This window comes from Musa acuminata, chromosome BXJ1-2 (genome assembly GCF_036884655.1).
Source record: "Musa acuminata AAA Group cultivar baxijiao chromosome BXJ1-2, Cavendish_Baxijiao_AAA, whole genome shotgun sequence".
NCBI lineage: Eukaryota > Viridiplantae > Streptophyta > Magnoliopsida > Zingiberales > Musaceae > Musa > Musa acuminata.
The window spans coordinates 3,873,104-4,161,461 of record NC_088328.1 but is presented as its reverse complement, the minus strand read 5'-3'; positions in this window follow the sequence as shown (position 1 = coordinate 4,161,461).

Genomic DNA, 288,358 nt, shown 5'->3' with positions numbered 1-288,358 from the left:
TAACCCAAATTATATGCAAACTACGAAATTAAGACATAGCACTAAGCAAATTTTTAACCGGCAACGTCGAGTTTCATTCCGACGAGCTTTCCGACGAACTTTCGACGGACTTCCGATATACCCTCGGATTTCTTCCAGCAGACTCCCAACAGGCTCCTGGTCTTGTGGCGAGTTCAACGAGTCTTTGGCAAGTATCCGAACCTTCTCGGTGATCTCCGTGAACCTCCGACGATCTTTCTGGTGGACTTCCAAAAACTTTGGCAAGTCCATGATTCTTTCTCGTTTGGTTTCGGCAGCACTTCCGACGAAGGCATATTTGCTTCCTCCTAGACTCATTGTGTCAATTGGTCCAAATAAGTCCAAATGGATCAATTGTAATGTCTATTGGTGCTAATTTGATTTTTTGGCTTGAAACTAGTTTTTATTTGTTTTCCTAGTTTACATGCATCATATACTTTGTTTTTAACAAACTTCATATTGGGAATCCCTCGTACTAACTCTCTAGATGAGATCTTAGCTATTAGTTTCATACTTGCATTGCCTAATCTCCTATGCCAAAGCCAAGTATTAGTTTCATACTTGCACTGCCCGATCTTACGGGTCACTGGTTGGGCTCCTAATTTGGCCCAAAGTAGTCTATATTAGGGCCTAGTTGACCCCTTACAAGGTTATAGGATTAACCCTTATTCCTAACCTTAATTACATACAAACTATAAAATTAAGACATAGTCCAGTAACGTCGAGTTTCCTTCCGGTGAGCTTTTCGGTGAACTTCCGGCGGACTTCCGATACACCCTCGGATTTCTTTCTGTGGACTCCCAACAGGCTCCCGGTCTTGTGGCGAGTTTAGTGAGTCTTTGGCAAGTAGCCGAACCTTCTCGGTGACCTCCATGAACCTCCGACGATCTCTTCGGTGGACTTCCGAAAACTTCGACAAGTCCTCGATTTCTTCTCGGTTGGTTCTGGCAGCACTTTCGACGAATCTTCGGACTCTTGAACACCCATCGAATCTTAACTCCAGTAGACTTTGCTTTATGTCTTCAATCTATCATAGTTAATTCTACATACTTATCTCAAAAATATGGATTAGATTAATTAGCCCATCAATTGATTTCATTATCAAAATCCGAGATTCAACAGAAGGGAGATGGCTAAAAACTTAGCTTGCTTAGGTAGCCATGAGAGTGCATTTGCAACAACGTTTTCTTTCCCCTTTTTATAAATAATTTCATAGTCAAATCCAAGAAGTTTGGTTACCCATTTTTGCTACTCAAGGGATGATATCTTTTGCTCTAAAAAGTACTTGAGGCTTCTATGGTCGGTTTTAATTTGAAATCATCGGTCGATCAAGTAGGGTCTCCACCTTGTTACTGCGTGCACAATGGCGAGCATCTCCTTATCATATATTGATATATTTTGATGGGAGGGAGATAATGCCTTGCTAGTTTATGTGAGTGGTCGACCATCTTGTATGAGAACCACTCCAATTCTGACTCCAGATGCGTCGACCTCAATGATGAAGGGTCGACTAAAATCTGGTAGCGCTAGCACCGGCGTCGTTGTCATGGCTGCCTTAAGTTTGTCGAAGGCATCGGAGGCTTTGTCTGACCATTGGAAGGAATCTTCTTTTTTCAGTAGAGAAGTGAGGGGTGTGCTAATCTTCCCATAGTCCTTAATAAATTTTTGGTAGTAGCCTGTTAGTCCAAGGAACCCGCGTAGTAATTTCACGTTTGTAGGTTTCGGCTAGCCTTGCATTGCTTCAATTTTTGTTGGATCTACTGCCACTCCTTCTTTTGATATTATGTTCCTAAGGTACTCTACTTTTTGTTGGAGAAAGCTGCACTTTGACTGCTTAACAAAAAGAATATTCCCCCGAAGGATTGTTAAAACAACCCATAAATGCTGAAAGTGAGTCTCAACAGAAGGGATGTAAATGAGAATATCATCAAAAAATATCAGCACAAATTTACGAAGAAAACTCCAAAAAAATATCGTTCATGAGACTTTGAAAGGTTGAAGGAGCATTATTAAGTCCAAAAGGCATTACCAAGAATTCATAATGTTCGTTATGTGTGCGGAATGTAGTTTTTAGAATGTCATCTTCATATACCCGAATTTGGTGGTAACCGGATCGGAAGTCCAACTTCATGAAGACTCGAGCTCCTTTTAACTCATCAAGAAGTTCATCCACCATTGGTACTGGGTACTTGTCTTTGATGGTGATGCTATTTAAAGTTCGGTAGTCGATAAACATCTGCCAAGTTCCATCATTCTTGAGTACAAGTAGCACCGGTGAAGAATAGGGGCTGCAACTTGGCCGAATCACCCCTGTTTCAAGTATTTCTTTTACGATCTTTTTAATTTCATCCTTTTGGAGGTGAGGATATCAGTATGGCCAAGTGTTCGTTGGTGGCTTGCCTAGAAGGATTGGAATCCGATGGTCATGTTGTTGAGTAGGAGGAAGACTGTGTGACTCAGCAAAAATGTCGGTAAATTCAGTAAGCAATTGGGTGAGATTTTGATCTTCATTTTCTATTTTCTTCCCCTCTGGTTACTGCTAGAGATGCATCAAAAAGCCATCATTTACATTGTGTAAAACTTTCTCCATTTGTTGGGTCGAAATAGTGGTTACGTTGCTTCCGTGCTTCCCGTGCAGGAGGATCTGTTTGCCTTTACAGTAGAAAGTTTCGTTGGGTCGAAACTTTCTCCATTTCTATTTGCCTTTTTTGCATTGCTGGTCAGGGAGCAACTCTAGTCCTTTGGGCTTCATGGTTCAATCACTCCTCTTGAAGTTGTGTGAAAGAGATGGCTGCCATAAGCGTGTACGGTTGTCGCGCTTTAACTTCTCCTCGGATCTCTGGCTTCAATCCCTCAATGAAGGTCCATAATAGCTATTTTTTAGACCAATCATGAGTTTAATTAGATAACCTTTCAAACCTGATTTGGTACTCCTGAATGGTGGAGGTTCGTCAGATCTTTACTAGTCGTCCATCAATGTTCTCGTAATCGGTTGGTCCGAAGTGGATCAATAGTCCTTCTTTAAATTATCACCATGAGAGGACTCCATGAGTATGTTCAAAATAGTCTAACCACTGTATATCATCCCCTTTATATGTATAGCCATAATTTTCACCATAGATGCGTCCGCAATTTTGTGGTACTAAAAATATCGCTCCGCGTGCGAGATCCACCCAATCGGGTCTCCTTCTTCCCATCTAGGGAAGTCTACCAATAGTAGGGATCGGTCATCTCTTGGAAGTTATATCTTCGGGCTTGGTATGATTGGTCAAAGCTCTCTCTTTAATGTGATTTCTTTGGGCTTGGTGGTCGGCCCAAACTGAGTTTGCTAAAGAGAATCCAAATCTTATCCTCCATTCGCACCTCAAAGGCTTTGAATTTAGCATTGATTGTCTCCGCAGATGCCATAGTATATGCTTGTAATATTAAGATCTCTTTTTTGTTATCAGGTTAAAGATATGTATAGGTTGAGACAAGTGGTGGTCGAAAGGGTTAGTGGATTGGTGGATGTAGGCTGTGGTTTAGGCTTATTTTATGGCTGTTTTGGGTGTAGTTTGAGGGTGTGGTTTAGTGAAGTTTTAGAGCTGTGATGGTAGTGGATGAAGGTTAGGGAAAAATTTTTTAGATCTATGGTAGATGGCAGCAAAGGTTTGATAGAAATAAGTGGAAGTTGCTATAGATATTTGTTGTCTTGTAAGAGTAGAATTGTCGTCGAAGAAACACCGATTTCTTGATGAAATTTTCAGCAAAGACCAAGAGATTTGAGAAGAGAGTTTGATAGCAAAATCTTGATTTATATAACAGCAAAGATGACCAATTTAATCAAAAAAGTTTTGGCAGTATAATAGCAAGGAAATTGGTGCAAGTTGTGATAGCAGAAATCTCATCAAAAAATTTCAACGGTTTGCGATGAAAATTTGCAATAACACAAGAATTTTTTTAGAGATGAATTCTACAATAGATCAATTTTAGATGGAAGCCAAGATGATCTATGAAGTGTATAAGAAATTTTGTTCAAAACGGATTGCAAATAGATCGGTTAAGGCAATAATATGCGGCTGAAATTTTCTGCAGTAATCCTTCATTTGTAACGATGATAAGTTTTGCGATGAAAGGAATTCACAGCATGAGATAGATAAGAAGACTGCTTCTTGGCATTTTAAATGGAAAATTACAGTAGCAAAAGGTATTAGTGATAGGAGAATACTAGATCTCTAATGCAATAGGATTAAGAGGACTAAGAGGGGGGGGGGGGGGGGTTAATTAGTGCAGCGGAAAATTTTCGACGTTTTAAAACGACGTTTGTACGATAAAAACACTTTCGACGAAAAACCATTTCAGAAAGTTCTTCAACTTAAGATTAAGCAAAGTACAGTTGAAGAAAAGCAATGGAGGCAGTTTGCAGTTAAGGTAGAGGGCAGAATGTAAATGCAAACTAAAATTTAGAGTGGTTTGGTCAATCTTGACCTACATCCACTTTTGGCTTCCTCCTCCGATGAGGTCATTGACATCCACTAGAGGCTTTCTTTCAATAGGCGAAGGCCAACCCCCCTTTTACAACTTTACTCCTTTTGACGGGCTTAGGAGACAACCCTTACAAATTTTCACTCCTCTCTTGAACGATCAAAACATAGAAGGAAAGAGGGAGAAGAACTTTTGGCCTTTTACAATACTTTTGAGCTCTCAAATTCTCATAATAAGATCAAGATTTCGGTGTCATTTCATTAGGAAAGGGTGGGGTTTATATAGGCCCCAGCTGGTTTGAATTTGGAGCTTAAAAATGTCATCTCTTGGATTTTCGGGGTCCTGGTGGTACTATCACCTGGCATTGCTCAGAGACCGAGCTCAGGCGGTACCACCACCTGATAGGGATGGTACTACCGCTCAGCTTCGCTCGGAGAGCGAGCTCAGGCGGTACCACCGCCTGACAGGTGCGGTACCACCGCTTAGCATTCCTAGGAGACTGAACTCGTAGGCGGTGCCACCGCTGGCCAGGAATTCTGGGTCCGAATGAGCTGATCCATTCAGCCCAATTTAGGTCTGTCAAGGGCCCAATTGCCTCCAAAATAAGTTAATGGGATCACCTCCCATTCCTAACTTAATCTACATGCTAACTACGATATTTAAGACATTAATACTGCAACTTGCTCCGGTGCGTCAATCGCTTCTTCCAACGAGCTTCTAGCGAACTTCCGGCGAACATCCGATGAACCCCCGACGATGCTCCGGTGGACATCCGGCAAACTCCTGGACTTGCGACGATCTACTTGGCGAGTTCCGACGAGCTTCTTTGGCAAGCTCTTGGACTTCTCGGATTTGTTCCCGTAGAACCTCCGACGACCGTCCCGACTTCCGTCGAACTCTCGAACCCCCATTGTGATTATGGTCTTGACTCCGGCGGAACACCTGCTGCATGTCTTACTACCATCGTAGTTAATCCTGCACATATAAAACAAACTTTGATCTAGACAATTAATACTAAGCATTAATCAAGTTGTCCGGCATGTCATTGGTCCTTCGACGCTTCGTCTGATTCTTCGGCGCATCATCCTCTCCTACGGCCTATTGCCCAATCAGTTAGTTGACTCCACAACTCCGATATCCTTGGCATAATACTTGCTCTTCTTAGCTTGATGCCCGAATCCACGGCCCGAAGCCTTTTGTCGATACGTCGACCGATCCATTAGCCCGACGTCCAATCTTCTGACATTTTCCTTCGGCCCAACATGATTCTTCCTGCTTTAATTGTCTCATCCTGATCGAAGCATCCTATGTCACTCAAAATGCATATTAAAACATAAATACTTATCGATTGGTTTCATCATCAAAATACGAGATTCAACAGTCTCTCCTTTTTTGATGATGACAACCAACTAACGACGGAGTTAACCTTTAACTCCCGGAGTTTAACCAAACTCCCTATATCAATATGCCATATTGATAGAGACTCTTGGATTCAAAAATCAAATCAAATATGTTATGATTAAATCATTTATGACATCAACATACTTTTTCCCCTTTGTCATCAACAAAAAGGAGAAGTTCCAACTATTCATGTGTTTGGAATAAGTTCAATACATTGTATCATAAATCTCCGGTCATACAAGCTAGCAAGAATTTTGAGTTCTACAAGTTTGTAAATTTTGTTAGATATGCAAGTTCAGCATGTTTGTTTTGCAATGTTCAAGCTAGCAAGTGTTTGAAAAAGAAAGCAAGTTTTGCAACAGACAAGCTAGCAATAATTTAGAATTGTGTAAGTTTGCAAATTTGCTTTTCTTTGCAATGTGCAAGATAGTAATTTTGCTTCTTTTGAGATAGCAACTCTTTGCTTCTCAAGATAGGCGAGCTAGTGATGTTCAAGATAGCAAGCTCTTTCTTCTCTTTTGAGAAGTGCCATTATTTTTGCTTTCTTTCTAAAAACGCAAGCTAACAAAATGTTACATTGTTTTACAACATGGAAGCTAACAATTTGAGATGTTCAAGAAGCAAGTTCTTTCTTCTCTTTTGAGAAGTGCAATTTTCTGCTTTCATCTTGAATTGTGCAAGCTAACATCTTTTATCTCCCCCTTTGTCATTGTCAAAAAGAAGGGAAGACCCTTTATATCAATTTTCAGATTATTAGAAAGGTAAGTATCAATCTTATTTGTGCATCATTATATTTTCAAATTAAAACATGCATATTTTCAAAAACTTTACATATCATCCTTACTTCATGCATTATACAAATCAATCATCATCATGGGCATATCATACATGATATTAAAGCATCCATGATATATCATTTTGGCAACATGATCATAGCTTTTCAAATGATAGTATCTAAATGTCAAAATTCATTACATCCTATCATGCATGATCATTAACTTCTCATTTGTATTTCATGCATAATTTCATTTCATCACATTCAAAATATCAAGAGAATTTTGGTGATGAGATAGACATTTCATGAATACAAGGAATTTTACATAATAAAATTCAAGTCATAAATTATCAAGATGTCAAGTAGCATATATTGGTTAATTTGAATACATCAATTTTAGTGAATACCAAGAAGAATCATAGTATGAAAAATCTTGAATCATAGAAAAATCTCATGTATCAAATATCAAGAAATCAAAATGATGATTCATATAAAAAAAATATCATGATTTATATTCAAGAGAAAAATCATCATTCATTTTTAACTCTTTTAATTTGTCAAATCAATATTTTTTAGATATGCATGATACCAAAACATGGTTTCAAATATTTCACATATAACATGCATAATTTCAAACATTGATAGGAGAAATGAAGAATTCAAAGGTACAAAGATTTCAACTATTTCATAAACAAATGAAAGATCAAGTCATGAATCTAAAATTCCATAATCAAAATGATCATCAAAGGCAATCTCATGTTATTCCAAGAAATCAAGATCATGATTTTGATAAAACTTATTTCAAATTCAAATCATCAAAATCTCAACAATACTTTCAAGAGATTCAAAAAGACACAAACAATGTTATCAATCTCTTAGTGAAAAGTTGATAAGATAGAAATTTTTTTTTTTCAAGAACAATGCTTTTCTCTTTTTAATTGTTTCAATTCATGTGATTTATTTCATAGAAACATTCCTTTTTCATTTATGCCAAATATGCATCAACGTTTAAAAACTGAAAAAGCCACTTTTATTACCATAAAAATCGATAATCCATAAATCTTATAAATCATCATGCATAATTTCAAAAAATATGGTTTCAAAATATTTAATATTTTCATTACAACATCAAGCAAGGTTTCATTGAACATAATTTTGAATGATTCTTATAGATATCTAAAACTTCTTTAGTTTGACTTTATATTAGCATGCCGAGATTTTTGTTCTTATGTCAAAACCATACATGATGTTGAAAACCAAAAACAAGGTTCAGAAAAAAAAATCAACAAGCCTTCCATACAAAAGCCATGTATCGTCATTGAAAAGCAATATGGAAATCATCGAAATACACATTCTTGCTTCTCAAGCATATACATAAGATTAATCTTACTAGGTATACAATCATTAGATTTATATTTAATCTTTTATTACATCAAACATGTAATTTTTATGATTATTTTCAAAATTACTGGAATGATAAGAATGATCCTAATATTTGTTTTCATTATTAAACATGAACATTTCAAGAAAATTAATTCTAAAAAAAAATAACTCATAAAAAATGTCATGTAATTTCAAAATAAACTAAAGGCTTTTTTGATTACCTCAACGTTGAAGGCCGTTAAGGCGTAATTTGCCACCTCGCCTTTGTTGATTTTCTCCTCGTCTTCGAAGGAGCTCGATTCATCCCACTTTGTGTTCTTCTTGCATTCAAAGAAAGTAGGTTCGTTCTTTTTAAGTTTATTTTTGTTCTACAATTATTGTTTCATAAACTTTTTAAATTTTATAGTGAGTTCAAGTTTACCATCACTGGAACTTATGATCGAGTGGTCTTCAATTGTTCTATGTCCCAAATCCTTCCTGTTCTTTGGAAGGGGGTTTTGTTCATCATATTCATGATGTGTATTGTGCACCATTTCATATGTCATCAATGAACCGATTAGTTCTTCAAGTGAAAAAAAATTTAAATTTTTTATTTCTCGTATTGCTGTTACTTTCAATTCCCAAGCTTTAGAAAGTGATCATAAAACTTTACTCACAAGTTCAAAGTTCGAAAAATATTTACCAAGAGCTTTTAAACCATTGACGATATCCGTAAAATGGGTGTACATGTCAACAATGGTTTCGCTCGGCTTCATTCAAAAAAGCTCGAAATCGTGCATTAAAAGATTGACTTTAGAATCTTTTACACAACTCGTGCCTTCGTGTGTGATTTCAAGAGTGCGTCAAATATCGAAAGCCGTTTTGCACAAAGAAAATTGATTAAATTATATTTTATCTAAAGCGCAAAATAAGACATTCATAGTCATTGCATTTAGAGAAAACGTCTTCTTCTCCTAATCATTCCAGTGGTTCATTGGAAGAGAAGACATTTCAAATTCGTTTTCGACTATGTACCATAAATTTAAATCAATCGAAAGGAAGAAAACTCTCATTCGAGTTTTCCAATAAGTGTAGTCCGTCTCATTAAAAAAGAGAGGACGAATGAGAGATTGACCCTCTTAAAAGCCGATATAAGCCATTTCTATTCGAGTGTTGAACCAAATTAGAAAACTATGGCTTTGATACCAATTGTTAGGATTAATAGCACTAGGGGGGAGAGGTGAATTAGTGCAGCGGAAAACTTTCGATGATTTAAAATGACGTTCGTACGATAAAAACACTTTCGATGAAAAACCATTTTGGAAATTTCTTCAACATAAGATTAAAAGAAGTACAGTTGAAGAAAAGCAATGGAGGCAGTTTACAGTTAAGATAGAGAGCATAATGTAAATGCAAACCGAGATATAGAGTGTTTCGGTCAATCTTGACCTACATCCCCTTTTGGCTTCCTCCTCCGATGAGGTAACCGATGTCTACTAGAGGCCTTCCTTCAATAGGCAAAGGCCAACCACCCTTTTACAGCTTTACTCCTTTTGACCGGCTTAGGAGCAACCCTTATAGATTTTCACTCCTCTCTTGGTCTTTTATAACACTTTTATGCTCTTAAATTCTTAGAATAAGATCAAGATTTCGATACCCTTTCATGCAGAAAAGGGTGGGGTTTATATAGGTCCCAACTAGTTCGAATTTGGAGCTCAAAAAAGTTATCTCTCGGATTTCCGAGGTCCTAGCAATACTACCGCCATAACTGGGCAGTACTATCGCTTGGCATTGCTCGGAGACCGAGCTTAGGTGGTACCACTGCTCGGCTTCACTCAGAGATCGAGCTCAGGCAGTACCACCGCCTAGGATTCCTGGGAGACTGAGCTCCTAGGAGGTGCCACCATCGGATAGGAATTCTGGGTCAGAATGGGCTATTCCATTCAACCTAATTTGAGTTTGTCAATGGCCCAATTGCCCCCAGATTATGTTAATGGGATCACCTCCCATTCCTAACTTAATCTACATGCTAACTATGATATTTAAGATATTAATACTGCAACTTGCTCTAGTGTGTCAATCGCTTCTTCCGCCGAGCTTCCGACGAACTTTCGGCGAACATCCGATGAACCCACGGTGATGCTCCAACGGACTTCCGGCAAACTCCTGGACTTGCGATGATCCACTTGGCGAGTTTCGACGAGCTGCTTTGGCAAGCTCTTGGACTTTTCGGATTTGTTCCCGCAGAACCTCCGATGACCGTCCGGACTTTCGTCGAACCCTCGAACCCCCAATGTGATTATGGTCTTGATTTTAGCATAACACCTGTTGCATGTCTTACTGCTATCATATTAATCCTGCACATGTAAAATAAACTTCGATCTAGATAATTAACACTAAGCATGAATCAAGTTGTTCAGCATGTCATTGGTCCCACGATGCTTCATCTAATTCTTCGGTGCATCGTCCTCTCCTGCAGCCTATTGCCCAATCGGCTAGTTGACTCCGCAACTCTAATATCCTTGGTGAAATACCCGCTTTTTTTGGCTTGATGCATGAATCCATGGCCCGAAGCCTTCTGTCGATACGTCGACCGATCCATCGGACTGACGTCCAATCTTCTGACATGTTCCTCCAGCCCAACATGATTCTTCCTGCTTTAATTGTCTAATCCTGATCGAAGCATCCTGCGTCACTCAAAACGCAGATTAAAACATAAACACTTATCGATTGATTTCATCATCAAAATACGAGATTCAACAATCTCTCCCTTTTTGATAATGATAACCAATTGACGACGGAGTTAACCTTAACTCCCGGAGTTTAACCAAACTCCCCCTATCAATATGCCGTATTGATAGAGACTCTTGGATTCAAAAATCCAAGCAAACATGTCATTATTAAATCATTCATGACATCAACATACTTCTCCCCCTTTGTCATCAACAAAAAGGAGAAGTTCCAACTATTCATGTGTTTGGAATAAGTTCAATACATTGCATCATAAATCTCCAGTTTTATAATCATGCAAGCTAGCAAGAATTTTGTGTTTTACAAGTTTGTAAATTTTGCTAGATATGCAAGTTCAGCATGTTTGTTTTGCAATGTTCAAGCTAGCAAGTGTTTGAAAAAAAAAGCAAGTTTTGCAATATACAAGCTAGCAATAATTTAGAATTGTGTAAGTTTGCAAATTTGCTTTTGTTTGCAATGTGCAAGATAGCAATTTTGCTTCTTTTGAGATAGCAACTCTTTTCTTCTTAAGATTGGTAAGCTAGTGATGTTCAAGATAGCAAGCTCTTTCTTCTCTTTTGAGAAGTGCCATTATTTTTGCTTTCTTTGCAAAAACGTAAGCTAACAAAATGTTACATTATTTTACAACATGGAAGCTAACAATTTGAGATGATCAAGAAGAAAGTTCTTTCTTCTCTTTTGAGAAGTGCAATTTTTTGCTTTCTTCTTAAATTGTGCGAGCTAGTATCTTTTATATCCCCCTTTGTCATTGTCAAAAAGAAGGGAAGACCCTTTATATCAATTTTCAGATTATGACAAAGGTAAGTATCAATCTTATTTGTGCATTATTATATTTTCAAATTAAAACATTCACATTTTCAAAAACTTTACATATCATCCTTACATCATGCATTATACAAATCAATCATCATCATGAGCATATCATATATGATATTCAAGCATTCATGATACATCATTTTGACAACATGATCATAGCTTTTCAAATGATGGTATCTAAATGTCAAAATTCATTATGTCCTACCATGCATGATCATTAACTTCTCATTTGTATTTCATGCATAATTTCATTTCATCACATTCAAAATATCAAGTGAATTTTGGTGATGAGATAGACATTTCATGAATACAAGGAATTTTACGTAATAAAATTCAAGTCATAAATTATCAAGATGTCAAGTAGTATATCATTGTTAATTTGAATACATCATTTTTAGTGAATACCAAGAAGAATCATGGTATGAAAAATCTTGATTCATAGAAAAATCTCATGTATCAAATATTAAGAAATAAAAATGATGATTCATATAAAAAATATCATGATTTATATTCAAGAGAAAAATCATCATTCATTTTCAACTCTTTCGATTTGTCAAATCAACATTTTTTAGATATGCATGATACCAAAACATAGTTTCGAATGTTTAACATATAACATGCATAATTTCAAACATTGATAGGAGAAGGGAAGAATTCAAAGGTATACCATAAAAATCGATAATCCATAAATCTTAAGAATCATCATGCATAATTTCGAAAAACATGGTTTCAAAATATTTAATATTTTCATTACAACATCAAGCAAGGTTTCATTGAACATAATTTTGAATGATTCTTATGGATATCTAAAACTTCTTTAGTTTGACTTTATATTAGTATACCCAGATTTTTGTTTTTATGTCAAAACCATACATGATGTTGAAAAACAAAGACTAGGTTCATAAAAAAAATCATCAAGCCTTCCATACAAAAGCTATGCATCATCATTGAAAAGCAATATGGAATTCATCAAAATACACATTCTTGCTTCTCAAGCATATACATAAGATTAATCTTACTAGGTATACAATCATTAGATTTATATTTAATCTTTTATTACATTAAACATGTAATTTTAATGATCATTTTCAAAATTACTAGAATGATAAGAATGATCCTAAATTTTGTTTTCATTATTAAACATGCACTTTTCAAGAAAATTAATTCTAAAAAAAAAACAACTCATGAAAAATATCATGTAATTTCAATATAAACTAAAGTCTTCTTGATTACCTCAACGTCGAAGGCCGTTAAGGCATAGTTTGCCACCTCACTTTTGTTGATTTTCTCCTCGTCTTTAGAGGAGCTTGATTCATCTCACTTTGTGTTCTTCTTGTGTTCAAAGCAAATAGATTCATTCTTTTTAAATTTATTTTTGTTCTTCAATTCTTGTTTCATAAACTTTTTAAATTTTATAGTGAGTTCAAGTTCACCATCACTAGACCTTATGCTTGAGTAGTCTTCAATTGTTCTATGTCCAAAATCCTTCCTGTTCTTTGGAAGGTGATTTTGTTCATCATGTTCATCATGTGCATTGTGCACCATTTCATATGTTATCAATGAACCGATTAGTTTTTCAAGTGAAAAAATATTTAAATCTTTTGTTTCTTATATTGCTGTTACTTTCAATTCCAAAGCTTTAGAAAGTGATCGTAAAACTTTACTCACAAGTTCAAAGTTCGCAATACATTTGCCAAGAACTTTTAAACCATTGATGACATCTGTAAAATGAGTGTACATGTCAACAATGGTTTCGCTCGGCTTCATTTGAAAAAGCTCGAAATCGTGCATTAAAAGATTGACTTTAGAATCTTTTACACTTCTCGTGCCTTCGTGTGTGATTTCAAGAGTGTGCCAAATATCAAAAGCCGTTTCGCATAAAGAAACACGATTAAACTCCGTTTTATCTAAAGCGCAAAATAAGGCATTAATAGCCTTTGCATTTAGAGAAAACGTCTTCTTCAACAAATCATTCCAATGGTTCATTGGAAGAGAAGACATTTCAAATCTGTTTTCAACTGTGTGCTATAAATTTAAATCAATCGAAAGCAAGAAAACTCTCATTCGAGTTTTTCAATAAGTGTAGTCCGTCCCATTGAAAAAGGGAGGACGAATGAGAGATTGACCCTCTTGAAAGCTAATGTAAGCCATTTTTATTTGGGTATTAAACCAAATTAGAAAACCGTGGCTCTGATGCCAATTGTTAGGATCAATAGCACTAAGAGGGGGGGTGAATTAGTACAGTAGAAAACTTTCGACGATTTAAAACGACGTTCGTACGATAAAAAACACTTTCGATGAAAAACCATTTCGGAAAGTTCTTCAACTTAAGATTAAGCGAGGTATTGTTAAAGAAAATCAATGGAGGTAGTTTGCAGTTAAGATAGAGAGCAGAATGTAAATGCAAACTGAGATTTAGAGTGGTTTGGTCAATCTTGACCTACATCCACTTTTGGCTTCCTCCTCCGATGAGGTCATCGACATCCACTAGAGGCCTTCCTTCAATAGGCAAAGGCCAACCACCATTTTACAGCTTTACTGCTTTTGATGGGCTTAGGAGACAACCCTTACAGATTTTCACTCCTCTCTTGAATGATAAAAACTTAGAAGGAAAGAGGGAGAAGAACTTTTGGCCTTTTACAACACTTTTGAGCTCTGAAATTCTTAGAATAAGATCAAGATTTTGGTGCCTTTCATGTAGGAAAGCGTGGGGTTTATATAGGCCCCAATTGGTTCGAATTGGAGCTCAAAAATGTCATGTCCCGGATTTTCGGGTTCCTGGCAGTACTACTGTTGGGAAATCATGGAGGCGACATCACATGCGCAGCGGAAGAACAAGAAAACAAAATCCCCGATTCCCAAAAAGTTGTTCGTCGTCGTGCGAAGATTGGTGCGCAAAAATCCGCGAAACATGAAACTGTGTATAGAGTAGATTGTGTTACCTAGGGAGATCGTATATCCCTGTTTCCTTGCAGATTCTTAGGAGACGGTAAAGGAGGTCAAGCGTCCTCCTCTCTAGCGGTGATCCACACAGCAGGGTTACGATGACGCTCCTCAAAACTTCAAGCCTGATCTGAGGTGGAGAGGAAGAGGAGAATAGGAAAGGCAAGCAAAGACTCTAGCCTATGAGGCTTTGAATCCCTCCTATTTATAGAGATCCCCTATTAAACCCTAATGGGTCCTCCCCTAGTGGGCATTGGATCTGCATCCAATAAGACAAGGGCTCCGTCGGATATCTCATATCTGAACCTCTACTCATCGCAATGCCTACCATATGTGTGTGACCCTCTAGGCCCAATATCGAGCTAGCCGTGAGTCATACCTGTCAGAACTCCTTCTAACTCAGTGAATTATATCTCTGTAATAATTCACTCGACTCATCGATTACGGACGTACTAGGCCACTACGCCATAGTCCCCAGACGATACAGGGGAATCCAATCCATTGGACCTGTCTGTCCTTAGTTACCGTGTACCTATAGTCCCTCATCCATCTAATATCCCAGAGATCGTATATCGAGCATGGTGTTGTCAGACCCATACGGTTTCTACTCGAGTCTCGCTCTAATCGGATTCTCCCGGAGAACTCTTTCTCTCTCAACCCGAATGACCCTGGTCAGGGATTTGTCTGAGCAAGAACACATGGGATATTCCTCTCATGACGCCGAGAGTGGATGATCCTCTATCGACACTCAATAGCCCTCGTAAGGTCGACTACCACTCCCAATGACCAGCTGTACTAGATCTGGGACAGCCAAACCTATAAGTCTGGTATCAAAGAGTGGAGCACTCATACAAGACATCCTTGGTGTCTCAAGTCTAAGGACCAGATACACCACTAGGACAACGAAATCGTTGTCTGACAATAAGGCATCAACAACCATCCAGCATTCCGTAAGTGGATCAATCAGTGAACTCATTCTCCAATGAGCACCTGTACTGTATCCCTAGTGTCCCTACACGAGCAACTATGAGACCAACTGCATCCATCATATGGACGGGTATACAGCACACCAGTCTATCCGGTTATCACGATGTCCCTCTCGAGTAACCTATGACCAGGATTATTTAGGATATATGTTTAAAGGTGAATCGATCTCATTATCGTGATCTCATCACGATCCGATTCTCATTGCACAAATCCAATGACATCACAATATATATATATATATATATATATATGCATTTATGCAATAGTTATAAAGTGATATACGCCAAAATATAATAAGCAAAAAGATTCTGTATCAAGTCACACGTGCCATCACTCACGTGATTAGCTTGCTGGGCACCTATGTCTAGCAATCTCCCACTTGACCTAAAGCCAATCACCTATGTGTCTGATCCCTATCAGACCCCTGTGACGCTCAAAGATAATCTGAGACAACGGCTTTGTCAGTGGATCTACAATGTTATCTTTGGATGGAACTCTTTCCGTTGCTACATCTCCTCGGGTTACGATCGCTCTGATAAGCTGGAACCTCCTCAGAACACTTCTGATGAGACCCGGGTTCCCTTATTTGAGTAATCGCCCCATAGTTGTCGCAATATAAGGAAGTCGACTCCTCGCTACTCGGCACGACTCCCAAATCTGTGATGAACTTCTTCACCCAGACTCCCTCCTTTGCTGCATCTGATGCAGCAATGTACTCCGCCTCTGTGGTCGAGTCAGCAGTAGTATCTTGCTTGGAACTCTTCCAACACATTGCTCCTCCATTCAAGGTGTACACATACCCTAAATTCGACTTGCTATCATCGACATCAGACTGAAAACTTGAGTCTGTGTAGCCTTCAACCTTAAGGCTATTACCTCCATATACTAGTAAAAGATCTTTAGTCCTTCTCAAGTACTTAATGATACACTTTACTGCTTTCTAGTGCTCCAAGCCTGGATCCGCCTGATACCTGCTCGTGACACTCAGAGCATGCGCTATATCAAGCCTAGTACATAGCATGACATACATGATAGACCTTATTGCTGAGGCATAAGGTATCATATCCATGTTCGCCCTTTCTTTTTGAGTCTTTGGGGACATACTCGTAGAAAACGATATCCCATGTCTCATCGGTATGAGACCTCTCTTGGAATTTTCCATGCCAAACCATTTGACAATAGTTTCTATGTACTTGGACTGGGACAAGCCAAGCATCCTCTTGGATCTATCTCTATAGATTCTAATCCCCAAGATATAGGATGCTTCCCCTATGTCCTTTATGGAGAAGTGTCTAGATAACCAAGTCTTTCCTATGTCATTCCCAATGATGAGGATGTCATTCACATATAACACCAAAAAGGTGATAGCGCTCCCACTTACCTTCCTGTACACACAAGGCTCATCTTCGTTCTTAACGAAGTCATAAGATCTGATTGCCTCATCAAATCTTATGTTCCAACTTCGGAAAGCTTGCTTTAGTCCATAAATGGATCTAAGCAACCTACACACCATATCTGGGCAGTTCTTGGACACGAATCCCTCAGTTTGCATCATATACACCTCCTCCTCGAGGTTCCCATTGAGGAATGCGGTTTTCACATCCATCTGCCAAATCTCATAATCATAGTGTCCTGCAATAGCCAATAGAATTCTGATGGATTTTAGCATTGCTACGGGTGAGAAGGTTTCGTCGTAGTCAACACCTTGCCTTTGACGATACCCTTTAGCCACTAGCCTTGCTTTATAGGTCTCTACCTTTCCATCTACTCCAATCTTTTTCTTAAAGATCTACTTGCAACCGATGGGTACAATACCTTCGGGCGCATCAACTAGGTTCCAAACCTTATTGGAGTACATAGAATCCATCTCAGAATTCATGGCTTCTTGCCACTTCCCGGAGTTTATACTCATAATAGCCTCCTCGTAGGTCTGAGGATCAATATCCTCAACATCCTCTCCTCTAATATGTCCCACATATCTCTCAGGAGGATGGGATACTCTATCAGACCTGCGTAAAGTTGAAACTTGTGTATTAGATACCTGAACATACTCGGGCTGTAGAGTGGTGCTTGAGCTTGGTTCTCCAACCTCGCTCAACTCTATCATTCTCCCACTATCTCCGCCAAGAATATGTTCCTTCTCAAGGAACACTGTTCTCTTAGCTACAAAGATCTTTTGGTCCTCGAGATGATAGAAATAATACCCACAAGTTTCCTTGGGGTATCCCACAAATTTGCATCGCTTTGTCCTTGATTCTAACTTATCGGGGTTGTGTCTTTTAACGTGGGCAGGGCAGCCCTAAATCTTAACAACCTTAAGATCAGGCTTCTTCCCTTTCTATATCTCATATGGTGTAGACACTACCGACTTAGTTGGAACTCTGTTCAGAAGGTAAGCTGCGGTTTCTAGGACATATCCCCAGAATGAGATGGGTAGGTCAGCGAAACTCATCATGGACCGTACCATGTCTAATAACATACGATTTCTCCTTTCAGAGACACCATTGAGCTGAGGTGTATAAGGAGGTGTCCATTGGGATAATATCCCATAGTCCTTGAGGAACTGAGTAAACTTTGTACTTAAGTACTCACCTCCTCGATCTGATCGAAGAGTTTTGATACTCTTTCCAGTCTGGTTCTCCACCTCATTCTTATACTCTTTGAATTTCTCAAAGGCCTCGGACTTGTACTTCATTAAGTACACATATTCATACCTTGAGAAATCATCAGTAAATGTAATGAAGTAGGAGTAACCACCAATGACATGAGTTAACATGGGTCTACATACATCACTATGTATGAGTTCCAACAACTCAGTGGCTCTCTCCAGTTCCACTAAATGGAGAGTTGGTTAGTTTTCCACGAAGGCAAGACTCGCAAGTTGCATATGACACATAGTCTAGATATCCATCATTTAGCAACTTTTGAATCATTCCCTCATGGATATGACCTAGCCTACAATGCCATAGGTATGCACTGTTCACCTTATCTCGTTTCCTCTTAAACACTTACATTCATGATATGTGGAGTAGTGTCTTGCATAAACAAACCTTTATGCAATATTCCTCTTGTCAATCTCCCCTCGGCTTTGCTAGAATTTACAATAAATCATAGATTTGATAAGCAATATTGGTATCTAATACCAATGCACTATCACAAAAATATGACAATTGGAGATTGATCATGAATGTACCTGAAGCTTCTCCAAGCTTCTATTTCGCCCTTTCTGCAAGGTACTCTTTGCAGTTCCTCTTCCAGTGCCCATCTTTACCATAGTGGAAGTACTGGCCTTTGTCCTTTGTTGGGTCTTTCTTAGCAACCTTTGCTTTACCTGGTTTGCCCTTGCCCTTTCCCTTCTTAAGGGACCTTTTTGCTTTCCTTTTCTTTTTGGTCTCACTAGTGTAGAGAACTGGCTTCTCTTTCTTAATAGTACTCTCTGCCTCCCTCAATATATTGAGGAGCTTTGGGAGAGTCACCTCAAGCTTGTTCATATTAAAATTCATTATGAACTGTGAATAGGAATCTGGTAGGGACTGAAGCACAATGTCCACACACAAGTTATCCTCTAGGACCATTCATAGACTTGTGAGTTTCTCTATCCACTCAATCATCTTTAGGACATGGTTCTGAACCGGTGTCCCCTCAGTCATCCTAGCGCAGAAGAGGCTCTTGGATATCTCATATCGCTGAGTCATTCCTTGTTCCTCAAACAATTTGCGGACATGTAGGAGAATAGATCTAGCATCCATCTTTTCATGTAGTCTCTGTAACTCAGGAGTCATAGAGCCCAACATATAGCACTGAGCAAGAGTGGAGTCATTAATGTACTTCACGTAGCGAGCGATCTCATCCTCGTTTGCCCCTTCTTCGGGCGTAGACATCACTATATCAAGGACGTACACTATTTTCTCCGCTGTGAGAACAATTCTCAAGTTACGGAGCCAATTCGTATAATTTGGACCAGTGAGGCAGTTGACATCAAGTATGCCACGTAAGGGATTTGAAAGCGACATTTTCTGAAAATAAAGATGCAAATGAATAACATACAGATTTTGCTAGAAATAAACTATCAAGATATGGACTTCTATCTTAATATGCTCCCACTATTTTACTAACGAGTCACGCGACACCCTCAGCACGTGAAACGGAAGTCTCTGGCAGACTTCTAGTGGGGATCAGGATCCAATCAGCGTCTTAGTGTAATCTCGAGGGACTCGACCAATCACACTAAGCCTAAAAGGTAGGCAACTCTTGCCGATCACAACTCCTTGTGATTCCCGTCTTGTTCGGCCTCCGAATCACCATGGCCTCGAGGGACTCAACCAACCATGATGCTCGGTTAAGTCAACACCTTCGTTAAAAGATGAGTCTGATTTGATGATATACCCTCGAGGGACTCTACCAAGCATACCATGCCCTCAGGTCACCGGTGACATCTCTATGTCGTAAGCAAGATAGCGAATCGCGATATAGGTGAGTCTCGAGGTACTCGACCAACTCAACCTACACCGGGAATCGGTTCCTACTCATAACGATGGAAGGCCACATGGGTCAATCTAATTGCCTCACGTTTACCAACTTAATATTATCGAGAGATGTTTCTATGATTTGGTCTCCTAATATGACATGTCACACATATACATATTTAATATATATCTACATCGCATGCAAATATATATACATATCTAGTATGTGTATAAGCAATCACACCAGATGATCATGGACCACAACCTAATATGATTAGGCCTGAGCCAGTAGGTCTAATCACTTACATCAAGATCTATGTGTGCAACGGTGCATCTCCATGCCTTGTGATCGTCTATCTCGCCCTCGTCGGTTCCGTCGACATCTTGATGCATCTTCATGCATCACGATCGTCGGTCTCGTGGGTCCCGCTATCGCATCCACGCTTCCGCTGCACCTCCTCATGTGATTACAACTTAATCATAGGCACGCAGGCCTGACAATAAACGAGAAATATAATGGAGGCTCACAGACCTCAATAATAATAATCACAAGTACACACATCACACGGTCCATGATCATCCATCCACACATCATAATCACATGTATAAATAATCATCATCATGTAAGACTACTAGATAATAATAAAAATAATAATCAACTAAACCTTTTAATTAATTAATATTTTCTGAAATCAGGGACATGTAGGGAATTTCTGAATTTATAGGGGTATTTTCGTAATTTGGACAAAAGACAGAAACTTGAATTTCTCAAATTCCGAGGGGCAAAACTGTCTTTTTCTCAGAAAACCCTAATGCCCTACTACCCTTTGCTGCTGCCGCCGCCGCCGCCGCCACCCTGCTGGCGGCGGCCTGTGCGGCGAGGGGCGGGGCGCTGCCGCCTCCGCGGGCAGTTCTGCCGGCGGGGCAACGCCCGCAGGCGGTGCTGCCCCTGCAGGTTGGCGCCCCTGCGGGCGCCGCCGCCTCCGCGGGCGGTTCTGCCCGCGAGGCAGCGCCCGCAGGCGGTGCTGCCTCGCTGGCGGGCGCCCCTGCGGGGTTTTTGCCCGTGGGAGCAGCGGCCACAGGCGCCGCTGCCCTGCGGTGCCTCAGCCCGCGCTGCTGCCCCGCGGCGGCTCTGCCCGAGGGCTCAGCGGCCGCAGGCGCCTCTACCCGCGGGCTGCCAGCCCCGCCGGCCGCAAGCCTGCTGCAAGCAGACCGCCGGCCGGCTGCTGCAGGCACAGCGCTTGCGCATGCGCCGGCGCTGTGCTGCCTGGCTGCGGCTGCGGCTGCCGCTGCAGGCATGCAGATCGAGGGCAGCAACTGTTGTTGCCCTTCCTTGTTTTTGCGTCAACGATTTTGACGTCAACCTAAACACAACACACACAGTTCAAAATCAATCATTCGCACGAACAACCTGGCTCTGATACCACTGTTGGGAAATCATGGGGGCGACATCACATGCGCAGCGGAAGAACAAGAAAACAAAATCCCCGATTCCCAAAAAGTTGTTCGTCGTCGTGCGAAGATTGGTGCGCAAAAATCCGCGAAACATAAAACTGCGTATAGAGTAGATTGTGTTATCTAGGGAGATCGTATATCCCTGTTTCCTTGCAGATCCTTAGGAGAGGGTAAAGGAGGTCAAGCGTCCTCCTCTCTAGTGGTGATCCACACAGCAGGGTTGCGACGACGCTCCTCAAAACTTCAGGCCTGAACAGCAGGGTTGCGACGACGCTCCTCAAAACTCCAGGCCTGATCTGAGGTGGAGAGGAAGAGGAGAATAGGAAAGGCAAGCAAATACTCTAGCCTATGAGGCTCTGAATCCCTCATATTTATAGAGATCCCCTATCAAACCCTAAAGGGTCCTCCCCTAGTGGGTATTGGATTTCAATCCAATAAGACAAGGGCTACGTCGGATATCTCATATCTTAACCTCTACTCATCGCAATGCCTACCATATGTGTGTGACCCTCTAGGCCCAATATCGAGCTGGCCGTGAGTCATACCTGTCAGAACTCCTTCTAACTCAGTGAATTATTATCTATGTAATAATTCACTCAACTCATCGACTACGGACGTACTAGGCCACTACGCCATAGTCCCCAGACGATACAGGGGAATCCAATCCATTGGACCTGTCTGTCCTCAGTTACCGTGTACCTATAGTCTCTCATCCATCTAATATCTCAGAGACCGTATATCGAGCATGGTGTTGTCAGACCCATACGGTTTCTACTCGAGTCTCGCTCTAATCGGATTCTCCCGGATAACTCTTTCTCTCTCAACTCGAATGACCCTGGCCAGGGATTTGTCTGAGCAAGAACACATGAGATATTCCTCTCATGATGCCGAGAGTGGATGATCCTCTATCGACACTCAATAGCCCTCGTAAGGTTGACTACTACTCCCAATGACCAGCTGTACTAGATCTGGGACAGCCAAACCTATAAGTTTGGTATCAAAGAGTAGAGCACTCATACAAGACATCCTTGGTGTCTCAAGTCTAAGGACCAGATACACCACTAGGACAACGGAATCGCTGTCTGACAATAAGGCATCATCAACCATCCAGCATTCCGTAAGCGGATCAATCAGTGAACTCATTCTCCAATGAGCACCTGTACTGTATCCCTAGTGTCCCTACACGAGCAGCTATGAGACCAACTGCATCCATCATATGGATGGGTATACAGCACACTAGTCTATCCGGTTATCACGATATCCCTCTCGAGTAACCTATGACTAGGATTATTTAGGATATGTGTTTAAAGGTGATTCGATCTCATTATCGTGATCTCATCATGATCCGATTCCCATTGCACAAATCCAAGGACATCACAATATATAAATATATATATATATATGCATTTATGCAATAGTTATAAAGTGATATACGCCAAAATATAATAAGCAAAAAGATTCTGTATCAAGTCACACGTGCCATCACTCACGTGATTAGCTTGCTGGGCACCTATGTCTAGCAACTACCACCATAACTAGGCGGTACTACCGCCTAACATTGCTCGAAGACTAAGCTCAAGTGGTACCATCGCTTGACAGGAGTGGTACCACAGCTCAGCTTCACTCGGAGATCGAGCTCAGGCGGTACCACCGCCTGACAGGGGCGGTACCACCGCCTAGCATTCTTGGGAGACTGAGCTCCTAGGCGGTGCCACCGTCGGCCAAGAATTCTGGGTTTGAATGGGCTAATCCATTTGGCCAAATTTGGGTCTATTAAGGGCTCAATTGCCCCCATATTAAGTTAATGGGACCACCTCCCATTCCTAACTTAGTCTACATGCTAACTATGATGTTTAAGACATTAATACTACAACTTGCTCCGGTGCGTCAATCGCTTCTTCCGGCGAACATCCGACGAACCCTCGTCGATGCTCCAACGGGCTTCCAACAAACTCCTGGAGTTGTGATGATCCACTTGGCGAGTTCCGACAAGCTTCTTTGGCAAGCTCCTAGACTTCTCGAATTTGTTCCCGTAGAACCTCCGATGATTGTCCGGACTTCCGTTGAACTCTCGAACCCCTAATGTGATCATGGTCTTGACTCCGACGCAACACCTGCTGTATGTCTTACTGCCATCATAGTTAATTCTGCACATGTAAAACAAACTTCGATCTAGGCAATTAATACTAGCATTAATTAAGTTGTCTGACATGTCATTGGTCCCTCGACGCTTCGTCTGATTCTTCGACGCATCGTCCTCTCTTGTGGCCTATTGCCCAATCGGCTAGTTGACTTCATAACTCTAATATCATTGGCACAATACCCGTTCTTCTTGGCCCGATGCCCGAATCCATGGCCCGAAGCCTTCTGTCGATACGTCGACCAATCCACCGGCCCGACATCCAATCTTTTGGCATGTTCCTCCGGTCCAACATGATTCTTCCTACTTTAATTGTCTCATCCTGATCGAAGCATCCTACGTCACTCAAATGCAGATTAAAACATAAATACTTATCGATTGGTTTCATCATCAAAATACGAGATTCAACAACTTATTGGTTGAGTAGGAGCTAACCTTGCTAGAGTCCTATCAACTTGTCAGTAAAATAGGGGGGAGCATATTAAGATAAAAGTCAATATCTTGATTATTTATTTTTATAAAATCTGTATGTTATTTATTTCTACTGCATCTTTATTTTCAGAAATGTCGCTTTCAAATCCCTTACGTGGCATACTTGAAGTCAATTGCCTCATTGGTCCAAATTATATGGATTGGTTTCGCAACTTGAGAATTGTTCTCACAATGGAGAAAATCACGTACGTCCTTGATATAATGATGCCAATGCCCGAGGATGGGGCAAGCTAGGATGAGATCGCTCGCTACGTGAAGTACGTTGATGACTCAACTCTTGCTTAGTGTTACATGTTGGGCTCCATGACTCCTGAGTTACAGAGACAGCATGAAAAGATGGATGCCAAATCCATTCTCCTACATGTCCGTAAACTATTTGAGGAACATGGAAAGACTTAGCGATATGAGATATCCAAGAGTCTATTCCACACTAGGATGACTGAGGGGACACCAATTCAGAACTATTTCCTAAAGGTGATTGAGTGGATAGAGAAACTCACAGGTCTAGGAATGGTCATAGAGGATAACCTGTATGTGGAACTTGTGCTTCAGTCCCTACTAGATTCCTTTTCATAGTTCATAATAAATTTTAATATGAACAAGCTTGAGGTGACTCTTTCAGAGTTCCTCAATATGTTGAGGGTGACAGAGAGCACTATCAAGAAAGAGAAGCTAGTTCTCTATACTAGTGAGACCAAAAAGAAAAGGAAAGCAGAAAAGTCCCTTAAGAAGGGCAAGGGCAAGGGCAGACTAGGTAAAGCAAAGGTTGCTAAGAAAGATTCGGTAAAGGAAAAAGACCAGTGCTTTCACTACGACAAATATGGGCACTAGAAGAGGAACTGCAAAGAGTACCTTATAGAGAGGGCGAAACAGAAGCTTAGAGAAGCTTTAGGTACATTCATGATCAATCTCCAGCTGTCAGATTTTTGTGATAGTGCATTGGTATTGGATACTAGTATTGCTTATCATATCTACAATTTGTTGAAGATTCTAGTATAGCCAAGGAGATTGGCGAGAGGAATATTGCATAATAGTTTGTTTATGTTAGACACTACTCCACATATTTGTTGAATCTCGTATTTTGTTGATGAAACCAATTGATAAGTGTTTATGTTTTAATATATGTTTTTGAGTGACACAGGATGCTTTGATCAGGATAAGACAATTAAAGTAGAAAAAATTATGTTGTGCCGGGGGAAAACATGTCAGAAGATTGGAGTCGAGCCGGAGGAACGATCAACGTATCAACAGAAGGCTTCGGGCTGTGGATTCGGGCATCAGACCAAGAAGAGCAGATATTGTGCCAAAGATATCAAAGTTGCAGAGTCAACTGGCCGATTGGGCAATAGGCCGCAAGAGAGGACGATGCACTAAACAATCGGACGAAGCGTCGAGGAACCAATGACATGTCGAGCAACTTGATTAATGCTTAGTATTAATTGTCTAGATTGAAGTATGTTTTACATGTGCAAGATTAACTATGATAGTAAGGAATGAAGCAAAATGAAGTCCCAGAGTTAAGGACGTGACTTCGTTGGGAGTTCGAGAGTTCGTCGGAAGTCCGGACGTTCGTTGGAAGTTCTAGCGGAACCAATCGAGAAGTCTCAGAGCTTGCTAGAGAAGCTCATCGGAACTCACCAAGAAGATCGTCGTGAAGTCTAAGAGCTTACCGAGAGTCCGTCGGAACATTGCCGAGAAATCGTCGGAAGTTCATTGGAAGATCGTTGGAAGAATAGACATAGGGACTTGTTTAGCTTAGCAAATGTCTTAGGATTTCGTAGTTAGCACATAATTGGGCTTGGATTTGGGCCAACCTAATTAGGGGCCAGCTAGGCCCATGTAAGAACTGTGTTGGGCCTAATAAGAGGCCCAAATAGTGCCCCAAGAAGTTTTACCGTCATGGCACAATCTTCGAGACTATGTCAGGCGGTGGTACTGCTAGTCTGGGCGGTTGTTTTGCCCATGATAGGGTGCAAAGTGGTGGTACCGCCAGTTGGGCGGTGGTACCGCCTAGCATGGCCCCCCAGGTGGTGGTATCGCTAGACCTGGGCGGTGGTACCGCTCAGGACAATGTTAATGTCGACTGACATTGGGCGGTGGTACCGCCCGTGCCCGGGGAACCCGAGATGGGAAAGTTTTAGGCTCTAATTTTGAATTAACTTGAAGCCTATAAATACCCCTCGCATCCCTGGTTAAAGAACACAAGCACAGAGAGTTTAAAAGTAGAAAAACACTATAGAAATCTCTTGTGAGAATCCTCCTCTAGTCTGAGTGTTAGAATTCTATAAGAGAGGAGTGAGTGCTTGTAAGGGTTGTCTCCTAAACTCGATAAAAGGAGAAGAGAGGTGTAAGAAGGAGGTTGATCTTCGCCTATAAACGAAGATCGATAGTGGATGCCGGTGGTCTTGACGGAAGAGGAATCGGCGGAGTGGATGTAGGTCACAACAACCGAACCACTATAAATTGGCGTGTTCTCTAGTTTGCATTTCTGTTTAGCAATTTACCTTACTGCAAAACTCTTTAATTGCTTACTGCCTTCAATTCATTTATGAACATGTTTCAAGTTAAGTTTCTGAAATCGATTTTTCGTCGGAAACTGTTTTATCGCAATGAAGATTTTAAAGACGTGATTTTTACTACTGCACTACTTCACCCTCCCCTCTTAGTGCTGACCCCGATCCTAACAATTGGTATCAGAGCCTTGTGATTTCTAAGTTAGTTTAACACCCAAGAGAAATGGCTCTTTATGGTTTTCAAGAGGGTCACTCTCTCATTCGTCATCTCTTTTTCAATAGGATGGACTACATTTATTGAAAATCTCGAATGAGAGTTTTCTTGCTTTCTTTAGATTTGAACTTATGGAACATTGTCGAATCCGGTTTTAAAAGGTCTTTTCTTCTAATAAAAGATTGGAATGATTTGGAGAAGAAGACATTTTCTGTAAATGCTAGAACTATGAATGCTCTATTTTGTGCTTTAGATAAAACTGAGTTTAATTGAATTTCTATGTGCAAAATAGCTTTTGACATATAGCGCACTCTCAAAATCACACACGAAGGCACTAGCAAAGTTAAGGATTCTAAAGTTCATTTTTTAATGCATGATTTTGAACTTTTTTGAATGAAACCAAGTGAGACTATTGGAGACATGTACACCCATTTTATGGATGTCATCAATAGTCTAAAAGGACTTAGTAAAAGTTTCTCGGATTTTGAACTTGTTAATAAGATTTTAAGATCCCTTCCAAAGAGTTGGGATCCAAAAGTAACAACAATACAAGAGGCTAAAAACCTAAACAACCAACCACTTAAAGAACTAATTGGGTCTTTGATGATCTATGAAATGACTAATGTGGTACATGATGAACAAAACCACCTTCCAAAGAACAGGAAGGATTTGGTACTTAGAACATTTAAAGACTACTCGAGCATAAGCTCAAGTGATGGTGAACATGAACTTGAACTCACAAAGAAATTTAAAAAATTAATGAAACAAAAATTAAAGAATAAAAAGAATACAACTATTTGCTTTGAACGTAAGAAGAAGAACACAAATTGGGATGAATCGAGCTCCTTCGAAGATAAGGAGAAAATCAATAAAAGTGAGGTGGCAATCTTGATGGTTTTTATGACGAAATTCATTTTTCGATCCTAAAAGTTGATGCATATTTTTATTTGCAATAAAAAGATAAACACATACTTATAAGAAACTAATAACTTAAGATGAATCATCTCTATTTTATTGATTTTTTGATAAAAGATTAATGAATCCATGTATATTATCACTTTTGTGAATCTCTTGAAAATGATCTTGATTTGATGATTTAAATTTAAATGAGCTTTATCTTGATTTTTCGAAATTTATACTTTGAGATTTCTTATGCTCGAATCAAGATCTCCTATGTTTCTTTTATCCACTTATAAAAAGAGATTTATTAAAATAAATCATGTCTTATGATATTCATGAAAAATTGAGACATTATGCATGAATCGAGTTCTCATGAGAATCTATTTACGTTGTCTTCATTAAGTTTTCTTGAAAAGATATTAATGATTTTGATGATTTAAATTTGAATGAGTTTTATCAAAACCATGATATTGATTTCTTAGAATTACATGATTTTTTTTTTATCAAGATCTCTTCTTTGTACTCCTACAATTTTTTTGGGTATTTTATTTAAAGAAGAGATTTACTATATGAATCATGTCTTTTGATATTTAATTGGTCTTATCCTTCATGACATGATTTTTCTATATTTATGGCTTGTATGGCTTGAAATGTTTTGGAATGATACATGCAACACTATAATTTTTCCTTAGATAAAAATGCATGCAACACTATGATTTTTTTTGAAATTATGTGAAAATCAATAATTATCATTTTCTGAAATGATACTCTAGAATGATGATTTGGAATCATGCAAGTAATGATGAAGGTTTTGAATATAAATGTTTGTATCATGTTTGATGATTTTGCATTTTGAAATTATGCATGATGAGTTGAAGTGATGTTGGTTTAAATGTATGAATAAACAATCTTTTTATCAAATGAATTATAATTTTGTTGTGAATTCTTGAATTATAACTTGAGTCTTCTTTTTGAATCAAGATTGTTTCCTATCATGCATTCTATTTGCAAAAAGAAGAAACTTGTCAAAAATGATATATGATTTTTTGATATTCATTTTTGTTGTTTACCTTTGTCATGATTTGAAGATTATAGTAAAGGGATGTATTTGACAATGACATAGGGGGAGCAAATTTTGCTAGCTTCTAGCTAGCTTGCATACTTTAAGAAGGAGCAAAAGTGCTATCTTGCAAATCTGAAGAGAAGCAATGTGTGCTAAGTTACACATTTCAAGAAGAGGCAAAAATTGCTATCTTGAATATCACCAAAAATTACTATCTTATCTATCTCAAGAAGCAAAACATGCTAAACTTGCACATCTAACAAAATTTACAAACTTGCATATTTCAAGAAGCAAGAGTTGCTTTCTTGAACATCGTAAAAATTGCTATCTTGTATTCTAAAGAGAAGCAAAAAGTTGCTATCTCAAGAAAAGCAAACATGCTAAACTTACACATCATTAATTATTGCTATCTTGTATAATGATCAAATTGGAAATTATGTTTAATATGCAATGATTTGAACTCGTACTTCTAAACACATGTGAATTGCACTTCTCCTTTTTGTTGATGACAAAGGGGGAGAAGTATGATGTTCTGCATAAGTTTTATAATAACATGTTGCTTGGATTTTTGAATCTAAGCATTCTATCAATTATGTGTTTTTGAATGACGTAGGATGCTTCGATCAGGATGAGATAATTAAAGCAGTAAAAATCATGTTGTGTCGGGAGAAAACATGTCAGAAGATTGGAGTCGGGCCGGAGGAATGGTCAACATATCGACAGAAGGCTTCGAGCTGTAGATTCGGGCATTAGGCCAAGAAGAGCGGATATTGCGCCAAGGATATCAGAGTTGCAGAATCAATTGACCAATTAGGCAATAGGCTATAAGAGAGGATGATGCGCCAAAGAATCGGACGAAGCATCGAGGGACCAATGAGATGCTAGACAACTTGATTAATGCTTAGTATTAATTGTCTAGATCGAAGTATGTTTTACATATGCAGGATTAACTATGATAGCAAGGCATAAAGTAAAATAAAGTCTCGGAGTCAAGGATGCAACTTCGTTAGGAGTTCGAGAGTTTGTCATAAGTTCGGACGTTCATAGGAAGTTATGGTGGAACCAGCCAAGAAGTCTCGGAGCTTACCAGAGAAGCTCATCGGAACTCCCAAGAAGATTGTCATGAAGTCCAGGAGCTTGCCGGGAGTCCGCCGAAATATTATCGAGAGATCGTCGGATGTTCGCCAGAAGATCGCCGGAAGCTCGCTAGAAGATAGACATAGGGACTTGTTTAGCTTAGCAAATATCTTAGGATTTCATAATTAGCACGTAATTGGGCTCGGATTTGGGCCAACCCAATTAGGGGCCAGCTAGGCCCATGTACGAACTATGTTGGGCCCAATAAGAGGCCCAAACAGTGCCCCAAGAAGTCTCACTATCGTGGCACAATCTTCGATACTATGTCAAGCGGTGGTACCACTAGTCTGGGCAGTTGTACCGCCCATGGTAGGGTGCCAAGCGGTGGTACTGCTAGTCTGGGTGGTGGTATCGCCCAGCATTGCCCCCCAAGCAGTGCTACCACCAGACCTGGGCGGTGGTACTACCTAGGACAGTGTCAATGTTGACTGACACTAAGCGATGGTACTGCCCAATGCAGGCGGTAGTACTGCCCATGCCCGGGGACCCAGGATAGGAAAGTTTTAGGCTCCAAGTTTGAATCAACTTGAAGCCTATAAATACCCCTCTCATCCTTGGTTAAAGAACACAAGCACAGAGAGTTTAGAGGTAGAAAAATGCTATAGAAATCTCTTGTGAGAATCCTCCTCTAGTCTAAGTGTTAGAATTCTATAAGGGAGGAGTGAGTGTTTGGAAGGGTTGTCTCCTAAACCCGGTAAAAGGAGAAGAGGGGTGTAAGAAGGAGGTTGATCTTCGCCTATAAACGAAGATCGATAGTGGATGCTGGTGGCCTCGACGGAAGAGGAATCGGTAGAGTGGATGTAGGTCACGACGACTGAACCACTATAAATTGGCGTGTTCTCTGGTTTGCATTTCTGTTTAGCAATTTACCTTACTACAAACCTCTTTAATTGCTTACTGCCTTCAATTCATTTACAAAAGTGTTTCAAGTTAAGTTTCTGAAATTGATTTTTCGTCGGAAATAGTTTTATCGCAACGAAGTTTTTGAAGACGTGATTTTTACTGCTACACTAATTCACTCCCCCCCCCCTCTTAGTGCCAACCCCGATCCTAACAATATCATGAATGTAAGTGTGTATAAGAGGATTCGAAATGAGGTGAACAGTGCATACATGTGGCATTGTAGGCTAGGTCATATCTATGAGGGGAGGATTCAAAAGTTGCTAAAGGATGGATATCTAGATCTATTCGACTATGAGTCATATACAACTTGCGAGCCTTGTATTCATGGAAAACTGACCAACTTTCCATTTAGTGGAACTAGAGAGAGAGCTATTGAGTTGCTAGAACTCATACATAATGTGATGTATGTGGACCCATGTAGACTCAAGCCTTAGGTGGTTACTCCTACTTTATTACTTTTACTGATGATTTCTCAAGGTATGGACATGTGTACTTGATGAAGTACAAGTCTGAGGCCTTTGAGAAATTCTGTGAGTATAAGAATGAAGTGGAGAACCAGATTAGAAAGAGTATCAAGACTCTTTGATCAGATCGAGGAGGTGAGCACTTAAGTACAGAGTTTACCCAGTTCCTCAAGGATCATGAGATTCTATCCCAATGGACACCTCCTTATATACTTCAGCTCAATGGTGTATCTAAAAGGAGGAATCATATGCTGTTAGATATGGTAAAGTCCATGATGAGTTTCGCTGAACTACCGATCTCGTTCTAGGGATATACCCTAGAGACCACAGCTTACCTTCTGAATTGAGTTCCAACTAAGTCGGTAGTGTCTACACCATATGAGATATGGAAAGGGAAGAAGCCTGATCTTAAGGTTGTTAAGATTTGGGGCTGCCCTACCCACGTTAAAAGATATAACCCCGATAAGTTGGAATCAAGGACGAAGTGGTGTAAGTTCGTGAGATACCCTAAGGAAACATGTGGGTATTATTATTGAATCTCAGATTTGGATGATGAAACCAATTGATAGTGTTTATTTGATCTGCGTTTTGAGTGATGTAGGAAGCTTCGATCAGGGAGAGATAATTAAGGTAGGAAGAATCATGTTGGGCTGGAATAGAACATGCTAGAAGATTAGACATCGACCCGGAGGATAGGTCGACGTATCGGCAGAAGGCTTCGGGCCATGGGTTCAGACATCGGGCCAATAATAGCGAAAATTACTCCAAGAAAATTAGAGTTGTGGAGGCCAACTGGCCGATTAGGCAATAGGCTGCAAGAGAGGATGATGCATTGAAAGATCGGACGAAGCATCGATGAACCAATGACATGCCCGATAACATTTGATTTAAGCCTTATAATAATTGTCTAGATCATAGTAGGTTTTAAGTGTGCATGATTAACTATGAAAGCGATCAAGGTATAAAGCAAAATAAAGTCCCGGAGTCAAGAATGAGATTTTGTTGAGAGTTTGAGAGTTCGTTAGAAGTCCGGATGTTTGTCAGAAGTTCTATCGGAATTGACCGAGAAGTCCAGGAGCTTGCCAAAGAAGCTCATCGGAACTCGCCAAGAAGATCGTCGTGAAGTCCAGGAACTTATCGGGAGTCCGTTAGAACATTGCCAAGAGATCATCGGAAGTTCGTCGGAAGATCACCGGAAGAACAATTGATGTATCGGAACAAGAATGCTTTGTTAATTGTCTTAATTTTTATAGTTAGACCTTAAGTTGAGTTATGATTGGGAGGTAATCCCACTAACTCAGTTAGGGGCCAATTGGGCCCTTAACAGGATTGAATTGGGTTGGATTGAACAACCCATTTAGCACCTGAACTCAGGATCGACGGTGGCACCGCTTAGGACTCAGTCTCCTAGGTGTTCTGGGTGGTGGTACCGCCCAAACTAGGTGGTGGTACCATCGATAGTTATTACCTGCCAGCGATGGTACCGCTTGTCAAGAGATGGTACCACTAGAGCTCTGTCTTCGAGAGCTCTATCAAGCGGTGGTACCACTAGATTGGGCAGTGGTACCGCCCAGTGTTAGAGAGTCAGGCGGTGGTACTGCCCAATAATGGCGGTGGCATTGTCAGTACTCCAAAATCCGGAGATTTGATACTTTTTGGCTCTAATTCTAAAGCCATTGAGGCCTATAAATACCCCACCCTTTTCTGCATGAAATTGTAACAAAAGTGCAATCAAAAGTGTGAAAAATCTTAAGTGTTGGGGTATTAAAAGTGTTGTAAAGTGAGAAGATTCCTCCTCCTCCCTCTCTTAGCTTTGTAATCATCCAAGAAAGAGGAGCGACGCTTATAAGGGATACCTCTTAAACCCCTAAAAAGGAGAAAGCACTGTAAAGAGGTGGTTAGTCTTCACCTATTGAAGGAGGACCATTAGTGGACGCTAGTGACCTCGACGGAGGAGGAATCAGAAGTGGATGTAAGTCACAACGACTAAACCACTATAAATTTCGGTGTGTTCTTTCCTTACTGCAAATTCTCTTTACTGCATTCAACTTTACTATATTACAAACTGCCCAACCTTCTCTTCTCTACTTATTCAAAGTGAAACAAATGATTTGAGTCGAAATCAATTTTTTTCGTACGAAGGATTTCGAATCGACGTAATTTTTTTGCTGCACTAATTCACTCCCCCCCCCCCCCCCCCCCCCCTTGTGTCACTCTTGATCCTAACAGCCTCCTCCCATCATTAATGAAAGCCTCAGTTTTTTTTAACTTAAATTACATGTGTCATTATATTAATGCTTTATTATGAGTTAGTATGCCACGTAAGTAGACTCTAATATTTGTTAACTCAGACTTGATAAGAGAGGCCAATATGTTATGTTTTTGATATTGAATACCAGATTTTGATAATGAAACCAATTGATAGTATTTATCTAATGTGTGTTTAAGTGACGCAGGACTAGCTACGATTAGAAGAGGTAAATCGATTAAAGTAGGAGGAATCAGATGTTGAGCCAGAGCAAACATATTAGAAGATTGGACGTCGAGCTGGAGGATCGGTCGACGTGTCGGCAGAAGGCTTCGGTCCATTAATTCAGGCATCGGGCCAAGAAGATCGGACATTGCACCAAGGAGATTAGATGTTGCGAGAAGACAACATGCTAATTGGGCAATACGCCGAAGGAGAGGGCGATGCACCGAAGGATCAGACGAAGCGCTAGAAGAACTAATGATATGCCAGACAACATAGGATTCGCTTGTAATCGATTATGTCTAAACCAAGTTAGTTTAGAGTCTAATTGAGTTAGTTTCAAATATAATTAGACCAACTCAATTAGGGGCCAATTGGGCCTAAGTTTGTGCTATGTTGGGCTAAGTGAAAGGCCCAAATAGTGACCCAACAAGTGGAACCATCATAGCACAGTCTCCGAGACTGTGTCAAGCGATGGTACCACTAGTCTGGGAGGTGGTACTGCCCAGACACAGTCTCCGAGAGACTATCAGATGATGGTATCGCCCAATGGCAGGGTGTTAGGCGGTGGTACCGCTAGACTAGGCAGTGGTATCGCCCAGTATCAATGCTGCAGGTGGTGGTACCACCCAGCATAGGTTGTGGTACCGCTAGGACCCGGGAAACCCGAGATGAGATACTTTTAGGCTCTAAGTTTGAATCCACTTGAAGCCTATAAATACCTGTCTATCATAGGTTCGGGCATCGAGCCAAGAAGAGCAAAAATTACGCCAAAGAAATCGGAGTTACGGAGGTCAACTAGCCGATTCGACAATAGCCTGCAAGAGAGGACGATGCGCTGAAGAATCAGACGAAGCATTGATGAACCAATAACATGTCGGACAACATTTGATTTAAGCTTTGTAATAATTATCTAGATCGAAGTTGGTTTTAAGTGTGCAGGATTAATTACGATAGCAAAGCATAAAGCAAAATGAAGTCCCGTTGTCAAGAATGAGATTTTGTTGGGAGTTCGAGAGTTCATCGAAAGTCCGGACGTTCGTTGGACATCCAGACATTCGTTGGAAGTTCTGCCAGAATTACCGAGAAGTCCAGGAGCTTACTAGAGAAGCTCGTCGAAACTCTCTAAGAAGATCATCCTAAAGTCCAGGAGCTTATCGGGAGTCTGCTGGAACATTGCCGAGAGATCATCGGAAGTTCGTCGGAAGATCGCTGGAAGCTCGCTGGAAGAAACCTAGACTTACTAGACTTATTTAGCTTAGTGTATGCCTTAAATTTCGTAGTTAGCATATAATTGAGTTAGAATTGGGCCAACTCAATTAGGGGCCAATTGAGCCCAAGTTTGGGTTGTGTTGGGCTAAGTGAAAGGCCCAAATAGTGACCCAATAGGTGGTACCATCATGGCACAATCTCTGAGACTATGTCAAGTGGTGGTACCACCGGTCTGAGCGGTGGTACTACCCAGACTCAGTCTCCAAGACTATCAAGCGGTAATATCACCTAGACACAGTCTCCCAAGCAGTGGTACCGCTAGACTTGGCGGTGGCACCGCCCAGTGTCAATGCTGCAGGCGGTGATACCACCCAGCACAAGCGGTGGTATAGCTAGGACCCGAGAAACACAAGATGAGACCTTATTAGGCTCCAAGTTTGAATCAACTTGAGACCTATAAATATCCCTCTCATCCCTGGTTAACATACACAAGTACAAAGAATTTAAATGTGAGAAAACACTATTGTAATTACTTGAGAGATTCCATCCTCTAAATTTTTAAGTTTAGAATTATGTATAGGGAGGAATGAGTGCTTGTAAAATGTTGTCTCCTAAACCTATGAAAAGGAGAAGAAGTGTGTAAGAAGGTGGTTAGTCTTCGCCAATTGAAGAAAGATCGTTAGTGGATGTCGGTGGCCTCGATGGAAGACGAATCGGCGTAGTGGATGTAGGTCACGACGACCGAACCACTATAAAACTCGGTTTGCATTTCGTTTTGAGCAATTTATCTTTACTGCAAACTACTTTACCTTCTAACTGCTTTCACTATGCTCTCATACTCCTTCAAGTTAATATCTTTACAAAATAGTATTCATCGGAATTAGGTTTAATCAAAACGAAGATTTTTCAAACCGAAGTAATTTTTCTGCTACATAATTCACCCCCTCCTCTTAGTGTCGACTCATTCCTAACATGATGTACCTTTCAATGTTATGCACTTTTCAATGATACACTTCTTGATGATGGTATAATACTTGTAACACTCTAAGAATTAGGTATGATAAATCTTTTGAATGAATAAATTCCTTGATACATTCTTTGAATTTCTTGGTTTTCTTTTAAATCGAGAACATTTTTCTTTCTCATGATATTTACAAAAGAAAAGATTCAACTTTTGGTATTTACAACTTGATGTCTTCTTTCTCATGTGATGATTATTTGAAAAGTTAGGGATGTTAAATTATCTGAATGCATGAGTTTGTTGAATATCTTTTCTGGACTTTCTCGATGTTTTGTAAGTAAAGCTTTCATGAATATTATTTGGCTTTCATTAAAGCCGGAATATCAATCTACTTGGTATCAAATTTATTTGATACAAACTTAATGATGCTTGATACACTTAGTCCCTTCACTCATGGAACTCAATGATAAATGCATCTCTCATGGATTTCACTCTTGTGAATTTTTTAACGGATTTGATTTATAAAGTTTTATTCATGGATTTCTTTTTCATATGATGCTCCTTTCCCATGAATTCTTCCTTAATCTTCTCATGAAAGAAGAATTTTTATGAATTTTTGGTATTTGATGATCACTTGCAAGAATGAGGATTTGATTTTGTATGGATTTCTCGATCCTTTTCATGAATTCCTTCTCTTTGTCAAAATTGAAGTATAATTTAATGAAACTCATTTATTGTTTTAAATTTAATTTTTTTCAAATCCTTTCATGAATTTGGTTCTTGATGGATTCTTTCCTTACCCATCTAAAGATGAATTTGGTTCAAATCCTTTCTTATTTTTATGACAAAGGAAGAAAGAAACTTGCACATCTAAAGAAGAACCAAAAAGCCCTTGAGTAAAAATGTTAGCTTATCCAAAAGAAGTTATCATGCAAAGATTTTGCTTACCTTCCTTTTTGGCTTAGACAAATTGGTGTGGAATTTGCTTTAATTTTTTTTTACCACACTTACATTGTTGAATGGTTCTCCTTTTTGTTGATGACAAAAGGAGAAAAATGTAGCAAATTGATGACAAATTGACATTATGGATGTTTTAAATAAATGCATAAAATGTATCTTATCGTAAATGCTTGGATGTTTTGCGAATGCTAAATGCTTGAAGTTTTGCGAATGCTTAAAATATAATTGGAATCGTCAAATATATCGTAACACATCGCAAATGCTTAAAACATATCAAAATGTATTTCATATATATTGTAGATACTTGAAATGTTTCATGAATGCTTGATAATTGTCTATCATTATGATAAGCCATCATGAGCTTAACTTTCTATTTACAATTGATATCATGCCTCGGAATGATGAATTGTTATCTTCTTTCGAGAATTATCATCTTGCTAAATTTCATATTTGAAATTCGCATCATACTTGAAGATGATGATTGTCTATCATCTCTCTATTTTGGATTTAAAAATAGATGTCATGCCTTGACATCATTTTTATAAATATGTGGTATCGTATTTTGAATTGGTAAATCATGATAAGTATCATGATGTGCATGTTGATAAGTTTAAATGAATATAACTTGTCGGTTTGATGCTTGAATTCAAAGGCCTTGAATTCAAGAGTGTCATTTCTCAAGTATGGCATATAGATAGGGGGAGTTAAGGTTAACTCCATCATCAATTGATTGTCATCATCAGAAAGTGGGAGATTATTGAATCTCAAATTTTGATGATGAAATCAATTGATAAATTGTTTGATCTAATCTATATGTTGAGATAAGTGTGTAGGATTAACTATGATAGCGGTAAGGCATAAAGTAGATGTTGGGCCGGAGTCAAAGATCGGATGATACATCAAAGATTCGGACGATGTGTCGGAAGTTTGCTGGAAGCTCATTGAGAGTTTGTTGGGAGCTCACCAAGAGTTCGTCGGGAGTTCACAGAGATTTCATTGGGAGTTCGTCGGAAGTTTGCAAGGAAGTTTGCCAGAAGTTCGCCGAGAGAATAATTGACATACCTGATAGAGATTTCTTAGTTAAAAATCTTAATTATCGTAGTTAGACTATAAGTTGAGTTATAATTGCGAGGTAATTCCACTAACTCAGTCAGGGGCCAATTGGGCCCTTAACAGGGTTGAATTAGGCTGGTTGAATAGCCCACTCAGTACCTGAAGTCATGGCCGACGATGGCACCGCTTGGGACTTAGTCTCCCAAGTGGTTTGGGCGGTGGTATCACCAATAGTTAATGCTGCAAGGCGATGGTACCGTCAGAGCTCAATTTTCGAGCTCTGTCAAGTGATGGTATCGCTTGTACTCTAAAAATCTGGGATGAGATACTTTTTAGCTCCAATTTTGAAGCCATTGGGGCCTATAAATACCCCACCCTTTTCTACATGAAAATGTAAGAAAAGTACAATCAAAGTATGAAAAAATTCGAAGTGTTGGGTGTTAAAAGTATTGTAAAAGTGAGAAGAGTCCTCCTCCTCCCTCTGTTTAGCTTTATAATCATCCAAGAAGAGGTGTGAGGCTGTAAGGGTTATCTCCTAAACCCATGAAAAGGAGAAAGCGCTATAAAGAGGTGGTTGGTCTTCGCCTATTAAAGGAAGACCATTAGTGGATGCCGGTGACCTCGACGGAGGAGAAATCAAAAGTGAATATAGGTCAGAACGACCAAACCACTATAAATTCTGGTGTGCTCATTTCCATTCTACTTTTCATTATTGCCATTACTTTCTAAGTTAATTGCTAGTTCATTTACTCTAAAGTCAAGCACTTTCTAAGATTGGATTTGTTGAATCTCGGATTTTGATGATGAAACCAATCAATATATGTTTATGCTTTAATCTACGTTTTGAGTGATGTAGGATGCTTTGATTAGGATGAGATAATTAAAGCAGGAGAAATCATGTTGTGCCGAAGGAAAACATGTCAGAAGATTGGGCGTCGGGCCAGAGGAATGGTCGACGTATCGACAGAAGGCTTCGGGCCGTGGATTCGGGCATCAGGCCAAGAAGAGCGAATATTACGCCAAGGATATCAGAGTTGTAGAGTCAACTAGTCGATTGAGCAATAGGCCGCAAAAGAGGATGATGCACCGAAGAATCGGATGAAGCGTCGAGGGACCAATGACATGTCGAACAACTTGATTAATGCTTAGTATTAATTGTCTAGATCAAAGTGTGTTTTACATGTATAAGATTAATTACGATAGCAAGACATAAAGCAAAATGAAGTCCCAAAGTCAAGGACATGATTACGTTGGGAGTTCGAGAGTTCGTCGGAAGTTCTATAGGAACCAGCCTAGAAGTCTCGGAGCTTGCTAGAGAAACTCATCGGAACTCACCAAGAAGATCATCGTAAAGACCAGAGCTTGCCAGGAGTCCACTAGAACATTGCCGAGAGATCATTAGAAGTTCACCGAAAGATCGTCGAAAGCTCGCCGGAAGCTTGCCCGGAGAATAGACATAGGGACTTGTTTAGTTTAGTAAATGTCTTAGGATTTCATAGTTAGCACGTAATTGGACTTGGATTTGGGCTAACCCAATTAGGGGACAGCTAGGCCCATGTAAGAACTATGTTGGGCCAAATAAGAGTCCCAAATAATGCCCCAAGAAGTCTCACCGTCGTGGCACAGTCTTCAAGACTGTGTCAAGCGGTGGTACCGCTAGTTTGGGCAGTTGTACTGCCCTTGGTAGGGTGCTAGGCGGTGGTACCGCCAGTCTGGGCAGTGGTACCACCCAGCACTACCCCCCAGGTAGTGGTACCGTCAGACCTGGGTGGTGGTGCCGCCCAGGGCAGTGTTAGCCAGACTGACACTGAGCGGTGGTACCGCCCAATGCAGGCGGTGGTACCGCCCGTGCCCGAGGAACCCGAGATGGGAAAGTTTTAGGCTCCAAGTTTGAATCAACTTGAAGCCTATAAATACCCCTCTCATCCCTGGTTAAAGAACATAAGCACAAAATGTCTAAAAGTAAAGAAATGCTGTTGCAATCTCTTTAGAAATTCCCTCCTCCAAGTCTAAGTATTAGAATTCTGTTTAAGAGAGGAGAGTGAGTGCTTGTAAGGGTTATCTCCTAAACCCAGTAAAAGGAGAAGAGAGGTGTAAATGGTGGTTGGTCTTCGCCTATTGAAGGAAGACCATTAGTGGATGCCGGTGGCCTCGACGGAAGATGAATCAGAGGAGTGGATGTAGGTCAGGATGATCGAACCACTATAAACTGCCATGTTCTCTAGTTTGCATTTCATTCTTGCTATTACCTTACTACAAACTTCCTTAAGTGCTTACTACCTTCAATTCATTACGTATGCTTTCAAGTTAAGTTTCCGAAATTGATTTTTTGTCGGAAACGATTTGTATCGAACGAAGTTTTAATCGAGACGTAATCTTTCCGCTTCACTAATTCAACCCCCCCCCCCTCTTAGTGCTGACCCTGATCTCTTATCCTAACAATTGGTATTAGAGCCGGTTCACTCTCAGTTAGATTAAAACCCAAGAGAGATGGCATATGCCGGAAACCAAGAGGATCACTCTATTACACGTCCACCTATGTTCAATGGGACAGACTACACCTTTTGGAAGACCCAAATGAGGATCTTCCATTTTTCCATGGATTTTAAACTTTGGAATATTGTTGAAAATGGATTTTCAAAGTCTTCTCTTCCAATGAACCATTGGAATGATTTGGAGAAGCATATGTTTTCTCTAAATGTAAAGGCTATGAATGCCTTGTTTTACGCCCTAGATAGAATTGAGTTTAATCGTGTTTCTACTTATGAAATGGCTTTCGATATTTGGTGCACTCTTGAAATCACACATGAAGGAACTAGCAAAGTTAAAGATTTAAAAATTAATTTTTTAATGCATGATTTCGAGCTTAGATTTTGAACTTGTAAACAAGAATTTTCATTCTCTTAATAAAAGTTGGGATTCAAAAGTAACGACAATTCAAGAATAAAAAAATTTGAATACCTTTCTGATTGAAGAACTATTAGGGTCTTTAATGACCTATGAAATGACATGCAATGCACATAAAGAACTTGAGAACCACATTCCAAAGAACATGAAGGATTTCGAATTGAGAACATTTGAAGACCACTCGAGCATAAGCTCAAGTGATGGTGAACATGAACATGAACTCACTAAGAAATTTAAAAAATTAATGAAACAAAAATTAAAGAATAAAAAGAACGGAACTACTAGCTATGAATGCAAGAAGAAGTTGCCAAAAGATGAATCGAGCTCCTCTGAAGACAAGGAGAAAATCAACAAAGGCGAAGTGACAAACTACGCCTTAATGGCTTTCGACGTTGAGGTAATCAAAATGCCTTTAGTTTATTTTAAAATTACATAATGCTTCTCATGACTTATTTTTAATTTAGTTTTAATTTATTTTAAGAAAATTAAATATTTTTTTTTAATTTCATGATTAATGAAAATGTAAAAATAAAATTGGACCATGCTTACCTTTCCAATGATTTTAAAAATAATAATGAAAAATACATATTTTATGATAAACAAACAAAATGATTTTGATTGAAAACATGAAATCATGCTTGATAATTTAATGCATAATGATCTTGCTTAATAAGTTTATCTTTCAAAATGATAGATGATGATTTTTGTGATTTATTGGTCTTGATGGTTTTTATGACAAAATTCATTTTTCGATCCTAAACGTTAATGTACATTTTTATTTGGTATAAATGAAATAAATTACATGAATTGAAACAACTTAGAAAAAAGGTTTCTCCTAGAAAAAATTATTTTTCCTACTTTCTCGATTTTTTCGAAAAGGAGTTTGATGAATCCATTTGTATCATCTTTACGAATCTCTTAGACTTTAAAAATGATTTTGATGATTTAAATTTGAATATTTTTTTGTCCAAATCATGATCTTGATTCCTTGATATTTAAAATTAAGATTTATTATGAATCAAGATTTTTCATTAATCGTTCTCCTATGATTCTTCTTGGTATTTTATTTAAAGAGGAGATATGTCAAAATGAATCATGTTTTTTGGTATTCACATGATCTCATCTTTCATGACATAATTTTTTTGTCTATATATAACTCCTTGTATTCATCTCCCAATTAATTTTTTTCTTGATAATATTTTGAATGTGATGAAATGAAATTATGCATGAAATACAAATGAGAAGTTAATGATCATGTTGCCAAAATGATATATCATAAATACTTGAATATCATATATGATATGCCCATAGTGATGATTGATTTACTTGTATCATGTATGAAAAATGAAATGTATGGTTATGCATGTTTTAATTTGAAAATATAATAATAGACAAATAAGATTGATACTTACCTTTGTCATGATTTAGAAATTAATGTAAAGGGTATTCCCTTCTTTTTGATAATGACAAAGGGGGAGATAGCTAGCTTGCACAATTCAAGAAAAAAATAAAAAATTACACTTCTCAAAAGAGAAGAAATTGCTATCTTGAACATCACCGAGAATTGCTGGCTTGAAATATCAAGAAAATACAAAAATATACTATCTTGCACATCGCAAAGAAGAGCAAATTTACAAATTTGTACATCATTAAATTTGCTAGCTTGTATATTGTAAAACTTGCATATCTAAACTTGATGGCATGAATGTTCTAAGCAAATATGCCAATGAGTTGAACATATATTTCCAAACACATGAATAGTTAGACTTCTCCTTTTTGTTGATGACAAAGGGGGATAAGTATGTTGATGTCATTATTTGATCATGACATATTTGCTTGGATTTTTGAATCCAAGAGTTTCTATCAATAAGGCATATTGATAGGGGAGTTTGTTTAAACTCCGGGAGTTTGGTTAACTCCGTCATTGGTTGTCATCATAAAAAAGGGAGAGATTATTGAATCTCAAATTTTGATGATGAAACCAATCAATATGTGTTTATGTTTTAATTTGCATTTTGAGTGATGTAGGATGCTTCGATCAGGATGAGACAATTAAAGTAGGAAAAATCATGTTGTGCCGGAGGAAAACATGTCAGAAGATTGAACGTCGGGCAGGAGGAATGGTCGACGTATCAACAGAAGGCTTCGGGCCATGGATTCGAGCATCAGGCCAAGAAGAGTGGATATTGTGCCAAGGATATCAGAGTTGCGGAGTCAACTGGCCGATTGGGAAATAGGCTGCAAGAGAGGACGATGCGCCGAAGAATCGGACGAAGCATCAAGGGATCAATGACATGCCGGACAACTTGATTAATGCTTAGTATTAATTGTCTATATCAAAGTGTGTTTTACATGTGTAGGATTAACTATGATAGCAAGGCATAAAGTAAAATGAAGTCCTGGAGTCAAGGGCACGATTACGTTGGGAGTTCGAGAGTTCGTCAGAAATCCGGACGTTCGTCGGAAGATTTGGAGGAACCAGCCGAGAAGTCTCGGAGCTTGCCAGAGAAGTTCATCAGAACTTGCGAAGAAGATCATCATGAAGTCTAGGAGCTTGCCGGGAGTCCACCGAAACATTGCCGAGAGATCATCGGAAGTTCACCGGAAGATCGCCGGAAGCTCGCTAGAAGAATAGACTTAGGGACTTGTTTAGCTTAGCAAATATCTTAGGATTTCGTAGTTAGCACATAATTAGGCTTGGATTTGGGCCAACCCAATTAGGGGCCAGCTAGGCCCATGTAAGAACTGTTGGGCCTAATAAGAGGCCCAAATAGTGCCCCAATAAGTCTCACCGTCATGGCATAGTCTTTGAGACTGTGTCAGGTAGTGGTACCGCCAGTTTGGGCGATTGTACCGCCCTTGGCAGGGTGCCAAACGGTGGTACCGCCAGTCTGGGCGATGGTACCACCCAGCACTGCCCCCTAGGTGATGGTACCACCCAGGGCAGTGTCAGCCAGATTGATACTAGGCGGTGGTATCACCCAGCGCAGGTGGTGGTACCACTCATGCCCGGGAAACCGGGATGGAAAAGTTTTAGACTCTAAGTTTGAATCAACTTGAAGCCTATAAATACCGCTCTCATCCTTGGTTAAAGCACACAAGCACAAAAAGTCTAAAAGTAAAGAAATGCTGCTGTAATCTCTTTAGAAATTCCCTCCTCCAAGTCTAAGTGTCAGAGTTCTGTTTAAGAGAGGAGAGTGAGTGCTTGTAAGGGTTATCTCCTAAACCCGATAAAAGGAGAAGAGGGGTGTAAAAGGTGGTTGGTCTTCGCCTATTGAAGGAAGACTGTTAGTGGATGCCGGTGGCCTCGATGGAAGAGGAATCAAAGGAGTGGATGTAGGTCACGACGACCAAACCACTATAAATTGCCATGTTCTCTGGTTTGCATTTCATTATTGCTATTACCTTACTACAAACTTCCTTAAGTGTTTACCTCCTTGAATTCATTACGTATGCTTTCAAGTAAAGTTTCCAAAATTAGTTTTTCATCGGAAATGATTTTTATCGAATGAAGTTTTAATCGAGACGTAATCTTTCTGTTGCACTAATTCAACCCCCCTCCCCCCCCCTCTTAGTGCCGACACCGACCCCTGATCCTAACAGGTTTTCAATGAACAAATATTTTACAAAATTGATGATTTTTTTCGCTGCACTAATTCACCCCCTCTTAGTGCCGCTCTTGATCCAAACATATAGAGGTCACCGGCATATACTAATGGTCTTCCTTCAATAGGAGAAGACCAACCACCTTCTTACAACACTTTCTCCTTTTTTCGGGTTTAGGAGACAACCCTTACAAACCCCACACCTCACTTGAATGATCACAAGACTTAGAAAGGGAAAAGGAGGACACTTAACACTTTTACAATACATTTACACCCCAACATTTCAATATTTTTGTTCACACTTTGTTGTTACCTCATGCAGAAAATAGTGGGGTATTTATAGGCTCTAATGGCTACAAAATTGGAGCAAAAAAGTATCTCATCCCGGGTTTCTAGGGTATCACTAGTATTGGGTAGTACCACCACTTGACATTATGATACTAGGTGGTACCACTGCCTAGTCTGGTGGTACTACCACTTGATAGAGCCTCAGAGACTGGACTTTGGCAGTACCACCTCCCAAACCACCTGGGAGGCTGAGCCTCAAGTGGTTCCACCGCCCACCCTAATCTGATACTAGGTGTTAGAACCCTTGTAGATTCTAAACTTGGGGTTGATCTCTTTAGGGGATCGGCCTCCTTGGAACTCTATAGGAGTTCCTCCCTCCAAGTTGCTGCTCAAAGGCTATAGAAAAGATTCATCTATTACTTATGAAAAGAGGAGGAATACATGACTATTTATAAGGCTTCTAAACCCTAACTCCTAATAGGACTGCTACTCAAGACTCCTACTTCTAACCAACTCCTAATAGGACTCCTACTCAAGACTCCTATTCCTTTACAACTCATGATTCTTCTATAAGAAACAACCTCCTAACCCTAGCCGGCCTCTTCACATCTTTAATAGGGGCCAACTTAGGTAGGTTTTACATGAATGTCCCTCTCAATTAGGACTCTCCTAGCTAGAGTCCTAACAGACCCGCCCTCTTTAAATCAGTCTTGTCCTCGAGGCTGACGATTCATGAATTCTGAGAATTTGATCTTCAAGTCATCATAGTTCTCCTAAGTGGCATCTTCTGTTGGTAGGTTCGCCCACTGTATTAGTACTTCAGTAGTGGGTCGTCATCGTCATGTCACGATCCGTCGATAAATAATGACACTTGGCTAGGTTTGGAGTTCTCCTTGGGTAGTCATATTTGGTGGGTGACTTTGGGTTGTCTCCAAGCACCTATTTACAACTTTCGTCTGGCCGTCGATTTATCGGTGATATTCCATACGCCTTTTCAATTTAGTACCATGCATATGGAATAACTTTATCCAAAATCTGCTTGTGAAGATGCAAGTAGAATTTGTCACAAGCACAATACGTCTGTTAGGACCCTTTTTCTGAGCTTTTGAATAATGTTTATTGAGTCTGTTTAGTCCAGTTGTTTATTGAGTCGGTTTGGTTCAGTTAGAGTCAAGTAGAGGTTTATTTAATATTTATTTATTATTAGAGTTCAAGTCCTGATGGACTCTGGGTGGAACTCTATAAATAGGAGTGTAACTACTTCTTTTCGGTAATCTATGAAAAATACTATTTTGTCTTTTGACAAACCCTTGGAGGCTGATCCCCTTGAAGAGATCAAGGAGGGCCGATCCCCTCGAAGCAATCAAGGAGGGTCGATCCCCTCGAAGCGATCAAGGAGGCCGATCCCCTCGAAGCGATCATTATCATCTACATTTCTCCCCTTTCTTCCACGATAAGACTTTAGGGTCTTATCATTTGGTATCAGAGCCTACGATAAGACTTTAGGGTCTTATCATTTGGTATCAGAACCTACGATAAGACTTTAGGGTCTTATCATTTGGTATCAGAACCGGCGGTTGCGACTGTGGTCGTTTCTCTCCGGCCAGCGCCCACCATCGCCCCGCTTCCCAGCCAGCGACCACCGCCGCCGCTGTTCCCCGGCCAGGAGACGACGCTGCCAACGTCCATCCCATCCCTACTACCGCCGCCGCCTCCCCTTGCGTCGCAGTGCAGCCGCTCGACCTCTCCTCCTCGGCGATTGTTGGTGACGCTGCTCCCAGCCACGCCACCATCGCTGCCTCTCAACCGCCGCCTGCCTTTCCTTGGGTCGCAGCCGCAGCGGCCGATTGTCGCCCTCCTCGCGGCGACCGAAACAGGGCAACTCACGGATTGCCCTTGTTCCCAACCGCATCGCCTCCGCTCGATCACCTGGCCAGCGACCTCTTCTCCTCGCGTTCCCATCTCGCTCGAGCGAGAAGGACTGCCGGCACCACAGCCGCAACCGCCGGTTGCCGCAGCCCCTCCTTGCAGCGGTTGCAGAAACAGAGCTTCCTCTGTTGCCGCAGCCCCTCGTCGATCGTAGCCACGCCTCGAGCGCCGTCGCCTTCCAGCCGACCCACCACCACTGCCAGCCACCGTGCGGCGACCGCTGCTCACGGATTGCCCTTGTTCCCAGCCGCATCGCCTCCGCTCGATCACCTGGCCAGCGACCTCTTCTCCTCGCGTTCCCATCTCGCTCGAGCGAGAAGGACCGCCGGCACCACAGCCGCAACCGCCGGTTGCCGCAGCCCCTCCTTGCAGCTGTTGCAGAAACAGAGCTTCCTCTGTTGCCGCAGCCCCTCGTCGATCGCAGCCACGCCTCGAGCGCCGTCGCCTTCCAGCCGACCCACCACCACTGCCAGCCACCGTGCGGCGACCGCTGCTCGCCTCCCAGCCGCCGCTCCCCTTGGCTCGGGCGAGAACGACCGCCGCCACTCACCCTTGCTCTGCCCCCTTGGTGACCGAAACAGGGCAATCCTCTTGCTGCTGCGAACGGTTGCCACCACCGTCGCCACTGCTGCCCAGCCAGCGACAACGCCGCTCGCCGCCCAGCCTGCCACCGTCGATTCCTATTTTCCCCTGTAGCCTCAACCTCGGCAACACCACCGCAACCTCCCTCCAACAGCACACGCAACAAGCTCTGTTTCGGTCGCTTCAACGACACCGTTGTGTCCTCAACACACGCGATCCATCGACGTCACCAACGCCTTCGTAGTGCGGTAGAGACAGAGCAACGCTGCCTTCCATCCGCACCGTCGCAACCACCGCAGTGACAGGCCCTTGGTGACGCTGCCCCCAGCTGCAGCCACATCAACGTAGTCGCCTTCCAACCTCGGCGCTCTCACCCCATGCCTCGATAGAAACAGGGCAGCTACTCTTCCTCCAACGCAGCGACCGCAGCACTACCCTTGGCGTCCACCTCCTCGGTAACTTCGCATCGATAGTGTTGATGCCCTTGACCCGACACCAAAAACAGGAGTTGAGATTACAGATTTGCAGTCTTACGCAATGGCCATTGATAACTCGGTGAAAGCACAAATGGAAGCATTGGAAATCAGAATTGAGAATCGATTGCAAGAAACACTTAATGATTTCAAAAAGAGCCTAATGGAGAGCCTCAGCAAATTTCAACAAAATGAGGGCTCAAGTTCTACATTGCATAGATCTGAAAATACAGGAAAAAGGTGTTGAATCTCGGATTTTGATGATGAAATCAATTGATGGGTTAATTGATCTAATCCATATTATTGAGTTAAGTGTGCAGGATTAACTACGCTAACCAGAAAACACAAAGCAAGAATACCGGAGTCAAGATCGATGGACGTTTAAGAGTCCGAAGAATCATCGGAGATGCTGCCGGAACCAACCGAGAAGAAATCGGGAACCTATCAGAATTTTCGGAAGTTCGCCGAAGAGATCGTCGGAGGTTCACGGAGATCACCGAGAAGGCTCGGCTACTCGTTAAAGTCATCACAAGATCGGGAGCTTGATGGGTGTCCGTCGGAAGAAGCTCGTCGGAAAGCTCGCCGAAACAAGACTCGACGTTCGCGGTTGAAAGCTTGCTTAGGATGTGTTTTTGTTATGTAGTTCACTTGTAATTAGGATTAGGATTAAGAGATAATCCTATATCCTGGTTAGGGGCCAACTGGGCCCAAAGTCAGATATGGTTTGGGCTTAAATTAAGCCAAACCAGTGAAATCGGAGTGCCAGGCGGTGGCACCGCCCAGCACCCGAGAGCTGGGCGGTGACACCTCCTTGGTTGGGCGGTTGCACCGTCCAGCACCCGAGCGTTGGGCGGTGGAACCGCCTGGCTGGGCGGTGGCACCTCCAGCACCGGGAACCCTAAGAGAATTCAAATTTTGGAGCCCAAAATTTGAATCCTCTTGAGGCCTATAAATACCCCTCAAATCTCAACTGAGGTTACAACTTTTGAGAAGCATTTTGATTGAGAGAAAAGTCTTAGAAAGTCTTAGCAAGTCTTGTTTTCAATTTGCTAGAGAGTTCTCCTCCTCCTTTCTTATTGAAAATTTGTAAGAGGTTGAGCTGCTTGTAAAAGGTTGTAAGAGGGGTGTTTACCCTTCCATTTCAAGAGATTTGCTAGTGGAAGGTGGGAGCCTCATCGAAGAGGGGCATCGCAAGTGGAGTAGGTCATTTGACCGAAACACTCTAAAAATTGGCGTAATCTCTGGTTTGCATTTTATTATTGTCATTTACATTACTGCAAATCTTCTTACTGCTTTAGTTCCTTATTACCCTTGCTGTGCAACTTTAAGAATACGCTTTCAAGTTAAACTTTTCAAGTTCCGTTCTTATCGTACGAAAGATTTTGTTAAAATCGAAGTTTTAATCTGCTGCACTAATTCACCCCCCACCTCTTAGTGCCGCTCCGATCCTAACAAGTGGTATCAGAGCGAGGTTATCTCTCATATTTGGTTTAATACCCAAGAGAGATGGCTTACTCCGGCATGCAAGAGGGCCACTCTATTGCACGACCACCTTTGTTTAATGGGTCGGATTACACATATTGGATGACTCGCATGAGGATCTTCCTCAATTCTATGGACTTTGAGCTTTGGTCTATTGTTGAAAACGGATTTCAAAAATCTTCTCTTCCGATGAGTGAATGGAATGAATCGGAGAAGAAGGTTTTTGCTTTAAATGCAAAGGCTATGAATGCCTTGTTTTGTGCATTAGACAAAAACGAATTTAATCGTGTTTCAATGTGTGATTCAGCTTTTGATATTTGGAGAACTCTTGAGGTCACTCATGAAGGCACTAGCCGAGTGAAAGAGTCCAAAATCAACATCCTTGTGCACTCTTACGAACTTTTCCGAATGAAACCAAGTGAGTCCATCGGAGACATGTACACCCGGTTTACGGATGTCATCAATGGACTCAAAGCTCTTGGTAAAGATTTTACTATCTTTGAACTAGTAACTAAAATCTTAAGATCCCTCCCTAAAAGTTGGGATCCAAAAGTTACGGCCATTCAAGAGGCCAAAGACCTTAAAGCATTCCCTCTACGAAATGACATGTCAAGCTCATGACGAGCTCGAGAACCCCCTTCCAAAGAACAGGAAGGATATGGCACTCAAATCACAAGAAGACCACTTGAAAGGAACATCAAGTGATGAGGACAGTGACAATGACATTGCACTTTTGACTCAAAAATTTAAGAAATACTTAAGAAAGAACAAATTTAAAAACAAATTTGAACAAAAGAAGGACCAAGTGATCTGCTATGAATGCAAAAAACCGGGACACTACAAGAACGATTGTCCTCAAGCCAAAAAGAGAACATCAAAGAAGAAGGCGCTCAAGGCAACGTGGGATGATTCAAGCGCGTCCGAAGAAGAGGAGTCCAACACCGAGCAAGTTGCTCATTACGCGCTAATGGCTTTAGGAGAAGAGGTATGTGATTTATTTAATGAAGATTTATCTTTTGAAGAACTCTCTATCGCTTTTCATGAATTATTTGATGAATGTAGAACTGTTAGCAAGAAGTTAAGTATCTTAAAGAAAGAGCATGCTTTGCTACAAGATAAGTTTGATAGTCTTCAAACTCCTCCATGCTCTAAGTGTGAGCATTTAGAAGCAATAAAAAATGAAAATTTGCTTCTTAGGGAAACCTTAAACAAGTTTAAGGTTGGTAGCAAAGGATTAGATATGATCCTTGCACACAAGGGTCACATCGCAAATAGAAATGGAATTGGATTTGTAAAAGGATTACATCAAAATCCTACCACTTTCATAAAAGGACCTACATTACATGTTTCCTCTTATATGAAATGCAACTTATGTTGCAAATCCGGACATATTGCCTACAAATGTCCATTTAGGAAAATTAGTTCATAAAAATTAATATGGGTTCCTAAAGGAACTATAAAGGATTCAAAAATAAATAACAAGGTTAGTGGGTCAATTTTTGAGGCACCCAAAATCAAATGGGTACCTAAAAATCATCCTCTTTTGTAGACAAACCCACAAGCTAGGAGCAAGAGATGGTATCTCGATAGTGGATGCTCAAGACATATGACTGGAGATCCATCTCATTTCTCTATGCTCACTAGCAAAGAAGAAAGGTACGTCACCTTCGGAGACAACAACAAAGGCAAAATCATTGGCAAGGGAACTATTGGTAACAAATTTAGTTTTTCCATTGATGATGTTTTACTAGTTGATGGATTGAAACACAATCTCTTAAGTATTAGTCAACTATGCGATAAAGGTTATATCGTTAGATTTGAATCAAATATGTGCATTATTGAAAAACCAAATCATAACATGACTATGATTGCTTTAAAACAAAATAATGTCTATACCATCAATCTTGATGAACTAGGTAATGAAATGTGTTTCTCCGTCGTAAATGATGATGCTTGGCTTTGGCATAGGAGATTAGGTCATGCAAGCATGAAAACAATATCTAAAATCTCATCTCAAGAATTAGTACGAGGGATTCCGAATATGAAGTTTATTAAGGATAAGGTATGTGATGCATGTCAACTAGGCAAACAAATAAAAACAAGCTTCAAACCAAAAAATCAAATTAGCACCACTAGACCATTATAATTGATCCATTTGGACTTATTTGGACCAATTGATACAACAAGTCTAGGTGGAAGCAAATATGCTTTTGTGATTGTGGATGACTACTCTAGATACACTTGGACCTATTTCTTAGCTCACAAAAGTGATTGCTTCAAGTGTTTCTCTAAGTTTTGTAAACTCACTCAAAACGAAAAAGACTTCATGATTTCATCAATTCGGAGTGATCACGATGGTGAATTCCAAAACCGTGACTTTCAAAATTTTTGCGAAGTTAATGGGTACAATCATAACTTCTCAACACCAAGAAATCCTCAACAAAATGGAGTAGTTGAAAGGAAAAATAGAAACCTACAAGAAATGGCAAGAACTATGTTAAATGAACATAGTTTACCCAAATATTTTTGGGCCGAAGCCGTAAATACGACTTGTTACATCATGAATAGGGTTCTAATAAGACCATCTCTATCAAAAACTCCCTATGAATTATGGAATAACAAAAAACCAAATATTTCTTATTTTAAAGTTTTTGGTTGTAAATGCTTCATTTTAAATGAAAAGGATGCCCTAGGTAAATTTGATGCTAAATCCGATGAAGGCATTTTTCTTGGTTACTCCTCCGTTTCTAAGGCCTTTCGTGTCTTTAACAAAAGGACCTTAGTAATAGAAGAGTCTATTCATGTAGTTTTTAATGAAATTTCTGATTTAAAGAAAAATGATTTTGATGATGATCTTGGTTTTGATAATTTGAATTTAAACGAACCCCCTCCTCAAAATAGCCATTTGAATGCATCTTCTTCCGAAATTTCTTTACCCAAAGAATGGAAGTATGTAGATGCTCATCCAAAGGAGCTAATTATAGAAGATACAACAAAAGGGGTTCAAACTCGTTCTTCTTTCAAGAATTTTTGTGCTAATGCCGCTTTCCTTTCTCAAATTGAACCTAAATGCATTGACGAAGCCTTAAAAGATGATTTTTGGGTCATTGCAATGCAAGAAGAATTGAACCAATTTGAGAGGAATGAGGTATGGAAGCTTGTTCCTAGACCAAGTGACCACTTAGTCATAGGTACTAAGTGGGTCTTTAGAAACAAGCAAGACGAAAATGGTATCGTGGTTAGAAACAAGGCTAGATTAGTGGCCAAAGGTTTCAACCAAGAAGAAGGTATCGATTACGAAGAAACCTTCACTCCCGTGGCTCGATTAGAAGCCATAAGGATGCTCCTTGCCTATGCTAGTAGTAATAATTTTAAACTATTTCAAATGGATGTCAAAAGTGCTTTCTTGAATGGTTTTATTTCCGAAGAAGTATATGTCGAACAACCTCCCGGATTTGAAAATTCTCTTCTTCCTAATCATGTATTCAAATTGACTAAAGCTCTCTATGGCTTGAAACAAGCTCCTAGAGCTTGGTATGAAAGACTTAGTTCCTTTCTTATTCTAAATAATTTTACCAAAGGCAAGGTTGATACTACATTGTTTATTAAACATTTTGAAAATAATTTTCTTATTGTGCAAATTTATGTTGACGATATTATTTTTGGCTCTTCGGATGAATCACTATGTGAATCATTTGCCAAATGTATGAGTCATGAATTTGAAATGAGTTTAATGGGTGAATTAACTTTCTTTTTAGGATTACAAATCAAACAACTTAGTGATGGTATATTTCTTAACCAATCCAAATATACATTAGAATTGTTAAAACGGTTTAACATGGATAACTCAAAAGCAATAAATACCCCTATGAGTACTGCGACTAAGTTAGATATAGATGAAAATAGTGAAAATTTTGATCAAAAAACATATAGGGGAATGATAGGTAGTCTACTCTACCTCACCGTGACTAGACCAGATATTATGTTTAGTGTAGGATTTTGCGCTAGGTTTCAATCTAATCCTAAATTATCTCATCTAAAGAGTGTTAAAAGAATATTTAGGTATCTTAAACGAACTCCAAATTTAGGATTGTGGTATCCAAAATCTGAAAAATTCGATCTAATAGCTTATGCAGATGCCGATTTTGGCGGATGCAGGATAGATAGAAAAAGTACTTCCGGAACATGCCAATTTTTAGGACATGCACTTGTTTCTTGGACTTCCAAGAAACAAAATTCAGTTGCACTATCTACGGCGGAAGCCGAATACATTGCTGCAAGTGCATGTTGTGCACAAATCATTTGGATGAAAAATACATTAGAAGACTATGGAATTCACTTTAAAAACATTCCCATAAAATGTGATAATACTAGTGCCATATGTCTTACTAAAAATCCAATTCAGCACTCTAGAACTAAGCACATCGACGTTAGGCATCATTTCATACGCGATCATGTCCTTAACAATGATGTTGTTCTAGAATTCATTGACACAAAGCATCAATTAGCAGATATATTTACAAAAGCTTTGAATGAAGACCAATTTGAATTCATTAGAAGGGAATTAGGTATGTTAAATTGTCCCTAAGAATAAACTTGTTTGAATGGATTTTCCGTAAAGTTTTTCATTCTCTCTCCGTTCCTCGGTGACTTGTTAAATTATCTTATCCTATCTTGAGTCAAACACCGCTTCCATTTGATCAAGATTAATGATTTTATGACATTTTGAATCTCGAAATTGATTTTGATGGCTTGATTATGAGTTAACGAATTGAATTTGAATGGATTTGTATTCGAATTATGATCTTGACTTATTGGAGTTACTACTTAAAATTTTTTTTTCTTATCCCAATCTCTTCTTTGTACATCTATAATTTTTGTTATTTATAAAAAGAAGAGATTTGATAATATGGATGAATGCTGAATTTTCCTTTAAGATGAACTCTGCGTAAATATTTTAGTATGCTTAATTTTCAATGATAAAATCTTTGTATGATCAATGATAATATAGATGAGTGATGTATGATCAATGATAAAATCTTTGTATGATAAATTATGTGCTTCAAGTCTCATTCCCTTTTTGTTGATGACAAAGGGGGAGAAAAGTGATGACTTGTATCATTTTAATAGCATTACTTATATGAATTGCAAAAGCTTGTGTGATATGAATGTCTTATATGCCTTACAAAATCCTTGAGAATATCACAAGATTGATTGATCATATTGAAAGCATGCCTTACATCGATATCATGAAATTCCTGTTGAAAATCTTTATCTCCTATCATAGTAAAAATCGTCCAATATCATTTGACTTATGATTTTCATCGAAGTTTCGCATTTACTATTGCTTAATGAGAATAAAGATAAGTTCTACGGTTAGAACTTATCGGTTTATGCTTGAATTCAATGGATGAAATTAAAGTGTTTTCATCTTCTCATAATATGGCATATAGATAGGGGGAGTTATGTTTAACTCCGTCATCAATTGATTGTCATCATCAAAAAGGGGGAGATTGTTGAATCTCGGATTTTGATGATGAAATCAATTGATGGGTTAATTGATCTAATCCATATTATTGAGTTAAGTGTGCAGGATTAACTACGATAACCAGAAAACACAAAGCAAGAATACCGGAGTCCAGATCGATGGACATTTAAGAGTCCGAAGAATCGTCGGAGATGTTGCCGGAACCAACCGAGAAGAAATCGGGAACCTATCGGAATTTTCGGAAGTTCGCCGAAGAGATCGTCGGAGGTTCACGGAGATCACCGAGAAGGCTCGGCTACTCGTTAAAGTCATCACTGATTTGCAATTGTTGAAAGGAACCTGATTTGCAATTCTGCCATATTAATTCGAAATCCACATCATTCTCATAGAGATCTTTGAACGTCTAAAATCCAACAACTTTGACTCCATTGCTGATAATAAAGAATGCTTTCTGCTCAATGCGTCAGTAATCACATTTTGAACACCAGATTTATACTTAATTGTAAAGTTATAAGATTGCAAAAACTCCAACCAAGCTGCATGCCTCTTGTTTAGCTTATGTTGGTGATTTATGAACTTTAATGCTTAATGATCTGAATATAACACAAATGGTTTGGCAAAAAGGTACTAACTCTAATGAGATAAAGCTCGATATATGGCATAGAACTTTTTATCATAGGTAAAATATTTTCTTCTTGTACCATTCAACTTCTCACTAAAAAATGCAATCGGCTTTTCGTCTTGACTCAAAACAGCACTAATTCCTACATTAGATGCATCACATTCAATCTCAAACACATTATCAAAATTTGGTAGAACTAAGATAGGAGCTTCGGTCACCTTTCTTTTTAAAAGCTTAAAAGTATCGTTAGCCTCATTAGTCCATTTGAATTTATCACATTTCAGACATTCGGTGATTAGAGCGACAATAGAGCTAAAATTCTTGATTAATCTTCAGTAAAAAGAAGTTAAGTCATGGAAACTCCTCACATCATGCAATGAAGCAGGTGTTGGCCAACTGAGAATAGCTTCTACCTTACTTTGATCCATCATGATTCCATCTTTTGAAACAACATACCCCAAAAATACAATACTAGATGTAAAGAAATCACACTTCATTAGATTAGTATAAAGCTTTTGCTGCCTCAAAATAAGAAAGATTTCTTTCAAATGATTCGTATGCTCCTCTTCACTCTTGTTGTACACCAATATATCATCAAAGTAAACTACAACAAATATTCCAATGCATGGCTTAAGTATGTAAATCATAAATCTCATGAAAGTGCTAGGAGCATTATAGAGCCCAAATGGCATAACTAACCATTCATATAAGCCTTCTCTAGTTTTAAATACTATTTTTCACTCACCTCCGGGCCTCATTCTTATTTAGTGATAGCCACTTCTCAAATCAATTTTAGAGAAAATAGAAGCACCACATAATTGATCAAGTAAATCATCTAACCTTGGAATTGAAAAATGATAGTCCATTGTGAGTTTGTTAATGGTGCGGCTATCCACGCACATTCTCCAAGAACCATCCTTCTTAGGCACCAACAAGGCGGGAACTGCACTAGGACTTATGCTCTCCCGAATTAACCCATTTTTCACTAATTCATCAACTTGCCTTTGAAGTTCTTCATGTTCCTTGGGACTCATTCTGTACGTAGCCTTATTAGGTAGAACAGCCCCCGGAATAAGATCAATGTGATGTTGAATGTCTCTCAAAGGTGCAAGGCCATGTGGAATCTCTTCTAGTGTAACATCTTGAAATTCCTCTTGGATTGGTTACATGATTTTCGGTGTCTCCTTTTGTTGTTCATTCTCCTCTACTATCATTAGGGCCAAAACCTCTTGTCTAATTCACATTTGCATTTACCATAAGACATAAAAGTACTAACTTCTTTGGTGCACTGATTTCAGAAGGTTGTAATAGAGCTAAGATAATCTTCTTTTCATTCACCTTAAAAGAATAAGTATGTTTATAATCATCATACAACACACTTCTATTATAATGCCAAGGTCTTCCTAACAGTAATTGACAAGCAACATCACACCGTACTTCATCTTTATAATACTTGCCAATTGAAAATGAAACTAAACATCTTTTTGTTATCTTGATGTTATTTCCTTTTTGCAACCAACATAATTGGTATGAATGTGGATGAGAGATTGTGTCCAACTTCAGCTTCTGTACCATCTCCAAAGAAACCACGTTCTCAAAACTACCACTATCGATGATCACTAAGCACACCTTTCCAAGAGAAGTGAATTTAGTGTGAAACATGCTTTTTGGCACCCAACTTTCATCATCGGCCACATAAGACACTTGCAAGCTATGTTGCAATACAATAGACAAACCATGATCTGCATAAGAAACCTCTTCCTGATCTTCATCATATTTTGGTTCGTCGTCAGCTTCATCTTCTCCTCCATCATTATGATCTTCAACAAAAGTTACAATCCTCCTATTTGGACAATCTGAAGCAATATGCCCAAAACCATGACATTTGAAGCACTTTTGGCCACTTGGGGTAGAAGAATTAGGAGTTTTCTTGCTGCTAGCAGATTCTTTACCCTTTTCTTGCACCTTCGATATCACCTTGCTTTGGACAGTAGGCTTGGAACTTCCTCCTTTTGTATAGCCTTCGTTTGAGCAGTAGCGAGAAATCTTTTCAAACTTCTATTGCATTTCAACTTTTAATGCCAGCTTGCTCACATTATTTAAAGACCAATATGGCTATAGTTAAATAACTTTAGTAATCTCATACTTCAGACATCCTAAGTATCTTGTAATGGTTTGTTCTTCCGGTTCCACAAACTCTCATTTTAACATCAGATTATCGAATTCTGCAATGTACTCCTCCACACTAAGATCTTTTTGCATGAAATCATGGATTTTTAGAAATATCTCTTGCCTATAATTGTGAGGTAAATATTTTCTCTTCAGCTCCCTTTTCATTTTTTCCCATGTCATGATTTTACTCTTCCCCTCACGTTCTCTTTATTTTTTCAGATTTTTCCACCAAAAAGATACATTCCGTCTGAGTTTGAGTTCCACAAGTTTGACTTTCTTTTGTTCTGATGGTTCATGAAAATAAAAAATTCTTTCTACTGTATTAAGCCAATCGATAAAGTCATTAACATTTATTTTACCTTCAAACTCTAGAATCTCCAATCTTGGGTTATATTTATTCTGCCACTCGTCTTGGATTCCATTTCTTTTCCAACATCTTCTCGACTCCCTTGGGAGAGGGGGTATATCTTCATCAGAAGTATATTCATGGACATCATTTTCATGCTGGTTTTGTCTACTTTAAAGTTCTTCGATTATTTCATTCTTTTCCTGTAGACTATGTAGCAATCTTCGTAGCTGCAGTCTCAACGACTCAGCATCATCTTCATGGTCACTACCTTCACCAACTATATATTTTCCATTCCGCCTTGCCATGATCTCTAGCCTTTAGCTCTAATACTAAACAGATATCGGAGAGGGTAAAATATGTTAGGATCAAGAGCGGCACTAAGAGGGGGGTGAATTAGTGCAGCGAAAAACTTTTACGATTTTAGAAAATATTTCATACGTTCTAAGGAAATTGATTCGGAAAGATAATAACTTTAAAACGTCAGAGAGCGTAAGTGTAGTGAAAGCAAGATGAGGAAAAGAAGCAATTTGCTATAAAATGATTTGTAGTTAAAGAAGATTGCTCAAAGCGAAATGCAAATTAGATTTAGAGTAGTTTGGTCAACGTGACCTATATCCACTTTCGGATTCCTCCTCCGACGAAGTCTCCGACGTTCACTAAAGGCATTCCTTCAATAGGTGAAGATCGAATACCTCTTTACAGCACTTTCTCCTTTTCCCGGGTTTAGGAGATGAACCCTTACAAGTCTCACTCCTCTTTCTTAGATGGTTACAAGGCTAAGAGATGAAGGAGGAGAACTCTAACTTTTTCAACACTTTAAGACTCAAGAACTCAAGATTATGCCAATAGTTTCGTTCCCTTTCATGTAGAAAAGGATGGGGTTTTTATAGGCCCCAATGGCTTCAAAAATAGAGCAAAAAAGTGTATAATCCTAGATTTTTTGGGTCCTAGTAGTACCACCGCTATTATTGGGCGGTACTACTACCTAATACCTGACACTAGGCGGTACTACCACTCAATCTAGGTGGTATCATCGTCTGACAATGCTCGAAGACCGAGCTTTGGTGGTACCACCACCTGACAGGGGCGGTACCACCACTGGCAGCAATAACTACCGGTGGTGCCATCGCCTAAAAATCCTAGGGTGGCACTGCTTTCTAGGCGGTGCCACCACCGACCAGGAATTCGGTGGATGATTGGGCTGTTCAATTCTGCCCAAATCAACCCTATTAAGGGCCCAATTGGTCCCTAATTAAGTTAGTGGGATTAACTCCCAATCTTAACTTAATTTGTGCTCTAACTATGATAATTAAGACATGATCACAACTCTTCTTATTACGGTGCATCAATTGCTCTTCTGGCAAGCTTCCGGCGTACTTCCAACGAACATCCGATGAACTCTTGGCAATGTCCCGACAGACTCCCGACAAGCTCCCGGACTTTGCGACGATCTTCTTGGCGAGTTCCGATGAGCTTCTATGGCAAGCTTCTGGACTTCTCGGTTGGTTCCCGCAGAACTTCCGACGAACATTCGGACTTCCGTCGAACTCTCGAACTCCTAATGAGATCTCGATCTTGACTCTGGCACAACACCTGATTTATGTCTTACTACCATCATAGTAAATCCTACACATGTTTCTCAACATATAGATTAGATCAAACAAATTATAATTGACTTCATCATCAAAATCCGAGATTCAACAATCTCCCCCTTTTTAATGATGACAATCAATTGATGACGGAGTTAACCTTAACTTCCCCTATCTATATGCCATACTTGAGAAAAGACATTCTTGAATTCAAGACATTTGAATTCAAGATACATATTGATAAGTTAAGTTCATTTAAACTTATCAATACTCACATCATGATTCATATCATGATCTATCATTCTCAAAATGATGTCAAGGCATGACATCCATTTTCAAGTTTTGATATTTCATATATGAAAGATGACAAACATAGTAATTCATCCTTCTATGGCAAGATATTGATTGTAAAATTATAAGTTAAGCTCTAGATATCTTATCATAATGAAGGAAATTTATCAAGCAAACATTTCAAGTATATATGATGAAATACATTGCATACATTTGTCATCAATTTATCACATTTTGGTATTATTTCTCCCCCTTTGTCATCAATAAAAAGAGAATAATTCAACAATGCAAGTGTGGTAAAAATTCATGCCACATTTCAATTTGTATACCAATCATATTTCAAGCATTCATGACATGGTACCATTCAAAAGTTCTCACATTAAAAGTTATAAATATTTAAAGTGATGGCTTCCATCAACTTTTCCCTTTTTATTTTTCATCAAAACTTTGCATGAAGAAGGAGAGTAAGGAGGAAAATCCATTGAGAACCAACTTTGAATGAAGTTAAAAACGATAAAAGAGTTTCATTAAATCATACTTCAATTTTCACAAGGATCAAGATATTCATGTGAAATCAAATCCTCATTCTTGCAAGTGTTCATCTCATAAAAAAGAATCATAAAAATTCTTCCTTCATTAAGAAAAAATTCATGTGAAAGAATCATCATATGAAGGATAAAAGAAATTCCATGAATAAGTCTTCATAATGAGAGGATCATTACATCAAATCCATTTCTCAATAAAAATTCACAAGAGATAAATCCGAGAGATGCATTTGTCAATGAAATCTATGAAGTGATTGAGTGTATCAAAAGTGATGGAGCAAAGGTATGAAGTAAACATGATATGGCATAATCTCTTGAAAGCTCCATTCAAGAAATTCATAAAGATATTTCGAAAAAGATATACATCAAATTTATGCATTTAGACAAATTAACATTCCTAACTCTCTTCTAATAAAATCATATTGTTCTTCACTTAAAGATTTTGTAAAGATATCGGCTAATTGATGTTTTGTATCAATAAACTCTAAGATTACATCATGATTAGTAACATGATCTCGTATAAAGTGATGCCTAATATCAATATGTTATGTTCTAGAGTGTTGAATAGGGATTTTTTGTTAAACATATTGCATTTGTGTTATCACATTTTATCGGAATGTTTTTAAGATGAATCTTATAATCCTCTAAAGTGTTTTTTATCCACACAACTTGTGCACAACATGCACTAGCAGCAATGTACTCAGCTTCGGTTGTAGATAATGTAACCGAGTTTTGTTTCTTAGAAGACCAAGAAACAAGTGTATGTCCTAAAAATTGACATATTTCGGATGTGCTTTTTCTATATAATATACATCCAACAAAATCCGCATCAGCATAAGCAATTAACTCAAAATTCTCCGATTTTGGATACCATAATCCTAGATTTGTGGTTCCTTTAAGATATCTAAGTATTTTTTTAACTACTTTGAGATGAGATATCTTAGGATTAGATTGAAACCTAGCATAAAGTTCGACACGAAACATGATATCCGGTCTAGTTATGGTGAGGTAAAGTAAACTTCCTATCATACCCCTGTAAGCTTTTTGATTAAAGCTTTCTCTACTTTCATCAATTTTTAACTTAGTGGAGGTGCTCATAGGAGTGTTGATAGCCTTTGAGCTATCCATATTAAAACTTTTTAGTAAATCTAAATCATATTTTATTTTACTAAGAAATATACAATTACTTAGTTGTTTGATTTGTAAGCCCAAAAAGAAAGTTAATTCCCCTATTAAACTCATTTCAAATTCAAGACTCATACTTTTAGCAAATGACTCACATAGAGATTCATTTGTAGAATGGAAAATGATATCATCAACATAAATTTGAACAATAAAAAAATTATTTTCAAAATTTTTGATAAATAATGTAGTATCGACCTTGCCTTTCCTTTAGAGAAATTATTTTTAATAAGAAATGAGCTAAGTCTCCCATACCAAGCCCATGGGGCTTGTTTCAATCCATAGAGGGCTTTAGTCAATTTAAATACATGATTAGGGAGATTATCATTCTCAAATCCAGGAGGTTGTTCAACATAAACTTCTTCGGAAATAAAGCCATTAAGAAATGCACTTTTAACATCCATTTGAAATAACTTAAAATTATTACTACTAGCATAGGCAAGGAGCATCCTTATGGCTTCTAAAAGTGCCACAGGAGCGAAAGTTTCTTCATAATCGATATCTTTTTCTTGGTTGAAACCCTGGGCCACTAATCTAGCCTTGTTTCAAACCACGATACCAAATTCATCTTGTTTGTTTCTAAAGACCCATTTAGTACTAATAACTAAATGATCACTTGGCCTAGGAACAAGCTTCCACACCTTATTTATGTTAGGATCGGAGCGGCACTAAGAGGGGGGGTGAATTAGTGTAGCGGTGAAGTGCGAAAAACTTTTCACGATTTAAACACTTTTCAGAAACTTCGTACGATAAAAGCAACGTTTTCGTTTAAAAACGTTTCGATTGCATTTTAACTTGAAGAGATAAGTAAGATGGAGACAAAGCAGTATAGCATTAAAGTGCAAATGGTTTGCAGTAATATAAATGACAATAAGTAAATGCAAACCAGAGATTACGCTGATTTTACAGTGGTTCGGTCAAATGACCTACATCCACTTGCGAGGCCCCTCTTCGATAAGGCTCCCACCTTCCACTAGCAAATCTCTTGAAAGGGAAGGGTAAATACCCCTCTTACAACTTTTACAAGCGGTTCACTCTCTTACAGATTTTCAGAAAGAAAGAAGGAGGTGAACACTAGCAAATTGAAAACAAGACTAGCAAAGACTCTTCTAAGACTTTTCTCTCAATCACTTGCTGCTCAAAAAGTTGTCTTCTCAGTTGAGACTTGAGGGGTATTTATAGGCCTCAAGAGGATTCAAATTTGGGCTCCAAAAATTTAAATTCTCTTATGTTCCCGATGCTGGCGGTGCCACCGCCCAACGCTCGGGTGCTGGGCGGTGCAACCGCCCAGCCCAGGAGGTGTCACCGCCCAGCTCTCGGGTGCTGGGTGGTGCCACCGCCCAGCTAGGCGGTGCCACCGCCTAGGCCAATTCAGCTCACTGGTTGGGCTCCAAACTTGGCCCAAACCAGTCCGAACTCGGGCCCAATTGGCCCCTACTTGGGTTATAGGATTAACACCTAATCCTAACCCTAATTAACGTGCTAACTATGAATTTAAAGACATTTTCTAAGCTATTACAAAGTCCGTAAGTCAAGACTTTTTCCGGCGAGCTTCCGGCAAACTTCCGACGGTCTTCCGATAAACTCTCGGAAACCATTCTGCGGACTCCCGGCAAGCTCCTAGACTTCACGATTTGATCTTGGCGAGTTCCAATGAGCTTCTTCGGTAAGCTCCGATCTTTCTCGGTGAGCTCCGCGAACTTCCAACGAACCTTCCGGCGAGCTTCCGAAAAACCCTTCGGCAAGCTCCCTACTCATTCTCGGCTAGTTCCGGCAGTATTCCCGATGAACCTTCGGACTTCTGTCGAACTCTCGAACTCCCAATGAATCCTTCGCGCTTGACTCCAGCACTTTGTTTCGCTTTATGTCTTCATCGTTATCGTAATTAATCCTGCACACACGAACCAAAACTTAACTCCGATCTAGACAATTATTACAACGCAAATTGACATTCTGTTGCCCGGCACGTCATTGGTTGGCGCTTCGTCCGATTCTTCGGTGCATCGTCCTCTCTTGCGGCTTGTTGCCCAATTGGCGGTTGACCTCCGCAACCCCGATATCCTTGGCGCAATTTCGCTCTCCTTGGCCTGATGCCCGACGTCCGAAGCATTCAACCATCCAATATCCTGACGTGATCTCTTCCGGCGTAACGTCAATTCCTCCTGCATCAACTGTCTAAACCTGATCGAGTAGACCTGCATCGCTTAAAATGCAGTTTAAATCATAAACACATATCAAGTGGTTTCATCATCAAAATACGAGATTCAACAATCTCCCCCTTTTTGATGATGACAACCACTTGATGACGGAGTTAACCTTAACTCCCGGAGTTTAAACAAACTCCCCCTATCAATATGCCATATTGATAGAACCTTGAATTCAAACTGAATTCAAGTCATTGCAATATTCATCATGAATACTTGCAACACATCAATATGAACTCATGCATAGACTTATGCATATCATGTCATCAAGATACTTCTCCCCCTTTGTCATCAACAAAAAGGAGAAGTACAACTATTCTTTGTGTTTGTAATATAAGTTCAACTCATTGCATGAAAAACATAATATTAAGTTTTATCATCATGCAGTTTTGAAGCTAGAAAATTTAGCAAGTAATGCATCATGCTTAGCTCAAGCTATCAAGTTTTAGATATGCAAGTTTTACAGCATACAAGATAGCACTTTTGGTAATGTTCAAGATAGTAAGTTCTACATTATGCAAGCTAGCAATATTGAGATGTTCAAGAAAGCAACTCTTGCTTCTTGAAATATGCAAATTTGTCAAGTTTTGCTAGATGTGCAAGTTAGCATTTTTGCCTCTTAAGATAGGAAAGATAGCACATTTGCTTCTTTTGAGATAGCAACTTTTTGCATCTCTTTAGACTATAAGCTAGCAATTTTTACGATATGTAAGTTTCACAATATACAAGCTAGCAAAAATTTCGAAAGCAAATGCAAGATAGCTTTCTTGTGTAAGCTCATAATTCTTGCTTCCTATTGCAATGTGCAAGTTGCAAGTTTTGCTTCTTGAGATAGGCAAGATAGCACTTTTGCAATTTTTGTTTCTTAAGATAGGCAAGCTTGTGATGTTCAAAATAACAAGCTCTTTCTTCTAGAAGTGCCATTTTTGCTTTCTTTGCAAAGTGTAAGCTAGCAAAATGTTTGAAAAAGTGATCAAGTTTTGCAACATACAAGCTAGCAAAAATGCCAAACTAGCAAGAGATAATGTTTTACATGAGGCAAGCAAACAATTTGGCAAATGTTACATTTGCATCTTCTCTTTTGAGAAGTGCAATTTTTGCTTTCATCTTAAATTGTGCAAGCTAGTTAGTTTGTCTCTTTTCATGATGTCCACGCTAGAAATTCTTGCTCCCCCTTTGTCATTGTCAAAAAGAAGGGAAGACCCTTATATCAATTTTCATATTATGACAAAGGTAAGTATCATTCTTATTTGTGCATCATTATATATTCAAATTAAAACATACACAATTTCAATAACCTTATTTTTCATGCATGATACCGAAAAATAAATCAATCATCATTAATAAGCATATCATACATGATACTCAAACATTAAAATTTTTAAGCATTTATCAACATGTTGATCATGATACCAAACATTCATCATTTAAAGCATTCATGATACACATCATATGCAATAAATACATCATGTACATCATTATCATAAGTATTGCATACATCATTTTAACTTTATGAATATTTCATCATTGCATGCATTATACTAAAACATTTCAAGCCATGCAAGCCATAAATACAAAGAAATCATGTCATGAAGGATAAAATCATTTGAATACCAAAAGACATGATTCATATAATAAATATCTTCTTTAAATAAAATATCAAGAAAAATCATAGGAGTACAAAGAAGAGATCTTGTTTTAAAAAAAAATCAAGTAATAACTCCAAGAACTCACAAGGAAAAATCATGATTCATTTAGAAAATCTCCTCTCAAGAGAATATCAAGTAAAATCGTAGAAGATCGATTAATGAGAAATTTTGATTTATAATAAAATCTCATGTATCGAATGTCGAGAAATCAAAATGATGATTTATATAAAAAATATCACAAGTTATATTCAAGAGAAAAATCATCATTCATTTTCAACTTATTCAATTTGTCACATCAATATTTCTTAGATATGCATGATACCAAAACATGATTTTAAATCTTTAACATATAACATGCATAAATTGAAAGGAGAAGGGAAGAATTCAAACGTACAAAGATTTCAACCATCTCATAAACAAATGTAAGACCAAGTCATGAATCCAAAATTCCATGAATCAAAATGATCATCAAAGGTAATCTCATGTTATTCCAAAAAATCAATATCATGATTTTGATAAAACTCATTTCAAATTTAAATCATCAAAATCATTAAAATATCAACATTACTTTCAAGAGATTCAAAATGGTATACATAGATTTATCATAATAAACATCAAGATCAATAGGATAGAGAAAAATAATTTTTCAAGGAAAAAATATTTTCCTCTTTTTAGTTGTTTTAATTCATATGATTTTATTTCACTTATACCAAATAAAAACATGTATAATGTTTAAAACCGAAAGTGTAAGATTTATTACAATAAAGATTAATAAGGCACTTTCATTATGGTAAAAATCAATAATCCATAAATCACAAGAATCATATGCATAATTTCGAAATTTATTAAGCATGATCATTATGCATGACACTAAAACATGGTTTCAAAATGTTTAATATTTTCATTACATCATTATGCAATGGTTTCATTGAACATAATTTTGAATGATTCTTATAGATAACTAAAACTTCTTTAGTTTTAATTTATGTGATTGATTTTATATTAGCATGCTCAAGTTTTGTTCTTATGTCAAAAACATACATCATGTTTGAAAAACAAAGACAAGGTTTTAAAAAAAAATCATCAAGCCTTCCATATAAAAACCATGCATCATCATTGAAAGTTAATATGGAAATCATCAAAATACACATTCTTGCTTCTCAAGCACATATATATGATTATTTAAATCTAACATTTTATTCTATTAACATAAAACATACAATTTTTAAGAAAAATAATTATTCAAAAGAAAAGAGAAAACGCATCATGGAAAACATCAAGTAATTTCAAAATAATTCAAGAGAGTTGAGTTACTTACCTTGTAGTCGAAGCCCGTCAAAGTCCAATTCACCGTTTCACCTTTGGAAGTTCTTGATTCATCCTTGGTTGCCTTCCTCTTCTTTGGCCTCTTCCTCCGTTCAAGTTCATTATTTATTTTAGATTTTTGTTTAATAAACTTATTAAGATTTAGTGTTCGAAATTCAAGTTCATCATTGTCCTCATCACTTGAGTCATTGCTCAAGTGGTATCCGTTTGTCCGGAGTTCCAAATCCTTCCTGTTCTTTGGAAGGTGATTTTGTTCATCATGTGCATTGTGCACCATTTCATATGTCATCAACAAACCAATTAGTTCTTCAAGTGGAAAAATATTTAAATCTTTTATTTCTTGTATTGCGGTTATTTTAGAATCCCACCTTTTTGGAAGGGATCTTAAGATCTTGCTTACGAGATCAAAATTCGAAAAAGATTTACCAAGAACTCTTAGATTATTGACGACATCCGTGAAACGGGTGTACATGTCGCCTATAGTCTCGCTTGGTTGCATTTGAAAAAGCTCAAAATCATGCAATAAAATGTTAACTTTCGAGTCTTTGACTCTACTAGTTCCCTCGTGCGTGATTTTAAGTGTTCACCAAATATCAAAAGCCGTTTCGCACGTAGAAATCCGATTGAACTCATTTTTGTCTAAAGCGCAAAATAAGGCATTCATAGCCTTTGCGTTTAAAGAAAAATACTTCTTCTCCAAATCCGACCATTCGTTCATCGGTTTAGAGGGAAGTTGAAAACCATTTTCAACGATATTCCATAAATCCAAATTCATAGAAATCAAGAAAACTATCATTCGAGTTTTCCAATAAGTGTAATCCAATCCGTTAAACAGCGGTGGACGAAAAACCGATAAGCCCTCTTGAAAGCCATAAAGAGCCATTTCTATTTGGGTGTTAAACCAAGGTAGAAAAACGTGGCTCTGATACCAATTGTTAGTGCAGCGCCTTGTTTCAAACCACGATACCAAATTCATCTTGTTTGTTTCTAAAGACCCATTTAGTACTAATAACTAAATGATCACTTGGCCTAGGAACAAGCTTCCACACCTTATTTATGTTAGGATCGGAGCGGCACTAAGAGGGGGGGTGAATTAGTGCAGCGGTGAAGTGCGATAAACTTTTCATGATTTAAACACTTTTCAGAAACTTCGTACGATAAAAGCAACGTTTTCGTTTAAAAACGTTTCGATTGCGTTTTAACTTGAAGAGATAAATAAGACGGAGACAAAGCAGTATAGCATTAAAGTGCAAATGGTTTGCAGTAATATAAATGACAATAAGTAAATGCAAACCAGAGATTACGCTGATTTTACCGTGGTTCGGTCAAATGACCTACATCCACTTGCGAGGCCCCTCTTCGATGAGGCTCCCACCTTCCACTAGCAAATCTCTTGAAAGGGAAGGGTAAATACCCCTCTTACAACTTTTACAAGCGGTTCACTCTCTTACAGATTTTCAGCAAGAAAGAAGGAGGTGAACACTAGCAAATTGAAAACAAGACTAGCAAAGACTCTTCTAAGACTTTTCTCTCAATCACTTGCTGCTCAAAAAGTTATCTTCTCAGCTGAGACTTGAGTGGTATTTATAGGCCTCAAGAGGATTCAAATTTGGGCTCCAAAAATTTGAATTCTCTTATGTTCCCGATGCTGGCGGTGCCACCGCCCAGCCAAGCGGTGCCACAGCCCAGCGCTCAGGTGCTGGGCGGTGCAACCGCCCAGCCCAGGTGGTGTCACCGCCCAGCCTAGGCGGTGCCACCGCCTAGACCAATTCAGCTCACTGGTTGGGCTCCAAACTTGGCCCAAACCAGTCCGAACTCGGGCCCAATTGGCCCCTACTTGGGTTATAGGATTAACACCTAATCCTAACCCTAATTAATGTGCTAACTATGAATTTAAAGACATTTTCTAAGCTATTACAAAGTTCGTAAGTCAAGACTTCTTTCGACGAGCTTCCGGCGAACTTCCGACGGTCTTCCGATAAACTCTCGGAAACCATTCTGCGGACTCCCGGCAAGCTCCTAGACTTCACGATTTGATCTTGGTGAGTTCCAACGAGCTTCTTCGGTAAGCTCCAATCTTTCTCGGTGAGCTCCGCGAATTTTCAACGAACCTTCCGGCGAGCTTCCGAAAAACCCTTTGGCAAGCTCCCTACTCATTCTCGGCTAGTTCCGGCAGCATTCCCGATGAACCTTTGGACTTATGTCGAACTCTCGAACTCCCAACGAATCCTTCGCACTTGACTCCAACACTTTGTTTCGCTTTATGTCTTCATCGTTATCGTAGTTAATCCTGCACACACAAACCAAAACTCAACTCCGATCTAGACAATTATTACAACGCAAATTGACATTCTGTTGCTCGGCACGTCATTGGTTGGCACTTCGTCCGATTCTTCGGTGCATCGTCCTCTCTTGCGGCTTGTTGCCCAATCGGTGATTGACCTCCGCAACCCCGATATCCTTGGCGCAATTTCGCTCTCCTTGGCCCGATGCCTGACGTCCGAAGCATTCAGCCATCCAATATCCTGACGTGATCTCTTCCGGCGCAACGTCAATTCCTCCTACGTCAACTGTCTAAACTTGATCGAGTAGACCTGCATCGCTCAAAATGCAGTTTAAATCATAAACACATATCAAGTGGTTTCATCATCAAAATACGAGATTCAACAATTTATCTCAAATTGATTCAACTCCTCTTGCATTGCGATAACCCATGAATCATCTTTTAAAGCCTCGTCAAACACTTAGATTCAATTTGGGAGAAAAAAGTGGCATTTGCACAGAAATTCTTAAGAAAAGAATGAGTTTGAACCTCTTTAGATGTGTCTCCTATTATTAGCTCCTTAGGATGAGCATCTATATACTTCCATTCCTTTGGTAAAGAAGGCTCGAAAGAAGATATATCTAAGTTACTAGAAGGAGAAGGGGATTCATTCAAGTTCAAATTTTCAAAATTAGGATCATCATCAAAATCATTTTTCTTAACATCAAAAATTTCATTAAAAACCACATGAATTAATTCTTCTGTAATCAAAGTTCTTTTGTTAAAGATATGAAAGGCTTTAGAAATGAAAAAATAACCAAGAAAAATTCCTTCATCGGATTTTGTATCAAATTTTCCTAAGGTATCTTTTTCATTCAATATAAAGCATTTACATCCAAAAACTTTAAAGTATGAAACATTAGGTTTTTTGTTGTTCCACAACTCATAAGGAGTTTTGGAAAGTAATGGTCCTACTAGAACCTTATTCATGACATAGCATGCCGCATTTATGGCTTCGACCTAAAAATATTTAGGTAGGCTATATTCATTTAACATGGTTCTAGCCATTTCTTGTAAGTTTTTATTCTTTCTTTCTACTATTCCATTTTGTTGAGGATTTTTTGGAGTAGAGAAGTTGTGGTTGTATCCATTAGATTCACAAAATTATTGTAAATCACGGTTTTGAAATTCACTACCATGATTTCTTTGAATTGATGAAATCACAAAACTTTTTTCATTTTGAACAAAATTACAAAACTTAAAGAAATACCTAAAGCAATCATTTTTGTGTGCTAAGAAGTAAGTTCATATGTATCTACTAAAATCATCCACAATGACAAATGCATATTTGCTACCTCCTAGGCTTGATGTAGTAATTGGTCCGAACAAGTCCATATGGATCAATTGCAAAGGTCTAGAGGTGCTTATTTGGTTCTTTGGTTTAAAGCTATCTTTTATTTGTTTTCCTAGTTGACATACATCACACACATTATCCTTGACGAACTTGATATGAGGAATTACTCTTACAAGTACTTTAGATAAAATTTGAGAGATTAGTTTCATGCTAGCATGACCTAATCTCCTATGCCAAAGCCAAGCATCATCATTCAAAATCGAAAAACACATTTCATTGCAAAAATCATTGATGTCAATAATGTATACATTATTTTGTTGTAGTGCAATTATATATATATTTTTGTATGGTTTTTCAATAATGCAAATATTAGATTCAAATCTAACAATATATCTTTTATCACGTAATTGACTAATACTCAAAAGGTTATGCTTTAAACTATCAACTAACAATACATCTTTAATAAGAAGGTTGGATTTATTACCTATAGTTCTTTTGCCAATGATTTTGCCCTTGTTGTTGTCTCTGAAGGTGACATATTCTTCATCTAGGCTAGTGAGCTTAGAGAAATGAGATGGATCTCCGGTTATATGCCTTGAGCATCCACTATCAAGGTACCATCTCTTGCTCCTAGCTTGTGATGGTATATTTTTCTATAAAAAGAGATGATTTTTAGGTACCCATTTGATCTTGGGTGCCTAAAAAATCGATCTATATAATTTATCATGTTGCATTGAGTCATTTGAGGTTCTTTTAGGAACTCAAATCAATTTATGTGGACTATATTTCTTGAATAGACATATGTGTTCGTAACATGTCCAATTTTGCAACAAAAGTTACATTTGGTATGAGGTGATACATACAAGGTAGGGCTTTTAATAAAGGTGGTTGGATTTTGATGAGAGCTACTCACAAATCCAATTCCACCTTTCCTATGAACGTGACCCTTATTGGCAAGGATCATATTCAAGGACTTGCTACTAACCTCAAATTTCTTCAAGGTATCTTTGAGTAGCAAGTTTTCCTTTTGAAGTATTTCTAAATCATGGCATTTTGTGCAATGAGCTAAGTTATTTTCATGCTCAATCTTTACTTTATCAAAATTGCTAATAAGGGAAGCATGTTCCTTTTTTAAAGAAATGTACTTTTTACTCAAAATTCTACTTTCATCAAATAATTCATTAAAAGCACTTGAAAGCTCATCGAAAGTTAAATTTATGTCTAATGAACTTGTTACCTTATCTCCAGTAGCCATTAGCGCATAGTGAGCAACTTGCTCGGTGTTGGTTGGCTCATCTTCTTCGGAAGCACTTGAGTCGTCCTATGTAGCTTTGAGTACGTGCCTTCTTCTTTGGTTGCCTCCTCTTTGCTTGGGGATATTCACTCTTGAAGTGTCCCGGCTTCTTGCATTCATAACATATCACTTATTCTTTCTTTGGTTCAAATTTATTTTTAGTATTATTTTTGAATTTATTTATTTTTATAAATTTTTTAAATTTTCTTATTAATAGTGCAAAGTCTTCATCAAAGTTCTCATCACTTGAGTTTTCTTTCAAGTGGTCTTCTTGTGTTCTTAATGCTATATCCTTCCTGTTCTTTGAAAGAGTATCCTCAAGCTCTTCATGAGCTTTGCATGTAATTTCATAGGTCATTAGTGACCCAATTTGTTCTTCAAGAGGAAAATTATTTATATTTTGACCTCTTGAATGACCATTACTTTAGGATCCCAACCTTTTAGAAGGGATCTTAAAATCTTATTAACCAGTTCAAAATCCGAGAAACCTTTACCAAGTCCATTTAGACTATTGATGACATCCATAAATCGGGTGTACATGTCTCCAATGGTCTCACTCGATTTTATTCGAAACAACTCATAAGAATGCACTAAAAGATTAATGTTTGACTCCTTCACTCTACTAGTGCCTTCATGAGTCACTTCGAGTGTGTGCCAAATGTCAAAAGTCATTTCACAAATCGATGCTCGATTAAACTCTTTTTTATCTAATACACAAAATAAGGCATTCATAGCCTTTGTATTTAAAGTAAAAGTCTTCTTCTCTAATTCATTCCAATCGTTCATTGGAAGAGAAGACTTTTGAAAATTATTTTCGACAATGTTCCAAAGCTCAAAATCTATTAAAATTAGGAAGATCCTCGTTCTAGTCTTCCAATATATGTAATCTATCCCATTGAACATGGGTGGACGTGTAATTGAATAGCCCTCTAAGTTGCCAGCAAATGCCATCTCTCTTGGGTTTAAAATCAAATTAGAGTGAACCTTGCTCTGATACCAATTGTTAGGATCAAGAGCGGTACTAAGAGGGGGGGGGGGTGAATTAGTATAGTGGAAAACTTTTGCGATTTCAGAAAATATTTTGTACGTTTGAAGGAAATCGATTTGAAAAGATAGTAACTTTAAAACATAAGAGAGCATAAATGAGGAAAAGAAGCACTTTGCTATGAAATGATTTGCAGTTAAAGAAGATTGCTCAAAACGAAATACAAACTAGATTTAGAGTGGTTTGGTCAACGTGACCTACATCCACTTTCGGATTCCTCCTCAGACGAGGTCTCTAGCATCCACTAAGGTCCTTTCTTCAATAGGTGAAAATCGAACACCTATTTATAGCACTTTGTCGTTTTCCCAAGTTTAGGAGATGAACCCTTACAAGTCTCACTCCTCTTTCTTGGATGGTTACAAGGCTAAGAGATGAAGGAGGAGAACTCTAACTTTTACAACACTTTAAGACTTAAGAACTCAAGATTATACCAATAGGTTTCGTGCCCTTTCATGTAGAAAATGGTAGGGTTTTTATAGGCCCCAATTACTTCAAAAATGGAGCCAAAAAGTATTTAATCCTGAATTTTCAGGGTCCTGGAGGTACCACTGCCATTACTAGGCGGTACTACCGCCTGACACCTAACACCTGACACTGAGAGGTAGTACCGCTCAATCTGGGTGGTACCAACGGTTGATAGAGCTCGGAGATTGAGCTTTGTCAGTGCCACCACCTGACAAGGGTGGTACCACCGCCTCACAAGGGCGGAACCACCGCTGGCAGCAATAACTGTCAGTAGTACCACCGCCCAGAAATCCTGGGGGGACACTGCTTTCCAAGTGGTGCCACCGCCAGCCAAGAATTCAAGGGATGATTGGGATATTTAATCAGGCCCAAATCAACCCTGTTAAGGGCCCAATTGGCTCCTAATTTAGTTAGTGTGATTACCTCCTAATCCTAACTGAATTTATACTCTAACTACGATAATTAAAACATGATCACAGCTCTTCTTGTTCCAGTGCATCAATTGCTCTTCCGGCGAGCTTCCGGCGTACTTTCGGTGAACATCCAACGAACTCTTGGCAATGCTCTAGCGGACTCCCGGCAAGCTCTTGGACTTTACGACGATCTTCTTGGCGAGTTACAATGAGCTTCTTCCGGCGAGCTTCCGACGATCTTCCAGCGAACTTCCAACGATCTCCCGACAATGTTTCAACGGACTTCCGGCAAGCTCCAGGACTTCACGATGATCTTCTTGGTGAGTTCTGATGAGCTTCTTCTAGCAAGCTCCTGGACTTCTCGGCTAGTTCCTGCAGAACTTCCGACGAACGTCTAGACTTACGACGAACTCTCGAACTCCCAACGAAATCGCGTCCTTGACTTTGAGATTTCATTTTGCTTCATGCCTTGCTATCATAGTTAATCCTGCACATGTAAAACATACTTCGATCTAGACAATTATTACTAAGCATGAATCATGTTGTCCGGCATGTCATTGGTCCATCGAAGCTTCATCCGATTCTTCGGCGCATCGTCCTCTCTTGCGGCCTATTACCCAATTGGCTAGTTGACCTCCGCAACTCCAATATCCTAGGCGCAATATCTACTCTTCTTGGCCTGATGCCTGAATCCATGGCACGAAGCCTTCTGTCGATACATCGACCGATCCTCCAGCCTAACGTTCAATATTCTGACATGTTTTTCTCTAGCGCAACATGATTCTTCCTACTTTAATTATCTCTCCATGATCGAAGCATCATGTGTCACTCAAAACATAGATTAAATCATAAACATTTATCAATTGGTTTTATCATCAGAATCCGAGATTCAACAATCTCCCACTTTTTGATGATGACAACCAATTGATGACGGAGTTAACCTTGACTCCCGGAGTTTAAACAAACTCACCCTATCAATATGCCATGTTGATAGAACCTTGAATTCAAGTCGTTGTAAATTTCATCATGAATATTTGTAACATGTCATCATGCATAACATAATCATACTTCTCCCCCTTTGTTATCAACAAAAAGGAGAAGTTCCAACTATCAAGTGTTTGAGATATAAGTTCAAATCATTGCATGAAAAACATAATATCAAGTTTTATCATCATGCAATTTGTAAGTTAGAAAATCTAGCAAGTGACATATCATGCAAGCTATCAAGTTTTAGATATGCAAGGTAGTAAGATAGCAAGTTTACAATATGCAAGCTAGCAAAAAATTTCGAAAGCAAATGCAAAATAGCTTTCTTGTTGAAGTGTGGAAGCTAGCGATTCTTGCTTCCTATTGCAATGTGCAAGTTGCAAGTTTTGCTTCTTAAGATTGGTAAGATAGTGATGTTCAAGATAGCAAGCTCTTTCTTTTCTTTTGATAATTGTCATTTTTGCTTCCTTTGCAAAGTGCAAGCTAGCAAAATTTTATATTATTTTACAACAATCAAGCTAGCAATTTGGCAAGTGTTACTTCTCTTTGAAGTATGAAGGCTAGCAAATTTTTAAAAAATAATGCAAGATAACAAGCTAGCAAGATACAATGTTTTACATGAAGGAAGCTACATGAAGTACGTTTATATCTTCTCTTTAGATGTTCAAGCAAGCAAGCAAGTTTTTGCATCTTCTTGACTTGTGTAAGCTAGCTATCTCTCTCTTTGTCATTGTCAAAAAGAAGGGATGTGCGCACTAGAAATTCTTTCTCCCCTTTTGTCATTGGCAAAAAGAGGGGAATAACTAAAACAATTGTACAATTCATCAATTTTCAAATTATGACAAAGGTTAAACAACAAAGATGAAAAATCAAGTCATGAATGTCAAAATAATTTTTCATATTAAACATTTCATCATTGCGTGCATCATTATCATAAATTGAAGTATAGCATGCATAATATCAAATTATCATGTATATTTCCAAAATATAAAATGTATGATTCCAAATCATTACATCAATATTTCAATCATAAAAAATGAAAGATCAAGTCTAAAATTCAAAAGATCAAGATCATAACCCAAAAAATGTATAAGGGGAATTTATGCATTTGGAAGATCTAATATGTCTAAGTTTATCATTAAAGCTAGCAAATTTGGTTCTCTTTAAGATGATAGCTATTTTCTTTCCCCCTTTTTGTCATTGTAAACAAGAAACAAGAAGTAGAGTGGAAGAATACAATTTTCACATCAATGCTCTACTTATTACATGAGGTTTACAACCATAAATACAAAGGAATTTGCATATCATGTCATGAAAGATAATAATATCAAATCATGAATGCTACAAGACTTGATTTATTTAATCAAATATTTTTTTTATAAATAGCAAAAAGAAACATAGGAGATCAAATGATATAATATATTGATTCATGCATAAGAAATCTCAAGTTATAAATCTCGAAAAATCAAGATAAGTCTCATTCAAATTCAACTCATCAAAATCATTTTCATGGTCCAAGAGATTCATAAAAGTGATATAAATAGATTCGTTAATATTCTTTTTGGAAAAATCGATAAAGTAGGGGAAAATAAATTTTCAAGGAGAAACCTTTCCTCTTTTTAATTATTTCAATTCATGTGATTTATTTTATTTATGTCAAATAAAAATATGCATCAACGTTTAAAAACCGAAAAAGCCACTTTCATTACCATAAAAATTGATAATCCATAAATATCAAGAATCATCATGTATAATTTCGAAATTTATTAAGCATGATCATTATGCATGACATCAAATCATGGTTTCAAAATATTTAATATTTTTATTACATAATTACATCATTATGCATCATCGAAATTGATTTCATCAAACATAAAGCATTTTCCATCAAGATCATTTTGTTTGTTTCTGTCATGTATTTTTTTTTTAGGTAAATCTAACTTTTTATGCTTAGTTTTCCATACAAAAGCCATGCATCATCATTAAGCATGATATCAAACCTCTTAATATTTTCATTAAGACATCAAACATGGTTTCAATCAAAATTGAAAATCATCAAGATACACATTATTTCTTTAAAACATCTAGCATGATTTAAGTCTAACATTTTGTTCCTTTATCATAACATATACAATTTTCATGATCATTACTAGAAGGATAAGCATGATTCCTAATTTTTTACATTTTTATTACATTATTAAACATGCAATTTTCAAGAAAAATTTATATAATTTTCTTAGACTAAATTAAAAACAACTCATGAAAAATATCAAATAATTTCAAAGTAAACTAAAGGAGTTTCATTTGAGTTGTTTACCTTATTAACGAGAGTCACCAAAGCAAGGTTCGCCACTTCGTCTTCATTGGTTTGCTCTTCTTCTTCGGATGCACTCGTTTCGTCCCAATTTGTGTTCTTTTTAAGTTTATTTTTATTTTTTGATTGTTATTTCATGAATCTTTTAAAATTCATGAGGAGTTTAAGTTCACCATCACTTGAGTTTATGCTCGAGTGGTCTTCAATTGTTCTGTGTCTCAAATCCTTCCTGTTCTTTGGAAGGTTGTTCTTGAGTTCTTTACGTGCATTGCACGTCATTTCATAGGTCATCAAAGACCCTATAAGTTCTTCAATTGGAAAATGGTTCAAGTTCTTTGATTCTTGTATTGTTGTTATTTTCAAATCCCAATTTTTAGAAAGCGATCGTAAAATCTTATTAACGAGTTCAAAATCTAAAAACTTCTACAAAGTGCTTTTAAACCATTGACGACATTTGTAAAACGGGTGTACATATCAACAACGATTTTACTTGGCTTCATTCGAAAAAGTTCAAACTCATGCATTAAAAAGTTGATTTTCAAATCTTTAACTTTGCTAGTGCCTTCATGTGTAATTTCAAGAGTGTGCCAAATTTCGAAAGCCGTTTCACATATAGAAATTCGATTAAACTTGTTTTTGTCTAAGGCACAAAATAAAACATTCATAGCCTTTGCATTAAAGAAAATGTCTTCTTCTCCAAATCATTCCAATGGTTCATTTAAAGAGAAGACATTCAAAAACCATTTTCAACAATATTCCATAAGTTCAAATCCAAAGAAAGCAAGAAAACTTTCATTCGAGTTTTCCAATATGTGCAGTCCATCGCATTGAAAAAGGGAGGATGAATGAGAGAGTGACCCTCTTAAAAGCCGAAAAGAGCTATTTCTCTTGGGTGTTAAACCAAATGAGAAATAACTTAGCTCTGATACCAACTGTTAGGAAAAGAGTCAGCACTAAGAGGGGGGGGTGAATTAGTGCAGTGGTAAAAATTACGTCGGTTCAAAACATTATTACGATTAAATCCGTTTCCAACGAAAAACTGTTTCATAAAGGTGTTAACTTTGAGAGCGTATGGAAGAGCATAGTGGATGTAAAGCAAGTAAAGTGGCTTGTAGTAAAGTAAATTGCACAAGAGAAATGCAAACCAGATTTTTATAGTGGTTTGGTCGTTGTGACCTACATCCACTTTGCCGATTCCTCTTCCGTCGAGGTCACCGGCATCCACTATCAGTCTTCCTTCAATAGGCAAGACCAACCACCTTTTATACCTCTCTTCTCCGTTTCACAGGTTTAGGAGTCAACCTTTACAAGCACGCACACTCCTCTCTAAATAGAATTCTAAAGTTAGATTTAGAGGAGGGATTTCTCAAGTGATTTCTATAGTGTTTTCTCACTTTAAAACTCTCTGTACTTGTATCTATTATCGAGGGATGAGAGGGGTATTTATAGGCCTCAAGTTGATTCAAACTTGGAGCCTAAAAATATCTCATCCTGGGTTTCTTGGGTTTGGGCGGTACCACCGCTTGTGCTGGGCCGTACCACGACCAGTGTTAGTTTGACACTAACACTACACTAGGTTATACCACTGCCTGGGAGGCTGTGGTAAGCAGTACCACCGCCCAGACTGGCGGTACCACCACCCAGGTTGTGTTTGGGTGGTACAATCGCCTAGACCGATGGTACCACCGCCTAACATAGGCTCAGAGACTGTGCCACGATGGTGCCACCTCTTGGGTCACTGTTTGGGTCTTTCATTGGATCCAACACAGTCCTTACATGGGCCAAACTAGCCCATAATTGGGTTGGCCCAAATCCAAACCCAATTATGTGCTAACTACGAAATCTAAGGCATACTGAAGCTAAACAAGTCCCTAGGTCTTGGCTTCTTCCGGCAAGCTCCTGGACTTCTCGACTGGTTCCTACAGAACTTTCGACGAACGTTTGGACTTCCGACGAACACTCGAACTCCCAACGAAATCGCGTCCTTGACTCCGAGATTTCATTTTGCTTCATGCCTTGCTATCGTAGTTAATCCTGCACATGTAAAATACACTTCAATCTTGACAATTATTACTAAGCATGAATCATGTTGTTGTTGTATCTCGGATTTTGATGATGAAGTCAATTATCATTTGTTATCTAATCCATATGTTGAGATAAGTGTGTAGGATTAACTATGATGAAAGTAAGACATGCAGCAGGAGTTGAGCCGGAGTCAAAGACTATGATCACGTTGGGAGTTCGAGAGCTCGACGGAAGTCCGGACGGTTGTCGGAGGTTCTACGGGAACAAATCCGAGAAGTCCAGGAGCTTGCCAAAAGAAGCTCATCGGAACTCACCAAGTGGATCATCGCAAGTCCAGGAGTTTGCCGGAAGTCCGTCGGAGCATCGCTGGAGGTTAGTCGGATGTTCGCCGGAAGTTCGCCGGAAGCTCGTCGGAAGAAGCGATTGACGCACCAGAGCAAGCTGTAGTAAATGTCTTAAGAATTGTCATAGTTAGCATGTAGATTAAGTTAGGAATGGGAGGTGATCCCATTAACTTAATCTGGGGGCAATTGGGCCATTGACAGACCCAAATTGGGCCGAATGGATCAACCCATTCGGACCAGAATTCCTACTAGGCGGTGGCACCGCCCAAGTGAGGGTCTCCCAGGAAAGCTGGGTGGTGCAACCGCCCCAGGCAGGCGGTGGCACCGCCTAGGCTCAGTCTCCGAGCGAGACTGGGCGGTGCAACCGCCCTTGACAAGCGGTGGCACTGCTAGGGCTTAGTCTCCGAGCGAGACCGGGCGGTGCAACCGCCCCAAGCAGGCGGTGGCATCGCTAGGGCTCAGTCTCCGAGCGAGACTGGGCGATGCAACCGCCCCTGTCAGGTGGTGGCACCGTCCAAAAGCTTAGTCTTCGAGATGCCAAACGATTGTACCGCCCCAATCAGGAGGTGGTACTGCCAAGACCCCGAAAATCTAGGAATAGACATTTTTGAGCTCCAAATTCAAACTAGTTTGGGGCCTATATATACCCCACCCTTTCCTGCATGAAAGGGCACCAAAAATCCAATCTTACTTTGTGATTTTTAGAGCTCAAAAGTGTTGTAAAGGCTAAAAGTTCTCCTCCCTCTTTTACCAAGTTTTGATCTTTCAAGAGAGGAGAGAAAAGTTTGTAAGGGTTGTCTCCTAAGCCCGTCAAAAGGAGTGAAACTGTAAAAGGGTGGTTGGCCTTCGCCTATTGAAGGAAGGCCTCTAGTGGACGTCGGTGACCTCGTTGGTGGAGGAAGCCAAAAGTGGATGTAGGCCAAGATTGACCGAACCACTCTAAATCTCGGTTTGCATTTACTTTGAGAATTTTATCTTTACTGCAAACCTCCTCAATAGCTTACTACCTTATGCTCTTTTACGAACTCACTTTCAAGTTAGGTTTCCGAAAATGGTTTTACGTCGGAAATCAGTTTTATCGTACGAACATCATATTTCAGTTTGCGCTTACATTCCGATTTCTATCTTAATTGCAAACTTCCTGCCTTACTTTACTTCAAATACATTTTCGTAAGCTTTCAAAGTTATTATCTGCATGAAATGACTTTTACGTCGGAAATCAGTTTTATCGTACGAACATCATATTTTAGTTTGCGCTTACATTCCGATATCTATCTTAACTGGAAACTTCCTGCCTTACTTTACTTCAAATACATTTCCGTAAGCTTTCAAAGTTATTATTTGTATGAAATGACTTTTACGTCGGAATCGGATTTCAACGTACGAACGCAGTTTTAATCGTCGAAAGTTTTCCGCTGCACTAATTCACCCCCCCCCCCGACCCCCACCCCCCCCTTAGTGCTCTTGATCCTAACAATTGGTATCAGAGCGGGGTTAACTCTTAAACTGAATAAAACCTAAGAGAGATGGCATACGCCGGAAACCAAGAGGGCCACTCTATTACACGTCCACCCATGTTCAATGGGATGAACTACACCTATTGGAAGACCCGAATGAGGATCTTCCTTATTTCAATGGATTTTAAACTTTGGAATCTTGTTGAAAATGAATTTTTGAAGTCTTCTCTTCCAATGATCGATTGGAATGAATTGGAGAAGAAGACTTTCACTCTTAATGCAAAGGCTATGAATGCCTTATTTTGTGTGCTTGATAAAAATGAGTTCAATCGTGTTTCGGTTTGTGAAACCGCGTTTGATATTTAGTATACACTCGAAGTGACTCACGAAGGCACAAGTAGAGTGAAAGAGTCAAAAATCAATCTTTTGATACATTCTTTTGAACTTTTTCGAATGAAACCGAGCGAGACTATTAGCGACATTTACACCCGTTTCATGGATGTCGTCAATGGTCTAAAAGGACTCGGCAAAAGTTTTTCAGATTTTGAGCTCATAAATAAGATTCTAAGATCCCTTCCTAAGAGTTGGGATCCTAAAGTCACTACTATTCAAGAGGCTAAAGATTTAAACAACTTCCCTCTTGAAGAACTAAACGGGTCATTAACGACCTATGAAATGACTTGCAAGGCTCATGAAGAGCAAGAAGACATCCTTCCAAAGAATAGGAAGGATATGACACTTAGAACTTTAGATGACCACTTGAGAGAAAACTCAAGTGATGAGAATTGTGACGATGAATTGACACTTCTAACAAGGAAATTCAAAAAAATCATTAAGAGAAACTGTTAGGATCGGAGCGGCACTAAGAGGGGGGGGGGTGAATTAGTGCAGCGGATTAAAACTTCGATTTTAACAAGATCTTTCGTACGATAAGAACGGAACTTGAAAAGTTTAACTTGAAAGCGTATTCTTAAAGTTGCGCAGCAAGGGTAATAAGGAACTAAAGCAGTAAGAAGATTTGCAGTAATGTAAATGACAATAATAAAATGCAAACCAGAGATTACGCCGATTTTTAGAGTGGTTCGGTCAAATGATCTACTCCACTTGCGATGCCCCTCTTCGATGAGGCTCCCACCTTCCACTAGCAAATCTCTTGAAATAGAAGGGTAAACACCCCTCTTACAACCTTTTACAAGCAGTTCAACCTCTTACAAATTTTCAATAGGAAAGAAGGAGGAGAACTCTCTAGCAAATTGAAAACAAGACTTGCTAAGACTTTCTAAGACTTTTCTCTCAATCAAAAATGCTTCTCAAAAGTTGTAACCTCAGCTGAGATTTGAAGGGTATTTATAGGCCTCAAGAGGATTCAAATTTGGGCTCCAAAATTTGAATTCTCTTTAGGTTCCCGAATGCTGGAGGTGCCACCGCCCAGCCAGGCGGTGCCACCGCCCAGCGCTCGGGTGCTGGATGGTGCAACCGCCCAGCCAAGGAGGTGTCACCGCCTGGCACTCTGATTTCACTGGTTTGGCTTAATTTAAGCCCAAACCATATCTGACTTTGGGCCTAGTTGGCCCCTAACCAGGATATAGGATTATCTCTTAATCCTAATCCTAATTACAAGTGAACTACATAACAAAAACACATCCTAAGCAAGCTTTCAACTGCGAACGTCGAGTCTTGTTTCGGCAAGCTTTCCGACGAGCTTCTTCCGACGGACTCCCATCAAGCTCCCGATCTTGTGATGACTTTAATGAGTAGCTGAGCCTTCTCGGTGATCTCCGTGAACCTCCGACGATCTCTTCGGTGAACGTCCGAAAATTCCGATAGGTTCCCGATTTCTTCTCGGTTGGTTCCGGCAACATCTCCGACGATTCTTCGGACTCTTAAACGTCCATCGATCTTGACTCCGGTATTCTTGCTTTGTGTTTTCTGGTTATCGTAGTTAATCCTGCACACTTAACTCAATAATATGGATTAGATCAATTAACCCATCAATTGATTTTATCATCAAAATCCGAGATTCAACAATCTCCCCCTTTTTGATGATGACAATCAATTGATGACGGAGTTAAACATAACTCCCCCTATCTATATGCCATATTATGAGAAGATGAAAACACTTGAATTTCATCCATTGAATTCAAGCATAAACCGATAAGTTCTAACCGTAGAACTTATCGTTATTCTCATTAAGCAATAGTAAATGCGAAACTTCGATGAAAATCATAAGTCAAATGATATGGGACAATTTTTACTACGATAGGAGATAAAGATTTTTAACATGAATTTCATGATATCGATATAAGGCATGCTTTCAATATGATCAATCAAACTTGTGATATTCTCAATGATTTTGCAAGGCATATAAGACATTCATATCACACAAGCTTTTGCAATTCATATAAGTCATGCTATTAAAATGATACAAGTCATCACTTTTCTCCCCCTTTGTCATCAACAAAAAGAGAATGAGACTTGAAGCACATAATTTATCATACAAAGATTTTATCATTGATCATACATCACTCATCTATATTATCATTGATCATACAAAGATTTTATCATTCAAAATTAAGTATGCTAAAATATTTACGCAGAGTTCATCTTAAAGGAAAATTCAGCATTCATCCATATTATCAAATCTCTTCTTTTTATAAATAACAAAAATTGTAGATGTACAAAGAAGAGATTGGGATAAGAAAAAAAAATTTTAAGTAGTAACTCCAATAAGTCAAGATCATAATTCGAATACAAATCCATTCAAATTCAATTCGTCAACTTGAAACTCATAATCAAGCCATCAAAATCAATTTCGAGATTCAAAATATCATAAAATCATTAATCTTGATCAGATGGAAGCGGTGTTTGACTCAAGATAAGATAATTTAACAAGTCACCGAGGAACGGAGAGAGAATGAAAAACTTTACGGAAAATCCATTCAAACAAGTTTATTCTTAGGGACAATTTAACATACCTAATGTTAGGATCGGAGCGGCACTAAGAGGGGGGGGGGTGAATTAGTGCAGCGGATTAAAACTTCGATTTTAATCAAAATCTTTCGTACGTTAAGAACGAAACTTGAGAAATTTAACTTGAAGGCGTATTCTTGAATTTGCGCAGCAAGAGTAATAAGGAACTAAAGCAGTAAGAAGATTTGCAGTAATATAAATGACAATAATAAAGAGCAAACCAGAGATTACGCCGATTTTTAGAGTGGTTCGGTCAAATGACCTACTCCACTTGCGAGGCCCCTCTTCGATGAGGCTCCCACCTTCCACTAGCAAGCCTCTTGAAATGGAAGGGTAAACACCCCTCTTACAACCTTTTACAAGCAGCTCAACCTCTTACAAATTTTCAATAGGAAAGAAGGAGGAGAACTCTCTAGCAAATTGAAAACAAGACTTGCTAAGACTTTCTAAGACTTTTCTCTCAATCAAAAATGCTTCTCAAAAGTTGTAACCTCAGTTGAGATTTGAAGGGTATTTATAGGCCTCAAGAGGATTCAAATTTGGGCTCCAAAATTTGAATTCTCTTTAGGTTCCCGAATGCTGGAGGTGCCACCGCCCAGCCAGGCGGTGCCACCGCCCAGCGCTCGGGTGCTGGACGGTGCAACCGCCCAGCCAAGGAGGTGTCACCGCCTGGCACTCTGATTTCACTGGTTTGGCTTAATTTAAGCCCAAACCATATCTGACTTTGGGCCTAGTTGGCCCCTAACCAGGATATAGGATTATCTCTTAATCCTAATCCTAATTACAAGTGAACTACATAACAAAAACACATCCTAAGCAAGCTTTCAACTGCGAACGTCGAGTCTTGTTTCGGCAAGCTTTCCGACGAGCTTCTTCCGACGGACTCCCATCAAGCTCCCGATCTTGTGATGACTTTAATGAGTAGCTGAGCCTTCTCGGTAATCTCCGTGAACCTCCGACGATCTCTTCGGTGAACTTCCGAAAATTCCGATAGGTTCCCGATTTCTTCTCGGTTGGTTCCGGCAGCATCTCCGACGATTCTTCGGACTCTTAAACGTCCATCGATCTTGACTCCGGTATTCTTGCTTTGTGTTTTCTGGTTATCGTAGTTAATCCTGCACACTTAACTCAATAATATGGATTAGATCAATTAACCCATCAATTGATTTTATCATCAAAATCCGAGATTCAACAATCTCCCCCTTTTTGATGATGACAATCAATTGATGACGGAGTTAAACATAACTCCCCCTATCTATATGCCATATTATGAGAAGATGAAAACACTTGAATTTCATCCATTGAATTCAAGCATAAACCGATAAGTTCTAACCGTAGAACTTATCGTTATTCTCATTAAGCAATAGTAAATGCGAAACTTCGATGAAAATCATAAGTCAAATGATATGGGACAATTTTTACTACGATAGGAGATAAAGATTTTTAACATGAATTTCATGATATCGATATAAGGCATGCTTTCAATATGATCAATCAAACTTGTGATATTCTCAAGGATTTTGCAAGGCATATAAGACATTCATATCACACAAGCTTTTGCAATTCATATAAGTCATGCTATTAAAATGATACAAGTCATCACTTTTCTCCCCCTTTGTCATCAACAAAAAGAGAATGAGACTTGAAGCACATAATTTATCATACAAAGATTTTATCATTGATCATACATCACTCATCTATATTATCATTGATCATACAAAGATTTTATCATTCAAAATTAAGTATGCTAAAATATTTACGCAGAGTTCATCTTAAAGGAAAATTCAGCATTCATCCATATTATCAAATCTCTTCTTTTTATAAATAACAAAAATTGTAGATGTACAAAGAAGAGATTGGGATAAGAAAAAAAAATTTTAAGTAGTAACTCCAATAAGTCAAGATCATAATTCGAATACAAATCCATTCAAATTCAATTCGTCAACTTGAAACTCATAATCAAGCCATCAAAATCAATTTCGAGATTCAAAATATCATAAAATCATTAATCTTGATCAGATGGAAGCGGTGTTTGACTCAAGATAAGATAATTTAACAAGTCACCGAGGAACGGAGAGAGAATGAAAAACTTTACAGAAAATCCATTCAAACAAGTTTATTCTTAGGGACAATTTAACATACCTAATGTTAGGATCGGAGCGGCACTAAGAGGGGGGGGGGGTGAATTAGTGCAGCGGATTAAAACTTCGATTTTAATCAAAATCTTTCGTACGTTAAGAATGAAACTTGAGAAATTTAACTTGAAGGCGTATTCTTGAATTTGCGCAGCAAGAGTAATAAGGAACTAAAGCAGTAAGAAGATTTGCAGTAATATAAATGACAATAATAAAGAGCAAACCAGAGATTACACCGATTTTTAGAGTGGTTCGGTCAAATGACCTACTCCACTTGCGAGGCCCCTCTTCGATGAGGCTCCCACCTTCCACTAGCAAGCCTCTTGAAATGGAAGGGTAAACACCCCTCTTACAACCTTTTACAAGCAGCTCAACCTCTTACAAATTTTCAATAGGAAAGAAGGAGGAGAACTCTCTAGCAAATTGAAAACAAGACTTGCTAAGACTTTCTAAGACTTTTCTCTCAATCAAAAATGCTTCTCAAAAGTTGTAACCTCAGTTGAGATTTGAAGGGTATTTATAGGCCTCAAGAGGATTCAAATTTGGGCTCCAAAATTTGAATTCTCTTTAGGTTCCCGAATGCTGGAGGTGCCACCGCCCAGCCAGGCGGTGCCACCGCCCAGCGCTCGGGTGCTGGACGGTGCAACCGCCCAGCCAAGGAGGTGTCACCGCCTGGCACTCTGATTTCACTGGTTTGGCTTAATTTAAGCCCAAACCATATCTGACTTTGGGCCTAGTTGGCCCCTAACCAGGATATAGGATTATCTCTTAATCCTAATCCTAATTACAAGTGAACTACATAACAAAAACACATCCTAAGCAAGCTTTCAACTGCGAACGTCGAGTCTTGTTTCGGCAAGCTTTCCGACGAGCTTCTTCCGACGGACTCCCATCAAGCTCCCGATCTTGTGATGACTTTAATGAGTAGCTGAGCCTTCTCGGTAATCTCCGTGAACCTCCGACGATCTCTTCGGTGAACTTCCGAAAATTCCGATAGGTTCCCGATTTCTTCTCGGTTGGTTCCGGCAGCATCTCCGACGATTCTTCGGACTCTTAAACGTCCATCGATCTTGACTCCGGTATTCTTGCTTTGTGTTTTCTGGTTATCGTAGTTAATCCTGCACACTTAACTCAATAATATGGATTAGATCAATTAACCCATCAATTGATTTTATCATCAAAATCCGAGATTCAACAATCTCCCCCTTTTTGATGATGACAATCAATTGATGACGGAGTTAAACATAACTCCCCCTATCTATATGCCATATTATGAGAAGATGAAAACACTTGAATTTCATCCATTGAATTCAAGCATAAACCGATAAGTTCTAACCGTAGAACTTATCGTTATTCTCATTAAGCAATAGTAAATGCGAAACTTCGATGAAAATCATAAGTCAAATGATATGGGACAATTTTTACTACGATAGGAGATAAAGATTTTTAACATGAATTTCATGATATCGATATAAGGCATGCTTTCAATATGATCAATCAAACTTGTGATATTCTCAAGGATTTTGCAAGGCATATAAGACATTCATATCACACAAGCTTTTGCAATTCATATAAGTCATGCTATTAAAATGATACAAGTCATCACTTTTCTCCCCCTTTGTCATCAACAAAAAGAGAATGAGACTTGAAGCACATAATTTATCATACAAAGATTTTATCATTGATCATACATCACTCATCTATATTATCATTGATCATACAAAGATTTTATCATTCAAAATTAAGTATGCTAAAATATTTACGCAGAGTTCATCTTAAAGGAAAATTCAGCATTCATCCATATTATCAAATCTCTTCTTTTTATAAATAACAAAAATTGTAGATGTACAAAGAAGAGATTGGGATAAGAAAAAAAAATTTTAAGTAGTAACTCCAATAAGTCAAGATCATAATTCGAATACAAATCCATTCAAATTCAATTCGTCAACTTGAAACTCATAATCAAGCCATCAAAATCAATTTCGAGATTCAAAATATCATAAAATCATTAATCTTGATCAGATGGAAGCGGTGTTTGACTCAAGATAAGATAATTTAACAAGTCACCGAGGAACGGAGAGAGAATGAAAAACTTTACGGAAAATCCATTCAAACAAGTTTATTCTTAGGGACAATTTAACATACCTAATGTTAGGATCGGAGCGGCACTAAGAGGGGGGGGGGTGAATTAGTGGAGCGGATTAAAACTTCGATTTTAATCAAAATCTTTCGTACGTTAAGAACGAAACTTGAGAAATTTAACTTGAAGGCGTATTCTTGAATTTGCGCAGCAAGAGTAATAAGGAACTAAAGCAGTAAGAAGATTTGCAGTAATATAAATGACAATAATAAAGAGCAAACCAGAGATTACGCCGATTTTTAGAGTGGTTCGGTCAAATGACCTACTCCACTTGCGAGGCCCCTCTTCGATGAGGCTCCCACCTTCCACTAGCAAGCCTCTTGAAATGGAAGGGTAAACACCCCTCTTACAACCTTTTACAAGCAGCTCAACCTCTTACAAATTTTCAATAGGAAAGAAGGAGGAGAACTCTCTAGCAAATTGAAAACAAGACTTGCTAAGACTTTCTAAGACTTTTCTCTCAATCAAAAATGCTTCTCAAAAGTTGTAACCTCAGTTGAGATTTGAAGGGTATTTATAGGCCTCAAGAGGATTCAAATTTGGGCTCCAAAATTTGAATTCTCTTTAGGTTCCCGAATGCTGGAGGTGCCACCGCCCAGCCAGGCGGTGCCACCGCCCAGCGCTCGGGTGCTGGACGGTGCAACCGCCCAGCCAAGGAGGTGTCACCGCCTGGCACTCTGATTTCACTGGTTTGGCTTAATTTAAGCCCAAACCATATCTGACTTTGGGCCTAGTTGGCCCCTAACCAGGATATAGGATTATCTCTTAATCCTAATCCTAATTACAAGTGAACTACATAACAAAAACACATCCTAAGCAAGCTTTCAACTGCGAACGTCGAGTCTTGTTTCGGCAAGCTTTCCGACGAGCTTCTTCCGACGGACTCCCATCAAGCTCCCGATCTTGTGATGACTTTAATGAGTAGCTGAGCCTTCTCGGTAATCTCCGTGAACCTCCGACGATCTCTTCGGTGAACGTCCGAAAATTCCGATAGGTTCCCGATTTCTTCTCGGTTGGTTCCGGCAGCATCTCCGACGATTCTTCGGACTCTTAAACGTCCATCGATCTTGACTCCGGTATTCTTGCTTTGTGTTTTCTGGTTATCGTAGTTAATCCTGCACACTTAACTCAATAATATGGATTAGATCAATTAACCCATCAATTGATTTTATCATCAAAATCCGAGATTCAACAATCTCCCCCTTTTTGATGATGACAATCAATTGATGACGGAGTTAAACATAACTCCCCCTATCTATATGCCATATTATGAGAAGATGAAAACACTTGAATTTCATCCATTGAATTCAAACATAAACCGATAAGTTCTAACCGTAGAACTTATCGTTATTCTCATTAAGCAATAGTAAATGCGAAACTTCGATGAAAATCATAAGTCAAATGATATGGGACAATTTTTACTACGATAGGAGATAAAGATTTTTAACATAAATTTCATGATATCGATATAAGGCATGCTTTCAATATGATCAATCAAACTTGTGATATTCTCAAGGATTTTGCAAGGCATATAAGACATTCATATCACACAAGCTTTTGCAATTCATATAAGTCATGCTATTAAAATGATACAAGTCATCACTTTTCTCCCCCTTTGTCATCAACAAAAAGAGAATGAGACTTGAAGCACATAATTTATCATACAAAGATTTTATCATTGATCATACATCACTCATCTATATTATCATTGATCATACAAAGATTTTATCATTCAAAATTAAGTATGCTAAAATATTTACGCAGAGTTCATCTTAAAGGAAAATTCAGCATTCATCCATATTATCAAATCTCTTCTTTTTATAAATAACAAAAATTGTAGATGTACAAAGAAGAGATTGGGATAAGAAAAAAAAATTTTAAGTAGTAACTCCAATAAGTCAAGATCATAATTCGAATACAAATCCATTCAAATTCAATTCGTCAACTTGAAACTCATAATCAAGCCATCAAAATCAATTTCGAGATTCAAAATATCATAAAATCATTAATCTTGATCAGATGGAAGCGGTGTTTGACTCAAGATAAGATAATTTAACAAGTCACCGAGGAACGGAGAGAGAATGAAAAACTTTACGGAAAATCCATTCAAACAAGTTTATTCTTAGGGACAATTTAACATACCTAATGTTAGGATCGGAGCGGCACTAAGAGGGGGGGGGGTGAATTAGTGCAGCGGATTAAAACTTCGATTTTAATCAAAATCTTTCGTACGTTAAGAACGAAACTTGAGAAATTTAACTTGAAGGCGTATTCTTGAATTTACGCAGCAAGAGTAATAAGGAACTAAAGCAGTAAGAAGATTTGCAGTAATATAAATGACAATAATAAAGAGCAAACCAGAGATTACGCCGATTTTTAGAGTGGTTCGGTCAAATGGCCTACTCCACTTGCGAGGCCCCTCTTCGATGAGGCTCCCACCTTCCACTAGCAAGCCTCTTGAAATGGAAGGGTAAACACCCCTCTTACAACCTTTTACAAGCAGCTCAACCTCTTACAAATTTTCAATAAGAAAGAAGGAGGAGAACTCTCTAGCAAATTGAAAACAAGACTTGCTAAGACTTTCTAAGACTTTTCTCTCAATCAAAATGCTTCTCAAAAATTGTAACCTCAGCTGAGATTTGAGGGGTATTTATAGGCCTCAAGAGGATTCAAATTTTGGGCTCCAAAATTTGAATTTTCTTAGGGTTTCTGGTGCTGGAGGTGCCACCGCCCAGCCAGGCGGTGCCACCGCCCAGCACTCGGGTGCTGGACGGTGCAACCGCCCAGCCAAGGAGGTGTCACCGCCCAGCTAGGCGGTGCCACCGCCTACAGTGTTTTCAGCCCGACTACAGTGTTTTCAGCCACTAGTTGGGCTTCAATCTTGGCTCTCTAGTTCGCTGGTTTAGCTTAATTTTTAGCCTAAACCAACTCTGACTTTGCCCCTAACCAGGATATAGGATTATCTCTTAATCCTAATCCTAATTACAAGTGGACTACATAACCAAAACACATCCTAAGCAAATTTTCAACCGCGAACGTCGAGTCTTGTTCCGGCGAGCTTTCCGACGAACTTCTTCCGACGGACTCCCTGCAAGCTCCCAATCTTTGTGATGACTTTAACGAGTAGCCGAGCCTTCTCGGTGATCTCCGCGAGCCTCCGACGATTCCTTCGGCGAACTTCCGACACGTTCCCGATTTCTTCTCGGATGGTTCCGGCAGCATCTCCGATGATTCTTCGGTCTCTTAAACGTCCATCGAGCTCGACTCCGGTATCCTTGCTTTGTGTTTTCTGGTTATCGTAGTTAATCCTGCACACTTATCTCAATAATATGGATTAGATCAATTAACCCATCAATTGATTTCATCATCAAAATCCGAGATTCAACACCTAATTCCCTTCTAATGAATTCAAATTGGTCTTCATTCAAAGCTTTTGTAAATATATCTGCTAATTGATGCTTTGTGTCAATGAATTCTAGAACAACATCATTGTTAAGGACATGATCGTGTATGAAATGATGCCTAACGTCGATGTGCTTAGTTCTAGAGTGCTGAATTGGATTTTTAGTAAGACATATGGCACTAGTATTATCACATTTTATGGGAATGTTTTTAAAGTGAATTCCATAGTCTTCTAATGTATTTTTCATCCAAATGACTTGTGCACAACATGCACTTGCAGCAATGTATTCGGCTTCCGCCGTAGATAGTGCAACTGAATTTTGTTTCTTGGAAGTCCAAGAAACAAGTGCATGTCCTAAAAATTGGCATGTTCCGGATGTACTTTTTCTATCTATCCTGCATCCGCCAAAATCGGCATCTGCATAAGCTATTAGATCGAATTTTTCAGATTTTGGATACCACAATCCTAAATTTAGAGTTCCTTTAAGATACCTAAATATTCTTTTAACACTCTTTAGATGAGATAATTTAGGATTAGATTGAAACCTAGTGCAAAGTCCTACACTAAACATAATATCTGGTCTAGTCGCGGTGAGGTAGAGTAGACTACCTATCATTCCCCTATATGTTTTTTGATCGAAATTTTCACTATTTTCAACCATATCTAACTTAGTCGCAGTACTCATAGGGGTGTTTATTGCTTTTGAATTATCCATGTTAAATCGTTTTAACAATTCTAATGTATATTTGGATTGGTTAAGAAATATACCATCACTAAGTTGTTTGATTTGTAATCCTAAAAAGAAAGTCAATTCACCCATTAAACTCATTTCAAATTCATGACTCATACATTTGGCAAATGATTCACATAGTGATTCATCCGAAGAGCCAAAAATAATAACGTCAACATAAATTTGCACAATAAGAAAATTATTTTCAAAATGTTTAATAAACAATGTAGTATCAACCTTGCCTTTGGTAAAATTATTTAAAATAAGAAAGGAACTAAGCCTTTCATACCAAGCTCTAGGAGCTTGTTTCAAGCCATAGAGAGCTTTAGTCAATTTGAATACATGATTAGGAAGAAGAGAATTTTCAAATCCGGGAGGTTGTTCGACATATACTTCTTCGAAAATAAAACCATTCAAGAAAGCACTTTTAACATCCATTTGAAATAGTTTAAAATTATTACTACTAGCATAGGCAAGGAGCATCCTTATCATTTAAAATGAAGTATTTACTGTTAGGATCGAGAGCACTAAGAGGGGGGGGTGAATTAGTGCAGCGGAAATCTTACAGCGATTAAAAACGAAAGCTGCGTTCGTTCAATAAAAACTATTATGATGCAAAAGCTAATTCTCAGTTTGTATCTAAGTGCAGTTTGCGTCTAAGCGTAGATTGCGTCTAAGCGCAGTTTGCGTCTAAACACAGTTTGCGTCTAAGCGCAGATTGCGTCTAAGCGCAGTTTACGTCTAAACGCAGATTTACGTCTAAACGCAGTTTTACGTCTAAACGCAGATTTACGTCTAAACGTAGTTTTACGTCTAAACGCAGATTTACGTCTAAACTCAGATTTACGTCTAAACGCAGTTTTACGTCTAAACGCAAATTTACGTCTAAACGCAGTTTTACGTCTAAACGCAGATTTACGTCTAAACTCAGTTTACGTCTAAAACGTCTTTACACAGTTTGAGCAGTTTTACGTCTAAACGCAATTTTACGTCTAGACGCAGTTTCAAAGGGATCTGAACTTTAGAAACTCGTTCGTAAAAAGCGCAGAAGACAGTTTTGCAGAATCAAGGCGTAAACGTAAACTGCGATGTAAATATCGTACGAAAACGTTGGTTTACGTCTGAAAGCAGATTCGGACAGATCAGCACTTAAAAACTTGTTCATGAAGGCGTAGAAGACAGTTTTGCAGAATTAAAACGTAAACGTAAACTGTAATGTACGAAAACACCGATTTACGTCTGAATGCAAATTCGGAAAGAACAGCACTTAGAATTTGTTCGTAAAAGCGCAGAGAGCAGTAGTTATGAAGGAGATTTGCAGTAATGATAAAGTGCTCAAAATAAACGCAAACCAGAGATTTAGAGTGGTTCGGTCAGTCTTGACCTACTCCACTTTTGGCTTCCTCCACCGACGAGGTCACCGACGTCAACTAGAGGCCTTCCTTCAATAGGCGAAGGCTAACTGCCCTTTTACAGTTTCTCTCCTTTTGACAGGCTCAGGAGACAACCTTTACAGACCTTTCTCTCCTCACTTTACAACTCAAAAACTTGAAGAACAGAAGGAGGAGACTTAAAGGCTTTACAACACTTTTGAGCTCTTAGAATCACAGAAAAGATCAAGATTTCGGTGTAGGTCTTTTTCTTTTCAGTGCTGAATGGGTGGGGTATTTATAGGCCCCAACCCAATTCAAATTTGGAGCTCAAAACGATCAAATCCCGGAATTCCGGGATCAGGCGGTTGCACCTCTTGACTGGAGAGGTTGCACCGCCTGGCAGAGCTCGAAGACTGAGCCCAGGCGGTGCCACCTCTTGACTGAGGCGGTTGCACCTCTCTGCTAGAGCTCGAAGACTGAGCTCAGGCGGTGCCACCTCTCTGTCAGGGAGGTTGCACCGCCCAGTCTTGCTCGAAGACTGAGCTCAGGCGGTGCCACCTCCTGGCTGGGGAGGTTGCACCTCTTTCACTATTTCAGCTCACTTGGTTTGGCTCCAAACTTGGCCCAAACCAGTCCGAACTTGGGCCTAATTGGCCCCTACTTGGGTTATAGGATTAACACCTAATCCTAACCCTAATTAATGTGCTAACTATGATTTTAAAGACATTTTCTAAGCTATTACAAAGTCCGCAAGTCAAGACTTCTTCTGGCGAGCTTCCGGCAAACTTCCGGCGGTCTTCCGATGAACTCTCGGAAACCATTCTGTGGACTCCCGGCAAGCTCCTAGACTTCACGATTTGTTCTTAGCGAGTTCCAACGAGCTTCTTCGGCAAGCTCCGATCTTTCTCGGCGAGCTCCGCGAACTCCCAACGAACCTTCCGGCGAGCTTCCGAAAAACCCTTCGGCAAGCTCCCAACTCATTCTCGGCTAGTTCCGGAAGCATTCCGACGAACCTTCGGACTTTCGTCGAACTCTCGAACTCGCAACAAATCCTTCGCGCTTGACTCCGACACTTTGTTTCACTTTATGTCTTCATCGTTATCATAGTTAATCCTGCATAATTAAAACAAAACTTTGATCGAGACAATTAATCCTAAGCAATTAACCAAGTTGTCCGGCATGTCATTGGTCCCTCGACGCTTCGTCTGATTCTTCGGCGCATCGTCCTCTCTTGCGGCCTATTGCCCAATCGGCCAGTTGACTCCGCAACTCCGATATCCTTGGCACAATAACCGCTCTTCTTGGCCCGATGCCCGAGTCCACGGCCCGAAGCCTTCTGTCGATACGTCGACCGATCCACCGGCCCGACGTCCAATCTTCTGACATGTTCCTCCGGTACAACATGATGTTCCTGCTTTAATTGTCTCATCCTGATCAAAGCATCCTGCGTCACTCAAAACGCATATTAAATCATAAACATATATCAAGTAGTTTCATCATCAAAATACGAGATTCAACATTTACAACCAAAAACTTTAAAATAAGAAATATTTGGTTTTTTGTTATTCTATAATTCATAGGGAGTTTTTGATAGAGATGGTCTTATTAGGACCCTATTCATGATGTAACAAGTCGTATTTACGGCTTCGGCCCAAAAATATTTGGGTAAACTATGTTCATTTAACATAGTTCTTGCCATTTCTTGTAGGTTTCTATTTTTCCTTTCAACTACTCCATTTTGTTGAGGATTTCTTGGAGTTGAGAAGTTGTGATTGTACCCATTAACTTCGCAAAAATTTTGAAAGTCACGGTTTTGGAATTCACCATCGTGATCACTCCGAATTGATGAAATCATGAAGCCTTTTTCGTTTTGAGTGAGTTTACAAAATTTAGAGAAACACTTGAAGCAATCACTTTTGTGAGCTAAGAAATAGGTCCAAGTGTATCTAGAGTAGTCATCCACAATCACGAAAGCATATTTGCTTCCACCTAGACATGTTGTATCAATTGGTCCAAATAAGTCCAAATGGATCAATTGTAATGGTCTAGTGGTGCTAATTTGATTTTTTGGTTTGAAGCTTGTTTTTATTTGTTTGCCTAGTTGACATGCATCGCATACCTTATCCTTAATAAACTTCATATTTGGAATCCCTCGTACTAATTCTTGAGATGAGATTTTCGATATTGTTTTCATGCTTGCATGACCTAATCTCCTATGCCAAAGCCAAGCATCATCATTTACGACGGAGAAACACATTTCATTACTTAGTTCATCAAGATTGATGGTATAGACATTATTTTGTTTTAAAGCAATCATAGTCATGTTATGATTTGGTTTTTCAATAATGCACATATTTGATTCAAATCTAACGATATAACCTTTATCGCATAGTTGACGAATACTCAAGAGATTATGTTTTAATCCATCAACTAGTAAAACATCATCAATGGAAAAACTAAATTTGTTACCAATAGTTCCCTTGCCAATGATTTTGCCTTTGTTGTTGTCTCCGAAGGTGACGTACCCTTCTTCTTTGCTAGTGAGCATAGAGAAATGAGATGGATCTCCAGTCATATGTCTTGAGTATCCACTATCGAGATACCATCTCTTGCTCCTAGCTTGTGGGTTTGTCTACAAAAGAGGATGATTTTAGGTACCCATTTGATTTTGGGTGCCTCAAAAATTGACCCACTAACCTTGTTATTTATTTTTGAATCCTTTATAGTTCCTTTAGGAACCCATATTAATTTTTGTGAACTAATTTTCCTAAATGGACATTTGTAGGCAATATGTCCGGATTTGCAACAGAAGTTGCATTTCATATAAGAGGAAACATGTAATGTAGGTCATTTTATGAAAGTGGTAGGATTTTGATGTAATCCTTTTACAAATCCAATTCCATTTCTATTTGCGATGTGACCCTTGTGTGCAAGGATCATATCTAATCCTTTGCTACCAACCTTAAACTTGTTTAAGGTTTCCTTAAGAAGCAAATTTTCATTTTTTATTGCTTCTAAATGCTCACACTTAGAGCATGGAGGAGTTTGAAGACTATCAAACTTATCTTGTAGTAAAGCATGCTCTTTCTTTAAGATACTTAACTTCTTGCTAACAGTTCTACATTCATCAAATAATTCATGAAAAGCGATAGAGAGTTCTTCAAAAGATAAATCTTCATTAAATAAATCACATACCTCTTCTCCTAAAGCCATTAGCGCGTAATGAGCAACTTGCTCGGTGTTGGACTCCTCTTCTTCGGACGCGCTTGAATCATCCCACGTTGCCTTGAGCGCCTTCTTCTTTGATGTTCTCTTTTTGGCTTGAGGACAATCGTTCTTGTAGTGTCCCGGTTTTTTGCATTCATAGCAGATCACTTGGTCCTTCTTTTGTTCAAATTTGTTTTAAATTTGTTCTTTCTTAAGTATTTCTTAAATTTTTGAGTCAAAAGTGCAATGTCATTGTCACTATCCTCATCACTTGATGTTCCTTTCAAGTGGTCTTCTTGTGATTTGAGTGCCATATCCTTCCTGTTCTTTGGAAGGGGGTTCTCGAGCTCGTCATGAGCTTGACATGTCATTTCGTAGGTCATTAGAGACCCAATGAGTTCTTCAAGAGGGAATGCTTTAAGGTCTTTGGCCTCTTGAATGGCCGTAACTTTTGGATCCTAACTTTTAGGGAGGGATCTTAAGATTTTAGTTACTAGTTCAAAGTTAGTAAAATCTTTACCAAGAGCTTTGAGTCCATTGATGACATCCGTAAACCGGGTGTACATGTCTCCGATGGACTCACTTGGTTTCATTCGGAAAAATTCGTAAGAGTGCACAAGGATGTTGATTTTGGACTCTTTCACTCGGTTAGTGCCTTCATGAGTGACCTTAAGAGTTCTCCAAATATCAAAAGCCGAATCACACATTGAAACACGATTAAATTCGTTTTTGTCTAATGCACAAAACAAGGCATTCATAGCCTTTGCATTTAAAGCAAAAACCTTCTTCTCCGATTCATTCCATTCGCTCATCGGAAGAGAAGATTTATGAAATCCATTCTCAACAATAGACCAAAGCTCAAAGTCCATAAAAATGAGGAAGATCCTCATGCGAGTCTTCCAATATGTGTAATCCGACCCATTAAACAAAGGTGGTCGTGCAATAGAGTGGCCCTCTTGCATGCCGGAGTAAGCCATCTCTCCTGGGTATTAAACCAAATATGAGAGATAACCTCGCTTTGATACCACTTGTTAGGATCGGAGCGGCACTAAGAGGGAGGGGGGGTGAATTAGTGCAGCGGATTAAAACTTCGATTTCAACAAGATCTTTCGTACGATAAGAACGGAACTTGAAAAGTTTAACTTGAAAGCGTATTCTTAAAGTTGCGCAGCAAGGGTAATAAGGAACTAAAGCAGTAAGAAGATTTGTAGTAATGTAAATGACAATAATAAAATGCAAACCAGAGATTACGCCGATTTTTAGAGTGGTTCGGTCAAATGACCTACTCCACTTGCGATGCCCCTCTTCGATGAGGCTCCCACCTTCCACTAGCAAATCTCTTGAAATGGAAGGGTAAACACCCCTCTTACAACCTTTTACAAGCAGTTCAACCTCTTACAAATTTTCAATAGGAAAGGAGGAGAACTCTCTAGCAAATTGAAAACAAGACTTGCTAAGACTTTCTAAGACTTTTCTCTCAATCAAAAATGCTTCTCAAAAGTCGTAACCTCAGCTGAGATTTGAGGGGTATTTATAGGCCTCAAGAGGATTCAAATTTGGGCTAAAAAATTTGAATTCTCTTTAGGTTCCCGAATGCTGGAGGTGCCCCCGCCCAGCGCTCGGGTGCTGGGTGGTGCAACCGCCCAGCCAAGGAGGTGTCACCGCCCAGCTCTCGGGTGCTGGGCGGTGCCACCGCCCAGCCAGGTGGTGCCACCGCCCAGCCAGGTGGTGCCACCGCCTGGCACTCCGATTTCACTGGTTTAGCTTAATTTAAGCCCAAACCATATCTGACTTTGGGCCAAGTTGGCCCCTAACCAGGATATAGGATTATCTCTTAATCCTAATCCTAATTACAAGTGAACTACATAACAAAAACACATCCTAAGCAAGCTTTCAACCGCGAACGTTGAGTCTTGTTTCGGCGAGCTTTCCGACGAGCTTCTTCCGACGGACTCCCATCAAGCTCCCGATCTTGTGATGACTTTAATGAGTAGCCGAGCCTTCTCGGTGATCTCCGTGAACCTCCGACGATCTCTTCGGCGAACTTCCGAAAATTCCGATAGGTTCCCGATTTCTTCTCGGTTGGTTCCGGCAGCATCTCCGACGATTCTTCGGACTCTTAAACGTCCATCGATCTTGACTCCGGTATTCTTGCTTTGTGTTTTCTGGTTATCGTAGTTAATCCTGCACACTTAACTCAATAATATGGATTAGATCAATTAACCCATCAATTGATTTTATCATCAAAATCCGAGATTCAACAAAAACAAGTTTAAAAGTGACACAAAAAATAAACTTGAACCCAAAAAGGACCAAGTTATTTGTTACGAATGCAAAAAGTCGGGACACTACAAAAGTGATTGTCCCCAAGTCAAGAAGAGAACATCAAAGAAGAAGGCGCTTAAAGCAACGTGGGATGACTCGAGTGCGTCCGAAGAAAAGAAGTCCAACACCGAGCAAGTTGCTCATTACGCCTTAATGGCCATCGGAGAAGAGGTAACAAATTTAATTGATGCAGATTTATCATTTGATGAATTATTAAATGCCTTCCATGACTTATTTGATGAATGCAAAACAATTAATAGAAAATATAAATTGCTGAAAAATAAGCATGATAGTCTTGTTAGCAATTTTGATAAATTAAAAACTGAATATCATGATAGTTTAGCTCAATGTGAAAAATGCCATGATCTAGAAACTCTCCGAAAGGAAAACTTACTATTTAGGATACCTTGAAGAAATTTGAGGTTGGTAGCAAGTCTTTGAACATGATCCTTGCAAACAAGGGTCACGTTCCCAAAATAAGTGGAATCGGATTTGTGAGAAGTCCTCACCAAAATTCAACCACCTTCATAAAAGACACTATCTTACATGTTCAACACCAAAGCAAATGCAACTTTTGTTGCAAACATGGACATAAAACGTATCATTGTCCATTCAAGAAAATTAGTCCGAACAAACTGATTTGGGTTCCTAAAGGAACCATGATAAACTCTATGCAACATAATAAACAATGTAGATCAGTTTTTGAGGCACCCAAAAGTAAATGGGTACCTAAAAATTATCCTTTCTTGTAAAGACATTCACCATCACAAGCTAAGAGCAAGAGAAGGTACCTTGATAGTGGATGCTCAAGGCATATGACCGGAGATCCATCTCAATTCTCTAAGCTCACTAGCATAGACGAAGGCTATGTCACCTTCGGAGACAACAAGGGTAAAATCATTGGCAAAGGAACTATAGGTAACAAATCCAACTTCTTTATTAATGATGTTTTGTTAGTTGATGGTTTAAAACATAACCTCTTAAGTATTAGTCAATTATGTGATAAAGGATATATCATCAAATTTGAATCGAATGCTTGCATCATTGAAAAACCATACCAAAACACATCTATGATTGCATTAAAACAGAATAACGTATACACCATTGACATCAATGATCTTTGCAATGAAATGTGTTTCTCGGTTTTGAATGAGGATGCTTGGCTTTGGCATAGGAGATTAGATCATGCCAGCATGAAACTAATCACTCAAATATCATCCAAAGAACTTGTACGAGGAATTCCTCATATCAAGTTCATCAAAGATAATGTGTGTGATGCTTGTTAATTAGGAAAACAAACTAAGAGTAGTTTCAAATCTAAGAATCAAATAAGCACCTCTAGGCCCTTACAATTAATCCATATGGATTTGTTCAGACCAATCTCTACATCAAGCTTGGGAGGTAGCAAATACGCCTTTGTCATTATAGATAACTATAGTAGATACACATGGACTTACTTCTTAAAACACAAAAATGAATGCTTTAAATATTTTACCAAGTTTTGTAAACTTGTTCAAAATGAAAAGGGTTTTATGATTTCATCAATTTGAAGTGATCATAGTGGAGAATTTCAAAACCGTGGTTTCCAATAATTCAGTGAATCTAATGGATACAACCATAACTTCTCTACTCCAAGAAATCCTCAACAAAATGGAGTAGTAGAAAGAAAGAATATAAATTTACAAGAAATGGCAAGAACCATGTTAAATGAACATAGCCTACCCAAATACTTTTGGGCCGAAGTCATAAACACTACATGCTATATTTTGAATAGAGTTCTAGTAAGACCCTTACTCACCAAAACTCCCTATGAGTTATGAAAAAATAAAAAACCTAATGTTTCATATTTTTAAGTTTTTGGGTGTAAGTGTTTTATCTTGAACGAAAAAGATGCCTTAGGAAAATTTGATGCTAAATCCGATGATGAAATTTTTCTTGGTTATTCTTCGGTTTCTAAAGCTTTTCATATCTTCAATAAAAGAACTTTAATTATAGAAGAATCCATTCATATTGTTTTCAATGAGACTTCCAAAATCAAGGAAAATGATTTTGATGAAGATGTTAATTTTAATTCTTTGAATTTAAATGAAACCCCTTCTCCAACTAGTAACTTGGATGCATCCACTTCCGAAACACCCTTACCTAAGGATTGGAAGTATGTAGATGCTCATCCTAAGGAGCTAATCCTAGAAGATACATCTAAGGGGGTTCAAACACGTTCTTCTCTTAAAAATTTATGTGCCAACGCTGCTTTTCTCTCCCAAATTGAACCTAAATGTATCGACGAAGCCATGAAAGATGATTTATGGATTATCGCAATGCAAGATAAGTTAAATCAATTTGAGAGAAATGAGGTGTGGAAGCTTGTTCCTAGGCCAAATGACCATTTAGTTATTGGTACTAAATGGGTCTTTAGAAACAAGCAAGATGAATCTGGTATCGTGGTTAGAAACAAGGCTAGATTAGTGGCCAAAGGTTTCAACCAAGAAGAATATATCGATTACGAAGAAACCTTCGCTCCTGTGGCTAGATTAGAAGCCATAAGGATGCTCCTTGCCTATGCTAGTAATAACAATTTTAAGTTGTTTCAAATGGATGTTAAAAGCGCTTTTCTTAATGGCTTTATTTCTGAAGAAGTTTATGTTGAATAACCACCCGGATTTGAAAATAAAAGCCTCCCTAATTATGTATTTAAATTAACCAAAGCTCTCTATGGTTTAAAACAAGCCCCAAGGGCTTGGTATGATAGATTAAGTACTTTTCTTATTGAAAATAATTTCACAAAATGCAAGGTCGATACCACATTGTTTATCAAAAATTTTGAAAATAATTTTCTCATTTATCAGATTTATGTTGATGATATTATCTTCGGTTCTACGAATGAATCTCTTTGTGAATCTTTTGCTGAAACTATGAGTCTCGAATTTGAAATGAGTTTGATGGGAGAATTAACCTTTTTCTTAGGCTTACAAATTAAGCAACTAACTAATGGCATCTTTATTAGTCAAACTAAATATGCCTTAGATTTGCTAAAAATATTTTAATATGAATAGCTCAAAAGCTATTAACACTCCTATGACCACCTCCACTAAGTTAGAAGTTGATGAAAGTGGAGAAAGCTTCGATAAAAAAACTTATAGAGGTATGATAAGAAGTTTACTTTACCTCAATGCAACTAGACCAGATATCATATTCAGTGTAGGACTTTGTGCTAGGTTTCAATTAAACCCTAAGATATCTCATTTTAAAGCGGTTAAAAGAATACTTAGATATCTTATAGGTACCACAAATCTAGGATTATGGTATCTAAAATCCGAGAATTTTGAGTTAATTGCGTATGCTGATGCAGATTTTGCTGGGTGTAGATTAGATAGAAAAAGCACATCAGGATCATGTTAATTTTTGGGACATTCCCTTGTTCCCTGGTCATCTAAGAAACAAAACTCGGTTGCACTATCAACAACTGAAGCTGAATATATTGCAGCTAGTGCATGCTGTGCACAAGTTGTGTGGATAAAAAACACCTTAGAAGATTATAAAGTCCGTCTTAAAAACATTTCCATTAAATGTGATAACACAAGTGCAATATGTTTAACAAAGAATCTCATTCAACACTCAAGAACAAAACATATTGATATTAGACACCACTTCATACGAGATCATGTCACTAATCATGATGTAATCATAGAGTTCATTGATACTAAGCATTAACTAGCTAAAATTTTTACAAAACCTCTAAGCGAAGAACAATTTGATTTCACTAGAAGAGAATTAGGAATGTTAATGTGTCCGAATGCATAAACTTGGTAAAATCATTTTTCGGACTTTATTGATTGAATGATCAAATCACTTGATTGTCATTACATGCCTAAAATTACATGTTGGAAATTATATATTTTTTTTATACAAAAATTTCCATAACAATGAGCATGTTTTGTCTTCATGATTGTATTTGAAAATCTATAGTCTTGTCTGAATACATGAAAGTGTTAATTTCATTTTCGAATTCTCTTAACTAGTGGTATCCTAACAATCGAATTTTCTCGATACATTATCCTTTTTCGAACTTAATAAGCATATGTATATCGAGTTTGATTCTCATCATTGATTTTTAAAATATAAAATCAACTAGCAATAACATCTCTCATACACTTATCATGTGAAAAATATTTTTTGAGAAATGAATTTGATAAAATGATTCTTGCGTGTAAATTCCTTTTTAAAATATGGATGATAGTGTTTTTACTTGCAAGGATTTGTTTCACATACATATCTTGATCCTTGAAAAAATGGAATATGATTTAATCTCTCATCGATTTTAACTTCATTCAAAGTAAACTCACAAATAGCTGGTATCACAAATAGCCTTCCTCCTTCATGCAAAAAGATAATAACAAACGAAAAGGAAGAAGTATTAAAAGCTATCTCCATGTCATGTTTTCCTTAAGATATTTGCATAATTGGAATCCTATCACTCACTGTTGGAAAATGACATGAACCTAGTTATGGCATGAATAAAACCACACTTATGCTTAAAAATTGTTTATATCGTTTTCCTTTTTGTTGATGACAAAGGGGGAGAGATATATGAATTGATGCTATGATTATGCCATGCTTGCATCATCGAAAATATATGAATCGATGATAATTATGATTGCCATATTTGCATTATGCCATGTTTGCATCATATTAAGATATCAAGAACTTGCCTCGTAATTTTACATGTTGATATCTTATGTTGAACAGCTACAATCATTCATATTTGAAATGTAAAACTTGAGAATGGATGTCAAGTCTTGACATCATTTTCAGTAAGATACATCATGATAGGAATCATGATGGGAGTAATTGATAAGGTTAAGAGTTCTTAACTTATCAATAAGTCTATTGATTTCAAAGGCCTTGAATTCAAGAATGACTTATCTCAAGTATGGCATATAGATAGGGGGAATTAAGGTTAACTCCATTATCAATTGATTGTCATCATCAAAAAGGGGGAGATTGTTGTATCTCGGATTTTGATGATGAAGTCAATTGTCATTTGTTATCTAATCCATATGTTGAGATAAGTGTGTAGGATTAACTACGATGAAAGTAAGACATGCAACAGGAGTTGAGCCGGAGTCAAAGACTATGATCACGTTGGGAGTTCGAGAGCTCGACGGAAGTCTGGACGATCGTCGGAGGTTTTGCGGGAATAAATCCGAGAAGTCTAGGAGATTGCCAAAAGAAGCTCGTCGGAACTCGCCAAATGGATCATCGCAAGTCCAGGAGTTTGCCGGAAGTCCGTCGGAGCATCGCTGGAGGTTCGTCGGATGTTCGCCGGAAGTTCACTAGAAGCTCGCCGGAAGAAGCGATTGACGCACCGGAGCAAGCTGTAGTAAATGTCTTAAGAATTGTCATAGTTAGCATGTAGATTAAGTTAGGAATGGGAGGTGATCCCATTAACTTAATCTGGGGGCAATTGGGCCCTTGACAGACCCAAATTGGGCCGAATGGATCAACCCATTCGGACTAGAATTCCTACTAGGCGGTGGCACCGCCAGGGTCGATGGTGGCACCGCCCAGGAGAGGTTCTCCCAGGAAAGCTGGGTGGTGCAACAGCGCCAGGCAGGCGGTGGCACCGCCTGGGCTCCATCTCCGAGCGAGACTGGGCGGTGCAACCGCCCCAGGCAGGTAGTGGCACCGCCAAGGCTCAGTCTCCGAGCGAGACTAGGCGGTGCAACCGCCCCTGTCAGGCGATGGCACCGCCTAGAAGCTTAGTCTCCGAGCTGCCAAGCGGTTGTACCGCCCCAATTAGGAGGTGGTACCGCCAGGACCCCGGAAATCTGGGAAGAGACATTTTTGAGCTCCAAATTCAAACTAGTTTAGGGCCTATATATGCCCCACCCTTTTATGCATGAAAGGGCATTGAAAATCCAATCTTACCCTGTGATTTTTAGAGCTCAAAAGTGTTGTAAAGGCTAAAAGTTCTCCTCCCTCTTTTTCCACGTTTTGATCTTTCAAGAGAGGAGAGAAAAGTTTGTAAGGGTTGTCTCCTAAGCCCGTCAAAAGGAGTGAAACTGTAAAAGGGTGGTTGGCCTTCGCCTATTAAAGGAAGGCCTCTAGTGGACGTCGGTGACCTCGTTGGTGGAGGAAGCCTAAAGTGGATGTAGGTCAAGATTGACCAAACCACTCTAAATCTCGTTTTGCATTTACTTTGAGCATTTTATCTTTACTGCAAACCTCCTTAATAGCTTACTGCCTTCTGCTCTTTATGAACTCACTTTCAAGTTAAGTTTCCGAAAATGGTTTTACGTCGGAAACCAGTTTTATTGTACGAACATCATATTTCAGTTTGCGCTTACATTCCGATTTCTATCTTAATTGCAAACTTCCTGCCTTACTTTACTTCAAAAACATTTCCATAAGCTTTCAAAGTTATTATCTGCACGAAACGACTTTTACGTCGGAAATCGATTTTATCGTACGAACATCATATTTCAGTTTGCGCTTACATTCTGATATCTATCTTAACTGCAAACTTCCTGCCTTACTTTACTTCAAATACATTTCCGTAAACTTTCAAATTTATTATTTGCATGAAACGACTTTTACATCGGAATCGGATTTCAACGTACGAACGCAGTTTTAATCGTCGAAAGTTTTCTGCTGCACTAATTCACCCCCCCCCCCCTCTTAGTGCTTTTGATCCTAACAGTTGTCCGGCATGTCATTCGTCTATCAATGCTTCATCCGTTTTTTTGGCACATCGTCCTCTCTTTCGGCCTATTGTCTAATCGGCCAGTTGACCTCTACAACTTTGATATCCTTGGTGCAATATCCGCTCTTCTTGGCCCGATGCCCGAATCCTTGGCCCAAAGCCTTCTGTCGATATGTCGACCGATCTTCCTGCCCGACGTCCAATCTTCTGACATATTTTCCTTCGGCTCAACATGATTCTTCCTACTTTAATTGTCTCTCCCTGATCAAAGCATCCTGTGTCACTCAATATATAAATTAAATCATAAACATTTATCAATTGGTTTCATCATAAAAAACTAAGATTCAACATCTAATTTCCTTATGTTTACCAACTTAATATTGTCGAGAGAGGAGATTTTGATTTAGTCTTCTAATATGACATGTCACACACATACATATTTAATATATATCTACATCGCGTGCAAATATATATACATATCTAGTAGGTGTATAAGCAATCACACATCACACAAGCAAATACACCAGATGATCATGGACCACAGCCTAATGTGATCAGGCTCAAGCCAGTGGGCCTAATCACTCATATCAAGATCTATGTGTGCAGTAGCATATCTCCATGCCCTGTGATCATCCATCTCATCCTCGTCGGTTCCGTCGGCATCTTGATGCATCTCCATGTGTCACGATCATCCGTCTTAGTCCCGTGAGTTCCACTATCACTTCCATGCTCTCGTTGTGGCTCCTTATGTGATTATAACTTAATCATAGGCACGTAGGCCCAACAATAAATGGGAATAAAATTGAAGGCTCGCAGGCCCTAATAATAATATGTATCATATGTACACACACATCACATAGTCCTTGATCATCCATCCACATCATACATCACATATATATATATCATAATATAGGACTACTAGATAAATAATAATAGTTAATTAAACCTTTTAATTAACTAATATTTTTCTAAAACTAAGGATACACAAGGAATTTTTTGAAATATGAAGGGTATTTTTGTAATTTGGATAAAATGACAAAGGGTGGAATTTCTCAAATTCATAGGGGCAAAATTATCTTTTTACCATAAACCCTACTGCCCTTCCCTTGCCTTTGCATTGTGGCCGTCAGCCGCTTGTGGCCCTTGTTGAATCTCGAATTTTGATGATGAAATCAATTGATGAGTTTGTGAACTAATCTATGTTTTGAGTGACACAAGACTAGCTTAGATCAAGGAGAGGTAAATTGATTAAAATAGGAGGAATCGAACATTGGGCCGGAGTGAACATGTTAGAAGATTGGACATCAGGCCAAAGGATCGTTCGACGTGCCGGTAGAAAGCCTCGTGCCGTGAATTCGAGCATCGGGCCGAAGGATCAGACATTATACCAAGGAGATTGGAAGTTACGGGAGTCCACATGCCGATTGGGCAATATGTCGAAGGAGAGGATGATGCATTGGATGAACCAATGACATTCCAAACAAAGGATTCATGCTTTGTAATCGTTTGTCTAAGATCAAAGTAACTTTTGGTGTAATCATGCTAACTCAATTAGGGGCCAATTAGGTCTTAATTGAGACTGATTTGGGCTTATTGGGAGGCCTATTTAGTGACCCAAAAATTAGGTCAAGCGGTGGCACCACCAGAACAAGCGGTGGAACCGCTTGTGAGTTGGAAAACTTAAAAAAGCTAATCTTCGAGGCTGTTAAGTAGTGGTACCACTAGACTGGGTGGTGGTACCGTCCAATGTCATGCTACAAGCGATGGTACCATCCAGTGTCAGGCTGCAGACAATGGTACCACCCAGTGTAGGCGGTGGTACCGCCCGTACCCGAAAGACCTAAAAATGTAAAGTTTTGGCTTCATTTTTTAAACCATTTGGGGCCTATAAATACCCCACTTGAGCAGCAAGAAAGAAGCAAGAATTTTTGAGGAAAAAACTAGATAAACTCTGCCAAAACTTTGAGTTCCCTCCTCCTAGTGCTTAGAGTTAGTCTTAAGGGTGGTGTGTGAGGGACTACTTGTAAATGATTGACATGTAAAGGTTATCTCCTAAACCTATGAAAAGGAGAAAGTATTGTAAGAGGGTAGTTGGTCTTTGCCCATTGAAGGAAGACTGATAGTGGATGCCGGTGGCTTCAACGGAGGAGGAATCAGGAGTAGATGTAGGTCACGATGACCGAACCACTATAAACTCAGTTTTCATTTCTATTTTTTTGTTTACCTTTATTGCAAACTGTTTTACTTCCTCATTACTTTAGCTACACACTCTTACGAACGTTTTCAAAGTTAAACATTCCTTGATACAGTTTTATCATATGAAGATTTTTGAATCGATATAACTTTTATCGTAAGCACTAATTCACCCCCATCTTAGTGCTATTTTAATCCTAACAGCCCCTGCACATAGGTGGCCTAGACCTCCCATGGGAGCTCTCAGCCAAGGCTATAAGCAACCTTTGGCCAACGTATGAGGGCAACAATAGTTGATGCCCTCTATTGCCCTTTGCGTCAACGATTTTGACATCAAAAGATATTCTAAAACATAACACACAGTTTAAAATCAATCTTTCATATAAACAACCTAGCTCTGATACCACTGTAGGGAAGTCTAGGGGCAACATCACATGCACAGCGGAAGAACAAAAAACAAAAATCTCCAAATTTCCCATGATGTGTTCATTGTCATGAGAAGATTGGTGTGCAAAATCCACGAAACTAAAAACTACGTATATGAAATATTATGTTTTACCTAGGGAGATTGTATATCCCTAAATCTCTATATATATTTAGGAGAGTATGAACGAGGTTAAGAGTCCTCCTCTCTAGCGGTGATTCAAACAACAGGATTATGACGACGCTCCTTAAATTACTGCCCAAATCTCCACACCTGCTATCTGAGGAGGAGAAGGGGATAGGACAATAGGAGGTGGCAACCAAGAAAACTCTGGCCTATGGGTGTTTGGTTCCCTCCTATTTATAAAGGTCCCCATAAACTTAACCCTAATGGATCCTACCCTATTGGGTATTAGATCTCCATCTAACTACCCAAGCCTCTTAGATTAGTGATCTCTATCCAATAATCTCTCATTGGTGCTTATTACATCTCATTTATAAGATCCAATAATTCATAGCCTTATTGGATATCTAATAAGATAAGAGCTTTGACGAATATGTCATATTTGAAACTCTACTTGTTGTAACGCCTACTATATGTGTGTGACCCTCTAGACCCAATATCCAGTTGGTCATGAGTCATACTTGTTAGAACTTCTTCTAGCTTAATGAATTATTATCTCCATAATAATTGACTCGACTCATTGATTGCGGATGTAGTAGGCCACTACACCGCAATCTCTAGACGATATAGGGGAATCCAATCCTTTGGACCTATCCATCGTTAGTTATAATATACCTATAGTCTCTCATGTTAAATCTTGGATTTTGATGATGAAACCAATTAATAGTGCTTATTTGATCTGAGTTTTGAGTGACGTAGGAAGCTTCGATCAAGGAGAGATAATTAAGGCAAGAAGAATTATGTTGGGCCAGAATGGAACATGTCAGAAGATTGGATGTCGAGCTGGAGGATCAGGCCATGGGTTCGGGCATCGGGCCAAGAAGAGAGGTCAATTGGTCACAAGAGAGGACGATGTCAAAATTGCATAAAGGAAATCAGAGTTGTGGAGGTCAATTGGCCGATTTGGCAATAGACCGCAAGAGAGGATGATGCGCCGAAGAATCGGACGAAGCATCGATGACCTAATAACATGCCGGACAACATTTGATTTTAGCCTTATAATAATTGTCTAGATCGAAGTAGGCTTTAAATATGCAGGATTAATTACGATAGTAAGGAATAAAGCAAAATGAAGTCCTAGAGTCAAGAATGAGATTTCATTGGGAGTTTGAAAGTTTGTCGGAGGTCCGAACGTTCATCAGAAGTTCTACCAGAATTGACCGAGAAGTCTAGGAGCTTGCCAAAAAAGTTAGTTGGAACTCGCCAAGAAAATTATCGTGAAGTCCAAGAACTTGCTGGGAGTCCGCTATAACATTGCCGAAAGATCGTCGGAAGTTCGCTAGAAGCTCGCCATAAGAAACCTAGACTTACGAACTTATTTACCATAGTAAATATCTTAAAATCATAATTAGCACATAATTAGGATTGAATTGGGCCAACTCAATTAGGGTCAATTGGACCCAAGTTTGGGCTATGTTGGGCTAAGTTCAAGGCCCAAACAGTAACCCAATAGGTGGCAACATCGTGGTATAATCTTCGAGACAGTGTCATGTTAGGATTAAGAGCAGCACTAAGAGGGGGGTGAATTAGTGCAGCCAAAAACTTTCTCGATTTCAGAAAAATATTCATTTCGATTAAAACCGATTCCAGCGAAAATGGTTTTGATTCAATCCATTTCGGAGAGAAGTTGAACTTGAAAGCTTTCATAGAAGTGCAAGAGATGATTAAGGAGATTTGCAACAATGTAAATTTCATTAATGAAAAGTAAACCAGAATTTAGAGTGATTCAATCAACGTGACCTACATCCACTTTCGGATTCCTCCTCCGACGAGGTCACCAGCGTCCACTAAAGGCCTTCCTTCAATAGGTGAAGGCCAACCATATTTTACACCTCTTTCTCCTTTTGTTAGGTTTAGGAGACAACCCTTACAAGTCTCACTCCTCTTTCTTGGATGGTTATAAGGCTAAGAGATGAAGGAGGAGAACTTTTTCTAACTTTTACAATACTTTTAAGACTCAAGAATTCAAGATTATGCTAATATTTTCGTGCCCTTTCATGTAGAAAAGGGTGGGGTTTTTATAGGCCCCGATGGCTTCAAAATTGGAGCCAAAAAATGTCACATCCCTAGATTCCAAGGTATTGGTGATACCACTGCCATTACTAAGTGGTACTACGGTATTGGTGATACCACTGCCATTACTAAGTGGTACTACCGTCGTTGATCTGACACTAGGTAGTACCATCGTTGGCAGCATTCAATGCCGGTGGTGCCACTGCCCATTATAGGTAGTACCACCGCTCAGAAATCCTGGAGTACTACTTTCCAGGCGGTGCCACCGCCGGCCATATTTTAAGGGGTTGAATTGGCTGCTCAATTCGGCCCAATTCAGCCCTGTTAAGAGCCCAGTTGGACCATAATTAAATTAGTGGGATTATCTCCCAATCCTAACTTAATTTATGCTCTAATTACAATAACTAAGACATAATTACAATGCTTCTTGTTCCGGTGCATCAATTGCTCTTCCGATGAGCTTCGGGCGTACTTCCGGTGAACATCCGATGAACTCTCAACCATGTTCCGACTGACTCCTGGCAAGCTCTTGGACTTTACAACGAACTTCTTGGCGAGTTCCGACGAGCTTCTTTGGCAAGCTCCTGGACTTCTCGGTTAGTTTCGGTAGAACTTCCGATGAACTCTCGAACTCCAAATGAGATCTCGATCTTGACTCCGGCATAACACCTGCTTTATGTCTTACTACTATCATAGTTAATCCTACACACTTTTCTCAACATATAGATTAAATCAAATAAATTAAATTGACTTCATCATCAAAATTCGAGATTGAAAAATCTTTTCCTTTTTGATGATGACAATCAATTGATGACGGAGCTAAACTTAACTCCCTCTATCTCTATGCCATACTTGAGAAAAGACATTCTTGAATTCAAGGCCTTTGAATTCAAGAAACAAACTGATAAGATAAGTTAATTAAACTTATCTACATGCACATCATGATTCCTATCATGATCTAACATTCTCAAAATACGATGCCAAGTATGATGTTAAGTCATGACATCCATTTTTAAGTATGATATTTCAAATATGAAAGATGACAAAGATAGCATTTCATCATTCTATGGCAAGATATCAATTGTAAAATAGCAAGTTAAGCTCTAAATATCTTATCATAATGAAATAATTTTATCAAGCAAACATTTCAAGTATAAATGATGAAATACATTGCATACATTTGTCATCAATTTACCATATTTTGGTATTATTTCTCCCCCTTTGTCATCAACAAAAAGGAGAACAATTCAACAATGCAAGTGTGGTAAAAAAAAATTCAAGCATGTTTCACACTCAAAAGTTCTCATCATTAAATGTTATCAACATTAAAGCGATAGATTCCATCAACTTCTCCCTTTGTCATCACAATTTTGCATGAAGAAGAGGAAAGAAGATAAGGAGGGAATCTATTAAGAACTAAATTTGTAAAATGATTTGAATCAAGTCAAAAATGATAAATAAGTTTTCGTTAAAACATGCTTTCATTTTGACAAAGAGAAGGGATTCATGAAAATGATTGAGATATCCATATGAAATCAAATCCCCAAAATAATTATCATACACGAAAATTTATCTTTCAAGGATTAAGATATCCATTGGAATTCTATCATTTTTCATGAGAAGAATAAGGAAGAATTCATGGGAGAGGAGTATCATATGAAGGAGAAATTCATGAATAAAAACTTTGAAGAGCATTACATTAAATCCATTTCTCATTAAAAATCCATAAGAGTAAAATTTGTGAGAGATGCATTTGTCAATGACTTCCATGTATCCGTGAGAGATGCATTTGTCAATGACTTCCATGTATGAAACATCAAGATATTTAAATGTATAAACAGTTCATGCATTTATAAAATGTTTCGGCATAGCCTTTCATCACTTTTTGCATGAGGTAATATCATTAGTGCTTGTAGCACTCAAAAGTTAAGAATCCGATATTGCATCATGTATGATTGAAACTTCTCAATATTCAATAGAGATCATAATCATCATAGAAATTTTCAGCATCAAAGCATCAAAGTAAAAGTTATAACATCGAAGTAAGCATTTTATTGTCGCGAAGCACACAACCTTATCATCATGTAAAACTTGCATCATAAGAGAAGAAGATTCATACTTAAACATCATATAGAACTCGTATGGGAAAATGTATATGGCTGATTGCTCATATTATAAGATCATGATTTAAGTGAGTGATACAAAGAATCAAGAAAGTCTAAAAATAAAATTCATGCATTCGAACAAATTAACATTCCTAATTCTCTTCTAATAAAATCAAATTGTTCTTCACTTAAAGGCTTTGTAAAAATATTGGCTAATTGATGTTTCATATCAATAAATTCTAAGATTACATCATGATTATTAATATGATCTCGTATAAAGTGATGCATAATATCAATATGTTTAGTTCTAGAGTGTTAAATGAGATTTTTTATCAAACATATTGCGCTTGTGTTGTCACATTTTATCGGAATGTTTTTAAGATGAGTCTTATAATCCTCTAAAGTATTTTTCATCTACACAACTTGTACATAACATGCACTACCTGCAATGAACTCAACTTCGGTCGTAGATAGTGCAACCGAGTTTTATTTCTTGGAAGACCAAGAAACAAGTGCATGTCCTAAAAATTGACATGTTCTAGATGTGCTTTTTCTATCTAATGTAAATCCAGCAAAATCTACATCAGCATAAGCAATTAGTTTAAAGTTTTCAGATTTTAGATACCATAATCCTAGATTAGTGATACCTTTAAGATATCTAAGAATTCTCTTAACCACTTTAAGATGAGATATCTTAGGATTAGATTGAAACCTAGCATAAAGTCCTACACTAAATATGATATCCGGTCTAGTTACGGTGAGGTATAGTAAACTTCTTATCATACCCCTATAAGCTTTTTGATCAAAGCTTTCTCCACTTTCATCAATATCTAACTTAGTGGAGGTACTCATAGGAGTATTGATAGCCTTTGAGCAAATCTAAAGCATATTTTGTTTGGCTAAGAAAAATATCATTACTTAGTTGTTTGATTTGTAAGCCTAAAAAGAAAGTTAATTCTCCCATTAAACTCATTTCAAATTCAAGACTCATACTTTTAGCAAATGATTCACATAGAGATTCATTCGTGGAACCGAAAATAATATCATCAACATAAATTTGAACAATAAGAAAATTATTTTCAAAATTTTTGATAAACAATGTAGTATTGACTTTGCCTTTAGAGAAATTATTTTCGATAAGAAATGAGCTAAGTCTCTTATACTAAGCCCTTGGGGCTTGTTTCAATCCATAGAGAGCTTTAGTCAATTTAAACACATGATTAGGGAGATTATCATTCTCAAATCCAGGAGGTTGTTCAACAAAAACTTCTTCGGAAATAAAGGCATTAAAAAAGCACTTTTAACTTCCATTTGAAATAACTTAAAATTGTTACTACTAGCATAGGCAAGGAGCATTCTTATGGCTTCTAATCGTGCCGTAGGAGCGAAAGTTTCTTTATAATCGATACATTCTTCTTGGTTGAAATCCTTGACCACTAATCTAGCCTTGTTTCGAACCACGATACCAAATTCATCTTGCTTGTTTCTAAAGACCCATTTAGTACTAATAACTAAATGGTGATTTGGCCTAGGAATAAGCTTCCACACCTCATTTCTCTCAAATTGATTTAACTCTTCTTGCATTGCTATAACCCATGAATCATCTTTCAAGACCTCATCAATGCATTTTGGTTCAATTTGGGAGAGAAAAGCGGCGTTGGCACAAAAATTCTTAAGAGAAGAATGAGTTTGAACCCCTTTTAATGTGTCTCCTATAATTAGCTCCTTAGGATGAGCATTTATATACTTTCATTCCTTGGGTAAGGATGTTTCAGAAGAAGATGCATCCAAGTTGCTAGATGGAGAAAAGGTTTCATTTAAATTCAAAACATCAAAATTAACATCATCATCAAAATCATTTTTCTTGACTTCGTAAACTTCATTGAAAACAACATGAATAGACTCTTCTATAATTAAAGTTTTTTTGTTAAAGATATGAAATACTTTAGAAATAGAAGAATAGCTAAGAAAAATTCCTTCATCGGATTTAGCATCAAATTTTCCTAAGGCATCTTTTTCATTCAAGATAAAACACTTACAACCAAAAACTTTAAAATATGAAACATTGGGTTTTTTATTGTTCCACAACTCATAATGAGTTTTGGCGAGTAAGGGTCTTCCTAGAACTCTATTCATGACATAGCATGTCGTATTTATGGCTTTGGTCCAAAAATATTTAGGTAGGCTATATTCCTTTAACATGGTTCTAGCCATTTCTTGTAAGTTTCTATTCTTTCTTTCTACTACTCCATTTTGTTGAGGATTTCTTGGAGTAGAAAAGTTATGGTTGTATCCATTAAATTCATAAAATTCTTGGAAATCATGGTTTTGGAATTTACCACCGTGATCACTTCGAATTGATAAAATCATAAAACCCTTTTTATTTTGAACAAGTTTACAAAACTTAGATAAATACCTAAAGCAATCACTTTTGTGTGCCGAAAAGTAAGTCCATGTGTATTTACTATAATCATCCACGATGACAAATGCGTATTTGCTACCTCCTAGGCTTGATGTAGCAGTTGGTCTGAATAAGTCCATATGAATAAATTACAATTGTTTAGAGGTGCTTATTTGGTTCTTTGGTTTGAAACTACTTTTTATTTGCTTTCCTAGTTGACATGCATCACATACATTGTCTTTGACGAACTTAATGTGAGAAATTTCTCTTACAAGTTCTTTAGATGAGATTTGAGAGATTAGTTTCATGCTAGCATGACCTAATCTCCTATGTCAAAACCAACCATCGTCATTTAAAACCAAAAAACATATTTCATTACAAAGATCATTAATGTTGATAGTGTATACATTATTTTGTTTTAGGGTAATCATAGATGTGTTTTTATGTAGTTTTTCTATAATACACATTAGATTTAAATCTAAAAATATATCCTTTATCATACAATTGACTAATGCTCAAAAGATTATGCTTTAAGCCATCAACCAACAACACATCTTCAATAAAAAGGTTGGATTTGTTACCTATGGTTCCTTTACCAATGATTTTACACTTGTTGTTGTCTCTGAAGGTGAACATATCCTTCGTCTAGGCTAGTGAGCCTAGAGAATTGAGATGGATCTCGGGTCATATGCCTTGAGCATCCACTATCAAGGTACCATCTCTTGCTCCTAGCTTGTGATGGTAAATGTTTCTACAAAAAATGATAATTTTTAGGTACCCATTTGACCTTGGGTGCCTAAAAAATTGATTTACATAGCTTATCATGTTGCATTGAGTCATTTGAGGTTTTTTTAGGAACCCAAATCAATTTATGTAGACTATATTTCTTAAATGAACAATGATAAGCTACATACCTAAATTTGTAATAAAAGTTACATTTTTTTCGGGGTAAAACATGAAAAGTATGGTCTTTAACAAAGGTAGTTTGATTTTGGTGAGAGCTACTCACAAATTCGAATCCACCTTTTCTATGAACGTGACCCTTATTGGCAAGGATCATGTTCAAGGATTTACTACCAACCTCATACTTTTCTAAGGTTTTCTTAAGTAGTAGGTTTTCCTTTTGAAGTATTTCTAGTTCATCACATTTCGTACATGAAGCTAAACTATCATTGTGCTCAACTTTTAATCTATTGTAATCACTAACAAGAGAATCATGCTCCTTTATTAATAATTTATATTTTTTACTAATTGATTTGTATTCATGAAATAAATCATGAAAATTATTTAATAGTTCATCAAACGATAAATTTGCATCAAATGAACTTGTTACCTCATCTCCAATAGCCATTAGTGCATAGTGAGCAACTTGCTCGATGTTGGTTGGCTCCTCTTCTTCTGATGAACTTGAGTCGTCCCATGTTGCTTTGAGAGTCTTTCTTCTTCTTTGGTTGTCTCTTCTTTGCTTGGGGACATTTACTCTTGTAATGTCCTAACTTCTTGCATTCATAACATATTACTTGTTCTTTGTTAGGTTCAATTTTATTTTTAGTATCATTTTTTAATTTATTTTTTTTATAAATTTTTTGAATATTTTTGTTAATAGTGCCAAGTCTTCATCAAAGTCCTCATCACTTGAATTTTCATTCAAGTGGTCTTCTTGTTGAATCTCAGATTTTGATGATGAAACCAATTGATAAGTGTTTATGATTTAATCTGTATTTTGAATTACGTAGGTTGCTTCAATCAGGGAGAGACAACTAAAGCAGGAAGAATCATATTGGGCCAGAGAAACATGTCAGAAGATTGGACATCGGGCCAAAGGATCGGTCGACGTATCGATAGAAGGCTTCGGGCCATGGATTCAGGCATCAGGCCAAGGAGAGCGGATATTGTGTCAAGGATATCGGAGTTGCGGAGGTCAATTGGCCGATTGGATAATACGCCACAAGAGAGGACGATGCGCCGAAGAATCGAATGAAGCGTCGATGCACCAATGACATGCTGGACGACATGATTTGTGCTTAGTAATAATTGTTTAGATCAAAGTGTATTTTTATGTGTGCAGGATTAACTATAATAGCAAGGCATAAAGCAAAATAAAGTCCCAGAGTCAAGAATACGATTTCATTGGGAGTTCGAGAGTTCGTCGGAAGTCCGAACATTTGTCGGAAGTTCTACCGGAACCAACCGAGAAGTCCAGGAGCTTGCCAAAGAAGCTCATTGGAACTCGCTAAGAAGATCGTCATGAAGTCCAAGAGCTTGCCGGGAGTCCGCCGGAACATTGTCGAGAGATCGTTGGAAGTTCGCCGGAAGATCGCCGGAAGCTCGCAGGAAGAAATCAGACTTATCTTGCTTAGAATATATCTTAGGAATCTTAGTTAGCACATAATTGGAGTTGGGATTGGGAGGTAATCCCATCAACTATGTTATGGGCCAACGGGGCCCGAAGTTGGACTGGTTTGGGCTGGATTCAAGGCCTAACCAAGGTGCTGAAACCTTGGCCGGCGGTGGCACCGCTAGGGCCAGAAATGACACCGCTTGGGGAATAGCACCCAAGATTCCTGGGCAGTGGTACCGCCCAGGCTGGGTGGTGATACTATTGAATCTCGGATTTTGATGATGAAGTCAATTGTCATTTGTTATCTAATCTATATGTTGAGATAAGTGTGCAAGATTAACTACGATGAAAGTAAGACATGCAATAGGAGTTGCGCCGGAGTCAAGACAATGATCACGTTGGGAGTTCGAGAGTTTGACGGAAGTTCGGACAGTCGTCGGAGGTTCTGCGGGAACAAATCCGAGAAGTCCATAAGCTTGCCAAAGAAGCTCGTCGGAACTCGCCAAGTGAATCGTCGCAAGTCCAGGAGTTTGCCGGAAGTCCGCAGGAGCATCACCGAGGGATCATCGGATGATCGACGGAAGTTCGCCGGAAGAAGCGATAGACGCACCAGAGCAAGTTGCAGTAAATGTCTTAGTAAAAATCATAGTTAGCACAATGATTAAGTTGGAAATGGGAGATGATCCCATTAACTTAATCTTGGGGCAATTGGGCCCTTGAAAAACCTAAATTGGGCCGAATGGATCAACCCATTCGGACTCTGATTTCTGCCAGGCGGTTGAACCGCCCAAGGCAGGAGGTTGCACCGCCTGGGCTCAGTCTCTGAGCGAGACTAGGAGGTGCAACCGCTCCAGCCAGGCGGTGGCACCACCTGGGGCTCAGTCTCCGAGCGAGATTGGGCGGTGCAACCTCCCCTGACAGGAGGTGGCACCGCTTGAGCTCGGTCTTCGAGCTCTGCCAGGCGGTGCAACCGCCTCAGTCAGGAGGTGCAACCGCCTGAGCTCGGTCTTCGAGCTCTGTCAGGAGGTGCAACCACCCCTAATAGGAGGTAGCACCGCCCAGAGGCTCAGTCTTCGAGCTCTGCTAGGCGGTGCAACCGCTCCAGTCAGGAAGTGCAACCACCAAATCCTGGAATTCCGGGAATTGATAGTTTTGAGCTCCAAATTTGAACTGGGTTGGGGCCTATAAATACCCCACCCATTCAGCACTGAAAGAGCAAGGAACTAACACCGAAATCTTGATTTTTTCTGTGATTCTTAGAGCTCAAAACTGTTGTAAAGGCCAAAAGTTCTTCTCCCTCTATTCTTCCAAGTTCTGAGTTGTAAAGAGAGGAGAGAAAATTCTATAAGGGTTGTCTCCTAAGCCCGTCAAAAGGAGTGAAACTGTAAAAGGGTGGTTGGCCTTCGCCTATTGAAGGAAGGCCTCTAGTTGACGTCGGTGACCTCGTCGGTGGAGGAAGCCAAAAGTGGAGTAGGTCAAGATTGACCGAACCACTCTAAATCTCGGGTTGCATTTACTTTGAGCATATTATCTTTACAGCAAACCTCCTCTAAAGCTTACTGCTTTCTGCGCATATACGATCAGGTTTCAAGCTTTGCACTTTCGAATCAGCGTTTAGACGTAAATCTGTTTTTTCGTACGATCATCATATTTCAGTTTGCATTTACATTTTGATTTCAATCATAACTGCAAACTTCCTTTATATACTTGCTTAAACTACATCTCACCTAATCAAGTGATTTACGAATCAGCATTTAGACGTAAATCAGCTTCTTCATACGAACGTCGTATTTCAGTATTCACTTACACTCTGGTTTTCATCATAATTGTAAACTGCCTTCATAGATTGATTTTAACGCCATCTCGCTTGATCTTAAGTTAAAGTAATCTTAGAATCGGCTTTCACACCGAAATCGTTTTTATCGTTCGAACGTGCTTTATCGTTGTAAGATTTCTGCTGCACTAATTCACCCCCCCTCCTCTTAGTGCTCTTGATCCTAACAATTGGTATCAGAGCAGGGTTAACTCTCTAACGGATTAAAACTCAAGAGAGATGGCATACGCCGGAAACCAAGAGGGCCATTCTATTACATGTCCACCCATGTTCAATGGGACGGACTACACCTATTGGAAGACCCGAATGAGAATCTTTCTTATTTCTATGGATTTTGAACTTTGGAATCTTGTCGAAAACGGATTTTCGAAGCCTTCTCTTCTAATGATCGATTGGAATGAATTGGAGAAGAAGGCTTTCGCTATTAATGCAAAGGCTATGAATGCCTTATTTTGTGCACTTGATAAAAACAAGTTTAACCGTGTTTCGACTTGTGAAACCGCATTTGATATTTGGCACACACTCGAAGTGACTCACGAAGGCACAAGTAGAGCGAAAGAGTCAAAAATCAATCTTCTGTTACATTCTTTCGAACTTTTCCGGATGAAACCGAGTGAAACCATTGGCGACATGTTTACCTGTTTCATGGATGTCGTCAACGGTCTAAAAGGACTCGGAAAAAGTTTTTCGGATTTTGAGCTCGTAAATAAGATTCTAAGATCCCTTCCTAAGAGTTGGGATCCTAAAGTCACTGCTATTCAAGAGGCAAAAGATCTAAGCAACTTCCCTCTTGAAGAACTAATCGGGTCATTAATGACCTACGAGATGACTTGCAAAGCTCATGAAGAGCAAGAAGACATCCTTCCAAAGAACAGGAAGGATATGGCACTTAAAACTTCAGAAGACCACTTGAGAGAAAACTCAAGTGATGAGAACTATGATGATGACTTGGCACTTCTAACAAGAAAATTTAAAAAATTTATTAAAAAAAACAAGTTTAAGAATGAGACAAAAAATAAATTTGAACCCAAGAAGGACCAAGTTATTTGCTATGAGTGCAAGAAGCCGGGACACTACAAAAGTGATTGTCCCCAAGTCAAGAAGAGAACATCAAAGAAGAAGGCGCTCAAAGCAACATGGGATGACTCGAGCGCGTCCGAAGAAGAGGAGTCCAACACCAAGCAAGTTGCTCATAACGCCTTGATGGCCATCGGAGAGGAGGTAACAAATTTAATAGATGCAGATTTATCATTTGATGAATTATTAAATGCCTTCCATGACTTATTTGATGAATGCAAGATTATTAGTAGAAAATACAAATTACTAAAAAAGGAGCATGATAGTCTTACTTGTAATTTTGATAAGTTAAAAACTGAATATCATGATAATTTAAGTTCATGCATAAAATGTCATGATCTAGAAACTCTCCAAAAGGAAAACTTGCTACTTAAGGACACCTTGAAGAAATTCGAGGTTGGTAGCAAGTCATTGAACATGATCCTTGCAAACAAGGGTCACGTTCCCAAAAGAAGTGGAATTGGATTTGTGAGAAGTCCTCACCAAAATCCAACCACCTTCATAAAAGGCCCCATCTTACATGTTCGACACCAAAGCAAATGCAACTTTTGTTGCAAACTTGGACACAAAACATATTATTGTCAATTCAAGAAAATTAGTTCGAATAAATTAATTTGGGTTCCTAAAGGAACCATGATAAACTCTATGCAACATGATAAACAATGTAGATCTATTTTTGAGGCACCCAAAAGCAAATGGGTACCTAAAAATCATCCTTTCTTGTAGAAACCTATACCATCGCAAGCTAGGAGCAAGAGATGGTACCTTGATAGTGGATGCTCAAGGCATATGACCGGAAATCCATCTCAATTCTCTAAGCTCACTAGCATTGACGAAGGCTATGTCACCTTCGGAGACAACAACAAGGGTAAAATCATTGGCAAAGGAACCATAGGTAACAAATACAACTTCTTTATTGAAGATGTTTTGTTAGTTGATGGTTTAAAACATAACCTCTTGAGCATTAGTCAATTATGTGATAAAGGATACATTGTCAGATTCCAATCTAATGCTTGCATCATTGAAAAACCATACAAAAATATGTCTATGATTGCATTAAAACAAAATAACGTATACACTATTGATATCAATGATTTGTGTAATGAAATGTGTTTTTCGGTTTTGAATGAGGATGCTTGGCTATGGCATAGAGGATTAGGTCATGCTAGCATGAAACTAATCACTCAAATATCATCTAAAGAACTTGTAAGAGGAATTCCTCATATCAAGTTCCTCAAAGATAATGTATGTGATGCTTGCCAATTAGGTAAACAAATTAAGGGTAGTTTCAAATCTAAGAATCAAATAAGCACCTCTAGGCCCTTATAATTGATCCATATGAACTTGTTCGGACCAATTTCTACATCAAGTCTAGGAGGTAGCAAATACGCCTTCGTCATTGTGGATGACTATAGCAGATATACATGGACTTACTTCTTAAAACAGAAAAATGAATGCTTTAGATATTTTACCAAGTTTTAAAACTTGTTCAAAATGAGAAGGGTTCTATGATTTCGTCAATTAGAAGTGATCACGGTGGAGAATTTCAAAATCATGATTTTCAAGAATTTTGTGAACTCAATAGATACAACCATAATTTCTCTACTCCAAAAAATTCTCAACAAAATGGAGTAGTAGAAAGAAAAAATCAAAATTTACAAGAAATGGCAAGAACCATGTTAAATGAACATAGCCTACCCAAATATTTTTGGGCCGAAGCCGTAAACACCGCATGCTATATCTTGAATAGAGTTCTAGGAAGACCCTTACTCACCAAAACTCCTTATGAGTTATGGAACAACAAAAAACCCAATGTTTCATACTTTAAAGTCTTTGGGTGTAAGTGTTTTATCTTGAATGAAAAGGAAAACTTAGGAAAATTTGATGTTAAATCCGATGAAGGAATCTTTCTTGGTTATTCTTCGGTTTCTAAAGCTTTTCGTATCTTCAATAAAAAAACTTTAATCATTGAAGAATCCATTCATGTTGTTTTCAATTAGATTTCCGAAATCAGGAAAAACAATTTTGATGATGATGTTAATTTTGATTCCTTGAATTTAAATGAAACCCCGTCTCCAACTAGTAACTTGGATGCATCTACTTCCAAAACATCCTTACCCAAGGATTGGAAGTATGTAGATGCTCATCCTAAGGAGCTAATCTTAGGAGACACATCAAAGGGGGTTCAAACATGATGTTCTCTTAAAAATTTTTGTGCCAACGCCGCTTTTCTCTCCCAAATTGAACCCAAATGTGTTGACGAAGCCATGAAAGATGATTCATGGATTATCGCAATGTAAGATGAATTGAATCAATTTGAGAGAAATGAGGTATGGAAGCTTGTTCCTAGGCCAAATGACCATTTAGTTATTGGTACTAAATGGGTCTTTAGAAACAAGCAAGATGAAAATGGTATCGTGGTTAGAAATAAGGCTAGATTAGTGGCCAAAGGTTTCAACCAAGAAGAAGGTATCGATTACGAAGAAATCTTTGCTCCTGTGGCTCGATTAGAAGCCATAAGGATGCTCCTTGCCTACGCTAGTAGTAATAATTTTAATCTGTTTCAAATGGATGTTAAAAGCGCTTTTCTTAATGGCTTTATTTCCGAAGAAGTCTATGTTGAACAACCTCCTGGATTTGAAAATAATAGCCTCCCTAATCATGTGTTTAGATTAACTAAAGCTCTTTATGGTTTAAAACAAGCTCCGAGAGCTTGGTATGAGAGACTTAGTTCTTTTCTTATTGAAAATAATTTCATAAAAGGCAAGGCTGATACTACATTATTCATCAAGAATTTTGAAAATAATTTTCTCATTGTTCAGATTTATGTTGATGATATTATCTTTGGTTCCATAAATGAATCTCTTTGTGAATCGTTTGCTAAAACTACGAGTCTTGAATTCGAAATGAGTTTAATGGGAGAATTAACATTCTTCTTAGGCTTACAAATCAAACAACTAAGCAATGGAATCTTTATTAGTCAAACTAAATATGCTATGAATTTACTAAAAAAGTTTAATATGAATAACTCAAAGGCTATTAACACTCCTATGAGCACCTCCACTAAGTTAGAAATTGATGAAAGTGGAGAAAGCTTCGATCAAAAAACTTATAGGGGTATGATAGCAAGTTTACTTTACCTCACTGCAACTAGACCAGACATCATGTTCAGTGTAGGACTTTGTGCTAGATTTCAATCAAACCCTAAGATATCTAATTTCAAAGCAATTAAAAGAATACTTCGATATCTTAATGGTACAACAAATCTAGGATTATGGTACCCAAAATCAGAGAATCTTGAGTTAATTGCTTATGCTGATGCAGACTTTGCTGGCTGTAGACTTGATAGAAAAAGCACATCAGGAACATGTCAATTTTTAGGACATGCCCTTGTTTCCTGGTCATTTAAGAAACAAAACTTGGTTGCACTATCAACAACCGAAGCTGAATATATTGGAGCAAGTGCATGCTGTGCACAAGTTGTATGGATGAAAAACACCTTAGAAGATTATAAAGTTCATCTTAAAAATATTCCCATTAAAAGTGATAACACAAGTGCAATATGCTTAACAAAGAATCCTATACAACACTCAAGAACAAAACATATTGATATTAGATATCACTTTATACGAGATCATGTTGCTAATCATGACGTAATCATAGAGTTCATTGATACTATATATCAACTAGCTGATATTTTTATAAAACCTCTAAGTGAAGAGCAATTTGATTTCATAAGAAGAGAATTAGGAATGTTGATGTGTCCGAATACATAAACTAGTTAAAATTATTTTTCGGACTTTATTGAATGATCAAATCACTTGATTGCCATTACATGCCTAAATAACATGTTGGAAATTATGTGTTGAATACAAAAATGCTTTGTCTTCATGATTGTATTTGAAAATCTGTAGCATAGTCTTGTCCGAATGCATGAAAGAGTTCATTTCATTTTCGGATTCGCTTAACAATTGGAATGCTAAAAATCAGATTTTCTCATACACTCTTATGAAAAATATTTCTTCTGAAATGAATTTGATGAAATAATTCCTGCTTATGAATTCCAAATATGGATGATAGTATTTTTACTTGCAAAAAGCTGTTTCACACACATATCTTGACTCAAAGTAAACTCACAAATAGCTGTTATCACAAATGACTTTCCTCCTTCATGCAAAAAGATTATAACAAAAAAAGGAAGAAGTATTCAAAGCAATCTACGTATCATGCCTTCCTTTATATGCTTGATAATTTGCTTATATTGTTCCCCTGGTATCACAACTACCATACTTTTTGTTGATGACAAAAGGGGAGAAATATATGAATTGATACTATAAACACTGATGCTATGATTATGCCATGCTTGCATCATCAAGAGATATATGAACATATGCTATGATTTGTATCATGTCAAGATATCAAACAAAAAACTTGCATCAAAATTCTACGAGTTGATATCTTACCATGTGATGAAATGCAATACTTGCTACAATATTTGAAATGTGTACATCGTGTAATGATATCAAAATCTTACTTCGCAGCTTTACATGTTGATATCTTACAATATGATGAATTGCTACTATTACCATCATTCAAACTTGTTATATTTGAAAATGAATGTCAAGCCTTGACATCATCTTCAGAGAGATACATCATGATGGAAATCATGATGGGAGTATTGATAAGTTCAAATGATTTTAACTTATCAATATGTCTCTTGAATTCTTAGGTTTTGAATTCAAGATTGACTTATCTCAAGTATGGCATATAGACAGGGGGAGTTAAGGTTAACTCCATTATCAATTGATTGTCATCATCAAAACGGGGGAGATTGTTGAATCTCAGATTTTGATGATGAAGTCAATTGTCATTTGTTATCTAATCTATATGTTGAGATAAGTGTGCAGGATTAACTATGATGAAAGTAAGACATGCAGCAGGAGTTGCACCGAAGTCAAGACAATGATCACGTTGGTGTTAGGATCGGAGCGGCACTAAGAGGGGGGGGTGAATTAGTGCAGCGGATTAAAACTTCGATTTTAACAAAATCTTTCGTACGTTAAGAACGAAACTTGAGAAATTTAACTTGAAGGCGTATTCTTGAAGTTACGCAACAAGAGTAATAAGGAACTAAAGCAGTAAGAAGATTTGCAGTAATGTAAATGATAATAATAAAGAGCAAACCAGAGATTACATCGATTTTTAGAGTGGTTCGGTCAAATGACCTACTCCACTTGCGAGGCCCCTCTTCGATGAGGCTCCCACCTTCCACTAGCAAGTCTCTTGAAATGGAAGGGTAAACACCCCTCTTACAACCTTTTACAAGCATCTCAACCTCTTACAAATTTTCAATAAGAAAGGAGGAGAACTCTCTAGCAAATTGAAAACAATACTTGCTAAGACTTGCTAAGACTTTCTAAGACTTTTCTCTCAATCAAAATGCTTCTCAAAAGTTGTAACCTCAGCTGAGATTTGAGGGGTATTTATAGGCCTCAAGAGGATTCAAATTTTGGGCTTCAAAATTTGAATTCTCTTAGGGTTCCCGGTGCTGGAGGTGCCACCGCCCAGCGCTCGGATGCTGGACGGTGCAACCGCCCAGCCAAGAGGTGTCACCGCCCAACCAGGCGGTGCCACCGCCTGGCTCTCCAATTCATTTGTTTGGCTTAATTTTAGCCCAAACCAAATCTGACTTTGGGCCCAGTTGGCCCCTAACCAGGATATAGGATTATCTCTTAATCCTAATCCTAATTACAGGTGAACTACATAACACAAAAAAAAACATCCTAAGCAAGTTTTTTAACCGCGAACGTCGAGTCTTGTTCCGGCGAGCTTTCCAACGAACTTCTTCCGACGGACTCCCTGCAAGCTCCCAATCTTTGTGATGACTTTAACGAGTAGCCGAGCCTTCTCGGTGATCTCCGCGAGCCTCCGACGATTTCTTCGGCGAACTTCTGACACGTTCCCGATTTCTTCTCGGTTGGTTCCGGCAGCATCTCCGATGATTCTTCGGTCTCTTAAACGTCCATCGAGCTCGACTCCGGTCTCCTTGCTTTATGTTTTCTGGTTATCATAGTTAATCCTGAACACTTAACTCAATAATATGGATTAGATCAATTAACCCATCAATTGATTATATCATCAAAATCCGAGATTCAACCATCTCCCCCTTTTTGATGATGACAATCAATTGATGACGGAGTTAAACATTACTCCCCCTATCTATATGCCATATTATGAGAAGATAAAAAACACTTGAATTCCATCCCATTGGATTCAAGCATAACCCGATAAGTTCTAATCGTAGAACTTATCGTTATCCTCATTAAACAATAGTAAGTACAAACTTCGATGAAAATCATAAGTTAAATGATAAGAGACGAATTTTGCTACGACAGAAGATAAAGATTTTCAATATAAATTTCATGATATCAATCTTGTGATATTTTCAAGGATTTGCAAGTCATGTAAGACATTCATATCACACAAGTTTTTGTAATTCAAATTAGTCATGCTATCGTTCTGGTGTAAGTCATCACTTCTCCCCCTTTTTCATCAACAAAAAGAGACAAGCCAGCTAATTGATGATCATAGAAAAAGGTTTAGCATTTATCAAAGTTCATCATTCAAATTTGCCAGAAATAGTTTATCCAAAAGACATCATCATCTATGCAGATTAAGACAGTAGTTATCTAAAGGAAAGATCAGTTATCGTACAATCGATGACAAACATGAACTTGTTTTTAAAAGCAAACAGAACAGAATAAAAAGATACATCAATTTAATCCTTAGGAGGTAATCCACAGTGCTGATACATGATATCTATTTTTTCATTCATCTGTCGTAGTGTCTTCAAAATTTCAACTTGTTGATTCTGAATTTGTTCTTGCTGTGATTTGATCTGAGATAGCTCCGCCATAATGATATCTTCAGAGGAGGAAACAGGAGCTGAAGGTGCTGCTCCAAAGGGACTAGGAGGAGGAGATTCATTTCCCATAAGAATTGGTGTTTCGGGTTGTTCTATTGGTGTAGGAATTGGATCCGTCCTTCTAGGCTGCCTAATCCATATGCCATTGCTAAAAGTGCACATAAGTTTTTTTAGCAGGTTTTTATTTATTATGTTATATCGATCATTTTGAATAGATTCTTCATCGGGTGGAATGCAAATGTCATAGGCATGAAGAATTCTAGTGATTAACCTCCCATATGGCAATATAGTATCTTTAGTCATAATTTCCTGCATGTGTTGGCGAATTAAGTACCCAAAACAATTATGCTGACCGATCATAATCCAATACATGGTTCCTATCTCTAATTGACTTACTTCGTCAAGATGAAATTGTTTGGGGAATATGATGCTTGTGATAATGTGATGAAGAATTTTAGAGTTGAAAGGCATTAAGCGTTCACAGCTCTTGGGTAAGAAGTCAAGGTTTAGATTTGCAAAAATTGTTTTTACGGCTTCGGCATAGGTTGCTCCTATTTTCTTGACGTCCCATTTACCTTTAAAATAGCATCCCCTATCTTTTTCAGTTATGCCAATTAGCTCACAAATGGTGCTGTCAAATATTCTAATGGGTGTTCCTAGAATGTAAGTGCTTAGGCTATCATTGTCTTCAAATAGGTTGGCATAGAACAATCTCACTAACCGTGGATAGATTGGTTCATCTATTTGTAGTAGAGGTAGAGCTTCTAGGTGTGCAAACCACCTAATGGGTTCTAAGTCCTCTAGTTCATCCAAATCAACGTATTTTCCCTTATGGACACATCGTGTTTCAAATTTTGGAAAGCTAAGGGCTACCTCTTTTGATCTAAAAAGGTCATGGTTATATGAATCTCCTTCAATCCTTATACCTTTTGATCTCTTAGGAGCCATTTTCTAGACAACATGATGATGAAATTGTGAAAAATAAGCAAGAGAAAGAGAAAAGAAAAGAGGGATTTCAAGTGTTACCTCGTGGAGATTATGTTGAGAGATGGAAAGCTTGGACCACCAAGAATCCTTCTCCAATGTTTCTAAGAGTTAGAATGAGGGTTAGAGGGAATGGGAGAGGTTTTTTGAGAGGTTCTTCTTCGGGTTGGGGGCGGTGTCACCACCGGCCCTAACCCCTCGGGTTAAAAGGGTGACTCGGTCGGTGTCACCGCCAAACTGGTCGGTGTCACCGCCTGGCGCCCGAGCGCCAGTCGGTGCAACCGTCGGATTTGGCGGTGCCACCGCTGGCATCACGCGGAGGAAAGAAAAAAAAATTTTCTTCCTTTTGTTTAGCTTCTTCCCTCAAGATCATAATTTATACTTTAATGGATCATTTTGAATTGAAGAAGAAGGAAGAATTCAAATTCATAAACGAAGGGAATAGAACGAGTCCTTTTTGTGAAGTTCATTTTAGGGACAATTTAGCATGCCTAATTCCCTTCGGATGAATTCAAATTGGTCTTCATTCAAAGCTTTTGTAAATATATCTGCTAATTGATGCTTTGTGTCAATGAATTCTAGAACAACATCATTGTTAAGAACATGATTGCGTATGAAATGATGCCTAACGTCGATGTGCTTAGTTCTAGAGTGCTGAATTGGATTTTTAGTAAGGCATATGGCACTAGTATTATCGCATTTTATGGAAATATTTTCAAGGTGAATTCCATAGTCTTCTAATGTATTTTTCATCCAAATTACTTGTGCACAACATGCACTTGCAGCAATGTATTCGGCTTCCGCCGTAGATAGTGCAACTGAATTTTGTTTCTTGGAAGTCCAAGAAACAAGTGCATGTCCTAAAAATTGGCATGTTCCGGATGTACTTTTTCTATCTATCCTGCATCCGCCAAAATCGGCATCTGCATAAGCTATTAGATCAAATTTTTCAGATTTTGGATACCACAATCCTAAATTTGGAGTTCCTTTAAGATACCTAAATATTCTTTTAACACTCTTAAGATGATATAATTTAGGATTAGATTGAAACCTAGCGCAAAGTCCTACACTAAACATAATATCCGGTCTAGTCGCAGTGAGGTAGAGTAGACTACCTATCATTCCCCTATATGTTTTTTGATCGAAACTTTCACCATTTTCATCCATATCTAACTTAGTCGCAATACTCATAGGGGTGTTTATTGCTTTTGAATTATCCATGTTAAATCGTTTTAACAATTCTAATGTATATTTAGATTGGTTAAGAAATATACCATCACTAAGTTGTTTGATTTGTAATCCCAAAAAGAAAGTTAATTCACCCATTAAACTCATTTCAAATTCAAGACTCATACATTTGGCAAATGATTCACATAGTGATTCATCCGAAGAGCCAAACACAATATCGTCAACATAAATTTGCACAATAAGAAAATTATTTTCAAAATATTTAATAAACAATGTAGTATCAACCTTGCCTTTGGTAAAATTATTTAAAATAAGAAAGGAACTAAGCCTTTCATACCAAGCTCTAGGAGCTTGTTTTAAGCCATAGAGAGCTTTAGTCAATTTGAATACATGATTAGGAAGAAGAGAATTTTCAAATCTGGGAGGTTGTTCGACAAATACTTCTTCGGAAATAAAACCATTCAAGAAAGCACTTTTAACATCCATTTGAAATAGTTTAAAATTATTACTACTAGCATAGGCAAGGAGCATCCTTATGGCTTCTAATCGAGCCACGGGAGCGAAGGTTTCTTCGTAATCGATACCTTCTTCTTGGTTGAAACCTTTGGCCACTAATCTAGCCTTGTTTCTAACCACGATACCATTTTCGTCTTGCTTGTTTCTAAAGACCCACTTAGTACCTATGACTAAGTGGTCACTTGGTCTAGGAACAAGCTTCCATACCTCATTCCTCTCAAATTGGTTCAATTCTTCTTGCATTGCAATGACCCAAAAATCATCTTTTAAGGCTTCGTCAATGCATTTAGGTTCAATTTGAGAAAGGAAAGCAGCGTTAGCACAGAAATTTTTGAAAGAAGAACGAGTTTGAACCCCTTTTGATGTATCTCCTATAATTTGCTCTTTTGGATGAGCATCTACATACTTCCATTCTTTTGGTAAAGAAATTTCGGAAGAAGATGCATTCAAATGGCTATTTTGAGGAGAGGTTTCATTCAAATTCAAATTATCAAAACCAAGATCATCATCAAAATCATTTTTCTTTAAATCGGAAATTTCATTAAAAACTACATGAATAGACTCTTCAATTACTAAAGTTCTTTTATTAAAAACCCGAAAAGCTTTAGAAACGGAAGAGTAACCAAGAAAGATTCCTTCATCGGATTTAGCATCAAATTTTCCTAAAGCATCCCTTTCATTTAAAATAAAGAATTTACAACCAAAAACTTTAAAATAGGAGATGTTTGGTTTTTTGTTATTCCATAATTCATAGGGAGTTTTGGATAAGGATGGTCTTATTAGGACTCTATTCATGATGTAGCAAGCCGTATTTACGGCTTCGGCCCAAAAGTACTTAGGTAAACTATGTTCATTCAACATAGTTCTTGCCATTTCTTGTAGGTTTCTATTTTTCCTTTCAACTACTCCATTTTGTTGAGGATTTCTTTGAGTTGAGAAGTTGTGATTGTACCCATTACTTTCGCAAAAATTTTGAAAGTCACTGTTTTGGAATTCACCACCGTGATCACTCCGAATTGATGAAATCATGAAGCCTTTTTCGTTTTGAGTGAGTTTACAAAATTTAGAGAAACACTTGAAGCAATCACTTTTGTGAGCTAAGAAATAGGTCCAAGTGTATCTAGAGTAGTCATCCACAATCACAAAAGCATATTTGCTTTCACCTAGACTTGTATCAATTGGTCCGAATAAGTCCAAATGGATCATTTGTAATGGTCTAGTAGTGCTGATTTGATTTTTTGGTTTGAAGCTTGTTTTTATTTGTTTGCCTAGTTGACATGCATCGCATACTTTGTCCTTAATAAACTTTATATTTGGAATTCCTCGTACTAATTCTTGAGATGAGATCTTAGATATTGTTTTCATGCTTGCATGGCCTAATCTTCTATGCTAAAGCTAAGCATCATCATTTACGGCGGAGAAGCACATTTCATTACTTAGTTCATCAAGATTGATGGTATAGACATTATTTTGTTTTAAAGCAATCATAGTCATGTTATGATTTGGTTTTTCAATAATGCACATATTTGATTCAAATCTAACGATGTAACCTTTATCGCATAGTTGACTAATACTCAAGAGATTATGTTTCAATCCATCAACTAGTAAGACATCATCAATGGAAAAATTAAATTTGTTACCAATAGTTCCCTTGCCAATGATTTTGCCCTTGTTGTTGTCTCCGAAGGTAACGTACCCTTCTTCTTTGCTAGTGAGCATAGAGAAATGAGATGGATCTCCAGTCATATGTCTTGAGCATCCACTATCGAGATACCATCTCTTGCTCCTAGCTTGTGGGTTTGTCTACAAAAGAGGATGATTTTTAGGTACCCATTTGATTTTGGGTGCCTCAAAAATTGACCCACTAACTTTGTTATTTATGATTGAATTCTTTATAGTTTCTTTAGGAACCCATATTAATTTTTGTGAACTAATTTTCCTAAATGGGCATTTGTAGGCAATATGTCCGGATTTGCAACAAAAGTTACATTTCATATAAGAGGAAACATGTAATGTAGGTCCTTTTATGAAAGTGGTAGGATTTTGATGTAATTCTTTTACAAATCCAATTCCATTTCTATTTGCGATGTGACCCTTGTGTGCAAGGATCATATCTAATCCTTTGCTACCAACCTTAAACTTGTTTAAGGTTTCCTTAAGAAGTAAATTTTTATTTTTTATTGCTTCTAAGTGCTCACACTTAGAGCATGGAGGAGTTTGAAGACTATCAAACTTATCTTGTAGCAAAGCGTGCTCTTTCTTTAAGATACTTAACTTCTTGCTAACAGTTCTACATTCATCAAATAATTCATGAAAAGCGATAGATAGTTCTTCAAAAGATAAATCTTCATTAAATAAATCACATACCTCTTCTCCTAACGCCATTAGCGCGTAATGAGCAACTTGCTCGATGTTGGACTCCTCTTCTTCGGATGCGCTTGAATCATCCCACGTTGCTTTGAATGCCTTCCTTTTTGATGTTCTCTTTTTGGCTTGAGGACAATCGTTCTTATAGTGTCCCGGTTTTTTGCATTCATAGCAAATCACTTGGTCCTTCTTTTGTTCAAATTTATTTTTTGTATTATTTTTAAATCTGTTCTTTCTTAAATATTTTTTAAATTTTTGAGTCAAAAGTGCAATGTCATTGTCACTGTCCTCATCACTTGATGTTCCTTTCAAGTGGTCTTCTTGTGATTTGAGTGCCATATCCTTCCTGTTCTTTGGAAGGGGGTTCTCGAGCTCGTCATGAGCATGACATGTCATTTCGTAGGTCATTAGAGACCCAATGAGTTCTTCAAGAGGGAATGCTTTAAGGTCTTTGGCCTCTTGAATGGCCGTAACTTTTGGATCCCAACTTTTAGGGAGGGATCTTAAGATTTTAGTTACTAGTTCAAAGTTAGTAAAATCTTTACCAAGAGCTTTGAGTCCATTGATGACATCCGTAAACCGGGTGTACATGTCTCCGATGGACTCACTTGGTTTCATTCGGAAAAGTTCGTAAGAGTGCACAAGGATGTTGATTTTGGACTCTTTCACTCGGCTAGTGCCTTCATGAGTGACCTCAAGAGTTCTCCAAATATCAAAAGCCGAATCACACATTGAAACATGATTAAATTCGTTTTTGTCTAGTGCACAAAACAAGGCATTCATAGCCTTTGCATTTAAAGCAAAAACCTTCTTCTCCGATTCATCCCATTCGCTCATCGAAAGAGAAGATTTTTGAAATCCATTCTCGACAATAGACCAAAGCTCAAAGTCCATAGAAATGAGGAAGATTCTCATGCGAGTCTTCCAATATGTGTAATCCGACCCATTAAACAAAGGTGGTCGTGCAATAGAATGGCCCTCTTGCATGCCGGAGTAAGCCATCTCTCTTGGGTATTAAACCAAATATGAGAGATAACCTTGCTCTGATACCACTTGTTAGGATCGGAGCGGCACTAAGAGGGGGGGTGAATTAGTGCAGCGGATTAAAACTTCGATTTTAACAAAATCTTTCGTACGTTAAGAATGAAACTTGAGAAATTTAACTTGAAGGCGTATTCTTGAAGTTGCGCAGCAAGAGTAATAAGGAACTAAAGCAGTAAGAAGATTTGCAGTAATGTAAATGACAATAATAAAGAGCAAACCAGAGATTACGCTGATTTTTAGAGTGGTTCGGTCAAATGACCTACTCCACTTGCGAGGCCCCTCTTCGATGAGGCTCCCACCTTCCACTAGCAAGTCTCTTGAAATGGAAGGGTAAACACCCCTCTTACAACCTTTTACAAGCAGCTCAACCTCTTACAAATTTTCAATAAGAAAGAAGGAGGAGAACTCTCTAGCAAATTGAAAACAAGACTTGCTAAGACTTTCTAAGACTTTTCTCTCAATCAAAATGCTTCTCAAAAGTTGTAACCTCAGCTGAGATTTGAGGGGTATTTATAGGCCTCAAGAGGATTCAAATTTTGGGCTTCAAAATTTGAATTCTCTTAGGGTTCCCGGTGCTGGAGGTGCCACCGCCCAGCCAGGCAGTGCCACCGTCCAGCGCTCGGATGCTGGACGGTGCAACCGCCCAGCCAAGAGGTGTCACCGCCCAGCCAGGCGGTGCCACCGCCTGGCTCTCCAATTCATTTGTTTGGCTTAATTTTAGCCCAAACCAAATCTGACTTTGGGCCCAGTTGGCCCCTAACCAGGATATAGGATTATCTCTTAATCCTAATCCTAATTACAGGTGAACTACATAACACAAAAAAAAACATCCTAAGCAAGTTTTTTAACCGCGAACGTCGAGTCTTGTTCTGGCGAGCTTTCCGACGAACTTCTTCTGACGGACTCCCTGCAAGCTCCCAATCTTTGTGATGACTTTAACGAGTAGCCGAGCCTTCTCGGTGATCTCCACGAGCCTCCGACGATTTCTTCGGCGAACTTCTGACATGTTCCCGATTTCTTCACGGTTGGTTCCGGCAGCATCTCCGATGATTCTTCGGTCTCTTAAACGTCCATCGAGCTCGACTCCGGTCTCCTTGCTTTATGTTTTCTGGTTATCATAGTTAATCCTGCACACTTAACTCAATAATATGGATTAGATCAATTAACCCATCAATTGATTATATCATCAAAATCCGAGATTCAATAGTTGGGAGTTCGAGAGTTTGACGGAAGTTCGAACAGTCGTCGGAGGTTCTACGGGAACAAATCCGAGAAGTCCATAAGCTTGCCAAAGAAGCTCATCGGAACTCGCCAAGTGAATCGTCGCAAGTCCAGGAGTTTGCCGGAAGTCCGCAGGAGCATCACCGAGGGATCATCGGATGATCGACGGAAGCTCGCCGGAAGAAGCGATTGACGCACCGGAGCAAGTTGCAGCAAATGTCTTAGTAAAAATTATAGTTAGCATAATGATTAAGTTGGAAATGGGAGGTGATCCCATTAACTTAATCTTGGGGCAATTGGTCCCTTGAAAAACCCAAATTGGGCTGAATAGATCAACCCATTCAGACCCTGATTTTTGCCAAGCGGTTGAACCGCCCAAGGCAGGAGGTTACACCACCTGGGCTTAGTCTCCGAGCGAGACTAGGAGGTGCAACTGCTCCAGCCAGGCGGTGGCACCGCCTAGGGCTCAGTCTCCGAGCGAGACTGGGCGGTGCAACCTCCCCTGACAGGAGGTGGCACCGCTTGAGCTCGGTCTTCGAGCTCTGCCAAGCGGTGCAACCGCTTCTGTCAGGAGGTGCAACCGCCTGAGCTCGGTCTTCAAGCTCTATCAGGAGGTGCAACCGCCCCTGATAGGAGGTAGCACCGCCCAGAGGCTCAATCTTCGAGCTCTGCCAGGCGGTGCAACCGCTCCAGTCAGGAGGTGCAACCGCCTGATCCCGGAATTCCGGGAATTGATAGTTTTGAGCTCCAAATTTGAACTGGGTTGGGGCCTATAAATGCCCCACCCATTCAGCACTGAAAGAGCAAGGAACTAATACCGAAATCTTGATCTTTTTCTATAATTCTTAAAGCTCAAAACTGTTGTAAAGGCCAAAAGTTCTTCTCCCTCTATTCTTCCAAGTTCTGAGTTGTAAAGACAGAAGAGAAAATTCTGTAAGGGTTGTCTCCTAGGCCTGTCAAAAGGAGTGAAACTGTAAAAGGGTGGTTGGCCTTCGCCTATTGAAGGAAGGCCTCTAGTTGACGTCGGTGACCTCGTCGGTGGAGGAAGCCAAAAGTGGAGTAGGTCAAGATTGACCGAACCACTCTAAATCTCGGTTTGCATTTACTTTGAGCATATTATCTTTACTGCAAACTTCCTCTAAAGCTTATTGCTTTCTACGCATATACGATCGGATTTCAAGCTTTGCACTTTCGAATCAGCGTTTAGACGTAAATCTATTTGTTCGTACGATCATCATATTTCAGTTAGCATTTACGTTTTGATTTCAATCATAACTGTAAACTGCCTTTATATACTTGCTTAAACTGCATCTCGCCTAATCAAGTGATTTACGAATCAGCATTTAGACGTAAATCAGCTTCTTCGTACGAACGTCGTATTTCAGTTTGCAATTACACTCTAGTTTTCATCATAACTGCAAACTGCCTTCATAGATTGATTTTAACATCATCTCGCTTGTTCTTAAGTTAAAGTAATCTTAGAATCGGCTTTCACACCGAAATCATTTTTATCGTTCGAATGTGCTTTATCATTGTAAGATTTCCACTGCACTAATGCACCCCCTCCCCTCTTAGTGCTCTTGATCCTAACAGATACTGCTGGCAGCAATGCTGCCAACGTTGGTACCGCCCTGGTTCGGCACTAGTACCGCCCAGTACTAGATCCTACGACGATAGTATTGCCCAGGAATGGTAGTGGTACCACCAATACCCAGGAAACCTGGGATTAGACTTTTTTAGGCTCAAAGTTTGAATCAACTTGAAGCCTATAAATACCCCTCTCATCCCTGGTTAATAAACACACGCACATAGAGTTTTATAGTAAGAAAACACTGTAGAAATCACTTAAGTAATCCCTCCTATAGATCCAACTTTAGAATTCTCTTTAGAGAGGAGTGTGTGTGCTTGTAAGAGTTGTCTCCTAAACCCGATAAAAGGAAAAGAGGGGTGTAAGAAGTGTTAGGATTGGAGCGGTACTAAGAGGGGGGGTGAATTAGTGCAGCAGATTAAAACTCATAAGTTTGAAATCGATTTCGTAAATGTATAGAGATTTTGATTCGATGAAGGATGACTTAGCTAAAATAGCTCAAGTAAAGGAAGTCAAGAGTAGGGAGAAGAAAACTGGACAATTTGCTGCTAAAAAGATAAGTGGTTCAGAAAATTAAACACTCATACATTCAAGGAACACCACAATGTAAAGTGGTTCGGTCAAATGACCTACATCCACTTACAAAGACTTCTTCGATAAGGCTCCCAACTTCCACTAGCAAATCACTTTGAAGGGGAAGGACCAAATACCCTTCTTACAACCTTCTTACAAGTGGTTCACACTCTTACAGATTTTTCAAAGAGAAAGAGGGATGTGAACACTTAAGATATTGAAAACAAGACTTTGCTAGAGTTTTTTCTCACTTTTTAACTTGTCAAAAGGTGTTATCTCTATTGAGAATTGAGGGGTATTTATAGGCCCCAAGACGATTCAAATTTGGGCTCCAAATTTGAATTGCTTTTGGGTTTCCCATTGCTGGCAGTGCCACCGCCTGTTAGTATATGACACTAACAGTGTACTGGTGGTGCCACCGCCAGACCTCTCGGGTTATGGGTGGTGCCACCGCTTGGACTATTCCAACTCACTGGTTGGGTCCAAACCAGTCCAAACTCGGGCCCAATTGGCCCCTAACTGGGTTATAGGATTAATCCTTAATCCTAACCTAAATTATATTCAAACTACAAAATTAAGATATAGCCCTAAGCAAATTTTTAACCTACAACTTCGAGTGTCGTTCCGCCGAGCTTTCCGGCGAACTTCCGGCGGACTTCCGATGCACCCTCGGATTTCTTCTAGCGGACTCTCAGCAGGCTCCCGGTCTTGTGGTGAGTTCAACGAGTCTTTGGCAAATATCTGAACCTTCTTGGTGATCTCTGCTAACCTCCGACAATCTCTCAGGTGGACTTTCAAAAACTTCGGCAAGTCCCCGATTCTTTCTCGGTTGGTTCCGGCAGCACTTCCGACGATTCTTCGGACTTTCGGCGGACTCTCAAACACCCATCGAACTTGACTCTAGTAAACTTGCTTTATGTCTTCAAGCTATCGTAGTTAATCCTACACATGTAAAACATACTCGATCTAGACAATTAATCCTAAGCATCTAATCAAGTTGTCCGGCATGTCATTGGTCCCTCGACGCTTCGTCCGATTCTTCGGCGCATCATCTTCTCTTGTGGCTTATTGCCCAATCGACTAGTTGACTCCACAACTCCGATATCCTTGGCACAATCTCTGCTCTTCTTGGCTTGATGCCCGAATCCATGGCCTGAAGCCTTCTGTCGATACGTCGACCGATCCAACGGCCTGACGTCCAATCTTCTGACATGTTCCTCCGGCACAACATGATTTTCCTACTTTAATTGTCTCATCTTGATTGAAGCATCCTGCGTCACTCAAAACATAGATTAAAACATAAACACATATTGATTGGCTTCATCATCAAAATCTGAGATTCAATAAGAAGGAGGTTGATCTTCGCCTATTAAAAGAAGATCGATAGTGGATGCTAGTGGCCTCGATGGAAGAGGAATTGGTGAAGTGAATATAGGTCACGATGACCGAATTACTCTAAAATTTAGTTTGCATTTTACTTTGAGCAATTTATCTTTACTGCAAACCACTTTAGCTCCTTACTTGTTTTACATTCAATACGCTCTTACTTTGCTTTCAAAGTTAAGCATTCCCAAAATCAGTTTTATCGTACGAAGAGATTTTTTGGAACCGATTTGAAGACGTATTTTACCGCTGCACTAATTCAAACCCCCCCCCCCCTCTTAGTGCTGACTCGTTCCTAATAGTAGGTATTAGAGCCTTGTTTTCTCATTTGGTTGGACACCCAAAGAGAAATGGCTCTTTTCGGCTTTCAAGAGGGTCACTCTCTCATTTGTTCTCCCTTATTCAATAGGACGTACTACACTTATTAGAAAACATGAATGAGAGTTTTCTTGCTTTCATTAAATCTCGATTTATGTCACATAGTTGAATTTGGTTTTCAAATGTCTTCTCTTCCAATAAACCATTGGAATGATTTGGAGAAGAAGACTTTTTCTCTAAATGTAAAGGGTGTGAATGCCTTATTTTGTGCCTTAGATAAAATTGAGTTTAATCGGGTTTCTATGTGCAAAATGGCTTTTGACATATGGTGCACTCTCGAAATCATACATGAAGGCACTAGCAAAGTTAAAAATTTGAAAATTAACTTTTTAATGCATGATTTTAATTTTTTTTTAATGAAGCCGAGCGAAACTATTGTTGACATGTACACCTGTTTTATGGATGTCATCAATAGTTTAAAAGCTCTTGGTAAAACTTTTTCGAATCTTGAACTTGTGAATAAAGTTTTACTCTCACTCTCTAAAACTTGGGATTCGAAAATAACTACTATACAAGAATAAAAAAATTTGAGTACTTTTTTGATCGAAGAACTCATCGGGTCTCTAATGACCTATGAAATGATGTGCAATGCACATGAAGAGCACAAGAACAACCTTCCAAAGAATAGGAAGGATTTGACACTTAGAACACATGAAGGCCACTCGTGCATAAGCTCAAGTGATGGTAAACTTGAACTACTCATGAAATTTATAAAGTTAATGAAACAAAAATTAAAGAACAAAAAGAACACAACTACTTGCTATGAACGCAAGAAGAGGAAAGAACTTTGGGATGAATCGAGCTCCTCCGAAGATGAGGAGAAAATTAACAAAGGCGAGGTGGCAAACTATGCCTTAACGGATTTTTACAATGACGTAAATAACTCAAATGAAACTCCTTTAATTTATTTCAAAATTACATGATGCTTTTAATGAGTTATTTATAATTTAGTTTAATTATTTTTCTTAAAATTTGCATGTTTAATGATGTAATGAAAACTGCAAAAATAAAATAGGATCATGCTTATCATGCTAGTAATTTTAAAAATGATAATAAAAATTACATGTTTTATGTTAAAGGAATAAAATGTTAGATTTAAATCTAATGATAATCCTATGTATGTTTTTCAAGAAGAAATAATATATATCCTGATGATTTTCGTATTGATTTTTTATTTTGTTTGAAAATGCTTTATGCTCAATGAAATAATGATTGATGAATATGCTTTATGTTTTCTTTGGCCTGTATGCCTTATCATGATGAATGTTTTGAAAATAAATATTTGCATCATGTTTGATGATTTTTATGCTTGAGGACTTGAAATAATGATTTGAAATCATATGTTTTGGAATTATGTGTTACACTTTTTGATCTTGATGAATTTTTATCTTTCCATTTTAAATGTTGATGTATGGTTTTCATACGAAAAACTTGAGTATGCTTATATGAAATCAATCACTTAAAATGAAACACATAAAAAGGCTAATATATTATCATTAGAATTAAAATGATAAATCAAATATCTTGTTTAAAGAAGCCTTATGTTTAATATGTTATACTTTTTTGGTCTTGACGGTTTTTATGACGAAATTTACTTTTCGTTCCTAAACATTGATACATGTTTTTCTTTGGCAAAAATGAAAAAGGCATGCATCTATGAAATCAATCTTATGAATTGAATCACTAAAAAGAAGAAAGCTTTATCCTTAAAAAATTTCTCCACTTTATCGATTTTTCAATAAGGAGAGATTAATGAATCTATCTATGTTTTTTTTATGAATCTCTTGAAAATGATTTTGATTTGAAGATTTGAATATGAATGAGTTTTATCTTGATTTTTTGAGATTTATAAATTGAGATTTCTTATGCGTAAGTCAAAATTTTATATGCATAAATTGAAATCTTTTTCTCCTAAGTTTCCTTTACGATTTACTATAGAGAATATCTTTTTCAAAATTCATGACTTAAAATTTCTTTTGAATATCTTTTATTATTTGATCTCTTAAGATTTTCTTTTGATTATTTAAGAGGAGGTTTTTCAAAAGAAATCATGCCTTTTGGTATTCACATGATCTTATCTTTCATGATATGATTTTTATGCAATTTCTTGTTTTCATCACCCAATTAATTTTTCTTAATAAGATGAAATGAATGTGATGAAATAAAAATATGCATGAAATACAAATGAGAAGTTATGATCATGCATGATAGGATGCAATGTAATTTGACATTTAGATACCATCATAATTTAAAATGCTATAATTTGTTGCTAAATTGATGTATTATGAATGTTTGAGTATCTTGTATGATATGATGATTGATATATTGTTAGTATCATTCATAGAGTAAAGATGATATGTAATGTTTTAAAATTGTGCATGTCATAAATTTAAACTGTAATAATACACAAACATATTGAAATAATGATTGAAATATTGATGTAATTATAAATGATGTTTTGGCATTATGCATGTAATACTTTAACTTATGATAATGATGCATGCAATGATGAAATATTCATGATGAAAAATTGTTTTAACATTCATGACTTGATTTTTCATCTTTGTTATTTATCCTTTGTCATGATTTGAAATTATTGTAAAGGGAAAAAGAGATACAAAATTATATTCTTCCCTTCTTTTTGACAATAACAAAGGAGGAGATAGGTAGCTTGCTAGCGAGCTTGCACAAGTCAAGAAGATGCAAAAACTTGCTTGCTTGCTTGCACATCCAAATAGAAGATGCAAACGTACTTTATGTAGCTTGCTTCATGTAAAATATTGTATCTTGCTAGCTTGTTATCTTGCATTATTTTTCAAAAACTTGCTAGCTTTCATATTTCAAAGAGAAGTAACACTTGCCAAATTGCTAGCTTGATTGTTGCAAAATAATGTAAAATTTTGCTAGCTTACACTTTGCAAAGAAAGCAAAAATGACACTTCTTAAAAGAGAAGAAAGAGCTTGCTATCTTGAACATCACTATCTTGCTTATCTCAAGATGTAAAACTTGCAACTTGCACATTACAATAGGAAGCAAGAATCGCTAGCTTACATACTTCAACAAGAAAGCTATCTTGCATTTGCTTTTGAAATTTTTGCTAGCTTGTATGTTGTAAACTTGCTATCTTACTACCTTGCTTGTCTAAAATTCGATAGCTTGTATGATGTAACACTTGCTAAATTTTCTAACTTACATTTTGCATGATGATAAAACTTAATATTATGTTTTTCATGCAATGATTTGAACTTATGTGAAAACACTTGATAGTTGAAACTTCTCCTTTTTGTTGATGACAAAGGGGGAGAAGTATGATCATTTTATGCATGATGACGTGTTGCAAATATTCATGAAGAAATTTACAATGACTTGAATTCAGCGTGAATTCAAGGTTCTATCAATTTGGCATATTAATAGGGGAGTTTGTTTAAACTCCGGGAGTTAAGGTTAACTCTGTCATCAATTGATTGTCATCATCAAAAAGGGGGAGATTATTGAATCTCGGATTTTGTTGATGAAACCAATTAATAAGTGTTTATGATTTAATATGCATTTTGAGTGACGCAGGGTGCTTCAATCAGAGAGAGACAACTAAAGCAGGAAGAATCATGTTGGGCCAGAGAAACATGTTAGAAGATTAGACGTCGGGCCGAAGGATCGGTCGATGTAACGACTGAAGGCTTCGGGCGATGGATTTGGGCATCGGGCCAAGAAGAGCAGATATTGCGCCAAGGATATCGGAGTTGCGAAGGTCAATTGGCTGATTGAGCAACATGCCGCAATAGAGGATGATACGCCGAAGAATCGGACGAAGCATCGATGGACCAATGACATGCCGGACGATATGATTCATGGTTAGTAATAATTGTCTAGATCGAAGTGTGTTTTTATGTGTGCAGGTAAAACTACGATAGTAAGGCATAAAGCAAAATGAAGTCCCGGAGTCAAGAATGTGATTTCGTTGGGAGTTCGAGAGTTGGTGGAAAGTTTGGACGTTCGTCGGAAGTTCTGCCGGAACCAACTGAGAAGTCAAAGAGCTTACTAAAGAAGCTCGTCGGAACTTGCCAAGAAGATCATCATGAAGTCTAAGAGCTTGCTAGGAGTCCACCGGAACATTACCGAGAGATCGTCGGAAGTTCGCCGGAAGATCGTCGGAAGCTTACCGGAAGAAATCGGACTTATATTGCTTAGAATATGTCTTAGGAATTGTAGTTAGCACATAATTGGAGTTGGGATTGGGAGGTAATCCCATCAATTCTGTTACTGCCAATTAGGCCTAAAGTTGGACTGGTTTGGGTCGGATTCAAGGCCCAACCAGGGTGCTAAAACCTTGGCCAACAGTGGCACCGCCTAGGGAACAGCACCCCAGGATTCCCAGGAGGTGGTACCAGTCAGGCTGGGTGGTGCCCCTATTCAAATAGGAGCTACAAGTTGAGGATGAGAGGGAGAGGAGAATAGAAGGTGGCAGCCAAAAGGGGTCTAGCCTATGACCCTTTGGTTTTCTCCTATTTATAGAGGTCCCTTGTCAACTTAACCCTAATGGATCCTGCCCTATTGGGTATTGGATCTCCATCCAACTACCCAAACCTCTTAGATTAGTGGATCTCTATCCAATAATCTCTCATTGGCTCTTATTGGATCTCATCTATAGGATCCAATAATTCAGGGGGCTTATTGGATATCCAAGAATATAGGGGCTCCAATAGATATTTCATATCTGAACTTTTACTCGTCGCAACACCTACCATACGTGCGTGACCCTCTAGACCCAATATTGAGCTGGTCATGAGTCATACCTATTAGAACTCCTTTTGGCTCTATGAATTATTATCTCTATAATAATTAACTTGACTCATCGATTATAGATGTACTAAGCCATTACGTCGTAGTCCCTAGAAAATACAGAGGAATCCAATCCATTGGACTTGTTTATCCTTAGTTACCATGTATCTATAATCCATCATCCATCTAATATCCCAAAGATCGTATACCAGATATGGTATTGTCAAGCTCATATGATTTCTACTCGAGTCTTGCTCTAATCGAATTCTCTCGAGGAACTCTTTCTTTCTCAATTCGAATGACCTTGGCCAGGGATTTGCCTGAGCAAGGACACATGCGATATTTCTCTCATGACTCCAAGAAAGGATAATCCTCTTTCGACTCTCAATAACCCTCGTAATGTTAACTACCACTCTCATTGATCAGTTATTCTAGATCTGAAACTTCTAGGTCTATAAGTATAGTATCAAATAGTGAAGTACTCATACAAGACATCCTTGGTGTCTCAAGTCAAAGGATCAAATATACTATTAGGACGACTGAATCATTGTCTGACAATGAGGTATCATCAACCATCAATCATTCCATGAGCAGATCAATCAGTGAACTTATTCTCCAATGAGCACCTATGCGGTATCCCTAGTGGCCAAGTATGTCCATAGTCGATGAGTCGAGTGAATTATTATAGAGATAATAATTCACTGAGTTAGAAGGAGTTCTAACAAGTTTGACTCACGGTCAGCTTGATATTGAGCCTAGAGAGTCACACATATATGGTAGGCATTGCGATGAGTAGAGGTTCAGATATGAGATATCCGTCGAAGCCCCTATCTTATTGGATATTCAATAAGCCCCTGAATTATTGGATCCTATGGATGAGATCCAATAAGATCCCATGAGAGATTATTGGATAGAGATCCACTAATCTAAAGAGGCTTGGGTAGTTAAATGGAGATCTAATACCCAATATGGCAGGATCCATTAGGGTTAAGTTGACAGGGGACCTCTATAAATAGGAGAGAACTAGTGATTCATAGGCTAGAGCCTTTTTTTGTTGCCTCTCCTATTCTCCTCCCTCTCTCCACCTCAGAGCAGGCCAGGAGTTTTAAGGAGCATCGTTGCAGCCCTACTATGTGGATCACCGCTAGAGAGGAGGGCGCTTGACCTCCTTCACCCTCTTTTGGAGATCTATAGGGATTCAAGGATATATAATCTCCCTAGGTAATACAATCTTTACTATACGCAGATTTTTGTTTTACGAATTTTGTGCACCAATCTTTTGTTGAATCTCAGATTTTGATGATGAAACCAATTGATAGTTTTTATGATTTGATCTGCATTTTGAGTGATGCAGGAAACTTCGACCAAGGAGAGACAATTAAGGCAGGAAGAATCATGTTAGGCTCGGAATAAAACATGTTAGAAGATTGGATGTCGAGCCGGAGGATCGGTCGACATATCGGTAGAAGGCTTCAGGCCATCAGTTCAGGCATCAGGCCAAGAAAAGTGAAAATTACGTTAAGGAAATCAGAGTTGCGGAGGTCAAATGGCCGATTGGGCAATAGACCGCAAGAGAGGATGATGTGCCGAAGAATCGAACGAAGCATCGATGAACCAATGACATGCCATACAACATTTGATTTAAGCCTTATACTAATTGTCTAGATCGAAAAGGGTTTTAAATGTGCAGGATTAACTACGATAGCAAGGCATAAAGCAAAATGAAGTCCAGAAGTAAAGAACAAGATTTCGTTTGGAGTTCGAGAGTTCGTCGGAAGTCTGGACGTTCGTCGGAAGTTCTGCTGGAATTGACCGAGAAGTCCAGGAGCTTGCCAAAAAAGCTTATTAGAACTCGCCAAGAAGATCGTCGTGAAGTCCAGGAGCTTGTCTAGAGTATACTGGAACTTTGCCCAGAGATCGTTAGAAATTCACCGGAAGATCGTCAAAAGCTAACCGGAAGAAACCTAGACTAACGAACTTATTTAGCTTAGTAATTATCTTAAAATTTATAGTTAGTACATAATTGGGTTGGAATTGGGCCAACACAATTATGGGTCAATTGGGCCCAAGATTAGGCAGTGTTGGGCCAAGTGCAAGGCCCAAATAGTGACCCAACAAGTGGCACCGTTATGGCACAGTCTCGGAGACTATGTCAGGCGATGGTACCGTCGATCTGAGTGGTGGTACCACCTAGACTCAATCTCTGAGACTGTCAGGCGGTGGTACCGCCAGACTAGGCAGTGGTACTGGCCAGTGTCAGTGCTATAGGCAGTGGTACCGCCTAGCACAGGTAGTGGTACCACCCAATGTTAGTGCTGTAGGAGGTGGTACCGCCAAGACCAGGGAAACCCGGGATGAGACCTTTTTAGGCTCCAAGTTTGAATCAACTTGAGGCCTATAAATACCCTTCTCATCCCTAGTTAATATACACATAACTGAGAATAGAAACAAGGGAAAATTCTATCGTAATCTTGAGAGTTCGCCTCCTCTAAGTCTAAAGTGTGATTTCTATTTAGTGAGGAGGTAGTGGGGGTGTAAAGGTTCTCACATGAGCCTGCAAAAGAAGAATATAGTTGTAAAGAGGTGGTTAGCCTTCGCCTATTAAAGGAAGACCGATGGTGGATGTCGGTGGCCTCCATGGAGGAGGAATTGGGAGTTGATGTAGGTCATGATGATCGAACCACTATAAACTTAGTTTGTATTTCTGTTTTGTTTTTTACTTTAATTGTAAACTACCATACTTCCTCTTTACTTTAGCTACACACTCTTCTGAATGTGTTTCTAGTGAACATCTTTCCGAGATCGATTTTTATCGTACGAAACGAAGATTTTTTTTGAACTGACATAATTTTATCCATTGCACTAATTCACCCCCCCCCCCCCCCCCCCCCTCTTAGTGCCGACTCGATCCTAATAGTTGGTATTGGAGCTACGTCTTTCTTATTTGGTTTAATACCTAAGAGAAATGGCTCTTTTTGGTTTTCAAGAGGGCTTTTCTATCGTTTGTCCTCCCATGTTCAATGGGACAGACTACACTTATTGGAAAAATCGAAGGAGAGTTTTCTTTCTTTCTATGGATTTGATTTTATGGAATATTATCAAAAATAGTTTTAAAATGTCTTCTACTCCAACAAAAGAATAGAATGATTTGGAAAAGAAAAAATTTTCTTTAAATGCTAGAGCTATGAATGCTCTATTTTGTGCCTTAGACAAAAATGAATTCAATCGGGTTTCTACTTGCAAAACAGCTTTTGATTTTTGACACACACTCGAAATCACACACGAAGGCACTAGTAGAGTAAAAGATTCAAAGATTAATCTTTTGATGCTTGATTTCGAGTTGTTTCGAATAAAGCCGAGCAAAACTATTGTTGACATATATACCCGCTTTATGGATGTCATCAATAGGTTAAAAGCTCTTGGCAAATATTTTTTAAATATTGAACTTGTTAACAAGATATGAAGATCCCTTCTAAAGAGTTGGGATCCGAAAGTAACTACAATATAAGAGGCAAAAGATCTCAATAATTTTTCACTTGAAGAACTTTTTGGTTCATAGATAACATATGAAATGATGCACAATGCACTTGATGAACATGATGAACAAAATAAGCATGAGAATAACCTTCTAAAGAACAAGAAGGATTTGGCACTTCGAACACTGGAAAATGAACTTTGAACTTCTCACTATAAAATTTAGAAAGTTCTCACTATAAAATTCCATAAATTTTATAGAATCCATAAAATTTAATAAATCATAAAGAACATGATGATGATGACTTGAAACTTCTCATTATATTCTCATTATAAAATTTAGAAAGTTCATGAAATAAGAATTAATGAATAAAATGAACTTAAAAAGAAGAAGTTTTCAAAGAAGAAGAAGGCGACTTGAGACAAATCGAATACCTCCAAAGACGAGTGTTGAATCTCATATTTTGATTATGAAACCAATTGATAATTATGTTTATGTTTTAATCTGTGTTTTAAGTGATGTAGGATGCTTCAATCAGGATGAGACAATTAAAGTAGGAAAAATCATGTTGAGCTAGAGAAACATGTCAGAAGATTGGACGTCGGGCTAGTGGATCGATCGACGTATCGATAGAAGGCTTCAGGCCGTGGATTCAGGCATCAGGCGAAGAAGAGTGGGTATTGCGCCAAGGATATCAGAGTTGTAGAGTCAACTGGCCGATTGGGCAATAGGCCGTAGAAGAGGACAATGCACCGAAGAAACGGACGAAGCATCGAAGGGACAATGAAATGCCGAAAAACTTGATTAATGCTTAGTATTAATTGTCTAGATCAAAGTTTGTTTTACATATATAGGATTAACTATGAAGGCAGTAAGACATGCAACAGGTGTTGCGCTGGAGTCAAGACCAAGATTACGTTGTGAGTTCGAGAGTTCGACGGAAGTTCGGACGGTCGTCGGAGGTTCTACAGGAACAAATCCGAGAAATCAAGGAGCTTGCCAAAGAAGCTCGTCGGAACTCGCCAAGAGGATCATCACAAGTCCAAGAGTTTGTCGAAAGTCCGCCGGAACATCGCCGAGGGTTCGTCAGATGTTCGTCGTAATTCACCGGAAGCTCACCGGAAGAAGCGATTGATGCACCAGAACACTAGTTACAGTATTTATTGGGAAATCTTGGGGGCGACATCACATGCGCAGCAAAAGAACAAGAAAATCAAAATCCCCAATTCCCAAAGAGATGTTCATCGTCTTGCAAAGATTGGTGCGCAAAATCTACGAAACTTAAAACTACATATAGAGTAGATTGTGTTACCTAGGGAGATCGTATATCCCTGTTTCCTTGCAAATCTTTAGGAGAGGGTAAAGGAGGTCAAGCGTCCTCCTCTCTAGTGGTGATCCACATAGCAGGGCTGCGATAACACTCCTCAAAACTCTAGGCCTACTTTGAGGTGGAGAGGGGGAGGAGAATAGGAGAGGCAAGCAAAGGCTCTAGCCTATGAGGCTCTGAATCTCCTCCTATTTAAAGAGTCCCCCTATCAAAACCTAATGGATCCTCTCCTAGTTGGTATTCGATCTGCATCCAATTATCCAATCCTTTTAGATTAGTGAATCTCTAGCCAATAATCTCTCATGGGCTCTTATTGGATCTCATTCATGGGATCCAATAATTCAGGAGCTTATTGGATATCCAATAAGATAGGGGCTCTAGCGGATATCTCATATCCAAACCTCTACTCATCGCAATGCCTACCATATGTGTGTGACCCTCTAGGCCCAATATCGAGCTGGCCGTGAGTCATACCTGTCAGAACTCCTTCTAACTTAGTGAATTATTATCTCCATAATAATTCACTCGACTCATCGACTACAGATGTACTAGGTCACTATGCCATAGTCTCTAGACGATACATGGGAATCTAATCCATTGGACTTGTCTGTCCTCAGTTACCGTGTACCTATAGTCCCTCATCCATCTAATATCCCAAAGACCGTATATCGAGCATGGTGCTGTCAGACCCATACAGTTTCTACTCGAGTCTCGCTCTAATCGGATTCTCCCAGATAACTCTTTCACTCTCAACCCGAATGACCCTGGCCAGGGATTTATCTGAGCAAGAACACATGGGATATTCCTCTCATGATGCCGAGAGTGGATGATCCTCTATTGACACTCAATAGCCCTCGTAAGGTCGACTGCCACTCCCAATGATCAGTTGTACTAGATATGGGATATCCAAACCTATAAGTATGGTATCAAAGAGTGGAGCACTCATACATGACATCCTTAGTATCTCAAGTCTAAGGACCAAATACACCACTAGGACTATGGAATCACTGTCTGACAATAAGGCATCATCAACCATCCAGCATTCCAAAAGCGGATCAATCAGTGAACTCATTCTCCAATGAGCACCTATACTGTATCCCTAGTGTCCCAACACGAGCAGCTATGAGACCAATTGCATCCATCATATGGACGGGTATACAGCACACCAGTCTGTCCGGTTATCACGATGTCCCTCTCGAGTAACATATGACCGGGATTATTTAGGATTTGTGTTTAAAGGTGAATCGGTCTCATTATTGTGATATCATCACGATCCGATTCCCATTGCACGGATCCAAGGACATCACAATATATACATGCATATATGCAATAATCAATATAAAGTGATAAATGCCAAAATATAATAAGCAAAAAGATTTCGTGTCAAGTCACACGTGCCATCACACACGTGATTGGCTTGTTGGGCACCTATGACTAGCAGTATTAATATCTTAAATATCATAGTTAGAATGAAAATTAAGTTAGGAATGAGAGGTGATCCTATTAACTTAATATGGGGCCAATTGGGCCCTTGATAGACCCAAATTGGGTTGAATGGATTAGCCCATTCGGACCCACATTTCTTGGTTAACGGTGGCACCGCCAGGGCCGGTGGTGGCACCGCCCAGAAGCTTAGTCTCCGAGCGAAGTCAGGTGGTGGTACCGCCCCTGTTAAGTGGTGGTACCGCTTGAGCTCGATCTCCGAGCGAAGTTAGGCGATGGTACCGCCTGAGCTTGGTCTTCGAGCGATGTCAGGCGGTGGTACCACCCTTGTCAGGCTGTGGTACCGCCTGAACTCGGTCTCCAAGCAGTGTCAGGCGGTAGTACTACCCAGTTTTGGCGGTGGTACCGCCAGGACCCCGAAAATCCGGGATATGACACTTTTGAGCTCCAAATTCAAACTAGTTGGGGCCTATATAAACCCCACCCTTTCCTGCATGAAAGGCAATCGAAAGCTTGCATTTATTCTGAGAATTTGAGAGCTTAAAAGTGTTGTAAAAGGCTAGAAGTTCTTCTCCCTCTTTTCTTCTAAGTTTTGATCATTCAAGAGAGGAGTGGAAATCTATAAGGGTTGTCTCCCAAGCCCATCAAAAGGAGTAAAGCTATAAAAGGGTGGTTGGCCTTCGCCGATTGAAGGAATGCCTCTAGTGGATGTCGGTGACCTCATTGGAGGAGGAAGCCAAAAGTGGATGTAGGTCAAGATTGACCAAACCACTCCAAATCTCAGTTTGCATTTACATCCTGCTCCTTATCTTAACTGCAAACTGCCTCCGTTGCTTTACGTCAACCATACTTCCGTTTACTCTTAAGTTGAGGAACTTTTTGAAATGGTTTTCATCGAAAACGATTTCATTGTACGAACTTCGTTTTAATCGACGAAAGTTTTCCGCTGCGCTAATTCACCCCCCCCTCCCCCCCCTCTTAGTGCTTTTGTTCCCAACAATGAGAAGCAAACCGATGAAGATGAGCCAACGAACTTCGCTTTGATGACTCTCGACAATGAGGTAAACAACTAAAACGAAACTCCTTTACTTTATTTTGAAATTACTTGATGGTTTTTCATTAGTTTTTTTATTATTTTATGATCATGAAAATTACATGTTTTATGATAAAGGAACCAAATGTTAGATTTAAATCTAATGATAATCCTATGTATATTTTTAAGAAGAAATAATGTGTATCTTAATGATTTCTGTATTGCCTTTTGATTTTAATTCAAGATGCTTTATGAAACCATACTTGATGATTTAATGATGTAATAATAAAATGATGATTTTATTTTTTTAAATCATGCATGATGATGTTGAATTTTGGATTTTGATGATGAAACCAATTAATAGTATTCATGATTTGATCTGCATTTTGAGTGATGCAGGATGCTTCGATCAGGGAGAGATAATTAAAGTAGGAAGAATCATGTTGGGCTAGAGAAAAACATTTCAAAAGATTGGACATCGAGCCAACAGACCAGTCGACATATTGGCAGAAGGCTTCGGTCCATGAGTTCAGGCATCGGACCAAAATGAGCATAAATTGCACCAAGGAAATTAAAGTTGCGAAGGTCAACTGACCGATTGGGCAATAGGCCATAAAAGAGAACGATGCGTCGAAGAATCGGACGAAGCGTCAATAAACCAATGACATATCGGAGAACATGATTCAAGCTTTGTAATAATTGTCTAGATCAAAGTAGGTTTTATTTATGCATGATTAACTATGATAGCGATCAAGGCATCAAGCAAAATGAAGTCCTGGAGTCAAGAACGAGATTTTATTGGGAGTTCGAGGGTTCATCGAAAGTGCGGACGTTCGTCGGAAGTTCTACCGAAATTGACCGAGAAGTCCAAGTGCTTACCGAAGAAGCTCGTCGGAACTCGCCAAGAAGATCATCATGAAGTCTAGGAGCTTGTAGGGAGTCCGTTGGAACATTGCCGAGAGATCGTCGGAAGATCGCCGGAAGATCATCGGAAGCTCGCCGGAAGAAACCAAGACTAACCGGAATGGATTTGCTTAGTGTATTCCTTAGAATTCAAAGTTAACACATAATTAGGATTAGAATTGGGCCAACCCAATTAGGGGCCAATTGGGCCCATGTATGGGCTGTGTTGGACCAAGTGAAAGGCCCAAACAATGACCCAATAGGCGGCACTATCATGGCACAATCTCCGCGACTATGTCAAGCGATGGTACTATCAGACTAGGTAGTGATACCGCCCAATGTTTGTGACAGGCGGTGGTACCACCCAAACACAGTCTCCCAAGCAGTGGTACCGCCCAGTGTCAGTGCTGTAGGTGGTGGTACAACCTTTCACAAGCGGTGGTACCGCTAGGACCCGGGATGAGACCTTTTTAGGCTCAAAGTTTGAATCAACTTGAGGCCTATAAATACCCCTCTCATCCCTGGTTAATATACACAAGCACATAGAGCTTAAAAGTGAGAAAATGCTATATAAATCACTTGAGAGAATCCCTCCTTTAATTCAAAGTTTAGAATTCTATTTAGGGAGGAGTGAGTGCTTGTAAAAGGTTGACTCCTAAACCTGTGAAAAGGAGAAGAGGGGTGTATAAGGGCAGTTGATCTTTGCTCATTAAAATAAAATCATTAGTGGATGCCGGTGGCCTCGATAGAAGGAGGATCGACAGAGTGGATGTAGGTCACAACGATCGAACCACTATAAAATAGTTTGTATTTATGTTCTTGCTATTTTCCCTTACTACAAACTGTTTTACTTGCTTTACTTCCACTATGCTTACGAATACAACTTTAAATTTAACATCTCTCCGAAACAACTTTCGTCCAAATCGGTTTTAATTGAACGAAAGTTTTCAAACCGACATAATTTTTTCATTGCACAAATTCACCCCCCCCTTAATGCCGACTCATTCATAACAATTGGAATCAGAGCCACGTTATTTATCATTTGGTTTAACACCTAAGAGAAATGGATCTTTTCGGATTTCAAGAGGGTTTTTCAATTGTTCGTCCTCCTATGTTCAATGGGATGGACTACACTTATTGAAAAACTCGAATGAGAGTTTTCTTACTTTCTGTCGATTTAAACATATAGAATATCATTGAAAATGTCAGGATCAAGAGCACTAAGAGAGGGCAGGGGGAGGGTTTAATTAGTACAGCGAAAAACTTTCATCGATTCAAAAAGACTTCGTACAAAAATTATTTCGGAAATATCTTTAACTTGAGAGCAAACAGAAGTATAGTTGATGTAAAGCAACAGAGGTAGTTTGCAGTTAAGATAAATAGCAGAATGTAAATGCAAACCGAGATTTTGAGTGGTTCAGTCAATCTTGACCTACATCCACTTTTAGCTTCCTCCTCTAACGAGGTCACTAACGTCCACTAGAAGGCCTTCCTTCAATAGGCGAAGGCCAACCACCCTTTTACATCTTTTCTCCTTTTGATGGGCTTAGGATACAACCCTTATAAGTTTTCACTCCTCTCTTGAATGATCAAGACTTAGAAAGAAAAGAGGGAGAGGAACTCTAGCCTTTTACAACAACTTTTAAGTTCTCAAATACTCAGAATAAAAGTAAGCTTTCGGTTCCCTTTTATACAGGAAAGGGTGGGGTTTATATAGGCCCCAATCAGTATGAATTCAGAGCTCAAAAGTAGCCATTTCCGGATTTCTGGGGTCCTGGTGTTACCAACAACATAACTGGGTAGTACTATCGCTTGTCATTTATCACTAAGTAGTACTACTATTCAGTTTGGGTGGTACTACCGCCTGACATTGCTCGGAGACCGAGCTCAGGTGGTACCACCACTTGACAAGAGCGGTACCAATGCTGGTAGTAATAACTATCGGTGGTACCACCACCTGATAGGGAAGATACTACCACCCAGAACTCTTAGGAGACCGAGTCTCCTCGGCGGTGCCACCGCCAGCCAAGAATTCTGGGTCCGAATGGGCTGATCCATTCGACCCAATTTGGGTCTGCCAAGGGACCAATTGGCCCCAAATTAAGTTAATGGGGTCACCTCCCAATCCTAACTTAATCTACATGCTAAATACGACAATTAAGACATCAATACTACAGATCGTGTTCCGGTGCGTCAATAGCTTCTTCTGGCGAGCTTCCGGCGAACTTCCGGCGAACATCCGATAAACCCTCGGCGATGCTCCAGCGAACTCCCGGCAAACTCCTGGACTTGCGACAATCCTCTTGGCGAGTTCTGACAAGCTTCTTTGACAAGCTCCTGGACTTCTCGGATTGTTCCCTTAGAACCTCTGACGACCGTCCGGACTTCCGACGAACTCTCGAACCCCCAATGTGATCTTTGTCTTGACTCCGGCTTAACACCTACTACATGTCTTACTGCCATCATAGTTAATCCTGTACACTCATCTCAACATAGGGATTAGATAACCAAATGACAATTAACTAATCATCAAAATCCGAGATTCAACAATCTCCCCTTTTTTATGATGACAATCAATTGATGATAGAGTTAACCTTAACTCCCCCTATCTATATGCCATTCTTGAATTCAAAGCCTTTGAATTCAAGAGACATATTGATAAGTTAAGTTTATTTAAACTTATCAATACCCCATCATGAATCCTATCATGATGTATCTTTCTGAAAATGATGTCAAGGCTTAACATCCATTTTCAAGTCTTATATTTCATATGTGAAAAATAGCAATCATAGCAATTCATCACATGGCAAGATATCAATTTGTAAGATTGCGATGTAAGCTCTAGATATCTTAACATGATGCAAATATGGCAATCATAGTAAGCTCTAGATATCTTAACATGATGCAAATATGGCAATCATAGCAATTCATCGTATGGCAAGATATCAACATTGTAAAATTACAATGTAAGTTCTAGATATCTTATCATTAATACAAATATGGCAATCACAGCAATTCATTCTATCATCAATTTACCACATATTTCTCCCCCTTTGTCATAAACAAAAAGGAGAACGATTCAAGCATATTTCAAGCATAGTAGTAAGTGTGGTAAAGATTCATGTTATTTTTCAACTATCAGAGACCATTCATACAAATTATTTTTCAAGCAATCATGACATGGTATATTCAAAAGTCCATTAAGGAGATAGCTTTCTTTACTTCTTCCTTCTTTGTCATTAACGTTTTGCATAAAGGAGAAAAGCCATTATGAACTAACTTTGAATGAAGTTAAAAAGGATAAGAGATTAAATCATCCTTTATTTTTACAAGAATCAAGATATACATGTGAAATTAAATTCTTGCAAGTGTTCATTAAAAAAAAGTCTTCCTTCATCAAGAAGAAATTCATTTCATCAAATCCATTTCTCGATTAAAAATTATTTTTCACAAGGTAAATCCATGAGAGATGCATTTGTTAATCAATTCCATATGTCAAAAATCATAGAGCACTGATATGATAGGCTCATGAAAGCTCCATTCAAGAAATACATTTAATCCGAAAGAGAAATACAAAATCAAGCATTGTTAGGATCAAGAAAGTCTGAAAATGAAGTTTAACAAATTCATGCATTCGGACAAAGTTTTCTTACAATCATGAAGGTAAAATATGCTTATCATCATGAAAATTTTTGGCATCAAGACACATAATTTTCAACATGTCATTGAAGCATATAATCATGTAAAATAAGATTTTCAGCATTGAGTTTCAAAGTGGTTGATCAAGGATCAAGAAAGTCTGAAAATGAAATTTAGCAAATTCATGTATTTGGACAAGTTAACATTCCTAATTCTCTTCTGATAAAATCAAATTGTTCTTCACATAAAGGTTTTGTAAAAATATCAGCTAATTGATATTTAGTATTAATGAACTCTAGAATTACATCATGATTAGTCGCATGATCTCCTATAAAGTGATGTCTAATATTAATATGTTTTGTTTCTGAGTGTTAAATGAGATTCTTTGTTAAACATATTACACTTGTGTTATCACAATTTATGAGAATATTTTTAAGATAAATCTTATAATCCTCTAAAGTATTTTTCATCTATACAACTTGTGCACAGCATGCAGTAGCTACAATATACTTCGCTTCGGTTGTAAATAGTACAACTGAGTTTTGTTTCATGGATGACCAAGAAATAAGTGTATGTCCCAAAAATTGACATGTCCCTGATGTGTTTTTTCTATCTAGACTACACCCAGCAAAATATGCATCAGAATAAGCAATTAGCTCAAAATTCTTGGATTTTGGATACCATAATCCTAGATTTGTGGTACCTTTAAGATATCTAAGTATTCTTTTAACAACTTTAAGATGAGATATCTTAGGTTTTGATTGAAACCTAGCACAAAGTCCTACACTGAATATGATATTCGGTCTAGTTGTAGTGAGGTAAAGTAAACTTCCTATCATACCCCTATAAGTTTTTTTATCAAAGCTTTCTCCACTCTCATCTATTTCTAACATAGTGGAGGTGCTCATAGGAGTGTTGATAGCTTTTAAGCTATCCATATTAAATCTTTTTAGTAAATCTAAAATGTATTTAGTTTGACTAATAAAGATGTCATTGCTTAGTTGTTTAATTTGTAAGCCTAAAAAGAAGGTTAATTCTCCCATCAAACTAATTTCAAATTCAAGGATCAAGTTTTAGCAAAAGATTCACAAAGATATTCATTTGTAGAACAGAAGATAATATCATCAACATAAATCTGAACAATGAAAAAATTATTTTCAAAATTTTTGATAAACAATGTAGTATCTATCTTGCCTTTAGAGAAATTAATTTCAATAAAAAAAGAACTAGGTCTCTCATACCAAGCCCTTGGGGCTTGTTGTAAACCATAGAGAGCTTTAGTAAATTTAAACACATGATTAGGGAGATTATTATTCTCCAATCTAGGAGGTTATTCAACATAAACTTCTTCAGAAATAAATCCATTAAGAAAAGCGCTTTTAACATCCATTTGAAACAACTTAAAATTATTACTACTAGCATAGGCAAGGAGCATCTTTATGGTTTCTAATCGAGCCACAAGAATGAAGGTTTCTTCGTAATCGATACCTACTTCTTGGTTGAAACCTTTGGCCACTAATCTAGCTTTGTTTCTAACCACGATACCATATTCATCTTGCTTGTTTCTAAAGACTCATTTAGTACCAATAACTAAATGGTCATTTGGCCTAGGAACAAGCTTCCATACCTCATTTCTCTCAAATTGATTTAACTCATCTTGCATTACGATAATCCATGAATCATCTTTCATGGCTTCGTCAAAACATTTAGGTTCAATTTGGGAGAGAAAAGCAGCGTTGGCATAAAATTTTTTAAAATATAAACGTGTTTGAACCCCCTTAGATGTGTCTCCTATGATTACCTCCTTAGGATGAGCATCTACATACTTCCAATCCTTGGGTAAGGATGTTTTGAAAGTCGATGCATCCAAGTTGCTAGTTGGAGAAAGGGTTTCATTTAAATTCAAGGAATTAAAATTAACATCATCATCAAAATCATTTTTCTTGATTTCGGAAATCTTATTGAAAATAACTTGAATTGATTCTTCTATAATTAAAGTTCTTTTATTGATGATACAAAATTCTTTAGAAATCGAGGAATAACCAAGTAAAATTCCTTCATCGGATTTAGCATCAAATTTTCCTAAGGCATCTTTTTCATTAAATATAAAACACTTATACCCAAAAACTTTAAAATATGAAACATTGGGTTTTTTGTTGTTCTACAACTCATTAGGGGTTTTAGTGAGTAAGGGTCTTACTAGAATTCTATTCATAATATAGCATGTCGTGTTTACGGCTTCGGTCCAAAAATATTTGGATAGACTATGTTCATTCAACATGGTTCTTACAATTTCTTATAAATTTCTATTCTTTCTTTCTACTACTCTATTTTGTTGAGGATTTCTTGGAGTAGATAAGTTGTGGTTGTATCCATTAGATTCACAAAATTCTTAAAAATCATGGTTTTGAAATTCACCACCGTGATAACTTCGAATTGATGAAATCATAGAACCATTTTCATTTTGAATAAGTTTACAAAACTTGGTAAAATATCTAAAGCATTCACTTTTGTGTTTCAAGAAATAAGTCCATGTGTATTTACTACAATCATCTATAATAACAAAAGCGTATTTGCTACCTCCTATGCTTGATGTAGAGATTGGTCCGAATAAGTCCATATGGATTAATTGAAAAGGTCTAGAGGTATTTATTTGATTCTTAGATTTGAAGCTACCCTTTATTTGTTTTCCTAATTGACAAGCACCACACATATTATCTTTGATGAACTTGATATAAGGAATTCCTCTTACAAGTTCATTGGATGAAATTTGGGTGATTAGTTTCATGCTAGCATGACCTAATCTTCTATGCCAAAGCCAAGCATCGTCATTCAAAACCGAGAAAAACATTTCATTACAAAGATTATTGATGTCAATGGTGTATATGTTATTTTATTTTAATGCAATCATAGATGTGTTTTTGTGTGGTTTTTCAATCATGCAAGCATTAGATTCGAATTTGACAATAGATCCTTTATCATACAATTGACTAATGCTCAAGAGGTTATGTTTTAAACCATCAACTAATAAAACATCTTCAATAAAGAAGTTGGATTTGTTACCTATGGTTCCTTTGCCAATTATTTTACCCTTGTTGTTGTCTTCGAAGGTGACATAGCTTTCGTCTATGCTAGTGAGTGTAGAGAATTAAGATGGATCTTCGGTCATATGCCTTGAGCATCCACTATCGAGGTACCATCTCTTACTCTTAGCTTGTGGTGATATATGTTTCTACAAAAAAGGATGATTTTTAGGTACCCATTTAATCTTAGGTGCCTCAAAAACCGATCTAAATTGTTTGTCATGTTACATGGAATTTATTATGATTCCTTTAGGAACCCAAATCAATTTGTTAGGACTAATCTTCTTGAATGGACAATGATAAGTTCTATGTCCATGTTTGCAACAAAAGTTGCACTTGTTTTGGTGCGAAATATGCAAGATAGGGCCTTTAATGAAAGTGGTTGGATTTTGGTGAGAGCTTCTCACAAATCCGATTCCACTTCTTTTAGGAACGTGACCCTTATCGGTAAGGATCATGTTCAAGGACTTGCTACCAACTTCGAATTTCTTCAAGGTGTCCTTGAGTATCAAGTTCTCCTTTTGGAATACTTCTAAGTCATGGCATTTTGTACATTGAACTAAACTATCATTTTGTTCAATTTTTAATTTATCAAAATTACTAACAAGAATATTATGCTCCTTTTTTAACAATTTATATTTTTTACTAATTATTTTGCATTCATCAAATAAATCATGGAAAGTATTTAATAATTCATCAAATGATAAATTTGCATCAATTAAATTTGATACCTCCTCTCCAATGGCCATGAGTACATAATGAGCAACTTGCTCGGTGTTGGACTCCTCTTCTTCGGATACGCTTGAGTCATCCCATGTTGCTTTGAGTGCTTTCTTTTTTAGTGTTTTCTTCTTAGCTTGGGGACAATCACTTTTATAGTGTCCTGGGTGTTAGGATCAATTAAGGGGGGGGGGGGGTGAATTAGTGCAGCGGAAAACTTTCAATGATATAAAACGATGTTCGTATGATAAAAACACTTTCGATGAAAAACCATTTCGGAAAGTTCTTCAATTTAAGATTAAGCGAAGTACAATTGAAGAAAAGCAATGGAGGCAATTTGCAGTTAAGATAGAGAGCAGAATGTAAATGCAAACTGAGATTTAGAGTGGTTCGGTCAATCTTGACCAACATCCACTTTTGGCTTCCTCCTTCGATGAGGTCACCAATGTCCACTAGAGGCCTTCCTTCAATAGGTGAAGGCCAACCACCCTTTTACAGCTTTACTCCTTTTGATGGGCTTAGGAGACAACCCTTATAGATTTTCACTCCTCTCTTGAATGATCAAAACTTAGATGAAAAGAGGGAGAACTTTTGGCCTTTTAAAATAATTTTGAGCTCTCAAATTCTTAAAATAAGATCAAGATTTCGGTGCCCTTTCATGCAGGAAAGGATGGGGTTTATATAGGCCCCAATTGATTCAAATTTGGAGCTAAAAAATGTTATCTCCTAGATTTTTGGGGTTGTGGCGGTACTACCGCCATAACTGGGTGGTACTACTGCTTGGCATTGCTCGGAGACTGAGCTCAGGCGGTACCACCACTTGACAGGGGTAGTACCACAGCTCAGCTTCCCTCGGAGACCGAGCTCAGGCGGTACCACCGCCTGACAGGGGCGGTACCACCACCCAACATTCCTAAGAGACTGAGCTCCTAGGCGATGCCACCGTTGGCCAGGAATTCGGGGTCCGAATAGGCTGATCCATTCGGCCCAATTTGGGTCTGTCAAGGGCCCAATTGCCCCCAGATTAAGTTATTGGGATCACCTCCCATTCCTAACATAATCTACATGCTAATTACGATATTTAAGACATTAATACTGCAACTTGCTCTAGTGCGTCAATCGCTTCTTCCGGCGAGCTTCCGACGAACTTCCGGCGAATATCCGACGAACCCTCGACGATGCCCCGAAAGACTTCCGGCAAACTCCTGGACTTACGACGATCCACTTGATGAGTTCTGACGAGCTTCTTTTGCAAGCTCCTGGACTTCTTGGATTTGTTCCCGTAGAACCTCCGACGACCGTTCGGACTTCCGCGAACTCTCGAACCCCCAATGTGATCATGGTCTTAACTCTAGCGCAACTCCTGCTACATATCTTACTTCTATCGTAGTTAATCCTGCACACTTTTCTCAACATATGGATTAGATAACAAATGATAATTGACTTCATCATCAAAATCCGAGATTCAATAATCTCCCCCTTTTTGATGATGACAATCAATTGATAACAGAGTTAACCTTAACTCCCCCTATTTATATGCCATACTTGAGATAAGTTATTCTTGAATTCAAAGCCTTTGAATTCAAGAGACATATTAATAAGTTAAGATCGTTTAACCTTATCAATACTCACATCATGATTCCTATCATGATGTATCTCTTTGAAAATGATGTCAAGGCTTGACATCCATTTTCAGGTTTTACATTTCAAATGTGAAAGATAGCATTCGTAGCAATTCATCACATGACAAGATATCAATTTGTAAAATTGCGATGTAAGCTCTAGATATCTTAAATATAGCATAGTGCAAATATGGGAATTATAGCAATTCTATCACCAATTTATCATATAATTCGATGCAAGCTTTTGATATCTTAACATAATTCAAATATGGCACTCATAGCAATTCTATCACTAATTTATCATATATTTCGGTGCAAGCTTTTGATATCTTAACATAATTCAAACATGGCACTCATAGCAATTCTATCATCAATTTACCATGTATTTCTCCCCCTTTGTCATCAACAAAAAGGAGAACTATTTAAGCAAACTTTAAGCATAAGTGCGGTAATGATTAATGTCATTTTTCAATAATGAGTGATAGGATACCAATCATACAAACATCTCAAGGAAAACATGACATAGAGATAGCTTTCATTGCTTCTTCCTTTTTGTTTGTCATTATCTTTTTGCATGAAGGAGGAAAGCCATTTGTGAGCTTACTTGAATGAAGTTAAAATCGATAAGAGATTAAATTATGCTTCATTTTTGCATGGATCAAGATATGTATATGAATCAAATACTTGCAAGTGTTAAAAAAAGATCTTCCTTTTTCAAGAAGGAATTTATAAGGAATCATTTCATCAAATTCATTTCTCGAAAAAATATTTTTCACACGATAAGTCTATGAGAGATGCATTTGTTAATTGATTACATATGTCAATGATATGAAACAAACTCGATATGACATATGCTTATGAAAGTTACATTAAGTCTGGAAGAGAAATACTAAATCATGTTAGGATCAAGAAAATCCAAAAATGAAATTTAACACTTTCATGCATTCGGACATGGTTTTGCTATAGATTTTCAAACACAATCATGAAGTTAAAACATTCTCATGATCATGGAAATTTTTATATCCAAAACACATATTTTCCAACATGTTATTAAGGTATGTAATAGTGTAAAATTCTCATTATAGCAATTAAGTGAATGAATTAAGAATGTCCAAAATATGATTTTAATAAGTTCAAGCATTCAGACACATTTTTGTCATATGTTTTTCAAATACACTCACAAAAATAACACATGCTTATCATCATGGAAATTTTTGTATCCAAATCACATAATTTCCAACATGTTATTAAGACATATAATCGTGTAAACTTCTCATCATAGCATTAAGTGATTGATCATTGAATCAAGAAAGTTCGAAAAATGAATTTAATAAGTTCATGCATTCGGACAAATCAATATTCCTAATTCTCTTCTAATGAAATCAAATTGTTCTTCACTTAAAGGCTTTGTAAAAATATCAGCTAGTTGATGTTTAGCATCAATGAACTCTATAATTACATCATGATTAGTCACATGATCTCGTATAAAGTGATGTCTAATATCAATATGCTTTGTTCTTGAGTGTTGAATGAGATTCTCTGTTAAGCATATTGCACTTGTATTATCACATTTAATGGAAATATTTTTAAGATGAACTTTATAATCTTCTAAGGTGTTTTTCATCCACACAGCTTGTGCACAGTATGTACTAGCTGCAATATACTTAGCTTTGGTTGTTGATAGTGGAACCGAGTTTTATTTCTTAGTTGACTAGGAAACAAGAGCATGACCTAAAAATTGACATGTTCCTGATGTGCTTTTTCTATCTAGTCTACACCCAGCAAAATCTGCATCAATATAAGTAATTAGCTCAAAATTCTCAGATTTTGGATACCATAATCCTATGTTTGTGGTACCTTTAAGATATCTAAGTATTCTTTTAATAGCTTTGAGATGAGATATCTTAGGATTCGATTGAAACCTAGCACAAAGTCCTACATTGAACATGATATCCGGTCTAGTTGCAGTGAGGTAAAATAAACTTCCTATCATAGCCCTATAAGTTTTTTTATCAAAGCTTTCTCCACTCTCATCTATTTCTAACTTAGTGGAGGTGCTCATAGGAGTGTTGATAGCTTTTGACCTATCCATATTAAATATTATTAATAAATCTAAAGCATATTTAGTTTGACTAATAAAGATACCATTGCTTAGTTGCTTAATTTGTAAGCCTAAGAAGAAGGTTAATTCTCCCATCAAACTCATTTCAAATTTGAGATTCATAGTTGTAGAAAAAGATTCACAAAGAGATTAATTCGTAGAACCGAAGATAATATCATCAACATAAATCTAAACAATGAGAAAATTATTTTTAAAATTCTTGATAAACAATGTAGTATCGACCTTGCCTTTTGTGAAATTATTTTCAATAAGAAAAGAACTAAGTCTCTCATACCAAGCCCTTGGGGCTTGTTTTAAACTATAGAGAGCTTTAGTTAATTTAAACACATGATTATGGAGGCTATTATTTTCAAATCTGGGAGGTTGTTCAACATAAACTTCTTTGAAAATAAAGCTATTAAGAAAAGCGCTTTTAACATCCATTTGAAACAACTTAAAATTGTTATTACTAGCATAGGCAAGGAGCATCCTTATAGCTTCTAATTGAGCCACAGGAGCGAAGGTTTCTTCATAATTAATACCGTTTTCTTGGTTGAAACCTTTGGCCACTAATCTAGCCTTGTTTCTAACCATGATATCATATTCATCTTGCTTGTTTCTAAAGACCAATTTAGTACCAATAACTAAATGGTCATTTGGTCTAGGAACAAGCTTCTACACCTCATTTCTCTTAAATTGATTTAACTCATCTTGCATTGCGATAAACCATGAATCATCTTTTATGGCTTCGTCAATACATTTAGGTTCAATTTGGGAGAGAAAAGCAGCATTGACACAAAAATTCTTAAGAGAAGAACGTGTTTGAACCCCCTTAAATATATCTCCTAGGATTTTCTCCTTAGGATGAGCATCTACATACTTCCAATCCTTCGGCAAGGATGTTTCGGAAGTGGATGCATCCAACTTGCTATTTAGAGAAGGGGTTTCATTTATATTCAAAGAATCGAAATTAACATCATCATCAAAATCATTTTTCTTGATTTTGGAAATCTCATTGAAAACAACATGAATGGATTCTTCTATAATTAAAGTTCTTTCATTGAAGATACGAAAAGCTTTAGAAACTGAAGAATAACCAAGAAAAATTCCTTCATCGGATTTAGCATCAAATTTTCCTAAGGCATCTTTTTCGTTCAAGATAAAACACTTACACACAAAAACTTTAAAATATGAAACATTGGGTTTTTTATTGTTTCATAACTCATAGGGAGTTTTAGTGAGTAAGGGTCTTACTAAAACTCTATTCAAAATATAGCATGTAGTGTTTACGGCTTCGGTCCAAAAATATTTGGGTAGGCTATGTTCATTCAAATTGGTTCTCGCCATTTCTTGTAAATTTCTATTTTTTCTTTCTACTACTCTATTTTGTTGAGGATTTCTTAGATTAGATAAGTTGTGATTGCATCCATTAAATTCATAAATTCTTAGAAATCACAGTTTTGAAATTCACCACCATGATCACTTCTAATTAATGAAATCATAGAACCCTTTTCATTTTGAACAAGTTTACAAAACTTGATGAAATATTCAAAGCATTAATTTTTATATTTTAAGAAATTAGTTCATGTGTATCTACTATAGTCATCTACAATAACAAAGGCATATTTGCTACCTCCTAGGCTTGATATAGAGATTGGTCCGAACAGGTCCATATGGATCAATTGCAAGGGCCTAGAGGTGCTTATTTGATTCTTAGATTTGAAACTACCCTTAATTTGTTTTCCTAATTGACAAGCATCACACACATTATCTTTGATGAACTTGATATGAGGAATTCCTCTTACAAGTTCTTTGGATGATATTTTAGTGATTAGTTTCATGCTAGCATGACCTAATCTCCTATGCCAAAGCCAAGCATCCTCATTCAAAACTAAGAAACACATTTTATTACAAAGATCATTGATGTCAATGGTGTATATGTTATTTTATTTTAATGCAATCATAGATGTATTTTTGTATGGTTTTTCAATGATGCAAGCATTCGATTCGAATTTGACAATATATCCTTTATCACATAGTTGACTAATGCTCAAGAGGTTATGTTTTAAACCATCAACTAACAAAACATTTTCAATAAAGAAGTTTGATTTGTTACCTATGGTTCCTTTGCCAATGATTTTACCCTTGTTGTTGTCTCTGAATGTGACATAGCCTTCATCTATGCTAGTGAGCTTAGAGAATTGAGATAGATCTCCGGTCATATGCCTTGAGCATCCACTATCGAGGTACCATCACTTGCTCCTAGCTTGTAATAGTGTATGTTTCTACAAGAAAGGATGATTTTTAGGTACCAATTTACTTTTGGGTGCCTCAAAAACTGATCTAAATTGTTTATCATGTTGCATAGAATTTATCATGGTTCCTTTAGGAACCCAAATCAGTTTGTTCGGACTAACTTTCTTGAATGGACAATGATAAGTTCTATGTCCATATTTATAACAAAAGTTGCATTTGCTTTGGTGCCAAACATGTAAGATAGGGCCTTTAATGAAGGTGGTTGGATTTTGGTGAGAACTTCTCACAAATCCGATTCCACTTCTTTTAGGAATGTGACTCTTATTTGTTAGGATCATATTCAAAGACTTGCTACCAACCTCGAATTTCTTCAACGTGTCCTTAAGTAGCAAGTTATATTATGATATTTAGTATATGGAGCTAAACTATCATGATATTTAGTTTTTAATTCATCGAAATTACTAATAAGACTACCATACTCCTTTTTTAACAATTTATATTTTCTACTAATTGTTTTGTATTCATCAAATAAGTCATGGAAAGTATTTAGTAATTCATCAAATGATAAATCTGCATCAATTAAATTCATTACCTCCTCTCTGATGGTCATTAGGATGTAGTAAGCAACTTGCTTGATGTTGGACTTCTCTTCTTCAGACGCGCTTGAGTCATCCCACGTTGCTTTAAGCACCTTCTTCTTTAGTGTTCTCTTCTTGGCTTGGGGACAATCACTTTTGTAGTGTCTCGGCTCTTTGCATTCGTAGCAAATAACTTGGTCCTTTTTGGGTTCAAATTTATTTTTTGTGTCATTTTTAAACTTGTTTCTTTTAATGAATTTTTTAAATTTTCTTGTTAGAAGTGCCAAGTCATCATCATAGACCTCATCACTTGAGTTTTCTCTAAGTGGTTTTCTAAAGTTCTAAGTGTCATATCCTTCCTGTTCTTTGGAAGGATGTCTTCCTGCTCTTCATGAGCTTTCAAGTCATTTCGTAGGTCATTAATGACCCGATTAATTCTTTAAGAGAGAAGTTGTTTAAATCTTTAGCCTCTTGAATAGCAGTGACTTTAGGGTCCCAACTCTTTGGAAGGGATCTTAGAATCTTATTTACTAGCTTAAAATCTGACAAACCTTTACCGAGTCCTTTTAGACCATTGATGACATCTGTGAAACGGGTGTACATGTCGCCTATGGTCTCGCTCAGTTTCATTCGAAAAAGTTCAAAAGAATGTATCAAAAGATTAATTTTTTACTCTTTCACTCTACTCATGCCTTCATGAGTCACTTCGAGTGTGTGCCAAATATCAAATGTAGTTTCACAAACCAAAACACGATTGAACTTGTTTTTATCAAGCGCACAAAATATGGCATTCATAACCTTTGCATTAAGAGTGAAAGTCTTCTTCTCCAATTCATTCCAATCGATCATTGGAAGAGAAGACTTTGAAAATCCATTTTTAACAAGATTTCAAAGTTCAAAATCCATGAAAATAAGGAAGATCCTTATTCAAGTCTTCTAGTAGGTGTAGTCCGTCTCATTGAACATGGGTGGACGTGTAATAGAGTAGCCCTCTTGGATTCCGGTGTACGCCATCTCTCTTGGGTTTTAATCCAATTGAGAGTTAACTCTGCTCTTATACCAATTGTTAGGATCAAGAGCACTAAGAAGGGGGGGGGGTGAATTAGTGCAGCGGAAAACTTTTGATGATATAAAACGATGTTCGTACGATAAAAACACTTTCGATAAAAAACTATTTTGGAAAGTTCTTCAACTTAAGATTAAGCGAAGTAAAGATAAAGAAAAGTAATGGAGGTAGTTTGCAGGTAAGATAGAGAGCAGAATGTAAATGCAAACCAAGATTTAGAGTGGTTCGGTCAATCTTGACCTACATCCACTTTTGGCTTCCTCCTCTGATGAGGTCACCGACGTCCACTAGAAGCCTTCCTTCAATAGGCAAAGGCCAACCACCCTTTTACAGCTTTACTCCTTTTGACGGGCTTAGGAGGCAACCCTTACAAATTTTCACTCCTCTCTTGAATAATCAAAACTTAGATGAAAAGAGGGAGAATAACTTTTAACCTTTTGTAAAACTTTTGAGCTCTCAAATTCTTAGAAAAAAGATCAAGATTTCAGTGCCCTTTCATACAGGAAATGGTAGGGTTTATATAGGCCCCAACTGGTTCGAATTTGGAGCTCAAAAATGTCATCTCCCGGATTTTCGGGGTCCTGGCGGTACTACTGCCATAATTGGGTGGTATTACCGCCTGACATTATTCAGAGACTGAGCTCAGGTAGGGGCGGTACCACAGCTCAGCTTCGCTCGGAGACCAAGCTTAGGCGGTACCACTGCCTGACAAGGGTGGTACCACTGCCCAGCATTCCCGGGAGACTGAGCTCCCAAGCGGTGCCACCGTCGGCCAGGAATTCTAGGTCCAAATGGACTGATCCATTCGGCCCAATTTGGGTCTGTCAAGGGCCCAATTACCCCCAGATTAAGTTATTGGGATCACGTCTCATTCCTAACTTAATCTACATTCTAACTATGATATTTAAGACATTAATGCTGCAACTTGCTCCGGTGCGTCAATCGCTTCTTCCAGCGAGCTTCCGGCGAACTTCTGACGAACATCCGATGAACCCTCGGTGATGCTCCGATGGACTTCTGGCAAACTCCTAGACTTGCGACGATCCACTTAGCGAGTTCCAATGAGCTTCTTTGGCAAGCTCCTGGACTTCTCGGATTTGTTCCCGTAGAACCTCCGACGACTGTCCGGACTTCCGTCGAACTCTCGAGTCCCCAACGTGATCATGGTCTTGACTCCGGCGTAACTCTTGTTGCATGTCTTACTTCCATCGTAGTTAATCCTGCACACTTATCTCAATATATGGATTAGATAACAAATGATAATTGACTTCATCATCAAAATCCGAGATTCAACATCGGCTTCTTGCATTCATAGCAAATAACTTTATCCTTTTTTTGTTCAAATTTATTTTTAATATCATTTTTAAATTTGTTTCTTTTAATGAATTTTTTAAATTTCCTTATTAGAAGTGCCAAGTCATCATCAAAGTCCGCATCACTTGAGTTTTCTCTCAAGTGGTCTTCTTGAGTTGTAAGTGTCATATCCTTCCTGTTCTTTGGAATGGTGTCCTTATGCACTTCATGAGCCTTGCAAGTCATTTCGTAGGTCATTAATGACCCGATTAATTCTTCAAGAGGGAAGTTGTTTAAATCTTTAGCCTCTTGAATATTAGTGACTTTAGGGTCCCAACTCTTTGGAAGGGATCTTAGAATTTTATTAACGAGCACGAAATCTGAAATAATTTTACCGAGTCCATTTAGACTATTGATTATATCCATGAAATGGGTGTACATGTCACCTATGGTCTCACTCAGTTTCATTCGAAAAAGTTCAAAAGAATGAACTAAAAGATTGATTTTTGACTCTTTCACTCTACTCGTGCCTTCGTGAGTCACTTCGAGTGTATGCCAAATATCAAATGCAGTTTCACAAATCGAAACATGGTTGAACTCGTTTTTATCAAGTGCACAAAATAAAGCATTCATAGCCTTTGCATTTAGAGCGAAAGTCTTCTTCTCCAAATCATTCCAATTGATCATTGGAACAGAAGACTTTGAAAATCCATTTTCAACAATATTCCAAAGTTCAAAATCTATAGGAATAAGGAAGATCCTCATTCGGGTCTTCCAATAGGTATAGTCCGTCCCATTGATCATGGGCGGACGTGTAATAGAGTGACCCTCTTGGTTTTTAGCATATGCCATCTCTTTTGGGTTTTAATCCAACTAAGAGTGAACCCGCTCTGATACCAATTGTTAGGATCAAGAGCACTAGGGGGGGGGGTGTGAATTAATGCAGCAGAAAACTTTCATCGTTTCAAAAAGACTTCGTACAAAAACCATTTTCGGAACGATCTTTAACTTGAAAACAAACGGAAGTATAGTTGATGTAAAGCAATGGAGGCAGTTTGTAGTTAAGATAAAGAGCAGAATGTAAATGCAAATCGAGATTTAGAGTGGTTCAATCAATCTTGACCTACATCCACTATTGGCTTCCTCCTCCGACGTGGTCACCGATGTCCACTAGAGGCCTTCCTTCAATAGGCGAAGGCCAACCACCCTTTTACAACTTTTCTCCTTTTGAAGGGCTTAGGAGACAACCCTTACAAGTTTTCACTCCTCTCTTGAATGATTAAGACTTAGAAAGAAAAGAGGGAGAGGAACTCTAGCCTTTTACAACACTTTTAAGCTCTCAAATACTCAGAATAAAAGCAAGATTTCGATTCTCTTTCATGCAAGAAAGGGTGGGGTTTATATAGGCCCCAATCAGTTTGAATTCGGAGCTCAAAAGTGTCCATTCTCAGATTTCTAGGGTCTTGGCGGTACCATCGCCATAACTGGGCGGTATTATCGCTTGTCATCTATCACTGAGTGGTACTACCACTCAGTCTAGGCGGTACTACCACTTAACATTGCTTAGAGATCAAGCTCAAGCGGTACCACCACTTGACAGGGGCGGTACTACCGCCTAGAACTCTTGGGAGACCGAGTCTCCTGGGCGGTGCCACCGTCGGCCAAGAATTCTGGGTCCGAATAGGCTGATCCATTCGGCCCAATTTGGGTCTGCTAAGGGCCCAATTGGCCCCATATTAAGTTAATGGGATCACTTCCTAATCCTAACTTAATCTACATGCTAACTACAACAATTAAAGATAGCAATACTGCATATCATGTTCTGGTGCGTCAATCGCATCTTCCGACGAGCTTACGACGAACTTCCGGCGAATATCTGACGAACCCTCGGCGATGCTCCGGTGGACTCCCGACAAACCCCTAGACTTATGACGATGCTCTTGGCGAGTCCCGATGAGCTTCTTTGGCAAGCTCTTGAATGTTAGAACCCTTGCAGATTCTAAACTTGGGGTTGATCTCTTTAGGGGATCGACCTCCTTGGAACTCTATAGGGGTTCCTCCCTCCAAGTTGTTGCTCAAATGCTGTAGAAAAGATTCATCTATTGCTTATCAAAAGAGGAGGAATACATGGCTATTTATAGGGCTTCTAAACCCTAACTCCTAATAGGACTCCTACTTAAGACTCTTACTTCTAACCAACTCCTAATAGGACTCCTACTCAAGACTCCTATTCCCTTACAACTTCTAATTCTTCTCTAAGAAAAAACCTCCTACATGAATGTCCCTCTCAATTAGGACTCTCCTAACTAGAGTCCTAACAGAATGTCCCTCTCAATTAGGACTCTCCTAGCTAGAGTCCTAACAGAATGTCCCTCTCAATTAGGACTCTCCTAGCTAAAGTCCTAACAGTTTTACATGAATGTCCCTCTCAATTAGGACTCTCCTAGCTAGAGTCCTAACAAACCCGCCCTCTTCAAATCAGCCTTGTCCTCGAGGCTGACGATTCATAAATTTTGGGAATTTGATCTTCAAGTCATCATAGTTCTCCAAAGTGGCATCTTCTGTTAGTAGGTTTGCCCACTGTATTAGCAATTCAGTAGTGGATCGTCGTCGTCGAGTCATAATCCGTCGATCAATAATGGCACTTGGCTGAGTCTAAAGTCCTCCTTGGGTAGTCATATTTGGTGGGTGGCTTTGGGCTATCTCCAAGCACCTATTTTCAACTTCTGTCTGGCCGTCGGTTTGTGAGTGATATGCCATACTCCTTTTCAATTTAATATTCTTATAGTGTAATTCTTTTGAGTCCCAATTGTAGTGAGCTACGGAGCTTGGTGCTTCCTCCAATTTTTTTATAATCTTACTAGTCTCTGAATCTTCCTGCCATTCCATCTTAATATCCTTAAGGAAGTCGCTGGTCGGAAGTGAAATGGCCAAAACTTCAGCTTGCTCGGGTAGTTGCGAAAGCGCATCTGCAAGAACATTCTCTTTCCCCTTTTTGTAAGTTATTTCATAATCAAATCCAAGAAGTTTTGTTATCTAGTTTTGCTGCTCAGGGGATGATATCTTTTGCTCCAAAAAGTACTTGAGGCTTTTATGGTCGGTTTTAATTTGAAATCGTCGACCAATCAAGTAGGGTCTCCACCTCGTTGCTGCGCGCACAATGGCGAGCATCTCCTTATCATATGTTGACTTATTTTGATGGGAGGGAGATAATGCCTTGCTAGTGTATGCGAGTGGTCGACCATCTTGCATGAGAATTGCTCCAAATCCGAATCCAGATGCGTCGGCCTCAATAATGAAGGGTCCGTTGAAATCTGGTAGTGTTAGCACCGGCGTCGTCGTCATTGCTGCCTTAAGTTTGTCGAAGGCAACGGAGGCTCTGTCTGACCAATGGAAGACATCTTTTTTCAGAAAGGAAGTAAGTGGTGCATGTTGAATCTCGGATTTTGATGATATAATCAATTGGTGGGTTAATTTATCTAATCCATATTATTGAGTTAAGTGTGCAGGATTAACTACGATAACCAGAAAACATAAAGCAAGGATACCGGAGTCGAGCTCGATGGACGTTTAAGAGACCGAAGAATCATCGGAGATGCTGCCGGAACCAACCGAGAAGAAATCGGGAACGTGTCGGAAGTTCGCCGAAGAAATCGTCGGAGGCTCGTGGAGATCACCGAGAAGGTTCAGCTACTCGTTAAAGTCATCACAAAGATTGGGAGCTTGCAGGGAGTCCGTCGGAAGGAATTCGTCGGAAAGCTCGCCGGAACAAGACTCGACGTTCGGGGTTAAAAAACTTGCTTAGGATGTTTTTTTTGTGTTATGTAGTTCACCTGTAATTAGGATTAGGATTAAGAGATAATCCTATATCCTGGTTAGGGGCCAACTAGGCCCAAAGTCAAATTTGGTTTGGGCTAAAATTAAGCCAAACCAATGAATCGGAAAGCCAGGCGGTGGCACCGCCTGGCTGGGCGGTGACACCTCCTTGGCTGGGCGGTTGCACCGTCCAGCACCCGAGCGCTGGGCGGTGGCACCGCCTGGCTGGGCGGTGGCACCGCCAGCAGCGGGAACCCAAAGAGAATTCAAATTTTGAAGCCCAAATTTGAATCCTCTTGAGGCCTATAAATACCCCTCAAATCTCAGCTGAGTGAACAACTTTTGAGAAGCATTTTGATTGAGAGAAAAGTCTTAGAAAGTCTTAGCAAGTCTTGTTTTCAATTTGCTAGAGAGTTCTCCTCCTCCTTTCTTATTGAAAATTTGTAAGAGGTTGAGCTGCTTGTAAAAGGTTGTAAGAGGGGTGTTTACCCTTCCATTTCAAGATATTTGCTAGTGGAAGGTGGGAGCCTCATCGAAGAGGGGCATCGCAAGTGGAGTAGGTCATTTGACCGAACCACTCTAAAAATCGGCGTAATCTCTGGTTTGCATTTTATTATTGTCATTTACATTACTGCAAATCTTCTTACTGCTTTAGTTCCTTATTACCCTTGCTGCGCAACTTTAAGAATACGCTTTCAAGTTAAACTTTTCAAGTTCCGTTCTTATCGTACGAAAGATTTTGTTAAAATCGAAGTTTTAATCCGCTGCACTAATTCACCCCCCCCTCTTAGTGCCGCTCCGATCCTAACAAGTGGTATCAGAGCAAGGTTATCTCTCATATTTGGTTTAATACCCAAGAGAGATGGCTTACTCCGGCATGCAAGAGGGCCATTCTATTGCACGACCACCTTTGTTTAATGGGTCGGATTACACATATTGGAAGACTCGCTTGAGAATCTTCCTCATTTCTATGGACTTTGAGCTTTGGTCTATTGTCGAGAATGGATTTCAAAAATCTTCTCTTCCGATGAGCGAATGGGATGAATCGGAGAAGAAGGTTTTTGCTTTAAATGCAAAGGCTATGAATGCCTTGTTTTGTGCACTAGACAAAAACGAATTTAATCGTGTTTCAATGTGTGATTCGGCTTTTGATATTTGGAGAACTCTTGAGGTCACTCATGAAGGCACTAGCCGAGTGAAAGAGTCCAAAATCAACATCCTTGTGTACTCTTACGAACTTTTCCGAATGAAACCAAGTGAGTCCATCGGAGACATGTACACCCGGTTTACGGATGTCATCAATGGACTCAAAGCTCTTGGTAAAGATTTTACTAACTTTGAACTAGTAACTAAAATCTTAAGATCCCTCCCTAAAAGTTGGGATCCAAAAGTTACGGCCATTCAAGAGGCCAAAGACCTTAAAGCATTCCCTCTTGAAGAACTCATTGGGTCTCTAACGACCTACGAAATGACATGTCAAGCTCATGACGAGCTCGAGAACCCCCTTCCAAAGAACAGGAAGGATATGGCACTCAAATCACAAGAAGACCACTTGAAAGGAACATCAAGTGATGAGGACAGTGACAATGACATTGCACTTTTGACTCAAAAATTTAAAAAATATTTAAGAAAGAACAGATTTAAAAATAATACAAAAAATAAATTTGAACAAAAGAAGGACCAAGTGATTTGCTATGAATGCAAAAAACCGGGACACTATAAGAACGATTATCCTCAAGCCAAAAAGAGAACATCAAAAAAGAAGGCATTCAAAGCAACGTGGGATGATTCAAGCGCATCCGAAGAAGAGGAGTCCAACACCGAGCAAGTTGCTCATTACGCGCTAATGGCGTTAGGAGAAGAGGTATGTGATTTATTTAATGAAGATTTATCTTTTGAAGAACTATCTATCGCTTTTCATGAATTATTTGATGAATGTAGAACTGTTAGCAAGAAGTTAAGTATCTTAAAGAAAGAGCATACTTTGCTACAAGATAAGTTTGATAGTCTTCAAACTCCTCCATGCTCTAAGTGTGAGCACTTAGAAGCAATAAAAAATAAAAATTTGCTTCTTAAGGAAACCTTAAACAAGTTTAAGGTTGGTAGCAAAGGATTAGATATGATCCTTGCACACAAGGGTCACATCGCAAATAGAAATGGAATTGGATTTGTAAAAGGATTACATCAAAATCCTACCACTTTCATAAAAGGACCTACATTACATGTTTCCTCTTATATGAAATGCAACTTTTGTTGCAAATCCGGACATATTGCCTACAAATGCCCATTTAGGAAAATTAGTTCACAAAAATTAATATGGGTTCCTAAAGGAACTATAAAGAATTCAATCATAAATAACAAAGTTAGTGGGTCAATTTTTGAGGCACCCAAAATCAAATGGGTACCTAAAAATCATCCTCTTTTGTAGACAAACCCACAAGCTAGGAGCAAGAGATGGTATCTCGATAGTGGATGCTCAAGACATATGACTGGAGATCCATCTCATTTCTCTATGCTCACTAGCAAAGAAGAAGGGTACGTTACCTTCGGAGACAACAACAAGGGCAAAATCATTGGCAAGGGAACTATTGGTAACAAATTTAATTTTTCCATTGATGATGTCTTACTAGTTGATGGATTGAAACATAATCTCTTGAGTATTAGTCAACTATGCAATAAAGGTTACATCGTTAGATTTGAATCAAATATGTGCATTATTGAAAAACCAAATCATAACATGACTATGATTGCTTTAAAACAAAATAATGTCTATACCATCAATCTTGATGAACTAAGTAATGAAATGTGCTTCTCCGCCGTAAATGATGATGCTTGGCTTTGGCATAGGAGATTAGGCCATGCAAGCATGAAAACAATATCTAAGATCTCATCTCAAGAATTAGTACGAGGAATTCCAAATATAAAGTTTATTAAGGACATAGTATGCGATGCATGTCAACTAGGCAAACAAATAAAAACAAGCTTCAAACCAAAAAAATCAAATCAGCACTACTAGACCATTACAATTGATCCATTTGGACTTATTCGGACCAATTGATACAACAAGTCTAGGTGGAAGCAAATATGCTTTTGTGATTGTGGATGACTACTCTAGATACACTTGGACCTATTTCTTAGCTCACAAAAGTGATTGCTTCAAGTGTTTCTCTAAATTTTGTAAACTCACTCAAAACGAAAAAGGCTTCATGATTTCATCAATTCGGAGTGATCACGGTGGTGAATTCCAAAACCGTGACTTTCAAAATTTTTACGAAAGTAATGGGTACAATCACAACTTCTCAACTCCAAGAAATCCTCAACAAAATGGAGTAGTTGAAAGGAAAAATAGAAACCTACAAGAAATGGCAAGAACTATGTTGAATGAACATAGTTTACCTAAGTACTTTTGGGCCGAAGCCGTAAATACGGCTTGCTACATCATGAATAGAGTCCTAATAAGACCATCCTTATCCAAAACTCCCTATGAATTATGGAATAACAAAAAACCAAACATCTCCTATTTTAAAGTTTTTGGTTGTAAATGCTTTATTTTAAATGAAAGGGATGCTTTAGGAAAATTTGATGCTAAATCCAATGAAGGCATCTTTCTTGGTTACTCTTCCGTTTCTAAAGCTTTTCGGGTTTTTAATAAAAGAACTTTAGTAATTGAAGAGTCTATTCATGTAGTTTTTAATGAAATTTCCGATTTAAAGAAAAATGATTTTGATGATGATCTTGGTTTTGATAATTTGAATTTGAATGAACCCTCTCCTCAAAATAGCCATTTGAATGCATCTTCTTTCGAAATTTCTTTACCAAAAGAATGGAAGTATGTAGATGCTCATCCAAAAGAGCAAATTATAGGAGATACATCAAAAGGGGTTCAAACTCGTTCTTCTTTCAAAAATTTCTGTGCTAACGCTGCTTTCCTTTCTCAAATTGAACCTAAATGCATTGACGAAGCCTTAAAAGATGATTTTTGGGTCATTGCAATGCAAGAAGAATTGAACCAATTTGAGAGGAATGAGGTATGGAAGCTTGTTCCTAGACCAAGTGACCACTTAGTCATAGGTACTAAGTGGGTCTTTAGAAACAAGCAAGACGAAAATGGTATCGTGGTTAGAAACAAGGCTAGATTAGTGGCCAAAGGTTTCAACCAAGAAGAAGGTATCGATTACGAAGAAACCTTCGCTCCCGTGGCTCGATTAGAAGCCATAAGGATGCTCCTTGCCTATGCTAGTAGTAATAATTTTAAACTATTTCAAATGGATGTTAAAAGTGCTTTCTTGAATGGTTTTATTTCCGAAGAAGTATCTGTCGAACAACCTCCCGGATTTGAAAATTCTCTTCTTCCTAATCATATATTCAAATTGACTAAAGCTCTCTATGGCTTAAAACAAGCTCCTAGAGCTTGGTATGAAAGGCTTAGTTCCTTTCTTATTTTAAATAATTTTACCAAAGGCAAGGTTGATACTACATTGTTTATTAAACATTTTGAAATTAATTTTCTTATTGTGCAAATTTATGTTGACGATATTGTGTTTGGCTCTTCGGATGAATCACTATGTGAATCATTTGCCAAATGTATGAGTCTTGAGTTTGAAATGAGTTTAATGGGTGAATTAACTTTCTTTTTGGGATTACAAATCAAACAACTTAGTGATGGTATATTTCTTAACCAATCTAAATATACATTAGAATTGTTAAAACGATTTAACATGGATAATTCAAAAGCAATAAACACCCCTATGAGTACTGCGACTAAGTTAGATATGGATGAAAATGGTGAAAGTTTCGATCAAAAAACATATAGGGGAATGATAGGTAGTCTACTCTACCTCACTGCGACTAGACCGGATATTATGTTTAGTGTAGGACTTTGCGCTAGGTTTCAATCTAATCCTAAATTATCTCATCTTAAGAGTGTTAAAAGAATATTTAGGTATCTTAAAGAAACTCCAAATTTAGGATTGTGGTATCCAAAATCTGAAAAATTCGATCTAATAGCTTATGCAGATGCCGATTTTGGCGGATGCAGGATAGATAGAAAAAGTACATTCGGAACATGCCAATTTTTAGGACATGCACTTGTTTCTTGGACTTCCAAGAAACAAAATTCAGTTGCACTATCTACGGCGGAAGCCGAATACATTGCTGCAAGTGCATGTTGTGCACAAGTAATTTGGATGAAAAATACATTAGAAGACTATGGAATTCACCTTGAAAATATTCCCATAAAATGCGATAATACTAGTGCCATATGCCGTACTAAAAATCCAATTCAGCACTCTAGAACTAAGCACATCGACGTTAGGCATCATTTCATACGCAATCATGTTCTTAACAATGATGTTGTTCTAGAATTCATTGACACAAAGCATCAATTAGCAGATATATTTACAAAAGCTTTGAATGAAGACCAATTTGAATTCATCCGAAGGGAATTAGGCATGCTAAATTGTCCCTAAAATGAACTTCACAAAAAGGACTCGTTCTTTTCCCTTCGTTTATGAATTTGAATTCTTCCTTCTTCTTCAATTCAAAATGATCCATTAAAGTATAAATTATGATCTTGAGGGAAGAAGCTAAACAAAAGGAAGGAAGAAAATTTTTTTTCTTCTTTCCTCCGCGTGATGCCAGCGGTGGCACCGCCAGATCCGGCGGTTGCACCGACTGGCGCTCGGGCGCCAAGCGATGACACCGACCAGTTTGGCGGTGACACCGACCGAGTCACCCTTTTAACCCGAGGGGTTAGGGCCGACGGTGACACCGCCCCCAACCCGAAGAAAGACCTCTCAAAAACCCTCTCCCATTCCCTCAATCCTCATTCTAACTCTTAGAAACATTGGAGAAGGATTCTTGGTGGTCCAAGCTTTCCATCTCTCAACATAATCTCCACAAGGTAACACTTGAAATCCCTCTTTTCTTTTCTCTTTCTCTTGCTTATTTTTCACAATTTCATCATCATCTTATCTAGAAAATGGCTCCTAAGAGATCAAAAGGAATAAGGATTGAAGGAGATTCATATAACCATGACCTTTTTAGATCAAAAGAGGTAGCCCTTAGCTTTCCAAAATTTGAAACACGATGTGTCCATAAGGGAAAATACGTTGATTTGGATGAACTAGAGGACTTAGATCCCATTAGGTGGTTTGCACACCTAGAAGCTCTACCTCTACTACAAATAGAGGAACCAATCTATCCACGGTTAGTGAGATTGTTCTATGCCAACCTATATGAAGACAATGATAGCCTAAGCACTTACATTCTAGGAACACCCATTAGAATATTTGACAGCACCATTTGTGAGCTAATTGGCATAACTGAAAAAGATAGGGGATGCTATTTTAAAGGTAAATGGGACGTCAAGAAAATAGGAGCAACCTATGCCGAAGCCGTAAAAACAATTTTTGCAAATCCAAACCTTGACTTCTTACCCAAAAGCTGTGAACACTTAATGCCTTTCAACTCTAAAATTCTTCATCACATTATCACAAGCATCATATTCCCCAAAAAATTTCATCTTGACAAAGTAAGTCAATTAGAGATAGGAACCATGTATTGGATTATGACCGGTCAGCATAATTGTTTTGGGTACTTAATTCGCCAACACATGCAGGAAATTATGACTAAAGATACTATATTGCCATATGGGAGGTTAATCACTAGAATTCTTCATGCCTATGACATTTGCATTCCACCCGATGAAGAATCTATTCAAAATGATCGATATAACATAATAAATAAAAACCTGCTAAAAAAACTTAGGTGCACTTTTAGCAATGGCATATGGATTAGGCAGCCTAGAAGGACGGATCCAATTCCTACACCAATAGAACAACCTGAAACACCAATTCTTATGGGAAATGAATCTCCTCCTCCTAGTCCCTTTGGCGCAGCACCTTCAGCTCCTGTTTCCTCCTCTGAAGATATCATTATGGCGGAGCTATCTCAGATCAAATCACAGCAAGAACAAATTCAGAATCAACAAGTTGAAATTTTGAAGACACTACGACAGATGAATGAAAAAATAGATATCATGTATCAGCACTGTGGATTACCTCCTAAGGATTAAACTGATGTATCTTTTTATTATGTTCTGTTTGCTTTTAAAAACAAGTTCATGTTTGTCATCGATTGTACGATAACTGATCTTTCCTTTAGATAACTACTGTCTTAATCTGCATAGATGATGATGTCTTTTGGATAAACTATTTCTGGCAAATTTGAATGATGAACTTTGATAAATGCTAAACCTTTTTTCTATGATCATCAATTAGCTGGCTTGTCTCTTTTTGTTGATGACAAAGGGGGAGAAGTGATGACTTACACCAGAACGATAGCATGACTAATATGAATTACAAAAACTTGTGTGATATGAATGTCTTATATGACTTGCAAATCCTTGAAAATATCACAAGATTGATATCATGAAATTTATATTGAAAATCTTTATCTTCTGTGTGATATGAATGTCTTATATGACTTGCAAATCCTTGAAAATATCACAAGATTGATATCATGAAATTTATATTGAAAATCTTTATCTTCTGTCGTAGCAAAATTCGTCCCGTATCATTTAACTTATGATTTTCATCGAAGTTTCGTACTTACTATTGTTTAATGAGGATAACGATAAGTTCTACGATTAGAACTTATCGGGTTATGCTTGAATCCAATGGGATGGAATTCAAGTGTTTTTTATCTTCTCATAATATGGCATATAGATAGGGGGAGTAATGTTTAACTCCGTCATCAATTGATTGTCATCATCAAAAAGGGGGAGATTGTTGAATCTCGGATTTTGATGATATAATCAATTGGTGGGTTAATTGATCTAATCCATATTATTGAGTTAAGTGTGCAGGATTAACTACGATAACCAAAAAACATAAAGCAAGGATACCGGAGTCGAGCTCGATGGATGTTTAAGAGACCGAAGAATCATCGGAGATGCTGCCGGAACCAACCGAGAAGAAATCGGGAACGTGTCGGAAGTTCGCCGAAGAAATCGTCGGAGGCTCGCGGAGATCACCGAGAAGGTTCGGCTACTCGTTAAAGTCATCACAAAGATTGGGAGCTTGCAGGGAGTCCGTCGGAAGGAATTCGTCGGAAAGATCGCCGGAACAAGACTCGACGTTCGCGGTTAAAAAACTTGCTTAGGATGTTTTTTTTGTGTTATGTAGTTCACCTGTAATTAGGATTAGGATTAAGAGATAATCCTATATCCTGGTTAGGGGCCAACTGGGCCCAAAGTCAAATTTGGTTTGGGCTAAAATTAAGCCAAACCAATGAATCGGAAAGCCAGGCGGTGGCACCGCCTGGCTGGGCGGTGACACCTCCTTGGCTGGGCGGTTGCACCGTCCAGCACCCGAGCGCTGGGCGGTGGCACCGCCTGGCTGGGCGGTGGCACCGCCAGCAGCGGGAACCCAAAGAGAATTCAAATTTTGAAGCCCAAATTTGAATCCTCTTAAGGCCTATAAATACCCCTCAAATCTCAACTGAGTGAACAACTTTTGAGAAGCATTTTGATTGAGAGAAAAGTCTTAGAAAGTCTTAGCAAGTCTTGTTTTCAATTTGCTAGAGAGTTCTCCTCCTCCTTTCTTATTGAAAATTTGTAAGAGGTTGAGCTGCTTGTAAAAGGTTGTAAGAGGGGTGTTTACCCTTCCATTTCAAGAGATTTGCTAGTGGAAGGTGGGAGCCTCATCGAAGAGGGGCATCGCAAGTGGAGTAGGTCATTTGACCGAACAACTCTAAAAATCGGCGTAATCTCTGGTTTGCATTTTATTATTGTCATTTACATTACTGCAAATCTTCTTACTGCTTTAGTTCCTTATTACCCTTGCTGCGCAACTTTAAGAATACGCTTTCAAGTTAAACTTTTCAAGTTCCGTTCTTATCGTACGAAAGATTTTGTTAAAATCAAAGTTTTAATCCGCTGCACTAATTCACCCCCCCCTCTTAGTGCCGCTCCGATCCTAACAGTGCACTGATCTCTCCATAGTTTTTCACAAACTTGCAGTAGTAGCCTGTTAAACCCAGAAAGCCATGTAGCAATTTTATGTTCCTCGGGGTCAGCCAATTTTGCATTGCTCCAATTTTGAAGGGGTCTACTGCCACACCTTCCTCTGATATGATATGCCCAAGATATTCCACCTTCTTTTGAAGAAAGCAAAAATTCATAGTGGTTATTGTGTGTTCAAAAGGTGGTTTTCGGTATGTCTTCTTCGCATACTCGTATTTGATGATACCCGGATCGAAGGTCCAGCTTTGTGAAGATTTGTGCTCCCTTTCATCTTGCAACTCATCTACTACTGGAATAAGGTATTTATCCTTGATGGTTATGCCATTGAGAGTTCGGTAATCAACACATAATCGCCATATTCCATCCTTCTTTCGTATGAGGAGCACCGGTGAAGAGTAGGGGCTACAACATGGTCGAATAACTCCTGTTTTGAGCATCTCTTTTACAATCCTTTCTATTTCATCCTTCTGGAGATGTGGTTACTGATATGGCTGAGCATTTGCTGGAGATTGGCCTGGAAGAATCGTTATACAATGATCATACCGACGGGTAAGAGGTAGGTTGCGTAGTTCGTCAAATATATCTGAAAATTTAGCAAGCAAAGGAAGTAGATTTGGATCTTTCAATTTTGTTGGCTCTCCCTTAGTTTGCTGCTCAAGTTGTACCAAAAAGCCACTGCACGCTTTATGCAAAACCTTCTTCATTTGTTGTGTGCAAATCATCGTTACGTCGCCCCCACGTTTCCCGTGCAGTATCACCTGTTTCTCCTTACTGTAAAATTTCATAATTAGTTTCATAAAATTCCAAGAAAAATCACCTAATGTTGTCAACCATTTAATTCTGAGCATGGCCTCATGATCATCAAGAGGGATAAGGAAGAAATATGCAATTATCTCTTGGTCCTGCAGCAATAGTTTCTCCTGCGGGCGCCTACGATCACACTTCAAAATCCGTCTGTCGGTGACCTTAACATCAAACCTGCAACGATTCTCGATAGGTAATGCCATTCGGATAGCAACCTTACTGTTTAGGATATTATTAGTGCTGCCCGTGTCGATGAAAACAACGATCAGTTGTTGTTTGAGAAGGCCTCCAACTTTCGTCATTTGCGGGTTTGAGTAGCCGGCTAGTGCATGTACCGTAACTTCGGTCGGTTGTGGCTCTTCTTCTGCATCTTCTTCTTTATGTTCAATGCTCTCTTCTAGATGTTCAATGACCTCTTCTTCTACTGGTTCAATGATAAAAAGTCTCCCTTTATTACAGCGATGCTCATGGCTCCACGGCTCATCGCAATGCCAACATAACCCCTTCGCAGATCGCTCCTGAAGCTCTTCTCTTGTCAACCTTTTTGGTGCAGGGACTCGGTCAATAGTAGGGGGGGCTAAGGGCTTCAATATTACTGGTTGAGGAGTGACCCTAGTCCTTCGAGCTTCATGGTTCAATTGCTCCTCTTGATGTCGTGCGAAAGAGATGGCTGCCATAAGCGTGTACGGTTGTCGCGCTTTAACTTCTCCTCGGATCTCCGGCTTCAAGCCCTCAATAAAGGTCCTCAATAGCTGTTTTTGAGACCAATCAAGAGTTTGATTAGATAACCTTTCAAACCTGGTTTGGTACTCCTGAATGGTGGAGGTTTGTCGGATCTTTGCTAGTTGTCCGTCAATATTCTCGTAATCGGTTGGTCTGAAGCGGATCAGCAGTCCTTCTTTGAATTGTTGCCATGAAAGGACTCCATAAGTATGTTCAAACCAGTCAAACCATTGTATAGCATCCCCTTCAAGATGTATAGCTGCAATTTTCACCATAGATGCATCCGCGGTTTTGTGGCACCGAAAATATCGCTCCGCGTGCAAGATCCAACCAATCGGGTCTCCTTCTTCCCATCTAGGGAAGTCCACCCTTATGCATGGATAGTTGGGATCGATCATAGAGCCTCCCCTCCCTTGGAACTCATCTCTTCGGGCCTGGTGCGATTGGGCAAAGCTCTCTCCGTGATATGATTTTTTCAGGCTTAGTAGTCGGCCCAATCTGAGTTCGGTAAAGAGTGTCCGAATCTTGTCCTCCATTCGTGCCTCCAAGGCTTCGAATTTAGCATCGATTGCCTCCTTAGATGCCATAGTATATGCCTCCAAATCTATGATGTTAAGATCTCTCTTTTGTTGTCAGGTTAAAGGCATGTATATGTTGAGAGAAGTGATGGTCGAAAGGGTTGGTGGATCGATTGATGTAGGCTACGATTTAGGCTTGTTTTGTGGCTGTTTTGGGTGCAGTTTGAGGGTGTGGTTTGGTGGAGTTTTAGGGCTGCGGATGAAAGTTTTGGATCTGTGGTAGATGGCAGCAAAGGTTTGAGAGAAATCAGTGGAAGTTGCAGCAAGTATGTGCTGTCTTGTAAGAGCAGAATTGTCGTCGAAGAAACAGTGGTTTCTCGACGTAATTTCCACCAAAAATTTGTGAGAATTGAGAAGGGAATTGATAGAAAAATCACAGTTTATATAACAGCAAGGATGACTAATTTAATCAAGAAAATTTCGGCAGTATAACAGCAAGGAAATTGGTGCAAGTTGCGATAGCAGAATTCTCGTCGAAAAATTTCAGCAGTTTACGATGAAAATTTATAGCAACACAAAAATCGGTTTTAGAGATGAATTCCTCAATAGATCAATCTTAGATGGAAGCCAAGATGATCTATAAAGTGTATAAATTTCATTCAAAAAAGATTACAAATAGATGGGTTAAGGCAACAATATGCGGTTGAAATTTTCTGCAGCATCGATTTTTAAGTATAGCAGATTGGACGTAAAATATCAGAAGTTTATATTGAGAATTTTTTGATGAAACCAAGGGGAAATCCACTATTAGGAAGTGTCAAAGCTATCATAAAAATTTCATAGAGATTTGGATAGAAACAACGTAGTATCAAGATCAAAGAATCAGTGCTATGCGGCTGAAATTTTACGGTACAGATTTTCAAGTATAGCAGATTAGATGTAAAATATCAATGGTTTATATTGAGAATTTTTTGACAAAACCAAAGGGAAATCTGCTGTTAGGAAGTGTCAAAGATGTCATAAAATTTCATGGAGATTTGGATAGAAAAAACATAGTAGCAAGATCAAACAGACAGTGCTATACGGTTGGAATTCTGCAATGTATCTTTCGTCGTAGAGATGAAAAATTTATGACGAAAAGTTTATGCAGCAATATAGGAATAATTTTTTTGGAATTTTCAAATAAAAATAACTAAATTGCAGCAGCAGTAAGGTAGAACACCAGAGCCTGTTGCAATTCACGGGGAGATCAAAGGATGATCCGTGGTGGTGGAGATGATGGCGGAATTCGGCGATGATCTTTTAAGCAATTGTGGGAATTGCTTTGGGTGGTTGTGGAGGGCTGATGGATGGCAGTGGAAGGGCAGCGAGATGCCAAGAACGCTGCTCTGATACCAGGTGTTAGAACCCTTGTAGATTCTAAACTTGGGGTTGATCTCTTTAGGGGATTGGCCTCCTTGGAACTCTATAGGGGTTCCTCCCTCCAAGTTGCTGCTCAAAGGCTGCAGAAAAGATTCATCTATTGCTTATGAAAAGAAGAGGAATACATGGCTATTTATAGGGCTTCTAAACCCTAACTCCTAATAGGACTCCTACTTAAGACTCTTACTTCTAACCAACTCCTAATATGACTCCTACTCAAGACTCCTATTCCCTTACAACTCCTAATTCTTCTCTAAGAAAAAACCTCCTACATGAATGTCCCTCTCAATTAGGACTCTCCTAAATAGAGTCCTAACAGAATGTCCCTCTCAATTAGGACTCTCCTAGCTAGAGTCCTAACAGAATATCCCTCTCAATTAGGACTCTCCTAGCTAAAGTCCTAACAGTTTTACATGAATGTCCCTCTCAATTAGGACTCTCCTAGCTAGAGTCCTAACATTGGACTTCTCGGATTGTTCCTTTAGAACCTCCGACGACCGTCCGGACTTCCGACGAACTCTCGGTCTTGACTCCGGCTTAACACCTGCTGCATATCTTACTGTAATCATAGTTAATCCTGTACACTTATCTCAACATACAGATTAGATAACCAAATGACAATTGACTTCACCATTAAAATCTGAGATTCAATAGAAAACATATTTCAAAAGTCTTCTACTTCAATGAATGAATGTAATGATTTGGAGAAGAAAACATTTTCTTTAAATGCTAGAGCTATGAATGCTCTATTTTGCACCTTAGACAAAAATAAATTCAATCAAATTTCTATATGTGAAATGGCTCTCGATATTTGGTATACTCTTGAAATTACACACAAAGGCACTAATAGAGTAAATGATTCTAAGATAAATCTTTTGATGAATGATTTTGAACTTTTTCAAATGAAGCCAAGCAAGACTATTGGAGACATATTCACCTATTTTACGGATGTCATCAACAGTCTAAGAGCACTTGGCAAATATTTTTTAAATTTTGAACTTGTCAATAAAGTTTTACGATCTCTTTCTAAAAATTGGGACTCTAACGTAACGACCATTCAGGAGGCCAAGGATTTGAATACTTTTTTGATCGAAGAACTTATCGGGTCTTTGATGACCTAGGAAATGACCAATGTAGCACATGACGAACTTGAGAATAACTTAGTAAAGAATAGGAAGGATTTTGCACTTAGAACAAAAGAAGACCACTCAAGCGAAAGCTCAAGTGATGGTGAACTTAAACTTCTCACAATAAAGATTAAAAAGTTTTTAAAACAAGAATAAAAATTTAAAAGTAAACGTAAAAAGAACGTAACTACTTACTATGAATGCAAGAAAAAAAAAGTACTTTGGGACGAAACAAGTACCTCCGAAGACGAGGAGCAAACCAACAAGGGCAAGGTGGTGAATTGCACTTTAACGACTTTCGTCAACAAGGTAAATAACTTAAACAAAACCCCTTTACTTTATTTTGAAATTACATGATGCTTTTCATGAGTTATTTTTTAAATTTAAAAAAATAATTAGGATCATGCTAGTAATTTTGAAATTGATAATTGCATGTTTTACGAAAATACAATAAAATGTTAATTCTATGTATGAAACCAATTGATAATTATGTTTATGTTTTAATCAGTATTTTAAGTGATGCAGGATACTTCGATCAGGATGAGACAATTAAAGTAGGAAAAATTGTGTTGGGCTTAAGGAACATGTCAACAGATTGGACGTCGGGCTGGTGGATCAGTCGACGTATCGACAGATGGCTTCGGGCTGTGGATTCGGACATCGGGCCAAGAAGAGCGGGTATTGCGTCAAGGATATTGGAGTTGCGGAGTCAACTGGCCGATTGGGCAACAAGTCGTAAGAGAGGACGATGCGTCGAAGAATCAGACGAAGTGTCGAGGGACCAATGACATGCCGTACAACTTGATTAATGCTTAGTATTAATTATCTAGATCGAAGTTTGTTTTACATTTGTAGAATTAACTATGATGATAGTAAGATATGCAGTAGATGTTGCGCCAGAGTCAATACCAAGATCACATGGGGAGTTCGAGAGTTCGACGGAAGTCCGGATAATCGTGGGAGGTTCTGCGGGAACAAATCCGAGAAGTCTAGGATCTTGCCAAAGAAGCTTATTGTAACTCGCCATAAGGATCGTTGCAAGTCCAAGAGTTTGTTGGAAGTCCGTCGGAGCATCGCCGAGGGTTCGTCGAATGTTCACCGGAAGGTCGTCGGAAGAAACGATTGATGCACCGGAACACGAGTTGCAGTATTAATGTCTTAAATGTCGTAGTTAGCATGAAAATTAAGTTAGGAATGGGAGGTGATCCCATTAACTTAATCTGAGGCCAATTGGTCCCTTGACAAACCCAAATTGGGCCAAATGGATCAGCCTATTCGGACCCAGATTTCCTGGCCGACGATGGCACCACCCAGAATCTCAATCTCTGAGCGAAGTCAGGTAGTGGTACCACCCCTGTCAGGTGGTGGTACCGCCTAAGCTCGGTCTTCGAGCGAAGTCAGGCGGTGGTACCGCCGAAGTCAAGCGTTGGTACCGCCCATGTCAAGTGGTGGTACCGCCTGAGCTCGGTCTCCAAGCGAAGTCAAGCGGTGGTACCACCCCTATCAGGTGGTGATACCACCTGAGCTCGGTCTCCGAGCAGTGTCAGGCGGTAGTACCGCCCAGTTCTGGTGGTGGTGCCGCTAGGACCTCGGAAATCCAGGAGATAACACTTTTGAGCTCCAAATTCAAACCAGTTGGGGCCTATATAAACCCCACCCTATCCTGTATGAAAGGGAACCAAAAGCTTGCATTTATTCTGAGAATTTGAGAGCTTAAAAGTGTTGTAAAAGGCTAGAAGTTCTTCTCCCTCTTTTCTTCTAAGTTTTGATCATTAAAGAGAAGAGTGAAAATCTGTAAGGGTTGTCTCCTAAGCCAGACAAAAGAAGTAAAGCTGTAAAAGGATGCTTGGCCTTTGCCTATTGAAGGAAGGCCTCTAGTGGATGTCGGTGACCTCATCGGAGGAGGAAGCCAAAAGTAGATGTAGGTCATGATTGACCGAACCACTCTAAATCTCAGTTTGTATTTACATTCCGCTCTCTATCTTAACTGCAAACTACCTCCGTTGCTTTACTTCAACTATACTTTTGTTTGATCTTAAGTTGAAGAACTTTCCGAAATGGTATTTATCGAAAATGCTTTCAACGTACAAACATCATTTTAAACCAACGAAAGTTTTCTACTGCACTAATTCACCCCCCCCCCCCCGCCCCCCTCTTAGTGTTCTTGATCTCAACAATTAGTATCAGAGCCTCGTTATTTCTTAGTTGGTTTAACACCTAAGAGAAATGGTTCATTTCAGCTTTCAAGAGGGTTACTCTCTCATTCGTCCTCCCTTTTTCAATGGGACGAACTATACTTAATGGAAAACTCGAATGAGAGTTTTCTTACTTTATTTGAATTTGAATTTATGGCACATAGTTGAAAACAGATTTGAAATGTCTTCTCTTCCAATGAACCATTGGAATGATTTAGAGAAAAAGACGTTTTCTCTAAATGCAGAGGCTATGAATGCCTTATTTTGTACCTTAGACAAAAACAAATTTAATCGGGTTTCTTTGTGCGAAATGACTTTCGATATTTGGCACACTCTTAAAATCACACACGAAGGCACAAGTAGTGTAAAAAATTCTAAAGTAAATCTTTTAATGCACGATTTTGAGATGTTTTATATGGAACCAAAAGAGACTATTATTGACATGTATACTCGTTTTATGGATGTCGTCAATAGTCTAAAAGCACTTGGTAAAAGTTTTTCGAACTTTGAACTCGTGAACAAGATTTTGTGTTCTCTTTCTAAGAAGTGGGATTCAAAAGTAATAGCTTTAAAAGAAACAAAATATTTAAATATTTTTCTACTTAAAGAACTTATCGGTACATTGATGACATATGAAATGGTGCATAATACACTTGATGAACAAAACCACCTTCCAAAGAATAGGAAGGATTTGGGATATAGAGCATTTGAAGACCACTCGAGCATAAGCTCAAGTGATGGTGAACAAAAACTACTCACTAAGAAATTTAAAAAGTTAATGAAACAAAAATTAAAGAACAAAAAGAACAAAACTACTTACTTTGAACGTTAGAAGAAGAACAAAAATTGGGATGAATCAAGCTCCTCCGAAGATGAGGAGAAAATCAAGAAAGGCGAGGTGGCAAACTACGCCTTAACGGCATTCAACAATGAGGTAATCGAAACCCTATTAATTTATTTTGAAATTACTTGATGTTTTCCATAATGCATTTTCTTTTTTAGAATAATTATTTTTCTTGAAAATTATATGTTTAAAAAATTAAAAATGAAAGAATATGATCATCCTCATAATTTTGAAAATAATAATAAAAATTGCATGTTTTATGTTAATGAAATAAAATGTTAGATTTAAATATAATGATCATATGTATGTTTTTCTTAAGAAGAAAAAATATGTATCTTGATGATTTTCGATTTTGATTGAAACCATGCTTGATGTTTTAACGAAAATATTAAGAAATTTAATATCATGCTTAATGATGATGCATGGCTTTTGTATGGAAAACTAATCATGAAAAGATAGATTCACCTAAAAGGAAAAATACATGACTACAACAAATAACAAAATGATTTTGGTTGAAAATACCTTATGCTCAATGAAACCATGAGTGATGAATATGCTTTATGTTTAATGATTTCTTTACCTTGTATGTCCTATCATGATGAATATTTTAAAAATAAACGAAATAATGTTTGATTTGAAGTAATGCATAATGATCATGCTTAATGAGTTTTCTTTCGAAATGATGCATAATGATTTTTGTGATTTATGGATTATCGATTTTCACGATAATAAAAGTGGCTTTTTTGGTTTAAAAAAAATGATGCATATTTTGATTTGACATAAATGAAATAGGCATGCTTATATAAAATAGTATAAGTGTCATGACGATGGTATACTTAATGATGCACAAAGTTGTAATGAAAATATTGAAATTTTGATACCATGATTTGACGATTTTATGCATGAGATTTTAAAGTTATACATGATGATTTTTGTGGTTTATTGATCTTGATGGTTTTTATGGTGAAATTTGTTTTTTGATCCTAAACGATTGATGATATATATATTTTTTGGCACAAAAAGGACAAAGGCATGCTTGTATGAAACAACTAAATAGAGAAAAGTATTTTTCTTGAAAATTCTTTTTCTCTATCTTATTGACTTTGATGAATCTATTTTATCATCTTTTTATGAATCTCTTGAAAATGATTTTTATTTGATGATTTGAATTTGAATGAGCTTTATCTTGATTTTTCAAGATTTATAACTTGAGATTTACTCTATAAAAATCGAGATCTTTTATCCTTAATGTTTCTTTTTGCCATCTACTATCCAAATGAATCATGATTGGTATCATTGTTATATTTCTTCTTGTCATGTACGAAAGAGAAAATTTTCCTAAATGAATCATGATTTTTCAGAACCATAATTTTTTTTATGATTCATAATGAATTGAGAAATTTTATATGCTTGAATTAATATCTTGTTCTCCTATAAGATTGAATGAATTTTATCTATATCATGATCTCCTAAGAATTCCTTTCATTTTTTTTTAAAGAGGAGATGTGTCAAAATGAATCATGTCTTTGGGTATTCACATGATTTTATCTTTTCATGATATGATTTTTTTGTAATTCCTTGTGTTCATGAAATATTTATCTCATCACCCAATAATTCTTCTTGATATTCCTTATGTGATGATATGAATACATGAAATATTCATTAATTTGTTTAAATGTATACAAATAAGAAGTTTCGATCATGCATGGTAGAATGTAATTTGACAAAATTGGTACCATCATGATGTGAAATAAATGATGATTTGAAATCATGCATGTAATGATGATTTTATATACATGATGATTTGGAATTATGCATACAATACTTTAACTTATGATAATGATGCATGCAATGATGAAATATTCATGATAAAATAATTATTTTAACATTTATGACTTGAATTTTCATCTATGCTATTTACCTTTGTCATAATTTAGAAATTAATGTAAAGGGTCTTCCTTTCTTTTTGACAATGACAAAGGGGGAGCAAAACATGCTAGAAAGCTAATTTGCTAGCTCGCACAATTCAAGAAGAATGCAAAAATTATACTTCTCAAAAAAGAAGAAATTGCTATCTTGAACATCACCAAGAAAGTGCTATTTTGCAAATCTCAAGACGCACAAATGCAAACATGCAAAATTTAATTTTGTATATCATTAAAATTTATGATGCTTTGGTGATTATGCATGTTCTAAAATATTGTAAGATTCACTAGCATGCATGATGTAGAACTTGATATCTTGAACATCACCAAGTAGTGCTATCTTGCATATCTCAAGAAGCAAAAAGTTAATTTGCACATCTAGCAAAACTTATGTTTCAAGAAGCAAGAGTTGCTTTCTTAAACTTCTCAAAATTGCTAGCTTGCGTGTTTTAAAATGTTGAAAATTTTTTTTTGCTAGCTTGTATTTTGATGATAGCAAACTTGCATGATGGTAAAAATGGATATTATATTTTTCATGCAATGAGTTGAACTTATATCACAAACACTTGATTGTGGTACTTCTCCTTTTTGTTGATGACAAAAGGGGAGAAGTATGTTGATTATATGTCATGATTTTATCATGACATGTTACTTGGATTTTTGAATCCAAGAGTTTCTATCAATATGGCATATTGATAGGGGGAGTTTGTTTAAACTCTGGGAATTATGTTTAACTCCGTCATCAATTGGTTGTCATCATTAAAAAGGGGGAGATTGTTGAATCTCGTATTTTGATGATGAAACCAATTGATAATTATGTTTATGTTTTAATCTATATTTTAAGTGATGCAGGATACATTGATCAGGATGAGACAATTAAGGTAGGAAAAATTATGTTAGGCAGGAGGAACATGTCAGAAGATTGGATGTCGGGCCGGTGGATCGGTCGACGTATCAACAGAAGGTTTCGGACCGTGGATTCGGGCATCGGGCCAAGAAGATCGGGTATTGTGCCAAGGATATCGGAGTTGTGGAGTCAACTGGCTGATTAAGCAATAGGCCGTAGGAGAGGACGATGCACCGAAGAATCGGACGAAGCGTCGAGAGACCAATGACATGCCAGACAACTTGATTAATGCATAGTATTAATTGTCTAGATCGAAGTTTGTTTTACATGTGTAGGATTAATGACGATGGTAGTAAGACATGTAGCAGGCATTGCGCCGGAGTGAAGACCAAGATCATGTTGGGAGTTCGAGAGTTCGACGGAAGTCCGGACGGTCGTCAAAGGTTCTACGGGAACAAATCCGAGAAGTCCAGGAGCTTGCCAAAGAAACTCGTCGCAACTCGCCAAGAAGATCGTCACAAGTCTAGGAGTTCGTCGGAAGTCCGCCGGAGCATTGCCGAGGGTTCGTCGAAAGTTCACCGGAAGTTCGCCGGAAGCTCGCCGGAAGAAGCAATTGACGCATCGGAACATGAGTTACAGTATTAATATCCTAAATCTCTTAGTTAGCATGAAGATTAAGTTAGGAATGGGAGTGATCCCATTAACTTAATCTAGGGCCAATTGGGCCCTTGACAAACCCAAATTGGGCCGAATAGATCAGCCCATTCAGACCCAAATTTCTTGGTTGGCAGTGGCATCGCCAGGGCTGGCGATGGCACTGCCCAGAAGCTCAGTCTCTGAGCGAAGTCAGGCGGTGGTACCGCCCCTCTCAGGTGGTGGTACCGCTTGAGCTCGATCTCCGAGCGAAGTCAGGTGGTGGTACCACCCTTGTCAAGCGGTGGTACCGCCTGAGCTCGGTCTCCGAGCGAAGTCAGGCGATGGTACCGCCCTTGTCCCACAATGGTACCACCCCTGTCAGGCGGTGGTACCACCTGAGTTTGGTCTCCAAGCAGTGTCAGGCGATAGTACCGCTCAGTTCTGGCAGTGGTACCGCTAGGATCTCGGAAATCTAGTAGATGACACTTTTCAGCTCTAAATTCAAACTAGTTGGGTCTTATATAAACCCCACCCTTTCCTGTGTAAAAGGGAACCGAAAGCTTGCATTTATTCTGAGAATTTGAGAGCTGAAAAGTGTTATAAAAGGTTAGAAGTTCTTCTCCCTCTTTTCTTCTAAGTTTTGATCATTCAAGAGAGGAGTGGAAATTTGTAAGGGTTGTCTCCTAAGCCCATCAAAAGGATTAAAGCTGTAAAAGGGTGGTTGGCCTTCCTCTATTGAAGGATGGCCTTTAGTGAATGTTGGTGACCTCATCGGAGGAGGAAGCCAAAATTGGATGTAGGTCAAGATTGACTGAACCACTCTAAATCTCAGTTTGCATTTACATTCTGCTCTCTATCTTAACTGCAAACTACCTCCGTTGCTTTACTTCAACTATACTTTTGTTTGATCTTAAGTTGAAGAACTTTCCGAAATGGTTTTCATTGAAAACGCTTTCATTGTACAAACATCGTTTTAAACCAACAAAAGTTTTCCGCTGCAATAATTCACCCCCCCCCCCACCCCCCCCCCCCCCCCCCCTCCTCCTCCTCCTTAGTGTTCCTGATCTCAACAATAATTATTTTAATATTACCTTTTGATTATAAATGATGATGCATGGCTTTTGTATAGAAAACAAAGCATGAAAAGTTAAATTCACCTAAAAAGAAAAATGCATAACTACAACAAACAAAATTATTTTGATGGAAAATGCTTTATGTTTGATGAAATTAATTTGGATGATTTAAATCATGTTTAATGGTGTAATAATAAAAATGTTAAAAGATTTGGTATCATGCTTAACGACTTTTTGTTTAATTATGCATGATGATTTAAAGTAATGATGATTTTTGGGTGACTTATGATTTATTGATCTTAATGATTTCTATGATGAGATTTGCTCTTTCGATTTTTAACTATATTGTATGGTTTTCATATGAAAAACTTGAGCATATTTATATGAAATCAATCACATAAAATGAAACACATAAAAAGGAAAATATATTATCATTAGAATCAAAATAATTAACCAAATCACTTGGTTTAAAGAAGCCTTATATTTTATATTTTTGGTCGTGATGATTTTGATGATAAGATTTGTTTTTCGATTTTAAACAATGATACATGTTTTGATTTGGTATAAATAAAAAAAGCATGCTTTTATGAAATAAATCACATGAATTGAAACAACTAAAAAGATAAAAGCATTTTTCTTGAAAATTTCTTTTTCTCTATCTTATCGATTTTTCATTAAGAGATTGATAAATTTGTTTATGTCATTTTGAATCTCTTGAAAGTAATTTTGATGATTTGAATTTGAATGAGCTTTATTGTGATTTTTTGATATTTATAACTTGAGATTTCTTATGCATGAATCAAGATATTATATCAGTTGATCTCCTATGTTTCTTTTTGCCATTTATAAAAGGAAGATATTTGTTGAAATAAATCATGTCTTGTGGAATTCATAATTTGATATTAATATCTTTCATATCATGATTTTCATATGACAACGTTGTATTTTTGTGATGACTTGAACATTTACACCATTATGTTCTTCTCTTCTTCTTTCTTGTTGACAATGACAAAAGGGGGAAAGAAAATAGCTAGCATCTCAAGAGAACCAATTTTGCTAGCTTGAATGATAAACTTAGACATGTTAGAGCTCCCAAATGCATAAATTCTTCTTATACATTTTTCGGATCATGATCTTGATTTCTCGAATTTTAGACTTGATCTTTCATTTTTGATGATTGAAATATTGATGTAATTATGAATGATGATTTGGTATTATGCATATATTACTTCAACTTATGATAATGATACATGCAATGATGAAATATTAATAATGAAAAATTGTTTTGGCTTTCATGACTTGATTTTTCATCTTTGTTATTTATCCTTATCTTGATTTGAAGATTGTAGTAAAGGGAAATGAATTACACTATTGCATTATTATTCCCCTCTTTTTGCCAATGACAAAGGTGGAGAAAGAATTGCTAGCGTGCACATTACGAAAAGAGGCAAGAAGTGCTATCTTGTAAATCTCAAGAGAAGCAATATTTGCTAAGTTACACATTTCAAGAATATGCAAAAATAGTCTATCTTGCACATCTCAAAAGATGTTAAATTTTGCTAACTTTCATATGTGTAGAATTGCTCGCTTGCATACACTAAAATGATATAAATTTGCTAGCTTGCATGATATAGAACTTGCTATCTTGAACATCACCAAGAAGTAATATCTTGCCTATCTCAAGAAACAAAACATGCTAACTTGCATATCTAGCAAAATTTACAAACTTGCAAAACTTAAAATTTGCTAGCTTGCATATTCTAAAATGATGCATTGCTATATATATATATATATATTTTTTTTTTTTTTTTTTTTTTTTTTTTGGTAAGTAAAATGATGCAGAGGTCGTGGTCGTGGTCGTGGAAGGGGCCGAGGTTTCAAATCAAATGCATTGCTATCTTGCTAGCTTGCTATCTTGAATTCTTTTTCAAAAACTTGTTAACCTTCATACTTCAAAGAGAACACTTGTCAAACTGCTAGCTTCCATGTTGTAAAATGATGTAAAATTTTGTTAGCTTATGTTTTGCAAAGGAAGCAAAAATATCACACTTCTCAAAAGAGAAGAAAATGCTATCTTGAACATCAATGAAAATTGCTAGCTTGCTTATCTTAAGAAGCAAAAATTGCTCACTCAAACATTGCAAAAGAAGCAAAATTGCTAGCTTGCACTACTCAAACAAAAAGAAAGAAAATTACTAGCTTGCATGATGATGAAACTTAAGATTATGTTTATTATGCAATGATTTGAAATTATGTTTCAAACACTTGAAAGCTGCACTTCTCCTTTTTGTTGATGACAAAGGGGGAGAAGTATGATGATGTTATTCATAATTTTATCATAACATGTTGCTTGAATTTTTGAATCCAAAAGTTCTATCAAAATGACATGTTGATAGGGAGAGTTCGTTTAAACTTCGTCATCAATTGGTTGTCATCATAAAAAAGAGGAAGATTGTTGAATCTCATATTTTGACAATGAAACGAATTGATAGTGTTTATGATTTGATCTGTGTTTTGAGTGACGCAGGATGCTTCGATCAGGGAGAGATAATTAAAGTAGGAAGAATAATGTTGGGCTAGAGAAAAACATATCAAAAGATTGGATGTTGAGCCGAAGGACCGGTCGACATATCGGCAAAAGGCTTTAGTCCATGAGTTCGAGCATTAGGCCAAGAAGAGCAGAAATTATGCCAAGGAAATTGGAGTTACGGAGGTCAACTGACTGATTGGGTAATAGGCCGCAAGAGAGAACGATACGCCAAAGAATCGGATAAAGCGTCAATGAACCAATGACATACCGGAGAACATGATTCAAGCTTTATAATAATTATCTAGATTAAAGTAGGTTTTATTTGTGTAGTATTAACTACAATAGCGATCAAGGCATAAAGCAAAATGAAGTCCCGGAGTCGAGAATGAGATTTCATTGGGAGTTCAAGAGTTCGTCGGAAGTGTGGACGTTCGTCGAAAGTTCTGCTGAAACTGACCGAGAAGTCCAGGAGCTTACCAAAGAAGCTCGTCGGAACTTGCCAAGAAGATCATCGTGAAGTCCAGAAGCTTGCTAGGAGTCCGCTTGAACATTGCCGAGAGATCATTGGAAGTTCGTCGGAAGATCGCCGGAAGCTCGCCGAAAGAAACCAAGACTAACCGGAACAGATTTGCTTAGTGTATTCCTTAGAATTCATAGTTAACACATAATAGGGTTTGAAATTGGGCCAACCCAATTAGGGGCTAGTTGGACCCATGTATGGGTTTTGTTGGACCAAGTGAAAGGCCCAAATAGTGACCCAACAAGTGGCACCGTCGTGGCATAATCTTCAAGATTGTGTCAGGTGGTGGTACCATCAGATTAGCGGTGGTACCACCTAGACACAGTCTCCCAAAAGGTGGTAACTCCCAGTGTTAGTGCTGCAGGCGGTGGTACCACCCAACACAGGCGGTGGTACCACCAAGACTCGAGAAACCTAGGATGAGACCTTTTTAAGCTCCAAGTTTGAATCAACTTGAGGCCTATAAATACCTCTCTTATCCCTAGTTAATATACATAAGCACAGAGAGCTTAAAAGTGAGAAAATGTTATAGAAATTACTTGAGAGAACCCCTCTTTTAATTTAAAGTTTAGAATTCTATTTAGGGAGGAGTGAGTGCTTGTAAAAGGTTGACTCCTAAACTTGTGAAAAAAAGAATAGGGGTGTAAAAGGGTAGTTGATTTTCGTCAATTGAAAGAAGATCATTAGTGGATGCCGATGGCCTCTATGGAAGGGGAATCAGCGGAGTGAATGTAGGTCACGATGACCGAACCACTATAAAATGGTTTGCATTTATGTTCTTGCTATTTTCCCTTACTACAAACCATTTTACTTGCTTTACTTCCACTACGCTTATGAATATGACTTCAAAGTTAACATCTCTCCAAAATGGCTTTCGTCGAAATCAGTTTTAATCAAATGAAAGTTTTCAAACCAACGTAATTTTTTCACTATACTAATTCACCCCCCCCCCTTTTAGTGTCGACTCGTTCCTAATAGATGATTAATCTTTATCGTAATAAAAGTTACTTTTCAGTTTTAAACTTGATGCATGCTTTTTGTATGAAAAACTTGAGCATACTTATATAAAATCAATCACATAAAATGAAACACATGAAAAGAAAAATGTATTATCATTGGAATTAAAATGATAAATCAAATCTCTTGTTTAAAGAAGCCTTATGTTTAATGTGTTATATTTTTGGTCATGAAGATTTTTGTGATGAATCTTGTCTATGTCTTTTGGTTTTAAACGATGATGCATATTTTGATTTGGCATAAAAACTTGGGCATGCTCGTAAGAAATCAAATCACTCAAATTGAAACAACTAAAAAGAGGAAAGCTTTCTCCTTGAAAAATTTCTCTACTTTATTGATTTTTTCAAAAAGGAGAGATTAATGAATCTATATATATTTCTTTTTGAATCTATTGAAAATGATTTTTATTTGACGATTTGAATTTGAATGAGCTTTATCTTGATTTTTCAAGACTTATAACTTGAGATTTCTTATGCATGAATCAAGATATTATATCATTTAAAATCCTATGTTTCTTTTTGCCATTTATAAAAGAAGAGATTTATTGAAATAAATCATGTCTTGTGGCATTCATGAATTGATATTAATATCTTTCATGCCATGATTTATTTATGATACTCCCTTGTATTTATTTAGTGTATATCTCATCACCTAATTATTTTTTCTTGATATTCTTCATATGATGAAATGAATGTGATGAAATGAAATTATGCATGAAATACCCATGAGAAGTTATGATCATGCACGATAAGATGTAATGTAATTTGACATTTTAATACCATCATGATTTGAAATACTTATGATTTGGAATGATGCATGCAATACTATGATTTGTTACTAAAATGATGTATCATGAATGCTTGAGTATCATATATGATATAGTGATGATTTATTTTTGGTATCATGCATGAAGTAAGGATAAAATGTAAGATTTTGAAATTGTGCATGTTTTGATTGATAGCCTTTGTCATAATTTAAAAATTATTGTAAAGGAAAAAAGAATTATAAAATTATATTCTTCCTTTCTATTTGACAATGACATAGTGGGAGCAAATCTTGCTAGCTTGCTATCTTATATTCTTGCTAGCCTTCATACTTTAAAGAGAAGTAACACTTGCCAAATTGCTAGTTTGTATATTGTAAAATGATATAAAATTTTGCTAGATTGTAATTTGCAAAGGAAGTAAAAAATTGAACTTCTCAAAAGAGAAAAACATGCTATCATGCATATTTAATGGGAGAGACAATTAAGGCAGGAAGAATCATGTTGGGCTAGAATGGAACATGTAAGAAGATTGGACATCGAGCCGGAGGATCGGTCGATGTATCAGTAGAAGGCTTCGAGCCATGAGTTTGAGCATCAAGCTAAGTAGAGCAAATATTACACCAAGGAAATCGGAGTTGCAGAGGTCAACTAGCCATTTGAGTAATAGGCCATAGGAAAGGACGATGCGTCGAAGAATCAGATGAAGCGTCGATAAACCAATGACATGCCGGACAATATTTGATTTAAGCCTTATAATAATTGTCTAGATCGAAGTAAGTTTTAAGTGTATAGGATTAACTACGATAGCAAGGCATAAAGCAAAACGAAGTCCCATAGTCAAAGAACAAGATTTCGTTGGGGGTTTGAGAGTTCGTCGAAAGTCTGGATGTTCATCGGAAGTTCTACCGAAATTAACCAAAAACTCTAGGAGCTTGCCAAAGATGCTCATCGGAACTCACCAAGAAGATCATCGTGAAGTCCAGGAGCTTATCGAGAGTCTGCTGGAACTTTGCCAAGAGATCGTTGGAAGTTCGTCGGAAGATCATTGGAAACTCACCGGAAGAAACCTAGACTTACGGACTTATTTAGCTTAGTAAATGTCTTAAAATTCTTAGTCAGTACATAATTGGGTTGAAATTAGGTCAACTCAATTAGGGGTCAATTGGGCCAAAGATTAAGCTGTGTTGGGCTAAGTGGAAGGCTCAAATAGTGACCTAACAAGTGGCAACGTCATGGCACAGACTTCGAGACTATGTCAGGTGGTGGTACTGCCCAAACCTAGTATTGGAGACTGTTAGGCAATGGTACCACTATTGAATCTTGGATTTTGATGATGAAACCAATTGGTAAATTGTGTGATCTAATCTATATATTAGAAAAGTGTACAAGATTAACTACGATAATAGTAAGACATGAAGCAGATGTTGAGCCGGAGTCAAGATCGAGACTTCGTTAGGAGTTCGAGAGTTCCTCGAAAGTTCGAGCGTTCGTCAGAAGTTCTGCTAAAACTGACAAAGAAGTCCAGGAGCTTGCCTAAGAAGCTCGTCGGAACTCACCAAGAAGATTGTCGTAAATTCTAGGAGCTTGCCGGGAGTCCACCGGAACATTGACGAGAGATCGTCGGAAGTTCGCCGGAAGCTCACCAGAAGAACGATTGACATACCAGAATAAGAATGCTTTGTTAAATATCTTAATTATTGTAGTTAGACCTTAAGTTGAGTTAGGATTAGGAGGTGATCCCACTAACTCAGTTAGGGGCTAATTAGGCCCTCAATAGGGTTGAATTGGGCCAATTGAATAAGCCCGTTCAGCACCTAAAGTCATTGCCAGCGGTGGCACTGCCAAGGCCGGCGATGGCACCGCCTGGTGACCTAGACTCCTAGGTGGTCTAGGCGATGGTACCATCGGTAGTTAATGTTGCCAGCAATGGTACTACCCTTATCAAGTGGTAGTACCGCTAGAGCTCAGTCTCCGAGCTTTGGCAGGAGGTAGTACCGCCCAGTAATGACGGTGATGGTAGGAACAAGTTGGCACTAAGAGAGGGGGGTGAATTAGTGCAGCGGTAAATTACGTCTTCAAATCGGTTCCGAAAAACTCTTTCGTACATTAAAAACCGAACTAAAAAAGATAGCTTGAAATCTTGTTCGTATATGAAGTGAATGCAGTAGGCAAGTAAAGATTTAGTTTGTAGTAATGTAAATTGCTCAAATATAGAAATGCAAACCAGAGAAGAACACGCCAATTTTATAGTAGTTCAGTCGTTGTGGCTTACATCCACTCTACCGATTCCCCTTCCGTCGAGGCCACCGGTATCCACTATTGATCTTCCTTTATAGGCGAAGATCAACCTTCTTCTTACAGCTCTTTCTCCTTTTACTAGGTTTAGGAGATAACCCTTACACCCCCACTCACTCCTCTCTCAAACTATTCTAACACTTAGAACTTTGAGAGGAGTTTCACATAAGATTATAGCAGAGTTTCTTTCCTTTTTACTCTCAATACTTGTGTAAGTTAATCAGGGATGAGAGGGGTATTTATAGGCTACAAGTTGATTCAACCTTGGAGCCTAAAAATGTCTCATCCTAGGTTTCCTGGGTACTAGTGGTACCACCGCCATTCTTAGGCAATACTACCATCATAAGATCTAGTATTGGGCGGTACCACCGCCGAACAGGGGCGGTACCACTATTGGCAGCATTGTTGCTGGCGATACCACCACCCAGCATGGGCGGTACCACCGCCAAGCATTCCTGAGGTGCTGTTCCCCAAGCGGTACCACCGTCAGCCAAGGTTTCAGCACCCTGGTTTGACCTTAAATCCGACCCAAACCAGTCGAACTTCGGGCCCAGTTGGCCCCAATAGAGTTGATGGGATTACCTCCCAATCCCAACTCTAATTATGTGCTAACTATGATTCCTAAGACATATTCTAAGCAAGATAGGTCCGATTTCTTCCGGTGATCTTCCGGCAAACTTCCGACGATCTCTCGATAATGTTCCGGCGAACTTCCGGCAAGCTCCTGGACTTCACGATGATCTTCTTGGTGAGTTCCGACGAGCTTCTTTGGTAAGCTCCTGGACTTCTTGGTTGGTTCCGGCAAAACTTCCGACGAACTCCTAGACTTCTGATGAACTCTCGAACTCCCAACGAAATCACGTTCTTGACTCCGGGACTTCATTTTGCTTTGTCTTGCTATCGTAGTTAATCCTACATATATAAAAATACACTTCGATCTAGATAATTATTACTAAGCATGAATCATGTTGTCCAGCATGTCATTGGTCCATTGATGCTTAGTCTAATTCTTCGATGCATCATCCTCTCTTGCGGCCTATTGCCCAATCGGCTAATTGACCTTTGTAACTCCGATATCCTTGGCGTAATATCCGCTCTTCTTGGCCCGATGCCTAAATCCATGGCTCGAAGCCTTCTGTTAATACGTTAACCGATCCTCCGGCCTAACGTCCAATCTTCTAACACATTTTCTTCCGGCCCAACATGATTCTTCATGCTTTAATTGTCTCTCCCTGATCAAAGCATCCTGCATCACTCAAAACATAGATTAAATCATAAACACTTATCAATCGATTTCATCATCAAAATTCGAGATTTAACAATCTCCCCCATTTTTATGATGACAACTAATTGATGACGGAGTTAATCTTAACTCCTGGAGTTTAAACAAACTCCCCCTATTAATATGCTATATTGATAGAACCTTGAATTTAAGCTGAATTCAAGTCATTGCAAATTTTATTATGAATATTTGTAACATGTCATCATGCATAACATAATCATACTTCTCCCCCTTTATCATCAACAAAAAGAAGAAGTTCCAACTATCAAGTGTTTGAAATATAAGTTCAAATCATTGCATGAAAAACATAATATTAAGTTTTATCATCATGCAATTTGTAAGCTAGAAAATTTAGCAAGTGTTACATCATGCAAGCTATCAAGTTTTAGACATAAAAAAGTTAGCAAAATTTTACATCTTTTGAGATGTGCAAGATGGACTATTTTGCCCCTTCTTGAAATGTGTAACTTAGCAAACATTGCTTCTCTTGAGTTTTGCAAGATAGCACTTCTTGTTTCCTTTTTTAGAATAGCAAGCTAGCAAGTTTGTCTCTTTTTGAATTGTGCAAGCTAGCAAATTTGCTTTCTAGCAAGTTTTGCTCCCCATTTGTCATTGTAAAAAAGAAGAGAAGAATACAATGTTGTAATTCTTTTCCCTTTACATAAATTTTCAAATCAAGACAAAGTTGAAGTATCAATCTTATTTGTGCATTATTATATTTTTAAATTAAAACGTGCACAATTTCAAAACCTTACATTTCATTTTTCATGCACGATACCGAAAAATAAATCAATCATCATTATGAGCATATCATACATCATACGAAAACATTAAAATTTTTAAGCATTTATCAACATTTTGATCATGATACCAAATATTTATCATTTAGAGCATTCATGATATACATTATATGCAATACATCACATACATCATCATAATAAAAAGCATAAGTATTACATGCATCATATAAAATCATCATTCATAATTACATTATTGTTTCAATCATTATTTCAATATGTTTGTGCATCATTATGGTTTCAATTTACAACATGCACAATTTCAAAACTTTGCATATGGTATCCTTACTTCATGCATGACATAAATCAATCACCATGGGCATATCATACATAATATTCATGTATTCATGATACATCATTTTGACAACAAATCATAGCATTGCAAATCATGATGGTATCTAAATGTCAAATTATATTACATCCTATCATGCATGATCATAACTTCTCATTTGTTTGCATAAATTCATGAGTATTTCATGCATAATTTCATATCATCGCATGAAAAATATCAAGAGAATTTTGGTGATGAGATATATAAATCATGAAGACAAATTGTGAATATCAAGAGACATATTATGATTCTTTTTTTACAACACAAATAGCGAAAAGAAATAATCATAGTAGACAATGTTGATTTATAAAAAGAATTTTCAAGTTATAATTCTGAGAAATCAAGAGAAAGTATGATTTATTTTAACAAATCTCCTCTTAAATAAATAAAGAAAAGAATTTTTAGGAGATCATGATATATATAAAATTCATTCAATCTTGTAGGAGAACTAGATCTCAATTCATACATATAAAATCTTTAATCATCAAAATCATGATGCTGAATCTCGTATTTTGATGATGAAAACAATTGATAATTGTGTTTATGTTTTAATCTGCATTTTGAGTGACGCAGGATGCTTCGATCAGGATGAGACAATTAAAGCAGGAAAAATCATGTTGTGCCGGAGGAACATGTCAGAAGATTGGACGTCGGGGCGATGGATCGGTTGACGTATCGATAGAAGGCTTCAGGCCATCGACTTGGGCATCAGGTCAAAAAGAGCGGGTATTGCGCCAAGGATATCGGAGTTGCGAAGTCAACTAGCCGATTGGGCAATAGGCTGCAGGAGAGGACGATACGCTGACGAATCAGACGAACCGTCGAGGGACCAATGACATGCCGGACAACTTAGTTAATTGCTTAGGATTAATTGTCTCGATCGAAGTTTTATTTTAAGTGTGCAGGATTAACTACGATGAAAGTAAGACATGCAGCAGGAGTTGAGCCGGAGTCAAAGAGTATGATCACGTTGGGAGTTCGAGAGCTCGACGGAAGTCCGGACGATCGTCGGAGGTTCTACGGGAACAAATCCGAGAAGTCTAGGAGATTGCCAAAAGAAGCTCATCGGAACTTGCCAAGTGGATCATCGCAAGTCCAGGAGTTTGCCGGAAGTCCGTCAGAGCATCGCCGGAGGTTCGTCAGATGTTCGCCGGAAGAAGCGATTGACGTACTAGAGCAAGTTGCAGTAAATGTCTTAAGAGATTCATAGTTAGCACAATGATTAAGTTAGAAATGGGAGGTGATCACATTAACTTAATCTTGGGGCAAATGGGCCCTTGACAGACCCAAATTGGGCCGAATGGATCAGCCCATTCGGACTCAGATTACTTGGCTAGAGGTGACACCGCTTGGGTTGACGGTTGCATCGCCCAGGGCTCAGTCTCCGGCTCTGGCTGGGCGGTGCAACCGCCCCAGTCAGGCGGTGGCACTGCTTGAGCTCGGTCTCCGAGCTCTGGCAGGAGGTGCAACCGCCCCTAAAAAGCGGTGGCACCCCCCAGAGGCTCAATCTTCGAGCTCTGCCAGGCGGTGCAACCGCCAGACCCCTAAATTCCGAGAATTGATAGTTTTGAGCACGGAATTCAAACTGGGTTTGGGCCTATAAATACCCCACTCTTTCAGCAATGAAAGAGCAACCAAAAACCACCGAAATCCTGTTCTTACTCTATGATTTTTAGGGCTCAAAAGTGTTGTATGAGTTAAAAGTTCTCCTTCCTCTTTTCTTCCAAGTTTTGATCTATCAAGAGAGGAAAGAAAATTCTGTAAGGGTTGTCTCCTAAGCCCGTCAAAAGGAGTGAAACTGTAAAAAGGTGGTTGGCCTTCGCCTATTGAAGGAAGGCCTCGAGTGGACGTCGGTGACCTCGTCAGTGGAGGAAGCCAAAAGTGGATGTCAATCAAGATTGACTGAACCACTCTAAATCTCGGTTTGCATTTACTTTGATCATATTATCTTTACTGCAAACCTCCTCAATAGCTTACTGCCTTCTGCACATTTACGATCGTGTTTCAAAGTTCAGTATTTTCCGAATCGGTGTTTAGACGTAAATCAGTTTTATCGTATGAACATCATATTTCAGTTTACGCTTACATTCTAATTTCCATCATAACTGCAAACTACCTTCATAGACTTGCTTTAACTGCATCTTGCTTGATCACAAGTTAAAGTGATTTACGAATCGGCTTTTCTACCGAAATCGCTCTTATCGTACGAACGCAGTTTTAATCATCAAAAGTTTTCGGCTGCACTAATTCACATCCCCCCCCCCCCCCCTCTTAGTGCTCTTGATCCTAACAATTGGTATCAGAGCCTGGTATTTCTCATTTCGAATTTACACCTGAGAGAAATGGCTCTTCATGGCTTTGAAGAGGTTTTTTCGGTTATTCGTCCACCGTTGTTTAATAGATTGGACTACACTTATTGGAAAACTCGAATGAGAGTTTTCTTGATTTCTATGAATTTGAATTTATGGAATATTGTTGAAAACGATTTTCAACTTCCCTCTAAACCGATGCACGAATGGTCGGATTTGGAGAAGAAGTATTTTTCTTTAAACGCAAAGGCTATGAATGCCTTATTTTGCGCTTTGGATAAAAATGAGTTCAATCGGGTTTCTTTGTTTGAAACGGCTTTTGACATATGGCACACTCTTGAAATCACACACGAAGGCACTTCTAGAGTTAAAGATTCGAAAATCAACTTTTTGATGCATGATTTCGAGCTTTTTCAAATGAAGCCAAGCGAAACCATTGGTGACATGAACACCCGTTTTACGGATGTCGTCAATGGTTTAAGAGCTCTTGGCAAATGTTTTTCAGATTTTGAACTCATAAACAAAATTTTGTGTTCTCTTTCTAAGAAGTGGGATTCAAAAGTAACTACAATACTAGAAGCTAAAAACCTAAACAACTTACCACTTGAAGAACTAATTGGTTCGTTGATGACATATGAAATGGTGCACAATGCACATGATGAACAAAATAACTTTCCAAAGAACAGGAAGGATTTGGAATCCCGGACAAATGAATACCACTTGCGCGATGACTCAAGTGATGAGGACAATAATGAACTTGAACTTCGAATACTAAATCTTAATAAGTTTATTAAACAAAAATCTAAAATAAATAATGAACTTGAATGGAGGAAGAGGCCAAAGAAGAAGAACACAAAGTGGGATGAATCGAGCTCCTCCGAAAATGAGAAGAAAATAAAGAAAGGCGAGGTGGCAAACTATGCCTTAACCGCTTTCAATGAAAAGATAATCGAAATCCCCCTGATTTATTTTAAAATTACTTGATGCTTTCATGATGTATTTTCTTTTTTAGTTTAGAATTAATTTTCTTGAAAATTATATGTTTAAAAATAAAAATACAAAAATTATGATCATGCTAGTAATTTTGAAAATGATAATATTGCATATTTTATGATAAACAAAACAAAATGATTTTGATTGAAAATATGAAATCATGGTTAACAAGTAATAATGTGTATCATGTTTGATTAACATTGTTGAATGAAATCATGTTTGATTTGAAGTAATGCATAATGATGTAATGAAAATATTAAATGTTTTTGATACAATGATTGACAATTTTATGCATGAGATTTTAAGTTATACATGATGATAAGCATGTGTTATTTTCATGAGTGTATTTGAAAAACATATGGCAAAACCATGTCCGAATGCATGAAAGTGTTAAATTTCATTTTCGGATTTTCTTGACCATAACAATTAATTTTTTAGAATCTATTGATCTTGATGGTTTTATGACGAAATTCATTTTTCGATCCTAAACGTTGATGCATGTTTTTATTTAACATAAATGAAAAAGCATGCTAACATGAAATCAAATACTTAAAAAATGGGAAAATATATTATGAAATCATCAATCTACCTATGTTATGAATTTTGTGAACCACAAAAGTGATTTTTATGATTTAAATTTGAAATGAGTTTTATCAAAATCATGATATTGATTTCTTAGAATAACATGAGATTACCTTTGATGATCATTTTGATTCATGGATTCATGACTTGGTCTTACATTTGTTTATGAGATGGTTGAAATCTTTGTACCTTTGAATTCTTCCCTTCTCCTTTCAATTTTTGAATTTATGCATGTTATATGTTGAAGATTTGAAACCATGTTTTGGTATCATGCATATCTAAGAAATGTTGATGTGATAAATTGAATGAGTTGAAAATGAATGATGATTTTTCTCTTGAATATAACTTGTGATATTTTTTACATAAATCATCATTTTGATTTCTCAACATTCGATACATGAGATTTTATTATAAATCAAAATTTCTCATTAATCGATCTTCTACGATTTTACTTTATATTCTCTTGAGAGGAGATTTTCTAAATGAATCATGATTTTTCCTTGTGAATTCTTAGAGTTATTACTTGATTTTCTTTTAAAACAAGATCTCTTCTTTGTACTCCTATGATTTTTCTTGATATTTTATTTAAAGAAGATATTTACTATATGAATCATGTCTTTTGGTATTCAAATGATTTTATCCTTCATGACATGATTTCTTTGTATTTATGGCTTGCATGACTTGAAATGTTTTGGTATGATGCATGCAATGATGAAATATTCATGAAGTTAAAATGATGTATGCAATACTTAAGATAATGATATACATGATGTATTGCATATGATATGTATCATGAATGCTTTAAATGATGAATGTTTGGTATCATGATCAACATGTTGATAAATGCTTAAAAATTTTAATGTTTGAGTATCATGTATGATATACCCATTAATGATGATTGATTTATTTTTCGGTATCGTGTATGAAAAATAAGGTTTCTGAAATTGTGTATGTTTTAATTTGAATATATAATGATGCACAAATAAGATTGATACTTACCTTTGTCATAATATAAAAATTGATACAAGGGTCTTCCCTTCTTTTTAACAATGACTAAGGGGGAGATAACTAGCATGCACAATTCAAGAAGAAAGCAAAAATTGCACTTCTCAAAAGAGAAGAAATTGCTATCTTGAACATCACCGAGAATTGCTAGCTTGAAACATCAAGAAAATGCAAAAATGTATTATCGTGCCTATCTCAAGAAAAGCAAATATGCCAACTTGCATATCTTTGAATTTGCTAGCTTGTAAAACTTGCATATTTCAAGAAGCAAGAGTTGTTTTCTTGAACATCTCTAAATTGCTAGCTTGCAAGTTCTAAAATGTTGTAAAATTGCTAGATTGCATGATGATAAAAATTTAATATTATGTTTTTCATGCAATGAGTTGAATGTATATTACAAACACAAGAATAGTTATACTTCTCCTTTTTGTTGATGACAAAGGGGGAGAAGTATGTTGATGACATGACATGTTATGCATAATTTTATGCATATGTTCATGATGACGTGTTGCAAGTATTCATGATGAATATTGCAATGACTTGAATTCAGTTTGAATTCAAGGTTCTATCAATATGACATATTGATAGGGGGAGTTTGTTTAAACTCTGGGAGTTAAGTTTAACTCCGTCATCAATTGGTTGTCATCATCAAAAAGGGGGAGATTGTTGAATCTCGTATTTTGATGATGAAACCAATTGATAATTGTGTTTATTTTTTAATCTGCATTTTGAGTGATGTAGGATGCTTCGATTAGGATGAGACAATTAAAGCAGGAAAAATCATGTTGTGTCGGAGGAACATGTCAGAAGATTGGACGTCGGGCCGATGGATCGGTCGACGTATCGACAGAAGGATTCGGGTCGTGGACTTGGGCATCGGGCCAAGAAGAGCGGGTATTGCACCAAGGATATCGGAGTTGCAGAGTCAACTGGCCGATTGGGCAATAGGCTGCAGGAGAGGATGATGCGTCGAAGAATCGGACGAAGCGTTGAGGGACCAATGACATGCCGGACAACTTAATTAATTGCTTAGGATTAATTGTCTCGATCGAAGTTTTGTTTTAGGTGTGTAGGATTAACTACGATGAAAGTAAGACATGCAGCAGGAGTTGAGCTAGAGTCAAAGACTATGATCACGTTGGGAGTTCGAGAGCTCGACGGAAGTCCGGACGGTCGTCGGAGGTTCTACGAGAACGAATCCGAGAAGTCCAGGAGCTTGCGAAAAGAAGCTCGTCCAAACTCGCCAAGTGGATCGTCGCAAGTCCAGGAGTTTGCCGGAAGTCCGTCGGAGCATCGCCGGAGGTTCGTCGGATGTTTGCCGGAAGTTCGCCGGAAGCTTGCCGGAAGTTCGCCGGAAGCTCGCCGGAAGAAGCGATTGACGCACCGGAGCAAGTTGCAGTAAATGTCTTAAGAGATTCGTAGTTAGCATAATGATTAAGTTAGAAATGGGAGGTGATCCCATGAACTTAATCTTGGGGCAATTGGGCCCTTAACAGACCCAAATTGGGCCGAATGGATTAGCCCATTCGGACCCAGATTACTTGGCCAACGGTGGCACCGCTTGGGTCGGCAGTGGCACCACCCAGGGATTAGTCTCCGAGCTCTGGCTGGGTTGTGCAACCGCCCCAGTCAAATGGTGGCACTACTTGAGCTCGGTCTCCGAGCTCTAGCAGGAGGTGCAACTGCCCCTGACAAGCGGTGGCACCGCCTAGAGGCTCAATCTTCGAGCTCTGCTAGGTGGTGCAACCGCCAGACCCCGAAATTCCGAGAATTGACAGTTTTGAGCTCGGAATTCAAACTGGGTTGGGGCCTATAAATACCCCACTCTTTCAGCAATGAAAGAGCAACCAAAAACCATTGAAATCCTGATCTTACTTTGTGATTTTTAGAGCTCAAAAGTGTTGTATGAGTTAAAAGTTCTCCTTCCTCTTTTCTTCCAAGTTTTGATCTGCCAAGAGAGGAAAGAAAATTCTGTAAGGGTTATCTCGTAAGCCGATCAAAAGGAGTGAAACTGTAAAAAGGTGGTTAGCCTTCGCCTATTGAAGGACGGCCTCTAGTTGACGTCAATGACCTCGTCGGTGGAGGAAGCCAAAAGTGGATGTACGTCAAGATTGACCGAACCACTCTAAATCTCGGTTTGCATTTACTTTGAGCATATTATCTTTACTGCAAACCTCCTCAATAGCTTACTGCCTTCTGCGCATTTACGATCTTGTTTCAAAGTTCAGTATTTTCCGAATCGGCGTTTAGACATAAATCAGTTTTATCGTACGAACATCATATTTTAGTTTACGCTTACATTCTAATTTTCATCATAACTACAAACTGCCTTCATAGACTTGCTTTAACTGCATCTTGCTTGATCACAAGTTAAAGTGATTTATGAATCGGCTTTTCTACCGAAATCGCACTTATCGTACGAATGCAGTTTTAATCGTCGAAAGTTTTCCGCTGCACTAATTCACCCCCCGCCCCCTTCTTAGTGCTCTTGATCCTAACACATGATTCATCTAGAAAATTCTCCTCTTTAAATATTTAAAGAGAGATCTTAGGAGATCAAATAATAAAAGATATTCAAATGAAACTTTTAGTCATGAATTTTAAAAAAGATATTCTCTTTAGTAAATCGTAAAAGGAAACGTAGGAGAAAAAGATTTTAATTCATGGATAAGAACTCTTATGATTCATATTGAAAATTTTCTCAAAATGCAAGAGAATAAAGAGTAAGAAATCTTGATTCATAAAAGATTTCAATTTATAAATCTCGAGAAATCAAGATCGTGATTTCGATAAAACCCAAAATCAATTTCATGGTTCACAAAATTCATAACATAAATAGAATCATGATTTTAAATCCAATAATATATTTTCCTTTTTATGTGTTACATTATAAGCGATTGATTTCATATAAGCATGTTAAATTTTTTTCGTATGAAAACCATACATCATAGTTTAAAATCGAAAGAGCAAATATCATCATGAAAATCGTCAAGATCAATAAATCATAAATTACCCAAAACTCATCATTACTTCAAATCATCATGCATAATTTCGAAAAATAAATTTATTAGGCATGATATCATCAAACATGATTTCATAAGGCATTTTTAATCAAAATTATTTTGTTTATCATAAACATATAATTTTCATGATTATTTTCAAAAATACTAGAATAATAAGCATGATTCCATTTTTTGCATTTTCATTACATTATTAAACATGCAATTTAAAAAAAATTCAAAACTAAATTAAAAATAACTTAAGAAAGAATTATGTAATTTCAAAATAAACTAAAGGCATTTTGATTGCCTCGTCGTCGAAAGCCGTTAAGGCGTAGTTTGCCACCTCGCCTTTGTTAATTTTCTCCTCGTCTTTGGAGGAGCTCGATTCGTCTTTTGGCAACTTCTTCTTGCATTCATAGCAAGTAGTTTTGTTCATTTTGTTCTTTAATTTTTGTTTAATAAACTTTATAAATTTTATGAGTAGTTCACTATCACTTAAGCTTATGCTCGATTGGTCTTCATGTGTTCTAAGTGCCAAATCCTTCCTGTTCTTTGGAATGTTGTTCTTGAGTTCTTCACATGCATTGTACGTCATTTCATAGGTCATTAGAGACCTGATGAGTTCTTCGATCAAATAAGTATTTAAATTTTTTTATTCTTGTATAGCAGTTATTTTCAAATCCCAAGATTTAGAGAGCGTAAAACTTTACTAACAAGTTCAAAATTCGAAAAAGTTTTACCAAGAGCTTTTAAACTATTGACGACATCTGTAAAATGGGTGTACATGTCTCCAATAGTCTCGCTTGGTTTCATTTGAAATAGTTCAAAATCATGTATCAAAAAGTTGATTTTCGAATCTTTAACTTTGCTAGTGCCTTCATGTGTGATTTCGAGAGTATGCCAAATTTCGAAAGCCATTTCGCACATAGAAATTCGATTAAACCCATTTTTTTCTATGGTGCAAAATAAGGCATTCATAGCCTTTGCATTTAAAGAAAATGTCTTCTTCTCCAAATCATTACAATGGTTCTTTGAAAGAGAAGAACTTTGAAAACCAAATTCGACTATATGCCATAAATCGAGATTCAATGAAAGCAAGAAAACTCTCATTCGAATTTTCCAATAACTGTAGTCTGTCCCATTGAAAAAGGGAGGACGAATGAGAGAATAACCTCTTGAAAGTCAAAAAAAGTCATTTCTCTTGGGTGTTAAACCAAATGAGAAATACGAGGCATTAATACCAACTATTAGGAATAAGTCGGCACTAAGATGGGGGGTGAATTAGTGCAGTAGTAAATTACATCTTCAAATCAGTTCCGAAAAACTCTTTCGTACGTTAAAAACCAAACTCAGAAAGATAGCTTGAAATCTCATTCGTATATGAAGTGAATGAAGTAGGCAAGTAAAAATTTAGTTTGTAGTAATGTAAATTACTCAAATATAGAAATGCAAACCAGAGAAGAACACGCCAATTTTATAGTGGTTCGGTCGTCATGACCTACATCTACTACACCGATTCCTCTTCGGTCGAGGCCACCAGCATCCACTATCGATCTTCCTTTAAAGGCAAAGTTCAACCTCCTTCTTACAACTCTTTCTCCTTTTACCAGGTTTAGGAGATAACCCTTACACCCCCACTCACTCCTCTCTCAAACTATTCTAACATTTAGAACTTTGAGAAGAGTTTCACACAAGATTACAGCAGAGTTTCTTCCTTTTTACTCTCAATACTTGTGTAAGTTAACCAGGGATGAGAGGGGTATTTATAGGCTTCAAGTTGAATCAAACATGGAGCCTAAAAAGGTCTCATCCCAGGTTTCTTAGGTACTAGCGGTACCACCACCGTTCCTGGGAGGTACTATCACCGCAGGATCTAGTACTAGGTTGTACCACCGTCGAACAGGGGCGATACCACTACCCAGCCTAGGCAGTACCACCATCCAGCATTCCTGGGGTGCTGTTCCCTAAGCGATGCCACCGCCGGCCAGGGTTTCAGCACCCTAGTTGGGCCTTGAATCCAGCACAAACCAGTCCAACTTCGGGCCTAGGTGGCCCCTAACAAAGTTGATAGGATTACCTCCTAATCCCAACTCTAATTATGTGCTAACTATGATTCCTAAGACATATTCTAAGCAAGATAAGTCTGATTTCTACTGGTGAGCTTCTAGCGATATTCCGACGAACTTCCGACGATCTCTCGGCAATGTTCCAACAAACTTCCGGCAAGCTCCTGGACTTCACGATGATCTTCTTGGCAAGTTCGGATGAGCTTCTTTAGCAAGCTCCTAGACTTCTCACTTGGTTCCGGTAGAACTTCCGACAAACGTCCGTACTTCCGACGAACTCTCGAACACCCAACGAAATCGCGTTCTTGACTTTGGGACTTTATTTTGCTTTATTCCTTACTATTGTAGTTAATCCTATACATATAAAAATACACTTTGATCTAGATAATTATTACTAAGCCTAAATCATGTTGTCTAGCATGTCATTGGTCTATCGATGCTTCGTCCGATTCTTCGGCGCATCATCCTCTATTGCGGCCTATTGCCCAATCGGCCAGTTGACCTCTGTAACTCCGATATCCTTGGTGTAATATCTACTCTTCTTGGCCTGATGCCCAAATCCATGGCCCGAAGCCTTCTATCGATACGTCGACCGATCCTCCGGCTTGACATCCAATCTTCTAACACGTTTTCCTCCGGCCCAACATGATTCTTCCTGCTTTAATTGTCTCTCCCTGATCAAAGTATCCTACATCACTCAAAACGTAGATTAAATCATAAATACTTATCAATTGGTTTCATTATCAAAATCCAAGATTCAATAGGTGATACCACCAGTACCCCAAAATCCAAGGATGTGACACTTTTTGGTGCCAATTCTGAAGCCATTGGGGCCTATAAATACCCCACCATTTTTTACATGAAATGGTATGTAAGTGTTAGCATAATCTTAAATTATTGGGGTGTTAAAGTATTGTAAAATTGAGAAGAGTCCTCCCCTTCCTCTCTTAGCTTTGTAACCATCCATGAAAGAGGAGTGAGGCTTGTAAGAGTTATCTCCTAAACCTAGTAAAAGGAAAAAGAGCTATACAAGGTGGTTGGTCTTCGCCTATTGAAGGAGGACCATTAGTGGATGCAAGTGATCTCGTCGGAGGAGGAATTGGAAGTGGATGTAGGTCACAACGACCGAACCACTCTAAATTCTGGTTTGCATTTCTATTTGAGCAATTTACATTACTACAATCTTCCTTAACTTTTTCTTTACACTATTATGAACACCTTCAAGTTTAATATATTTTTGAAATGGATTTAATCGAAACTAATATTTTTTGAAATCGATGTAATTTTTCCACTGCACTAATTCACCCTCGCCCCTCTTAGTGCCGCTCTTAATCCTAACAATTGGTATCAGAGTAAGGTCCCTCTCATTTGGTTTAGAACCTAAGAGAGATGGAATTTGCTAGCAACCAAGATGTCACTTAATTATGCATCCACCCATGTTCAATGGAACAGATTATACCTATTGGAAGACTAGAATGAGGATTTGTCTAATTTTTATGGCTTTCGAATTATGGAACATTGTAGAAAATGGGTTTAAAAAATCTTCTCTTCTAATGAATGATTAGAATGAGTTAGAGAAGAAGACTTTCGCTTAAAATGTCAAGGCTATGAATACCTTGTTTTGTACTTTAGATAAAAATGAGTTCATTCGAGTGTCCATTTGTGAAATAGTTTTTAATATTTGGCACATACTCGAAGTTACTCATGAAGGCACTAGTAAAGGAGTCAAAAATTAATCTTTTAGTTGATACTTATGAGTTATTTTGTATGAAACCGAGTGAGACCATTGGAGACATTTACACCCGATTTACGGATGTTGTCAATAGTCTAAAAGGACTTGGTAAAAGTTTTTCTAATTTTGAACTTGTTAATAAAATCTTGAGATCCCTTCAAAAGAGTTGGGATCCTAAAGTAACTGCTATTCAAAAAGCAAAAAATTTAAATAACTTCCCTCTCAAAGAACTTATTGGGCACTAATGACCTGTGAGATGACTTTCAATGCTCATGAAGAGCTTAAGAACAACCTTCCAATGAATATGAAGGATATGGCACTAAGAACTCAAGAAGATCACTTGAAAGAAAATTCAAGTGATGAGGACTATGATGATGACTTGGCACTCTTGACGAGAAAGTTTAAAAAATTCATAAAAAAGAATAAATTTAAAAATGACTAAAAATATATGCTATGAATGCAAGAAGCCGAGACATTTCAAAAGCAAATGTCCCCAAGCAAAGAAGAAGCAACCAAAGAAGAAGAACGCTCTTAAAGCAACTTGGGATGATTCCAATGCATTTGAAGAATAGGAGGCAACCAATATCGAGCAAGTTGCTCACTATGCACTAATGGCTATTGGAGATGTGGTAATCAGTACATTGGATGCAAATTTATCTTTTGATGAACTACTAAGTGCTTTTTCTAATTTATTTGATGAATGTAAGTTAGTCAGTAATGTCACGCCCCTAAAAAAATATCCATGATATTAAAAATTTTTCATCATAACTAACCCAGGATCCAAACACACATTTGAGGTCACTAAGAAAACATTCAGATCAAAAATTTCACTTCTATAATCTACCAATTCAAAACCCTGTGCAATTCATAAACATAGCACACATCACTCGATAATTCATACAATCTGAACTCGACTCATCAAAATAAAAACCACAATATAAATCCACATGTGGGGAAATCTATGCAGTCACCACAATCATCGATTTACCATGAGTTCATATCATTACACGAATTTAATTTAACATTCCAAAACCCTATACATGAGGGATCCTTTAACTTACACAAAATCCACAGGTTTAGATTCATAGTCACATTTCATTAGATGCAAGGTAGCTTATACACAACTACATATATGCTAACAAAAGTCCTGCCCAACGTCTTCTAAACTTTCCACTGCCTCAGCCCATTCTTAACATTTAAGCAAGCGATACGCTATCCTGAAAAATTTATCAACAAACGGGGTGAGCATAAAGAGCTCAGCAAGTGACTAACATATCCATATCAAAATAGTACAATTTCCAAAGAGATACAGTTTCAATACACAAAGCAGAATATACGATTTCGTAGACATAATATCATTAGGAGCAGAATCACAATTGTCCTTTTAATCATACATATTTGGTTCCTGACAGATGGGGCATAGAGTAATTGGAGCATATCAGAAACAAAGGAAACATATCGGAGCTTATCAATGGCATATAAAATGTTCCAAAACACATCAACGACATATGGGACATTACGAAGCAAACTCAACAGTGAAGGAGGCATTTCAGAGCATATCAAACTCATATGTCGTACAGAAGCTCAAACGTCGTCCTTGACGTTGCAATCATATCATACTTATCCAGAGCAGGAACAGAAATAACTCACCAAGACTCTGGATGTCATATCAAACATATAGAGGGTGTAGTGGGATCTCAGTCAGAATGTGATTCATCCATTTCTGAATGACCACCTGACAAAAGTCTCCCACGTCTGGGAGCTCCATCCACCCACGTCTAGTTGAAGTCAAAGGGGGCCGGCAGAGCATCGCAGGCTCTAAGCAATATCCCACATAGCGGGCAAATAAGCGCATACCAGAATATCCCACATAGCGGGACCCCACATAGCGGGCAAATCAGCGCATACCCTTTACCATTTCTGGCAAAGGTCCAGACAATCCCACACACCAGAGTACAAGAAGGCAGTTTCAACAAAATGCAGCATATAACGGAAGCACACGCGGAACAACCAAACGTACATGTGCCTTTTCAAAAACAATGTGATGCAAGGAACAAATCTCTCACAAAAGTATTCATTTTAGGGAAAGAATTGAAAGCAAGAGTGTACAGGGATTCCAAGCAATCATAACCAGCTCAATTCCAATAAGAAGGTTAGGCGAATTCAAGTATCCAAAGGAAATGGAACAGAATACGCGAAATCGACCAAAGCTCGATTTCGGACAGAATTCCAGTGGCACATCAAACAAATATTTCAGAATAACAAATATGCTCCAATACCCATAAGAAGGCTATGGTTGAACCATATATCAGTCTATATTCGGATGGAACAGATTTCATATGAAACAGGGCTCCCAACACAGAGTTACCTCTGATTTGGTAACATAAGGTCAAAATCACAATCACTGGTTTGCAGACTTTATAGGATCGGATTCAACAGACGATAGGGTGAGCAATTGAACTCCAAAATTTTCAAACTATATGTCAAAAGAGAGAATTTCAAGTCTAGTTTCAAATAAAATCAGTTTGGTACAAATCAGAATTTTCAACAGGGAGTTATAGGCGTTTTAGTATCGAAAGGTCAGCAATCTTGAACTCTGTTTTACAGCGTCTATAGGCTCTTTTGAAACAAATTTTTGGGTAAGTATTCGGTGTCCAAAATCTACAAAATCGGTGTCAAAAGAAAGACATACGAGTCTAATTTCAAACAAAAATAGTTCCTGCCTGAATTCTCATTCTGTACTAAAACTTAGGGCCGAAACAGTGCTTAGGGGTCAGTTTACCGAAAACTTTCAGAATCCATAGTTCTATGTCCAAAGAGAAACATATCAGTTTCTAAATAAAAATCTTCCAATTTATTTTGAATCAACATAAAAACAGAGTCAAATACTTATGTAGGATGGGGTTAGAACACTTGCCTTTGCAAATTTTGACCCGAAGTAACAAGATTAAAGCAAAAACCCTAAAAGCCCCAAATTTTCTTTCTCTTCTCCTTCTTCTTCTTCTTCTTCTTCTTCTTCTTTTCTTTCCCTGATCACCCACGAGCTGCCTCCTCTGCTTCCTTAACAACGAAGGCAGAGAGGCTTAAGCGGTGGAATTTGTCATTTGGTGCATTTTGCAGTTTAGTCCTTGTTTTTATCATATTCACAATTAGGTCCTTAGGGTTTACATATTGGTCCTCAGATTCTTTCTTCTTTTTTTTTTTGAACAGATCTCCCAAATCTTACAAATAGGTTACCTCTAATTCATACTCTATTTCTTTTGTCAATTAAAATAGATGCTTACATTATCACCAAAAATTCATACGAACATTCGGAAATGAGGGGTGTTACACTCTCCCCCCCTTAAAAGAAAATTTTAGTCCTCTAAATTTATCGTACCTCTATTCGATGAAAAGACGAGGATACACCTTTTTCATTTCCTCTTCTAGCTCCCAAGTTGTCTCTTCTCCAGAATGATGTCTCCAATTTACTTGAACCAGTGGGATGACCCGATTCCTTAGGACTTTTTCTTTCTTATCAATAATCTGAATAGGCTCTTCCACATAGGATAAATCTTTTCCGAATTCCACCAGCTCATACTTAATGATGTGAGAAGGGTCATACATATACTTTCTAATCATCGAGACATGAAATATATCATGGACATGGCTCAATGCTGGTGGCAAGGCAATCCTGTAAGCGACAGAACCAACCCTCTCAAGAACCTCAAAAGGTCCAATAAATCTTGGGCTTAATTTTCCTTTCTTCCCAAACCTCATAATGCCTTTGGAAGGGGAGACTTTTAAGAATACAAAATCTCCGATTTCAAACTCAATATCTCGTCTTCTATTGTCAGCATAACTCTTTTGACGACTCTGAGCAGTTTTTAACCTTTTCCTTATTACTTGAATTTTCTCGGTAGTTTCTTGTACCTTGTCCGGTGCTAATAGCTTTCTGTCTCCAACTTCCTCCCAACATATAGGTGTTATGCACTTTCGCCCATATAGAGCTTCATAAGGAGCCATCTGAATACTTGAATGATAACTATTATTATACGTGAACTCAACAAGTGAAATATCCTTATCCCATTCACCTTTCCAATCCATAACATAGGCTCTAAGCAAATCCTCAAGTGTTTGAATTGTTCTTTCTGACTGACCATCAGTCTGAGGATGATCTGCAGTACTAAACTTAACTTTAGTGCCCATCGACTCCTGCAATCTTCTCCAGAATCTAGAGAGAAATCTGGAGTCTCTATCAGAGATGATCTCCTTTGGAATACCATGAAGTCTTACTATTTCATTAACATATAAATCTGCAAGTCTATCAAGCGAATAAGTCATATTAATCGGAAGGAAATGTGCAGATTTTGTTAACCTATCAATGATAACCCAAATAGCATCATGCTTCCTCGAGGTTCTGGGTAGTCCTGAAACAAAATCCATAGTAATACATTCCCATTTCCATTCAGGTATAACTAAAGGTTGCAGCAACCCTCCAGGTCTTTGGTGTTCTACTTTGATTTGCTGACACGTCAAACATTTTGAAACATACATTGCAATTTCCTTCTTCATGCCTTCCCACCAATAATAACTTTGAAGATCTCTATACATCTTAGTGCTCCCAGGGTGTAGGGCGTACTTTGAAGTATGACTTTCATTTAGGATTTGATTCTTGATATCTAGTTCATTTGGTACACATACTCTCTCCCCAAATCTCAATAGGCCATCCTTTGAAACTTGAAATTGTGGCTTCAATTCCTTTTCTACTTCACTCCTCAAGTAGATTAAATGTGGATCTCGTAATTGTCCCTCCTTAATTTGTTGAATAAGATCAGATTGCAATTGAATGGAGGCCATCAACATAATCGAGTCTTGCTCTTTCTTCAAAACTTTCAAATCAAAATTTTCATCTAATAACTTCCATTGCTTCACAACCAGACTAGCCATAAAACTTGTAGATTTCCTACTAAGTGCATCAGCTACAACATTGGCCTTGCCTGGGTGATAACGGATGGCACAATCATAATCCTTCAGAAGTTCTATCCATCTTCGCTGCCTCATGTTTAACTCTTTCTGAGTGAAAATATATTTTAAACTCTTGTGATCAGTGAAGATTTCAAACTGTCGACCATACAAATAATGTCTCCAAATCTTTAGAGCAAAAATAATTGCTGCTAATTCCAAATCATGAGTTGGATAATTCAATTCATAACCTTTAAGTTGCCTAGAAGCATAAGCAATTACTCTCCCTTCCTGCATCAAAACACATCCTAGGCCCTTTCTTGAAGCATCAGTATAAACTACAAATCCCTCACTACCACTTGGAATAGTGAGAATAGGGGCACTAGTCAATCTTCTTTTCTCTTAGTATGGACAACACATCTCTCAAGTGTTCCTCATGCTCCTGATTACTCTTTGAATACACCAATATGTCATCAATAAATACAATTACACAGATATCCAAGAGCGGTTGAAATATCCTATTCATTAGTTCCATAAAAGCTGCAGGGGCATTAGTCAAACCAAATGGCATCACCAAGAATTCATAATGACCATATCGAGTTCTGAAAGCTGTTTTTGAAATATCCTCCTCCTTGATCTTCAACTGATAGTAACCTGACCTCAGGTCAATCTTAGAGAATACTTGTGCACCCTGCAGTTGATCAAACAAATCATCAATTCTAGGTATGGGATACTTGTTTTTGATGGTCACCTGATTCAACTGTCTATAATCAATACAAAGCCTCAATGTTCCATCCTTCTTCTTCACTAATAGTACCGGAGTACCCCATGGGGATACACTGGGTCGTATGAAACCCTTATCTAATAATTCTTGTATTTGCTTCTTTAATTCTTCTAACTCAAGTGGTGCCATTCTGTAGGGAGGCTTAGATATTGGGGTTGTACTGGGGACTAGATCAATAGCAAATTCACCCTCTCTATCTAGAGGTAAACCAGGCAAGTCATCAGGAAATACATCAGGGAATTCCTTGACCACTGAAATTTCATCTAGGTGGGTTTCCTGATTTGAATGCTCCTTTACACACACCATATAACAAAAACAACCTTTCTGCATAAGATGATAAGCTTGAAGTGCGGATATTAAGCAAGGAGGCAAATCATGCTTAATGCCCTCAAAGAAAAATATAGGCTGATCTGGTATGCAGAAAGTAATTAATTTTTTGTAACAATCAATACTAGCATGATGAGAAGATAACCAATCCATGCCAAGTATAATATTATAACTCCAAATTTCTAGGAGAACTAAATCAGCAAAAGTTCAAGTTCTCCAACAAAAATCAGACAAGAGGACCAGATTCAAGTTCGTTATCAAAGAATCTCCAATGATCGTATTTACATATAGCACATAATGTAGTGGTCTAGGTTGAATACCCAAGTGATAGGCAAAATATTCCGAATCAAATCATCGATGGGACCCATGGTCAAACAAATATTTGCATTCTTTCATAAACATGCATAATACCTTCGGTCACTAATTTCAGAAGTTTCAGAATCATATTCAGTGATAGCATACACTCTGACATGGGCTGATGATTTATGAGGCAGTGACTCTTTCTTATTGTTCAAAGGGCAGTCTTTTATTTTATGATCCAACTTTCTACAAGCAAAATAGACTCCAATCACCCGAAACACAGATTTGTTTCATAATTTAACTTATAATTCACACATGATTGAGTCTTTTGTGATGACTTCCCATTTCAAATCCAAAGGTCTTGACCCTCTTGTTATTACTTTCTGATTCATTTCCAATCATATTTTTATTGCTAAACTTATCCTTATCATTCTTGCCACATATCTCCAAAAATTCTTTTCATTGTTGCCAATAATAATCAGCCTCTACTTCCAATATAAGGTAGCAAAAGAAATCTTTTGATCATCAGAACAATTTAGTACATCAAATATCTTTTCTATTCGCATCATCCATTTTTCTGCCACCAATGAAATTAGGTCCACCATGCTTCCGCTGCGCCACTCTGATTCAATATCCCCGATCAATCCTTTCATTCCCCTTAATTAATCAGAAACAAATGAAATAGGAGGACCAAATGTCCTCATCATCCCAGATTCCTAAAATATATCAAAGAACATTTCCACCAATCACTATAGTTCACTAGACCTTAATATATTTTGCACGTCAACATATCAAATATTTCAGTGATCCTCAAACAATGCTCTGATACCACCTCTGTCACGCCCCTAAAAAAATATCCATGATATTAAAAAATTTTCATCATAACTAACCCAGGATCCAAATACACATTTGAGGTCACTAAGAAAACATTCAGATCAAAAATTTCACTTCTATAATCTACCAATTCATAACCCTGTGCAATTCATAAACATAGCACACATCACTCGATAATTCATACAATCTGAACTCGACTCATCAAAATAAAAACCACAATATAAATCCACATGTGGGGAAATCTATGCAGTCACCACAATCATCGATTTACCATGAGTTCATATCATTACACGAATTTAATTTAACATTCCAAAACCCTATACTTGAGGGATCCTTTAACTTACACAAAATCCACAGGTTTAGATTCATAGTCACATTTCATTAGATGCAAGGTAGCTTATACACAACTACATATATGCTAACAAAAGTCCTGCCCAACGTCTTCTAAACTTTCCACTGCCTCAGCCCATTCTTAACATTTAAGCAAGCGATACGCTATCCTGAAAAATTTATCAACAAACGGGGTGAGCATAAAGAGCTCAGCAAGTGACTAACATATCCATATCAAAATAGTACAATTTCCAAAGAGATACAGTTTCAATACACAAAGCAGAATATACGATTTCGTAGACATAATATCATTAGGAGCAGAATCACAATTGTCCTTTTAATCATACATATTTGGTTCCTGACAGATGGGGCATAGAGTAATTGGAGCATATCAGAAACAAAGGAAACATATCGGAGCTTATCAATGGCATATAAAATGTTCCAAAACACATCAACGACATATGGGACATTACGAAGCAAACTCAACAGTGAAGGAGGCATTTCAGAGCATATCAAACTCATATGTCGTACAGAAGCTCAAACGTCGTCCTTGACGTTGCAATCATATCATACTTATCCAGAGCAGGAACAGAAATAACTCACCAAGACTCTGGATGTCATATCAAACATATAGAGGGTGTAGTGGGATCTCAGTCAGAATGTGATTCATCCATTTCTGAATGACCACCTGACAAAAGTCTCCCACGTCTGGGAGCTCCATCCACCCACGTCTAGGTGAAGTCAAAGGGGGCCGGCAGAGCATCGCAGGCTCTAAGCAATATCCCACATAGCGGGACCCCACATAGCGGGCAAATAAGATTAAAGCAAAAACCCTAAAAGCCCCAAATTTTCTTTCTCTTCTCCTTCTTCTTCTTCTTCTTCTTCTTCTTCTTTTCTTTCCCTGATCACCCACGAGCTGCCTCCTCTGCTTCCTTAACAACGAAGGCAGAGAGGCTTAAGCGGTGGAATTTGTCATTTGGTGCATTTTGCAGTTTAGTCCTTGTTTTTATCATATTCACGATTAGGTCCTTAGGGTTTACATATAGGTCCTCAGATTCTTTCTTCTTTTTTTTTTTGAACAGATCTCCCAAATCTTACAAATAGGTTACCTCTAATTCATACTCTATTTCTTTTGTCAATTAAAATAGATGCTTACGTTATCACCAAAAATTCATACGAACATTCGGAAATGAGGGGTGTTACAAGTAAGAAATATAAATTATTAAAAAAGGAGCATGATTCTCTTATTAGTGATTTTGATAGACTAAAAATTGAGCATGATAGTTTAGCTCCTTGCACAAAATGTAATGAATTAGAAATGATTAAAATGGAAAACTTACTACTTAAAGAAACCTTAGAAAAGTTTGAGGTTAGTAGCAAGTTCTTGAACATGATCCTTGCTAATAAGGGTCAAGTTCAAAGAAGAGGCAAAATTGGATTTGTGAGTAGCTCTCACTAAAATCCAACTACTTTTGTTAAAGGCCCTACCTTACATGTATCACCCTATACCAAATGCAACTTTTGTTGCAAACTTGGACATGTTACCTATAAATGTCCACTTAAGAGATATAGTCCACACAAATTGATTTGGGTTTCTAAAGGAACCATAAAGAACTCTATACAAAATGAGAAGTTAAGCCAATCGATTTTTTCGGCACGCAAGGTCAAATAGGTACCTAAAAATCACATTTTTTTGTAGAAATGTTTACCATCACAAGCTAGGAGCAAGAGATGGTACCTTGATAGTGGATGCTCAAGGCACATGACCAAAGATCTATCCCAATTCTCTAAGCTCACTAGCCTAGAAGAAGGGTATGTCACCTTCGAAGACAACAATAAGAATAAAATCATTTGCAAAGAAACCATAGGTAGCAAATTCAACTTTTTGATTAAAGATGTATTGTTGGTTGATGACTTAAAGTATAATCTTTTGAGCATTAGTCAATTATGTGATAAAGGATATATTATTAGATTTGAATCCAATGCTTGCATTATTGAAAAACCACACAAAAATACATCTATGATTGCCCTAAAACAAAATAATGTGTACACTATCGACATTGATGATCTTTGTAATGAAATATGTTTTTCAGTTTTGAATGATGATGCTTAGCTTTGGCATAGGAGATTAGGTCATGCTAGCATGAAACTAATCTTTCAAATCTTGTCTAAAGAACTTGTAAGAGATATTCCTCACATTAAGTTTATTAAACACAATGTGTGTGATGTATGTCAATTAGGAAAATAAATAAAAGGTAGTTCAAAAGAATCAAATAAGCACCTCTAGACCATTGCAATTGATCCATATGGATTTGTTTGGACTGATTGATACATCAAGCATAGGAGGTAGTAAATACTCCTTTGTAATTGTGGATGATTATAGTAGATACACTTGGACATACTTCTTGGCACACAAAAGTGATTGCTTTATGTATTTTTTAAAGTTTTATAAATTTTTTAAAAATGAAAAAGTCTTTGTGATTTCATCAATTTGGAGTGATCATGGTGGCGAATTTCAAAACCAATGATTTCTAAAATATTTATGAATCTAATGGATACAACCATAATTTTTCTACTCCAAGAAATCCCCAACAAAATGGAGTAGTAAAAAGAAAAAATAGAAACTTACAAGAGATGACACGAACCATGTTGAACGAAGCTATTAATACGTCATGTTATTATTAGAACCCTTGTAGATTCTAAGCTTCGGGTTGATCTCTTTAGGGGATCGGCCTCCTTGGAACTCTATAGGGGTTCCTTCCTCAAAACTACTACTTAAATGGTGCAAAAAAGATTCATCTATTGCTTGTTAAAAGAGGATGAATACATGGCTATTTATAGGGCTTCTAAACCCTAACTCCTAATATGACTCCTACTCAAGACTCCTATTCCTTTACAACTCCCAATGCTTCTCTAAGAATAACTCCTAATAGTACTCCTACTCGAGACTCCTATTCCTTTATAACTCCTAATGCTTCTCTAAGAAATAACCTCATAACACTAGTCGGCCTCTTCACCTCTTTAATAAGGGTCAGCTAGGTAGGTTAACATGAATGCCCCTCTCAATTAGGACTCTCCTAGCTAGAGTCCTAATAGACCCACCCTCTTCAAATCAGCCTAGTCCTCGAGGCTGGCGATTCATAAATTCTAGAAATTTGATCTTTAAGTCATCATAGTTCACCCAAGTGGCACCTTCTGCTGGTAAGTTCACTCACTGTATTAGCACTTCAGTAGTGGGTCATTGTCGTCGACTCACGATCTGTCGATCAATAATGACACTCGGCCGGGTCTGTAGTTCCCTTTGGGTAGTCATATTTAGTAGATGACTTTGGGCTGTCTCCAAGCACCTGTTCACCACTTCCATTTGGCCATCAATTTATGGGTGATATATCGTACTCCTTTTCAATTTAGTACCCTACATCTAGAATAACTCTATCCAAAATCTACTTGATAAGATGCAAGTAGAATTTGGCACAAGCACAATGCGTCCTTTGTAGTGTAGATCCCTCGAATCCCAAGTGTAGTGGGCTATTGCACTTGGATCCTCCTCCAAATTTTTTATGATATTGTTGATCTCTAGATCCTTCTTCCATTCTTCCCTAATATCCTCAAGGAAGCTAGTGGTAGGAAGGGAGATGGCTAAAAACTTAGCTTGCTCAAGTAGCCGTGAGAGTGCATCTGCAACAATGTTTTCTTTCCCCTTTTGGTAAATAATTTCATAATCAAATCCAAGAATTTTTGTTACCCATTTTTACTACTCAAGGGATGATATCTTTTGCTCCAAAGAGTACTTGAGGCTTCTACGATTGATTTTAATTTGAAATCGTCGACCAATCAAGTAGGGTCTCCACTCGTTACTGCATGCAAAATGGAGAGCATCTCCTTATCATATATTAACATATTTGATGGGAGGGAGATACTGCCTTGCTGGTGTATACGAGTAGTCGACCATCTTGTATGAGAACGACTCCAATTCCGACTTCAGATGTGTCGGCCTCAATGATGAAGGGTCAGCTAAAATCTGGTAGCTTTAGCACCGGCGTCGTCATCATGGCTGCCTTAAGTTTATCAAAGAAAGCGAAGGATTTATCCAACCATTGGAAGGCATCTTTTTTCAGTAGAGAAGTGAGGGGTGTGCTAATCTTCCCATAGTCCTTAACAAATTTTCGGTAGTAGCCCATTAGTCCGAGGAACGCACACAATAATTTTACGTTTGTAGGTTTCGGCCAGCCTTGCATTGCTTCAATTTTTGTTAGGTCTACCGCCACTCCTGATATTATGTGCCCAAGGTACTCTACTTTTTGCTAAAGAAAACTGTACTTTGGCTACTTAACAAAAAGAGTATTTTCTTGAAGGATCGTCAAAACAACCCATAAATACTGAAAGTGAGCCTCAAGAGAAGGGCTGTAAATGAGAATATCATCAAAAAATACCAGCACAAATTTGTGAAGAATGTTGAATCTCGGATTTTGATGATGAAATCAATTGGTAAATTATTTGATCTAATTCATGTGTTAAGATAAGTGTGCAGGATTCACTATGATAGCAGTAAGGCATAAATCAGATAATGGGCCAGAGTCAAAGATTATGATGATATACCGGAAGACTCGCCGAGAGCTCATCGGAAGATTACCGAGAATTCATCGGAAGACTTGCCGAAAGCATGTCGGAAGATCGCCGAGAGTTCATCGTGCGATCGTCGGAAGCTCACCGAGAGTTCATCGGAACTCGCCAAGAACATTGTCATAAAGTCCAGGAGCTTGCTGGGAGTCCGCTGGAACATTGCCCGGAGTTCGTTGGAAGTTCGCCGGAAGATCGCCGGAAGCTCGTCGGAAGAGCAATTGACGTACCGGAACATAAATGATTTATCAATTGTCTTAATTATTGTATTTAGTTCATAAATTGAGATAGGATTGGGAGATAATCCCACTAACTTAACTAGGGGCCAATTGGGCCCTTAACAGGGCTGAATTGGGCCGGATTGAACAGCCCATTCAGCACCTGAAAGCCCAGCCGGTGGTGGCACCGCTTGGGAGACCCAGTCTCCCAGGTGGTCTAGGCGGTGGTACTGATGGCAATTAATGCTACTAGCGGTGGTATCGCTAGCAATTAATGCTACCAGCGGTGGTACCGCTAGAGCTCAGTCTCCAAGCTCTGTCAAGCGGTGGTATCACCCATTAATGGTGGTGGTATCGCTAGTACCCCGAAATCCGAGGATTTAAATTTTTTGCTCCAATTTTTAGAGCCACTAGGGCCTATAAATATCCCATTCTTTTCTGCATGAATGGGCACAAAAGTTTTGGTATAATCTTAAGTCTTTGAACTGTTAAAGTGTTGTAAAAGTGCTAAAGTCCTCCTCCCTTTCTAAGTGTTGAAATCTTTCAACAGAGGTGTGAGACTTGTAAGGGTTATCCCCTAAACTTATGAAAAGGAGAAAGCATTGTAAAGAGGTGGTTGGTCTTCACCTATTAAAAGAAGACCATTAGTGGATGCCGGTGACCTCGATGGAGGAGGAATCAGAAGTGGATGTAGGTCACAATGATTGAACCACTCTAAATTCTAGTTTGCTTTTCAATTTGTGCAATTTATATTACTGCAAACTTCCTTAACCTTCTCTTTGCACTTTTACGAAAGCTTTCAAGTTCAATTTCTTTTTGAAATGGATTAAATCGAAACAAATATTTTTCAAAATCAACGCTTTCTTCACTGCACTATTTCACCCCCTCTCTTAATACCGCTCTTGATCCTAATAATTGGTATCAGAGTAAGGTTCACTCTCATTTAGTTTAAAACCCAAGAGAGATGGCATTTGCTGGCAACCAAGAGGGTCATTCAATTACACATCCGCCCATATTCAATGGGACGGATTACACATATTGGAAGACTAGAATGAGGATCTTCCTAATTTCAATGGATTTTGAATTATAGAATATTATAGAAAATGGGTTTCAAAAGTCTTCTCTTCTAATGAACAATTGGAATGAATTGGAGAAGAAGACTTTCACTTTAAATGCCAAGGCTATGAATGCCTTGTTTTGTGCTTTAGATAAAAACGAGTTCAATCATGTGTCTATTTGTGAAACTGCTTTTGATATTTGGCACATACTTGAAGTAACTCATGAAGGCACTAGTAGAGTGAATGAGTCGAAAATTAATCTTTTAGTGCACACTTATGAGTTGTTTCGGATGAAACCAAGTGAACCATTGGAGATATGTATACCCGATTTATGGATGTCGTCAATAGTCTAAAAGGACTTAGTAAAAGTTTCTCGGATTTTGAACTTGTTAATAAAATTTTAAGATCCCTTCCAAAGAGTTGGAACCCTAAAGTCATGGCCATTCAAGAGGCCAAAGATTTAAATAACTTTCCTCTCGAAAAACTAATCGTGTCACTGATGACCTATGAGATGACTTGTAATGCTCATGAAGAGCTTGAGAACAATCTTCCAAAGAATAGGAAGGATATGGCACTAAGAACTCAAGAAGACCACTTGAAAGAAAATTCAAGTGATGAGGGCTTTGATAAAGACTTAGCACTCTTAATAAAAAAAGTTCAAAAAATTCATAAAAAAAATAAATTTAAAAATGATACTAAAAATAAAATTGAACACAAGAAAGAACAAGTGATATGCTATGAATGCAAGAAGCCGAGACACTTCAAGAGTGAATGTCCCCAAGTAAAGAGGAAGCAACCAAGAAGAATAAGGCTCTTAAAGCAACTTGGGACGACTCAAGTGCATCCGAAAAAGAGGAGCCAACCAACATCGAGCAAGTTGCTCACTATGCACTAATGGCTATTGGAGATGAGGTGAGTAGTTCATTTGATGCAAATTTATCCTTTGATTAACTATTAAATGTTTTTTATGATTTATTTGATGAATACAAATTAATTAGTAAAAAATATAAATTGTTAAAAAAAGAGTATGATTCTCTTGTTAGTGATTTCACTATATTAAAAGTTAAGTACAATGATAGTTTAGCTCCATATACGAAATGTGATGAACTAGAAATACTTCAAAAGGAAAACTTGCTACTTAAAGAAACCTTAGAAAAATTTGAGATTGGTAGCAAGTTCTTGAACATGATCCTTGCCAACAAAGGTCACGTTCATAGAAAAAGCGGAATCGAATTTGTGAGTAGCTCTCACCAAAATCCAACCGCCTTTGTTAAATGCCCTACTTTACATGTTTTACCCCAAAACAAATGTAACTTTTGTTACAAATTTGGGCATATAGCTTATCATTGTCCATTTAAGAAATGTAGTCTACACAAATTGATTCGGGTTCCAAAAGGAACCATAAAAAATTTCATACAAAATGATAAGTTACGCCGATCGAATTTTGAGGCACCCAAAGTCAAATGGGTACCTAAAAATCATCCTTTTTTGTAAAAACGTTTACTATTATAAGCTAGGAGCAAGAGATGGTACCTTGATAGTGAATGCTCAAGGCATATGACCAGAGATCCATCTTAATTCTCTAAGCTCACTAGCATAGATGAAGGATATATTACCTTCGGAGATAATAACAAGTGTAAAATCATTGGCAAAGGAATCATAGGTAACAAATCTAACTTCTTTATTAAAGATGTGTTGTTGGTTGTGTAGCATCCCCCATTTAAAAAAAAAAAATTAGTAAATACTTGTTTGTAAATATGAGGATTATTTAATAATTTTTTTTATTAAATAATATTATATTAAAGTTTATGGCTAAGGACCTAAGAGTAAATATTAAATGTTTGAGATGATTTATAGAATATTCAGAATTGAGTAAATAAAAATAAAATAAAATAAAATGGAGGACATGTGTCATTAACAAGATGAGCCACTTAGCATTTATTCTAAAGTTGACACCTAAACCCCATGCATGCTTGCCACCTCACTATTTTAGCATGAGCCTGTTAGGAACCTTTTTCTGAGCTTTTGAATAATGTTTATTGAGTCTGTTTAGTCCAGTTGTTTATTGAGTCGGTTTGATTCAATTAGAGTCAAGCAGAGGTTTATTTAATATTTATTTATTATTAGAGTTCAAGTCCTGATGGACTCTGTGTGGAACTCTATAAATAGGGATGTAATTGCTTCTTTTAAGTAATCAATGAAAAATACTATTCTGTCTTTGAAGTGATCAAGGAGGGCCGATCCCCTCGAAGCGATCATTATCATCCTCATTTCTTCCTTTTCTTCCACGATAAGACTTTAGGGTCTTATCATTTGGTATCAGAGCCATGATAAGACTTTAGGGTCTTATCATTTGGTATCAGAGCCTACGATAAGACTTTAGGGTCTTATCATTTGGTATCAGAACGACGATCCTCGGCGTTCTCGCTGTAGTTCGTCATTAAAAAAAAAAAAAAAAAAATTGTGAGTGGGAAGCCAGCAGCCACGCACGCTGTTCCTCTCAACCAAGAAGGCTTCCCGGCGCCGACCACCCCTGCTTCCCTTCTCCTCCACCGCCGGCGCTGCTTCCTGGTCGGCGACCACCGCCGCCGCTGCTCCCCGGTCAGCGCCCACCGCTGTCGCTGTGCCCCGGCCAGCAACCTTCTCACCTCGCCTCATCGCTGCCCGCATCTCGCTCGAGCGAGAACGGCCGCGGCCGCCGATTCCCAGCCAGCGGACCACCCATCGCCGCTTATACCGTCGGCGACGCTGCCCTAGCCGCACCGCCATCGCTGGCTTCCCTTGGTTGCAGCTTCGGCCGTGCGATCTGTCGGTGTCGCTGTTTCTGTGGTGCGATAGAAACAGAGCAGCCGCCGGTCCCTCTGCTGCCGCAGGCGTCGGTCGCCTCTACAGACGCCGACTCCTCCTTCTCCACCGCTGCCGCTGCTTCTCGGCCGCACGATCACCGCCGCACCGCCGTTGCCAGCATCGCCAGCGGCTCCGGCTGTGGTGCGATAGAAACAGAGCACCCTGTTTCCCATCTCCAGCATCGCAACTTCCCGGCCAGCGACGACGCTCGCTGCCTTTTTCTCCACCGCCGCCGCTGCTTCTCGATCGCTCTATCACCGCCGCCCGCCTCCCAGCCGCAACCCTCGCCGTGCCCCCCTTGGGTCGCAGCCGCAGCTTCCGGTTGCCGCAGCCCTCGTTGCAACAGTTGCAGAAACAGAGCTTCCTCTGTTGCTGCAGCCCCCGTCGATCCCGGCAGCGACCCTCGCTGCCTCCTTCTCCGCCGCCAACGCTGCGCTCCGGCCAGCAACCACCGCTGCTGCCAGTCACCGCAGCCTTCTCCTCTACTGCTCGTGATCCTTCCGGCCAACTCCTTCGGAGGTGCGACAAAAACAGAGTACGCAGCAACAAAAATAGTGGCACACTCTACTGTCGCAGTCGCCGATTGTAACCACCGTCGTCGCTCCTGGCCACGACCAACCCCTCGTTCTGCAGCAGCCGCCCTCCAACAGTGAACGCAGTAACCGCAGCAAGTACGCTGTCTTGCCTCAACCCTGTTGCTCGGCGATCGCCCCTTGGGTCGCAACAACTGCAACCACATCAACGCAATCGTCTTCCAACCTCGGCACTCTCACCTCACGTAGCGATAGAAACAGGGCAGCTCCTCTTCCTCTAACGCAGCGATCGCAGCACTGCCCTTGGCGTCCACCTCCTCGGCAACTCCGCATCGACATTATTGATGCCCTTGACCGACACCAAAAACAGGAGTTGAGATTACAGATTTGCAGTCTTACGCAATGACCACTAATAACTCGGTGAAAGCACAAATGGAAGCATTGGAAATCAGAATTGAGAACCGACTGCAAGAAACACTAAATGATTTCAAAAAGAGCCTACTGGAGAGCCTTAGTAAATTTCAACAAGGTGGGAGCTCAAGTACTATGTTGCACAGATCTGAAAATACAGGAAAAGGGCCCCAAGATTATGACACAAATTACTCACACATGAAGATGGAATTTCCGAGATGGAAAGATGGAGATCCGACCAATTGGATCTCTAAGGCAGAAAAGTTTTTTCATCTTTACAGAACCCCAGAAGAATCCAAGGTAGAAGTGGCCTCAATCCAACTCGAGGGAGATGCACTCCAGTGGTACGATTGGTATTAAACTTTCCACGGAGTTCCTTCGTGGGAGCAGTTCAAAAGAGGGCTTCTTGTTCGCTTTGGCCCATCTGAATATGAGAATGTTGATTGCCAGCTCGCCAAAATTCGTCAGACTTCTACAGTGTTAGAATATCAGAGTAGGTTTGAAAGATTATCAAATCAAGCTAGAGATTGGTCAAACCGACAACTTCTGGATATATTTATTGAAGGGCTTATTCCAGAGATCCGGTGTGAAGTTAAGGCTCGTCAACCCCGTACTATGATAGCTGTGATCTCATTTGCAAATCTACATGAGAAAAAAATTAGCAAGGAAAGATCAGCAAGGGGTTTGTATTATGATGAAAAATGGAGTATGGAGCACCGATGTAAACAAGGGCAACTTCTGATGATTGAACCAATTGGAGAGGAACCGAAAGCTAAGAATGTGGACTCCGATCATGAAGGTATAAATTCTAATGAAGACGTTGAACCTACCGTACATACAATGCATATATTAGCCGACTACTTTAACCTGCAAACTATGGAAGTTGGCGAAACTCTAGAGCATCAACCTATTATAGTTTTGATTGATACTGGTAGCACTAACAATTCTATGGACAGTGAGACTGTTGACCGATTGGCCCACCACATTGAAGACTATGACAGATTCAAAGTAAAGATCATTGATGGACAGATTTTCACTTGTGATAGCAAAGGTTCAAAGATAAAATTGATTATACAGGGCCAAAAGTTTCATGCAACGATTACTACACTAAAAGATCGACCTGTTGCTTACACTCTCAAAAAGTGGAGACCATACTTACTTGATCAACAGGTTGTGATGCGTTGCAGATAGTCTATGGCTAAAGTGCTGAAAGAGAAGCTCCCTGAGATAGATGCTGCTCAGCCTTGAGGACAAGGCTGATTTGAAGAGGGAGGAACTGTTAGGAACCTTTTTCTGAGCTTTTGAATAATGTTTATTGAGTCTGTTTAGTCCAGTTGTTTATTGAGTCGGTTTGGTTCAATTAGAGTCAAGTAGAGGTTTATTTAATATTTATTTATTATTAGAGTTCAAGTCCTGATGGACTCTGTGTGGAACTCTATAAATAGGGATGTAACTGCTTCTTTTAAGTAATCAATGAAAAATACTATTCTGTCTTTGGACAAACCCTAGGAGGCCGATCCCCTCGAAGTGATCAAGGAGGGCCGATCCCCTCGAAGCGATCATTATCATCCCCATTTCTTCCTTTTCTTCCACGATAAGACTTTATGGTCTTATCATTTGGTATCAGAGCCATGATAAGACTTTAGGGTCTTATCATTTGGTATCAGAGCCTACGATAAGACTTTAGGGTCTTATCATTTGGTATCAGAGCCTACGATAAGACTTTAGGGTCTTATCAGAGCCAAACCTAAGTAATTTAAGGCACCATTAAGAATTAAGTTTTCAGCCAACGTTAGTTTGAGGAGAAGAAGAAGAAGAAGAGAAGAAGAAGAAGAAGAAGAAGAAGGAGAAGAAGAAGAGGAAACTTTGTTTGAGGTTTTGCATCAACTCCCTATATTTGGGAATCAAACTCATCTAAGGCAAGTGTTCTAATCTCTTCCTACAGAATTCCTAATCTCTGTTTTCCTTTTAATTCTTCATAATTCAAAAGATTTCAGCTTAGTACCAAACCGTTCTTTCCTTCTGATACAAAGCCATGAATCTGAAATTTTTCGGTAATCTGACTTCTATACATTGTTTTGGATCTAACTTTTAGCACTAAACTCTGATTTATGCAAAACCTAATCCATTTGAAAGTAGACTCAAATATCTTTATTTTGATACTAAGATTGAATGATTTGGAGTTTAAATGCCTATGAAGACTTCTGTTTCAATTAAACTTACAGATTCTGCAAAATAGGGACTGAAATATCTGACCTTCTGTTACTAAATTGCTCATAACTCTCTAGAGAAAATTCTGAATTATACAAAGCTTGGTTCTTTTGAAACTAGATTCGCATATCTTTCTTTTGACATATAGTAATTTTGAAGTACATTTTCCTTCTGAAACATCTGTTTAAATTGACTTTATCAATTCTGGAAAATAGAGATGATCAATTCTGACCTTCCTTTACTCTATTTGTTGTAACTTCCTGTTAAGAACTCAAAAAATTATAAATCTGAGTTCATCCGAAAATAGATTGATACAGCTTTCCAATGACATCTATTTTTAGTGATTTAGAGCATGCTTGGTCACTCAAACAATTCAGGAAATGTACCATTCAAATTCTATCAGAATTGAAATCTTTGTTGGGTTTTGCCTATTCAATTTTCATCCTATTGGAAATATGATTTCTGCTAAATTCTTCTTCAATTGAGCTTTATATTAGTCCTTTGAAGTTCCTGTATTGTTCATCCTGAAATTATTGTATAACTGAAATTTATTATGTAATGCTTTGTTTGCATTTCCTTGTTTGATAAAGGCACATGCATATCTTCGTTGTTCCGCATGTGCTTCTGATATGTGTCAATGTTATTGTTCATACTACCCTTTTTGTACTCTGGTGTCTTGTGGGATATTGTGAACCTTTGCCAGAAATGGTAAAGGGAGTTATGCTTAGAGCCCGCGATTGCTCTGCCGGCCCCATTGACTTCACTCAGACGTGGGTGGATGGAGCTCCCAGATGTGGGAGACGTATGCTTGGTGGTCATCCAGAAATGGATGAATCACATCATGTATGTGGTCCCACAGTGCCATCTATGTTTATTGATATGATATCCAAAGTTTTGTTTATGAGTTCATATTATTCTTTGGATAAAAATGGAATGCATGCTACATCAAAAATGACATACAAGCTTGTGTTTATTACTCGGTTCACTTGTTATACCTTGAAGTGTTTCGTATGTCATTTTTATGCTCTCAAACACTCTTATGCCTTTGATATGTACCTAAATGCTTCATGTGCCATTTGATACATGCCTAAATGTTTCTTTTGCCAATGAAATGCTCCAATTTCCTTTCTCCTATTGTTATGTCTAATGCCTGTTTTTGAACGAGGTAAACCTTTGTGATTTTATATCAAATGAGATGACTTCAAATGAACATTTGTATTTCTACTTTGTATCTTGATACTAAACCTACTTGAACTTCTCCTATCGCCATGGATATGTTAGACACTTGCTGAGCTCTTTATGCTCACCCCGTTGATATATAAATTTTTCAGGGTAGCTTGTCACGCACTGAAAAGCTAGAATTGGGTTAAAGCAGTGAAAGGCTAGAAGATTTTTGAGCTAATTTTGTTGAATGATGGTTTTTGTTGTATAGTAAACTTTACTTCTGATGTAATGTTAAGGATCTGTTGATACTTATGTGTTGTAAAAGTTTAAAGGACCGCTCATGTGTATGGAATGATAAGTTTAAGTTGTATAAGGATAAGAACTCATGGTAAATAATTATCTTTTTTTCTGATTGTATATATTTCTATGATTATGGATTTGTGTTGTGGTTGATGTTTAGTTGAGTTGCCTTTAGATTTCTCGAATCTTTGAGTGAAGTGGATAATGATTTATGTAACGTATAGGTTTATGAATTGTGAATATTGATTTTGAATGATTCTTAGTATCCTCAAATTGTTAGATTGGATCCTGGATTGAATTGATGATGAATTATAATATAATTGATTTTAGATAGGGTCACACCTCCTAAATGTGATAATTCGGGGGGGCGTGACAGAGTTGGTATCAGAGCCTGATTTGAGTATTTCTAAGAATTTTGATATTCTAGATGTGTAATAAATTTTGAGGTTTATTGATTTCTATTTAGAGACTGATCAAAAGTTTTCTTTTGTTAGTTTTAGGAAGCAAGGATGACGAGGTCATCTGGTTCTCCTGTTGCATCTACTTCTGATCAATTGAGTGGAATTATGAAAACTCTAGAGTCGATGACACAAGTAATGCAACAACAAGTCCGATAAGGATGAAATGATGAAGGTGGGAATTCAAACCAGACTTGGTTGGGAATTGAACAGTTTAAGAAGCTTAGTCCTCCCAGTTTTGGTGGTGAGCCTGATCCAATGGTAGCAGAACAATGGATGATGCGGATGGAGAAAATATTTGATGTTTTAAATTGCCCAGATGATAAAAAGGTTTCTCTTGCTACCTTCATGCTAGAAGGAGAGGCTGAGCACTGGTGGCGAACCATGAAGAGGATTTCTGAAGCTCGACAGGAGCCAATCACTTGGAAGGTATTTACAGAAAAGTTCAATGATAAATATTTTCCGGATTGTATCAGAGAGCAGAAAGATTTAGAGTTCCTGAATCTCATCCAGGGAAATTTGACAGTAGCCAAATATGAGTCTAAATTCACCGAGCTCTCTAGATTTGCCACACATATGATTGAGGATGAATATAGGAAAGCAAGAAGATTTGAAAGAGGATTAAGGCCGGCAATAAGAAGCCGGATATCAGCTTTAAAACTCCAAGTATACACTGAAGTAGTAGAAAGAGCTTTCATACTTGAAAAAGACTTGGAGGAGATCCAAGAAATCAGGGACAAGAATAGAAAGGATAAGTTTGTTGGTAAAAGTAAGAGAGGAAATGAAGCAGAAAGAAGTAACGAGAAGGTAAATGTACCTAGATTTGAGGAAGGAACTCCATCGCAAAGAACTCTATCGTGTACAAAATGTGGACATAATCATGAAACTAGTGAGTGTTTTCGGGTGACTGGAGCCTGTTTTGCCTGTGGAAAGTTAGATCATAAAGTTAGATCTTAAAGTCAGAGACTGCCCACTAAACAAGAAGAAAGAGCCACTACTCCCTAAGCCGACAGCCCATGCTATAGTATATGCTATCACAGAACAAGAATCCAGAGCCTCTAAATCAGTGGTTGAAGGTATTTTACATGTTTCTAATAGAAATGCAAAAGTTTTGTTTGATCCTGGCTCCAACTTGTCTTTTGTTTCACAATATTTTGCTTGTCACTTGGGCATTCAACCTAAACCACTGGATTATTTGCTACACGTAACTACTACTGTTGGGGATTCCTTGACTACAAATCTGGTTTATCCTTATCTTTTCGCCGAAAGAGATATGACAAATTTAGAGGACTAAATTTTCTTTTAAGGAGGGGAGAGTGTAACATCCCCCATTTAAAAAAAAAAAAATAGTAAATACTTGTTTGTAAATATGAGGATTATTTAATAATTTTTTTATTAAATAATATTATATTAAAGTTTATGGCTAAGGACCTAAGAGTAAATATTAAATGTTTGAGATGATTTATAGAATATTCAGAATTGAGTAAATAAAAATAAAATAAAATAAAATGGAAGACATGTGTCATTAACAAGGATGAGCCACTTAGCATTTATTCTAAAGTTGACACCTAAACCCCCATGCATGCTTGCCACCTCACTATTTTAGCATGAGCCAAACCTAAGTAATTTAAGGCACCATTAAGAATTAAGTTTTCAGCCAACGTTAGTTTGAGGAGAAGAAGAAGAAGAAGAGAAGAAGAAGAAGAAGAAGAAGAAGAAGGAGAAGAAGAAGAGGAAACTTTGTTTGAGGTTTTGCATCAACTCCCTATATTTGGGAATCAAACTCATCTAAGGCAAGTGTTCTAATCTCTTCCTACAGAATTTCTAATCTCTGTTTTCCTTTTAATTCTTCATAATTCAAAAGATTTCAGCTTAGTACCAAACCGTTCTTTCCTTTTGATACAAAGCCATGAATCTGAAATTTTTCGGTAATCTGACTTCTATACATTGTTTTGGATCTTACTTTTAGCACTAAATTCTGATTTATGCAAAAACTAATCCATTTGAAAGTAGACTCAAATATCTTTATTTTGATACTAAGATTGAATGATTTGGAGTTTAAATGCCTACTAAGACTTCTGTTTCAATTAAACTTACAGATTCTACAAAATAGGGACTGAAATATCTGACCTTCTGTTACTAAATTGCTCATAACTCTCTAGAGAAAATTCTGAATTATACAAAGCTTGTTTCTTTTGAAACTAGATTCGCATATCTTTCTTTTGACATATAGTAATTTTGAAGTACGTTTTCCTTCTAAAACATCTATTTAAATTGACTTTATCAATTCTGCAAAACAGAGATGATCAATTCTGACCTTCCTTTACTCTATTTGTTGTAACTTCCTGTTAAGAACTCAAAAAATTATAAATCTAAGTTCATCCGAAAATAGATTGATACAGCTTTCCAATGACATCTATTTTTAGTGATTTAGAGCATGCTTGGTCACTCAAACAATTAAGGAAATGTACCATTCAAATTCTATCAGAATTGAAAACTTTGTTGGGTTTTGCCTATTCAATTTTCATCCTATTGGAAATATGATTTCTGCTAAATTCTTCTTCAATTGAGCTTTATATTAGTCCTTTGAAGTTCCTGTATTGTTCATCCTGAAATTATTGTATAACTGAAATTTATTATGTAATGCTTTGTTTGCATTTCCTTGTTTGATAAAGGCACATGCATATCTTCGTTGTTCCGCATGTGCTTCTGATATGTGTCAATGTTATTGTTCATACTACCCTTTTTGTACTCTGGTGTCTTGTGGGATATTGTGATCCTTTGCCAGAAATGGTAAAGGGAGTTATGCTTAGAGCCCGCGATTGCTCTGCCGGCCCCATTGACTTCACTCAGACGTGGGTGGATGGAGCTCCCAACTATGGGAGACGTATGCTTGGTGGTCATCCAGAAATGGATAAATCACATTATGTATGTGGTCCCACAGCGCCATCTATGTTTATTGATATGATATCCAAAGCTTTGTTTATGAGTTCATATTATGCTTTGGATAAAAATGGAATGCATGCTACATCAAAAATGACATACAAGCTTGTGTTTATTACTCGGTTCACTTGTTATACCTTGAAGTGTTTCGTATGTCATTTTTATGCTCTCAAGCACTCTTATGCCTTTGATATGTACCTAAATGCTTCATGTGCCATTTGATACATGCCTAAATGTTTCTTTTGCCAATGAAATGCTCCAATTTCCTTTCTCCTATTGTTATGTCTAATGCCTATTTTTGAACGAGGTAAACCTTTGTGATTTTATATCAAATGAGATGACTTCAAATGAACATTTGTATTTCTACTTTGTATCTTGATACTAAACCTGCTTGAACTTCTCCTATCGCCATGGATATGTTAGACACTTGCTGAGCTCTTTATACTCACCCCGTTGCTATATAAATTTTTCAGGGTAGCTTGTCACGCACTGAAAAGCTAGAATTGGGTTAAAGCAGTGAAAGGCTAGAAGATTTTTGAGCTAATTTTGTTGGATGATGGTTTTTGTTGTATAGTAAACTTTACTTCTGATGTAATGTTAAGGATCTGTTGATACTTATGTGTTGTAAAAGTTTAAAGGACCGCTCATGTGTATGGAATGATAAGTTTAAGTTGTATAAGGATAAGAACTCATGGTAAATAATTATCTTTTTTGTGATTGTATATATTTCTATGATTATGGATTTGTGTTGTGGTTGATGTTTAGTTGAGTTGCCTTTAGATTTCTCGAATCTTTCAGTGAAGTGGATAATGATTTATGTAACGTATAGGTTTATGAATTGTGAATATTGATTTTGAATGATTCTTAGTATCCTCAAATTGTTAGATTGGATCCTGGATTGAATTGATGATGAATTATAATATAATTGATTTTAGACAGGGTCACACCTCCTAAATGTGATAATTCGGGGGGGGCGTGACAGGTTGATGGCTTAAAGCATAACCTTTTGAGCATTAGTCAATTGTGTGATAAAGGTTATAACGTTAGATTTGAATCTAATGCTTGCATTATTGAAAAATCACACAAAAACATATCTATGATTGCCTTAAAACAAAATAATGTATACACTATCGACATTGATGATCTTTGTAATGAAATATGCTTTTCGATTTTAAATGATGATGCTTGGCTTTGGCATAGGAGATTAGGTTATGCTAGTATGAAACTAATCTCTCAAATCTCATCTAAAGTACTTGTTAGAAGAATTTCTCACATTAAGTTCGTTAAAGACAATATGTGTGATACGTGTTAACTTGAAAGTAGTTTCAAACCAAATAACCAAATAAGCACCTCTAGACCATTGCAATTGATCTATATTAACTTGTTTAGACCAATTGCTACATCAAGCCTAGGAGGTAGCAAATACGTCTTTGTCATCGTGGATGACTATAGTAGATAAACTTAGACTTATTTTTTGGCACATAAAAGTGATTACTTTAGGTATTTTTCTAAGTTTTGTAAACTTGTTCAAAATGAAAAAGGTTTTATGATTTCATCAATTCGAAGTAATCACAGTGGTGAATTTCAAAACTGTGATTTTTAAAAATTTTATGAATCTAATGGATACAACCATAATTTTGCTACTCCAAGAAATCCTCAACAAAATGTAGTAGAAAGAAAAAATAGAAATTTACAATAAATAGCTAGAACCATGTTAAACGAACATAGCCTACCCAAATATTTTTTGACCGAAACCATAAATACAACATGCTATGTCAAGAATAGGGTTCTAGTAAGACCATTACTCTACAAAACTCCTTATGAGTTGTGGAACAACAAAAAACCTAATGTTTCATATTTTAAAGTTTTCGGGTGTAAATATTTTATCTTGAATGAAACAGATATCTTAGGAAAGTTTGATGCAAAATCCGATGAAGAAATTTTTCTTGGCTATTCTTCTATCTTTAAGGCCTTTCATATCTTTAACAAAAGAACTTTGGTTATAGAAGAATCTATTCATGATGGTTTTAATAAAGTTTCTTGAGTTAGAAAAAATTATTTTGATGATGATCTTAATTTCGATACTTTGAATTTAAATGAAACCCTTTCTCCATCTAGCAACTTGGATGCATCTTCTTCTGAAACATCCTTACCCAAGGAATAGAAGTATGTTGATGCTCATCCTAAGGAGCTAATCATAGGAGACACATCAAAAAAGGTTCAAACTCGTTCTTCTCTTAAGAATTTTTATACAAATGCCACTTTTCTCTCCCAAATTGAACCTAAAGGCATTGATGAGGCCTTGAAAGATGATTCATGGCTTATCACAATGCAAGAAGACTTGAATCAATTTGAGAGAAATGAGGTGTGGAAATTTGTTTCGAGGCCAAATGACTATTTAGTTATTGGTACTAAATGGGTCTTTAGAAACAACCAAGATAAATTTTGTATCGTGGTTAGAAACAAGGCTAGATTAGTGGCCAAGGGTTTCAACCAAGAAGAAGATATCGATTATGAAGAAACCTTCACACCTATGGCATGATTAGAAGCCATAAAGATGCTCCTTGCCTAAGCTAGTAGTAATAATTTTAAATTGTTTCAAGTGGATGTTAAAAGTATTTTTTTTAATGACTTTATTTCCGAAGAAGTTTATATTGAACAACCTCCCGGATTTGGGAATGATAAGTTCCCCAATCATGTCTGTAAATTGACTAAAGCTCTCTATGGTTTAAAACAAGCCCCAAGGGCTTGGTATGAGAGACTTAGCTCTTTTCTTATTCAAAATAATTTCTCTAAAGGCAACGTCGATACTACATTTTTTATCAAAAAATTTGAAAATAATTTTCTTATTGTTTAAATTTATGTTGATGACATTATTTTTGGCTCTACAAATGAATCATTATGTGAATTGTTTGCCAAAAGCATGAGTCTAGAGTTTGAAATGAGCCTAATGGGGGAACTAACCTTCTTTTTAGGCTTACAAATAAAACAACTTAAGGATGGTATTTTTATTAGTCAAACAAAATATATATTAGACTTGCTAAAACGATTTAATATGGATAGTTCAAAGGCTATCAATACTCGTATGAGTACCTCCACTAAGCTAGACATTGACGAAAGTGGAGAAATCTTTGATCAAAAAACCTATAGGGTTATGATAGGTAGTTTGCTATACCTCACTACAACTAGACCGGATATCATGTTTAGTGTAGGACTTTGTGCTAGATTTCAATCTAACCCCAAGTAATCTCATTTAAAAGCTGTCAAAAGGATTTTTAGATACCTAAAAGGAACTCCTAAATTAGTTTTATGGTATCCAAAATCTAAAAATTTTGAATTGCTTGGTTATGCCGATATTGATTTTGTTGGGTGCCGAATAGATAGAAAATGAACATCCGGAATGTGTCAATTTTTTAGGACACACACTTGTCTCTTGGTCCTCAAAGAAACAAAACTCGGTTGCACTATCCACAACCGAAGTCGAATATATTGCAGCTTGTGCATCTTGTGCACAAGTTTTATGGATGAAAAATACAAAGATTATAAAATTTATCTTAAGAATATTCTTATAAAATGTGACAATACAAGTGTAATATATTTAATAAAAAATCCTATTCAACACTCTAGAACTAAACACACTTACATTAGGCATCACTTTATACGAGATCTTATTAATAATCATGATGTAATCTTAGAGTTTATTAATACAAAACATTAATTGACTGATATCTTCATAAAACCCTTAAATGAAGAATAATTTGATTTCATTAGAAATGAATTAGGGATGTTAAATTGTCCGAATGCATGAATTTGTTAAATTTTATTTCCGGACTTTCTTGATTTTTTTTTAAATCACTCATTTGAATCATAAACCTATAGTATGCATAATGAGCCATATTCATTTTTCAATCAAGTTTTATATGATGTTTGAGTACGAATCTTTCTCCTCTTATGATACAAATTTTATATGATGATATGTGTGTAAATGAGTGTATACTTCACAATGACAAAAATCTTGCAAGTTGGAATCACTCAATATCAGCACCACACCACACCACAATGCGAGCAGTGCACACTGCCTATAGGCGGTGACACCACCTAGCTAGTGGTAGCACCGCTAGTTGTCACGTGGCAGGCGGTAGCACCACCCAACTAGCGGTAGAACTGACCCTATCCCATTCTCCACTTCTCCAAAAAGCACCAAACTTCTTGAAACTCTTGCTCTCCCTCTAGCAACTCAAAAATCCCGACTTCCTCCTAAAACAAGGATCAATCTCCGACATCCTTTTAGAGATCACTAGAAGAAAAACTACTAAGGTAAATCTCTAAACCAAATCGATTTATCCTTCATATAACTTATTTTTGTCACTTATTTGTCTTTATAATTGTAGTCTCCATGAGTTCTAGAAGATCGTCTAGGGATAAAGGGAAGAGAAGATTAGATGAAAACTATGACTCCTTACTTTTTGATTATAATCAACATGCCCTTAAATTTCCATCCATATAGTCTAGGAATGTTTATAAGGGTAAATATGTTAATTTAGAGGAATTAAGTGATTTAGAACCCATTCAATGGTTTGTTAATCTTAGTATTCTCCCAATCCTTCAAATAAGTGAACTCATCTACCCTGGGCTTGTTAGGCTATTTTACAATAATTTACATGTAGATGAAAATGAAAGGGTATCTACCTATCTCTTGGGACATAATATACCCATTTCGGATAGCATGATTTGCAACCTCATAGGAATTGCGGAGAAAGAAAAATGCTGTTATTTTAGAGGACAATGGGACGAAGAATCAGTTGGGACTACTTATACTAATACCTTAGGAACAATTTTTGGTAATCCTATCTATTCTTCTTAAAAGCTGTGTACATTTATTACCTTTCAGTACCAAAATACTTCATCACATCCTGATAAGTATTATTCTCCCAAAACAATATCATCATGATGAAGTAAGCCAAATGAAACTAGGTACCTTGTATTAGATTATGAAGGGACATAACAATTATTTTGGTTACCTAATCTAATAAAACATGTTTGAACTATCAAAAAAGGATATAATGCTTCCATATGATGGCCTGATCACAAGACTAATCCATGCTTACGACATAGATATCCCACCTGACAAAGAAGTTATGAAACTAGATAGATTTAATATCATAAATAGAAACCTACTTCGACAATTGAGGTGTATATTCAGAAATGGGATATGGACTAGACTGCCTAGAAGGATTGATCCCCTCCCACCTGAACCAGAACTTGAAACACTAATTTTTAGGGGTAATCAATCTCCTCCAACTAGTCCCTTTGAGGCAACACCTCTAGTAGAGCAAGCACCTCCCTCATTTATCGATGACATAGGGACTCGAATGGATCGATTTAAATAACATCAAGATCAACTTGAACAATGCCAAGATCAAATTTTAACTGAGTTGCAACAGATTCATCAACTCAATACCTTGTTTAGACATTTTGACTTGCCACCACCTGAATAGTTATATCTTTTTACTGATGACATAGGGGGAGAAGTGGACAAAATCCCTCTCTTTTACTCTACTTACTTTGATATTGTAATCTTATGTTGTTTGTCATGATGTTGTAAACTTAAAATGCTGCTTACTTTGATGTTGAAACTTTGTGCTTCGATAATGTTATGATCTTTTTAAATGATGAGCATGTTATCATACGATGATGCAATATCATGCATACTTTGATATTGAAACTCTATGCTTACTTTGATCTCTATAATGGTGTGATATCTTTAAACTCTGTGAATTTCGATTGTTATATCAGATTCTTAACTTTTGAGTATTACAATGCAATAATAATAATATTTCATGCAAGCAGTGATGAAAGGCTATGCCAAAACATATTATCATGCATGAAGTAATTATGCATTTGATATCTTGATAACTTGAATTTATAATAATGCACAATGCATGTGATTTCCAATTCTGATTGTGAATTCAAGTTTATATTTTCTCAAGTATGGCATATAGATAGGGAGAGTTAAGATTAACTCCTTCACCAATTGGTTGTCATCATAAAAAAGGGGAGATTGTTGAATCTCGGATTTTGATGATGAAATCAATTGGTAAATTATTTGATCTAATTATTGTGTTGAGATAAGTGTGTAGGATTAACTACGATAGCAGTAAGGCATAAAGCAGATAATGGGCCGAAGTCAAAGATTCAGATGATATACCGGAAGACTCATCGAGAGCTCGTCAGAAGAACGCCGAGAGTTCGTCGGAAGACTCGCCGAAAGCATGTCGGAAGATCGTCGAAAGCGTGTCGGGAGATCGTCGGAAGCCCACCGAGAGCTCATCGAAACTCGCCAAGAAGATCATCATAAAGTCCACGAGCTTGTCGGGAGTCCGCCGGAACATTGTTGGGAGTTCATCGGAAGTTCGTCGAAAGCTTACCGAAAGAGCAATTGACGTACCGAAACATGAATGCGTTATCAATTGTCATAATTATTGTAGTTAGTCTGTAAATTGAGTTAAGATTGGGAGGTAATCCCACTAACTTAACTAGGAGCCAGTTGGGTCCTTAACAGGGCTGAATTGGGCCGGATTGAATAGCCCATTCAGCACCTGAAAGGCCAGTTGGCGGTGGCACCGCTTGGGAGACCCAATCTCCCAAGTGGTTTGAGCGGTGGTACCATTAGCAATCGGGCTATCTCTGTCAGGTGGTGGTACTGTCAGAGCTTGGTCTCTGAGCTTTGTCAAGCGATGGTACCGCCCATTAATGGCGATGGTACCACCAGTACCCCGAAATCCGAGGATTTAAATATTTGGCTCCAATTTTTGGAGCCATTGGGGCCTATAAATGCCCCACCCTTTTCTGCATGAAAGAGCATGAAAGTATTGGCATGATCATGAGTCTTTGAAGTGTTAAAGTATTGTAAAAGTGCTAGAGTCCTCCTCCCTTTCTAAGTGTTGAAATCTTTCAAGAGAGGTGTGAGACTTGTAAGGGTTATCTCCTAAACCTGTGAAAAGGAGAAAGCACTGTAAATAGGTGGTTGGTCTTCGCCTATTGAAGGAAGACCATTAGTGTGTTAGGATCAAGAGGGCAGCACTAAGAGGGGGGGTGAATTAGTGCAGCGGATAAAAATATCGGTTTCAAAAAATCTTTCGTATGATAAAACCCAAACTCGGAAATGCTTAACTTGAAACATGTGTTCGTAAATGTATTGAAGGCAATGAGCTATTAAAGAAGTTTGCAGTAAAGATAAATTGCTCAAAGTAAAATACAAACCAGATTTTTAGAGTGGTTTGGTCAATGCGACCTACATTCACTTCCGGCTTCCTCCTGCGACAAGGTCACCGACATCCACTATAGGTCTTCAATAGGTGAAGACCAACCACCTTTTACACCCCTCTTCTCCTTTTCACGGGTTTAGGAGACAACCCTTACAAGCACTCACACTCCTCTTACAGAATTCTAAACTTAGAGTGGAGGAGGGAATTTCTAAAGAGATTGCAGCAGCGTTTTCTCACTTTTGATCTCTTTGTGCCTGTGTATTTTAACCAGGGATGAGAGGGATATTTATAGGCTTCAAGTTTATTCAAACTTGGAGCCTAAGAACATCTTATCCTAGGTTTCCCGGGCACGGGTGGTACCACCGCCTATGCGAGGTTGTACCACCACCTGGGGTTCTATATTGGGTGGTACTACCACCCAGATTGGTGGTACCACTGCTTGGCACCTTGCCAGGGGTGGTACAATTGCCCAGACTGGCGGTACCACTACTTGATACAGTCTCGAAGACTGTGCCATGACGGTGAGACTTTTTAGGGCACTATTTGGGCCTCTCATTGGGCCCAACATAGTCCTTACATTGGCCTAGCTGGCCCCTAATTGGGTTGGCCCAAATCCAAACCCAATTACGTGCTAACTACGAAATCTAAGACATAATCTGAGCTAAACAAGTTCGTAAGTCTATTCTTCCAGTGAGCTTCCGGCGATATTCCGGCGGACTCCTGACAAGCTCCTAGACTTCGCAACGATCTTCTTGGCGAGTTTCGATGAGCTTCTCTAGCAAGCTCCGAGAATTCTCGGCTAGTTCCATCGGAACTTCCGACGAACTCTCGAACTCCCAACGAAGTCGCCTCCTTAACTCTAGGACTTCAATTTGTTTCATGCCTTGCTATCATAGTTAATCCTGCACATGTAAAAATATACTTCGATCTAGACAATTAATACTAAGCATTAATCATGTTGTTTGGCATGTCATTGGCCCCTCGACGCTTCGTCTGATTCTTCGACGCATCGTCCTCTCTTTATGCCTATTGCCCAATCGGCCAGTTGACTCCGCAACTCCGATATCCTTGGCACAATATCCACTTTTCTTGGCCCGATGCTCAAATCCATGGCCCGAAGCCTTCTTTTGATACGTTGACCGATCCACCAGCTCGACGTCTAATCTTCTGACATGTTTTCCCCTAGCACAACATGATTCTTCCTACTTTAATTGTCTCATCCTGATTGAAGCATCCTGCATCACTAAAAATGTTGATCAAATCATAAATAATTATCAATTGATTTCATCATCAAAATACGAGATTCAACAATCTCCCCCTTTTTGATGATGACTACCAATTGAAAATAGAGTTAACCTTAACTCCCAAAATTTAAACAAACTCCCCCTATCGTATTGATAGAGACTCTTGAATTCAAAAATCCAAACAAACATGTCATGATTAAAATCATACATAACATCCACATTCTTCTCCCCCTTTGTCATCAACACAAAGGAGAAGTCCAATTCTCATGTGTTTAGAGATATAAATTTAAATCATTGCATGAAAAACAAAATATCAAGTTTTATCATCATGCAATTTGTAAGCTAGAAAATTTAGCAAGTATTATATCATGCTTAGAACATTCAAGCTATCAAGTTATAGATATGCAAGGTAGTACAACATACAAGCTAGCAAATTTAAAGATGTGCAAGTTGGCATATTTGCTTTTCTTTGCGATGTACAAGATAGCATATTTTTGTATCTTCTTGATATTTCAAACTAGCAATTCTTGGTGATGTTCAAGATAATAATTTCTTCTCTTTTGAGACGTGCGATTATTTTGCTTCTTTTGCAAAAACGCAAGCTAACAAAATGTTACATTATGGAAGCTAACAATTTGAGATCTTCAAGAAGCAAGTTCTTTCTTCTCTTTTGAGAAGTGCAATTTTTGCTTTCTTCTTGAATTGTGTGAGCTAGCATCTTTTATCTCCCCTTTCTCATTGTCAAATTAAAGGGAAGACCCTTTACATCAATTTTCAAATTATGGCAAAGGTAAATAGCATAGATGAAAATTCAAGTCATGAATGTCAAAATAATTATTTTATCATGAATATTTCATCATTGCATGTATCATTATCATAAGATAAAGTATTGCATGCATAATACCAAATCATCATATATATAAAATATAAAATCATCATTACATGCATGATTCCAAATCATCATTCTAGAGTATTATTTTAGAAAATGATAATTATTGATTTTCACCTCATCTTCAGAGGAGCTCGATTCATCCTAATTTGAATCTTGTTTACAAGTTCAAAATCTGAAAATCATTTGCCAAAAGTATTTAAACCATTGATGATATTTGTAAAATGGGTGTATATGTCAACAATAGTTTCGCTCGGCTTCATTCAAAAAAGCTCGAAATCACGCATTAAAATATTAAATTTTGAATCTTTAACTTTACTAGTTCCATCATATGTGATTTGAAGAGTGCGCCAAATATCAAAAGTTGTTTCGCATGTAGAAACACGACTAAACTCATTTCTATCTAAGGTGCAAAACAAGGCATTTATAGCCTTTGCATTTAGAGAAAACATCTTCTTCTCCAAATCATTCCAATGGTTCATTGGAAGAGAAGACATTTGAAAATCAGATTCGACTATATGCCATAAATCGAGATTCAATGAAAGCAAGAAAGCTCTCATTCGAGTTTTCCAATAAGTGTAGTCCGTCCCATTAAAAAAGGGATGACGAATGACATAGTGACCCTCTTGAAAGCTGAAAAGAGTCATTTCTCTTGGGTGTTAAACCAACTGAGAAATCACGAGGCTCTAATACAAATTGTTTGGATCAAGAGGTCGGCACTAAAAGGGGGGGTGAATTAGTGCACAAGATAAAAACGTCGGTTTCAGAAAATCTTTCCTACGATAAAACCCGAACTCGGAAATGCTTAACTTGAAACATGTGTTCGTAAATGTATTGAAGGCAGTGAGCTATTAAAGAGGTTTGCGGTAAAGATAAATTACTCAAAGTAAAATGCAAACAAGATTTTTAGAGTAGTTCGGTCAACGTGACCTACATCCACTTCCGGCTTACTCCTACAACGAGGTCACCGACGTCCACTAGAGGTATTCCTTCAATAGGTGAAGACCAACCACCTTTTATACCCCTCTTCTCCTTTTCACGGGTTTAGGAGATAACCCTTATAAGCACTCACACTCCTCTTATATAATTCTAAACTTCAAGTGGAGCAGGAAATTTCTAAAGAGATTGCAGTTGTGTTTTCTCACTTTTGATCTCTTTGTGCTTGTGTATTTTAACCAGGGATGAGAGGGGTATTTATAGGCTTCAATTTGATTCAAACTTGGAGCCTAAAAACATCTCATCCCTAGTTTCCTGGGCATGGGTGGTACTACCGCTTGCACTAGACGGTACCACCACCTGGGGTGCTGTGCTAGGCGGTACCACTGCCTAGACTGGCATTACCACCGCCTGGCACCCTGCCAGGGGCGGTACAATCACTCATACTGGCGGTACCATCGCCTGACACAATCTCAAAGACTGTGCCACGACGGTGAGACTTCTTGGGGCACTATTTAGGCCTCTTATTGGGTCCAACACAGTCCTTACATGGGCCTAACTGGCCCTTAATTGGGTTGGCCCAAATCTAAACCCAATTATGTGCTAACTACGAAATCTAAGACATAATCTGAGCTAAACAAGTCTGTAAGTCTATTCTTTCGACGAGCTTCCGGCGTTCTTCCGGCAATGTTCCAGCGGACCCCCGACAAGCTCCTGGACTTCACAATGATCTTCTTGGTGAGTTCCGATGAGCTTCTCTGGCAAGCTCTGAGAGTTCTCGGCTGGTTCCGCCAGAACTTTCGACGAACGTCCGGACTTCCGACGAACTCTCGAACTCCCAACGAAGTCACGTTCTTGACTCCGAGACTTTATTTTGCTTCATGCCTTGCTATCATAGCTAATCTTGCACATGTAAAAACATACTTCGATCTAGACAATTAATACTAAGAATTAATCATTTTGTCCGGCATGTCGTTGGTCCCTCGATGCTTCGCCCGATTCTCCGGCGCATCGTCCTCTCTTACGGCCTATTGCCTAATCGGCTAGTTGACTCCGCAACTTTGATATCCTTGGCGTAATATCTTCTCTTCTTGGCCTGATGCCTGAATCCATGGCCCAAAGCCTTCTGTCGATACGTTGATCGATCCACCGGCTCGAAATCTAATCTTCTGACATGTTTTCCCACAACACAACATGATTCTTCCTGCTTTAATTGTCTCATCCTGATCGAAGCGTCCTGCATCACTAAAAACACAGATCAAATTATAAACAATTATCAATTGTTTTCATCATCAATATACGAGATTCAACAAAGTGGACGCCGGTGACCTCGACGGAGGAGGATCCTTCTTGCGTACAAGTAGCACCGATAAGGAATAGGGGCTGCAAATTGGCCGAATCACCCCTGTTTCAAGCATCTCCTTTACGATCTTTTCAATTTTATCCTTTTGGAGGTGAGGATATTGGTACAACCGAGTGTTCGTTGGTTACTTGCCCGAAAGGATTGGAATCCGATGGTCATGTTGCCGAGTAGGAGGAAGACCGCACGACTCAACAAAAATGTCGACAAATTCAGCATGCAATTAGGTGAGATTTTAATCTTCAATTTCTAATTTTTTTCCCTCTAGTTGCTGCTAGAGATGCATCAAAAAGTCACCATTTACCTTGTGTAAAACTTTCTCCATTCGTTGGGTCGAAACGGTGGTTACGTTGCTTCCGCGCTTCCCACGTAGGATGATTTATTTGCCTTTGTAGTAGAATTTCATAATTAATTTGGAGAAGTTCTAAGAGACATCACCTAGTGTCATTAGCTATTCTATGCCAAGCACGGTCTCATAGTCATTAATTGGTAGGAGAAAGAAGTCGATGATAATTTCTTGGTCTTGCAGTAATAGTTTCACCTGCGGGCATCTTTGGTCGTACTTTAGGATTCTTCTGTCGGCGACCTTTACGTCAAACTTGCTGAAACCTTCAATGTAGAGTATCATCCGAGCAGCAACCTTACTATTTAGGAAGTTATTAGTGCTGCCCATGTCGATGAGAATAGTGATCGGTTGTTGTTTGAGAAGGCCTCCAACTTTCATCATTTACGGGTTTAAGTAGCCGACTAGTACATATACCGTAAAGTCAGTCAGTTGTGGCTCTTCTTCTATATCTTCCTCTTTATATTCAAGGCTTTCTTCAAGATGTTCAATAACCTCTTCTTCTACTAGTTCAATCACAAGATGTCTCCCTTCTTTACAGCGATGCTTGTGGCTCCACAGCTCATCACAATGCCAACATAACCCCTTCGCAAATCACTTCCGAAGCTCTTCTCTTATCAACCTTTTTAGTGCAGGGGCTCGGTTGATAGTAGGGGAGGCTGAGGGCTTTAGTATGGCTGGTCGGGGAATGACTCTAGTCCTCCAAGCTTCATGGTTTAATCGCTGCTCTTGAAGTTGTGCGAAAGATATGGCTGCCATAAGCGTGTACGGTTGTCGCACTTTAACTTCTCCCCATATCTCTGGCTTCAATCCCTCAATGAAGGTCCCTAATAGCTATTTTATAGACCAATCATAAGTTTGATTAGATAACCTTTCAAATCTGATTTGGTACTCCTGAATGGTGGAGGTTTGTCGAATCTTTGCTAGTTGTCCGTCAATGTTCTCGTAATCGGTTGGTCCGAAGCGAATCAATAGTTCTTCTTTGATTTGTCACCATAAGAGGATTCCATGAGTATATTTAAACTAGTCAAACCGTTGTATGGCATCCCCTTCAAGATGTATAATCATAATTTCCAATATAGATGTGTCCAGGTTTTGTGTTACTAAAAATATCACTCCGTGCGTGAGATCCAACCAATCAGATCTCCTTCTTCCCATCTAGGGAAGTCCACCCTCATGCATGGATAGTTGGAATCGATCATAGAGCCTCCCTTCTCTTGGAAGTTATCTCTTCGAGCTTGGTGTGATTGGTCAGAGCTCTCTCCTTGTTGTGATTTCTTCAGGCTTGGTGGTCGGCCCAAACTGAGTTCGGTAAAGAGAGTCTGAATCTTATCCTTCATTCATGCCTCAAAGGCTTCGAATTTAGCATTGATTACTTCCTCAGATGCTATAGTATATGCCTCCAAATCTATAATATTAAGATCTCTCTTTTGTTATCGAGTTAAAGGCATGTATAGGTTGAGAGAAGTGGTGGTCGAAAGGTTTGGTAGATTGGTGGATGTAGGCTGCGGTTTAGGCTTATTTTGTGGCTATTTTGGATGCAGTTTGAAGGTGTGGTTTAGTAGAGTTTTAGAGCTATGATGGTAGTGGATGAAGGTTAGGGAAAAAAGTTTTAGATCTGTGATAGATAGTAGCAAAGGTTTGATAGAAATCAGTGGAAGTTGCTACGGATATGTGTTATCTTGTAAGAGCAGAATTGTCATCGAAGAAACAACGGTTTCTTGATGAAATTTTTAGCAAAAACCAAGAGATTTGAGGAGGGAATTTGACAGCAAAATCTCAGTTTATATAACAGCAATGATGACCAATTTAATCAAGAAAAATTTGGTAGTATAATAGCAAGGAAATTGGTGCAAGTTGAGATAGCAGAATTCTCATCGAAAAATTTTAGCATATTGTGATGAAAACTTGCAGCAATACAAGAACATTTTTAGAGATGAATTCCTCAGTAAATTAATCATAGATGGAAGCCAAGATGATCTATGAAGTGTATAAGAAATTTCGTTCAAAAAGGGTTGTAAATAGATCGGTTAAGGCAATAATATGCGGCTGAAATTTTCTACAGCAATCCTGTTGAATCTCGGATTTTGATGATATAATCAATTGGTGGGTTAATTGATCTAATCCATATTATTGAGTTAAGTGTGCAGGATTAACTATGATAACCAGCAAACATAAAGCAAGGATACCGGAGTCGAGCTCGATGGACGTTTAAGAGACCGAAGAATCGTCGGAGATGCTGCCGGAACCATCCGAGAAGAAATCGGGAACGTGTCGGAAGTTCGCCGAAGAAATCGTCGGAGGCTCGCGGAGATCACCGAGAAGGCTCGGCTACTCGTTAAAGTCATCACAAAGATTGGGAGCTTGCAGGGAGTCCGTCGGAAGAAGTTCATCGGAAAGCTCGCCGGAACAAGACTCGACGTTCGCGGTTGAAAATTTGCTTAGGATGTTTTTGTGTTATGTAGTTCACTTGTAATTAGGATTAGGATTAAGAGATAATCCTATATCCTGGTTAGGGGCCAACTGGGCCCAAAGTCAGATTTGGTTTGGGCTAAAATTAAGCCAAACCAATGAATCGGAGAGCCAGGCGGTGGCACCGCCTGGCTGGGCGGTGAAACCGCCCAGCACCCGAGAGCTGGGTGGTGACACCTCCTTGGCTGGGCGGTTGCACCGTCCAGCACCCGAGTGCTGGGCGGTGGCACTGCCTGGCTGGGCGGTGGAACCTCCAGCACCGGGAACCCTAAGAGAATTCAAATTTTGAAACCCAAAATTTGAATCCTCTTGAGGCCTATAAATACCCCTCTAATCTCAGCTGAGGTTACAACTTTTGAGAAGCATTTTTGATTGAGAGAAAAGTCTTAGAAAGTCTTAGCAAGTCTTGTTTTCAATTTGCTAGAGAGTTCTTCTCCTCCTTTCTTATTGAAAATTTGTAAGAGGTTGAGCTGCTTGTAAAAGGTTGTAAGAGGGGTGTTTACCCTTCCATTTCAAGAGACTTGCTAGTGGAAGGTGGGAGCCTCATCGAAGAGGGGCCTCGCAAGTGGAGTAGGTCATTTGACCAAACCACTCTAAAAATCGGCGTAATCTCTGGTTTGCTTTTTATTATTGTCATTTACATTACTGCAAATCTTCTTACTGCTTTAGTTCCTCATTACTCTTGCTGCGCAACTTTAAGAATACGCCTTCAAGTTAAATTTCTCAAGTTTCGTTCTTAACGTACGAAAGATTTTTATTAAAATCGAAGTTTTAATCCGCTGCACTAATTCACCCCCCCCCCTCTTAGTGCCGCTCCGATCCTAACAAATCCTTCATTTGCAAAGATGATAACTTTTGCGACGAAAGGAACTCGCGAGAAAATAGGAACAATTTTTTTCTATTTTTTTGAATAAAGATAACTAAATTGCAGTAGTAGTAAGGTAAGAAACCAGAACCTATTGCAATTTACGGGGAGATCAAAGGATGATCCGCGGTGGTGGAGATGACGATGGAATTTGGTGACGATCTTTTAAGCAATTGTGAGAATTGCTTTGGGTGGCTGTGGAGGGTTGATGGATGGCTATGGAAGGGCAGCGAGATGCCAAGAACGCTGCTCTGATACTAAGTGTTAGAACCCTTGCAGATTCTAAGCTTGGGGTTGATCTCTTTTGGGGATCAGCCTCCTTGGAACTCTATAAGGGTTCCTTCCTCCAAATTGCTGCTCAAAGGCTGTAGAAAAGATTCATCTATTACTTGTTAAAAGAGGATGAATATATGGCTATTTATTGGGCTTCTAAACCTTAACTCCTAATATGACTCCCACTCAAGACTTCTATTCCTTTACAACTCCTAATGCTTCTCTAAGATCAACTCCTAATAGGACTCCTACTCAAGACTCTTATTCCTTTACAACTCCTAATGCTTCTATAAGAAATTGTTAGGATCGAGAGCACTAAGAGGGGGGGGGTGAATTAGTGCAGCGGAAATCTTTCAGCGATTAAAAACTAAAGCTGCGTTCTTTCGATAAAAACTATTTTGATGCAAAAGCCGATTCTAAGATTACTTATGATTAAGTGCAGTTTACGTTTAAACACAGTTAGCGTCTAAACGCAGTTTACGTCTAAATGCAGATTGCGTCTAAACTCAGATTGCGTCTAAGCGCAGTTTGCGTCTAAGCGCAGATTGCATCTAAGCGTAGTTTGCGCCTAAACACAGTTTGCATCTAAGCGCAGTTTAAGCAGAAGTATAAAGATAATGTGCTGCTATTGTACAGCTCAAAAAGTAATCTGCAAAAAGCAGATTTACGTCTAAACGCAGATTTACGTCTAAACGCAGATTTACGTCTAAACGCAGATTTACGTCTAAAACGTAGATTTACGTCTGAACTTTAAAACTCGTTTGTATATTCGCAGAAGGCAGTATGCAATTGAAATCAAGACGTAAACGTAAACTGAAATCTGATGATTGTGCGAGGAAAGCCGATTTACGTCTAAATGCAGTTTTACGTCTAAATATTGAAACTCGTTGGTAAAATTGCAGAAGACAGTTTGCAGTTATAAATAGAATCAATATGTAAATGTAAACTGCAAAGAAACTCGTTCGTAAAAACACAGAAGACAGTTCGCAGTTACAAACATATTCAAGACGTAAATGTAAGTTGCAATGTAAAGATCGTACGAAAACACCTTTTGACGTCTGAATGCAGATTCGGAAAGATTAGAACTTAGAAGCTTGTTCGTAAAAGCGCAGAGAGCAGTAGCTATGTAGGAGGTTTGCAGTAATGATAAAGTGCTCAAAATAAACGCAAACCAGAGATTTAGAGTGGTTCGGTCAGTCTTGACCTACTCCACTTTTGGCTTCCTCCACCGGCGAGGTCACCGATGTCAACTAGGGACCTTCCTTCAATGGGCGAAGGCCAACTGCCCTTTTACAGTTTCTCTCCTTTTAACGGGCTCAGGAGACAACCCTTACAGATCCTTTCTCTCCTCTCTTTACAACTCAAGACTTGAAGAACAGAGAAGAGGAGAACTTTAGGACTTTACACAAATTTGAGCTCTTAGAGTCACTGAAAAGATCAAGAATTCGGTATGGATCTGTATCTTTTCAGTGTTGAATGGGTGGGGTATTTATAGGCCCCAACCCAATTCAAATTTGGAGCTCAAAACGATCAAATCCCGGAATTCCGGTATCAGGCGGTTGCACCTCTTGACTGGAGAGGTTGCACCGCCTGGCAGAGCTCGAAGACTGAGCCCAGGCGGTGCCACCTCTTGACTGAGGCAGTTGCACCTCTCTGCCAGAGCTCGAAGACCGAGCTCAGGCGGTGCCACCTCTCTGTCAGGGAGGTTGCACCGCCCAGTCTTGCTCGAAGACTGAGCTCAGGCGGTGCCACCTCCTGGCTGGGGAGGTTGCACCGCCCAGTCTCGCTGGGAGGCTTAGCCCAGGCGGTGCCACCTCATGGCCTAGGCGGTTGCACCTCCTGGTGCAATCAGGGTCCGAATGGTTAACTCCATTCGGCCCAATTTCAGTCTTTCAGGTGCCCAATTGCCCCAAGATTAAGCTAATGGGATCACCTCCCATTTTCCAACTTAATCAACGTGCTAACTACGATTAGATCTAAGACAATTTCTGCAGCTTTGCTTCGGTGCATCAATCGCTTCTTCCGGCGAGTTTCCGGCGAACTTCCGTCGATCATCCGATGAACCCTCGGTGATGCTCTTGCGGACTTCCGGCAAACTCCTGGACTTTGCGATGATCCACTTGGCGAGTTCCGACGAGCTTCGCTTGGCAAGCTTCTGGACTTCTCGGATCTGTTCTCGCAGAACCTCCGACGACCGTCCGAACTTCCGTCGAACTCTCGAACTCCCAACGTGATCATGAACTTGACTCCGGCGCAACTCCTGCTGCTTGTCTAACTTTCATCGTAGTTAATCCTGCACACTCAAAACAAAAACTTCGATCGAGACAATTAATCCTAAGCAATTAACCAAGTTGTCCGGCATGTCATTGGTCCCTCGACGCTTCGTCCGATTCTTCGGCGCATTGTCCTTTCCTGCAGCCTATTGCCCAATCGGCCAGTTGACTCCGCAACTCCGATATCCTTGGCACAATACCCGCTCTTCTTGGCCCGATGCCCGAGTCCACGGCCCGAAGCCTTCTGTCGATACGTCGACCGATCCACCGGCCCGACGTCCAATCTTCTGACATGTTCCTCCGGCACAACATGATTTTCCTGCTTTAACTGTCTTATCCTGATCGAGGCATCCTGCGTCACTCAAAACGCAGATTAAATCATAAACATATATCAAGTAGTTTCATCATCAAAATACGAGATTCAACAATCTCCCCCTTTTTGATGATGACAACTACTTGATGACAGAGTTAAACTTAACTCCCAGAGTTTAAACTTAACTCCCGGAGTTTAAACAAACTCCCCCTATCAAAATGTCTTATTGATAGAAACTCTTAGATTCAAAAATCTAAGCAACATGTCATCATAAACGGAGTTAACCTTAACTCCCAGAGTTTAAACAAACTCCCCCTATCAATATGCCATATTGATAGAACCTTGAATTCAAACTGAATTCAAATCATTGCAATATTCATCATGAATACTTGCAACACGTCAACATGAACTTATGCATAAACTTATGCATAACATGTCATGTCATCAACATACTTCTCCCCCTTTGTCATCAACAAAAAGGAGAAGTACCACAATCAAGTGTTTATGATATTGGTTCAACTCATTGCATGAAAAACATAATATCAAGTTTTATCATCATGCAGTTTTGAAGCCGGAAAATTTAGCAAATGTTACATCATGCTTAGAACATTCAAGCTATCAAGTTTTAGATATGCAAGTTTTACAGCATATAAGATAGCACTTTTATAACATGCAAGCTAGCAATGTTGCAACATTTTAGAACTTGCAAGCTAGCAATTTAGAGATGTTCAAGAAGGCAACTCTTGCTTCTTGAAATATGCAAGTTGTAAGATAGCAAATTTTTTCGATATGCAAGTTTTTCTTCTTGAGATAGGCAAGATAGCACTTTTGCAAATTTTTGTTTGGCAAGCTTGTGATGTTCAAGATAACAAGCTCTTTCTTCTCTTTTGAGAAGTGTCATTTTTGCTTTCTTTGCAAAGTGCAAGCTAGCAAAATGCCAAACTAGCAAGAGATAATGTTTTACATGAGGCAAGCAAACAATTTGGCAAGTGTTACATTTGCATCTTCTCTTTATATGTGCAAGAAAATAAATAAGTTTTTGCATTTTCTTGACATTTCAAGCTAGCAATTATCGGTGATGTTCAAGATAGCAATTTCTTCTCTTTTGTAATTTTTGCCTTTTTTTTTTTTTGAATTGTGCTAGCAAGTTATCTCCTTCTTAGGCATTGTCAAAAAGAAGGGAAAACCCTTTCTGTCAATTTCTAAATCATGACAAAGGTGAGTAATCATTCTTATTTCAAAATTCCATAATTGAGATAAACCTTGAATTCAAATCAAGGCAATTTTAATCAAGGTTCATATCATATGCAATACATTACGTAGAAAGCATAAGTATTGCATGCATCATTTTAGCAACAAATCGTAGCATTTCATCACATGGCAAGATATCATCAAGTAGAATTACGATGCAAGTTCTTGATATCTTGACATGATGAAAATTCAAATATGGTACTTATAGTATCAATTCATATATTTCTCCCCCTTTATCATTAACAAAAGGAGAAGTAGCTCTAGCTATTTTAAAATATATGCAAGTTTTTATAACATGAAGCTATATTTTCATCACAACATATAAGCATAAAAGCATAGCAAGATTCTTAGGTTCAATCATGGCAATTCAACACTTGCTTCATGTGCAAGATTGCACTTGCTTTTCTTTGCATGTTCTAACTAGCAAAAGCTTTCTCCCCTTTGTTTTTGTCGAAAAGAAGGGAGTAATCAATGGCCAAAAATTTTAATTATTATACAGGCCATATTACAAAATCTTGTCATGATATCAAGAAAGTTCAAAAAAGACATGATCCATTCAACAAATCCTTTTAATAGGGCAAAGGAATTATATAACCAAGAATCATGATTAAAATATTTCAATATCATAGATCAAGTCATGATTCGTGATTCATCATAAAGCAAACTAATTTTCAGTCATCACATAAGGCATTTAAAGAATTTTTGAAACATAGAAGAATGATTAATTTAAGCATGTAATGTTTCAATCAAAATCAAGTCATGAATACCAATACTTTCATATTGTGAGTATCAATTCATGAATACCAAAAGATATTATTTGTGATTTCAATTTTGCAAGATCATGATTATGATTTAGACATAACTTATTCAAATCAAATCGTCAACTTGAAACTCATAATTAAGTCATTAAAATTAATTTCAAAATTCACAAAATATCATGAAATCAAAAGACAAGTTGCATTTCATTTGAAGAACTCCTTTTTGATAAATGTAGGGAGCATAATGAACGATCTTGATTTATAAAGAGCTTCATGTTATAATTATCAAGATCATGATTTTAATAATTATTCTCTTTAGCAAAAAAAAAAAATCACAAAAGCACTTTATTTTTGCATAAGAAATCTCATTGTATTATGATTTATAAATTCTTTTTCTGCACATGAATCATAGGAGATATGTATGTGAAACAAATCTTTGCAAGCAAAGACACTATCATTCATATTTCAAGATGGAATTTATAAGCAGGAATCATTTCATCAAATCCATTTTAGAAAAATATTTTTCAAAAGTGTATGAGAAAATCCGATTGTTAGGATACCAATTGTTAAGTGAATCCGAAAATGAAACTAGTACTTTCATGCATTCGGATAAGATTTTGCTATAGATTTTCAAGTTCAATTATGAAGATAAAACATGCTCATGATCATAAAAATTTATGTATCCAAAACATATAATTTCCAACATGTTATAGTGTAAAATCATCATGGCAATTAAGTGTTTTGAACATTGAATCAAGAATGTCCGAAAAATAATCTTAACACGTTCATGCATTCGAGCACATTTTTGCCATAGTTTTTCAAATATACTCATGAGAATAACACATGCTTATCATCGGCTTAAAATCTCATGCATAAAATTGTTAATCGAAATATTTAATTTCATCATTATGCATTTCTTCAAATCAAACATGATCTTTAATCAAAATCGAGAAATAACAATGGAAATCAACGTAATGCACATTATTACTTCTTAACCATGATTTCATATTTTCAATCATGATCATTTTATTTGTTTATCATAAAATATGCAATATTATCATTTTCGAAATTACTTAGTATGATCATAATAATTTTTAACATGTAATTTTTAAGAAAATTAATTCTAAACTAAAAGAGAAAAATATATCATGAAAGCATCAAGTAATTTCAAAATAAATTAGGGGGATTTCGATTACCTCATCATTGTGGGCTGTTAAGGCATAGTTTGCCGCCTTGCTTTTGTTGACTTTCTCTTCTTCGGAGGAGCTCGATTCATCCCAATTTTTGTTCTTCTTCTTACGTTTAAAGCAAGTAGTTCGATTCTTTTTACTTTTTAATTTTCGTTTCATTTGTAGTTTAAGTTCACCATCACTTGAGCTTATGCTCGAATGGTCTTCAAATGTTCTATGTCCCAAATCCTTCCTGTTCTTTGGAAGGTTGTTTTGTTCATCATTGTCCTCATCACTTGAGTCATCGCTCAAGTGGCATTCATTTGTCCAGAGTTCCAAATCCTTCCTGTTCTTTGGAAGGTAATTGTGTTCAACATGTTCATCATGTGCATTGTGCACCATTTCATATGTCATCAATGAACCAATTAGTTCTTCAAGTGGTAAGTTGTTTAGGTTTTTAGCTTCTTGTATTGCAGTTACTTTTGAATCCCACTTCTTAGAAAGAGAACACAAAATCTTGTTTACGAGTTCAAAGTCCGAAAAACATTTTCCAAGAGCTCTTAAACTATTGACGACATCCGTGAAACGGGTGTACATGTCGCCTATAGTCTCGCTTGGTTGCATTCGAAAAAGCTCGAAATCATGCAATAAAAAGTTAACTTTCGAGTCTTTGACACTACTAGTTCCCTCGTGCGTGATTTCAAGTGTTCGCCAAATGTCAAAAGCTGTTTCGCACGTAGAAATCCGATTGAACTCATTTTTGTCCAAAGCGCAAAATAAGACATTCATAGCCTTTGCGTTTAAAGAGAAATACTTCTTCTCCAAATCCGACCATTCGTTCGTCGGTTTAGAGGGAAGTTGAAAACTGTTTTCAACGATATTCCATAAATCCAGATTTAGAGAAATCAAGAAAACTCTCATTCGAGTTTTCCAATAAGTATAGTCCAAACCGTTAAAGAACGGTGGACGAAGGACCGAAAAGCCCTCTTGAAGAGCCATTTCTCTCGGGTGTAAATCCGAAATGAGAAATACCCCGCTCTGATACCAATTGTTAGGATCGAGAGCACTAAGAGGGGGGGGTGAATTAGTGCAGCGGAAATCTTTCAGCGATTAAAAACTAAAGCTGCATTCTTTCAATAAAAACTATTTTGATGCAAAAGCCGATTCTAAGATTACTTATGATTAAGTGCAGTTTACGTTTAAACACAGTTAGCATCTAAACGCAGTTTGCGTCTAAATGCATATTGCGTCTAAACTTAGATTGCGTCTAAGCGTAGTTTGCGTCTAAGCGCAGATTGCATCTAAGCGCAGTTTGCGCCTAAACACAGTATGCATCTAAGCGCAGTTTAAGCAGAAGTATAAAGATAATGTGCTGCTATTGTACAGCTCAAAAAGTAATCTGCAAAAAGTAGATTTATGTCTAAACGCAGATTTACGTCTAAACGTAGATTTACGTCTAAACGCAGATTTACGTCTAAAACGTAGATTTACGTCTGAACTTTAAAACTCGTTTGTATATTCGCAGAAGGCAGTATGCAATTGAAATCAAGACGTAAACGTAAACTGAAATCTGATGATTGTGCGAGGAAAGCCGATTTACGTCTAAATGCAGTTTTACGTCTAAATATTGAAACTCGTTGGTAAAATTGCAGAAGACAGTTTGCAGTTATAAATAGAATCAATATGTAAATGTAAACTGTAAAGAAACTCGTTCGTAAAAGCGCAGAAGACAGTTCGCAGTTACAAACAGATTCAAGACGTAAATGTAAGCTGCAATGTAAAGATCGTACGAAAACACCTTTTGACGTCTGAATGCAGATTCGGAAAGATTAGAACTTAGAAGCTTGTTCGTAAAAGCGCAGAGAGCAGTAGCTATGTAGGAGGTTTGCAGTAATGATAAAGTGCTCAAAATAAACGCAAACTAAAGATTTAGAGTGGTTCGGTCAGTCTTGACCTACTCCACTTTTGGCTTCCTCCACCGGCGAGGTCACCGACGTCAACTAGGGGCCTTCCTTCAATGGGCGAAGGCCAACTGCCCTTTTACAGTTTCTCTCCTTTTGACGGGCTCAGGAGACAACCCTTACAGATCCTTTCTCTCCTCTCTTTACAACTCAAGACTTGAAGAACAGAGAAGAGGAGAACTTTAGGACTTTACACAAATTTGAGCTCTTAGAGTCACTGAAAAGATCAAGAATTCGGTATGGATCTGTATCTTTTCAGTGCTGAATGGGTGGGGTATTTATAGGCCCCAACCCAATTCAAATTTGGAGCTCAAAACGATCAAATCCCGGAATTCCGGGATCAGGCGGTTGCACCTCTTGACTGGAGAGGTTGCACCGCTTGGCAGAGCCGAAGACTGAGCCCAGGCGGTGCCACCTCTTGACTGAGGCGGTTGCACCTCTCTGCCAGAGCTCGAAGACCGAGCTCAGGCGGTGCCACCTCTCTGTCAGGGAGGTTGCACCGCCCAGTCTTGCTCGAAGACTGAGCTCAGGCGGTGCCACCTCCTGGCTGGGGAGGTTGCACCGCCCAGTCTCGCTGGGAGGCTTAGCCCAGGCGTTGCCACCTCCTGGCCTAGGCGGTTGCACCTCCTGGTGCAATCAGGGTCCGAATGGTTAACTCCATTCGGCCCAATTTCAGTCTTTCAGGGGCCCAATTGCCCCAAGATTAAGCTAATGGGATCACCTCCCATTTTCCAACTTAATCAACGTGCCAACTACGATTAGATCTAAGACAATTTCTGCAGCTTTGCTTCGGTGCGTCAATCGCTTCTTCCGGCGAGTTTCTGGCGAACTTCCGTTGATCATCCGATGAACCCTCGGTGATGCTCCTGCGGACTTCCGGCAAACTCCTGGACTTTGCGACGATCCACTTGGCGAGTTCCGACGAGCTTCGCTTGGCAAGCTTCTGGACTTCTCGGATCTGTTCTCACAGAACCTCCGACGACCGTCCGAACTTCCGTCGAACTCTCGAACTCCCAACGTGATCATGAACTTGACTCCGTCGCAACTCCTGCTGCTTGTCTAACTTTCATCGTAGTTAATCCTGCACACTCAAAACAAAAACTTCGATCGAGACAATTAATCCTAAGCAATTAACCAAGTTGTCCGGCATGTCATTGGTCCCTCGACGCTTCGTCCGATTCTTCGGCGCATCGTCCTTTCCTGCAGCCTATTGCCCAATCAGCCAGTTGACTCCGCAACTCCGATATCCTTGGCACAATACCCGCTCTTCTTGGCCCGATGCCCGAGTCCACGGCCCGAAGCCTTCTGTCGATACGTCGACCGATCCACCGGCCCGACGTCCAATCTTCTGACATGTTCCTCCGGCACAACATGATTTTCCTGCTTTAACTGTCTCATCCTGATCGAGGCATACTGCGTCACTCAAAACGCAGATTAAATCATAAACATATATCAAGTAGTTTCATCATCAAAATACGAGATTCAACAGAAATAACCTCCTAACCCTAGCTGGCCTATTCACCTCTTTAATAGGAGTCAACTAGGTAGGTTAACATAAATGCCCATCTCAATTAGGACTCTCCTAGCTAGATTCCTAACAGTTATGTCATGAATAGGATTCTAGTAAGACTATTATTTTCTAAAACCCCTTTTGAATTATAGAACAATAAAAAACCCAACATTTCATATTTTAAAGTTTTCGATTGTAAATGCCTTTTCTTGAATGAAAAAGATGCCTTAGGAAAGTTTAATGCAAAATCTGATCAAGGGATTTTTCTTGGCTATTCTTCTATTTCTAAAGTCTTTCGTATTTTTAATAAAAGAACTTTGGTTATAGAAGAATCTATTCATGTTGTCTTTAATGAGGTTTCCGAATTTAAGAAAAATAAGTTTGATGATGATCTTAATTTCGATGCTTTGAATTTAAATGAACCTTCTCCTTCAACTAGCAACTTGGATGCATCTTCTTCCGAAACATCCTTATCAAAGGAAAGGAAATACGTAGATGCTCATCCTAAGGAGCTAATCAAAGGAGACACATCAAAAGGGGTTCAAACTCGATCTTCTCTTAAGAATTTTTGTGCCAATGCCGCTTTTCTTTCTCAAATTGAACATAAATGCATTGATGAGGCCTTGAAAGATGATTCATGGGTTATCATAATGCAAGAAAAGTTGAATCAATTTGAGAGAAATGAGGTGTAGAAGCTTGTTCCAAGGCCAAATGACAATTTAGTTATTAGTACTAAATGGGTCTTTAGAAACAAGCAAGATGAATTTTGTATCATGGTTAGAAACAAGGTTAAATTAGTGGCCAAGGGTTTCAACCAAGAAGAAGGTATCAATTGTGAAGAAACCTTCGCTCTTGTGGCACGATTAGAAGCTATAAGGATGCTCCTTGCCTATGCTAGTAGCAAAAATTTTAAGTTATTTCAAATGGATGTTAAAAGTGTTTTTCTTAATGGCTTTCTTTCCGAAGAAATATATGTTGAACAACCTCCAGGATTTGAGAATGATAATTTCCCTAATCACGTGTTTAAATTGAATAAAGCTCTCTATGGATTGAAACAAACCCCAAAGGCTTGGTATGAGAGACTTAGCTCCTTTTTTATTCAAAATAATTTTTCTAAAGGCAAGGTCGATACCACATTATTTATTAAAAATTTTAAAACTAATTTTCTTATTGTTCAAATTTATGTTGATGATATTATTTTTGGTTCTATGAATAAATCTTTATGCGAATCATTTGCCAAAAGTAGGAGCCAAGAGTTTGAAATGAGTCTAATGGGTGAACTAACTTTCTTTTCAGACTTACAAATCAAATAACTTAGTAATAATATTTTTCTTAGTCAAACAAAAAATGCATTGAACTTGCTGAAATGGTTTAATATGGATAATTCAAAGGCTATCAATATACCTATGAGTACCTCCACTAAGATAGGCATTGACGATAGTGGAGAAAGCTTTGATCAAAAAGCTTATAGGAGTATGATAGGTAGTTTACTATACCTCACGGTATCTAGACCAGACATTATATTTAATGTAGGACTTTATGCTAGGTTTCAATCTAATCCTAAGCTATCTCATCTTAAAGTAGTTCAAAAAATTCTTAGATATCTTAAAGGAACCACTAATCTAGGATTATGGTATCCAAAATCTGAAAACTTTGAATTAATTGCTTATACTGATGCAGATTTTGCTAGATGTAGATTAGATAGAAAAAGCACATTTGGAACATATCAACTCTTAGGTCATGCACTTGTCTCTTGGTCTTCCAAGAAACAAAACTTGATTGCACTATCTACGACCGAAGCCAAATACATAGCGGCGAGTGCATGTTGTGCACAAGTTGTATGGATGAAAAATATATTAGAAGATTATAAGATTCACCTTAAGAACATTCCCATAAAATGTGAAGAGTGCAATATGTTTAACGAAAAATCCTATTCAACACTCTAGAACTAAATATATTTACATTAGGCATCACTTTATTCGAGATCATATTAATAATCATGATGTAATTTTAGAATTCATTGATACAAAACATCAATTGGCCGATATCTTTATAAAACCTTTAAATGAATAACAATTTGATTTCATTAAAAGGGAGTTAAGGATGTTAAATTGTCTGAATGCATGAGTTTGTTGTATTTCTTTTCCAGACTATCTTTCTCTTAATGCATCTCTCATATATTTCACTCTTGTGAATTTTTAATGGATTTAAATTATAAAGTTTTATTCGTGAATTTCTTTTTTATATGATGCTCTTCTCCCATGAATTCTTCATGAAAGATGAATTTTATGAATTCCAATGAATATCTTGATCCTTAAAAGATGAATTTTAGTATATGATGATTACTTGCAAGAATGGCGATTTGATTTCACATGATGTTTTGATTCAAATCATTTTACAAATTCGGTTCTTAATGGATTCCCTCCTTACCTTCCTTCCTCTCCTACATATAAAGTTTTGATGACAAGGAAGAAAATCTATCTCCTTAATGTTGATATTGAGAACTTTTGAATGTTACCATGTAACGATGCAATATCGATTGGATAAATTAGTGTGAAACTTGCTAAAATTTTTACCACACTTGTATTGTTAAAATTGTTCTCCTTTTTGTTGATGACAAAGGGGGAGAAATGATACCCAAAATATGGCAAAATAGATGACCAATTGGCATTGCCATTGTCAATAAATGCCTGTATCTTATCACAAATGCTTGAAATATGATTGGAATCGTCAAATACAAATACTTGAGAAATATCAAATGGTTGCTTGAAATGTACCGTAATGTGGCATGATTACTTATAAATATTTTATTCCCAGTATCATGCTTGATTTTGTATCAAAATGATAAATGGGGAGAAATTGTTCTCCTTTTTGTTGATGACAAAGGGGGAGAAATGATACCCAAAATATGGAAACTTGATGACCAATTAGCATTGGCATTGTAAATAAATGCTTATATCTTATCATAAATTCTTGAAATATAATTGGTATCATCAAATACAAATACTTGAGAAATATCAAATGGTTGCTTAAAATGTACCGTAATGTGGCATGATTACTTATAAATGTTTTATTCCTAGTATTATGCTTGATTTCGTATCAAAATGATAAATGTCTATCTTTATGATAAAATATCAAAACTACCATGCTTTATTGGAATCATGCATCGGATTGATGAATAGTCATTTTTTTAAATTTGAATCTTGGAAAGTTTCATATTTGAAATTTCTATCATATGTAGAAGTGATGATTGTTTATCACCTTTCTATATTGAACTTGAAAATGGATGTTATGCCCCGATATCATTTTTATTGATAAATATGTGGTATCATATTTTGAAATTGGTAAATTATGATAAGTATCATGATGTGTATGTTGATAAGTTTAAAAAGAATACAACTTATCGGTTTGATGCTTGAATTCAAAGGCCTTGAATTCAAGAATATATTTTCTCAAGTATGGCATATAGATAGGCGGAGTTAAAGTTAACTCCATCATCAATTGATTATCATCATAGAAGGGGGGAGATTGTTGAATCTCAGATTTTGATGATGAAATCAATTGGTAAATTATGTGATCTAATCTATATGTTAAAAAAGTGTGCAGGATTAACTACGATAGTAGTAAGACATGAAACAGATGTTGAGCCGGAGTCAAGATTGAGACATCGTTGAGAGTTTGTCGAAAGTTCGGACGTTCGTTGGAAGTTCTGCCAGAACTAACCGAGAAGTCCAGGAGCTTGCTAAAGAAGCTCGTCGAAACTCGCTAAGAAGATTATCGTAAAGTCCAGGAGCTTGCCGAGAGTCCACCGGAACATTATCGAGAGATCATCAGAAGTTTACCGAAATATTGCCGGAAGCTTGTCGGAAGAACAATTGATGTACCAGAACAAGAATGCTTTGTTAAATATCTTAATTATTGTAGTTAGACCTTAAGTTGAGTTAAGATTAGGAGGTGATCCCAATAACTCAGTTAGGGGCCAATTGGGCCCTTAACAGGGCTGAATTGGGCCAATTGAACAAGCTCAATCAGCACCTGAAGTCACTGCCAGCGGTGGCACCACCTAGTGACCTAGTCTCCCAAGCGGTCTAAGCAGTGGTACCGTCGACAATTAATGCTACCAGCGATGGTACCGCCCCTGTCAATCGGTGGTACTGCTAGAGCTCAGTCTCCGAGCTCTATCAAGCAGTAGTATTGCCTAGTAATGGCGGTGGTACCACTAGTACCCCAAAATTCAGGGATGTGACACTTTTTGGTTTCAATTCTGAAGCCATTGGGGCCTATAAATATCTCACCCTTTTCTGCATGAAAGAGTATGAAAGTGTTAACATGATCTTGAATTCTTGGGGTATTAAAGTGTTGTAAAAGTGAGAAGAGTCCTCCCCTCCCTCTTTTAGCTTTGTAACCATCCAAGAAAGAGGAGTGAGGCTTGTAAGGGTTATCTCCTAAACCTAATAAAAGGATAAAGAGCTATAAAAGGTGGTTAGTCTTCGCCTATTGAAGGAGGACCATTAGTGGACGTCGATGACCTCGACGGAGAAGGAATCAGAAGTGGATGTAGGTCACAACGATCGAACCACTCTAAATTCTAGTTTGTATTTCTATTTGAGCAATTTACATTATTGTAATCTTCCTTAACTTTCTCTTTACACTCTTATGAATACCTTCAAGTTTAATATATTTCTGAAACAAATTTAATCGAAACGAATATTTTTCAAAATCGACATAATTTTTTCGCTGCACTATTTTGCCACTCTTGATCCTAACAACCACCAGTCTGGGCGGTGGTACCACCCAAACACACTCTCCCAATTGATGGTACCATTAGACTGGGCGGTGGTACCACTAGACTAGACGGTGGTACTGCCTAGTGTTAGTACTGCAAGCGATGGTACCGCCCAGCACAGGAAGTGGTACCGCTAGGACCTGGGAAACCCGGGATGAGATCTTTTTAGGCTCCAAGTTTGAATAAACTTGAGGCCTATAAATACCCCTCTCATCTCTGGTTAACATACACACAACTAAGAACAAAAACAAGAAAAAATTCTATTATAATCTTCAGAGTTCTCTTCCTCTAAGTCTAAACTGTGATTTCTATTTAGAGATGAGGTAGTGGGGTGTAAAGGTTCTCTCCTAAGCATGCAAAAGGAGAATAGAGTTGTAAAGAGGTGGTTGGTCTTCGCCTCTTAAAGGAAGACCAATAGTGGATATCAGTGGCCTCAACGGAGGAGGAATCGGGAGTAGATGTAAGTCACGATAACCGAACCACACTAAATTCGGTTTGCATTTTTGTTTTTCTCTTTACTTTAATTACAAACTACCATACTTTCTCATTACTTTAGCTGCACACTCTTATGAATATGTTTCAAGTGAATATCTTTCCAGATCGATTTTTATCATATGAAATGAAGATATTTTTCAACCAACGTAATTTTATCCGCTGCACTAATTCACCCCCCTCTTAGTGCCGACTCAATCCTAACATCTTCGCATGATAACGAACACATATTTGGGAAATTGAGGATTTTGTTTTAATGTTCTTCCGTTGCGCATGTGATGTCGCCCCCTAGATTTCCCAACACATCATAGTTTCAAGTTATCAAAATATAATATGCACAATTTCATCAATTCATGCATGATAAGAAATCAACATAACTTTGGGCATAACCTACATGATACTAATGCATTCATAACTTCATGCATGATACTAAATTAACATCACTTTGGGCATAACCTACATGATACTAAAGCATTCATCACTTCATGCGTCGATACCAAAATTAGCATCATTTTAGGCATAACATTTATGATACTAAAGCATTCATATTTTCAATCACTTTGGGCATAACAGATATGATACTATAGTTTTTTTTTTAACTATTTATCACTTCATGCATGATACCAAATTCAACATCATTTTGGCATGATTCCAAACATTCATTATTTCTTCCCTTTTGTCATCAACAAAAAGGAGAATCATTTAACAAGTATTTGAACTATGCAAGTAAGTTTTACACCATTTTATGCAAGTTAGCAAATTTGTGAAATGAGAAGTTAAACAAAAACTTTGCAAGATAACCACTTTTGCTTCTTGAAATGGCCAAGCTAGCACTTCTCTTTAGATGTATAAGCACTTTTTGGTTCTTCTTGAGTCTTTTATTATAAAAATAAAAAGAAGAAGAAGAAGAAGAAGAAGAAGAAGAAAAAGAAGGGAGGAATTCATTCATCACATAAAGAAAAAAATCAAGTCATAAGTTCCGAAAGTCCATGAATCAAAATTCTACTTTTCTAAATGGAAAGAGGAAGGATTCATGTAGAAATGATCATCTCATAAAAGATCAAGTATACCAAAAGTCCATGAATAAATTTTTACTTTCGTAAGAAGGAGGAAGGATTAAAGGACATGATCATCACATAAAAGATCAAGTATGCCAAAAATCCATGAATCAAATCTCTTATGTAGTGAATTGCAAGAAGAAGGAATGAAATAAACAATCTCGATTTAAAAAGAAAACTCAAGTTATGAAAAACCAAGAAATCTAAAAAATGTATAAGAGGAATTCATGCATTCGGAAGATTTAATATGTCTAATTCTTAGAGTGTTGCATGCATCATAATATCATCAAGAAGTGCATCATGAAATTGAAAAGCACATATAATGTCAAACAATACATCATAGAGTGTAAGGATAAGGAGTATAGCATATCAGGGTACTATTGAGTTTTCTACTTCACCAATAAAAAGAAAGGAGAAATATACAAGTTATTTAGGTGGTGGTAAACCAAAATGCATAAATAGTGTATTAAACTACGTATTAAAAGTGTCAAGTTATCGATGAATTTTCTGCATCTCAGTTAAGATTTGATCTTAACGTAGTTCAATTCGATCCAGTCGAGTCACTATGGAATTGGCAAATGAGGAGGGCGCTAGCTTCGTTGGAGGTGCTACCTCAAAGGGACTAGTAGGAGGAGATTGAATTCCCCTATATATAGGTATTTCTAGTTCTAGTTCAGGTGGGGGAGGATTAGTTCTCCTAGGTAATCTAGTCCAAACACTATTTCTTATTATATATCTTAATCTTCTTAAATGTTTCTATTGATAACATTAAATTTATCTAGTTTTATAGTTTCTTCATCTGGTGGAATGACTATGTCATGTGCATGTATTAGTCTAGTAATCAAGCCACCATATAGAAGCATCATATCTTTAGTTGATAGTTTAATCATGTTTTGTCATTTCAGATATATAAAATAGTTATCAAGTCCTACCATAATCCAATACATTGTTCCTAATTCCATTTGACTAACTTCATCATGATGGTGTTGTTTTGGAAGTAGAATACTTATCATGATATGATGAAGCAACTTTGTGTTAAACAGTAGTAAATGTTCATAACTTTTCGGAACAATAAACAAATTTGGGTTTCTTAAAATAGTACCTAAAGCCTCATAATATGTAATCACAACCGATTCTATGTCGCATTGTCTTCTAAAATAGCAACCTCTTTTTTTCTTAGGAATTCCTATAATGTTATAAATTATGCTATCCGTAATGGGTATATGATGCCTAAGAGATAAGTGGACACCTTAACATAGTTCAATTCGATCCAGTCAAGTCACTATGAAATCGGCAAATGAGGAGGGCGTTAGCTCCGTTGGAGGTGCTACCTCAAAGGGACTAGTAGGAGGAGATTGACTTCCCCTATATATAGGTATTTCTAGTTCTAGTTCAGGTGGGGAAGGATTAGTTCTCCTAAATAATCTAGTCCAAACACTATTTTTTATTATATATTTTAATCTTCTTAATATGTTTCTATTGATGACATTAAATCTATCAGTTTTATAGTTTCTTCATCTGGTGGAATGACTATGTCATGTGCATGTATTAGTCTAGTAATCAAGCCACCATATAGAAGCATCATATCTTTAGTTGATAGTTTAATCATGTTTTGTCATATCAGATATCTAAAATAGTTATCATGTCCTACCATAATCCAATACATTGTTCCTAATTCCATTTGACTAACTTCATCATGATGGTTTTGTTTTGGAAGTAAAATACTTATCATGATGTGATGAAATAACTTTGTGTTAAATAGTAGTGCTAACATTTAAGTAAAATACATTGGTACACTACCTTCAGATTATTTTCAAGCTATAATTTAACTTTCGACCATTCAAGTTTCAACATTTGACCTTTAACAACCGACAACCATATTTAATTTTCTAGTAGTGCTAACATTTAACATTCAAGTCAATATCGAATAATGTTCAAGCGAACGTTTAAGCGGATGATACCAATCCTGTATTTAGCATTCAAGTCATCACTCTTTGCTTATTGAAAGTGCAAGCTTCACATCAATTTTTAGATGTGCAGGCTAATAATTTTCTATCCTTGTACATCAATGATTCAATCATATTATGAGACAAACAAATCATAAATAAAAAAATTATAATATAATTCAAATCATGGTTATCAAGAAGTCTAGTGATATATCATAGTTTATTTGGATAAATCCTTTCCTTAATCAATAAGGGGCAGAATCGTGGGAGAATAATTAATGAGAAACTTAGAAATAAATTCAAAAAAATATTAGGTGAAAGAATCAAGATTTGTTTGGATAAATATACTCGAGAATTAAGAATTTTTTTTCATATATAATACATCTCAAGTCGTAAACATCGACATATCATCTTATATGAAAACAAATCTAAAGTCATCATTAAAATCATTTTTTGAGAAATCCAATGAAAGCAATGTATATAGTATCCTATAAGATTAAAAATAGCTAAGGTTCTTTAACTTCAATTCATTTTTATACTTAGTATGCTCTAGTATTCGATACAAAAACCATGTATCATGATTTAAAACCGAAAGACAATATCTATCACAAAAATCATCAAGATCAAAAGTATAACACATAATTCCAAGACATAAGATTTTAAATCATCATTACTTCAAATCCACATTCATAATATAAAATCATCAAGTATGATTTCATAAAGCATCTTCAATTAAAATTATTTTGTTTCGGCTAGAGAGATTTGTGAAGTGTGTTGGATATCTGGTCATAAGCCTTGAGTATCCACTTTCAAGGTACCATCACTTGCTCATAACTTGTGATTGTAAACACATATACAAGAAAGAGAGTTTTCTTTTAGGTACTTATTTAACTTTAGATCCCTTATAAATAGATCTACCTATCATTGAGTGATTTATGGTTCCTTTAGGAACCCAAACTAATTTGTATGGATTATACTTTTTAAATGAACATTTGTAATCAAAATGATCATATTTTTCACAAAAATTATATTTTTCTCTAGGTGAGACATATAATATAGGTCCTTTAATGAAGATAGTTGGTTTTTGTTGAGTGTTACTCATAAAGCCAATTCCTTCCTTTCTATGAACATGACCCTTACTAGCAAGGATAATGTTTAAATATTTGTTAACTATTTTAATTTTTTTTAATGTTTCTTATAGTAACAAATTTTCTCTTTTAAATGACTCTAACTCTTCACATAGTACAAGGAGTTAACATACACTTATTATGCTTATTTTTTAATTTTTTAAAGTTCACTAGAAAGAGAAGTATAATCCTTTTTCAATAATTTATATTTTTTACTAATTATTTAAATTCATCAAACAAATCATAAAAAGTACTTAATAATTCATCAAAAGATAAATGAGTTTCAATTGAGACACTTACCTCATTGCCAAATGTCATTAATGTGTAGTTAGTAACTTCTTCTTTATTGGTTGGCTCCTTGTCTTTGCTATTCATAGGTGCCCAGCAAGCCAATCATGTGAGTGATGGCATGTGTGACTTGATACGCTATCATTTTGCTTATTATATTTTGGCATTTATTGTTAGGATCAAGAGCACTAAGGCAGGGGGGGGGGGTGTGAATTAGTGCAGCGGAAAACTTTCGATGATTAAAATTGCATTTGTACGTTGAAATCCGATTCCGACGTAAAAGTCATTTCGTGCAGATAATAACTTTGGAAGCTTACAGAAACATATTTGAAGTAAAGTAAGGAAGGCAGTTTGCAGTTAAGATAGAAATCAGAATGTAAGCGCAAACTGAAATATGATGTTCGTATGATAAAATCGATTTTCGTCTTAACACCGATTCGGAAAATACTTAACTAAGAAACACATTTGTAAATTAGCATAAGGCAGTAAGCTACTGAGGAGGTTTGCAGTAAAGATAAGATGCTCAAAGTAAATGCAAACCAGAGAAGACGAGAGTTTATAGTGGTTCGGTCAATCGTGACCTACATCCACTCCTCCGATTCCTCTTCCGTCGAGGCCACCGACATCCACTAACGATCTTCCTATACTAGGCGAAGATCAATCTCCTTCTTACACCCCTCTTCTCCTTTTATCGGGTTTAGGAGACAACCCTTACAAGCACTCACTATCCTCTCTTAAACAGAATTCTAATACTTAAGATAGAGGAGGGAGATTCTAGAGATTGTAGTAGTGTTTTCTCTCTTTTAATCTCTCTGTGCTTGTGTGTTTTACCCAAGGATGGGAGGGGTATTTATAGGCTCCAAACCAGTTTGAATTCCGAGCTCAAAATTGTCATCTCCCGGAATTCCGGGGTTTGGCGGTTGAACCGCCTGATTGGTGCGATTGCACCGCCTGGCAGAGCTCGGAGAGTGAGCCTTTGGGCGGTGCCACCGCTTGTCAGGGGTGGTTGCACTGCTTGGCAAAGCTCGGAGACTGAGCCTCCAAGCGGTGCCACCGCATGACAGGGGCGGTTGCACCGCCTAGCAGAGCTCGGAGACCGAGCTCAGGCGGTTCCACTACTTGTCAGGGGCGGTTGCACCGCCTAGTCTCGCTCGGAGACTAAGCCCAGGCGGTGCCACCGCCTGCCTGGGGCAGTTGCACCGCCCAGCTTTCCTGGGAGACCCTCTCCTGGGCGGTGCCACCACAGACCCTTGCGGTGTCACCACCTAGTAGGAATTCTCGTCCGAATGGGTTGATCCATTCGGCCCAATTTGGGTCTGTCAAGGGCCCAATTGCCCCCAGATTAAATTAATGGGATCACCTCTCATTCCTAACTTAATCTACATGCTAACTATGATAATTATTAAGGCATTTACTACAGCTTACTCCGGTGCGTCAATCGCTTCTTTCGGCGAGCTTCCGGCAAACTTCCGGCGAACGTCCGAGGAACCTCCTGCGATGCTCCGACGTACTTTCGGCAAACTCTTGAACTTGTGACAATCCACTTGGTGAGTTCCGACGAGCTTCTTTTGGCAAGCTCCTGGACTTCTCGGATTTATTCCCGCAGAACCTCCGACGACCGTCCGGACTTCCGTCGAGCTCTCGAACTCCCAACGTGATCATAGTCTTGACTCCGGCGCAACTCTTGTTGCATGTCCTTCTTTCATCATAGTAAATCCTGCACACTTAAAACAAAACTTCGATCGAGACAATTAATCCTAAGCAATTAACTAAGTTGTCCGGTATGTCATTGGTCCCTCGACGCTTCGTCCGATTCTTCGGCGCATCGTCCTCTCCTGCGGCCTATTGCCCAATCGGCCAATTGACTCCACAACTCCGATATCCTTGGCGCAATACCCGCTCTTCTTGGCCCGATGCCCAAGTCCACGGCCCGAAGCCTTCTATCGATACGTCGACCGATCCATCGGTCTGACTTCCAATCTTCTGACATGTTCATCCGGCACAACATGATTTTTCCTGCTTTAATTGTCTCATCCTGATCGAAACGTCCTGCGTCACTCAAAATGCAGATTAAAACATAAACATAATTATCAATTGGTTTCATCATCAAAATACGAGATTCAATAATCTCCCCCTTTTTGATGTTGACAATCAATTGATGACAGAGTTAAACTTAACTCCCGGAGTTTAAACAAACTCCCCTTATCAATATGCCATATTGATAGAACCTTAAATTCAACCAGAATTCAAGTCATTGTAATATTCATCATGACTACTTGCAACATGTCATCATGAACATATGCATAAACTTATGCATAACATGCCATGTCATCAACATACTTCTCCCCCTTTGTCATCAACAAAAAGGAGAAGTACAACTAATCTTGTGTTTGTAATATACATTCAACTCATTGTATGAAAAACATAATATTAAATTTTTATCATCATGCAATCTAGCAATTTTACAACATTTTAGAACTTGTAAGCTAGCAATTTAGAGATGTTCAAGAAAGCAACTCTTGCTTCTTGAAATATGCAAGTTTTACGAGCTAGCAAATTCAAAGATATGCAAGTTGGCATATTTGCTTTTCTTGAAATAGGCATGATAGAACATTTTTGCATTTTCTTGATGTTTCAAGCTAGCAATTCTCGGTGATGTTCAAGATTGCAATTTCTTCTCTTTTGATAAATGCAATTTTTGCTTTCTTCTTGAAATTGTGCACGCTAGTTATCTCCCCCTTAGTCATTGTTAAAAAGAAGGGAAGACCCTTTCTAAAGAAGGGAAGACCCTTTATATCAATTTCTAAATCATGATAAAGGTGAGTAATCATTCTTATTTCAAACTTCCATAATTGAGATAAACCTTGAATTGAAATTAAGGCAATTTTAATCAAGATTCATATCATATGCAATACATCACATAAAAAGCATGAGTATTGCATGCATCATTTTAGCAACAAATCGTAGAATTTCATCACATGGCAAGATATCATCAAGTAAAATTACGATGCAAGCTCTTGATATCTTAACATGATGCAAACATGGCATATGGCAATCATAGCATTTCGATTATCAATTTACCATATATTTCGATACAAGCTTCTTTTGATATCTTAACATAATTCAAATTCAAATATGACACTTATAGCATTAATTCATATATTTCTCATTCAAATATGGCACTTATAGTATCAATTCATATATTTCTCCCCCTTTGTCATCAATAAAAGGAGAAGTAGCTCTAGCTATTTTAAAAGATATGCAAGTTTTTGTAACATGAAGCTCGATTTTTATCACAATGTATAAGCACAAAAGCATAGCAAGATTCTTAAGTTCAATCATGGCAATTCAACACTTGCTTCTTGTGCAAGATTGCACTTTGCTTTTCTTTGCATGTTCTAACTAGCAAAAGCTTTCTCCCCTTTGTTTTTGTTGAAAAGAAGGGAAGAGTACAAGCTAGCCAGCATTTGCCTTGAGCTAGGAATCTTTCTCCCCCTATGTCATTACCGAAAAGAAGGGAGAAATCAATGGCCAAAAAATTTTAATCATTATACAGGCCATATTACAAAATCATGTCATGATATCAAGAAAATTCAAGGGCATGATTCATTCGATAATTCCTTTTAATAGAGCAAAAGAATTATACAACCAAGGATCATGATTAAAATATATCAATATCATAGATCAAGTCATGATTCGTGATTCATCATAAAGCAAATTAATTTTCAGTCATCACATAAGGCATTTAAAGAAATTTTAAAACATAGGAGAATGATTAATTTAAGCACACAATGTTTCAATCAAATTCAAGTCATGAATACCAATACTTTCATATTATGAGTATCAATTCATGAATACCAAAAGTTATTATTTGTGATTCCAATTTTGCAAGATCAAGATTATGATTTAGATAAAACTCATTAAAATCAAATCGTTAACTTGAAACTCATAATCAAGTCATCAAAATCAATTTCGAGATTCACAAAATATCATGAAATCATTAATCTCGATCAGATGGGAAAAGTATTTTTTAAGTGATTCTTTTTCATCTAAGCATGCCTTAGTCTTTATATGCCAAATCAAGATAAGCATGAAAGTTCAAGACGTAAAGGCAAAATCTTATAAAACAACTCATCAAGCAAGATTTTAAACATCCATTTTCAAGCCATATAAAGAGTAAGTCAAGGATTCAATTATCTCATGTCATGAATTCCAATAAGCATCTCAAAATATCAACATCACATTAAAAAGATATTTCAAAAAGATATATCAATAAGTGATTCATTTGTATCATTTCATTCATTCGGAAGATTCTCCTCTTTGGTAAATAAATGTAGGAGAACAAAATGAATTAAGGAGATGTAACATGATTGAAGTATTGAACATGATTCATATTTAAAATGTGTCTCATGTCATAAGCATGAATCAAGCATTTGTAAAATCCGAAATCATCCTCAAAGTCACATTCAATAAATTCATACATGACAAGCATAGATTTATTGAAAAGACAATAAGATAGAGGATCACATTTCATTTTTATAAATTTCTATTCATGTGATTTGCTTCTTATAAGCATGCTTTTACCTTTAATAAAACAAGTGTCAACATTTAAGACGGAAAGGTAAAAAACAAATCATCAAGCATGATTCAATGATAACATCCATTTAATATCTTGATATTCATCATCAAGTATGATTTCAAAAAGTATGTTAAAGAGAAATCATTAAGACGAAATGCATGATACACTCATTTATTTTCAAAATATTCATCATGTTTATTTTCATGAGATTCACAAGATTGGTAAAATAAATTCATTAATCTCAATAGGATAGAAAATTATTTCCATTTCATACAATTGATTTCATGTGACGATATTCAAGTCTTTTGTGAAAACATGTATCATCATTTAAAATCGAAACATAAGTTTCGTCATGAAGCCGTCAAGACCAAACACATCATGATATCACATCTATCATCAAAAGACTATCAAGAAATTCTTACATAGATGTACATGCACTATGTCATCTTAATATGTCATGAGAATGTCATCTTAATTTGTCATAGAAACGATTAGACCAAAAACATATTAATCTAAAATGAGAGTTTCAAATCAACATTTACTTCAAAAACTCATGCATGACATAAAATCATCAAGATACACATGCATGGATTAATCCTAAGCATTATCACATATCATATTATCATCCCTAATGTTAAATACATTATTCAACATTTCCAAACATAACATGCATGAAACCTTAGCAATATACTTTTCATGATCAAATTTCTAATTTTTTAAAGATGCTAAAAAGAAAAACACGATATAATTTTTAAAAAATAATTTATTTATTTCCTATTCCTTCTATCTAAATTAAGCACTCACGAAGGACTTCAAGTAATTTCAAAATAATTCAAGAGAGTTGAGTTACTTACCTTGTAGTCGAAGCCTGTCAAAGCCCAATTTGTCGTTTCACCTTTGGAAGTTCTTGATTCATCCTTGGTTGCCTTCCTCTTCTTTGGCCTCTTCCTCCGTTCAAGTTCATTATTTATTTTAGATTTTTGTTTAATAAACTTATTAAGATTTAGTGTTCGAAGTTCAAGTTCATCATTGTCCTCATCACTTGAGTCATTGCTCAAGTGGTATTCATTTGTCCGGGATTCCAAATCCTTCCTGTTCTTTGGAAGGTTGTTTTGTTCATCATGTTCATCATGTGCGCTGTGCACCATTTCATATGTCATCAACGAACCAATTAGTTCTTCAAGTGGTAAGTTGTTTAGGTTTTTAGCTTCTTGTATTGCAGTTACTTTTTAATCCCACTTCTTAGAAAGAGAACGCAAAATCTTGTTTACAAGTTCAAAATCGAAAAAATATTTGCCAAGAGCTCTTAGATTATTGACGACATCTGTGAAACGGGTGTACATATCGCCTATAGTCTCACTTGGTTGCATTCGAAAAAGCTCAAAATCATGCAATAAAATGTTAACTTTCGAGTCTTTGACTCTACTAGTTCCCTCGTGCGTGATTTCAAGTGTTCACCAAATATCAAACGCCGTTTTGCATGTAGAAATCCGATTGAACTCATTTTTGTCCAAAGCACAAAATAAGGCATTCATAGCCTTTGCGTTTAGAGAAAAATACTTCTTCTCCAAATCCGACCATTTGTTCATCAGTTTAGAGGGAAGTTGACAACCATTTTCAACAATATTCCATAAATCCAAATTCATATAAATCAAGAAAACCCTCATTCGAGTTTTCCAATAAGTGTAGTCCAATCTGTTAAACAACGGTGGACGAACAACCGAAAAACCCTCTTGAAAGCCATGAAGAGCCATTTTTCTCGGGTGTAAATCTGAAATGAGAAATACCGGGCTCTGATACCAATTGTTAGGATTAAGAGCACTAAGAGGGGGGGGGGTGAATTAGTGCAGCAGAAAACTTTCGACGATTAAAACTGCGTTCGTACGTTGAAATCCGATTCCGACGTAAAAGTCATTAAGTGCAGATAATAAATTTGAAAGCTAACGGAAACATATTTAAAGTAAAATAAGGAAGGCAGTTTGCAGTTAAGATAGAAATCAGAATGTAAGCGCTAACTGAAATATAATGTTCATACGATAAAACTGATTTCCGTCTTAAAGCCGATTCAGAAAATACTTAATTAAGAAACGCATTTGTAAATAAGCAGAAGGCAGTAAGCTACTAAGGAGGTTTGCAGTAAAGATAAAATGCTCAAACTAAATGCAAACCAGAGAAGACAAGAGTTTATAGTGGTTCGGTCAATCGTGACCTACATCCACTTCTTTGATTCCTCTTCCGTCGAGGCCACCGGCATCCACTAACGATCTTCCTTTACTAGGCGAAGATTAATCTCCTTCTTACACCCCACTTCTCCTTTTATCGGGTTTAGGAGACAACCCTTACAAGCACTCACTCTCCTCTCTTAAATAGAATTCTAACACTTAAGCTAGAGGAGGGAAATTCTAGAGATTGCAGTAGCGTTTTCTCTCTTTTAATCTCTCTGTGCTTATGTGTTTTACCCAGGGATGGGAGGGGTATTTATAGGCTCCAAACTAGTTTGAATTCTAAGCTTAAAACGGTCATCTTCCAAAATTCCGGGGTCTGGCGGTTGCACCGCCTGATTGGGGCAGTTGCACCGCCTGGCAGAGCTCGGAGACTGAGCCTCTGGGCGGTGCCACCGCTTGTCAGGGGCGGTTGCACCGCTTGGTAGAGCTTTGAGACTAAGCTTCTGGGCGGTGCCACCGCCTGACAAGGGCGATTGCACCGCTTGGCAGAGCTCGGAGACAGAGCTTAGGCGGTTCCACCACCTGTCAGGGGCGGTTGCACCGCCTAGTCTCGCTTGGAGACTAAGCCCAGGCGGTGCCACCGCCTGCCTGGGGCAGTTGCACCGCCCAGATTTCCTAGGAGACCCTCTCCTGGGCGGTGCCACCGTCGACCCTAGCGGTGTCACCGCCTAGTAGGAATTCTGGTCCAAATGGGTTGATCTATTCGGCCCAATTTAGGTCTATCAAGGGCCCAATTGCCCCCAGATTAATTTAATGGGATCACCTCCCATTCCTAACTTAATCTACATGCTAACTATGACAATTCTTAAGGCATTTACTATAGCTTGCTCCGGTGCGTCAATCGCTTCTTCCAGCGAACATCCGTGGAACCTCCGGTGATGCTCCGATGGACTTCCGGCAAACTCCTGGACTTGTGATGATCCACTTGGCGAGTTCCGATGAGCTTCTTTTGGCAAGCTCCTGGACTTCTCGGATTTTTTCCCGTAGAACCTCCGACGACCGTCTGGACTTCCATCGAGCTATCAAACTCCCAACGTGATCATAGTCTTGACTCCGGCACAACTCCTACTACATGTCTTTCTTTCATCGTAGTTAATCCTGCAAACTTAAAACAAAACTTCGATCGAGACAATTAATCCTAAGCAATTAACTAAGTTGTCCGACATGTCATTGGTCCCTCGATGCTTCGTCCGATTCTTCGGCGCATCGTCCTCTCTTGCGGCCTATTCCCTAATCGGCCAATTGACTCTGCAACTCCGATATCCTTGGCGCAATACCCGCTCTTCTTGGCCCGATGCCCAAGTCCACCGCCCGAAGCCTTCTATCGATACGTCGACCGATCCATCAGCCTGACGTCCAATCTTCTGACATGTTCCTCCGGCACAACATGATTTTTCCTGCTTTAATTGTCTCATCCTGATCGAAGCATCCTGCGTCACTCAAAACGTAGATTAAAACATAAACACAATTATCAATTGGTTTCATCATCAAAATACGAGATTCAACATTTATCACTTTATATTGACTATTGCATATATGCATGTATACATTGTGATGTCCTTGGATCTATACAATGGGAATCAGATCATGATGAGGTCACGATGATAAGACCGATTTGCCTTTAAACACAAATCCTAAGTAATCTCGGTCATAGGTTACTCAAGAGGGACATCGAGATAACCGGACAGACTGATGTGCTATATACCCGTACATATAATGGATGCAGCTAGTCTCATAGCTGCTCATATGGGGACATTAGGGATACAATATAGGTGCTCATTGGAGAATGAGTTCACTGATTGATCTGCTTATAGAATGTTGGATGGTTGATTATACCTTATTGTCAAACAGCGATTCCGTAGTCCTAGTGGTGTATATGGTCCTTAGACTTGAGACACCAAGGATGTCATGTATGAGTGATCAATTCTTTGATACCGGACTTATAGGTTTAGATATCCCAGATCTAGTACAATCGGTCATCGGGAGTGGCAGTCAACCATACGAGGGCTATTGAATGTCGATATAGGATCATCCACTCTCGGTGTCATGAGTGGAATATCCCATATATTCTTGCTCAGACAAATCCCTAGCCAGGGTCATTCAGATTGAGAGAGAAAGAGTTCTCCGGGAGAATCCGATTAGAGCAAGACTGACTAGTCATAGGTGCCCAGTAAGCCAATCACGTGAGTGATGGCACGTATGACTTGATACATAATCCTTTTGCTTATTATATTTTAGCATATATCACTTTATAACTATTGTATATGTGCATACATATATTGTGATGTCTTTGGATTTGTGCAATGGGAATCGGATCGTGATGAGATCATGATAATGAGATTGATTCACCTTTAAACACAAATCCTAAATAATCCCGATCACAGGTTACTCGAGAGGGACATCGTAATAACCAGACAGACTAGTGTGCTGTATACCTATCTATATGATGGATGCAGCTGGTCTCATAGCTGCTCGTGTAGGGACACTAGGGATACAGTACATGTGCTCATTGAAGAATGAGTTCACTAATTGATCCGCTTAGGGAATGCTGGATGGTTGATGATGCCTTATTATCAGACAGCAATTCCATAGTCCTAGTGGTGTATCTGGTCCTTAGACTTGAGACATCAAGGATGTCCTGTATGAGTGCTCCACTCTTTGATACCAGACTTATAGGTTTGGCTGTCCTAGATCTAGTACAGTTGGTCATTGGGAGTGGTAGTCGACCTTACGAGGGCTATTGAGTGTCGATAGAGGATCATCCACTCTCGGCGTCATGAGAGGAATATCCCATGTGTTCTTGCTCAGACAAATCCCTAGCCAGGGTCATTCGGGTTGAGAGAGAAAGAGTTCTCTAGGAGAATCCATTAGAGCGAGACTCGAGTAGAAACCGTATGGGTCTGACAACACCATGCTCGATATACGGTCTTTGGGATATTAGATAGATGAGGGACTATAGGTATACGGTAACTGAGGACAGACAGGTCCAATGGATTGGATTCCCCTGTATCGTCTAGGGACTACGGCGTAGTGGCCTTGTACGTCCGTAGTTGATGAGTTGAGTGAATTATTACAGAGATAATAATTCACTGAGTTAGAAGGAGTTCTGTCATGTATGACTCACGGCCAGCTCGATATTGGGCCTATAGGGTCACACACATATGGTAGGCATTGCGATGAGTAGAGGTTCGGATATGAGATATCCGACGGAGCCCTTGTCTTATTAGATATCCAATAAGCCCTTGAATTATTGGATCCCATGGACGAGATCCAATAAGAGCCCTTGAGAGATTATTAGATAGAGATCCACTAATCTAAAAGGTTTGGGTTATTGGATGCAGATCCAATACCCACTAAGGGAGGATCCATTAGGGTTTGACAGGGGACCTCTATAAATAGGAGGGATTCAGAGCCTCATAGGCTAGAGCCTTTTGCTTGCCTCTCCTATTCTCCTCCCCCTCTCCACCTCAGAGTAGGCCTGGAGTTTTGAGAAGCGTCGTCGTAGCCCTACTGTGTGGATCACCGCTAGAGAGGAGGACGCTTGACCTCCTTCACCCTCTCCTAAAGATCTGCAAGGAAACAGGGATATACGATATCCCTAGGTAACACAATCTACTCTATACGCAGTTTTAAGTTTCGCGGATTTTGCGCCCCAATCTTCGCACGACGACGAGCATCTCTTTGGGAATCGGGGATTTTGTTTTCTTGTTCTTCCACTGCACATGTGATATCGCCCCCAAGATTTCTCAACAAAGACTATGGTAGAAACCATATGGGTTTGATAGCACTATACCCGGTATACGATCTCTGGGATATTAGATGGATGAGGGACTAAAGGTACATGGTAAGTGAGGATAAATAGGTCCAATGGATTGGATTCCCCTGTATCGTCTGGGGACTGTGGCGTAGTGGCCTAGTACGTCCGCAGTCGATGAGTCAAGTAAATTATTCACTGAGTCAGAATGAGTTCTAACAGGTATGACTTACGGCCAGCTCGATATTGGGCCTAGAGGGTCATACATATATAGTAGCCATTGCGATGAGTAGAGGTTCGGATATGAGATATCCACCAGAGCCCCTATCTTATTGGATATACAATAAGCCTTTGAATTATTTGATCCTATAGATGAGATCCAATAAGAGCCTATGAGAGATTATTGGATAGAGATCCACTATTCTAAGAGGCTTGGGTAATTGGATAAAGATCCAATACCCAATAAGGGATGGATTCATTAGGGTTAAGTTAATAGGGGACCTCTATAAATAGGAGAGATTCAGTGGTTCATAGGCTAGAGCCTTTGCTTGCCTCTCCTACTCTCCTCCCCCTCTCCACCTCAGAGCAGGCCTGGAGTTTAGAGGAGCATCATCACAGTTTTGCTGTGTGGATCACCGCTAGAGAGGAGGGCGCTTGACCTCCTTCACTCTCTCCTAGAGATCTACAAGGATTCGAGGATATACGATCTTCCTAGGTAACACAATCTTTACTATACGTAGTTTTCTATTTTATAGGTTTTGCGCACCAATCTTTGCACGATGACGAATAAATCTTTAGGAAATTAAAGATTTTATTTTTTGTTCTTCCACTACGCATGGGATGTCACCCATAAGATTTCCCAACAGTCTTCGGATATACTTAAATCATCCTAAGTAGCTTGAGCACTTTCTTTTTCTTTGGTAGCTTCTTTACTTGGAGACATTCATTTTTGAAGTTCCTCGGCTTATTGCATTCATAGCATAATATTTGGTCCTTTTTTAGTTCATTTTTGTTATTAATATCTTGTTTTGTTTTGTTTCTTTATAAGAATTTTTTAAATTTTTTTGTAAGGAGTGTCAAGTCGTCATCATCATCATCATCATCACTTGAGTTTTCACCTAAGTGGCCTTCTTTGGTTCTAAGTGATATTTCCTTCTTATTCTTTGAAAGGTTGTTCTTAAGTTCATCATGTGCTATATACATCATTTCATATGTCATCAAGGACCCGATAAGTTCTTGAAGCGAAAAATTATTTAGGTGTTTTACTTCTTGTATTGCTGTTACTTTAGAATCCCAACTTTTTGGAAGGGATCTCAATATCTTGTTAATAAGTTCAAAATTAGAAAAAAATTTACTAAGTGCTTTAAGACTATTGATGACATTCATAAAACGGGTGTACATGTCTCCAATGGTCTCGCTTGGTTCCATGTAAAATAATTTATAGCTATAAACCAAAAGATTAATTTTTGACTCTTTAACCCTACTTATGCCTTCATGTGTGACTTCGAGTGTGTGCCAAATATTATATGCAGTTTCGTATATAGAAACTTTATTAAATTTATTTTTATCAAGAGCACAAAACAAAGCATTCATCTCTTTAGCATTCAAGGAGAAAGTCTTCTTTTCCAAATCATTCCATTCATTCATTAGTTTGGAAGACTTCTCAAAACTACTTTCAATAATGTTCCACAACTCGAAATCCATAAAAAGTAAGAAAATTCTCATTCTAGTTTTTTAATACGTGTAGTCCTCCCATTAAACAAAGGAGGACGAGTAATAGAAAGACACTCATAATTGCTAATAAAAGTAATTTCTTTTGGGTGTTAAATCAAATGAGAAAGACCTTAGCTCTGATACCAATTGTTAGGACTAAAATCGACACTAAGAGATGGGGGTGAATAAGTGCTTACGATAAAAATTACATCGATTAAGAAAAACCTAAATGATTTGAAAAAGCTTGATTCGATGAAACCCGTTTCATTAATGATATAGAAAGTGTGCTTCACTTGAAGTAAATGTAATAAGCAATTGAAACAAAGAACAATAATAATGAAGAGCAAAAAGAGAGTGTATTCCAAATTTATAATGATTCGATTATCGTGACCTACATTCACTCTTAATTCCTCTTCCACCTAGTCTGGGCAGTGCCACCACTTGACGTGGCTCCAAGTGGCTAAATGGGCCATACAACCAACCTGATTCAGCTTTATTTTGGGCTTAATTGGCCCCTAATTGAGTTAGTAGGATTTCTCCTAAAACTAACTCAAATTAAAGTACGACTACGATAGTTCAGGCTAATACAATTATGATACAAGAAATCTAAGTTGTCCGGCATGTCAATTGTTCAACCGAACTCTCGTTGAACTTCCGACGGACTCCTAGTGAACTTCCGGTGAGCTTTCGGTGAACTCCCGATGAACTTCCGGTGAGCTTTCGCTGCATCATCTGATCCTTCGATATATCCCCCGATTTATAAGGCTCGATGCTCGATCATTCGATTCTTCTTTAATTATTTTACCTTTTTCACATTCGTAGTTAGTCCTGCATCATTTATCTCAAAGCATGAATTAGATAACTTGCATATATCAAAAGAGAAGTAAGAAATGCTAACTTGCATATCTCAAGAGAAGCAAAATTGCTAAACTTACACATCTCTAAAACTTACTAGCTTGTATGTTCTAAAATGATGTAAAACTTGCTAATTTACTAGCTTGCATTCTTTTTCAAAATCTGGGCTAGTTGTACTTCTCCATTTTGTTGATGACAAAAGGGGAGAAGTTTGTTGAATCTCGGATTTTGATGATTAAGTCAATTGTCATTTGTTATCTAATCTATATGTTGAGATAAGTGTACAGGATTAACTATGATGAAAGTAAGATATGCAGCAGGAGTTACGCCGGAGTCAAGACAATGATCACGTTGGGAGTTCGAGAGTTTGACGGAAGTTCGGACAGTCGTCGAAGGTTCTGCGGGAACAAATCCGAGAAGTCCATGAGCTTGCCAAAGAAGCTCGTCGGAACTTGCCAAGTGGATCGTCACAAGTCCAGGAGTTTGCCGGAAGCTCGCCGGAAGAAGCGATTGACGCACCGGAGCAAGTTGCAGTAAATGTCTTAGGAAATATCGTAGTTAGCACAATGATTAAGTTAGAAATGGGAGGTGATCCCATTAACTTAATCTTGGGACAATTGGGCCCTTGAAAAACCCAAATTAGGCTGAATGGATCAACCCATTCGGACCCTAATTTCTGCCAGGCGGTTGAACCGCCCCAGCCAGGCGGTGGCACCGCCTGGGCTCAGTCTCCGAGCGAGACTGAGCGGTGTAACAGCCCCTGACAGGAGGTGGCACCGCCTGAGCTCGGTCTTCGAGCTCTGGCAGGAGGTGCAACCGCCTCAGTCAGGCGGTGGCACCGCTTGAGCTTAGTCTTCGAGCTCTGGCAGGAGGTGCAACCGCCTCAGTCAGGCGGTGGCATTGCCTGAGCTCGGTCTTCGAGCTCTAGCACGAGGTGCAACCGCCCCTGACAGGAGGTGGCACCGCCTAGAGGCTCAGTCTTCGAGCTCTGCCAGGCGGTGCAACCGCCAGATCCTGGAATTCTGGGAATTGACAATTTTGAGCTCGGAATTCAAACTGGGTTGGGGCCTATAAATACCCCACCCTTTGATCACTGAAAGGGCACTCAAACACACCGAAATCCTGATCTTATTCTATGATTTTTAGAGCTCAAAATTATTGTAAAAGCCAAAAGTTCTTCTCCCTCTTTTCTTCCAAGTTCTGATCTTTAAAGAGAGGAGAGAAAATTCTGTAAGGGTTGTCTCCTAAGCCCGTCAAAAGGAGTGAAACTGTAAAAGGGTGGTTGGTCTTCGCCTATTGAAGGAAGGCCTCTAGTGGACGTCGGTGACCTCGTCGGTGGAGGAGGCCAAAAGTGGATGTAGGTTAAGATTGACCGAACCACTCTAAATCTCGGTTTGCATTTACTTTGAACATATTATCTTTACTACAAACCTCCTCAAAAGCTTACTGCTTTCTACGCATATACGATTGGGTTTCAAGCTTTGCACTTTCCGAATCGGCGTTTAGATGTAAATTAGTTTTATCGTACGATCATCATATTTCAGTTTGCGTTTACGTTTTGATTTCTATCATAACTGCAAACTGCCTTTATATCCTTGCTTTAACTGCATCTCGCTTAATCAAGTGATTTACGAATCAGCATTTAGACGTAAATCAATTTTTTTGTACGAATATCATATTTCAGTTTGCGCCTACTATATGATTTAAACCATAACTGCAAACTACATTTATATCTTTGCTGCATCTCGCTTAATCAAAAGTTAAAGTGATTTACGAATTGGCTTTCTTACTGAAATCACTTTTATCGAACGAACGTAGTTTTTTTTTTAATCGTAGTAGGTTTTCCGCTGCACTAATTCACCCCCCCCCCCCTCTTAGTGCTCTTGATCCTAATAATTGGTATCAGAGCGGGGTTAACTCTCAAACGGATTAAAACCCAAGAGAGATGGCATACGCCGGAAACCAAGAGGGTCATTCTATTACATGTCCACCCATGTTCAATGGGACGGACTACACCTATTGGAAGACCCGAATGAGGATCTTTCTTATTTCTATGGATTTTGAACTTTGGAATCTTGTCGAAAATGGATTTTCGAAGTCTTCTCTTCCAATGATCGATTGGAATGAATTGGAGAAGAAGGCTTTCGCTCTTAATACAAAGGCTATGAATGCCTTATTTTGTGCACTTGATAAAAACGAGTTCAACCGTGTTTCGGTTTGTGAAACCGCATTTGATATTTGGCACACACTCGAATTGACTCATGAAGGCACAAGTAGAGTGAAAGAGTCAAAAATCAATCTTTTGATACATTCTTTCGAACTTTTTCGGATGAAACCGAGTGAGACTATTGGCAACATGTTTACCCGTTTCACGGATGTCATCAACGGTCTAAAAGGACTCGAAAAATATTTTTCGGATTTTGAGCTCGTAAATAAGATTCTAAGATCCCTTCCTAAAAGTTGGGATCCTAAAGTCACTGCTATTCAAGAGGCGAAAGATCTAAACAACTTCCCTCTTGAAGAACTAATCGGGTCATTAATGACCTACGAGATGACTTGCAAAGCTCATGAAGAGCAAG